This window comes from Chaetodon trifascialis, chromosome 15 (genome assembly GCF_039877785.1).
Source record: "Chaetodon trifascialis isolate fChaTrf1 chromosome 15, fChaTrf1.hap1, whole genome shotgun sequence".
Taxonomy (NCBI): domain Eukaryota; kingdom Metazoa; phylum Chordata; class Actinopteri; order Chaetodontiformes; family Chaetodontidae; genus Chaetodon; species Chaetodon trifascialis.
In genome coordinates this window covers 7,981,315-8,196,072 of record NC_092070.1, presented here as the reverse complement: position 1 = coordinate 8,196,072, position 214,758 = coordinate 7,981,315, and the positions used below count along the sequence as shown (strand labels likewise).

Here is a 214,758-nt window from a genome sequence, read left to right as displayed (position 1 = left end):
AACAGCGATCAACGGTAGTTGCTCAGGCTGTCACACTGGAACGATGACATACTTTAAGAGTGTTAATCATATTAACAGCGCAGGGGGTTCAGTTTTGGCACAGGCAGACAAAGACAAAGAAAAATTTGTGGAATTGTTTAAGTCCTCTGCTACCTGAAGGGTAGTCAGTCACAAGTACAGAAAAGTCATTAAAGGTGCACTTTTACTTTTTGTGCTCCATTCAAAGTATGTTGGACAGATGCTTTTAAAAAGTGTGCTCATTAAGTTCTCCTGACATATTTAAAGTGAATATACAAATTCTGCAAAATTATAAATTGTACTCAAGTGTACTTAAAAAAGTGAACTAAATTACTAATACTTTTAATATTAATGACACCTACTTATTTCCTTTGTCATACACGATTGTCATGTTTAATTAAAGTGCACTTCAGGTGTGGGATTGCTGAGTTGTGCCAGTTTAGCCGACTATTTACACTTCAAGTATACTCAAATATTAATCGAGTGGTACTCAAGGACAACTTGAGTACACTTAAGTATACTTGAAGACAAGAAAGATAGCACAAATTGTACTTATACATTCTACAAAAAGCATAATTTCAGGAGAATATTTTTTCTTCTGGGCAGACATAGTTGATGCATCCAATTAATTTGTGTAATTGTTTAATCACTCCTGAGCCTGAAGGACCGGTAGGCCTTACAGGACCCAGAGTGACGGAGCATACTCATGTCCTAGTATCGGTGGTTATCGGACACACACCCCGTAAATTACCTGTGTGGCCATATGAGGAGTCAAGGTCTAGGGTGAAAAATGCAAACTACACCCGCTGCCACCACAAAGGCCGATAAGAAAGATAGCATGCAAAGCTGCAGTGCACGCTCAGTGCTTCGTATTTTTGCACAACCACAAATATTCCCCATGCAAAATAAAGTGTGGGGGGTGGGGGTGGGGGTGGGGGGGAATCAAACAATTGGACACCTTCACACCTCAGTGGGAACAGCTCAGTTCAGCATGCTGCTCAGTCTCATGCTTGCAGTAGGTGTGTCTGGCACACACCCAGAGCAGTTACTCAGCAGACCAACACCCACATACCTGCAGGGAGAGAGGGAGGGACCAGGGAACAAAAAGGTAAAAAAAAAAAAAAAAAAAAAGGTCACAGACGGGAGTGAGTGACAGCTCAGTTACGCAGTGATGATTGAGTGGGAGTAGTAGTCCCACCTGGCCTTGAGCTTTGTCTCCTCAGTACTCATATAATCTATACTTTAATGTGATGTGAGGAGAAGCAATGAATGTGCAGCTCAGCGCAGCTTTAAGGAGCTTTATCTGCCAATTAATATGACACACAGTCTGGGCTCGACCTCGTGTCTTGATAAGATGTGGAGTCGTTGGATACAATATCGCCAGCAGATGAAGTGACCACCGTTGATTTAACACTTCTCTGACACTGTATAAGCTTCTCAAAGGTGGTTTTAATCAGGTTTACATCATCTGGTGTGGATGTTCATGTTATTGTGTCCAAGCCGGCACTTCAGTCAAGCCCAGCCCACCTGTTTAAATTCCACATTGTGCAATCCATCTGAGATAAGCACGGCTTGTCCACCTCTGATCAAACAGTCAGTCAGTCAGTCAGTCATGAATATCCCGTGTCACTGCACTCCCTTTGTTTCACATAGTAAAGATTTTTTTCTCTGAAAACAGAAAAGGTTCAGACAAGCCTAACATGTTTTTTTATGCATAGTGCAGTCAACGGCAGGGTGTGGCTGTCACATAAGAAGATGGGAAAAAAAGCAATTCTCTGACTCATAACGAAGAACATTCAATAGTATTTACACAATGAGTTCCACGCATACTTCCACGCCACGGTTCTGTAAATATGTAGAAAGCAATTTACATCAGCCGCGCCCACAGCGCTCCTGCTCATCAAGAGTGCTTGAATCACCCGACGCTGACCTGTGACCAGGTTTCGCTCTTGGATTATATGCAGGGTTGAGGTGGAGCAGCAGTTATGCTGTTAAGCTTTCATAACAAAAAGACTGGACTCAACAAACACACCTTCACATGAGGACCACCGGCTCAGGGACCCCAGAGGTGTGACTGCAGCGCTGCCAGAGCTCAGGCAAAAGCAGGAATGTCTTTATCACATTGTTTGATGCTGGTCCTGATAGAAGCCTTTAATGTTGAGTGTCTGCCAATATTTAAAGTACGTCACACATCAGAACTAGTAAAGCAAGCTAAATATTTGAGAGCAGAATATCTCTGCTTTGAAAACATGACCTGTATCACTGCTTTACTTAATAAGTTTGCTGTAAGTTGTACCTGACTGGAGAGTAAGGAGCCCCAACACGGCTGTGAGATAAATCAGGAGTGCTCACAAGATGATTAACAGGAATACCAATTCTGCCACACATTTCGGACTTTTCTCTCCCCTTTCTATTAAAACAAAGTTTACATTTCCACAAAATGTGAGAACCAAGTCAATAAAAAATATGAATGAACTTTAAAAATTAACATGCACTACTAAAGCTGAGTTTTTACGGAGCTTCAGGGAGTTTTTCCACACAAAACGTTGGTAATGATCAATAAAGCCTGAGACTGGGGGGTGGTCTTCAAAATATCTGTATATTGTAATTTCAGCAACAAGTGAAGATTCACCTGTTTGTTTTTATTTACTCACCTTTTCAAGTGGTGATTCTGCATTTGCGGCTCAGACTGATCATTTCATTAATATGTGGTGTTTGTTATTTAAAAACTAAAATAAAAACAGTTTAAAGTAACATGCATGAACAAAATACTGATCGGGTGTAGAGTTCAATCAGCAGGTTAAGGTTAATCTGCAGAGGTCACTGAAAAAGATCAGAAACGATTGCATTTCTGCTCAGTATTCAGTGAACCCCTCCAGGACTCACTGGTTTGGTTAGAGGTGTGAACTATCAGCATATGACTTCCTCTGAAGGTGGAAAAAGCGGTCTGCTCCTCTACCAACAGGTGGAGACATTGCTCCATCCCTCTTCCGGTTTCAAGACTTAGGAGACAGTTTTTTTTTTTTTTAAGTTCAAATTTGTTTAATTTCTTATTTTAACTAGAGGTGGAATTAAAATAAGGTATTCTGAATGTTGGCCAATGGGACAATGTTAAAACCTATTTGGAGAGCTGTAATGTGTCATCTACATAATTGGTGTCAGCCACATGCCACCCTACAAGTCATGTTGGCAGCACGCGACAAACACAAGACTGACAGGGAGAACGAGACGCTCCCCGCTGCAGGAGGGCTGCGGTGATGTGAATGAGAGCCACTTCTAGATTTGCTACAAATGTTTTGGCAGCACAAGCAGCAGCTGCCCACTGCTGATGTCACGACTGTAATGTGACATACTGTACATGCTGCTCCAAGGACACCAGGACCAGAGGATTAGTGGAACATGACACCTGCTGGACAGGACAAGTATTAGTACAAGACTTGCACTACCTACTACACATCATTAGTGGGCAGATGATCATGACCTTCCACAAGGTTTCAGAAACAAACAAAAAAAAGGCCAAATGTTTTTTAAGTTTTATTTGAAAGATCATGCAGTGCACTTCCAAGGCAGGAGCTTAACATCACTTTCAATGGTACACATGAAAAACTGATACACTTGTAATTACCTAGTACAAAACATTAACTAAACATGACTGAGGAATGTAACAAATCATACTGTAAAGGGGGAAAAAAAAAACAAGTGCAACACCACTATTGCTGCACTGCAGATCTTAAAACGCCTGATAGAGGTTTAGTTGTTTGTAACCCTGTTGCGTAAATACAAAAAAAAATAAAAATAATATGGATTAAGTGTAGAACTTAAAAGACAAAAAGCAATAAATTACTTCTTTCAAGTATATGGTGTGTTTACTGAGAGAACTGAGGAGGCATGGGGTAGGGCACCAGCGGTGGGGGGTGCTGCTGCGGAGCCTGTGCCTGGGGGAAAGGGAACGGGGGGTGAGCCGCGCCAGTCTGTGCGCCACCCTTATTGGGCGCAAACTGCGGGGTCTGGAAGTTGTTCTGGGCTCCGAAGGCCCCTGTTTGGTTGAAGTTGGACTGTCCGTTACCATTGTAGGTGGCTCCGCCGAAGCCGTTGCCGCTGTTGTTATTGCCCCCATAGCCTCCATTCTGTGAATTTGTGCCAAAACCTTTGTTTTGTCCATTGTCATACCCTCTACCATTATCCCTGTCTCTAAAACCTCCAAAATCACGCCTTCCAGAGTATCTATCCCGGCGGTCATCTCTATAGTCACCACCTCTGCCTCCCCTTGAACGACCTGGAAAGGAAAACAAACTTAAGAAAATGGGCATGGCTATAGTTTTTTCTGATTTTAATGACAGAAGATTAGCCAAGAACTGGTCTTCAGATACCATTAAACTCATTATGTTAAATCCATCCACTTCAGAGTAAACAAAAGGAGAGCAGCAGAAAAAAACCTGGCTGCGGTTCACAGCACAGTTTCTGTATCTCACCAATTAGATTTACCTCCTCTGTCTTCCGCCATTTGGAGGAGCTTGGGGTTGATGGCCTGATTGGCCTCGCGGAGCACAGAGATGAGGTCACTGGCCTGCCTCATGTTGTTTGGAGTGAAGAAGGTATAAGCTGTGCCTGTCTTTTGGCTACGAGCTGTTCTGCCAATGCGGTGGATATAGTCCTCAGAGTTGTTGGGGTAGTCAAAGTTGATGACAAATTTCACGTCTTCAACATCTGTAAGATTGTGTTGCAGTGTGGCATAAAGGAGAAGGAGGACAGCACACAAAGACGTGCGCCAGCGCCACCACAACAACCAGATCAAAAACAAAAAAAAAAAGTTAGTACTGTCATGAGGTCGGGATGGCTGGAAAATCCACAAGGCTGCAAAAGAGCGGCATTAGACAGAGCGACAGGTGAACATTTACTCCACGGGGAGACTACGGTGGGAAAAGAGAAACGATGCACACTCCATTGGCTTCCAATCCAGTGCGATAAAATAAAAACCCTCCCCTCTTGAACCACTGCCAAACCACCCTCAGAAAGAATGGATCAGAAGTCTTACCATTTGCTGGAGTATGCATTCACTAGTCCATTCCCATTGCAGCATACTCCCCACATACTGTCAAGTGACCCACAGGTGTCCCCACACAGCAGGGCTGCTATGCACACTACTGCCTGCTGGGGTTCTTGAAATAGCACTTAAGGTCCCTTGTCACGCACTCACGAGATGCTCGCTATAAAACTCGCACTGCAGTGTCTCTTTGCCAAGAAACTGTCGATCTGAACCAATTTGCAGGATGCCTACAAACAGTACATCCCCACTCTCGGCATGGCAAGATTTTCCAGACCCAGTGTTCACTTCATTATAATGTCTCTCGTTGGCAGGTCTCGACATGACTTTGAAACGCAGGCGAGGGAGGAGTGTGAGCTTGGATTTTGTCCAAGTGTGTCCAACTAGCATGTCCCACTGTCACCAAAAGCGCCAGTAGCCATGTCTTTACAGAGGTGAAGGTATGATCGATCTGACAAGACTGCTCTTCCGACAGAAGTTTAGGAAACTGCAACATTAACGCCACCCATGCTTTACAACGAGTCTACGCAACAAAAAGGAACCCTCAAATGACTCAAATGGCTTGCAATGCAGTACCCAAACATACATGCAAGACAATAGGAGACAGAGTAGCTGGGCCTTGAGCTGGGACAGTTACAGAGCCTGGGTGTGTGAAGCAGTCCAAACCATTGCCAGAGAACAGATGAGCATATGGGGGAGGAACTGTGGCCAGCCCTCAACTCGCCCCCCTTTTTAGGCAGGCCAGCACGTTATGATGCACTTGGGCCTGGTCACCTCTGTATATCTGCACGACTGGGAGACCCGTGCCTCGCCAGTCAGGACACCTCCAAGAATCCTCCTTCCCCCTCTGGAGACCTGGGCTTGTCATGCCAAGGCCCTGCCACACAGACTGCTCCTTCAGGCCAGGGGAGAAACTCAGAAAGAAGCAGAAGAGTTAAAGAAAGCAAATGCACTTTCTTTTTGAAATACATCAGAGTACACGACAGATCAGGGAGGATACTGACCTAGACCCCTGGAGGCAACATCTGTAGCAATGAGAATTGGAGCCTTTCCATATTTGAACTCTGGAAAATGAATTAAAAAAAGATCAGACATGAGAGAACTACCCTGTAGGCTGTACAGCTCTGAACAACCAGTGATGCAAATGAATTAGTGATGCATGCTTACCATTGAGAACCCAGTCTCTCTCCTGCTGGCTTTTATCTCCGTGGATTCCCATCGCTGGCCACCTAACAGGATTGAAGGGTTCAGTGTTAATCCACGGAAGAACTTCATGACTATAAGAATCAGTACAACAAAACCAGTCGTGCTGTGAACCAGCACTTTAATGTCAATGCTTACCCATCCCTCCTCATCCTCCTGGTGAGGTCATCACACCGCCTCTTTGTTTCTACAAAGATGATGGTCTTGTTCTCTTTCTCGCTCATGATTTCCTCAAGCAGACGGATGAGCCTAAAACAAGACAGACTAAAATTTAAAATTCTGTGCAGACCATTGTGGTCACCTGAAGCTTCTGAACACGTCAGCTTCAACGCTTGCTGTTACAGACATGTGACCCACTTGTTTTCCTTCTCTCCGTCGTTGCAGACATCCACTATCTGCAGGATGTTGTGGTTGGCACTGAGCTGCAGAGCTCCAACATTGATCTGGACGTACTCCTTCAGGAAGTCCTCTGCCAGCTGGCGAACCTCTTTAGGCCACGTGGCACTCCACATCAGAGTCTGACGGTCAGGCTGCAAAGAGACAACACAGCGATCAGCAACACATTCACTTCAAGTAACATTCAACTAGTGAGGCGGCTTCAGCAGATGAGCCAATAGCCTTCACGTAAATCAAACACGTACTCTGATTTGGTCGACGATTTTCCGGATCTGAGGCTCAAAACCCATGTCCAGCATTCTGTCTGCCTCGTCCAGCACAAGATAAGTGCACCTGCGGAGGTTCGTTTTTCCTGCCTCAAGGAAGTCGATGAGCCTCCCTGGAGTGGCGATGCAGATCTCCACACCTTTAATGGAAGAGACAACGTGAGAACTACAGCCTTGAAATGACATTTTTAAGCATTTGACTCCAAAGACAAAAACACAATACCTCTTTCCAGGTCTCGGATCTGGGGTCCCTTGGGTGCTCCTCCGTAGATACAGGTGGTCTTGAGGCGAGAAGCTCTGCCATATTCTGCGGCCACCTGTTGCACCTGCTGTGCCAGCTCTCGGGTTGGGGCGAGCACCAAGCACTGCCAAAGGAAGGAAATATCAGCTTTTCAGTACAAATCAACAGGCAGCGCCAGACATTATTTCAGTTCCCAGTGTTTTCTGGCCACATGATAACAGATCACTCACTGCAGAGGATCACACAGGTTGTTTATTGCTTAATTAAAGTTCTGAGCTCATGATCAGTACTTTCACTCTGATTTTCATTATAACTACTTACAATGGGACCATCTCCACGTTCCAGGAAAGGCTGGTGGTTGATGTGCACGATTGCAGGCAACAAATACTGCAGAGCAAACACATGCAACAGTCACTTTCATGAGTAACACACTTATATAATCATCCTTGCTGATTTGGCCTATCAGCACAGATCAATGCGGTAACTGCAGAGTATCTCGACTAATGCTTCATGTGAGAGAACAAGTAACTTACAGAAAGTGTTTTGCCAGAGCCCGTCTGGGCAATGCCAACCATGTCCTTGCCACTGAGAGCCAGAGGCCAGCCCTGGGCCTGGATGGGTGTTGGTTCACTCCAGTTCTGTTTGTTGATCACATCCATCACATAAGCTGGAGAAGAGAGAACAATTGATTGAAATACAGAAAACCTCCTGATGGCATGATCATGTCTCACAGGTGGTGTTGAACTTACATGGGAAGCTGGCTTCGTGGAACTTTGTAATAGGGTTTGGGCAGTCTCTCCCCTTACATGTAATGGTTTTGGACCTTCTGTACTGTTCAACTTCTTGCTACAAGATAAAAATGAATGAGGCAAGGTCAGTTGTCATAAGCAATTACGTAAGAGAAACACGTGCAGGAGAGAGCACATTGCTAGTAGTGTTGCATAACACTTCAGGCCATGCTGACTACATACCGGAGACCTCCGAGCAACGTCGGGATGTTGTTGGTAGAAGTTTTTCTCAAACTTTGGGAGCTCATCGAGGTTCCACTGCTTCTTCCGCAGCCGATCGCCGGGATTGCCGAACTTTCCTCCACCTCCACCACGGTTGCCACCAAAGCGAGGAGGACCTCCGCCATAGCTGAAATTAAAATACCCGTTAGGTTGTAGTTTTCAAAGTCAGCTCGGGCTCAGCGGCGTCATTTACGGCGGCGCCAACAGTAGTTTAATATGAACAAAGGCACATCTTGACTGCGTCATTCGTAGAAATTAAATAGCTGCCATATACTTTCCAGCCAGTAGAGGAACAATGGAAAACAGCCGGCATTTTGTATCCGCATTCAAGCTGCCACATGGCGAAAAGCCGACTAGCCAGCTGTACTAGCACCACTAACGTTACTTGGTGCTGGAGCCATACACGTTAGCCACAGAGTGAACACCGTGTACAAATACACTTCACCGTTAAAAAAGTGTATTCAACACAGTAGTCTAACGGTATCCACACTCGGTGCTGTGCGAAGAGTCTCCTGAGGCGGTGAAATGTGACGCCGAGTTAGCTACCGTGAAGCTAACGAGCCGCTGTTCCGGGGCACGAGGCCAAACTAGGCCTCGAGCCAAAGACAACGACAGCGGGCTCCGCTCACCGGCCGGGCCTTGTGTGGATAAATAGAGTCGGCTAACGGATTTTCAGATTTGTAGATTCACACTCGAAAACAAAAGGTCCCTTGAGGAGATTCCGTTTAAAAATTAGACAATATTTCGAGGATCGCCTCATTTTTCTTAGTTATATGTCTTGTCAGCCATTTCTGTGAATCACACCAAGGCAAAAACTCGTTTTAATCATGAGAAAATGTACTTACCCTCTATCTCTGTCCCTGTCTCTGCCACGGTCTCTGTCGGAATATCCAGGCATCTTGTAAACAATTTGTATAAATAAAAAAGATAAATACGCTAAGTTGTGACTTGACCGCCGCCTTAAAGCTCGGACCGGCAGTGCTGCTGAAATGCCGGCAAAGGAAAAATGAGGCCCGGTTTATATGACAAGAGGAAGTCCTTCTTCCGATGTATTCATCCGCTACACGGTATCCAACCTCAGTTTCCACCGACAGACAACAGATACACCACAGCAGCGAAACTGTGCTTTAAATTTATTAACTCTTACTTTGAACACTACATCTGGATCCCTCAACCCTCATCTGGATACACTGAATAAGCCAAGTTACAGCAGAAAAAAGAACGTATTTAAGGTTTCAAAAAAACACGCAAACTTATGTATGTATAAAGTAGAAAAGACGTCAGTAACTATATATTGTGTTTTCTTTTATACTTCAAAGATTCCAACCTAAAAACCGAGTAACTCGGTTTTCCGTTGCTTTCATAAATTGTGTTTACTGATTATAATAGTTGGCGGATGGATATGTACGAGACAGAAACTGGTAATCCGGCTCTGACTGCGCTTCCGATGTATTACGGTAAGTGACGTCATCAGGGCCAACCCAAACACGAGACACAAACTTTGTTCTTTTTTGTATTTTTCAGTGGCACCCGACAAACCCTTGAGACGAGCCTTCACTTTACTTCTTTTGTAGCAAATGTTCACAAATGGCTGTAGAAACGAGGATATTGACGATCAAAGCGTCATGTAGGTCATGTTGGTCACTGGTGAGCTCAAAGGTGGACCCCCTCCCCCCAAAACCCCTAAACCTTTCAGTGAGAGTGAGCTTTTTTGTCTTTTTTTTGTATTGTGCTTATTATTTAAGCTGTGGGTCTTTCATCTTTATGGAAGTGCACTTTTATATCAAGTACCTCAACATAAAAAAAACTCATGTGTAAGTGGCCAAAATAGTGTAAGACAAAGAACACAATCATTGTTTGTTTATATTTCATTAGCTGTGAAATCTTTCAGCCTTGATCTTGATTACACAGGGAGGCATCAAAACGCGAACAGTTATCCTGATAAAATCTAATCTTGTGTCCTCTGTCTGTGTAGAAAGACAGTTTCCAGACATCTCTGTAATATGATGCAGTTGAATGTCTACAAAACAAAAACTGTACATGACACCTTTTTTTCCCCCAACAACTCTATTCATTGTTGCCCTCTTTCCCTGCCCCCCTCAGAGCCATCTGCCAGACATTTTAATCCACAGTGGTATCAGTGAGTGCACAGTGGGTGGTCTTTGCATGCCATGGTTGTCATTGATTCAGCCCCCGATGACTCAATTTAATGTAAATGACTGCTGTACCAAAAGACTTGTTTAAGCACGCCTCTCTTGTAAGCAGCCTAACCATTTGGATGAACAAGAAACAAACCACTCAAACAGAAGAAGGACAGGACGTGTTTTTGTACAAGGCCTTACATTGTTAGACAAAGGCAAGTTTAATTAGAACTAATTACACACAAAAATAAAATACTCTTACAAAATGATAGTGTTAACATACATCAAATTGCATCAGTCAGCTATGAGAGATATAGTCCTGCTAGTGGATCATGCTATTAAAAAAACAAAAACAAACAAAACAAAACGACAAGAGCGGCATCTCTCAACTCTGACTTGTTGAATAAAAAGTTCAGTTCTTCAGCGAGAGGCAGCTACGGGGCGATGCTGAGTGATGTAGTGTAGGAACAGACAGTAGGGTGATCATCTTGTGCACTGGACTTAAAGGCGAACGAACGTCTGTTACAGAAGTCGCCATTAAACGCACACGCGGCGACCTCGTTCTGTTTGTGTGCAACTCCTCTTTTCGTTTCAAGGAAATCTTCTACTTAAGTTAAAGATAAATTACAGGTCGTTTGATCCACATATATGAACAATATCTTATTACTGTACAAAGCACCATCTGAGGACACTTTTCACTTTGCATACACGAGTCCACTTAAAATCATGAAAATGAACAGTTCATTTGTTTTTGTCTTTTAAAGTGTATGCAAACGTTAAGAACAGTCCACGGTCATAGATTGCTAGACAGGCAGCATCTTTTGAAAACATTCAAGAATTTTTTTTTTTAAATCGTAGAAAACACCCCCCCCCCCCCCCCCAAATAAAAACATCACTGATGGGACTGTGTAGCAGGCTTTAAGTTCATCTCATTCAGTTCCCTTTCAACCAAAAGCACATGTGGACACATGCAACGACTTCTGTATGCTAATGCTCTGCTGTGGGTAAAACTACTGAAACGATGAGACTTTTTTTTAACCCCTTAACATTCAGGAAATCCGGATAAATGGTCAGAATCAGCGTCCCGTCAGTCGTCAAATAAAAGGACATTACAAAGTACGTGACATCTCCTGAGAATGTGGCTTGGTAGAGCTCTTGATTTCTTGGACATGTTTTGTGGCCACAGACAACACACAAGAGTAGTGTCTTGTGCACTTGAAGCAGTAGTATGTCAATGAGTAAGGTTGCCAATATAAGACAAACGTTAATGCTATTTAGCACCACATGGCTAGAAGGTAGTAGAGGTCTTTTTTTCCAACAACAACAATGTGGAGGCAGCACAAAATAGATTATGATGGACTTTGGACTCCTCTGAACAGAATACTGTTAGAAATTAAAAGGTAGGTTTCATGCTAGTGACATTAATATAGCCCAGCTACATGTGACGGACTGTTTAAAAAGGGTAATAGAAGGAAAACGTCACACCACCATGTGGAGCTCCACAATGACAACAGTAGAATTTAAAGGGTCCGCTCAATGTTTCATTCATTCAAAACGATTATGGCACTCAGAGGACATGGTGTGTTTGGGATTTTTTGCTCTTTAAGACATACCTCACCCTGTACAGTGTGAGAGAGGTGACGTCCAGAAATAAACCACAGCATTCTTAAGTGAAATTCAGTCAAGCTTAGTTCTGTTTTCACAAATTGTCGTCGATAATTTAAACAGTAACACTTTAACATTTCAAAGATGTTATTTTTCCTGGAACAATGGAAAGGGCTTTCTGAAATATAACAGCAATAAATTATATATATTATATAGAATTTTATTGTTTCTTTTTCAATTTTCCCTGTTATATAAAAATAACACATTTCAAGCTATTCATTCATTTACTCATGTTCAAACAAAAACTAGCTGTCGAACGTGTGAAACAGGTTTCTGGGAATGCAGCTCGCGGTGTTGGGCAGCGACTCAGGAGCAGAGGTCCCCGCTGCTGTCTTTGGAGAGGGCTGTAAACAGTCAGGCTCGGCCTAATTCAGTCTCTAGTCTCGCCGTCTCATCCGCACACATCCCCGTTTTGCAGCCTTTGCATTGCCGATAGCCCCAGTGTGATCACTCCGAGGCACCAAACAGCCCGAGCCGTGCACACTCTTCATCCAAATTTAGTGTTTCCGAGTGGTCGTGGTAACAGTCAGTGACCCTGTACTGTTAAATGTCGTTTTCAGAGTGGACTGACTTTGTGTTCTGCTTGGTAAGATGGAGCGTTGCTACATGGAATACAGTCTATTTTTTAAATGCTAAAATGAACTTAGAAAAAAGGGAAGAACCAGCAAATTTAGCAGGTTCCACAAGTTAGTAAATAGTCTTGAGTTATTAGCAGCTGAAGAGATCCTTTTCAATGATAAAAAAAGACATAAAGGAGGGCTGGAGGCTCTAAAAAACCAGTCAGATGACACACTCTGGTCTTCTCTGCACAACCTCCCTTAGCTTGGCCACATGTCCCTGGGAAGTATGGGCATCCCCGGGTGAAGCAACCGTGGACGACCCCCGTCTGAGTGGGCTGATTTGAAGGGGGAGGCTCATTGTGGCCAAACCATGTTGCTTCTGGTTGTTGCTGAGCTCTGCTTGCATCAGTGACTCACTCTACAGCAAACCCGCACGTCTCCTCGATGGCAGTGAGCAACTTGTCGTACAGTTTGTCATAATGCTCGTAGGGCGGAATGTCGATCCGATTGAAACTGGGAACACAGAAGGGGAGAGCATTTTCAAAATCGTGTGTTGAAAACTGAAGACACTCTCAGGAACTACACTGCAATACAACTCCATGACCACAGTGCAAAGACAATATATTTATAGTCAATCAGTGCGAAAATATTCCAGTGCTGACAGTTTCCTCACCAGGTGTGGGCTTTGGGAAGGTTGTTGGTGCTGGCATCAATCTGGTGGATGGTAAAGAGTCGTGGGCCGGCAGCACCTGTATAAACACAATCACTTCAGTAAAACGCACATTCGTACACATGCTCATTAAAACGTTACTCAAAGTTCAGATTTCGTTTCCCAAGTTCACATAATCATCCCCATTCTTTTCAAGTTGCTCAGATTCAGATGCTCGAACTGGAAAATCAGACTTGATCATATGCAAGGCAATCAATGAAACCAAAAAGCAATCAGTCAGATTTCTGTCCTATCCCATCAGACTTGCAGAGACCAGGTGACTCACTGGAAACCTCAAACATCTGAATCTTTAAATGACACTCTGGAAATCTGTGCCTGTATGATGTTTTCTGTTATTGAAGACAAATCCCTTTATTTCATTAAACAGTTTTGGGAACGCTCCAACAGTAGTACTGTTCAGTGTTCAGATAGCAGCAGCGCCAAATGAGTTTGCTCTGTCCCTTGACTGTAGCCATGTGTCCAGCTTTTAGCATCAAAGCGATGCCACAGACACAAGCCGTGTTTTCATCTGACAGTCAGCTGAACTGCAAGCAAACGTTTGAAAAAGAAAAAAAAAAAAGAGAGAAAAGAAACAACAGGCAAATTAGACACGTTCCCATCGACTGGTTTGGAGTGAATAAACCTTTGTCAGACGGTGGTGGCTCCATTACACATAGCTGTAATAAACAGACCAGAAGAAGTGGAGGTCGTGAACCAGTAACAACCGCCAATAAACCTCAAAGAAGAAGAAAAACCAAAACCAGTGGCCTCGCTCATCTATGAGAGGGAAATGGAGAGAGGTGTTCAGAAAATTTTCTACTTCCTCTTGAGCAAAACCACTTTGTCACGAGAGTTAAATAAGCATCAACTTTTTATTGCGAAATTAAGGATTTTTTTTTCTAATGCTGACATTTCCATCAATCTTTTCTAATGGCATACTTGAAAACACGCAGAAAAATATGGATGGACTGATGGAAACATGGCTACTGTAAGTCTGAGTGTGCGTGAGAGAGTGTGTTTTGTGTGTTCTGGGCTCTGCTGATGTTTTGACCAAGAAAGGATGGCCGTGTTATATAAGGTGTGTAAAGGTGCTGTCTGCCTGTGGATCACAGTGTACTCCACATGCCTGAGTGCTTCGTCTCTGGGCAGCACCGTCTGCCAGGACGGACCCACTGAACCACTGAACTACGCTCAGACTCAGGGTTCATCTCAGGTTGTGGAAACCCAGAGACGGAGACACACAGAGAGAAGCAGGAGTCCACACACACACACACACACACACACACACACACACACACACACACACACACACACACACACACACACACACACACACACACACACACCCCTGAACTGTGCTGACAGAGCCTGTGAGCGTAGGTTGCAATGTGTGTGCAACAAAGGAAGAGTTAAGACGACACTACCACACCTTTACTAGCATTCAGTATTTTGTACCTACTATTAGAGAGAGCTCATTCTAACAATCCATCGAACAAAGAAAGCAATTCACACCAAACTCAGGTCAAGAGCGCTTTCGTAGGACTTTCCTGCATAAGAATTCCAATGTAAACAAACATGACAAAACATGAAGTGTAGCCAGTTTTCACCCTGGGTGTTACTACCTTGGAGGGCCTTGAAGCCTTGCAGGGGAACCCTGGAAGAGCCAGTGACAAACTGAAGCAGCCGGGCTCTGCGCTCCTCATCGAAGGACTCCACAGCTTTCCAGAACCACTTCACAATGTTGCTGTCTGGAGTGCAGTGTTTGAGCCGTGTGTTGGACTTCCAGTCGTTGATGTCGATTTTGCCCAGGCCACATACGATCAGCTGCAGGCGGAGGACAGAGGCGGAGTCAGTGTGTTGAACCAAACATACATGGATTTAAATCAAACAATATCACATCGAGATGTGCGCAAAAGACAGTACCTCCAGCTCCTTCTCATCGAAAGCCTTCAGCAGGTGTTGGGGGATGACCTCATTGAAGCCCTTCTGCAGAGCCAGGAACTGAGCCTCGATGCCTCGCAGAAAACGCCAGTTGACGTAGAGCCGGACGTACTCTTTCTTGGTGTCCTGGGTGACGGGGATGCTCTTACCGTTGGGCTTGAGCTCGTGCTGGATGATCTCTCCATAGGCATTGTGTTCTACGCAGAAGGTGTGGTCCAGCACACCTGTGATGTCATTGTCCCTGAGGAGAAAGAAACATCTGAATTAGTGTTTGAGGATGTGATGTTAAGGTCTCACACACACACACACACACACACACACACACACACACACACACACACACACACACACACACACAGTCTGAAACATGTGCTTTGGGGCCACTGATGTAAGAAACACTCAAAAACCCTGGGGGGCGCTGTCATCAACGTACTCAGCTACTTTGTTTTACTAGTTTACTCACAACACATGCAGACTGCAGACTGGAATACAGACATTGTGGGTAATGTGTGATCCAAGAATCCTCTTTCACTTTTCATTTACACAGTGAAGTCATGCTGTTGTTGATTTGTATAAAAAACGTGTACGTACAGGATCCACACGAGGCTGTTGTGCAGGTCGGGGTCAACAGACTCCATGTCGTCCAGGGTGATTGGTTTACCCAGCAGCTGTTTGTAGAAGGGCAGAGTAAAGCCTCCGTCTATGTAGTGGCCGTGGAACACCGCCATGCCCATGATACGGCCCACGAAATGAAAGTATGACAAGTGCTCCTGAAGGGGAGACAAAACATCTTGAGTTTCCAAATGAAGAGACCGAAGTGAGTTAGAAGCAGAACTGAGTGTTTTAAGCATGTCTGGGACTCATGAAACAACATGAAACCACCAAATTCCTCTTTCAAAGACTGAACAATTCTACAAGATTCAAACAGTGAACAACCAAACAGCACAGTGTCAACTCACAGTGAAACCTGTAAATGTCCATCAACATCATCATGCCATTTGTGCCATCTATCTATCTCAGCCATCTATGTGACAGCTGTGACGTTGTCTGAACTGAAGCTTAGGAGCCTGGCTGGCCAGTGTGCATCATTGTGATATACTGTGTGCCAGTTAGTTTTCCAAATTAAATATAATTCTTTTTAAGGCCTCTTTATTCCACATAGAATGCATTTCCCCTCCTGGAAACATAATAAATAAATTCATGTGACATGGACCCAGATAAGTGGCAGAAAATGTTTGGATGGATTAACCCATAAAAAAAATATCTAAGTTTAGCTCCTGCAGCTAACAGTCGTGACTGTGTTTGCTACAGGTCTGATGGTGCTCAATGAAACACCATAAAAAAGGATTAAACAGCCTCCTGCAGCGCAATACACGGTCTTTAACAGAACATCTCACAGCAGCTCACAAATACACAGCAAAGAGTTAGAACACAACATGTTGTGAGAGACTCACAGGGTTGACAGCAGAGTCTGGGTTTATCTGCAGCGTGTAAATGTCATCACGGGAATACTGGAACAGGCCATAGTATGGGTTCAGCATCTCATGGGACAGCAGATAGAGCCACTCTCTGCGCAGGTCAGGCAGGAGATGAAGGGGGGAGAAAAAAGTCAGAGAGTTCAGAGCATACAAACACTGTTGAAGAAACACCAAACAGACAAAACAGGTGAGTAAGGTGTGTGTTTTAGCTCCTCCACTAGGAGGCAGACTGCAGTGTGAAAAGCCTCAGAGTTTCCAGAACCAAAGTCTGCGTTTCATGTCTCACACTCTTCTTTTGCTCCACCGTCTTACCTGGCCACTCCCCCGTAATCGAGCCCCTCCTCTCCTCTGAACTTCACCATTAGCCTTTTCCACAAGTCCTTCGGCCTCATCTTCATCACCTGTCGATACGATTCCTGCAACACGGATGCAAACAAAGCGCGCACATCCCGTCAAAGACAGTGACAGCATTGGAAGGGAGCTGTTTACAGTATTTGCTAGCTGCTGATGCAGAGCCATCTGGTTCTACGTGGCCTCCGCAGACAAAGAGGTAATGAGAAGCCATTTATCAGTTTGTAATATCCATGTGAGGGGCCCTGTCTGTGGGGAAAGTGCCAAAAACCACGTGTGACCTCTTAGGGACTCTCCGAGCTCCATGCCTTGCATTATGGCACATGCTAAACATGGACACTGCTGGAGCAGTGACTGAAGTGAAGAGGCAGAGAAAGAAAGCATTTGCTCTACGGGAGCAGCTCTGTAAAAAATGAGACGGATGCAGTGTGGCGTTACAGCACTCATTTCCTACTGGTTCTCTGCTGTGAGGCTGAGATCTCTCCGCCTCAATCAGTGTTCATCCCACGTGCAGACGGCTCACAGCGTCAGGGGGAGGGTTCATTTAAAGTGGATTAGGGGCAGTTATAATAAACACAGCCATAAGACTATAATAACGCAGCCAGGTTCCACTGTGCCCTCCAGACACAGCAGACAACAGAGAGGTGCTGTGGGAGGAATGGGAATACCTTATCTACACTGAAAAGTACACATAAAGACAGGCCTGACAGCCCACCAGCTAACACTTGCCTGTTCAGTCATAATGTAATGCTTCAGCTGGTCTGGAGACGCTATGCAGTTATGTCTTAACCTCAAGACGTCCTCTGTCTCCCCCCCCCCAACCCGGCCCTCTCTCTCTCACATTGAGATCAGCCAACAAAAATGTCTTCGTTCAGATTAACAGACGCGGCTGTTCCAGCACATTCCAGTGCATATTTTATGAGGGTCACGCAGTCTGTTGCAGGTGTTGTTGCTCTGATGAAGGGCCCGCACCTCTGAGATGCACACACAAAAAAAACTCCCCAGCTGAGAAAATCCTCATCTCAAACAAGAAGTCTGCTTTAGATTTTGAACAGACTAGCTTCACACGTCGTAGATAAGCGGGTGTGTGAGAGCCAGAATGCTACGGGCAATGACCTTTATGGGAGTAGACAAGACGAAGGCAGAGAGAAAAAGCTAAGTTAACATGACTTAGGTGCATCTATAAATATCTTGTACAATTACAAGCAGCTCTGTAGGTATAAAAATAATGAGATATTGTGCTGCTTTAATTCTCTTGGGTTGTGCAATGGAGCAAATTCTATTATACCCATGTTTTCTACCATTTTGTTATGCGTTGTAATTTGCTTCATGCATGCTCTGTGCCACTGAACTTCCCCCTGGATTAAATTATGTGCCCGTTTCTGAGTATTTTTAATAACTTCACATGATATGAACTCATAGCTGAGTTTGTTTCTTTCCATCCTCACCTCAAATATCTCCTCACGGGACACCTCGATGCGGCAGTGGCCAGCCTGGGGCTGCTGCTGGGACAGTTCCTGGCGGAGGATTTTGAGCTTCTGAACAAGGTCTCTCTTGTACTTGGGCACAGTGAGGCACTCGGCCTCCTCTGGGAGCTGACCGGGGGACACCAGAGCCTGCTGGGCCTGATCCTTCAGCTGGTTCTGACGACTGGAGGGCAGACGGCAGGGAGACGGACAGAGGAGTGGCATGGGAAAGAGGTGAGAGAGGAGAAATGGGAAAGAGAGAGACATCGAGACACAGAGGGACAAGACGAGAGACAAACATTGTGAGTCCTAGATGTACCAATACCAAACACAAACAAGCTTAATAGTGAGAAAAAAGTAAGCAACACTTGCAAAAAAACAACAAGAGGAATGCCAAGAAACTGAAAATACAGCTTTCTGAGAGTGAGAGTTCTTTCTGTGTCCTTTGCTGACTGCAGAGTACGAGGAGTAAACACACTGAGGTCATCTGGGAAGCACATCAAGTCAAACAGCTGCCTCAGCCTCTCACACAGACAGACATAGGTGGAGGAGGGATTAGTGGAGGTAAGACATCTCTCTCACACACACACACACACACACAGACACGCACACACCTCTCCACCTGGCAGAGGCCTGGTGGTCTCACACAGACGGCTGAACTAAAATAGAGCTTTCTACGAGGGAGCAGCAGAATTTGACTGAGGTAAAGAAAGTTCTGTAAATAGATCGTCTGCTGCTTTTGACTCATCACGTACACTTGAGGTAATGTGCGGCCATCAAGGCCGCCTCGCAGAAGCTTACTGGTACATTTTACAAGTTCATAAGTTTGTCTGAAGAGACAGACAGACACTCAGACCCTGTATGGGCCGAGACAGCCAGAATGCAGTACCTGCTTATTTAATCAAGGGGCGGCTGTGGCTCAGGAGGTAGAGTGGTCGTCTACCAATCAGGAGGTCGGCAGTTTGATCCCTGGCTATGGCAGTCCACATGCCGAAGTATCCTTGGGCAAGATACTGAACCCAAAAAACTGCCCCTGGTGCTGTGCCATTGGTGTGTGAATGCATATGTACGTCGCATTGGATAAAAAAATCCCAAATGACTAAATGTACTTGAGTTGTACTCGAATCAGAACTAAAAACTTTTCACAGCTTCTGCAGTTGCTGATCTCTGCCTTTTATTATTCTCTCATTTATTATATTCTCTCAACATTTCTGTCTTCTCACTCTACTGGAGACTCCAGACATTTGATGAAACATTTCAAATACAGTGACAAAAAAGGCGGTTAACCGCAGTATCAACAGCGTGGCTGTGAACATCATCTGCGGTTAATGATGGCAGCGGTCTCCAGAATACAACGTTTGAACCAGGCGCTGTGTTTGGGAGGACGGCCTCAGAGGGTGGCACAGTCAGGAGGCGAACACACACACACACACACACACACACACACACACACACACACACACACACACACACACACACACACACACACACACACACACACACACACACACACACACACACACACACACACACACACACACACACACACACACACACACACACACACACACACACACAAAATCAAAAGAGCCTTTATGGGGCCGGCACTAAAGGATTATTTGCACAATGGCCTTTTGCACTCCAGTGGGGGGTAGCAGGCATGCTCGGCCCAGAGCAGGGTCATAAACACCAGACTCTCGAGCTGAGCGCAGAGGGTGGTGGAAGGATACACATGTCAGGCTGTACGCCTGCACTACGGACATGTTGGCTGTAACATTCAAAGTGATGCCAAGGTTACAATAAACATTTTCACACAGGTAATTTGATCAAAGCACCAGTTTTCAGTGGAGCTAACAAACACAGGAGAAGCCTTGACTGTCAGTTCACTTCATGACAGCAAACGTCTGCTCTCACGTGTCCGCCCTACGGCTTGCATTGTACTCTACCACAATGACGACTTCTCTAGCGTCGATGCAACAGAATCCAGTTTGGCTTTTCAATCACTTCCTGCTATACAGAAAGCCACAGGGCCCCATAGGACACTGGAGACCTCCTCACCAATCCCTTTATTTCCTGCAGACTAGACTCAGAGGGAAGGGCAAGGGAGGGGACGGCACTCTCCCGACAGCACCAAAACTCCGTACACGACTCAGAGGGTGGGAGAGAAGTGAGGTGAGAGGAGGCATGGAGCATCTCTTCCTGCACTCTGACCCATAAATTAAAGATTTCTGCTTCGTCTCTGTTGCTCTCTGTCTCATGGTTGCAGGCAAACCAGTTCTCTCATCTCCTTCCAACTCCTCACTGATGAGCAAGACTCTGGTGCGTGTTACCTGTCGTCATAATAAAAAGCAATGTTTTGGCCAAACGACAAATCACGAGCATCTGGGAAATGATGCAGTTATTTCTGTACAGAGGGCAGTCATGCAGCCAGGTCTTAAAACCAGACGAGGATTAAGTTACCTATTGAACTGTGACCCGGACAAGTCAGGCGGGCTTAAATTCAGCAGGAGATTGCAACGTCATAGGAGAAATACAACCAAAAACCATGGTCTGGATGCTCCGGCTGTGTCTCCAGCAAATAAAAAAGGTCATAAAATTCTAATTCTTACGGAAATTATTTATATATATACACGCACACATAAATACATACATACATACGTACGCACACGCACACACACATTTTTGTGGGATGACGGCACATGTGGGGTGAAAATTTCTAAAATCCCTGACTTGATAAAAGGCAGATGTCTTGATGGAAATTCATGACGACTGATATCTTTTCCAGAGTTTTGTCACAAGCGAGAAAGTCACTTCAAGCTCTATCTGCAGCCACAGAGCAGCTTCACTGAGGACACAAACTGTACCAAAGAGGCAATATATCATCAATTACAGGGTTAATGTAATACGAATGGATTGCTGTTGGCTCAGGTTAAATCTTAGTCATGCATTCGTTATTTCACAAATGTCAGGCCAAGGTCTGTGTGCCTTTGAATAAGCGGGAGATGTATGGCACTCCTAATCAAACACTTTATATCATTTAATTTGTCACTTAAAACCACATAACAAAAACTTGCCAGTGTACTAAATGATAACTGCTTGACACTAATCACTGTAGAAAGACTTGTTTTCTGTGATTCCTGTGATGTTGCATGAAAAAAAAAAGCCCACTTCCTGGATTTGTTGTGAACTAATCATGTTGCGAGAAAACACACACTATAGAAATTCGATGCATGAGACTTTCACACATCTGGGCATAGTCATGCTCTTGACGAAATTCCTACATTAAAAACAAACGTGGCATGCAGGGCTACATTTTTATAAGACTTTTCAGAGGGCCACAGACAGGGGGGGAAAAAAAAAGCAAAGCAAATTCAAAATCCCAAACACGTTCTTTGATCCATCAGAACAGGAAAAAAAAGAGAGGAAACCTGATCTCTCCATCGACGCATTCCGTCTCTGCACGGAGAAGGAATGAGATCAGGCAGGAGGCCCACCAAAGCACCCATACGCTGCTCCTACCTTTGTGGAGCGAGGGCCTATGGGTAATTCTGCAGATATCACTGTGCAGTATGTGTTTGAACAGCTGCACAGGGGAAGAGATTCTCAACACGTGTATCCATGCACGCAAGCATGTACCAAGCATGGAAGCATGAACCCAACACACATGCACCTATGCAGACAGACACACTCACACTCACACAATTCATTCATTGACTTGGGCATCAAATTTATGCTCCGTTTCCTGGACGTAAGACGCTCCTCATCCACAGACACAGCAGCCTCGGTTTCCACTCGGCTATCTGATGTCTGGCCAAAGCCAGCTTTGTGACGGATTGTGTGCTAAAACGCCTTTATGATCAAAACCTCTGCAGGCCTGAGGAATTTGAATTTTTGTGTGGAAAGAAAGACTGTGGGGGAGTGCTCCGTGTACGCATTTCTGGGTGTGTGTGTGTGTGTGTGCGTGTGTGTGTGTGTGTGTGTGTGTGTGTGTGTGTGTGTGTGTGTGTGTGTGTGCGTGTGCATGTGTGCATGTGTGTGCGCGCGCGCACGCAAACGTCTGCTCAGCAGAAGGGCCACTGAACCGCTACAGGTGGTGAACACACCTTGGCACACGATCCCACAGTAAAACACAGACTGAGGGGAGGCAAAGTGAGCGAGTCTGTGAATGTCTGGGGGAGTGTGTGCTTGTGCGTGTTCTTGTCTGTGTGCAAGTGAGGACAACCGGCACGAAGCCCAAACCTTACCTGACATTCTGACTTTCGATGCCTCCACGAGAACCATTGGGGCTTGGACTACAGATACAAAACACAGACAGGAAATAAATCTCTCTGCTTTTATACTCAGTGTTTTTTATGTGCTGTCTTGTTACATTTTTTCTGGCTCAAAGGTACTCACTTTAGGACTAGATGCAGGTTGGCGGAGAGGCGTGGGTCTGTGAACTGCGTGGTTCGGTTGTTGTGGTCGACAAAGTAAACCCTCCCGGTGGCAGTGTTGCGTATCTCCCATCCAGGAGGTAGAGGACCAAGTTCCTCACAGTTCACATTACTCAGATCTCTGAAATGCAACAGACGTGCGAACAACACACAACGAAGCATCAGTACGCAAGAAAAATAGAGGCAAAGTAGGGTGGGATGGGGGAAAAGAGAGGCTAAGCGCACGCACACACGCACGCCTCAAGTTCTAGGTATAAAACATACCAAAGCACTGACTAACTGGACTCAGGCGGACAGCAAGATTCCGAGATGTCTGAGAAATCACTTTTATTCTATTTTTCTTCTTCCTCCCATCTAAATTATTTACTGCTGCCCTGCAACCCCTTTCAGCTGGACTCCATGGAGACAAAAAGGTTCAGAAATTACAGCAGGCTCTCTGCGCTGGCGCTGACTTGTCTGTTTTGCAGGAATAAAGCCAAAAAGGACCAGAGCCTCACGAGCGATGAGAGCTTGGCAGCTGAGGCATCTGCTAATGTTGGAGCTGTCTGAGGAGCACCCAGTGAGGTGTGGCGTGACCAATGGCCTCCTATCAAGGCCGATAAAAATATCATCTATCACTCACATGCTGATAGAATGCAAGTGAGCAGAGGCAAGGTACTATAACATCAGTCATGTTTTATTGATAGCGTCTGGAGTGCACTGAAGCCCGTCACGCATGCAGATCTGTGTGTGAGTTTCTTTTGGAATATGGTAATCAATAGGACACACGTGCCTGAGCGAGTAATGCCAAAGAGCCTCTGGTATGGCCGATTGAGACCTGTGTGCTGTTGGCCATGTGTCTCACAGCGAGGCAGCTTGTGCCAGAGGACCAAATCACTGTCCAAGCCCCGTGACATGGGTCTTCTCACAGCATGTTAGCCTCATAATTAGCTGCAGGCTTAGGGCAAACTACAAGGGAACCAGGACTAAGAGACCGCCGTGACACAAGCTCTGGGTAATATTAGCTATGCAAGTGACGGTGGAGAGCCCAATTTCTCATCTATGCATTATTTTTTTGTGTTTTGCATGTTTTACAGTACATATGTGGATAGAAGAAAAGTGCTGTGGCTTTGGGGCAGACTTACCTTGGCACTCTGGGATCATGCCACGTGCTGACACCTGTCTGAGTGTGGAGAAAGTACACTTGGCCTTGCTGCGTGGTCCTCTGCTCTGTAGGAAGAGATAAAAATGGGATTAATCCATGTAAGATTTGGACGTTCTTGGTCAGACAATGATGTGAATCAATTAAAGAGGGAGGACCCAGACGATTTTGCCTCGACCCTGCCGTCAAGTGCATGTCAAATGTTTAAAATCTATGGAAAATGAAACTGAGTTCAATTCATGTGCCACATGCTGACAGACTGTGCGTACAATCTGTCTGCATAAGAGAGAGCTCACACAGATGGAGATAAAAGGACTGCCGGAGTCAGTGGAGATCCCAAAAGGCAGCCAGGGAAAGGTGGAGGAGGAGGAGGAGGGGGAGGTGAGAGACAGGGTGAAGAACATTGGAGAGGAAAGGAGAGGAGAGATGGGGTTGTCTGACTTTTGAGTTGGTGAGCTCATTCATCACAGCCTGACAGAGATATTTCCATGGAGTGGCCTCCCTTTGGACCTACCGCCCTGCTTTAACATGCCTGTACACGTAACCTTCCGAACACACGCGCGCCTGACGAGTGTGTGATGTACGTTTGACAGACTGGGTGCCATTTAGGGAATTGACTGGAATTAAGAGAGGAAGGACAGAGATGCAGAGACAAGCGCAGTGAGGCTTGGGGCCTCCTAATCTGAAGGACTGAGAGCAAAGTTGTGATATTCATCTCTCGCTCTGGCTCCTAAATCCTACAGATTTTACTGTGAGGATAAACAAAACTCTGTTGGGTTGTGTGGGAGACTGCAGCTTGTGTGTGTGTGTGTGTGTGTGTGTGTGTGTGTGTGTGTGTGTGTGTGTGTGTGTGTGTGTGTGTGTGTGTGTTTGCTTTGACATGAATGCGTCTGATTGTGTTCAGAAAGGAGAACAGAGGGGGAGTGAATGGCTGCCACCAGACTCTAACAGCTAGATCAATTCAATTAGATTGTCTAAAATGGAGCCAGTATTTCAGGCTCCTTGTGTGGAGCTGCAGCGTCATCAGAGCAGCGCTGGACTGAATGAGGCTACAGATCAGCCGGGTGACTGAGCCCAGTGTTAAGCAGGGAGGAGGGCAGGGGCGAAGCAATTAACACGACAGCATTGCAATCATGACACGATTCATAGTGGAAGTAGAGATGGCTTTCGCAGAGGAAAAAAACAAAAAACAGCATACTCTAGTGTAATCAGGATATTAAATATTTATCTGTCTCCAGACAGGAAAGCTGGACATACAATATTGATATTATAGTGCCATGGTTTCCAACTGTCTTCTTCAGATGTACCTCCACTGCCCAGCCTGATGAACTCAAACACCTCTTCATAGGGGTGTTCCAAATGTCTTCATTCGTTGTTTCATTTCAGTCATCCAAATTGCAAACATTGTATATTATGGACAGCAGCTCTTAACGCAGTTCACAATTTGCGTATAATCATCCAAGACTGGCTAAGCATGCAGCAAAAAGTGAGGCAGTGAGGATGAGATGACTAATTATTATTTGTCATTCATTCAGTCAGTCAGTCAGTCATTCAGTCAGTCATTTATCAATAACCTTTAGCCAACTATTTGAGAGGTTTAATTTTTAGCTAACTATTTCAAAGGTTTGCTTCCCACTAACCATATCCTTCAGGGAGATCTGGGGGCGTGTGCAGGTGGGTTCTGCTCATGTAGTTGCGGTGCCTCTGGGAGCGGACCCGTCTCTCCTGGGCCCGCTGGTCGCCGCCACTGGGCGGCAACACCGTGGTTGGCGTGGCCCCGTTTGTGCTGACTGGCGTGTTCTCATCCACGATGCAGCTGAGAGGCCGTCCGGGGCTGGAGTACTCTGATGCAGGCCTGAGAGGGACAGGAGGAGGAGGAGGAGGATCGAGAAGGAAACCAAGAAGAAACAATAAGGTGATGGTCAATCAGAAAGAAAGATAGAGAACGTATAAGAAAGCTTAAAGGGGGAAGTGAGCTCTACAAACACAAACAGCAGCAAATCAATAGGCAGTATTCAGGAAGTCTTCAGGTGCTAACTAGAAAATCTATACAAGGCAGCACACAAACAGTCCATCAAACACAGGTGTACTGAGACCGCCTGAGGTCAAGCCTGTTAAGACCTGAGTGATACAGACAGTAAGAACAGACAGAGCCAGAGCAGGGAAGAGGTGCCTCTCTTTCCTATCCTGTCAGCTCCGTGACTTCCCTGGGTCTTCCACATCATTAAACACCACTGTCTGCAGCAGTCTGTCTGACACCTTTTTTTTTGTTTGGGAGCACCGAGGTCAGAGATGAGGTCTTCCACCACCTGCTGCTGTTTGATTTAAGAGGTCTGGGTTTGAGTTTCTGAGGGCCGCGGAGTGTACTCACCTGGTAGGCCTCTCCCACTGTGTGGTGCGTGTGATGTGGTTCAAGTACTGGATTCGTCCAGACGCTGTCCTCCTCTCCTCCCAGCTGGCAGCAGGAACATACACAGACACAGCAGTGAGTGTACATGGTTAAGCAGCCACAGAACCATCTCGTGGTGTTCTGGCTCCTTGCTCCGTCTCACCACATGTAAATATCATATTCCGCGTATCTTTCCCCTCCGAACCTAAAGGTGGCATTTATTGTTTTGGATTTGCAACGGCCTCTCAAAAAGCTCCCTCTGAGATGATAAGAGATTTCCCCAAACTCACTCACCCATCTGGAAGATCATTGTCAAACAGCCGACTGCAGTCCACCACAGGGCCTCCTGTGCCTATCCGGTCCCTAGACTGCAGGCTCACTGCAGCAACACATGGCAGACAGATGCACACACTAGGATTACTAGACAGCAGATTACAGCGCAAGCACAGATATTTTATCGAAGCTCAAAATGGTGCTATATATCTTTATGAGTAACAGGGATAGGGTTCGGTTTTATCATGGTATCCTGGAGGGTCTGGTTAAAGTGAGTTTATTTGTTCCTTCTGCAGGGAGGGTCTGGTATTATGAAATCTAAACCTACATTTTACATGAAGACTGTGATATGTTACAGCTTTCTGAGCAACGGGAGAGGGCAACACTTGACAGACTAGAGCTGAATACATGTCATATTTATACACTTCTAATGTCATTATAAAGGATATCCTCAGGAGTATTTTGGACCTCCATACACCATGCATCAACATCCAAGAACAAACCAGAACATGGAGGATCGTTACAAGCTCCAGGATTACTACAAGAACTGCAGCAACTACTAAAGTGGCCTATTTTCCAAATCTTTTTTTGTGTGACCAAATGCATCTTTGCTTGCATGCAGATCTGTACTCACCCACTATCTGGCCTCTGACTGTGTCACTGTCATTGGGACTCAGCTTGTTCAAGTCTAGTCTCTGGTCTGGAGAGAGAAGACAGAAGTGCAGAGAGCGCAGACATGAAGGCAGGGACAGGGACAAAGAGTACATGATGAGACAAACAGGAAATGAGAATAAAGATGAAAGAAAGAGTGGAAAAGAGAGACAGCAAAGAGGATTCATCAGTGTCAGAGAGACGCATGTAAACTAGCATGTGCTGAGATGCATTTTCCCCCTCCAAGTCCCATTGCTCTGTATCATTTACAGCACTCAGAGTCAATTCCTCTCTCCCTCATTATCTGTTTCATTCTTCAGTCTGTAGACCACAGCTCGGCTGTGCCCTGGAACAGATGGTCTGGTCTGTGGAACAGCCATGGGCTGTAAAAGTCTCACTGAGCATCGGTACAGAGCAGGCTTCAGTTCAAATGCAGAGGTCAAACATTTGACAAATTTCAGTACAAAGCCTGCACTATTCCACTCAGTCTTAGCATGGACATGAACTTCTGCCAAAGTCTGGAAACTCTTTGTCTGAACTTCTTAAAGTCTGCGGAATTTGAAAGAGAGGGAGAAAGAGAGAGATCATGCAGAAAAAAAAGTGGACAAAAAAAGTTGCCTGCAGACATGAGAAATGCCACTATCTGCTCTCTGTTGTCTGGGTGTCATGCAGATCAGCTCAGGATGTCTGTCTAGACTAAACAGGGACCAAAACAGGCAATGGTCAAACCGTTACAAGGCTGGCCGGAGGTCAGCAGCCACAGAGAAAACAGAAAACACACAAACAGACAGTAAAATGTATGCTGAGGAGTGCACTCACAACTACATACATCTTAAATACGTATATAGTCATATACACAAAGACAAGAGACACAGACACTCTGCAATTATACACAAATGTTACAGTCAACCAAAGACACTCTGCAATTATACACAAATATTTTAGTCAACCCAGTGCCCTCTCCAAGGCCTGTGGAGGGGACAAACTGCAACTGCTGGTAAATTCCACACAAAAATACAAAAGAATGACAAATACTCACATGGGGAGAGAGACCACAACAAAGAGAACACAACAAATCTACGCTTACACTTAAATAGCTGTACAATTATGCATGTCTGCGTGAAATGACCGGTTGTCTAGATCGGCAGACGGAGATAGAGGGAGGTTAGTCACAATGGCATTTTGTGTGTGTGTGTGTGTGTGTGTGTGTGTGTGTGTGTGTGTGTGTGTGTGTGTGTGTGTGTGTGTGTGTGTGTGTGTGTGTGTGTGTGTGTGTGTGGACACGCTGCCAGTCGATGGAGGAGACTGAAGGGGTGAGGAGGAGGCCAGGAGAGAAAGGAAATGCAGAAGCAAACCACTCACAGCTGTGGCACAAGGCTCAGGTTTCCTGTGTCGCTCCAGGAAAACAACAGTGTCAGGGGCTTCTAGGAAAGGCGGTGGGATTCTTTCCTGCTCCTGCCGACGAGGCAGCGGGCCCAGCGAGCAGGTACCGGCGCACCGTGCAGGAAAATCACTCCAGACCGCTTTGTTGGAGCTATAACTGTCTGGCACTGCTTTCACTAGGAGCCACTTACTAAAGCCTCCATCTCATTTATCCAGTTAGCTTCTGACGTGAGACATTTTTTACAGTAATTGCAGGGTGATGTTGATTGGCTCTTCCTGTTCTGGCAGGGGGGCAGAGTGTTGACCCCTCTCTCACATTGGTCTGGCCTCTGTCAGACCTAGTGAGGGAGACAGGACACTAAAAGGAGCTACTCCATGTTCTGTCACTTAGCTCTGACAGCAGCGTTGTGTTATTAACTTCTGCTTCTTATCACACTGCTGGTAGAAGACCGGCTTGACGCACAAGGCCTCATTTAAGCGATAATCAGAATACTGACGTCTCATGAATAACTACAATAAATAATTTAAAAGTTGGTCTCAGATCAGGGAGAAGAATGAACTGAGTAAACTGTTACCGGCAGCAATGGCTGATCAGCAGAACAGTGCAAAACTGGCAGCAGGACCGTGACCATGCAAAACAAAATAAGACCCACTTGTGAATACACTTCTCCCCTCCACTAGTGTCCAGACTGAGTCCCACAGTCCCACACAGCTTAGAGATTTCAAACATAATAAGAAAGGGCATTAACAGGCTGATACATTGGATTAATACTGACACTTACAGCCTGTGTCTTTAAGGCGGTTGATAGCGTTGGACAGAAGGCGGACACAGCCCAGGAACCCAGCCCCTTGCTTCTTGTGAATCTTCTTGTGATTCCACACGCTGATGGTGATAGAATCTGATTTCCCGATGTATCTAAGGGGGAAGAGAGAAGCAGGAGACATGATTAATATTCAGTAATGATGGACTCTCTTGTTGATGCTGTAAGAATTATTACGTGACAATGGCTGTTAGACTTTATAAGAGCTAATGTCTCACTCAGGATGTCCTCCGCAATGCAGGGGAGACACACATCCGACAGAGTCTCCTCATCAAGGACACGTTAAGAGACACAGTTGGGACACGGAAGAGGAAGGGGAAGAGGAAGGTGCGGTGGCTGAGAGGGATTTTCCAGCCAGTGGATGTGTAAATCTGACCCTGAGCGTCTGAGTGTGAGACAGAGCAACACAAGCAGACTGCAACCCTGTGAATCATTTAAATGGTCACAGCGGCACCGTCCCACATATCAGGACAGACGGCAGAGGGAGGGAGGGACACAGTAGAGAGATGACGTGATGAGAGCACCAACAAAACTGCTGTGAAATAACCATGAAAATACTCGAAACTGACAGAGTTTCTGAGAACGTGGCAGACTGTGAAAAAAAGTGTCTACATTTCTTCGACAAAATGGCTTTTTAAATGAGGTGGAACTCAAAGCTTCCAGCTTCCCTTTGGGTTTATATGAAGAATCAAAATGACCAGTTTGATTGAACAAGATTAACTGAAAGTGTAATCGAGTTTAAACAGTCATCAATCATGCTGTCAAATGCTGTGGGTTGTAATTTGAGTTATATAATTCAAGGATTGTTTGTCTGCAAGTAAATGATGTTGAAGCAGTTTTAGGAGAAGCTCATACACAAGACACACTGCATGCATGTCTGCTGTAAAAATCACACCATTCGTGACATGACAACATCACAAAGTAATCAATAATTGCAGAACAAAGATTACACAAGAAGAATCTGTAGCCATGCTAGCAGCTCTGTGAGACTGTGCTAAGTCACAGCAATGCTTTGAGCTAAAGGCTAATGTCGCCATGCTAACATGCTCACAATGACATTGCTAAAAAAGTTGATGTTAAGCAGGTATAAGGTTGAACATTTTAGTGTTTTTATATTAATTTGCTAATTAGCACAAAACACAAAGCACAGCTGAGGCTGATGGGAATGTCATTAGCAGTGCAGGTATTGATCATAAACCAAAGTATCAGACATTTCAAGTTATGACCTGATGGTGGCGCTAGATGAAAAATGGGAACATGAATGCGTGCAAGTAAAGAACACGGTCAGGTAATTATACTGTGTTCAGACAACCAAAGATGTGTAGCTAGACGAAACAGATTGTTTCCTGACTGCCTATAAAGGTCTCCTCCAGTGTGTTCATGCTGCTCCCCTCTCTCCCTCTCCTCGTGTGTCAGACGAGGCTGGGGGTGTGATAAAATCTCACCATGTGAACCTGTTGTGGCACATCTGCTCGGGTGGGCTCCCTCCTTTAGTCTAAAACTAATCATCTGTACGATTCGCAGAACTGCATCCCACTGTAATTATCATGCTGCTTACCAAAAGGGATATGAAACAATGGGGCTGTGAGTAAGACGTCTGGACATTTTGAGCCGAAGCCAAATGCCTGTCTGGGGTGCGATGTGAGAGAGCTGCTATGTCAGACAGACGTGACGGGAGGGAAGTATTACAACCAAACCCCAGTCATCTGGATCACCCTCCATGTAATAAAATTCATTAGTCTGGCTAAGATTTTTAATACCAGTCATAGGCAATAACGTAATAATACACACACACACACACACACACACACACACACACACACACACACACACACACACACACACACACACACACACACACACACACACACACACACACACACACACACACACACACACACACACACACACACACACACACACACACACACACACTAGAGACAATGGGAAAACTATAATAAAAGGAAAAAGCAGCAGATTTAAAGAGTCAGATGTGCTTTCTAAATACATCCTTTTATTGGCAGACTGTATTCATACAAGACGCATCTTTGGCTGCGTTTTTAGGAACTTTTTCCTGCGAGTTACTGCCAAGAACATATGGTCAAAGTGAGAGAAACAGCAACACGGGTCACAATCTGAGATACAAACAGAAACAAAAGGGAAGGCTCACTACACTAACATTCACAACTTGGACTTGAAACCCGCTGATGCTCTCAAATTGATTGACAGATCTTTTAATACATGGACTTGCACTAGGGAACCACTGAATCTGTCCTCTGATGCTGTTAAAAACTTGACACTGACTCACAACCAGGGGTACTTGTACCTCAGGGGGTGCTTCTGCACCGAGTGAGCTGTAACACCTGAACGCCACATGCTGCAATTGTAAGCAGGTGGAAACTCTTAGCTAAATGTAAATGGTTAAAATAGATAAAAGAAAGCAATTGAACTATAGAGCTTAACAGATATCAGATAAACGTAGTTGAAGATCAGGAGTCTCTTATGCTTCTTCTGCATTGTGGCACTTTTTTAAGGCTCTTTTGCTCAGCCCTTCACTACACAGTAACACTAAGGATCTAATAAAGCATTAATGGACGTGCTGTTTAACTGGGTGCTTCCATAGAAATTCAGCTCGCATGGTGGGAGGAAAAATAGATAGATGAGTGGGCATAAATAATTTGAGTCTAGACTGGGCACTTAACAGCGCAGATGTATTATTTAATGATGCCATATTTGAAGAACTCCAAATTAACAAAATGTGATGGAGTGCACACTGGAGGGACATGACACTCACTGTGAATATCAAGGTCCTCTAAAACACACATATATATTATATTTCTGATAATCACTGTATCTTCAGGAGTGGTTGTTGTGCTCATGCTTCCTTCATTTTAAGCCTGTCCTGTCATTTTTAGTGATTTTTGTGTCTGCTTTACAAACGCGGTGCAGGGAGAGAGCGTGTGAGGGGCAAGCAGCCAGAGAGACTGTGTCTGCTATCCTTGGCATGCCGGCCACATCCTGCAACAATGCTGAGGGGGTCACAGTTCACGGGACAGTTTGCTGGCTGTGGCTGACCAATGAAACCAAGGACCACGCATGCACACACACACACATACACTCACAGACACACAGGATTTCTACACCATCACATGAGCACATACGACAAAGTGGAAAAAAAGAGCGCTTGCCAACAGCTTTAATGCACTCGGCTGTATTCGGAACACCAGGTGTTGCAGGCGTATTTTAACAAGTGTGAGCCAGCTAGGCGGCTTTCAGTCAATTAAAACCCCTCTCCTCCAACACACCACCTGAGAGTCTGTCTGTCTTCTGCTGAGGAGAAACACTGACAGAGAGCAAAGGGGGCACACCGATGTTGAACTTATTGCTGGCACAGAAACACAAGCAATTTTTACATAAACTCCAGTCAGCTGCGTCTGCAGGCTCATGGGACAAATGAGCTCTCCATCGATCCATCTTTTAAAAGGTGTGCACGTGACTTTTTCCGCCTCTTGTCAAATATGACACGAGTAGCTAATTTAACAGCCATGTAGAGAGAGGGGTCCTGTATCCCCAGCAACCAAACAAACGGAGACATGTGCTTCCTCTCGCTGTTGGCTACGCATGACGGTTGGATAAACACCGGGGCGAATACTGGAAACTTTCACTCTCACATTTTCACTCACGCTCTCCATCTCTATTTTTTTCCCCAGGTTGCTTTCACGGGACAAACCATCTTTGGGAAAGGCAATCAGAGTACAACAAGACATGCACGTGTTTCAGTCAATGGAAGAAAATAATATTGGAGACACCCCTCCTTTCTTTAAATACTGCTGCGAGGGACATTTTTAGCCTCTTTGCTGGCGCTCCAGGGTTATGTCATTACAGAGTATCTAGATAAGTGAGAAAGCAGATGCAAGAGCTGTTTGCATCTGTTGCTGTTTAGGTCCTGTTAATGGCACAGCCTGTCACTTCTCAGCGTGCTCAAGTACTGAGGTTAAAAAAGAAAGGCATAAAAACTGAGGCATTGTAACAGCCTGTGCAGACACTCAACTGCTGTTTGTAATCAGATTAAGTCTTTAGGAAGGTGGGCAGTATTCAAATAAACAAAGGAGGAATGGGATTTTAGCTTTGTCTTTGGAAACAGATGTCAGGAACAAATGCATGAGAAGGTTCTGGGACTCACAGGTCATAGTGTTGGTTCCACTTGGGGTCAAGTGTGTTCCTCACAGTGTCTGTAGAGTGGCATTGCCCTGAACCGTCCACAACAACCTTGGCAAAGGGATCAGGGAGACCTGTGGGGAGGGAAGAAAAAACCTCCTCAGCTGCATTCGCCAAGAATAAATCACAGATAAACAATGTAACAAGACACAAATGACAACATTACGCAGCGGTGTTAACTTGCTAACATGGCAGATGGTGATAAATACAACTGGCACAGATGCTGTGGTGTTTACAGCACTGTTGTCTGCTTGGGGACCAGTCCAGACCACTCACAGATTACTCATTGTTTACTTCCTCAGATTTGTTGCATTTTCTGAATTAAGTCCTTTGGTGAGAAAAGTACAGTTTTCAATGACTAAATGAATAGAAATGAATTTGTTGCTCTGAGGGAAATGAGGGAAAATACACAGAATGATTACTGCTGAATCTATTAGCACATTCGTTGACAAAAACCCATCAGTTTTGAGTTTGGTGAGAGGTTATTTAAGTCATTCATCAGGAGAACATACGAACATATGGTCAGATTTGCCTGCCGTGCCGAGTAAAAGTGTTTGTGTTCTCTGTTTCATATTATGAGACACTGAATCTGTTATTTTTGACATTTTATACAATGAAAAATGCATTACTAATTCAAAAGAATATGTGTGGCAGGTGTATAACTGATAGGTGGGACCTGTGTTTGACATTTGCCTTGAAAATCATATAGATGTGCTTAAAGAAAGCACAACAAATAAGCAAAGACTTACTGACAAGCACATTATGGATTTAGTTCATGAAGCAGAACATGCAAACACACGCATGGATGCACACACACGCACGCACGCACACACGCGCACACACACGCACACACACACGCACGCACGCACACACACACACACACACACACACACACACACACACACACACACACACACACACACACACACACACACACACACACACACACACACACACACACACACACACACACACACACACACACACACTTTTATCTATGGTTTCAGTGCTGCTTTCCAGCCTAAGTGAATGTTTGCTCAGCTCCTGGGCGTTGGAATGGCAGGAATGGGCACCACAGAAACCACCTGAGTGAGCAGAAGACCTCTAACATGCTCATTCACCATGACAGCCTGACCCAAACACACCCAAACAATCGCAACACTAAAGACACCTACACGTGAGTTATTAAGTCTTCAGCGGAGAAAATGAGCTGCGTGTTTTATGCAAACTGTTTGAAGTGAAAGTTGCCCCAAAAATATATTCGCTGTATTTCAGTGACATTTCACAAATGAAAAGAGATGACACTCTCCCAATTCCAAGGATATACGCTGTAAGCCATCCACATCTGGTGAAATTGCGAAATAAGTAGATCGTAGTACGCCTTTGAAGGCGCTCAATCGGCCCAAAGTGACCCACATTTTACAGTGCATGCATCACATCACCACAAAACCACAACTGAAAACCAAACAGGGTGTGAAAAGCAAATATAGGTTTATCATGAACAGTTGGGATTGGCGGATACTTACGGAAGAAGTCTTTCTTCACCAGGTTTTTGGCGCAGAGGACTGTGAAAAAAAAGAAAAGGGAACAGTTAAGCCTTAATTGAACATATAAGCAAAACAGGGTTTTAAAGCGTCAGGAATGTGCATGGATAGGCAGCAGGGAATGGTTTGTCGAGTTCAGGACTCAAAGAGGGAAACACAAGCTAAACACAGGCTGACTTTAGTACAGATTATACAAACCATCTCTTACCTACAACTAAGAATTGTAATGGCACACTATGCCTACTATGTGCATCAAGACACCCCTTCAACGCCAGCAGAGGAACTGACCTTCACTAAAGGTTTGAAGTCACTGTGACATTGTAATTAAGTGTTTAAGCTAAAGGAAGAGATACTTCGTCCCAAACCGGCCTGCCGGCAGCAGAGAGGTTGATCCTGTTGATCTCCTTTTGAGAGCCACAGAGGCGGTTGCTGAGGTGATGAGGCAGAGCCGGATGGATGAGGAAGCTCAGTCACCACCTGGGCTGTCTGGAGTTACAGTTACAGCCTGTGAGTCAGGCGCATGGAAATACAGTTTTGGTTTGGCTTATTTCTGTGATAAAAGTTTTCTGAGGAAACACACACTAATTGGTCTGGATGTGGCTGATTCAGTGGTTTGCACAGAGATGGAAATATAATGAACATAGTTTTATATTTAACAGCTGTTCTACCGTCAAATAATATTTAAGAATTTCTATTCCATTTTATAGCTCAACTCATATTCTGTAAAAAAGCAGGTTACTTCATTTTATGCAATTTAAAATATTTTGTTTTGTTTGTGACTGCAAAGCTAAAAGAGTTCATCTTGATTATTCAAGAGCTCTTAATTCATTGATATATGATGTATAAAAAGTTGAAATCAAATAAAAATTCAGTTTGTAAAATGGCACAACAATATGCATTAAATACATTATTTTTGGATGTAGAATGATGCCCCACTGTTTCACTGATTAAGAAAAGCCATTCATTTACCATAAACTGCATCCATCCACAACACTGCCCATTACATGCAGTCCAAGTTTTATCACTGTAACAGCAGACTGGTCTAAAGACAGCTGCAGCATGACAGGCCTCATGCTGCCATATGAGCCCATTTCACACCTTTCATGGGTGATATCTACCTGACGTCATAGTGTCAGAATGATTAGTCACTATAATCAATTGATCGACTGACACAAAAATAACAGGCAACTATTGTGATCATTGATTAATCACTAAAGCCATTTTTCAAGCCTATGAAATGAGACAGTTTACAGCTTTTCTTTGTCATGTGTGAGAGAAAACTGAATCCACTTGGGGTCAAACAAGGAATTTGAGGACGTCAACCTCAATTTTAACAACTTTTATGGGCGATTTTCAAGACTTTCTGCCATTTATAAGACCAAACAATGCAGGTATTAATCAAGAAAATAGCAGATCAACAGTCATTAGTCACAGCCTGAGTTAGTTGGATGTGCCCTTTCTCTGGCCTGCCCACTCCCTGAGTGTGCAGGTGACAGTGCACAGTCTTTGCTTAGCTAATGCAAGCAGACAAATCCATGGTGGCAGACTGCCGCTTAAGTCATTCAATCTGCAGCCGCTGCCAACTCATCTGCCCCCTCCGTCCCATGCCACACATACTCAGACATGTCAAATATCACCCTGGATCACTTTAGGTCTTAGCGAAAACTATTTCACCCACCAGGAATCAGAGGGAGGAGGACGTACCTTCTGTGTGCCGTGCCAGCAAAATGAAACACACAAATCACCAGTGTCAAACACACCAACATCTATATATGCATTCTGCACAAGGGACACACACACACACACACACACTCACACGGCTGTGGGTTTAATGAGAAGTATCCTATTAAAAAAAGACAGAGGGAGGAGCAAAAAACAGACAAGTAAACTGGATGCATACCCTCCTGGGGGGGGAGGGGGAGGGGGAGGGGTGCAGAACATGCTCGACAGATGAGGAAGAATTTCTTTCCGCAAACATCCCTGGGAATGTGTTACGTTCCAGCGAAACCCACCTCATTTCTGAAACATCTGGTATGCATCGCTTTCAGACGCGCTCTTCCTGAACACGCAGACAAGCATGCGCATGTGCACACGCGCACACACACACACGCCCCAGAGACAACTCGTTCTCTGCTCCAGCTCCACTGATCTAATTAATTATTAACAATGGAATAAGTGCGCACGTGTGCGTGTGTGTGCACATGCATGCTCCGAGGCCTTAAGAGGGGTGAAAAAGGTGGAGGTAAGGCAACAGGTGACATTTTGCTTTGTGCTTACACAATGCTTCTGCTGCCCACGCCACACACAACATATACATAATGACAAAAAGAGCCCGACAATGATTTGATGGTGTTTCCAGAGGGAGAAAAAACATCAAGCACGGTCCCCCAGTCTAGAAGTCACAATGCAACAAATCCACATGAGGTTGTTGAGAGAAAGAACAGTGAACCACTGGGAAATATGACTCTACAAAAAAAAAAAAAAAAAAAAGGTAAGGCAGTGGCAACAAACCCTTCATTCAAAGTGCAGACCGGTACAAAGAAATGACAGCAAAAACAAAACGAGACCAACTGCAGGGCAAGGCAAGACATGACAAGGCCCACACAATGGCCAGCTCAGCTTAAAACAAAAGTAAGCTGAGCAAAACCTGCAGACCCTCCAGTGAGTACATAAGCATTCCTCTGCCAGCCACATGGCAGGAAAGCAACACCACGATTCTACCTATCCATCCTTCTTATGAAAACATGCTGAACTGCGGCTGGAATCAGACAATGGAGAGAAAACCAGTGAAAACCGGAGGCAGTGGTAGCAGGGAAGCCAATTAGGAGTCCGACGCGTGGACAGCAATCAGGACGCAGAGGAATCCAAGCATCAGAATGCACAGTCATTATAAAACCACTGCCTATTTTGCATAAAGCATGATTTTTGGTCATTTGTAGGCAAACAGTTGAGAGATTGGTAAGGCTCTACAATACCACCTCAGCAGTCTCACCCGGAGGATAAGGACAGACACACAGATACAAATGTGTGTCATTATATACTGTACACACGCAAAACACACTGCAGCGTGAAGCCTCCTGAGACAGCGTTTATGACACTGGATATGCACACTGAGAGACTGAAGTACAATATAGGCGATGACTAAATGATGACTGAATTATTAAAGATGCAGTGGACAGAAGCCTTGTAATATATGCGAGCTAGTTCACGCATGAATGTAGACCCGACTCTCTCCTTTTCCATTAAAACACTGCTGAAACTATTTTGTAGTGGCTCCCTCTTCAGGGTTCTCTTTGATCCATTTCTATGAAGTGTTGGCAACCAAATAACACAAGTTGGGTGTCTACAAAAGCCTGTCTAATCAGCTCCTTCTCCTCCTGAGTGTCCACTTAGAGGAGAAAATGTGGGCCTCCCCATGCCTCACACCCAGAGAGGGGAAAAAAGAATCAGAAGCTGAACCGAGCCCTTTAGCTGAGCCGAGGGCTTCACTCAGACTACCAGCAAAGTCGCCCCGTCTTTCTGTGACTGATGCTGTGACTGCCGACGACTCAAAGCACTCTCACATCTGTGACATGAAGGGTGGGGGCTGGGTTTTCAGGACTGTTGGTTGGAGCTGCCGTGTCACCCTCTGTAGAAAGACTGGCCTCATTTATGTTTGATGGAGCATCTCTGGGGTTTCTGCATCCTTCTCTCTGACAATCCCCTTTGAGTGCACAAATCTGTATTTCTAACACACCTCTAGCATGCAAAGGTTTCAAGTCTCTAATGATGTTCTTTTAATTGTAACTGTGATGCTCTGAATTTACAAAGCCGCTTCTGAGAGGAAATCAAATAAATAAACAGGAAGAGGAGTAGGGAGGGGGGTGAGGAGGGGGGATCTGAATGTAGGACAAACAGGCAAAATGTGTGCTGTTGTGGGAAACGGGGTCCTGATGACAGAAGCCTTCCCTAAGAAAAGGAAGTGGGCGAGCTTGCACCTACAGGGCAGCATCATAAATCTGCTGTTTAATTGGTCACCCTGGACAGGCTTTCTCATGCTCACAAGCCGACAAATATAATTATGTGCTCCCTCTCCCTCTGTGCATGAAAATGAAAGAGTGACACGTAAGCACACACGCAGTCAACCCCACAATGTGAGGGACACACACATGCATGCCCCCGAGATTTAAGAAATGATGGGAAAACTGGGAACACTAAACCCTTGTTTCAGACACCAGTTAGAATCGCATCATTGTGTTCCTGTGCTTGGTGAACAGTACAGGGCTATGAGTAATAATCAATTTTATTATTGGTTAATCTGCCACAAAACCAAATATATTCAAATTACTATTATATATAACAGAAAAGAAAGGAAAATGAACATGTTATAGAAGGTAAAAGCAGAGAGACATCTGGCTTTTTGGTTTGAAAAGCAGCTGAAGTGATTCATCAACTATCAAAACAGAACAACTGATCAACTGACTTATCTTTATAAGTTTTCTACATAGATATTCTCTTTTGATTCATTACTTTGCTCCAAAATAGTATTAGACAAATTGTTAAACTGTCTTTAACCAGTTTAAAAATAAGAAACCTTTATTGTGCATCGAACAGTGAAGCCAACAGGGGGATGACTGCATCATCACACTCCTCGGTGGTTTCTAACTTTCTCCTTGTCTGTTACAAAAACATACAGACACACACTCCGGAAAAGCATCACATAACCCCCGTGCATCTCAGCCCATCTAAAATCCTCTGTCGTCATAGCGACGGCAAGTATGGAGGCAGAGCTGAGAGAAGGGTTTCACTGTGTTGCCCGTGTTTCTTATTCCGGTCGCACTGCCTCACACAGCCAGGGACTGCAAGCAAGAGACGGCTATGACACATTTATAAAGACGACAGACAAAGAAAGCAGCATTAGAGGCCTTTTCCACTAACAGCCATCATTTAGACCAGTGCTGACTTCTGAGAGGGATGACAAGGCAGCATGCAGCTTTTCACTGCTAGCTGCTTTTCGTATGCAGCACAAAATCAGTCAAACACACAGGTATCCGAGTTTATCACTGCAAGTGCGAAGTTTAGCTTCTCCAAGTTAACTTTCCATCATCCAATCATCCACACGAGACTTTTCAGCAGGAACAGGGATCACACACTCTTCCCTCCGTCTGATAAATGACCAAAACCTTTTAGGCTGTCGCCCCACTTCTCCTTTACTAAGTATTGTTATTTTAAGCAGACCACAGAAGAAGGGTTCATACCAGTGTTCATACAGATATTTGAGCACAAAATTCTAACACTTTTTGAGCCCTTTTAAGGCACTTAAACCAAAACTTTCCAGACTCTGGAAGCGTTTACCATCACATCTAAACTGTTACTATAAAAGCAAATGTGAAAAATACATTTTCTGAATTCTGTATATCACTAGCAATCAATGTCGACTGTCACTTTATTTCACAAGCTGTTTTTATTAACTTCTATTTTGATTATGATTATTTAACGCTTGCTATTTTCCAGAGTAAGGGATCAACACAGGAGATGACGAGTCAACACAGCAGGAGACAACAAACAAAGACGACGACGGATCGCTTCATTTCAAATACTGTTTACATGAATGACTGTGCAGATGAAACACCAGATTATGTTGAAAATCAAGCATTTTTCCAATGAGTATACTTGAACTCACACATATTCATAACTGTGAATACATAACGGATGTACGGATGCGATCGCAGGCTCACACACGAGGTTAAAACACATGAAAACACTGTCGGAAAAAACGCAGCATCATCTAACCACCCCCTATAGCCTCACATACTGCCAGTGGAAGAAACAAATGCTTGAAGAAGTCTGTCAGTGACTAAGGCTCGAGTGTTGCGTGTATGTTCTCGGTGGCTGCTCAGCTGATTGCAGCTTATTAGTCACATAATGGCTTTCCACATTACAGCCCAAATAGGGCTGCCTCCCCCGAGGACAGCAGGGAAAGCTAAACAAACACCACATTTGGCTGATTATCAGCTCGCATTTGCTGAGCTCCCTCCTTTGCCAGCCCGTCTCTTAATAAAAATCAATTCCTCTGAGTGGCAACAGCAGCTCCATGCAGGCAGAGACGGAGACCTTGGGGTGAAGTTAAAGTTCCACCTGTGGGGAGAGGATGGGCCCAGTTTCTCACAGGCTGGCACACAAAGAGCCCTACTGTGCAGGCGAATCAATGAAGTCCACCAGACGCAAGCCAAACACCTGGGGAGGGAGAGGGTCACGTGACGTCTAGGGGGAGGGAGGGCAGGGGGCGTTGTCATGGTAGCAATCACTGGTCAAAGCAAGATGGGAGTGGGCTTTCGTCAGTTGTGGACTGACATACACGGCCACCAACAGTCGTGTTCACACAGACACACACTGCCACAATGAAGCATGGGAAAAGAAAAAGAGCACCGTGGGGAAAAGAGGGTTCACACTGCCTGTAGTCTGCTGTTCTGCGGTCAGCCATTACACTGGAGCCTATGAGGAGGAGGAAGTGGGGGTGTGGGAACAGAGACAACCGCCTGGTTATAATCCACCATTACCATCCCTGTCCCAAGTCAAAACTGTCTGGAAACACAGCCTAATAAGACAAAGAGGGGGGGCATTTCAAAGTATCAGCTGACCTTCTCCTTGTGTGGAATCATAGCTGTGTGAACCTAAACACATCTCTTCAGGCCCACTGGCTCAGGTTGACCCCCTTCTGAACCTCCCTTCCTGTCCACCTGGTTCCTCCAGTCCAGTGCACTGACCCAGACCGCCAGACAGTCTGACACATCTTCAGGGAACAGTACCTCCTCCCCACTCTTCCAGCCCCCAACCTTTCCTCTGCCTGTCTGCCTGTTTGTCTGTCTGCCTGTTTTGACTCCAGGCTCAGACCCATGCACTCTCATGTGCAGTATTGTTCTATAAACAAAAGGCTTCCCTTTCCCCTCTCCACTCCTCCCTAAAACCTAAAGGGAGGGAGCAAAATGGAGATGAAGACGGCTGAGTTGTGAATGACAACTGCTGATGGGCATGCTGGTGAACCTGTTCCTTATCTGTCTCCTGCAAATCTCTGAGCCGTCTCCTAATCGGTCTTCAATGACACTGTGTGCAGTACTGCTTGGTCTTGAACGACGCCTCGCCACTGGGTTGCAGGGTGCGGGGAGGGTGATACGAGCTGGGTGCCGGAGCGTCCATGCATGGCAACCTCACAGACATGCAGGCACTCAGTCAGACACAGGAAGGAAAATAGGCGCAGTTCACAGGGAATAAGTCCAAGTTCATTTTGAAGTGAACCCACTCTGCCACTGACCCAAAGCCCTTGTTGAACAAAAAGTTCCAGGAACTATGGAGCCAGATGAACCATGTGTTCCTTTTTGCGCATTCCTGTTTGCAGTTCCACTTCATCTAAAGAACCATAACAATTTGAAATGCTTTTGTCTCACAAACACACGAGGAAAAACCACAAGGTTGTCATATTGTTGTTTGTATTTATTGTGGTGGGACTATGATGATTTTATGAATGTAATGAAATGATACGCAGAGATGGAAAAGATGGGAAACTAGATGTCCAAAGCAGATGATGTGTTCAGTGTTTGATGGTCATTTATTTTTGCTGTATTATGTAACCACTATGGAGCTATTCCTAAATGAAATTTATTTCTCTTGTTCACTCCCTTTATCCTCTCTCCTTTCCCTCTCTCATTCATTGACTAACTCTCTCTACTAGTCCCCTCAGTCTTTATCTGATTTAAGTTGAGAAGCTGATAATACCTTATTATTTTTTTTTATGTTACCAGACAGCAAGCAATACTAATTTCTAGATACTAGAGGACTTCTCTGCTTTGTAAATGAAGCGGTATAGACATGTAGTTGCCACAGGGTCTGTGTTAGGGATGGGTCATTAAATTATAAGCACAAGTCCTAAATGAACTATATTTAGTCGCTGGTTCCTCCAATCAAAAGGCAGGTTTAGTTCTGGTGTTCCTCAAAGGTTCCTGGTCCCCTAGGAAATGCCCTATGAGTGTCAGTCCACCCAGCTGCCATTGTCAGGATGCCATACTCTCACTAACAGGGCAAAAAAATGATCAGCTATACAGACGTTCCAATCGACTAAATATCCACATTCTGACACTTGAGATGTAATAGTGCAAGAACAGTTAAACCTTCATTATCTCTCAAAAGCAGATGCCAAACATTGAGCCTCTCAAAAAGGTCTTGCTTTATGGAGTGCATCTGCCACAGAGTCAACAGCACCACCCATTCACAGTACCTTCAGTGCTAGCCTATTCATGACAAAAGTGGGTTACTTTTTTAAGACCTGGCTACACCACTTAACTTTAGTCCTTAACTGCAGTCAGGCAGAAGAGAGCGAGGAAGCAGTGTAGAATTTCAGGAACTCGGTCCAACTCTTCACGGGGTGTAGGCTAACTGTGGAAATGTGGTTGAGGGAAAGTGACTTGTAGGCACTGGGAAATATCCCAGCTTTGGCAGGTTTTTATATCTTAGCAAATCCACTTATGTAATATGCAAATCTGATCTCCTGGTCACAAAATATAGATATTAGAGTCATTGATGGCACAGTGATCATGGAACTACTAAGTGCCAGGAAAATCTCCTAATACCTCTAAACAGACCTGCAATTTCCAAGATTCAGAAAATTAGAAAGGAAAAAGTAACAAAATCTCCCCGTGCATCACTTTATACTGAGAGGAAAACAGAAAGGAAACACTTCAAAAAAGAAGGGGGGGAAAGGACTTGATCCTTTCAAAAGCATTCAAAGACATGCTCCATCTCCTTCTCACACGTGTCCCGAGTGAGAGGGGGAAAGAACAAACTTGTCAACTATTGAGGAGTGGAGAGGGAACCGGCAGTGAAACTCATAGTCACTATGACGTGCCTTAAATACCGCAAAGCAAACACAGACCCTGCAGATTCGCACGACTCTTGTTACACACTGGAGTAAAAGGACGTCTTAGGACATCTGCCGCACCAAATGACTGTGACCAGAAGCATAAAACAATGGCGGAATTAGAGGAAAGAAAAGACAAGAGGCATAAAATATCCCCCATGGCGTCTCTTCATAAAAGGCCAGGACGAAGAAAAGCCACACTGTGCACCATTACTGGATATCATCACACTCGGCACCTGCTGGATAAGTGATGAGAGATCTCATGAAACACATCGACACACTCAGAGGAAGCACAAGTCTGCTCAGTGAGGTGGCATTATATATAAACGATGCTCTGCCGTTAGAGGATGAGGCGGCATTGAAACCCAGACATCATTAGACACTGTTAATATCTGGGCAACCAACCAGGATAAATAACTGGCAAGTAAGTCAACTTTTGTTTTGGGTGCCATGATGCAGAACGCTGGCAGCTGTGCTGGAGGACTGTAACTACAGTGACAATTGCCGTGCAACAATAACAAACACTGAACGGACAGACAGACTGACGGGTCATGACTGAGAATATTCAGAAGCAAACCTTATTAGAGCTGCAACGATTCGACACTTCGACTGTTATTGAGCCATTTTTTAGGAAAAGTAATCAAAGTTCTCCTATTCCAGCCTCTTTAATGTGAATATTTGCCAACTAATTTGGAAACTAATGAACATTCCTCACTACTTTCTGACATTTTATAAACTAACAAAAATAATGGGCAGATTAATTGCCAATGAAAATAAAAGTGAAACACAAGAGACTGGTCTCGCCAGCACAGAGAACAACCTGTGGGAAACACTGCTGTTGAACTATTTGCTTTCTGACCAAACCAGTCTTTAAACAAAGGCAAAAGCTGTTTATACAAAGATGCACAACTGTAACAAATACACCAACCGAGGCGAAGTGAACAGCTCATCTTCCTTTGCGAAATCCTGTTTGACTACATGGGGAAGCTCACCACACACATCCACACACGTGAGAGGAAAGAGGCTGGCAACATTCTTAGTGTGAGAACATTTCATCCGTCTCACGTCACCTTTTCCCTCCATGATACAGTCCACTGTAATTGCATAATAGACTAGTCCACCCCGACTATTTTCGGCTTCAAATAGTGGGAAACCATGCCACAATGGCAATTTTTAGTGGCATTCCTGTTACCCCTGCATAGTACATCACTCTGTCTTTCCACTCTGTGTGATACAACGTGCCTAACGGAGAGTCATCCAGGCAAGTAAAGTCTTCCACAGTACCTTCACCGCTGCTGCTAAGTGAGAAGTCAGAACAGTGAGCAAATCAGAGCGCGGCGCAGCTCGGGCTTCTGCAAGCTTGCACTACTGTTGGCTGGGACCCCGAGTTGAATTCAACGGCTGCACGGCTCTCCTAGCTTCTTGGCTTCTTCGCCCCCTCTGATGTAATGGAGGAGAGCAAAGCAGAGGAGAGGCCTGGAGCGAGCTGCAGTGCAGAGGGTGGATAGCACCAACCTGTTTAACAGAAGTTGAGGACCACCACACAGTGCTGCGTTAAAAGCCAGAAATGCTGCTTTGCTTCTTCACTTTGTCCCCCACCCAACCCCTAAAATCTTGGGGAGTTTCAGTTTCTAAGAATGATTTCACAAGTTCAGTGGGAAGCAGTGTTACATCATTACCATCCAGCCGTATTTTTCCTTTTGTGCCGTGTACCTTGCCAATGAAAGAGTTGGACCGAGAGGACCCTCGGCCACTCTAGAGAGTCAGGACACTAATCATGTCGTAATCATCGATCACAGCACAGCCATCTGCTACTATGTCTTGGGCTGCAACTACCCAGCATTTAGATTATTGATTCATCTGCAGATTATTCTTTCAATTCATTGATCCATTTCAATATGAAATCACAAGAGCAGGTACAATCAACGGCGACAACAAACAAACAACTGATTATAAAACTGAGCCAATTCACCAATGAAGTCTCATAGTAATCCGATCGATAATACTGACAAAAATGGTCTGGTTACACTGGCAATGGTCCACACAATCCAATCCACTAAAATACTGGTGGCTAATTTATAGCTAAATCAAGAAATTCAGTGCATATAGGGTAAGGTTTCATGTTGTGGTGCCATTGCATTTTCCAGCGAATAAGGCCCTCATACAGTCATGCAGGCATCTATTTGCTAAACAAATATTGATGTGGAAATAAAGACTTATGATTTCAGTGCATTCAAACTTCTATTACTCAATTCCTGTAGCACTTACAAGTAATTTTGACTGCTGGGAATAAAAACTTCAGTGTGACCTTTCAAAGGAGATCAAAGCCATGCATGTACTCCAAATGGTTCAAGCACAGCTTTCAATTTTACTTTATGTATGTCTTGGATTGGTGTTTTAGACTATTTTTACAGGAATGAGATGGGTTTAATGATGACTACTGATCAAATAATCGAAATACTTCATCTAATCTATCCACAGTTCCCTCCTGGGAGATGTGACGTGTTCGTCCTCAGCTAAGTGTCAACATGAGCTAGGCCTGCTGTCTAACTGAGATGCAGTGGTGGTCTCTGGATCAAAAGCTGTGGCCAAACGCCGCTGTGTGCAGGTGCATACCATAAACAGCTTTTACTATGTGCTGCAAGTCATGACTACATCAGATAACACGTGTCTACAGGACATGTGTCATCGTGTCTGACCCACATTTAGTTGTGCTTCGATGAAATCATCTCTCAGAGCTCGGGTTGTCAAATGAAACTATATTTTAAATCTTCTGCCAAGGTTTTTTTTTTTCTTTAAGGAATGCAGTTAGACAATTGCAGTTATCAAAACTGTGGAATTTCGGGAAATGCTGCATTAACACGCAAAAGCCTTTCAAAGGTAAAAATATGGACCTTAAACACAAGCTTTCAGGCTGAGTAAAGAAATGCACTGATGTGCGGAGAGTGCTTCATGTGACCATCACAAGCCTAAGCTGAGTTTCTTAATTTATCCAAAACCCAAACAATAATTTCATTCAGTCGTGGGAAACCGAGTAACATCCGGGCTGGCTTACATAAAATTCATCATCACTGGAGCACTCTTTTACCCTTAAGCTCAGGACAGTAAATTAGCACATCAGGTGCTTGTAATAACAAGGTTCGGAGGAGTAAATACTGGGCGACATCTCTGAACATTCTCAACATGACCGACTACAGTTTCAGTAGCATCTGCCTGAGAGCTGAGTCACCGGGCATTTGGCACTCCCTGTTTTGGATGTGAAGGCTAGTTTCATAATGAATTTCCTGCGAATCAAACCGCAAAGCTTAGCAAGCAGACTGAGTCAGTCTCAGGAGTCATCAAGAATAGACAGTGGATAAGGACTAACCACGGGCCTCTGTACGTATTTAGGTTTCTTGGAGGGCAAGAGCCTCAGAAAACCCAGTGCTGAAATATCACATTCGCTTCTCTGTGCATATGCAGTCTGACCTTTTTTTTTTTAAACGACACAGGAATCCTGTGGTGTATTTGTTCAACTTTGGCAGAGGTGCCATTTGAAACACGATCCGGTGCGAATATAAACATCTCTCTCCTGGTCACGTCTCCTCAGAGGACTGAAGGGGTTCAAACGTCAGGCTGAAGCACGGACAGACGTCTCCAGTCAGCTGTTGGCGTCTTGCGGCTTTTGCACTGGAATGACCCCCCACCTCCACCCTCCAGCCCATAACACTGGAGACTTGAGAGGACCCTACCCCCCTGCCACCAATCTGCTTGAGGTTAGTCAGAGTTAATCGTATCAACCCGTGTCCATCCAGGTTTAAAGCAGGGCCGGCACGTTGAGAAATTATTCTCAGGTTACCCTCCTCCATCAGACAGCTGGCCAGGAACGCTCTGACCACCCTGTCGCCACGTCTGCTTCCAGGGAAACCGAAACGACCCGATGCATGTGTGGATATTTATCAGGGCTAATGAGACTTTGTGCAAACTTGCTGAGTGATCTCACCTGGGCGCACTGCTGAGCGATGACAATAATCACAGACATCGCTACAAACAAATGACGAGAGAGCCAAGCTTCATGCCACAGCTCCAAACACAGATAGAAAGTGGAACATGACAGAAGAGGCCTTCCACATTCAGCAGACCTTAACAAGTATAATTAATTAATAAAAGAAAATGGCTCTGTAGTACCAGCACGCCATTGTGGACTAGGAATGGCTGTCGTGGGGAACCACCACACTTTTCTCTCTTACCAGCACAAAAGCCAGAGATGAGGATGGTTAATGAATGTGAGATAATGAGGCTTTACTAAGGCAGCTGTATGAATTTTCACAATAAACACATTGCAGAGTGCTGCTTTGTTCCCCGTTCCATTCCTCTCAGGAGCTAAAAAGCCTTGTGGATGTGGAGCCACCAACAAAGCAAGACCTTTCTCCACTTTGACAAAGGTGACAAAGTCTAAAATTGAAAAACTTGTAGTTCCTGCTCTCCCTCTGCCATGCATTGTCAGAGCTGTGGCATTGTCCATTTCTCCAATGTAGTTTTGTCAACTGTCAACTGTGACAGAAACAGTGTAACAGCCGTGGAACAAAAGCATCAAACAACTATGAGAAAAAAATATTACTGGTCACATGCAATCAGAGACAGACTGAAAGACCGTTCACAGGACAGTCCATGCCACCGATTTACTGTCACAACAGATAGTCAGTATTAAAAAGGGTCAAAATCAATGCAGCAGCAGGTATCATCTTTTTTATTTCGCACATTCTTCTTCCTTGTCAAAACTGGCGCATACATTACCCATACTTCAACACAACTACTGACAGTTCTGGCAGACATTCAAGTGTGTTATGCTAGTAGCAGCTAATGTAGCTTTGAGCTGCTATCCTCAAATAGGGATAATTTTTTACTCCACTGCAACAGACTCTGAGTCTTCACAAAATGCCTGTTTTCTTCATATTATGCAACTCTACGAAGCCTGACATGACTTAACATGTTATTGGCCACAATTCATTTTCCAAAGCATCAATGACAGTGACAAACAATGGGCAGCATAGGGCTCAGCTAATCAATCAAACAAGCCAGACTGAAACATGCCTGATGCCGTGCACATTCCTCTTCAGTACTGACCGTCTGCAGAAAACCAAGGTCACCTAAAGTCAAACAGGATTCTACACAGACATTGGATATGCATGCAGCCGTCCCTGATAAAAAAAATACCCTCAAGTGGAGTTTCTAACTTCAAAGAGAGCACTAGTTTGGGAAATAAGAAATACTGGGGCGAGGGCCGTGGGAGGGACGGCATGGAGAACAGCCAGGCAGGAACGATAGGAAGAGAGCCTGCGGACAAGAATCGTTGAGATCTCACTGGAGCGCCCCTCCCTCACACTCACTGCTAATCCAGTTCTGACCCATTAACCACCACAGCCAGGTTAACAGGACAGGCCTTTGAAGAAGGTCTTTCCCAAATCACACAGGAGGATTAGCACTTCTCCAAGGCCAAAGAGACACTCTCTGCACTCTTCCCCTCTGACAGGACTACAGGAGGCACACGACCAGCGCGAGCTTGCAATGTGGCACAGTGTATAGATCCAGAGCTGAGACGTACAGTCATACGACTCATCCTGACTGAGTACTCTGCACTAATTTAAATTCTTTATGAACTGTAATTTCCTATGGCCTCCAGCATACTGACTGCATAAGTCATAAAAATGGAAATAAAAGAGGACACGTTCAGGCACAGTTCCAGAGCAGGGAAAGAAATGATCCACCATGTGAGTATTAAATAAGCCAGAGGATGAGTCGTGGCTCAGTCGGTATAGCTGATATGTGTTGGATACCAGGCAGGCTGGAGAACAGCGATGCAGATGTTCTGGTGTGTGCAGCTAATTGTAAGCATCAGTTCCTCAATGGATTCTCTCTCATTGGATAAATGCAGCATGTGCTAAGGCACATCCCATGAACTTGCAATGACACGGATAAGCTCTCTATTGAGCACCATGTAATAAGAGAGGTGACAACATGAGTAACTTAAAATGATATAAAGCAAGAATTACCAAACAACTGAAACTGAACTGCAGTCGTTTCCAACCTTTTTTTCCCCCAAAATGTGCGCTCACAGCCCTCTCAGATTAACTCAAGTACCCTTCATCAACACCACCATTCATCATTCGAACTGATTTCAAAATGGACACTATTCAACAGTATTAACAATGTAAAAGTGCATATTGTTACTCATTTTCCATGAAACTGAATGGTCCGAGTTTTGGTTCTATCGCTCTACCAACTATTATTCATAAGTTTTAGCTAATTCAAATATTTATCAATACTTATATCTATCTGGTGTTTAGACTTAACTGCTCACTTTCTAACTAGTTTTCGACTGTAATTTCAATTTTCTTTTTTCTTAATTATTATTTGAGCTCCAATCTTTCCATGTGCCCCTTGGCAACTGCAGAAATACCTCCTCGGGTACAAGTAGCCCTAGCTGGGAATCACTGCTGCAAGACTGTTAAGCATAAACAGAGACCATGGTCGGTAATTTTCTCTGTTCTTTCAGGCTCCAAATGAAACAGGGTGTGTGGATACAGGAAAATATTATCTGTTGTCAATGTTACAAAGCAGCCACTCTGAAGCGCTGCTGCTCTACTCAGCAGGAAGAGCCAATCTCCCCAAACCACACATGCCACCCACTAATCAAACCCATGGCACGCTGTTATAATACAGTGACAGGACAGAGCTGTAAGCGATATAACCAACACACAAAATGCCTAATGTCCTGCTGAGTAACAGCAAATCTTCTCTTTATTATTACAGGGGAACCTCAGAAGGGGGTTTCTGGACTGTTCTGCTCCCCACCTGTCAGGGGTGACGTTTGGACAAGTGTTGGGGTCTGGGGAGCACTTCCTCTCTGAGAAGCTGCCCACTCTCTCCCCCTGCTACATCTGGTCTCCTCCGGGCCGTTGCTGGCGGCGGTTGAGGGTAGAGCAACCGCAGAAGGCTTTGTCCTCATTGAAGAGCAGCTGAACCAACAGGAAAGCCAACCCCGGCCAGTCAATTAATTGATGGAACAATTTAAAATTATGGGAGGCTCTCAGCAGGGGGAAGGAAAATGTTTACAAATGATGTGCTATAATTGCTCATGACGTTCCCTTATTGATTCCCCAATCCCTACTTTCTTTTTTCTGAGATTTTGGTGCCACTATATTTGTTTTCTTTCACATCTCGTTAAAGCAAAATGTGGACGTTTGCTAAAGAACGCATGTCCATGATGATCCAGTAGATTCAACAGTTCACCACATGCAGCTAATCACTATGTATTTACAACGTATCCTGTCTGAACACCCAGATGAACCCAAATCACTTCCATACAGTCACTCTGTAAAAATGGCTCTGACTGAGACCACATGAATGGATCAAGCGCCGCTCAGACCACATTAAAAACGGTCTTCATCATCAGACCCTGTGCCTCCACAGCCCCATCTGTGCCCAGCTGTGGGGGTTTCTTCTTCAATTATCCAACATCCAAAGACCCTTGTCTGTAGACTACAGTCGGGCCATGTTGTACTGAAAAAGCGAGGACTTGCACTAAAAAGGAGGGACCTCAGCCTTTCACTCAAAGCCACACAGTGAGCCAGTGTGAAACCCCAAGGCCTTTGTTGCATCTTCAAAATAAGTCTGTTTCATTCTCAAGCAGCATCTGTGTCCATTCAGCTGTCAATCATCTTAACAGGGGAAAGGAGCCGGGAACATTTGCAACTACTTCATCAAAAATAACAGCGCTGGCACTTCTATTAGGTGAATCGGCTACAGTGCCATCAAATCCTGATCATTTGCAACAGCGGCTTATTAAAAGCAAAGAAACACACACAACTACCTACAGAGAGTGCATCAGACTGAAAGAGGATCAGCGAGTGTGGAGGAAGCTCAGTTAGTAAGGGTGGGAGTGAAATATGCTTTGGACTCGGTCTGAGGGGGAAGAGGCTTACAGTCGGAAAGAACAGGAGTGACTCAGAGAGGAAGAGGTGGGAATGCGAATGGAGAATTCTAGGGAATCCCACTGAGATAGCTCTCTTCGCTAGACTGTGCCGCGCCAAAGAATTCAGATGAGCAAACCATATGCTTAACAAGTCACATGTAAACTCCTACTTAAGACAAAAATGGCAATAAACGTCAAGAATCTGAATCGGATGAAAAAATCAAACAAACGTCAGTTCATTTACTATTCTGCTGCACGTCGTTCTGGGGAGAGGATTTATTCGGGGAAAAGACAGAACATCGTTGACTCTTACTTACTCTTTAAGTTTGATTTCTCTGTGTGTGACAGATAGCTTGTGATTCACAGCTCGTGACAGACTGAAGGGATGCTTCTCTTTTCTGCAAAGTCTCAATCATACTGGAGGGAACTCTGTGACTTGGCATTCAGCAACGTGTCATCAAATTTATGGTTGCATGGAAAGTGGTGCAAATTATACCACAAGCTACGTCTGCATGACAGAATTTCAGAATGATCAGACAAAGCAACAAGCCGTGCCTTAATGATGTAATTTATGACTCCGTGGATCATGCGTGTCATGCCATTAGCTGTGTTTGTGTGTCACATAATTTAGGAGTGATCAGCTGTAGAGTATAATGGAAACCTGTCCCGTGTAGTCAAGGGGCAATTCTCACCCCAAGTGTTAGTTTTAGCAGCTTGCTTGCCATATTTTTCCAGTTTAATAGCTGGCAAACATCTGCAACATCTGGTTCAAATGGACAGGGGGGTTGTCAGCAAGGAGAGACGCCTACAGCACAAACAGCTACAGGCCTGTTTAAATGCAGCAACTCATCATTCGCGACCTGCCTGGAAACGAATTCATCTGCAGCTATGTGTCTAAAAATCAACTGGACTACAGATGACAACATGCAGCTACAATGTCGCAATGACGCTCGCTGGGCCCATTACTCCCTATGCAGCAATTTAATCAGCCTCGTATACACAGCTGTGCAGCGCTAAACAAAGATGCATGTAATGACAGTGTGTAGCGTAGCCTCTCTGCTTGAGCTTTACCGAGCCAGACGGCCGCCCGCCTATAGGGCTTCCTCTCCTGCTCTGAGCGCTGCTTTGCACTGCTCTCCACGCTCAAGACCAAACAAAAAGGGTATACTCAAACTCAGCTTTGGGACAGGGCTGACCATGTGGATGACATGGCACAATATTACATAATTCAGAAAGAAATTTGTCCCAAGAAGTGACTGCTGGTGGCACTGAAATGAATCCACTGAAAAACCCACAGAGACTCGCTGTGCAGTTGTCGGATGAGCACATTTGATGGAGTGATGTTCTTTAGGAAGGATGATTTTCAGTCTGGAGGGGTGCACAGTCTCTCTCAGCATCAAGAGGAGAGGTGGTCTGTGAGGTTCTGCTCTTGCCCCCAACACCGTGGACTCACATTCTTAGCATTCCACTGCGGCCCATCTCAATCCGCAGTTGAGAACTAATGGACTCTACATTTCAACATGGAAGCTGTGTATAAAAATTTCTAGTGGTGACATGTCTCTGAGGGACATCCCTGAGTGATAATGCAGGTACTGGAGAAGACCAATAACCTGTTTGTCCACAATGCCTCCATCATGCCTCGTTCATGACAAACCCGGATGAAACTGTCCCAACAATTCAAATATTCAACAGTAAAATGCTGTTTGTGAAGCACAGTTTTGTGTAAAGCCCCTCTCATCCTGTAGTGAAGGCTGAATGACTATAAGAGCCTGATGTCCTTGGCCATCTTGCACCTCCAGCTCATTTAAACCCATCTCATTGAGATCCCTCGCTGTTGTCTCCACTCAGTCCTATCAGAAGCAGCACCAGCTTAAATATTGAATTTGGACTCTGTCCTGACAGAAAAGACCGCCATGGAATTTGATTCAGGTCAGACGCTGGACGTGCATCAAAAGGGGGCAGCTGTCGGCCACTTCTCCCAGTCAAAACAGTGCGCTCTCATGTAAACCTTTTTTGCTGTTTGTGTTGAAAAGGCACAAAGCAAACAGCTGAAGGAGACAGGCAGGGTGAAAGCCAAACAGCAAACTGCTCCGTCTAAAAGAGCCCCGGCTCCAAGCGTGGATCACGCTGTAAAAGTAGGCACTGCTCGCTGCTTCAGGCTGACCTTATAAAGGATGCGGTTATACAGGAAGAATACAGATTATGGTGACCTGTTTGGGCAACAATAATAATAAAAGGAGGCAGCTGTTTGTCAGCGGGCAGTTGTGGGACACTGCTCGCTGTCTGTGGACTCCTGCGACTCGCGGAGCCGCCTGTCATCTCAGCCGAGGCTTGTTCCTGCATAAAGGCTTGACTATAGCTAGCTGGCAGCCTGTCTTGCTAGGCTAACGTCAGCTAGCCAACTTTATGTGAACCTGTCTGTCAGCAGAGCAGTGTAGGTAGCACTCTCACACTGCTAAATATCTAGAAATACTAAGCAGACATGTAAGATACCGTCCCCATTTTTGGTTTTATCAAGCGACAACCAAGTCAATGGCAGAGCAACACAATTCATAGCTACGATACTCCGGGACCCGTGTTATGGCTGGTGCTGGTTACTGGCGACAATCACAAGGTTGAGACTATTTCCAAGCACAATTACATCCATATTCAGTGTTATCTACAGGTCGGTGTGTCAGTTTTCCCATATTACCTAACACTGTAAAACAATTAATATTTAAAATGTACTGTAGGTGGTAATAAAACGTGGAAACCACGGGCGAAAGAACCGGCGGTAAGCCAACTCCATGGCCCATGGGAACTGTTCCCATCCAGCAAATACACCGAGCCTTCCTGTGTGTGGGGATACACATACTTGGGGATTTAAAAGCATTGCTAGCTACCTGTTAATCGCAGCTTCACGGGGCCATTCCGCCGAACTCCTTGGTTAGACATCTCCTCTTGGTCCCAGCCTTCACTGCCCGTAGCAAAAATGTGTGGTTAACTGTAGAAAATAAACAAGGTTTATCAGCCCCCAGTTTTAGACAATAATGGAGTCAAGGCATTGTGGCCCGGATGTGAACTGAACTGCCATAGCGGTCGCTCACAAATGCGAAAAATCAAGAAAAGGGAAAAAAAGAAGTGTAGCGCTGCTGCAAAGTGCATTTACTAGAAATGACTTCGCCCTGGCGAGACGTGCAAACGACTGCGCTGTAACACGGCGTTTGTCTTCACATCTTCGGAAGGAGCCGCTGCCTCGGACCGGGTCCTCCTCTCCGCTCGCCCAGAGTTGAACTGTTGAGCCTCTGGTGCGGATCCCGCTTCAGGAGGCTGCTGGTGGGAGCTGACCAGTGACGACAGCACACAGTTCGGGGGAGTGAAACATGACTGTAACATGTGGCACGTCGCTGTAATTCACACACAGATCTCAGAGTGTCCTCGGGCTGCCGATGAACTGTTTGTACTTTGATGGCGTTAAGTAAACACAGATACCAGTGTTTATGACAATTGTGGAGTTTTCTCCCCGGGCGTAGCCTCAACCTGTAGAACTAGTCCACCGCTATAATTTCAAGGATGTCATCTGTCAAAGTGATGTGCTTGTATTAGTTTTGATATAAAGAAAGTAAAGCATTATACAGAATAGATCTTTTTCACTGCGATTTGCTGACAAAGTAGTAAAAGCATTGTTAACAATGGCTGTGTTTGATTCAAGTGTCTCGCTAACACGACAGTGGACAGTGAGCCAGCATGCACGAACACCAGGGCTCTGAAACTGAAGCAGCTAAATGGAATTCAGCCCTCACCAAAGACAAAGGATGACTAAGGATTTTACAAATCAAATTTGCATTTTGAAAGTATGTGATTTGCAAAAGTTGTGCATTGCTGGATCATGTTGCATTGCAGCAAAATTTGAGCCAGGTTACTATGACACTTTGGGACACATGCTTACTCGCTTTCTTGTTAATATTCAGAGGAGATCAGCTACAGCCAACAGTCTGTTAGCTTAGCATAAAAACCAGAGAGGGGAAACAACTAATCAGGCTCTGTTCAAAGGTAAAAAAAAACAAAAAACAAAACAACAACAACAACAACAACACAGTGATTAACATATTATATGGCATTTGTTTGACTTGTCCAAAAATATCTAATAGTAAAAATTAAACAAGGGGTAATGTTACTCGTTCTTGGCTGGGAACAGTAACTTAAATAACATCAGACTATTCCTTTAAACATTGCAAGACAACCCTGTCAGTGCAGTAATTGGTATGACCCATGGATATACGACCTTATACTCACTGGAAGAGCCAGCTGAGAGAGGAGAGCTCAGGACAAATTCTGCTTCACATTTGGCTCAATATATGCCTGTTAGATTTAATTTTGAAGAAGTGCTTTCAAGTAACAGAAGCTGTGTTGGGAGATACATGCCACCATACTGACAGTTACTGGAGTCAAAATCCCCATGTGGCTAAACAGCTCACACTGATTGGCTCGTCACACAAGGATTTATCGAGGCCAGAAGAAGATCACAAGTTCAAGACATAAGTTGGCATTTATAGATATGCTACTGGAACCTATTCATAATAAAAGGTAAATGCACGACTATCATCTGCAATACTACCCTGTAAGGCAACAGACTACTTTAAGCCAAATTAAATACTTGATTGTTGGGAGAAAAAAAAAAAATACACACATGATCCAACAACTTTATTTACAATCATGTTTTATCAGTTATGTTAAAACAGTATGTACAATACATACAAAAGAAGAGCCACGACTACATGAACAAGGGACAAACAGTAGCAACGACAGTACAGTACAGTACAGTTTAAAGTAGACATATTAGAAAGTTATCTAGAAATTGAAAGTGCTCTGGTTTTCGCCAATTTGAAATGCATAACCGTCACTGGTTGCTTCTGGGGCCACACACTGCACTTCCTCCTCCTTTAAAGAATGAAAAAAACAAACAAACATCAGGACCAGGAACAGTAAGACCAATCATGGGTATAAAAAAAAGTTAATTTAAAATTAAGTGAAAAATCTTAAACTCACCACTTCAGAAAAGTATTTCTCAATCAGGTTGAGGGCCGCTTTGTAGACCATCTCGTTCTCATGAGCCTGCAGAGCCTCGATCTTGTCCAGTCCACCGCATTCTTCAACCATTAGACTCAGCTTGTCTGACTCTCCAATTTTATCCCCAGCCTGACAGGAAAACACATCAATTGATAAATAACCAAACTTAACAAGATCTGGCAAAAGTGACAACACACATCTCCATCTTCCCCCTGACAATGCACTCACCATGAAAATGTTGGTAATGGCATCCAAGATGACGAGGACAGTTTTGCTGTCCTTAGAGGACAACAGATTCAGAAGAGGCTCGATCACATTGGCTTGAACAAGGTAAACCACCTGCTGAATAGTGCCCCCGCTGGTGAAGTTTGTAACAGCCCACACAGCCTCCTTCTGAGTTTTGTAGTCACCCTGCAGAGAAAAGGGAAGGAAATGATGAGCCGCAGAAATGACCAGTGAAATGGCTAATGCAGCCTGTTGACAGCAGCAAACAGGTAAAGCTGAGGAAAACATACCCGCACAAGCATATCAACCATGTACGGAACGAGGCCTGAGTTGATGACCTCCTGGATTTGGGTGTCCTTCCCTGCTGTGATGTTGGACAGAGTCCAGGCTGCCTCTTTCTGAATGTTGGCTTTTTTGTGGCGCAGCAGCTGGGGGAACATTTTCAGGGCCCCAGCATCCAGTGCCGCCTGAGTCTGCTCATCTGTACCGGTCACAATGTTGCCGATGGCACGCAGCGCAGGGGTCTGAAGAAAGGGAGAGACGGGTCATTATACAACCTTCACAGCCAAAGCAGCTGCCTCAGAGTGATGGCACAACACACCACACTACATGAGTTTTGCACAGAGGTACTAAGAACCAACCATCTACATCATGTACACACTGGACTTAGAGAGAAAAACACCAACAAGTGAGACTTAATACTTACCACGACAGACAGCTCATCAAAGCCAAGCAACTTCACCAGGCGATGAATTATGCCAGTTTGGACCACCACCTCAATGCGGTCATTAGCGCCGTCTGTCAGGTACGAGACAGCCCAACACGCGTCAGCCAACACCTCCAGGTCATCGTAGTGGAGTAGACGAACGAGAGTCGGTAAGATCTGTTGGATGGCAGCCATGGGAGGGGAGGGGTTCTTGTTGCGACAGAGGTTTGACAGCGTCCATGTGACATTTCTCAGGTAGCTGGTCTGCAAAGAAAATCAAGTGTAAGAGAAGAGCAGGCATTAGTATGACATGGAGCAGCATTTGGTTGAGCTAGTGCACCCCCTAGGGGACAAAGAGAATGACTGAATTTGACCATGTCCAGAAAATTGCTCTCATGATGTGATCAGCCATCATTAAAACAAAAAGAAACCCTTACACTGAATACAGACAGTTCAGGGACTGCCAGCAGACTCAGCAGAGGGGCCACAGCTCCATGCTTGATGACTGTGTCTCTGAGAGCTGATCCATCACCTAAACAGCAGAAACAATAATAAATATAAATACATAAACATGACATTTACTTCTAAACAGGTAGTTTTGACCACACTGAAGACAAAAATATCCTGTCAGTTACCAGCAATGTTTCCAAGGGCCCAGACTGCTTGCTCGCTGATGTGCTGGTGGGGGGATGTGATCAGGGCAATGAAGGCAGGAATGGCCCCGCCCTCAACAACAGCCGCTGTCTGATCAGATGTCCCAGAGGCAATGTTGGTCAGAGCCCAGGAAGCCTCAAACTGGAGTGGAGGACAGTTTATCATCCCCAGGAAGGCGACAAACTTGGGTATCAGTCCAGCGCTGATCATCTGGTCAATGGGAGGATGCTTGTCACGGGACAGCAGTTTCCTGCGATCAGGACAGTGCAGAGAAAGTGAGCCATCGTGGCAGTAATCAGTCACTTTGATTGTGTAGTAAAGCTTAAATGTACATTCTTTTTTAATGAACTGTTATTACCGTGCAGCCTGTGTCGCCTGCAGCTGGGACTCAGTATTACCGCTGTTCACTCCTGTGAGAATCTCTTCAACTGTCCACTGTCGGACGGCCTGCCAAGGGTCACACAGAAAGCAGAGGACAACATGAATTCAGTAACACTAAACAGTCAGATCAACATGGAGCTGAGGAAACTCCTTTTCCCAAGTCTCAACCACATGTATTTGTGGCTAGATTATGTTGGTGTTTGTCTTGTACAAGTGCTCATAAGTGTTCACCTCCTGCATATAATTTACATAGAAATCGTGCAACAACAAACGAAAGTAAACATATCTTCAGTTTAAATAGTGGATTTCAAGGCTTACCTGACAGTTCTGGCTTCTTTCCTGAAGAGGGGAAGTCGCCTCGTCAGGAAGCGCAGACACGTTCCTTCTTTTGAAGATCTGATCATCTTTCTTGGCCTTGCGTAGCTCCACGTTCACCTCCACTCTCCTGCGGCGAAGTTCCTGCATTTATTTGAAGTGAATCAGAGACACACGGTTATATCTGCAGCTCGTGGGTGAAGCTAATGAACAGATGTGACGCTGAACGCAACTTGTTCCGAGTAAACTCACATTGGCGTCTTTGCCTTTGTTCTTGAACTTGTTCAGACGTGCGACGTTCTCGGCCATTTTCAAGTGTCAGGGATGTTGAGCAGCAGTGAAATGAAGTTTTTGTGGTGTTATTCCTGTGAACAAAGTTTTTAAAAAGTTAGTCGTTATAGCTTTGAACCGCCTCGTGACAGCAAGAAGAATGACAAGCGTCAGGCTAAGCAGACCGCCGGTTTGCCATTAGAATACTCCTTTTGGCAGATAGCTCAAGTTGAAAATATAGAAGCACCAGACAGCAAAAATATGACTTTTTAAAAAGAAAATACCGTTCCTTTTAAAAGAAACAGATAGAGTTGACACGCGCTTACCCTGTCGCCTCGCAAAAGGTTGTGGTACATGGATAATGCCGCACAGACCTTTAAATTACTGCAACAAAGCCTCCTGATTGGGCTGTTCGAGCAAAAGCATCCAGTCGCCTCCGTTCATTGGCCTGTTTAAAAAAATCACAGCGCACGCAGGAAATGTCGTCCCTATACGGTAGTATCGCGAGATCTCTGCGCGTGAATAACACTATTTAAATCTGACTGTAGATCGGTTTTCTGCCGTCTTTGTTGTTTTTCAATTGTAGCATGATAGATGTACACTGTTCCTAGATCGGTGCATTTCGGTTCTAATGTGATCATATTTTATAGGAGAAAAAGGAAGGAGAAAATGTTTCACTTTCATGCCAATTTTGCAAGTAAGAAATGCAATATTACACCGGGCTTTTGACTGTTACCCTTCTAAGATTGTTTTTTGTTTATATTTTTGTTTTATTTGTATTTGCTGATACTAATAACAGACCAGTTGTTGAGTGGAACTCTTACAGAATAGGGAAAATGGAAGAGTTTCAGACGTGTTTCATGCAGTCTGAAAAAGACTCTGACATACATTAAATGTTCTGTCAATTCCTTATCTTTTATTCTAATTAATTAATTATGTCCCTGCTATATAACACCATTGCTGCTATGTGAGCATTTGTCTTAATCTAAAAAATATTGAATGTGTAATGTTAAGATGTCAACAACACTCCCACGTGGCACCGTCTGCCACAAAAACACACGAGGAAGGAAATCAGTCTTTTCCATTTTATTAAGTTCCATATACATCAATATTTCTTCAGATGTAATACAAAAAAAGAAAAAGAAATTCAGTCAAAATCTGACAAATTTTTACAAACAGGGCAGGGACCTTCAAATACATGGTTTCATCCTTCTCAGTCAGTCACTACTGCAGAGCAATTATTTTACAATAGCTTATTACCGTACTTTCAGTAGGTTATAGAAGTTTAACCAAGCAGACTACTGATGTCCAGATATTTAGTACAACGGTCTTTCATGCCACTTCAGACTAAACAATGAGTGGAAATGGGAGGAAAAAAAAAAAGTTGCTCCACTGTGATATCTGAATTTAGACACGAAACTGTTGTTATGCTCAGTAAAACTCAGCCATTGCATGTCAGTATTTAATTTCCTATTCCTCATCGGACATGATGACCACAAGGATGGCCTGAGGGGTTTTCAACAAGGAGAAAAATAAGACTGAGATAAAAAAAAATAAAAATATTACTAATAAAGAACATGGAAATATGAGAGCTCCTTTAGAGTCTTTTCTCCGAGGTAAACTTTCTTCTGAAATGCCTCAGTTGTTCACGCTCCTCAGTACAGTCCCACTGATGAAGATCAGGTCCAAAAAGGTCCCTTAGAGCTCAAATGGGCAGAGGGCCGCTCTGCCTGAACGGTTCTGTGAACGCAGCAGTGCTGCTTGCACCAACAGTTGGAGGAGCAGATCCCAAACATTGGATGAGGCAGAGGAGTCTGTCACAGAGTTACAGTTCAGAAAAGCCATATTCCTGGCAAGTGCATTTTGTCTGAGCAATGTGCGATGCTTTCTAAGAGGCTGAAGAACACTGTAGCTTGTTGTTATGAGACCTACAGAACGTGGAGAGAAGGGAAAGTTGAGAGCCCTTCGCATTTTTGTTCACTATTGTGACATCTCGACAGACAGACACAGAGGTTGCAAAGGGGTCAGCGGAGGAGCCTGCAGCCATGTTGGTGTAATTTACAGGGAATGCATTTGTTACTGAAGCAAATCTTCCACAACTACAAACTGAGGTTACTTTGTGAAGTGAGGAACAGAATAAGGTCCAGTTCCTCTTTCTCTATAGTACATTTTAGCTTGATAAAATAATACTATCTAAAATGACTGGTTTCATAATTATTTAAAACATTCGAATACAGAGTGAGACATATCTTACAACCACTGCACATGATAAAAAAGTATGTACATTCAAGACAACCACCTTTAATAACCAGTTAAATCAAACTCAAAGGGACACAACAGACAAAACTTCTCATAAATATCTCTATGATAAAATATGCAGCCTTATATATATATATATATATATATTTATATATATTTTTTACATATTATCGAGTCGAACTCAGATGTATGACAGAAAATAAACGCATTTAAAATCCCACTGAAAACATTCAAGCTATGGTGATGATTACTAGAAAAGGCCTGATTTGGGGAAGCGATGAGAAGAAAGCATGTCCCTCAATTATATGGTGAACTCATGTCAACATGGCTGCCATTTTGTGACTAAACTGAATATTAGAATGGTTACCAAAAATGTTGAACTGGTGACATTTCTACGAAAGCACATTTGGTGTTTGTGTGTGTTCTTGTGGTGTTTTTTTTTTTTTCTTAAGTCATGAATATTTTTGCTGTTCTGGAAATACAAAGTTCCCATGTCATTATTACTAGAGACCCCAGCATCCAGTCCATCCAGACTGGCCCACTTAAGAATTTGACAATCTGTAAGAAAGAAGAAAATGGGATGGCATAAATCAAAGGCATGCAGCAAAGGTGAACACACACAAATGCAAGATGACACATGGCACAGATGTAACACAGATCAGTTAAGACATTGGATGTAATGTCTTAAACTTTGTCAGCTCTGTTGGTTTTAGTGCGGCCAAGCAACCCGTCCAAGCATTTGACGGTTAAAGCCAATGCTAGTCTACACGCAAAGCATGTCCTACTGCTAAGTAACACTTACTACACATGCTGGTGGTATAAACAAAAGCAAAAAAAGTGAATGACAGGCATAAATTAAGAACAAATGAAACTGACACAGCAGCCAGTCACAGCACACAAACAGAAACATGGAAAAGGAAAGAGAAACTTGGGAACCTTGAGTCTGCAGGAGGAGGAGGACCGAACCTTACCTGCTCGCTTTGAAACCTTTCAGCTTCTGTACAAAGAAGGCTTCGAGCACTTCGGCACACTGAAAGAAGGGCGTGTCGTTGGGGTTGTAATAGCGGCAGTTGTCAAAGATTTTGGTCACGTCGGCTACAAACTCCGTGAGCTTGTGGTAATGTCGCTTTTGCAAACGCGTTTCCATTGTGGAAAAGTCTGCAAGGGACAGAGAGATGAGTGGGATGCATTTCATACATTACAATATATCATGACAGAAACAGTGTGCAGAGCGTAATGTCAGCTTAGGGAAATTCATAACTGAAACTTTCCCCTACGGGAGGCACACTAGACACTTTGCAGGATCGAAGAAAAAGTCATTAACAATTGCCATAATTTGTTCTTACCCATTGGCTCCTTGATTACACGATAATAATCAGGTGCGTCATGGGGATCCACGGGTTCAAGGAAAGGCCATGCCATTTTGTGAGACTGTTGAAATAAAAGAAAAGATTACAGCTTTTTAAATGAGTACCAAAAATACCAAAACCAGGAAACTCTAAATTATTTGCTAAATTTCTTGTAATTTGCTTGGATGCGACACATTGACAGCTGTATCACTTGTCAGTTTTGTGTTGGCACTGGAGCCCTTGCCATGTGCACTTAGAGCCAAGGAAGATAAAAAAAAAAAGGTGGATATGTCTTGAGCCATGAGCTTTTAATTTCATTAAAGAATGAGGTAACTTTTCTCGGAAATATACTGCAGTAAGAGTGAAGTGATTCCCTTAAATTGGTTAATATTGAATCACTGACTTGTAAGATATTTGAGAATAGCGCTCCAGGCCTTTTAAAAGCAATAAGAGAAGACTTTAAAACAAAAACTGTGTTCCCTTTAACGTTTTGGGGTCAAGTAGTTAGAATATCTTTTTCAGTTGATGCATAAACACGTTTCCACCACAGTGGCTTAATGACAGTATAACGACATGTTTTGTATTTTGATTTGATCTAAATTCATATTTAATGTTATTTTTAATGACGTAAGTGCAGACCCTCTGACATGCATACTGTAGGTCCATACCTGTAACGAGCGCAATATTCTTTTCAACCCCTCATAGTCTTTGTCAGTGAGTGGCGTGAGGACTGTCATGGCATCTTCTGTTGACTGACACTGTGGGCAGACGTACACATCGATGTGATTGGCCTCACTCTGCAAGATGCCCACACAGCGCCCGTGGTACCAGTTCTGGCAGCGGTCGCAGCCTATGTAAAACCTGTGGGTGACAATTGGACACATCGTGGTGAGCACACCAGAAAGGTTCCTCATGTGGCAGAAAGATGAGGGGAACACTAGCTGGGTTTTTGTCCAAAAGCTATTTGAAGAAAATGTGAATGAACATTGTTTCCATCCACCGCCAACATATGATGTCTGTTCATGTACTAATGTGAGGAAGCTTAAATCAGATCTGCATGGAGCGATGAGGTGTTTCCATCTTCCATTATGCGTACTAACTCAAGCAAACACAAAAACCTTTTGGAGAAATTGAGAAAGCTTTTTGACTGTTTCCATCAGGCTTTTCTGATGTGATACTTCAGAATGTACAGAAAATATGTTGATTGAAAGACGTCGCGGTAGCTTTCTTACAACAGCACCGCTAATGTTTACGCTTGATGCTGATGGCAGTTGTGTGATTCATAAGGAGCCGTACTGTGATTCGTCATAGGGCGTCCGGCAGATGCAGTATAACTCCTCATTGCTTCCTCCCTCCTGACCACGTTTGCAGTCATTACACACAAAGTCCTCCAGCTTCTTGGCCTCTTTCTCCGTGATGCCAACACACGCACCGTGGAACCAGTTGGAGCACAGGTCGCAGCCTATGTAAAACCTGAGAGAAACACATCATTTTCATTTTTGTCTGTTGTAACAATGGCTCTAATGAGTGTGCGTCAGGTGTGTATTGCAGTGCTGAAATGTAATTGCACATAGCGGAGTTGTTTTTTCAGAGCTTACTTTGACTCATCGTAGGGCGTTTTGCAGATACAGTACAATTTGCTGTCCTTCTTGTGATCCTTTGAGGTAGAAGAGAGCTTCTTCTTCTTCTTGTGTTTTGACAAGCTGGAATCTCTTTCCTTGTCTCTGTCCCTGTCTCTGTCCTTGTCCCTGTCCCGATGTCTGTCCCGCGCTCTGTCTTTCTCCCGGTCTTTCTCCCCGTCTTTCTCTTTATCTCGGTCTCTATGTCTGTCTCTGTCTTTATCCCTGTCCCGTTTCTTGTCCTTGTCGTGATGCCTGTCTCTATCTCTGTTTCTGTCTTTGTCTCGCTCCTCTTCCCTCTTGCGCTTATGGGATGAGGAAGGTGAGGGCACTGTGTGGGCACTGTGAGAGGAATGTGTAGAGTGAGATGGATGGGAGGAGTGGGAAGCGGCCGCCTTGACAGTTGCTGCAGCAGCCTGGGTGATAGCAGCTCTCGCTTTCTCCTTTTCTTTCTGTAGCCTGGCTATGTCCCGCCTCAGCTCCTCCTGAGAAGGAGAAAAGACATGCAGTGTAACGTACAGTGCCCCTGCTTTATGCATTTAACCTCCTCTCTAAATTTCAGTATGATTCCAGGATATCTTGATATCTGGTATACTCTACGTAACCATCATGGTGGAGGCAGACTGGGTGCTAACCTGTACTTGCAGCTGCAGCTCCTTGTCCAGCAGGGCCCTCTTCTTCAGGATCTCAGCCTTCAGCTGTTCTTTGTGCTTGTACAGCAGTGCAGTCAGCTTGGTGGCATTCTGTTTGGAGCGTTTCTGCTCCACCACCTCCTCCTTCTTTCTCTTCTTAGCTGCCTGCTTCTCATCCTTCTCAATCTTGTCCAGGATGAACTTCATCACCTGGTTGCAAACAATCATTCTGAAAACGGACAACAGGGCGTTAAGAATCATTCTGGTAAATGTTCATATCAGGACAGATGGACAACAAGAGTGGAAGGGAATGCAATGAATGAAATGAACATCAACAGGATCAATTAGCATCTGTCATAGGGCTCCACAATTCTGTGACTTATTAAGACCCCAACCTCTGGTTTTCCTCTCGCTCAGCTGCAGCCAGCGTCTTCTTCTGTTTCAGCTGTTCTGCTGTAGCATTCTGCTTCACTACCACCTGACAGAAGAAAAAAAACCTCTCTACTATTAATATTTACAGTATCAAGATGCTGTTAAGAAATGAATCACTGCCAATTGTTCTTTGAGACACACCTGTTTCTGGATGCCATCCCCAGGGCTAACAGCCTGCAGGTTATGCTCTTTCTGTTCCCTTTTAGTCTCGTGATGTTTCTTCTTCTTTGGTTTTTGTTGTTGTTGTTGTTGTTGTTGTTGCTGCTGCTGCTGCTGCTGCTGCTGTTGTTGTTGCTGCTGCTGTTGCTGCTGCTGCTGCTGCTGCTGCATCCTTTGGAGCTGCTCCTGGACGCTTGCTGGAGCCTGTATGGTCACCATGTTCTGGATCTGGTGAGCCTGAATTTGCCCTCCTGTCTGCTGGATCTGAATAGGCAGCTGTAACTTAATCTGCTGGGGAACTGTACCACCCTGCTGCTGTGCCTGGGCCTGGATCTGGGCTTGGATCTGGGCAGCAACATGAGGTGGCAGAGCTGAAAGTAGCTGAACTGGCTGCTGGAGGCCTGGAACTGTGATGAGCTGATGTCTGATTGGAGACTGGACCTGAAGCTGAGGCTGCGCCTGAACTTGAGTTTGGTTCTGAGGCTGGAACTGGACTTGAAGCTTAGCTTGGACTTGGGGTTGGGTTTGGACCTGAAGCTGTTGCTGGACCTGCTGCGGTGACTGCACTTGAAACTGGGGCTGGGTTTGGGCCTGTGCCTGAACGTGAACCTGGGGTTGCTGCGGGGTCTGTGGCTGCACCTGAACCTGGCCCTGTTGTTGGAACTGGACCTGAACCTGGGGATGGAGTTGGGTCTGGATCTGGGGCTGTAGCTGAGTTTGGGCCTGAGACTGAACCTGGGGTTGAGGTTGGACTTGAGGCTGTTGCTGAGCCTGGGGCTGGGTTTGGGCTTGTGTTTGAAATGGAACTTGTACCTGGGGGTGGTACTGATGTTGGACCCTTGACTGAAGTTGGGCCTGGACCTGGGGCAAGTTTTGGTTTTGGGACTGAAACTGCACCTGAGGTTGACTTTGAACAAGGGGCTGTACTTGGGCTTGGACTTGGGGTGGCTGCTGGGTTTGTGACTGAAACTGAACTCTAACTTGGGGGTGATTTTGGGCTTGTGCTTGGAGATGCGCCTGAGCCTGAATGTGTGGCATTTGTTGGACTTGGCCATAGGGCTGGACTTGAACCTGTGCACAGATTGGGGCTTGACGCTGGGGTTGAAGTTGAGTATGGGTTTGGGGCTGGAGCTGAGGCTGCGCAGGTCTCACAGTAGTAACAACAGAAGAGACCGGTAATCCCTTCATATGAACCTGCACTGCTGAGACAGGGATTTGAGACACTTGCTGCATGGATACAACAGTAGGATGCTGGACTTGTACTTGAGATTGAGGAAGAGCTGCTTGAGGCAGAGGGGTAATGGGTGAGTGTGTGGAGACTGATACAGGGGCAGAGGTGGGTACAGTGGGCAAGGCAGATGACTGAATGGGAGCTGCAGCCAGTTGAGCTGGCTGAACTGGAGTCTGAGCTTGAGATGAGGCTGGAGTCCAGACCTGGGGCTGCGCTGCCCTCTGCTCCGTCAGAGCTACAACAGGAGGGAGACATAAAGTGAAGCAATGTATTAAAAGTCAAAAACTGCATGAAGACAAATGACTTAAACAGGATGTGTTGACGTGTGTTTGTGGGAATTGCGGTGGGTTCTTTACCTGGCACTGAAGGTGTTGTTGAGGTGGCTGTGACTGGTGTGACGACAGCACTGGCCACAGCAGCATGAAGGGGAACAGGAGCTGTGGCTTGGATTTGGGTTAGAGCTTTGGCTGGGGATGGGACGGCAATTTGGGTGGACACAACAGCTATGACAGGAGCAGAGACAGGAGCGAGAGCAGGGGTTGGAACTTGGACAGGTGAGGGAAGAGAAGCAGAAACAGGCATCTGGGCTGAATTAGAGGAGCCTGAGACAGGGGCTAAAGCAGGGGCAGGAGCAGTAGCATGCATCTGGATAGGGGCTGAGGTCAAGGCTGGGACAGGGCTGAAGGCATGTGTCTGGAGCTGGGATTGAGGTACAACTTGTGCTGGGACAGGTAGCGACACTGCAGTTTGTATAGGTAATGAGCCTGGGGTGAGGGTGGAGACTTGGTTTTGCACCATGGCTGAGACTGCATTTTGTTGGGGGGTAAGCACAGGTCTTGCCACTTGTGGTTGTGCGGGGACAGAGGCTGGTGTGGACGATAAAACCTGTGTTGACGCCTGAGTTGGCAGGGCAGGCACAGGAGTGGATATTTGAGATTGTGCAGGGACTGATAATGGCGTAGCAGCTGAAACTTGGGTTTGCACGTGGACTGAGGCTGGGGTGGGAGCCAAACGGGGCATTTGTGGAGCTGGGGCTGCAACATGTGCTGGGACAGGTACAGGGGCAGCCATTTGGGTTTGGGCTTGGGCGGAGGGAGTTGTCTGGACTTGGGTTGGACCTTGGGTTTGAGGGGTCTGAGCTATGACAGGCTTTGTAGGGGTACCAGTAGCAGGTGGTGAAGCTGAAGCTGATGAGGATGGGGTCATTGGAGTGAAGAGGAAGCGCTGGACCTGGCCATTGGGCATGGCTGCCTGCATTAGCTGTTGACCAGGACCAGGTATGACTGTTACACCCTGTGGGATGATTTGCAACTGTCCCTGGGTCTGGCCCTGACCCTGGATCACCACCGTCAGACCTGGGTTTCCACCCTGCAGAGTTGTAGACAAGAGTGGATTCAACATGAGAAAAAGGAATCATTGTGTGTATCAGGGAGGAGGAAAAGACAACTGAAAAAAATGTGCACTCACCTGAGCACCCTGTGTTAGCTGCATGAGCTGTGCCATAGTGAGTTTAACTTGACCCTGCTGTGGTCTGCTGGCCTGGGAGGAAGCTACAGGTGACTGCCCAGGTGCTGCGGTGGCTGCATGAGGTGGTGGTGCGGCACCCGCGGCTCTCTGAGCTGCCGTCGGCTGCACAGGTGTAGAACCAGGCATAGCTGTGGATCCAGGCTGGCCACGGCCCATCTGGGTCATAGCCTGCTGAGGTTGGCCTGACGGGGATGAAATAGGGGTGTTTATTTTTATCATCTATTGTGCTATTCGTTTTTATTTTTACGACATTCATTTGCAATCTGAAAATGATCAGTTGGACAGAACACCTTGCTGAGCTGCCGCAGGACCTCTGACCATTGCTGTGCCCACAGAGGTAGACAGGGTAGATGACTGGCTCATCGTCGTGCCAGGTGGTGTTTGGCCTCCTGCTGCGATGGCCTGGAACACAAAACCAAGGGTAAAAATCATCAGCTATCACGCTTAACATTCTCCCCTTCCTTACAGCAAAAACTGAAAAGGGCAGAGGAAGACAGAAGACCTGTTGTTGGGTAGTTGAGGCAGAGGTGGTGGCTCTGAGGTTGATGTTGCCTGTCGTAGGATGTAGTGTGCTGTATGTCCGAAGGTTTGCAGGGGGCCCAGAGGGGAATATGCCCAGGACTTTCTGCTGAACTACACCTGTTGATAAGAACAATTATGTAAGGAAAAAAGCAAACAAGCCTCGTATATAAGCCGTAAAACACACCAGGGGGTTGAGAGGCATGCACCATGTGTCACGTGAAGATCTTTGGAATGTCTTGTTTGCGTCTCTAAAGCTTCAGTTCACGGGATAACAAACGGTAGTTTATAAAAAGAAAAAACAACATTTTTTAGCCTGAGAAACTCTTCCACCTAATTTAAAAATAAAAATAAAAGAAACACTGGTGGCATCATCCTTGCTCAGCGCCAATACTCATCACAGGCAGATTTTGCCTCTCACATGACACTCTTCCATCCATTCTGGCAAACCCAAACCAGTGGAAATGGATGACACGCGTGCTGCCTACCTCCTTGCGTGGTGGGCATGTTGAGTGTGACAATCTTGCTGTTTGCGGGCAGCGGGAGTTTGGCGGCGAGGACTTGGCCAGCCACAGTCACTGGGCTGCCAGCGATCTGGAAGGTTTGCTCTGAGGTGGTGATGCTGCTAGCCATGGTGGCCACCGAGCCAGTGGGGGCTGCAAGACACACCATGCCACCTGCAGTCACGCATACCCATAAGGGCCACCACGACAGCCAGTCTACGGCTGCGGTGTCCACTGGACCACAGGGCTGATAGCTTGAAAATTTGGGATTATTGCTTTGCCATGTTTTTGTATTCTGGAGATACATGGGCTCTCCTGCAGCCCTTCAGCATATAAAGAACTCAAAAAAATTGAAAATCTAGTTTGAACAGGGTTGTTAGTGGACACCACGAGCCACAAAGTCATTTGGCAAGCCAATCAAATTTACCAATGTAGAAAACTGACACACAAAAAAGAACAGCTGTGGAAAGTCATGCCAGTGATTGACTGACTACAAACTGATGGGAGTTAAACGATGATTTCAAAAAGAGGAAAAATGAAAAAAATAAAAAGGGAAAACCACAAAAAGGTGCCTTGTGACAAAGATCTTTGTCTGCCTGTTTCTAACAGAATATGATGGATGAGAAGGCATACAACTCCAGACCATTCAACGTGGGTGTGTATGTTCAGGTGGGCTGAAGATGGTTCAAATCCTCCTCGTCTTCTTACCTGAGCTGTTGTTGGGTTGACCCTGTTTGACCCATGAAGCAAAAGACTGCTGGAAGTTTTTGTCTTGCTGGAAGGAAACTGGAGAGCCCAGTTTGGAGGCCAGGACCATCTTGGTTCCAGATGTGACCTGGCCTGTCCTCTGGCCCATGGATGCTGGGGTGAGGGGAGTGCTGGCTGAGGTGGTGGTAGATGTTGTAGAAGTAGTGGCAGTTGTACTCAGTCTCTGCTGCTCCAGACGTTTCTAAAACAAAAATTCGAGAACATTTTAGAGTTTGTTGACCTCCAAGCATAGAAAAAGCGATAAAACCTGTGCGTGTGTGCAGTGTACAGTGTTCCCACCTGCTGGGCAGCCAGTCTGGCCTGTTTCAGCTGATTCTCCAAATGGGCCTTGACATCCTCTGCTGTCTTCAGAGTGGTGCAGGTCTTGGAGGGATCCAGACCCTGTGACTTCTCCCTCTCTGCTCTGTAATACCAAGGAAAACAGTAACAATCTGGTCAATCAGTGCTCTATCAGAAGAATTCAGTGTTCCCCAAAACGATCACGTTAGGCCAGAGGAAGCTCGCTGCGTGTTTCTCACCTTTCTGCAAAGGCCCTGATCTCCCACAGCTCCAGGTCCTCTTCAGCCACCCATGTCTCCACAGCAATAGGCCCAGTCAGCTTGGCTGGCTCCTGTTTCTTGGGCCTCAAGGCGCTTGATCGCAGTCCTTTCCTCTGTGGAGTGGGGGTTTCTACCCAAAGGAGAAGATTCATTCATTACCCTTACAAAATGCTACCAAAGCTCTTCCATCAATTGGTCATAAGCATAAATCAAATTTACTGTTTTTGTTTGTTTGTTTTTAATCTATTTAAATCCTACATTGTTTGTGAACAAATGTTTAGCTCTTACCTTTGGGAGTATCTCTGTTTCCGAGGGGACAGATGATCTTCCTGATGCAGTATTCAGAGCGGATGCCGTAAGGTCCCACGTCTCTTCGCTTTATAATCTCTGTTGTAATGACATCTGTGTCCGTAGTTTCTGTGGCGAATGTGGAACATATTAGCATGATCATTTAAAATTGCAGCTCTTAACAGTCAAATTACTACAAGCACTGGAAGGTGAGAGCGACACCAGTGTCTTGCTGGCGGAAGCAGAAGACATAATATGCAACAGAAACTAATGTAAAATGGCTTGCTCAAAGGCACACAGAGAAGATGCCTGAAGGAGGTGAAAAATCAGCACAGGTGAAGAGGAAGTCTGCAGCAGTTTCTCACCTTTCCGAGTAGTTCCCACAGTCGCAGAGGGCTTAACAGCCATGTCGTCCCACCTCAGGCAGGCCCACAGCAGCCTTAGCATGAGGCTGACCCCTGCCAGCGACCTCACAGTCTGGAGACGGTACCTGAATCGAACAGTCATATCATCAATCATATTAATCTGAATATTGTTTAAGATAATTAAAACAAGATTTTCCAAGCCAGTCCTAAATGTCATTTTTAATGATCCCAAACAAAGATCTCAGTGTGTTACCAACCTCCATGTGATCCCAAAGGTGGGCCGAGGTGAAGGGTAGGGCCATATATCAGGGGCGGGCTTGGCGTTGTAGTTGAAGATGGGCACCTCTCTGATGCTTGCTCTCCTCGCGAGCCTCTTCAGGTCATCATTTGGCAAGATGAAGATACTCTTCTTGCTGCTCTTGGTGACAAACTTGCGGTAGGATGGCAGGGCTGTCCCTGAACGTGCCTTCTTGGATTTGGAGAACCTAAGAAGGCTGACTCGGTCTCTGGTAGAATACTCTTTACTAATAGTCATGGAGCTGGTTGTTGAACCAGAAGTTGCCATCTTGGCGTCAGTGACTGAAACTTTGGTCTTCTGAGGGACAACTGCCCTGGAGCTGAGCTGGGTGGTGGTGGTAACAGAGGAGACTGCGCTGCTTGCTGCTTGAGACGTTAGATCAGACTGCAGTGCATTTTGAGACCCATCGGTGGTGGTCTTCAAACCTTCGCTACTACTGTTACTGTCGGTATTATTACTATTCAGGCAAGAAAGGCTTGAGGACGGAAGCTTAGTGGGCACTGTCCCCTCACTGTTGACGGCAACATCCTCACTCTTACTGAGAGAGTCTCTTTTCTCTGCCACATGGTTCTCTAATTTGGGGACTTTAAGGGGAGGTGGGTGACATACGTTGGACACATCGTTTTGCGAGAGGTTTCCATTCATCAGAGACTTGACGGGCTCTTTAATGTCACTCTGGACTCTGACCGGGTCTGAGTTCATGTTTGAGTCTCCAGGGGCAGCAACCCCAGCTTTCCCATTCACCTGCACTGGACTGGTCTTGCTTTGGTCGACCTCCATGCTCTCCGTGTCGCTCTGTCCACTGCTTTGTTCCATTTCCTCATACCCACGTTTCTTAGTGCTCTCTCCCACTCGAGCCACCTCTGGCTTCTGGGTTTTTTCTTTGCTGTCGGTTGATTCTGATATACAGTTGTTTTTACTGTTGAGCTCAGCGCCAGCTAAGGGTTCTCCATTCACTTCTTTGTGAGCTAAGGCCTCCCCATCGTTCCCCTGCACAGCGTTTACCTCCGTCTGTTTGCTGTGGTTTGGCGCTGTGGTGTCTGATTTGATGTCTAAGTTGTCTGCGTTCATCTCTGTCTGCTCCTGTTCAAAGTTAAGCTTTTTAACCACATGGTCTTTCACTTGAAGGCTCTCCTCCTTCTCTTCTTTTACACACACAGCAGGCTGCTCTTTGCCTAGTGTGGTTCCTTCGATCTTAACACCGGACGTAGGCTTTGTGGCAGCCATTTTTGACAACAGAGCTGCCTGTCTCATCCGTTCTAGCCTCTGCTTCTCCTCTAAGGTGAACTGTTTCACCCGGCGCTCCAAAAGCCCATCAAGTTTGGAGGGCTTCACCTTCTTCTTATAAGCTGTCCGCAGCTGGAAGCCTTCGCTGACATTCACAACATCGTAGTAGGGCTTTGATGCAGCGCTCTCCTCCTTCTTGGGTTGTTCAACTTTCTGGATTGGTTCTTCTGACAGAGGCTGCATAGACGGCGATGAAGGGCCTTCAGCTTTATCTATAACAAAGAGTCACAAACGTCAGTGGATGGTGGAAATATATATCCATTCACAAACAGCATCAAGCAAAATCCAAAGGTAAACTTTACCGTTCTCGTCTGTTGAAGCTGCAGTTTCTGAGTCAACCTCCATTTTTTCATGTTCTCTGTTCTCTTCTTCATTTGTTCCCGGTTTCTCCTCCATGGGTTTTTCTTCATCTTCAGAGGTGTGAGGTTTGCTGTCATCCTCTGATGAAGTGCTCTGACATGACGTAGTGATGGATGCTTCTTTATTGTCCTCGTCCGTTGTGTTTTGACTAGTCGGCTTCTCAGTTTCCATCAAATTTTTCTGCTTATTTGTGCAAGCTGCTGCTTTTTCCTTGCTCGTTTTAGCTGCTATGAGGGGGAGGAAACAAAAATTAGAAGATGAAGCAAAAGTGCCAGCAGCAGAAAATGTACTGAGGAAATCATGGCAGTTTAACCCTTACCCTCCAAGATTTTGCGATAGTTTACATTTGTGTTCCCTGGTAGCCTTGGGACAAACCGCGGCACACGAGTCTTACTGACCCAGATCCAGCCACCGTACCCTGTAACTCTGTACTCCTCCCCCTTCTGCTTCCACACCTTGATAGAATGACACACAAGCGAGCCACAAAATAATGATGCATTCAGATGAAGAACCAAAGTAATTTCAAAGAACATTTATATTCACTAAAACTGAGAAACAATAAAGCGTAAAGCAGCCTTGAAGACATATTAAACTACTGGAACAATATTATGAACACAATCCCACGCAATGTGTGCCAATACCAACACAATATGAATATACCACTGCTTCGTGGTTCCCCATCAGGGGGACTCGTACCTCAGGGGGTGCCCCCTGGAGATTTTTAGTATTATTATGATTGAGACACATGATTATGGTTATTTTAATGATCTAAATACCACAGAGAGAGAAAACTAGTTCTCAAACAGAGGTCTAAACAGTTAGCTAAAAGTGATAGTAAAGACTTGAAAGTGTTAATAAGGGCTATATGGTTGAAAGGTCTAGCTTCTGGCAGTAACAGACGTGCTAATACAAACCTGGCCTCACCAAACTATAACTGCAACGATATTACATGAACACGCTAATGAAGGGTCTGAAAAGAAAAGGTTGGGCTGTGGTCTATGGTCACAGGAGGAGCAGGATGGCAGATGAAGACACTGCTATTTTACCTGGTGCTTGATGGGGATCGTGTACTTCACCCACGTGGCCTGTTGCAGCGTCTCCTCATCCTCCAGTTTTTTCTCGCGCTTTTTCACCTTCTCTTTCTCCTCCCGCTCCATGGAGGTCATGCGATGTAGCCTGAAGCAATAAAGTACAGTACATAACCAAGATGAAAGGTGCGCAGGCAGGATTGAAATAGAAAAGTTATTATTGACTCTGCAGCTTGATTCATCAACAAGTACACACGGAACAGGCTGAAGGAATCACTGGGTAGATGCAGCGAGTCTTTTGGGAAGCACACCACATGTTTGTGTGTGTAGCCAGCAGATGTTTCACTGCCATACAGTTCATGTGTCTTGTTTTTCCTTTACCTTGTGTGTCCAAGGGAATCTTTCCACACAGGCAGCATGACCACTGGTTTGATGGCACACTCCAGTATGGCCAAGGCCAAAGCAAATTCCCTGGCCTTGCTACACATCTGCACTGCTTTGTTCCAGTTGGTCCTAGAAAGACCAGAGACAAACAGCATAAAACAACAGTTAAAACAGCCCAATGCATATTTGACACTCATATACCAAGTAAAAATTGATGATCATATTTAGCAAGAACCAAAATTAATTATTTTTGTATAGTCAAAGGAGTGCTTGGGAAATAAACTGATTCCCTTTATTTCAAATTACAAACTTGAAATAAATGTATAAAGAGCCTGGGATTTATTATTTATTAGAAGTTTGGATCAGTCACCAGCTCAAAGGGTGCTGTGCTGTATCAGTCTGTGAGACTACAGTGTAGTCGTACCTGTGCGATGCCCAGTTAGGGTGCATAAAAGGTCCAGGGACATTAGTCTCCAACTGGATGATGGTGAGACGCAGGGTGGAGACAGTCAGGCTCCGCGAACCGTAGATGGAGCCGTTCCACTTGAACTCCGACGCGGTGGTCAGGCTGAACTTGTGGGAGAGGTGGCGTCTCTTGTCGTGATCCTCGCGGTGCTGATGCTTGTTAAGGGCCAGGACATTGGTGCTGTACTGGTTGTGGTAGACCCTGTATTTCCCCTCCTGACCCAGTTTGAACAAGTTGTTCAAATTCACTGTCAGGTCTCTCTTTAAGAAGCTGAGACGCGAAGCTTCACCGTCAGAGCGGACAGGAGACGACTGAAACATCAGAGGAACATTACATTCAACTTAACTATTAGTCATAAAAAAGCTGCTTTTTTAAGCACATACATGTGTGAAAATGTCTCTCCAAGGCCTTTTTTTCCATTTAATCAATATTTAAGCCTTGTCAATGCAGTGTTTATATTACCGTAAAGAACACAAAAACACAAACAGGATCCTAGACGCTATGAATGTATGGACAATGCAGTCAGTGCTTTATTTTTTGAACTGTAGATTTACACAATGTTTTTGCTGAAGACACACACACGTCTCACCTCTTTGCTGCCTCTGGGTGTTTGGTTATTTGATTCCCGTCCTGCTGCTCTCCCTCTGTCACTCTTGACCCTTTCATTGTACTCATCTGTCATTCAAAAAGCAGATGACACTATCAGTGCACCAACAGACAGAGACACTGAGAGACAAGTTACTGTAAGTGAACTGATCGCAAAGTCCGTGTCAGTGTCTACTTTTTGAGCACTGCACTCATTTTTACCTGTCCCATCCTGGCTGGTGAACGAGGACTGAGAGGACCGATCAGCCAGGTCAGGCTGCTCTGGTTTCCTGAGGCTTCCACATCCAGAAACCTGGCTGTTGCCACTACTCGCCTGTGGCTGAGAAGACTGCTGCTGAGGCCCATCTTGGGTTTGTGCCTGCGACTCGTCACAGTGCTTGTCCTCACTGGTAGACTCCTCATCTGAAAAATATATGTAACGAAAGACTGAGCACAGGCATAAAAGCACCTATTAGAGATGAAAGGAATGAAACTGAATGGCGATAATATCAAGCAACGTGCTTCAAGCAAAGATGTTAGCTGGGTAAACACACTTACAACAATAATCACAAAGATTCAACCTCTGCACTCAGGAAATTTTCAAAATAGCTCAGTCAGACCATATTCAATGTTTTTTTAGCCTGAAATTTGCATATGACCAACAAACTATTCAAAAGGAATCTTTAAAAACAAACCCATCGTGGACAGGACAGAACACACAAATCCAAAACAAGCTGCACACTTGCTGCAAAGCCAAATTAAGACAGCAGCTCTGCCTTTGAGCTGTTAGGGGAGAGGGTCCTGAATATATATGTGGCTCTTTGTTGACGAGGTAGCAGGTGGGACTTCCAGGCAGAGAGCCTTTTGTCTGAGCAACAGGAACCCACACAAATGCCCATAAATTGGAATGAGAATAAGGAGCTGGTTGTGACAGACGTGGCGTGCTAACTGCTGCCAGGGACGCCGTCTAGTGCTGTGCCAAAAGCATGCTTTTCAAGACCGAGAGCACAGGACACAACACAGAACCAAGACAAGAAATGAATGCACCAAAAATAAATTGGAACATTTAGCAGCCACAGCAAGCAATGAATGCAACAGATTTAGTCTCATGCTCAGAGTGGGTCAGGACAAGACCAATGGCAGGAAACGGCCTGCAACAGGTCTCTCAGGAAAATATCCTCTCAATATCTAACTGGATGTTTTCTGAAGATAATGAAGAGATGCTGTCAAAAGGGAATTTGAAAAGGATTGAGCTAATTATGGTCCAATGCTGCATGATTGGTGAGAGCTACAATGTTTTGGTTGAGCTACTCAAAGACAGGAGGACTTAAGTGTCCACAGCTGTTTTCTCTGCAATGTTATTTATGTCCAGGTGGAAGCAGAGAGACCAGCAAAGCCGTCGTTCAGAGTGCGTGCGATCCATGGGGAATATGTAATATAACACAGTCAGAGACACAGCATGCTGTTTGAAGCCATGTAAACTAAAAGGGGAAAAGAAAAGTGCTCCATTAACACGGCTGCAGGCAAACACAGTGAGCAGAAACTGTGGAAACAAAAGCAAACTGAAACCAGGGACGGTGTTTGTGACTAGCATGGCAACATATGAAGCTAAACGGCCACATTGGTCTGTCAGACAGAATATTGGAGAGATATCTAAAAGCTTGCAGACATGGCAGAGGTATACGAAGCAAAACTAAATTCAAAGCACTGGAACACCTACAGTCACCTCCATGGTATGTTCGTTAGGTTTGCCAGGGATGACACACTGTGTTCATTAGGATTTATACAAAAACAAACACTGCCATGTCTCCTCAAGCCCTATTCAAAAAAAATGTACCTGTCCTTCAAAAATGACCATACACCGCATTTACTATTCAGTCTGTGACTGAACAACTGTAGGCCACACTAGAACACCACAAATGTACAGAGACAGAAAAGAAATCAGTGCAGCCACTCTTGCACTCAGTGAGGCAAACACGCAGGGCGAAAAGAGCAGGATACAGTTAGTGACAACCAGCAGAGGCAAGCAGACAGATGAAGATGGATGTGCGGCCCAAATGCAGGGTATGAAGCGGAGGGATGAGCTGAACGGCGAGAGGTGCTGCAGACAGCTGGACACCGGAGCGAACGCAAGTCAGTCTCCGAGTACCTGTCCTTTCCCGCTCTGCCAACGGAGGGGACTCTCCGCTCTCCTGGCTCCCGGAGAGAGCAGCCTGCGCTTCTTTGTTAGGTTCAGGGGACTCCGTTTTAGGTGTGGCTGCGTCCAAGGTGGCCGAGCTCGGGTTAGGACAGCTCTCCTCTGTAGCGGGGGGAACCGCGGCTGCTGCGGTATGACATGAATACACACACAGGGTGGAACGGCACCAGCGGAGTCAAGAAATTGTTATCAGCAAGTCAAGTGGAAATAAAGGTCTCGCTGGTGCTGCAGAGACATCACTGACACAGTTCCACCAGAAAACATAAGAACAGCACGTCACTTTGCATATGTGGGAAAACTACGCCTGCTGTTACCAGTGCTACTGTCTCCTGTTTAGGAGAAACGGCGTGAAAGAGAGAATCAGACGAGAGAATACTGGATATAAAATTCATATTCACCTTGTGAGCTAGCATCCTCCTTGGGCTCCGTGTCTTTGTGCTCTCGGCTGTCGAGCTGCGAGCTGAGCTGGTCCTCCGGCGTCTTAACAGAGCCTGTCTCTGCTTCCTGCTTGGTTTCCCCTACTTGCCTCTTTTCTTCCTGTGCCTCGTGCAAGACCTTCATACGCTCCATGATTACATCTACAAACAAAAGGAACAGTGATGATACATCCATCCGTGAAGGACTTGGACATGATAAAAATACAGTCAATACTGCATCATACTAATCAGGGCAAAAAGTACAGCAACATTCCTCTTTCCTTGTGTTTCCACATGAAGATCATTTGCTCCAGATCAAGAAATTAGAGCTGTAACTAACAATTGTTTTCATTGTTATTTAATCTGTCTATTATTTTCTTCAACAATTGTTAATCCTTTTGAAAAATGTCTATTATAATTTACCAGTGGCCATGGTGATGTCTTCAAGGTGTTTGTTTTATTCGACCATGAGTCCAAAACCCACACAGATGTTCAGTTAACCATCACATATGATCAAAAAAAGCAGCAAATCCTCACATGTGAGAAGCTTTTTTGGTATGTTGGATTGAAAAATGACTGAAGTGATTAGCGATTATCAGCTGCTGCTTGTTTCAGCTCTAGAACAAATATTTGAAAGAAGCATCGTAACCAGGGAAGAGGAGCAAACACACGCCCATGATGAAAATTCTACCTTTGACTGCTTAATCAGATAAGCTATGAAACAAGAAATATAACACAGTGTGAACTATCCAGAGCTGACAACTCAGTGAACTCAGCAATAAAAAAAGCTCTTCCCATCCACAAAGATCCAAGACAGGGCAGATTGCCTTTCTTTAGACGGCCAAAATCTCCTGAGAACCATGTTTCATAAGTACAGTTTTCAGTGGGACTGAAACTGTTGTGTCCCAACAAGCTTAAAAGGAAGAAACACACTCCTGCAGCATCACTGGGCTTTTAACGGGTGAAATATACCAGCAACACTCATAAATCTATTATGACGGTAAAAACAAACAAACAAACAAAGATGCTTTCTTCCATTTTGGGCTGCAGAACACCTCTACTAACCTCTACTTTTGACAGAACGCCAAAGGCAAATCCCCAGTAAGACATAGTGTCCCACTCTCTGCGCACTGAAATCAGGCAGTTTAGCGACAAACACGGGGAAACCGTTACGTACGTCACCTGTCAATTTGAAACGGAAACCGCTGGCGTGAGAATCAAAAGTCTTCTAACCACTCCATGTCCTTGGAGGAAGGTGGAGGGAGAAAAACAGTTGCTTGCTGTTGAGCGAGTGTGAAGCAGGAAGAAAAGGCAGCACGTCACATTTCTCATGTCAACTGTCTCAGAGCAGAGAGCTGCTGCCTGAGGGGAGGAACTGTTACCTGAAGCGGAGACATACGCTGTGACCTGAGCGCAACCCTGCAGGACGCAAACGCGCACGTTTACTTCACAGCTTGAGTCCCATGTTAATTGGCGGATCAATAATTTCCCCACGTTACTTTCAAACGCTGCTGACATGAACATCCTGCCCACAAACACCACAATAAGATCACACTACAGCGAGGTTCAAAAGCCTTTCTATTTTGGGGAACGAAGACAACAAGACATCCGTACCGTTGACAGCGGTGAGGTAGGCTTTATTGTTTCCTCTGGCTTTGCTAGTAAGGTCCTCTGTGATGTCCATGTGAGCTTGCACTTCCTCCTTCATCTCCTCCAAGGTGGCGTGGAGGTCCATCTCCCAGTACACCTTATCCAGGCACTCCATGAGCTCCTCCAGCTGCATCTTGGTGCTATAGTACCAGATCTTCTTCTTCTCGTGCTCCCCATCTTCCTCACTAAGGTAGAGAACAGAATAGGTTCTTAGATAGTTAACCACATCACTTTCTCTACCACTTCACTGCAAGCTATCATTACAGTGTGATAATTATGACACTAATTTCTTAATTCACTGAGTCGGATTACACAGTGAAATACCATCACTGGTATCAGGTAAATACCTGATACCTGATACCTGATATTTTTGAGAGTTTTAACTATCGTTGAAGAAAAATGATCCTCCGTTCTTTGGGTTGGATGAAACAGAACGCATTCTGTTATCTGCATAAAAGGCATATTAGAATTTAAATGGAATAGCAAGCCCATTCACAGAAAATGAGCCATTTGTGAAGAAAGATAATGAACTTTGAGCGTCAAGGGCAGGTCAAACTGTGACTCTATGAGACTGCTCATCTAAACACTAATATTCTGCTTTGGCTCCAGCATCAACTGCCTTTTTTACCATTAAAAAGCTCTGTCACATGCTGACAGTAAGATAAAGTCAACCTTTTAAGGGTAAAGTCTGCGCTCGAACAGATCATACTGGAGGTTTGGGGTGGGGGTGAGTGGGCGGTCAGGAAAAGCATCACTGCCAGTACAAAGACGGGGCTTGGATTGCATGTCTCCTCTATGATCTCTACTCAAACAAATGTTGTCATGTAATTCACGGAGGTACGTTTGAAGCATGTTTTCCCAGTAACTTTCTAGTTTCCTTCAGCAGCTGTTTCAAATTTTAGCGTGGAGCAGCAGACAAACACAACGTAGAGACGCGGCGACCTTTCAGGAAACTGTACTCAACTGGCCGCAGGTTGGTTTGTTTGTTTTTAGGCTAAATTTGAGGCCAATGTTTGTCATTATTGAGGGTAAATGTGCATTTGTTCACGGGTCACTACATACATAACTCAGCTCAGCACCGCAAATCTTTACTCTGCATGGCATTGAGGTATATAAACATGTTAAATGTATGAGTCATACTACAACTTGCAGGCTACCTTCATACAAATAGATCTGCCTGTAATGGTCAGAAACTTCCTGTAAGACTGGAAATCAAAATCACTATATTGACAATATCACTCTATATCATGATGTCCACGTCAATGACCTCAATGACTTCACGAACATCAGCAGAATTTAGTAAAATAACATAATGATCATCACAATATGACCCCGCTGGAAGTTGATATGTTGCACTGATAACATCTGAGTGTTTGTCTTGTGAATGGGTTGGAACATGTCATAGCATTTAACCAAATTAACAGCTGGACATTACTGTATCAAAGTAGATGATGCTCTTTTCTTCTCCCTTTCTGTTTGGATTGTATCTGTTGAGAACGTTTGCGAATTGAGAGTTGATATGTGATGTATTATGTTGTCCGGGTGACTGCACCTCTTCTCTGATACAATCGACAGATCTCAACGTGTTTCCACATTGTTAAATGAAAAGTGTATCAAATATTTCCTGCTTGTTTTCATTTGTGACGCTAACTTAATATGCATTGATTTGGACCTTTCTGCTTTGTTGTGACAAGTGGAGAGAGAGACAGGAAAGTCAGGGTGATGACATGCAGCAAAGGGCCCGGGTTGAGTTCAGAACTGAAGACGGGCCGCTGTGCTAAGAACTCGGCCTTAAGAAGTGGTCTGTGCTCCACCATGTGAGCTACCAGGGTGCTCCACTGTAATCTGCTTCAGAAATAAAGCCATTGGTACATTGATACAAATCTAGTGGAACATAAAGGCAGTGAGGGTCCTAACTTACACAATAATCCTTCTATTGAGGAACCAGTATTTCCTCTGGTGGCGGTCATATCCAACGGGCTCCTGACGGATGTAGGGCCTGTTTTTCTGTGCCTCTGTCACGCAGTCTGTGACACCAGGCACCTTGTGTGCCACGCAAATCTCACACTGCCACTCGTCCTCTGGAACCTCCTCCAGTGGCGGCTTCACACACTCTAGGTGGTAGACCGCTGAGCAGGTCTCGCAGCACAGCAGGTCACCCAGGCGGTGACAGACGCGGCAGTGGTCGTCATACTGCATGCTGCCGTCAGACATCAGCTCCTCGCGGGCGATGTTAGTGGTGAGAAACTGGTCCACCAAAAACTGTAGCACCTTGATCTTACTTCCAAGCGGACCGTAGGGATACTCATCCACCTCCTGATAGGGCAGGACGTGATGGTACTCTCGGTCGCTCTCACAGTACGCCCGCAACACCTCGGGCCACGTCATACCGTCGATAAAGTACAGAGTGGAGTTGACGCTGTCCTTGAGGTCAGCAGGGCCGAAGGTAGTGTTGGAGGAGTCCTCCTCGCGCAGGATGGCCTTCAAGAGGGAAATATGGGTCTCGGCTATTAAAGTGCACTGTTCCTGGCCTACCAGTGCTGCACAGAAGTCCTCAAAGCGGAAGGGGGAGAGACGCAGCACGGTGCTGAAGTTCCGGAGCACCTCGTAGATGGAGATGGCATTGAGCAGCTCCTCGTTAGGCACCAGGAGGTCCTCGGAGGTGTCAGGAAGCACAAGAGGAGGAATCTCCTTCTCCTCCAGAATGGGAGTGCGGGGCCGTGGAGCACGCACCTTTTTCTTCCCTGTAGGATACACAAATGATATCAGTAGACAATAATTACATAGATACGGTAAATATGGACTAACAGCAGAGGAAAAAAAAACTTTGAAAAATGTTTTTGTATGGTTGTATAAAAGGACAAGTCACACTTTTTAAACTGTCACACTGTACTGAGACACATCCAGCTCTTCTACAGGTCAGTATAACAATAACCATCTTTTGTACACTAATACTCAAACATACATCTGGGTATGTAGTACTTCATTGAGAAATATCGTTGTAATTCAAATTATTTTCAAACCAACATGTACAGTTAACTTAGCAGAACCATTCAAATACACAAAATTCGACATATTATACCCCAAAATGTGAACAGTATAACTTATGAGGTCTGGTTTCAAACGGGTAGCAAACTTGTTAGTGCGCCACTTTGGCTGAGCCGGCTCAACACATGGCTAGCGTCATTAGCTCCACAGAGCAGCCTCGTCCTCCTGCATGTAGGAAAACATTAGCTGTCCATTTGGTTAAATCGTGTAAAAGTTTGTCGGGCCACACACTGTAACCCCTCTTTATTGGTGCTGCACCGTGACAAACATTAGCTGTCCATTTGTGACGAGTTTGGGAGTGATACATTGTCATGTCCAATAAGTTGAAAGCTGACAAAGTGATAGAAATGACGGGCATGCTAATCAAGCTAAGTTAGTTAGCTAGCTCTTGTCTTTCTTTTTATCGAATCGTGAAGTCAGTCTTAGTACAAGTTCTTATTCAGAAAAATAGTGAGTGTCGACGGTGTACAAATCCGTAAAGCTGCTATTATCTAACGAACACAGACTTCAGGATGACAGTTGGCAGCATGAGCTAATTTCACGTGCTAACATTAGCACGCTAAGTTAGCAGCGAAGTTATGGACTTGAATGCAACTAAACAATATTTCGACTTCGAGGCATTCAAAATCGTTCTTAAAATATGTGTGAATCATTTGAACGGCGTGCCTTGAGATGTTTTGACAGACGATGGTGGCAGCGGGGTAAGCTAGTGATACGGCTACCGATTCAATCCACCTGCAGTAGCCTTAATGACTGCGGCCTGGGTCCATACAGTGTGCATTCTCCATTTTGAACAATAACCTTACTGCTTCCTGCACTGTTGAAAAAACAATCATCAGCATCATCTGAAGCAGTTCGGGATGTATTTCTAAACCCTGCAGTATGCGATGAGACACGGTACGATCGCTTGATCATAGTGTTTATTTACCCGGAGTGCTGGCGTGTGTGCTCTGACTCCGAAAGCTACTCTCTGTACAGTAGCTGGCATCATCCTCCTCCTCCTCGTCCAGCACATCATCTTCGAGGCAATCAGAGTCCTCTTTGAGGGCCTCATCTTCCTCCGACTGAGGTTCCTCCTCAATAAACTCGTCCTCCTCCGACCTCAAACTGACAGCATCGTCCTCCTCCTCGCTCTCGTGGTCATCGTACACCACTGTTTTGGACGCAGCCGTCCGCCTTCCTCCACGACCCCCTCTGCCTCCTCTGCCACCGCCGCCACCTCTACCTCGTCCCCTGCCTCTTGTTGACGTGACGGACCCCCCTTTCCTCTTTCTAGCCGACTTGGTGGTCTCCCTTGTGGGGCTCTCGACGTCCTCATCCCCGCTGTCTCTCAACCTGGGCTTCAGATTCCTCCTGGGTCGCAAGCCCCGGGCCGTAGCTGGAGACGGCTCCTCGGCTTGTAGCGGTTTGGGCGGCCTGCCCCTCTTCCCTCTCATGATAAGCGAAAGCTGTTATTTTACTATCCCAATTTTTGCGTTTATTTAGCGGACACTGGAACGACTGAAGACAGAACCCCTGCAAAGCTGGACCGTAGGGGATTCAGACGGCGCAATACCCCCGAGAAGCCCTATCTTTTCGGGTGTGAAAGCTCAAAATGTTAGCCCGGCGTCCCGTTCTGGTTCGCCTAGAGCCGCCATTTTTCTTCTTCTCTGCCTCTCTGGCTGAACAAACAGCAGGCTCGCACTGGAGGAGTCACGTGGTGACAAGGCTTCCAGCTCAGTGGCAACAATGACAGACATGACTATTACTTCCAATTACTTTCATATTCACAGGAGTTCATAGCAGCTGCTTAGGGGGTATAGCTGGGAACGAACACCGATGTAGGTAACGCAGCACGAACAAGATAAAACATTGAGGGTATATTCGGTTAAAATGTTAAGATTAGCCGTAAAATATCCAGGTAGTTGCCCTCATAGCCTTGCAGGTGGGGAATGTGCGGGAGGTTAATTTTTCAGTCAAAATGAATGGAGCATTTCTGGAGATGATCGTTTTAGATATGTGGATGCATTAGCACGTAACACGTCCAAAATGTCGCGTAAAGTATAACTAGCTATCGATGAGTTGATGCATCGTGTATTATTAGTTTATCACACGTTTTACATGTAAAATTCTAAAAAATAAAAAAATAAAAAATGCAGCTGTCAGTGACGTGACGACGTAATTACCTCAAATGCAAATACTCACAGCTGCCGTGTGTGTTGATATTAATTTAGACAGAATGGTGGTGGTTGATTTACTTAATTTATTTTTTACAAAAATTAATCAGCCACAGTATCTATTTGATACAATAAGAAAGATTTAAGGTTTTAGTTAGTCGAGTTCATTTTTCCTCCCCAACATTGCAACCAGTACAGTTATCATTACTATACAATTGCCAGTACGTCCATTTACAGGGGTCCGTAAATATATTGTGGTCATGTGACAGTATATATATGTGTTGTCGTGGCCGAGTGGTTAAGGCGATGGACTAGAAATCCATTGGGGTCTCCCCGCGCAGGTTCGAATCCTGCCGACAACGTGTCCTTATTTTTCTCTCTCTCTATTTCAGATGATGTCATAAATTACTCCGCTAAATGTATATCATCACATGTCAGGAAAAGTACATATTCCATATACTACTACTACATACTATATAATAAAAAAAAAACTCATCGTAGTGATACGACTCACCACTCTTAATGCTTTAAAGTAATTAAACAGCGCCCCCCACTGGTTAGCTGCGCGACATCGTTTGAGATATAATACATTCTGGATCCACAACTGAGACATTTTTAAACAGTCGTGGAGACTGAGGTTCCTCAGAGGCTGCCGTTGTTTTACATTTAAAAGGCCAAAACTGTGTACTGTGTCCCACACTGGTTCGATTCATTCAGCAAGAGGGAAATTACTTTGTAGTACATTAAAGAAATATGGCAGACTATATGACCAATTTATACTTTTTAAAAAACATGTTGTATCATATAAACACATTTTCTCCTGATGCTGTATTCACCATAGATATATTGGATTGTGTATTATTATTTTTTGATTATTCTAATGGAAAAAGAGTTGACAAAACCAATAAATCTAGATTTTTCCAGGTAGTGTGGAGATCAGCCAGTAGGTAGCAGTCATGTGCCATAAATGGCTGAAGAGAAACCATGCAGCGGTCTCGGTATACCAAGTCATCTTGAACAGACTTGGATTGATGTATAATAAATGCAGATGGAGGAGTGTCTGTCACATAAATTATTTCCAGTATTTTAGGAATTTCAACATTCATGCTAGATGGTGAAATGGTGTAACAGTAAGTAGTTACTTGTGAGAAATTTGGCAGCAGCAGCGTCAAGCTGTCAGGGGTACAAAGAATCCAGTGTTTGTAATACACAAGCTATTTGCAAGAAGATGAGCTCAATCGTCCAAGTACAATGTTATGACAGCGTATGATGGTTGATTCTGGAGGCTCGGGAAAGGTTAGGCCTTGAATGCAACGTTTCAGTTGCAGATTTGCACCCAGTTTGACCTTGAAAGCACCCACAAACCAGCCACAAAGCTCACCACGGGGCAGCAGTGTGTGTTGGAGCTCGTCTCGTCTACCTGTGTTTGCCAGCGGGGGGAGAGGAGTGGAAAGTCTCAACCTTTGCATGCCAGATAAATACATGCACTCGCACAGTCGAAATGAGTGATCTGATAACTCTATCACATATCAGACACCTACACAGGCACACAGATTGTTTCCATGCATTCAATATTCAATCTTCACAGAAACATGAAATGACAACCAATACGTCTCTTCATGACCGCTTTGCATCTCTTCATAGTTGCTTTGCATCCCTTGTAGTTGTTTTTGTTTATCTCTTTGTAGCTGTTTTGCATCTTTGTTGCTATTTTGTGCCTCTTGCAGCGGTTTTGTGTCCCTTTATCATTGTTTCTTGTTTTCTGTGAACGGTTTTTATCTCCTTGTACTTGTTTTGCATGTCTTTGTAGTCGTTTTGCATGTCTTTGCAGTTGTTTTGCATGTCTTTGTGGCCATTTTCTGTCTCGTTATAGTGGTTTTGCATGTTCTGAGGCTGTTTTGTGTTTCTTTGTGGTCATTTTATATCTCTTGATATTCATTTGTTTGACTTCCCAGCGTTCAACCGCAATTTCTTCTGAGGCTTTGGTCCAGGCTGGGACCACTGGGCCTCTATCCAGTCGAGTAATCCATCCATGATACTAAAAAGCCTACTACCTACAGCACTACCTTACTGGGGGTGGCCAATCAGATTTCAGGGGCTTGTTGGTGCCTCCTGGCCTTCATTTTTTATTGTTCTTTTGTTTCAATGACTAGATGCTGGCTTTATTTCTTCCATCCAATAAATCCAGACATCTTTTTTTCTCTCTAATTAATCTGGAATAGAATCTGTCCATGAACAACCGTGTGTGTGTCTAGACTGAGCTGAAAATACTCCCTGTAATAATGATACAGAGACACTGGCACAAACAGATCGCCAGTTCACACGCTGATAATAATCTCAGCTCTGCACAAAATGTCCTCCTCACTTGCAAATCCTCAAATCATCTTAAAATGTCCACATGCAGCGGAGAGCAGTGGGCTTTTAATGCTGGCTCTGCTGTTGTTGACTACTATAGCAGCACCATATGGCAAACAGCCGAGCCGTGCTGAGAGGCAAAACCCCTGGAGCAGAGTTAGTCATTAGGCCTTACACTTTAGAGAAGCCTCCCACAACCATGAGACTTAGCATCTGATATAGGTTTATATACAGAAAGTGCATCAGATCTCTCATATACTGATTTTATTTGAATACCTGCCTGTGCCACCAGTGGTTACTGGTAAGTATCATAGAGATGAACAGAAGCCTGATATCTTTCATAACCAGAATACATTCCAGATGAGAGGGCTGCAAAGAGGTCAGCAGCACTGATGTAACAGTGTCTGCTTAAGGCCGTCAGTGGCAAAAATGAAGGCAGAGAGGAGCCAGATTGAAGAAAAGTGGTCCTCTGAGCGCTAGAAGTCCAAATGTGGAGCAGACAGTGTACCAGACCGCGGCTAATGTGACGTTAAAGGTCTCACCCGGCTGCTGCGGCAGAGTGCTGCGTGCAGAGCACCGCGGGCCGAAATCATCGGCTTCCTCTTCACTGCTTCTTCAGATCAACTGACACATGCACATCATCTGCACCTCGAGACAAACGGAGACGCTGTCATAATGAAATGTGGCCTGATGGATTGAGTTGGCGTTTCACTGAACCCACTGACTCACCGCCGCTGATCTGGTGTCTGCAGGAATTCCCTTTTGGTCGTGGAAGATGCTAATTCTGTAGGCTGCATTATTTCCTGCGCACAGACAACACCCGTGTGTAACAGGCAATATCATATGACTGTATGGGTGCTGCTGCACGTTACAAGTCAAATAAGCATACTGCACTGTTTACAGCAAGTCTCCTCAGCCGTGATCCTTACAGCCGGCTCAAAGCATGGTGACAAAGCTCTGCTCTCTTTGTGACAGTTGTGCTTTCTTTTTGCTTCCAGGTTTGATCTAACGCACGCAGCTCTCTAATCCTGGTTTACTGAGCGCGTGCACACACACACACACACAGAACCACCATTACTACAGATGAAAAAAAAAATCAAAGCTTTGCTTGATAGTCGCCGTGGAACACTCCTGACGAGCAAAGTGAAAGTCTGCAAGCTGCTGATCACACTGCACCCACATGCATAGAAACTTCAGACTGCCTACAAGGTCAGCAGTAATGTTAAAGCTATAGAGCATCTGAAAGAAGAAAACACTTTTTCTGCTATTACAAATGAAAAGTTGAGTTCAGAAGAAATAAAGTGCAGCCTTGGCCTCACTCAGTTCGCCATGACAGGCAGCTCATGGTGCCTTGTGTTAAGCAAACGTGAGATAAATGTAGGCATCTCGCTGTTTCACATTTAAAAACAGTCTATTCACTGACAGCATCGCTCCTGCCTGCTCTTGCTACGATTATATTTTAGCATGTTACAAAGAATTGATTTTCTTCTTCATCAGAAAAGTAAGAAACAACTTACAACCCAGATTCCCAAAAAGTTGGGACGCTGTGTAAAACATTAAACATCATGTCATTCTACTCACTTTAAAACAGGACAAAGACAATATATTTAATGTTTCGCCTCATCAGCATCATTGATTTTTGCAAATATCTGCTTATTCTGAATTTGACGTTGGGACAGGAGCAACTCAAACCTGTGGAATGTTCCAAAAACACCTGTTTGGATCATCCCACAGGTAAACAGCTTCACTGGTAACAGGTGACAGCATCATGATTGGGTATGAAAAGAGCAGCCTGGAAAGGCTCAGTCATTCACAAGAGAGGATGGAGCGAGGTTCACCTTTTTGTGAACACATGATTGTATAAAGGATATTACTACATGTACTCAGGAACAATCTGTCAGCAAAGTTATTTTTGTGGATGATTGTATTCTGTTTCACACAGCGTCATGACTTTTTGAGGTCTGGGTTGTAGTTCACCAGAAATGAAGACAACTTCAATGTTGCCATGTCACGACTGCTTGTGGCTGCGGTGCGTTCACAAAAGCTTACAAAGTCTCACTTTAGCTACGCTTGATTTGTAGTACAAGCGCTAATATACTCACTGTCATGTCTGATACTTCAATAATAAACACTCTCCTCATCCATCAAACCAGGAAAGGGAATAAACTTATTCTCTAAATGTCAATCTAGTCCTGTAAATGTAAAACGTGAAGTACACACACAAACACACACTTAGACAGTAGTTCTAAAGATGTCACCAGCTGACAGGCAGAGCCACTGGAACAATGGCTGAACAGCTCTCTCTCGTGGACAACGTGCAGCCTGCTAAACACCAGTAAGTTGGTGAATCCCTTCTAAAACATACACCACAAAAAAAAAAATTCTCATTTTTTAATAATTGCATTTTATTAATTGAAAAAACAAAAAGAACAAAAACAAAACAAAACAAAAAAAAACAATTGCAAATAAAAAAAAGAGCAAAAACAAAACGGTATCATTAGGTAAGACAAGGCGAGAGACACTTAAATAAGAAGAGTTCCATGTTGGTGAGGGTAAAGGGACAGAGGTGAAGGCGGGGTGATGAGGGGGGGTGGGTGGGGGGACTGTTGGATGGGACAGATTGGATTATATACACTGTTTCTCACTGCAGGACTGGCAGGCCCCAATAGGGGAGGGGGCTCAAAGTAGCAGGTCGGAGACACTGAAACACCAGAGAGAAAGGCACTATCCAGAGAGAACAAGAAGACAGAAAGCAAGACACAAACACAGGAAACGAGCACGCACACGCACACGCACACGCACACGCACACGCACACGCACACACACACACACACACACACACACACACACACACACACAGGACCAGAAATCAAATGTCTGACAAAAAAAAAGTGCTTGAACACACGCCACATTGGACAAAAGGAAAACGAAAGAAAGGAAAAAGCAAACAAAAAACTTTTACATCATTTACACACATCTCTCAACTTTTAGCATAAAAGACAATCTCTCAGTTTTCTGAACTGTTAATCTGTGCCAGCTGCAGATCTGCACTGGTGATTACACAATGTGATTATCCAAACTCAGCCTCTCTGCTACGTGCAGGTATAACAAGGAGGAGAGCGTCTGCCGATGCATGCATGTCATGAATGTTTGTGAATACGCCTGCGATCTACCTGTACATATCCTCACACATCGTCCTCTTTATAAATGAATATCGACAACGGTACGATTTCAGCATGTCTTTGAAAATCCCTTGCATGGTTGTGTAGTTCAGTTCTCCGACCTTGCTTCCCTCATGTTAATGTCTGTGGACTCAGTCAGCTACATTCACTGCCCAAGTTAAATGGCTGCAATAAATACATTGGCTTTGAAAAGGTGGCTGACCTTTACACAGAGCTCTGTAATACGACAGCTCTTGCAGCATTCATGGCTCGACTTGCTGGTCAACATAAGCTTCCTGGACAGGATCGGATTCTCCTTAGAGAACTCCATTTACTTTCCTTGCATTATAGACAAGAGAAACCTCTTCAATTGGAAATTATGACCCCTTAAATATCATGCTGTATTATCTGAGATCCCTCAGATAGATTCAGGACAAACAAAACAAAAAAAAACAAAACAAAAAAACCCCAAAACCTTGACTGACAATTCAGCACATTCTAGAGCTACTAGGTCTTATCTAACAAAAGATTGAACATAATTTACAAATGGAAAAAAATACAATTTGCGATGAGAGGTAAAACAGACAAAACACATACAAATATATAATATATATTCTTAAAAAATGGATTCTCTCTATAGTTGATTTATTTATACAGCCGGCGGCTGATGTACAATGCTCACGTGCCAATGATCTTAGACATGGAAACTTGCTGTACTGTAGATTGCATCTTTTTTTTTCTCTCTCCTTTTTTGTACATTTTTAAAACCATTTCTTCTTTTTTATATTTTTAAGGTTTTTTTTTTTCTTTAAAACAGAGTTAGGATTTATTGGTAGGCATTTCATTTAGGTGATTAAAACAACATGCGGCAAAAAAAAACCAAACAAAACAAAAACAAAAAAAAAAGAAGAAAAAAAAGAAACCAACACAAAAGAAAGGCAGAATGTTAAGAAGTTAAGGAGAAGACAGAAGCAGCTGTGGGAGCGGTAGAATCATTTGGTTATCTTCACGGTCGGTGCACTACTCTTTAGTTTCTCTGCATTTAGACTTCCCTCAAAGACAGTTCGGTCCTTGCCGAGGCGTTCACTGGGGAGGTGAACAGTCTCAGCGCAAGTAAAAGTTGATTTTGCTCAGCTGCCGCCCACACGGCGACGCCTACGACAGCACTACTCCTGTTTTATCTCTCTCTCTCTCTCTCTTTCGGTTGTTTGCATTCTTCCTGTCTGCTCCTGTTATCGTGGGATGGCGAAGAGGGGTGGAGGGGTGGTTGGGGGTTGGATGGGGGCTGATGAGATCAAGAACAATAATGATGATGATGGTGATGGTTGCTGTGGTGGTTGTTGTTGTCGTCGTTGTTGTAGTATACATGGTTCTGACTGTTTACATGTTCCGGTTGACAGGCGTGACATAGTTGCGGGGGAACATGCCCGTCTGGCCGTGGCAGCCTCCTTTCCACCAGTTGGGGTCAGAGTTGTCCAGGACTTGGATGAAGTCGCCGCGTCGGAAACCCAGCTCTCCTTCCTCCTGGGGGTCAAAGTCGAAGAGCGCCTGCACATATGTGGGATGCTGTGCCACCAGGAGAAGAAGACAGGGAAGAGACAGGTTAGAGAGGGGAGACAGGAACAGAGAACTGAAACACCGACAGACTGATGCTGAGACAGACCCCCGATTCTTGATGACCCTCGATGGAAGGGTGCGACATTCTGGTGTAAAGCAGCTAATTCAGCAGCTCGCTTTGATGTGAATACAGCAGAGTGTGACACTGGGTCTAAGATTTGTACATTAAATGAGGAGTAATAAAAACCTGCTGCCAACTTGTAGGGGCAGAGAAAAAAATCAGTGGCTACTCTCAAATCTAGAACTTACTAATCCTACAAGAACAAATAATCGTGCTGCACCCTACTAACAACATCATTTTATCTGTCTTCCCAGAGGAGATCAGGCCATGTGACCCCTCTCTCTCTCTCTCACACACACACAGACTGCCTCACAGACACGTTTTCTCTGTAGATGATGGTTTCTCTTTCACTCGACCTGTCTTGGCTGGACCTCCTCTAATTTCGTGATTTTCTGTGTAGTTTTGGTCACTGCTGCTGTCACTCAGACCTGCAGGATTCACTGTCGCTAACTTACTCCTCCTCCTGACATCCAGATACACGCAAGACTCACACAAATTTGAAATGAAATCTGCACGGCTCTCTGAGAGGCTTTTGCATGTTTCTTTTAATAGGTTACACAAATAATACTAATGCCAAGGTCTTTGGCTAAGCCTCACTGTTGCTGTCTTTACCTACAGCCAGGGAATGAAATTAGCTCCTGACACCTGCCAAATGCAGGGTAAATGTTGGCTGTGGCAGGTTAGAATTTCAGCTCGTCTGCCACCGTGGCAGATAATACTTCTAAATCTAAGAAAAATATTTTTAAAAAGCAATTCTTAAATTAAAAATAGTCAGAGATTAAGGTTACATGCTACATTCCATATTTCTACTGCATGGTTACGCTGACTTAGTGTTTTTTTGGAAAAGAAAAAGTCACTCAGAAAATGTTGCTGATGTTATTATTTTGAGTTCAGATGATGCGTGCGTCAGCTGACCTGACACCTGACCATAGTACTCACATACATCGCAGTCAATCCAATAGGTTATGCTTGTTTTCTCCTGTTTAGCCATTTAGTTTTTTCCTGATTGGTGATGTAGTAATCAAGTATATAGTGACTAAACAGGAGTGTGTTATGTGCTGTGCAACACTTAGAATACTCATTCTCAAGACAAACTATTAAATTGGGTTCCTATAAAAAAACAATTTTGCATATTTAAATGAGTTCTGGGCACAATACAGATGTTTTCACGCATCAGCGTACCATACCACAGCCACTGAAATGCAATTCAGTTCAAACTACACAATGCATGAGAGCTGAACCAAGAGGCACTGTTAATGTAAATAACTCTGCAACCAATTTAAGAGAGACGAGCAGGATGTGAAGCTATTTTATGATGTGAGGATATGAATTATACACACTGAATTCTAATTTTTTCACAACTGTTTTATCAAGTAACTTAGAGTTTTCATAGCAAAGCTATATTTACATTTTTCAAACGCATATACTAGTAAGTTTGAAAGGAACATTAGACATGTTCACCTGCATGTAGTTAATGTACCTCATCATTCTGTAAAAAAACATATGGCCCCGGGTGTCACTGCAATGGAAGTTTCAGGAAAACAAGGCAGGACCGCAGAGTGTGTTCACTCTTAGGGATGTCAGGTCTTACCTGGGTGACCTGCTCTATGTCTCGCAGAAAGATTTGCTGATTGCGAGAGACTGAGGTGGAGCGGTGGTAGTCGACCAGCTCGTTGAGAGAGTTAAACTTCACCACCCATAGGAAATACTTTCCAGCCCCATCACGAAGAACCTTGAAGTGTTGGACATCGTTGCCATACCTGCACAAGGTCACAGAGAGGAAATCTAAGAGGAGGGGATCTTTAAGAGTACAAGGGTACAAGTCCTGACAGCCATCCAGTTTTTTTTGGAAGGCAAAGCACAGATTTAAATAAATATAGTGGAACACTCGGACAGTAAAGTCTCTTATCAGATACATTAGTCGTGTCTGTGACAGACTGATAAGTGTTAGTTAAATGAATGAGTCATGCCAGTAACAGACTGACATTCACTACTTGCTGACTAAGTGGAATCAGGACAGTCCAGACAGTAATTATGATCCATATCTCCACGTCAACTTTACATGTAACCTGCAGTGAACCGATCTGAACTGTGTCTTTTGGGAAGGTCACAATGAAGAGAGACAGATAAAGAGGAAATGAGCTCTGTATGTGTCAGCTAAAACAGTAAGTACTCTTAGGGCTAACATCCAACGCACGATACAAATGATCATAGCAGGCAAACGCTGGTCACCAGAGGGCAGCACTGAGGATTCACAAGAAGAAGGAAGAGGCAGTGCTGATGACTCAGACATACCAAGTATGGAAACTTATGAACCTGATCAGTTGAGGGGACACTGTACACTGATGTAAGGATAATGTGAAATTGTATTTATAGAAAACAGTGTGAGTGTGAATCATGGTTTTCCCTCAGTGGTACATTGGTGAAGGAGTGCTACTTACTTCACAGAGAGGGAGAAGTCTCCTGGTGCACTCTCGCTCTCTCTGATGAGGAAGGCCCCATCGTGCCTCTGTTTGTTCAGCATCTCCTCTGCTTTGGCCCGGGGAATCTTCCCAAAGAACCACCTGGAGGAGGAAGAAAACAGGTACAAGTGAGCACTGGCTGAGTCATCTTCCTGCATACAATGGATCCATTTGAAGTTTCTATTAAGGTTTTCAAATGAAGCTCTGAATGCCTATCGTTGTATTTTAGAATATCATCACCCTGAAAACTAAATAAGTAAATAACTAAATCCTAGAACAAAATTCTCAGTTTGCATTAGCAAACGCGCACACGTGCGCATGCACGCGCGCGCGCGCGCACACACACACACACACACACACACACACACACACACACACACACACACACACACACACACACACACACACACACACACACACACACACACTCAAATTCACTCCTTTGAGTTTGAGTTTCAGTTCATCTTAGTAACATATTCCTCTCTCTGTCTGCAGACTCACAGATCACACCTCTTGCTGGCTGACAGGTGTGAACTGAGGAGACAATATTGTGGCGACTGTGCTAACCACTGACCACCAAGCTGTCCAGTGGTGACAGCCAATGAAAAACAACATATAATTCAGCCTTTATTCTGAGTGGTCTCTGGGCCAAAAAGTACTGCGTGTACACCTCAGGAAGTAAGGAAAAATTTACACAAGCATTGGTCAGTCCTGTGAAGATGCACTGTCCATGCATATACCAGGAAGTAGATTAGTCATCATCTAATTATAGTGGCAAAGCCAACACAAAAAATAAGTGTTTTGTTCCATAAAATGTCCTAATGTCCACAGCAGTAAAAAGAATAGATTCGACTTGAGATTTGAAGTCAGCAGGTAGTATCACTTTTAAGAGGCATAAATGTGTTTTAGTTGTATATATGCTACTTATATATCACTGTGAGAAATCCCTGACAGAGGGAATAAGTGAGAGCGACAAAGATGGATGGAGAGAGGGGAGAGACAAATGGGAGACAAAGCCACTGAAAAGCTCTTTACTTGTGTAAATAATTAAAAAGTACAGTCAGCCAAAAGATGACATCTTGGCTCCTTTACACGTAGGTGAAAAATCAATAATGAAAGGGCCAACTCTTGATCTGCTTTGTATCTGTGCCTGGCAGCCAAACAAGCCTGCACGCAGAGTCTCTTTCCCCGTCTGATGAAAGTGATAGCGGAGCAATTAATGGAGCCAACGCCAGACCGAAGGAGGAACGACTGGCAGTAGTATCAGCAACGAGCAAACCTACTCCTCTTCCCTGTGAGGGGAAATGCTTGAAAGCATTAATTTCTGCTTCTACCTCTCTTATTCTTAATAGACTCACACAAACCTAAGCATTAGCCACAAAAACACAATTACTGTTGGGCAGGGAAACAGATCTGTATGCAAACAGAAAGCACTCTGACTTGGAGCTGAGCCGTACTCGGCCGTGCTCTGTATGGCACTGCTGTGTGCGCACGTCTGCTTGGCTGTGTGGGTGCCTGGTGCTTTGGGATGGCACTTCATTGTCACCACAATGGGAGACAAAGGCAAACTCCAGCCACTTCACTCCCCCGTCACCACTGTTACTAGTTCATTACTGTACTGAGTTGGTTCCTTTAAAAAAAACACTTACAGTAAATCTACATTCTACACAGGAAACTATTTCACTAAACCCAATTACCCACAGGTTGCACTGTACTGAATCACAGCATAGTGCACCATATTCTACTGAACCAAGACAAGTCTGACTCAAATTATAGTGAATAGCGGGCTGCTTAAAGGACGTCTAAAAAACTTCAGCTGACGTCATAGGATTTGGCAACACTGAGACATCAGACAAGCTCTGACAACGACTGTCATCTGTGTTAAGGTGTTCAGGTGGGATTTAGCCATAGTGGAAATTTGGCCTGCTGGTTATTTCACAATAAAAGCTGTAATGAAATATGTTCGGTTTGGAAAACAGCTACTGGACGTGTTGAGTTTCCATTTACAGTAATTAACTTTGTTAACATGCACACTGGAAAGCAAACAACAACTTGTTTTCATAAGTACATGTAACCACAGTGACTGCAATCAGTTGTTTCATTAGTTATGATAACTGTGTTTCACTGGTTTCACTCTGCATTATTATCTCCATATTCCAGTGTTTGTAATACAATGCCCTACTTCACTGCCTCAGTGCCACATGTGGAAATACCAGATTGTGCACATACACAACAGTTAAATGGCACAGGCTTTCCTTCCCTCTGTGATGTGGTCAGGATGAGTGGCAGGAAGTAAAACTAATCCTAAAGCCCTGATGAGAAAGCAATAATGAAGTGATAATAATCTTTTTGACAGGTGAAACAGGCGGTGATAACTGCTCGCACTAATCTCTCATGGAGTCTGATGACAATACTGGCTATAACACCGGAGATGTGCGCTTGTAAAAACGTTCCAACATCGTCTCAAGTCACACGGTGTGTTTATCAAATCCACTGATCCACCTTCATTATAATGATTATGAGAGGCTCAGTGTTACAGATGTATGAGACAGCTATATATGGATTCCCCCATAACCATAATAAAGACTGTAAACACTTGAGTATTGTTGTTACCAATACAATAACCCCCCCCCCCCAACACACACACACACAAAACAAAGTACATCTAATGGAAACCCTGCAATGATGCAATAAGGTCAATATTCAATTAAGTGTAAGAGGCCTCGAGCACATTAATAAAGAGAGAGCTAATCTGGCACTGAACGCAGGTCCAGAGGTAGTGTCCCTGAGGATCCTGATCCTGCCAGGCATTCTTTGAAGTGGGTACACACACACACACACACACACACACACACACACACACACACACACACACACACACACACACACACACACACACACACACACACACACACACACACACACACACACGGCTATATAGTCTCATTACATAAAATCAAGTCTCATCAGAGTGAACTGCACAGCTGTAGTTGACACCTGCTCAACCTGAGCAGCAGACACTTAATTTATGCAAATAAATTTTTCAGTGGAGACTAAAAACATTTTGTTTATATACATACATACATACACACACGCGCACACACACAGAGTATATATTGTATATGTAGTATAGACATTAGAGAGACTGGTATGCATAATACTTACGGATGGGCTTTCATCTCTATGTAATTCTTGGGAATGAAGCCGTCTTTTCCATTTAGCTCTGCCTTGTACCAGTTCTGATCACACTCTTCATTTAATACCTGGTGTTGACAAAAGAAAAAGAAAAAGAGAGGAGCTGTTGAGGTCAGGGCCACACACAAATGTCAACAATGATCAATTGCCAACGTCCTGAATTCAGCTTAAGCCATTTCATTTAATTTCCTGTGACTTCAGACGGTGGATGTACTGTGTGTCAGAGAACTGCTTGATTAATATTAGGAGACCACAAAATTAACAGCGGAGGAGAACAGACAAGAGAACAAACACAATTCACAATGCTTCAAAAGATGGCAACTAATGTGTGTGTATGTAACCTGGACCTTTAATTATGAAGACTCATTTTGCAGTAAACCTCAGTGACACAGTGAGTATGGCGACAGCGCAGGCATGCTGGGCTAGCAATGCATCGATGTGTGTCCAATTCAATATGTATGTGCCTCTTTGTCTTTGTGTGAGTGTGCTGAAAGAAATCAACCTTCACAGAGCAGCTGCTGATTTATCTTCATAAAAGGAAAAAAAAAAAAAGGTGGCCATGAGTGTTTCATAAGATGAAATTTTATTTTTATTTTTTTTCCCACAGTAGTGTTTTAAAATGTTCCTCTCAAGTGAATGCCATGCCATCATTATACTAAAGCATGTGAATTATTTGAAGCCATTTTAAAGCTCTGGAGTATTCATGTCTATAAAAACCTCTTAGAATATTAATTGAGGAAAAGTAGTGCACAGCTTTCATTTGAAGGATGTCGCAAAAAGCAGGCAAAGCGCATGTGATAATCTCAGCCTAATTTATGGGCATCACAGACCAACAGGGTATAAAGCCAGAAAAGCAACAGTAAAAGATGTACTACACATGTCACACCACCAGTCTGTCACTTGTTTGATTCTTTGAGGAGCTTGAAGTAAAGCAGGGCGAGCATTAATCTAAACCCTCTCCATCCAGTCAGGCAGAATCCTGTATTGAAAAATGACTCAAGCTTTACTCAGAAGAACTACATGAGTCAAGTTTGTTAAAAAGCATTTCTTTCACCGTCTTTGATCACAGTTCATCTGCATAATTCATAGGGAAAAAAGCATTTTTGGCTAGGACAGTCACGCAATCTTTCATGCCGATTCACCAGAGGGAGAAAACATCAGACAGAAATGACTGCTGACAATCCTTGATGGATATCAGACTCAAACATTTCTCCTCTGTTCCTCTATTTCTTCAATAACATTTTATTTCTTTGCCTCCCTCTTCCTCTTCCTCCCCATAAATTCATAATTTCCCACTAACCCAGCCCAAGACAGCTGTCCAATTGGCCCCTGTGTGAGTGGCCTGGGTCTATTTGCTCCAGTGAGCCTGCAGAATGCCAGCTGTCATTGGCCCTCCCCAGCTGCTAACCCTGCACAAGACCAGCATTACTGGATCAGGGAGTGGCCTTGGACCAAAAACATAAGTAGGTTGAAATCAGGAGTGGGGGGCGGCTGGGTGTGTCTAGATGTGTATGCGCGTGTAACACAGTAGACTTAGAGATACTGGGGTACATCTGTGATACAAAGACACGGGGAGAGCCAGACAGGGTGAGTGTGTTAACACTAGTCAATGTGGCGCTGTCTGAGCCAAGACTCAAACAAAGGCCCTTAGCCTCTGGGCTGTATGTTGACACACCAAACCAACCTTAAAGAACTAGTGCCTACAAAGGCAGACTGACCCAACACTGAGTAGCACTGCAGCCAGCTGACTGCTCACATTTCCACTGGCGTTGTCTGCTTGTCTGTTGTTTACATGAAGGATAATAAGACCACGGCTGTATTCGCAGCTGACTACTATACTAGCAGTGCATACTGATTCGGCCACAATGTAGCATGTGGTACGCACACAAAAGCTAAATCTGCTACTGTCAAGGGGGAATGTTGACAATATGACCACAGCAGCATTGGCGTTAACAAACAGAAATACCATCAGACAGGAAGTTTTATGAAAAGGCACCCAGTTTGACTGGAACAAGGATACCAAGGATAACTTATTATTCCAAAGCAACAGAAATACCACAAGGACTAGCTTCAACTCACAATACATCTGCAGTCAAGTAATACAATAAAACACTGGTGATCGTGATTCCATCCAATTGGCAGATAGGCATTACCCTTCTCTCAGGTAAATGCTTATCTTTTGGAAAATTGTGAAAATCCACATTTATAATTTCTCTTTTTTTGTATAAGGGGATGCTGCACAGTGGCCATGTTTCCACAACTGGAAACCAGCTAAGCCTGGCCTAGAATAACGTAAAATAAATCAATTTAACATTTTCTTACTGCATACTACTACGAAACACAGTGTACAGTATATAATACACATCCCACGTTGGCTGTAGTAAGTAATAGGCGGTTCTGAATACATTCATGTTAGCAGCTCTGTGACGCTGCACGATGAGCTAAAAGCGAATATCAGCATGCTAACATGCTCACAGCAATAAAATTGATGTTTAGAATAATGTTCATAATCTGAGTTTCGTGTGTTAGCATGCTAACATTTGCTAATTAGCATTAAACAAAGTACAGCTGAGGCTGATTGGAATGTCGTTAGTTTTGCAAGGTTTTGGTCATAAACCAAAGTTTTGGACAAAATTAAATTTGACCTGACGATGGCGCTGGATGAAAGCACACGGGAAAAACAGTACGCAGTAAACTGTGTCATTACCAGCCATTCGCTCATATTGCTTTCACCAACTGTCTCCATGGATTAAACATGCAGACCGTAATGGAAGACTCGTGCCAACATGCCAAACACACACAATGCAAAAACTGTGTGATTATTGGCTGCAGACACCCAATGGCCAGCCAGCAGCCGAACGTCAGCATGGCGTGTCGGGCCTCAAACAAGTCTCACAGACACCATGAACTCCAAATAATCACCTTTTACTTTCACACACACAAAACACGGGAATGCAGCAACCAAACTTCTTCATGCATACACACAAACAAAACAGCACCACTTCAACCACTTGGAGCTGAGTTACTTAAAAAATAAACATAAAAGCAACAAATACTGTAGGAGTACAAAATGTGCTCTTCTACAGTATTGTAGGTGGAGGAGTTGCCAAGCAGTCACATAGACAACACTTCATCCTCATGACCCATGGCTCAAGCCCACTTGTTGGCAAGCAGCCACTCCACAGAAGGGCTCTTGAAGCCATAGCAGCTCCAGCAGTGCTGCTCAGCTGACCTTGCACTCTGACCTCTCTCAGGAAACACAAACAAACAATCAAAAAAGAAACTCGTTAACTGGATTAATTACTCTTCACAGATTCAAGTACACACATTGCTATGCAGTAGACTCAGCAATAGTAAAAAATAAGAACAGGACATTACATTTTGCATTTTCAGCAGGATGACAGCAGAAAGAAAAATAGAGGGATTAGAACTGCATTTTCATCACGATCAAATAAAGTCAGATAATAAGTCACAGAGTTGACACAATATTCATAAAAACAGAGCAACATTTCATTTTTAAATGTTCATTTTTCAATGATATAATTGACAAATAAGTCTCACTACAATGTGTTGATGAGTCTGCCAGACAGCACATCAAGCCAAAAGTCCTTGTGAACTTGAGTAACCTTAAATAGCTTTGCAGTCTACAACCAAAGCTAACAACAGAGCACAGCAGATGCTGCAATATACTGTAGCCCTAAGCTTGCATGCCTAAGGAAATTTCTAAGGAAATTCAAAAAACCAAAACAAAACAAAACAAAACAAAAAAAGCCAGTGTTTGTACAAGGGATATCCATATCCAACTTCCATTTTTAATGTCTGATGTACATTTCAATTATACTAATATAATATCCACAAGAACTGATGACATTTTTGTGTGTGTTTCAATAGGTTTCAAAACCTGAAATATTACAGTGCACAGCAAAACTCAGGCGACATCCAAGTGAAACAAATTGGGGACACGTGCTGCAGGCGGAGAAATGTTCACATACACTGCTGTGGGATGACCGTGTCTCAATGATGCTGACAGCAGGGCAAACAGCAGCATGTTTGTTTAATGGAGCTCCTAAGGCTCCATTAAACAAACAAGAAAGAAACTTGTCAAGGCAAAATAAACTGGCGCATACATACAAAAACCCAGGCTCAGTTCCAGCTTAGCACATTAAAACAGTGCATCAGGACATCCTTTCTTAGTATTGTAAACTTTGTTGAAATACCCATACAAAATAGTAAAGGCAGTTAAATCTGTGTCAAGAAATTTTATTTTGTCCGAAAGATAAAAAAAAAAATGTTTGTAGCTGCTGTCATGACCAAAACCGAAAATGTTGTCTATAAGCAGAACCTGGAGTGCAGTGTATGTAAACTTACTGGTCCTGCTTCTTCTCAAGACTCTGTGGAATTGTTCTTTGCAAGTTTGCCATTTCAGACAAACACATAAACAATAGGACATCAAATTTCACTACTGAAAGCCGGTTTGGTTTCTGAGGTGGGGAAACAGCAAAAAATGATGACAGCTAAACAATATATAATATTTCAGCTACTATTTTTAAAAATCTGCAGCTGCAAACCATCTTATTTTTTTGTTCACTGTGCTTGGACACATCAACATGGAGTTACAGAAGAAGGCATACAAATGGACCGACGACGAAGCTCAAAGTCCAAACTTGTTCAAAAATGCTGTATAAAAACAGTTTTTCACATTTTCATACATCAGTGGACAACTGTGCCTAAGCTTCGCAGGTGTATAGACCGTGTATAGACCCTTTAGATCCTGGGACTAAATGTTCTTGGTACTTTAGTTGGAAATTTGGCTCTAGACACTGTCCACCAAGCACTACTGACCTCAATTGGAAATTTTCACAGACAAAGTTGAGCCGGGGTGATGTGTGAGGCACAACCCACATTCTGGTTACCCAGGGAAGGAGAATCCTCTTACCTCTTAATATTTTCACTACTGTGGTGGAGTCACCTTTTGTGATTTTTGCAGCGTTGTGGTGGACATCTGAGAAACTAACTTGCCAGTGAAAGGTATGTTAGAACGTGTCAGATAGATAACACAGATAACACATAGCAGCATAATCATCCTACTAAAAAGATAACAATCATGCATTTGCTTTCGGTTTCTATTTAAAAAGCAGAAGTTTCATTTTTTCAGAAATGTACTTTCTGACAATGGAGTTAGACGAGATTGATACAACTCTCTTCTCTGTCCATTAAATATAAAGGTAATGCTCACAGCTGGAGCCCGGTTTAGCATAAAGACTGGAAACAGAGGCAAACATTTAGCCTACTTCTGTCCTATGACAACAAAGTCCACCCACCAAGCACCTCTGACTGCTTAAGATGCTATATCTTTTTTTTTTTTTTTTTAATATGTACAAAAACCAAAGAGCAAAAACAACAGTTTCCTGTTTTGCGTCTGGTTATCTGCCAGACTATTTCTCGGCTCTGAGCAACTGCCAGGCAACCATTATTTTCATTACTGTGAAATGCTTTAGCAATAAAATAACGTGCTTTACTGTAGTACTCCAGTAACATGATGCTGTAGAAGGTAACATTACGAGCAACACATGCCAATTTCTCTGTTGTTAGCTGCAAGAACATACACATTCATTTTCATCTACTCAAACCATTCAAGGAAATGAAGACTTAACAGATTCACTTGATGGAAATGTCCCCTTAACAATTTATATCTGTGCACGAATTGTTTCTCTTTGGACTGCTTTGACTGTTTTGTTTTTTTTTATTAATGGTATTTTTTTGCTGGTTAGGCCTGTTGAATTTGGCATTAGCACATTCCATGGCTAAAATGGCCAGTACAATCTATTATAGAGTCCCATGCTGTTGAGCAATGTTGGTGTATTTAATATTCAGGAACAGGAAAGAGAAATTGTGTGAAAGCTAAGCCTCATTTGAAGCTAATTAAATAACCAGAGTAGTAGGCTGGATGTGAGAAACTGTGAGTGTTGTTTTTTGTGCTGTCTCACATAGCCAGACCTAACCTTATCTCCACACTTCATACTGCAAGGCAAGCTCAGCTGGTTTTGTTGGTACACAAAACCCTCCTCTGCAGCGTGCAGCATTGGTATGTGTCTGCTGCTGCTTCATGTAAATGTACCTGACAGACATGTTGTATACTGAATGTTGTACTTAGAAAATATACACTGCTAATAGAGTGAAAATTAGTATCTTTATTTTTTGTATTATAATAGAGACACAATAAAAATACAAAATAAAATACTATGAAATAAATTTTGGGTCACATCTCACACCTCTACTTGGACTGACATTTTAACTCAAATGCTTTTTTGGTCTATCTGGTGGCTCTCAAAACTGAAAGAAAGGCAGTCCATGAGGAAAAGCAGAAATAAAATATTTGCTTGGCTGGCAGTTTTTTTTAACCATACGGAGCGAAGACAACCACAGCATTGTGTCTGTCTGTGCTACGTTCCTGTGTTCCAAGCCGAGGCAGCATTGTGCTGTTGTACTTCTGTGGATGATATGCATTCCCTCCCTCTCTCTGAAGATTTTTTTTTTTTTTTTTGTCTTTTAATCTGATTGAGCCACAATAGTTGTAGGAGTTTCTATTTGAGAGGCTAAGGTCCAGGCCAGGGATTATCTCCTCCCCAGCTGCCACTGCAGACTCCCTCCTCCCACTGTCTCTCTCTCTCACACACACTAAAATATTATAGCACTTCCACCCACAAAACCTTGTGTGACACTAAACAGTAGCCGTCATTCACAAGAGCCCCATTCCCACAAATACCAATTCTATAAAACCATAACATTTAATTAGATTCTGTGCAAATCCATCTGATAAGAACAGGGTTGCTAAATTTCAACGTCATTAATGAAGTTATGCTGTCTGTCAGGCTGGAGAAACTGATCAAACTGTTATTTGGATTAACAGAATTTATACTCATTATTTTCACCAATGTTCACTGCCTGTACCAAAGCAGAGCAAACATGGATTTTCACTGGCTTTGACTTGGATGTGATCTTAAGTGACGACCATGGAGGGATTAGATTAAAATCCTTACTTTCACTTTCCTAAAAATGAATGTCACAAAGACATCCATGTATAACATTTAGTATGTGGAAAAAAGAAATCGCCATACTCAAGAAGGCATTACTGCATAAGGACAGACTTACTAAGCATTGCTGAACATGCTATGGCTTTAGAATGAGGTACATAGGAAAACAAACAGTGAGGGCAGAGAAAACAAGATGCTAAATAAAACACGTCTGCACAGTCCACACGGCACCGCAATAAATCAGGAGCAGGGATTACCCCTCGATGCAAGTTAATCTGAGCGTGTGGCAGATCAGCCAGATAGAAAGATAGACAAGCTAAAGCTTCATCAGGACCTCAGTGGCCAAAGCCTGTTGGGTCTGCCACCAAGTTTAATGAAACTGATAGAGCCCCTTCTGCTGTCTATTTGCACACCAGGCGGCAACAATGACAGCAATAAACCCTGTTTGGTTGTCTAATCAGACCATAGAAAACTATCAGTTACAACAAGGTCCCTGGTAAGTCACAGTTAGCCATGGGTAAGAAGAGCCAGTGGACCAAAGCTGGGAGGAAATAAGCATTTTAAAGGAACCCACACAGCATGTCTGAAATCAGGAGAAGCACACACTGCAATATCAATCATTGTTCCATGGAGTCAGATGGATCAGATAAGGATAAGGAACCCTAACCCTAACCCTTCCTTAAGTCATTAAGGAAACACATTAGCATGACAATATTAAATCTGACCTCAATTTATGTGCTGACAGAGAAAGATGAGAAACAACTGTATATAATACACACACATGCAAACAAATACAAATCTAGCAATTTCAGTTGTACAAGGTGTACAGTACAAACCTACTTCTGGCCAAAATGTCTGAAGAGTTCAGAGTTACACAACCTCAAAGAAGTTGGTATGGTGAAAAGACAATATTGAGCCATCAGGTGGGCCTTGCTAACACCCCTGCCCTCCAACAACAACAAAAAAAACACTGAAAAAAAGTCTGTGGCAATAGAATGTAATGGTCTGTAGTGGTCCACACACCAAGTAATGCCTCGGCATATGTGTGTGTGTGTGCGTGTATGTCTGATTTAACCTACTTTCAGGGACAGATTTCAGACTAAAGATTAATTGAGGACGGCTTGACAGCTCTTGTCCAACTGTGGACAAAAGCTGTTCCCAATGAGGAAAAAAAAGATTTTTGGATAAGCAGAGATAATGGCTAGGGTTAAAATCTCTAGGAAATTAATGTAAGTCAATGTAACATCTCCAAAAGTGACCTAAGTGAACAAATGTGTGTGTGTGCGTGCGTGCGTGTGTCAGTGCCAACTGTGTGGATGTCCTGCAGGAATGGAATCTGAGGCCTGGTATTTTGACATACTGGCAGCAAAAGTGACCCCTGTGGTGGCACCAGATCTCACACAGGGGACAAACTGAGTCACCTCCCAAACAGTCCAGTATCTAGGACAATCCTGCAGGGACTGTGGGATCAAGCCTTAAAGAAGGTAGGTTATGTGTTGCTGTAACAATTCTAAATACCCTCAATGTGTTATCAAAGATGGATAACTGTGCTGCCCTTGATGGACAGGTATGGAAAGACAGATTTAAAATCACAGCAGATTTGTGGGTGTGCTGGGGTGCGTGGTGTGAAGACCCAGACTGGTCCACTTTTGTGCTTTGTTTAGCAAAACAGCGCTAGAAAAATAAATAAACAATTGAAAGCCATCAAAATGAGCCTGACCTCCTTTGCTCTCAGCAGGGAGGCTGCAGACTTGGATCTAGGAAGCAATGAGTGGCACCCAGATACAGGCAGACACACAGAAAGAGATTACGTTGAATACCAGCAAATGAAGGCTCGTAACACCCTTGTAATTAAAATAATGCTTGAGGCCATTACTACACAGGGAGTCCCCCACTCCACCCAACTTTCCTACAGAAGTCCAAACTTCAGGTAAAGGAGTAACAATACCCCCACTGTCATAGGTGTAAACACACTGAATAGTGAACTTCAAAACTTCAAAAAATATTTATTGTAAGCATTAAAAACACTTGACCCATTCATCAACCTAAACACATATTTTGAGGCTTACAGTGGTCTGGACTGGTTGATGGTATAGGTTTAGTAAACCCATCAATGAGTATTCTAAATTGGAACATACGGTACTCACAAAAAGTTAGGGATATTCGGCTTTTGGGTGAAATTTCAGGATGAACCTAAAATGCACTATAACCTTTACAGGTGAACTTGATCCATGAGTCGACCAATAAATTTGCTGGTTCAATTAGAACTGATATTTAAATGGTTGGTTGTCCCTCTTGTGTACAATTTTGACAGGCCTAATGCTTGCAGGAGTAGCTGTTTACAATAAAATGTATTACACTGACCTATAATAAACTGTGTTTAATATATATTTACCAAAAATAGCTACAGCAGATAGCTGAACTAAGTGAGTATTCTTATTTAAGTAGAAGGGAAACAAACAGTGAAAGTTGAGCATCATATTAATAGTAATCAAGGAAAACAAAATACACAAAACTATGAAGCCTTCACCATCTTTAAGGCTAAAGTATCCACAATAAACACAGCTATACTGTAGCTAATTTTGAAAAAACAACAACAACAAACAAACAAACAAACAAAATCTCACGATAACTGAAAAAGTCATAACTCCTGAAAAAATGATGAACCCACCAGCCAAACCAGATGGGTGGTAAAGTCTAATTAACAGTCTCAATGTGATAACTCCCCCACTCCTTTCTCTTCTCAACATCGATTTGACTCAGGCAGCTGGGGGGAGGACCCTCTCTTACAACATGATGTTATTTATCACAGTTTGAATTCTCAGTGCAGTTTATTTTGGTTGTACCCTCTAATGACACAGGCTGAAAAAGAAGAAAGTGACAGAATCTGTGCAGTAAACAGATGTGACAGCTTAGGAATCTGTGTGCATTTAGGAACAACTGTTGGAGTTATGTCGTATTAAGAATGGCCTTGTTGCCTTCTGATGCCAACGCAAGCTTTAGCGGCTCTTGAGGGAATCAACCAACCATACACCAGTGGCACCCAATTTAAAGTCAGTGTTGATGATGACATGTGACTTTTTCAGTCATGTCAAGGAATATATGTTACTATGGCCACATCAGGCATGTGATTATAATGTACTAAACATGGCCCAATCAGTGTCTGTCCATGTTTTTTGACTCTTTCTTCCTTATGGCTCATGCTGAGTGCCAACTAAAGTTGAGCACAGAAGAAAAAAAGCAAGAGGATGATAACTTTTAAATACAGCTGTCAGTGACTTTATGGCACATCAGAAGGGAGTGGTGTGGAGATGAGAAGGAGTGAGATCTAATTACAGCTCTCTGACTCAACACTCAGAGGAAGAGCAGTGAGAAAAGAGGCAGAGGGGGCAAGGGAAGAAGAGCGATAAACAAGGCACAAACCATGACAGAAGGCAGACCAAGAGAGATGAATAGGAAAAGCATGAGAAAGCGACAGACGCTATGAGAGAGAAAAAGAATAAGACAGAGGACCACTTTGAAGAATCACACTCCTTGTGATCAGCTTAGGAACACTCCTCAGGGGCAAATTGCATAAAATGAGGGCATCTCTTTTTCAGAGCAGCCAAACTAGCTATGTTTTATTCTGTGGAGTGCACTGTCCTCCATCTGCGGTAGCTGGCTAGCTAGATGCCTTTTTGTGATACCACATCAATCCCCCGAAAGGGAAAGTTGTTGTTTCATTCCCACAGTTCCCCTTAGATGCAACATCTAACCTGTCCTGCCAATGAAAAGTTCTTTCTTCCTCCTCTTTGTATATAACAGAAACTCAACTTATGCATTATAAAGGTTAATCTTTGTTTTGATGGTGGTTTTGTGTGAAAGACACAGTGATAACATTGAGTTACATCTGAGTGACATGTATGGGGATGTTTATGTCCAGGGGTGCTGATCAAAAACACCCAAGCTGACCTAATTCCTACTTTAGATGGCTGCTTATAATAAACCTGTGCATACTGACTTAAGACTGTGTCTATGGTGCTTACCTCTTTAAAGGCATATTCTTCACAAGATCTCTTAATGATTAGTACAGGAGGAAGCACCTTATCAAACCACTCAGAACTGTCATAACTGCCCTTAATGTGGTCATGTGTATCTAGGGCAATTATGTTGGAGTTGACAGTAACAGTCTTTGTTAAGTTGAAGTTTTAAAAAGTCATCTTGGCTGCCAGGACCTGAACTGAATCAGAACTGCATGCATCACCTGCATAGTGAGTTTGTCAACAGGAAGTGACATTCACCCAGATTATCAAAACTCCACTCTGGTGCCCCCATTCACCAATCAGCCACTACATGAAAGCTAATGAAGGGTGAAGTAATTTACATTGATCATCTCTTATCAGGAAGCCTTGGGTCCTGGTATTCACGTGCATGTTACTTTGACACGTTCCACCCAACTAAACAAGACAACCATACTACCTGATGGTAGTGGCCTCCCCAGTAGGACGATGCGTCCCACCACACCACAAGAACAGCTCAGGAACAGCTCGAGGAACACAACAAAGACTCCCCAGATTCCAATCCGACTGTACACTCATGGGATGTGCCAGAATAAGACCAATCCACAGAGGTCCTACATCCCAACCCTCAGGACCCAAAGGATGTGCTGCCCACAACACAGGACACCCCTAGAGGTCCTGTGTGCATGCCCAACTGGTCAGAGCTGTTGTGGCAGCACAAGGGGGACCTATACAATATCAGGTGGTTTCAATGCTGTGGCTGATCCGTGTACAAGTTCACTAAGTCCCTGACTCATTTTCTCTGCCGTCAACAGCTCGTCTTCGCTGTACAATAAGCTAACATAGATATATACTGCAAAATAGTTTGAGGTCATTACTTAGACAGCGCCACATTTGAACAGTGCATTCAGAAACTCCAATAATGGAACTAAAAAAGCACAGTCTCTGCTACATGTACATGCTACTGCTTTGTGTTAAAAATCCCACAATGCAATGCATTGCATTTTATAGATATGAAAATAACAATCATATAAAACCTGTTAGTGATGACACAAAACACTAACGATTAATGAGTGTATGAAATGTCAACTCACTGCTCACAGTAAAGTGGGGTCCATTATACCAGGAGTCGTAAATGAGAGAGTAATTTTCAGACACAGCCATCAGTCAACTGTATACGTCGACTACATACTCTCAAATGCTCTGGCAAGTGCCTCAATACCACCTGTACTGCTGCTGCTCTTTGCATAAGGTCTACAGACTGTACCTGGGGGCAGACAATTTACTGCTCTAACAAGCTGGGAGCAAGCAAGGCCACAGAAATAGAGGGAGCAAGTGTGTCATTTTAAGGGAACGGGTTTCGACTTCAGCGCCGGCAGCAGGCATGTGTGCTGACATATTAAAGCATGCCCAGTTGGGCAGCTATTGGGCCAGAGTGGGAAGTTACTGGGACAAATAAGTGTCAGCCTGCTAGACCTGATGCCATGTGTAGACTTGGAGCAGATGCCTCAAACACACACACACACACACACACACACACACACACACACACACACACACACACACACACACACACACACACACACACACACACACACACACACACACACACACACACACACACACACACACACACACACACACACACACACACACACACACACACACACACACAGAAGCACAAAATGAAAAAGGAGAAAGGCAGGAAATGGTTCATGCAAACACACTTTCCTCCATTACTGAGCTAAGGCAATATTTGCAGTTTCCACATCTCCTTCCATTGGCCCTGTGAACAGCAGCATGCAGGTAGTGGCGTCACTAGCAGAGAAAAGTCCTTATTCTTGTTATTTGAGAGTAGACTATATGTCAACTATCAGCTTTTATATATTAGTGTTTCACGAAATAAAATCCATTTACAAATAAAGGTTATGTAAAAAACAAAAGCGACACCTGTACCAGAGTGGGGCAGGGGTATGACACTGACTGAAACCCTGAACTACACGTCATCTGACTCATTTCTATTAGTTTTGTGTCAAAGACTGCCTTTAATTCCTACATTCATTGTGGGCCATAGTGTGTCCTGTGGCTATATTTCCTGGCAAAGGCTCTAGAAAAGTTTTTCTTATGGTCGCAAGGTCACACTGTTACACTGACAAAAGAGAGAAGAGCAGAAAAACAGAGCCAGAGAAATGTACTTATCCAAGCTACCTCTCCGGAGATTCAGCACTTAATTAGAGAATAGTCTGCGCTTATGCAAATGTGAACTGAATACACACAGTCTCTTGGATTCCAGTGAGATCCTATAAGGCCTCTGGCAGTGTAAGTAGGGTGAGTCTCAGTTCTATCAAAACCTGCACAATGAGCAACATAACAGCGATTTATTGACCCTTCAGCTCCGCATAGTCAGCTGCACTGCTGCTTTACAGACAGCCAAGAAATCTGCAGAAAACCGCTGCTGACTTGAACTGTAAGAGTTTGGAAAGGAACAATCAAATAGTGGGATTTGGATCTGGATTGGAGCTCAATCTCTAATGACGACTTAAGAGTCTTTCAAGTGAGGTTTGGATTTTCAAGACATTCAGCCATCAAAAGGCAGTGCTGATACAACTCTTCTTCTTTTCATTGGTCAAGTAAATGGGGGGGGGGGGGGGGGATCAATACCCTTAGCACTAATAGGAGATCAGGGAGCCATTAATCGGGGGGGGGGGGGGGGGGGGCCTTCAAAGAAAATGTTGAAGTAACTGGCTATAAGCTCCATCTTCCTCTATATCTCAACCCCAAAAGAGGGATAACATGTCTGTCAGGGTGACAGGGTGAAAAATGTTTTCAGCACCAAAAATAATTTTACTCTAATTCTCTTGCATGTAGTGCTTTCACTAAATTCTAACCGTTCGTGTCAGGCAGGACTGGGCTTCTGCTTCTCTGTGTTAAGTCAGTGCTGTAATGTGGTGGGTGCACACTGCAGAGTTGCTGGAGTCTGCTGTGGAGACACAGGAAGTTGCTGGGGGTTGGAAGACACATCAAACAGGATGTGAAACAGCTAAGCTGTGGTATTAGCACACACAGATACAAGGACACACTTGAGTTAGGACAGACTAAAGAACTTTACCACAGATTCTCACCCCAATTTGACTCTGGGCTTGAAACGGTTTGGGGCAGCAGGATGAGAGGATCCAATATAGCTCTTACCACTCTGCGGCACTCCAGCTCTAATGTTTTTCCTTGACCATGCAAGCCTCTTCAACAAGTCTGTTTTTGTTTGTAGTGTTTTAGTTTTATGTTGTTTCATTGTAATTTCTGTGACTAAATATTTAATTTCTCAGTGCAATAATAGTTTACATTTACAGCAGTTTGACGTTTGCCTCTTATAAGGACTGTCTTACTGTTCCATAAAGGCCTTGGCTCTATAGGTAATCTATTGGAAAGCGCTCATTCAATTCCTGGGTTGACTATAATTGGAATTTTATGGCATACTGTTTCATTAGTGGCTGCAATATAACAGAGTTTAAATTACATTTACTTTGAATCTGTGGATGACAGTTTGCAGAAGTAGCCAGTTGGAAAGACGGCTCTTAGATCAGGCTAAATGGGCAGAGTTCAAAGATCTGTTGATGGGAACTAATTCTGTCGGCTAGCAGTGCTGTTAATCTTTATTTATTTAAGGAGGAAATGAGAACAAGTGTACAGTGCTCAGGGCAACGGCCAGACTCTACTGTGGCCTGCACTTGCCTGCTGCTTTGCCTCTAGATCTGCTTTCTGATGCAGAAAGTGAGCAGAAGACCTGGCTAAGCACAAAAAATGACTGACTTGATTATAAGTGTTCAACTGAACGGCTGTCTGATTTGTATTAAATTTATACTTGTGTGACAAGGCCATCTATGTATTTGAGCAAAGGGACCTGTCAAAGACCTGTTTCAGTCGTACTACTCTGTTCAAATGTTACAGGTCACGTCTCATGCACATGAAACCTGTTATAACAATGGATCTCTAACTTCAATAAAAGATTTTTCACTAATCTTAGTTAATCCTCTCCAATAATGATCTACTGAGGTCGAATATTACTTGTAAGGAGGTCAGAGTGATTTTTCCCAGGCTGTTGCATTTCAAGAGCACATTTCAACTCAGAGTATGTCAAGTAGTAATGTTAAGAAGTGTGTGTGTGTGTGCGTGCGTGTGTGCGTGTGTGTGCGTGCGTGCGTGTATCTTGCAGTTCAAAGTCAACTTTTGTATGTGCATGACATAGTTAAGCAGCAGCACAAACGGCACAAAAATTTACAGTATACAGTTCAAGAAAGATCTTGGCTCTCGCAGTTGCTATTTCCCCTTTTTGTCTACGCATGATGGGAGATCACATTATGAAACTCGTCTACATTATGCAAATCTGCCATGGGCCCACACACATTTGTACTTAAGATATTTTACATACAAGCCTACACTTCAATGCTTTTTATATATTTCCATATATCCGGAATTTAAGACTCAAATAACAATCAGGCTCTATGTTAAGATTAAGGGAGAAGTTAAAACAGTTAAACAGCTTGAAACTGTCTGTAAAGATAAAACAGAAAGGTGGTTGCAACAGCTCTGCGTGCCATTTGCTGATAAAGAGCAGAAGTTGCACATAGAGTAAAAGCACACACACCTAATTACACGATTAGATATATTGTATGAAAGATTAAATGGCTGTGACATTAAAAGATACTGGATTCCTAAAAAGGCGAGCTAACAGCTACTCAACAGCTGTTTTTCATATGAAGGACGACTTGGTGATGGGTTGGAGCCTCTGCTATACTGTAACAGTTTGCTTCAGTACTCAAGAACTGGCAAATGAGACAAGTAAATGTTCGGGTATGACTCAAGGCTGCAAAGTAAGACGGGAGCCTGGACTGGTCAACCAGTTGTGTGAGTCAAAATGACACAGTGCTTGCTAACTGGCTGACAGTTGTGGACTACATATCTTGGAGGCACTGGACAAGACAGGCTTCCTTTCATCTAATAAAGGTCCTTTTCTATGTTGTAACACACTTACATTCTGAATACAAGCACAAGTTGCTGAACAAAGAGTATTCAAACGTGTGTGGAGATAATAATGGATCTAGCATCACCTTCTTAATTGGAATGCTGGATAAAACAGAAATTCCCATAAGACATTTAATATCATTTTCATCTTCCTAAATGCTGGACAAACAAACACTTTGTAATCACCCACCTTTGTGGGTATTTTGACAAGTGATAAAAGCATCAGCATGCACACATTTCAGGATGATTAAACAGTTGGACACAACAGGATTTCGTGTCCCTAAAACAACCTTTCTATCCCTTCAGTGGCAAACACTGGATAAATGCTTACATAAAAGGCCTTTATGAAAGCAACTGAAACACGGTGGAACATTGCTGTGTGGCATCAAGCCAGAGCTGGAACTGCCTAATATTTGGGCTTCATCACTGAGAGTTTTAGTGAGTCTCTCAAACTGTAACCATACTGCTGGTGCTGATCATACTCCACATAGCCCACTGTGTCTTCAAACCATACTGGCTTCCTTTCAACTATGTATACTGAATGGAGATTTTAAAAAAAGAATTACAATCACTGGAATGTTGATGACAGTACCCAACCGCCTATTTCTGTGGAGTAGATGGACGAAGTGAAAAACAGATGTTCGTGTATGCCAATGTGAGGCCCAGAGTTTGCAACACATCCATCGTCTCCCAGTGACACTGAAAATGGTGAGAAGTTAAGGATGCTACATACAAGGGAAGCCTTAACACAGGCTTGCTCTCTCATCAGAGGGACCCTTTGTCCTAAGAGCAGAGCTGTTTAGTATTAGTATCAGCAGACACATAGCACCGCTGATGGGAGCAAAGGAGCCACTGTGACAACACTCCACCTCAGAAAAGGTTTCTTTAAGATGTACTACAAATGCGTGTGCATAGCATGCTGTGCAGCATCAGGTAAAGCGACAAACAGTTCTAAAAAAGCAAACAAACAAACAAAAAAACAGAGCCAGCTTGTTTTTACAGTTTAAGTTTGTAAATCTGCATATGTTCTTTTATATGTGGCAATGTTGTCAATTGACAGGGGGATTTAGTTTAGTATTATTGATGTTTAAACAACCGTTATGTAACCAAATAGCTAACTGGTCTAAAAAGCAGAGTGCAAAGAGCAAAGTGAGATAGTAAGAGTGAGAGACAGACAGAGACCAAAATGATGTAGGTTTATTCTGCACTGATTGCTTTGAAGTAACTAACTAATGCAGAAAAATTAGCAGAAAGAAATGTGTAGCAGCCACAAAGATAGCGGAAGCACACAGTGTATTGGTCTGTTCCACTGCACAAGATGATCTTCAGCACTTTGGAGACCAGGGTATTTTAAACTTTAAAGCAATTAACAACCAAAAATGAGCAGGTTTTCTGAGTTTGATTGGTTGAATCAATCAAAAATCAATGCTTATAGATGACCAAATATTTAGCTTGAAAAATATTGAGCTGGGGCCATATAGTTACATGCTAAATAAGGTGTAGCGTGGGTCCACCTGTATACCAAGATGTTTCAGAGAATGACAGGAGCTTGTTCCGTCCTGTTTCTCCAAAGTTACCTGGGGGGAAACATTCAGACTTGAGACTAATGTATGAGTACTGTGAGGAGGAACAAAAGAGGAAAACAGGATGAAAGAAATGGAGAGGGGGGGTGGAATCTGACAGACATCAAGCTGATGCATTCGGTCTCAAAAAGTGAACTAGTCCTTTGGGCAAAGCAGGCAACAAATGATTCAGATGAAATGTGGACAGTGCTAGAGGCAACATTCATGCAGGCTTTCCTTCCCCATTTTAGATTCAGTCTTTGTCCAGAAATAACCTGTAAAGCATTTTTTGTAGCTCTTAAGGTTGTGCACTTACAGTACATTACCCACTGGCTGGGTCAAATATGTAAGGCCAGGACATGCGGATATCTTCTTAATATTAATGCAGGGCTGCACAGTGCAACATATATGTTGCATACATGTCGTGCGACAAAGAAACAAATCAGTCTATGTGATGAATGAAATTACTGCAGTACCACCTGTGCGATACAGCTTTGCAATGTGTGAGTTAAACAGTCGGAAACTATGCTAAACACTCAATTGCACAGAGGTGTTTTCATTTTTAAATACTGTTTTAAAATTAAAACGTATATGTAGCCAGAGCTGCTTGCTTGTGTATGAGGTGAATCAACGCTGTATCAACATTCTACTTGGTAGCTGTGCTCTATCATGCACTTAAAAACCACGTGCCTGTCTATGTAGAGTTGCTATCCAGCACCGCAAGCCATCACCACTTGGTGAATTTCCAACCAATTTGGTATGATTTGTCACAAATGACAAGTATTAATGATACAGGGCACTTGATTAAATTAAATGTGGGTTTTCATACCAATAATAATAACAATAATATTTTCTATTGCATTTCCTACTATTTGAAAGGGTTAGAAACCTGCTGCAATATGGTGGTGGCAGAGATGTACTTCACAAGTGGGATGCGCTATGTATTGTATGTGTCTATGAGCGACATGAGCTAGACAACATGAGTGCCAACAGACAATGACTTGGTGTTAAAATTGTACAGCACTTCCCATGTTTGAGTACATCACAAATAAGAGAACAAAAGCAGTTTTCAGATTGATACTTAACAATAAAGATTTTTATTTCTTTATTTTTTCAGAAATTTACTGAAATTTGTACTGCTTCTCTGAAGTGTACTATACAGATGCTTCGTACAGCAAACTGTCTGAAAAGATTTGGATGCTGCCCTGTATGCACCATTAATGTTTCTTGCCAGTCACATACGTGCTTGTGATGAGCTGCACTGCTTGTGGTTGTTTTTTGAGATGGTGACATTTTACACAAAACTTTAAACCTCTGCAGCACCCATGGTATGTAAAAAAAAAAGAAAAAAGAAAAAAAAAGTACACTGTACAGCCATTGTGTGTAGCACTGATTGGCACCAAAGTCAGACATTTTCCAACTTGACTCATAATGACAACTGTACCTGCTAATATCGCACACCAGATGTCGAGTGGGACTGGTGATATGATTTATTCTGTGAGACAATTAAGATATGGAAAAAAGGCTTTGTCTGATATGGCTCTGCCTGTAATTACAAAACTAATTACATCACATCATTCAGTGTAGATTCTGTCGAGCCTCATAGTGCCAAGTAGAGCTTCATACACAGACTGAATCTGAAAAATGAAGCTGTAGTGACTTTCATTAAAACACAAAATGCTCCATGCTTTTTATGTAGCCACACATACTGAAGCTTTGGGGAACAGAATCTTTGTAAAGGAGTTGCCTTGAAGCATCTTGCATGGAAGGGGGAGGGGGGGGGGGATCAAGAACACACTACACATATGGGGAACTGAGAAGCACATTTTAGGCTTTCAAAATTTACCAAAATTAAGCAAGACATTAAATTGTAAAACATATAATACAAAATATTCCGTTTAATCTAAATTACCCAGGCACCAGCTCGAACATCTCATCTTTAATGATGTCAATTAAAGGAAAAAATCTGTGGCATTTCCCATTAACATCTTGGCTGGAACTCTGCCATTTGGTAAAAAGCCTGAGATTTTCCATCAAGACAGCTAGCTGGTAAAGTACAGAACTTTCTCTTCTCATATGCAAATTTAATAAGAACTCATATTTAACTCAGTGTTTCCAGAGCTACGTTTCTTTCCCTCCCTTGAGGCCCCCCTGGAGAGATAAGAAATCTCTACAAAACTCCCAAAACAGCACACATCCCCTGATAGAACAGTCAATCCATGACAGCTCACTTTTAAATTTCTCATACATATCTATACAATAGAATAAAATCAAAGTTTTTCCATCACATTGATGCGAACTGTAAAGCAGTCTTGCAAGCTACAAAGTCATTAGCACAGAGAGAGTTTCATCTCACATGGACTGAAAAGCAGAAGGTCCTGCAGAGTTAAGGTCAAAATTTTGTATTAAGACAGTAAAACTATTTGGAGGATTTTTATTTGCTGCTCACTACTGATCCCTTATCACTAGCTACAGTTCTCTTGTTCCAGTCTACATTCAGCAAAATTAGTCATGGGGTTAGCAGTAATGATGACAACATTCATATTCTAATTAGGATAACTGACTTTGGAGGAATAAATGCAATGAATATTACTAAATCCAAAATGATGTGTATGTTATATTGCATCACAACAATTTTCCAACTACCTGCATGTCTGATAAAGCAGAGGTTGCCTGTAAAAACAATTAATTGTTATGATCAAAACAGAATGACAGGTTACACTGAAAATACTCACAGATCTGTGGTTCTTTCGAAATGTATCTTTTACAAAAGGAGCTATTCACTCTGTGGGCCCTTCTTCTTTAGTAAAATGACTGACCTTAAAGCCACGAGGGGAAAAAAGGGATTCTTACAGTCAGGCATTACCAAAATGATGTTTAAAACTGAGTATTTAGTTGCAGACATTTTCCTAGAAAATAAGGAAATATGAAGGTTTATCTAATTTTTCTGCACTGTCACCCCTGCATCCTGCCCATCATGGCTATGACTCTGAACAGAGGGATTATGATGATCACATTTAAATCCTAAGAGAATCATTGTGTAGGAAAATTGCAGCATGTACTTTCTAATATCTTGACTGTCTCATCAAGGTCAGAGAATGACATAAACACGTTTCAGGCCACCAGAAAGCATACTGCTTTGAATAAGCTGCTCATGCCTGGTGATCTGGGCAAGCCTGGGGTTTCACAGAGAGCACTATAGGGAGTTCATAATGGAACAAAAACCTTGCATCTTTTGCCTCTTTAATCACTAGACCTTCTGCAGTGCAGTTGCTCCTTTAGGGTATGTACAATAGGCAACACAGCACCTAAGCTTAAAATGATGTTGTGTTGTCACATATAATCACCATGTGCACCATCACATGATATAGTAGTTATCTGGATTTTAGGCTACAGGTCAAGCCTGCTGATCTTTTCTCTTTTTTATATGTGGGTTTGCGTTTGACAGATACATATAGCAAGTGTGTGACAGTGTGTAAAAAATGGAAAAAACAAAACAACACAAACAAAAATACTTACTCAATGTAAGATACAGACTTACTGCTGTAGCTTTATTTGGGCGATGATTTTAATTCTATAGATTTTAAAATAAAAATTACATTACTGTATGAAACTCTCACCTCTAACTCACACACACACACACACACACACACACACACACACACACACACACACACACACACACACACACACACACACACACACACACACCCCCGATAGTGCTTTTATTTAAAACAGGACAGATATGCTTACCTACACAGGAAATAAACCTACAGCAACAAAATATTTCCCAGCATGTCATACTCATGAGTAATACAGACAAGCCTTAACATTAAACGATCAACTAGTTGTCACTTACCTTGAGGATGTCTCCACGCTTGAAACTAAGCTCGTCATCAGCAGTAGCTTTGAAATCGTATTTGGCAATGGCCTCCATGGTTGTTGTTGCGTGCTGGAAAACCGCTTGGCTGTAGTTGTCTTGCAGGGGCTGAATAAAAAATAAAAACACTTATCCAGGCTTCTGTGGCCAGATGCTTCTCTCCGAGTCTCTCCTCCCGTCTATGACCCGCTCCTTTTGGGCTTAGACCTCACATAAAGGTTACAGTACGGCACCTGCAAACAAGACACAATGTGGTATTCAAATGTTTACTCTAAAACTCTAATTTTAAGCAAAACTAAATAAAAACAAAAATCAAAGAATATCTGGAAAATGTAAATATGAATTTTCCTTAGTCTGTACTCATTTCAGTCCCTCTAAGTTTCACTCATAAAATGTTTTTTTTTTTTCCTAATTGTTTTCCTGTGATCAGTAGAAAGTCATTTTGTGGTCTAGACATCGCATGCTTTGTTCTCTTAAGATCTTGCAATATCCAAAATATCACACGCAAACAAAAATGGCCATCTCCAATGGAAAACCTGTGTGAAAAGGTGTGAAGGCCTACTGACCTTGCCGTTGCTAATCTGGGCAACATTAAGAAGAGGACAAGGATTCTGATGCAAAGTTAACCACCATCAATGGCAATGCTTCCTGACTTTCTTGACAGCCAACCACCTGGCCCTACCACAGATAAGTAAGTAGCTTATTTAAGATGAGCTGACAGTGATACACTGGTTAAAGCCACGGTTACTGAGATAAATAGATAAAGCTAAGTTATCTCATTAAGTTGTTTGCTAACATGCTAGTTACCGTGCAGCTCTGATGGGTTCACACTAATAACATACAGCTCAACATCCAATAATACCATTAAGCCTGACAGCCAGCCAGACGACAAAATAAGAATATCAAACCTCGGTCAACCATCTGCAAATGTAGACTTTTGGTTTTTATCGCTTTTTCCCAATTACAATTCGTGTCATCTGGTCACGGATAATCCTACCATGGGTTAGCTAAAACACTCACAGCAGAAGATGCAGGACTCGTATCTAGAAGTCATTTGACATTAACGACACAATAAGTCCTAAAAATGGGACAGCAGACATTGTTTACAGTTCCACAACTGTCAACAACTCAACCCATGGCCGATATATCTGAAGACAAATGAACAACAAAGCACGTCAGTGACAGAAGTAACGTTAGTCAAGACAAAGTAATGAAAAAGGAAGCTGAATTCCAAAGGGCGCAGACTGGAATAATCCTCTTTAATTCACGACCGTCTCATGATTTTATTTACTGCCAGAACAATGTTAGACTTCAACATCTAGCAATAAGCCATTTTGAGCATCTGTCCGCGTTTTTACCATATTGAACGAGTTCGAGTGGCTCGAGTCCGTTCCAGTCAACAGCCTGCGCCCAGTCCTCCGAAGCGCGAGAGCTAGCATGCCGGCTAACGGTCGAGTAACAATAACTGCGATGCAGTGTGAATATCAAACTTAACCCCATTAATTTATCACAACGGGCAAATTAACGATGACATTACTCAACACAAGTGACCAGTTTGAAATAAACATGAGACTTTTATGAATGCCCGAGGCCTGCAAGCTAGCTTCACGTTGGCAAATGTGAAAGGGAAGAAAACACCTTTTTTTCATAGCGCAAGCTGTTGTTGCTAGCGGAGTGGCACAGTTAGCCCAGCTAACGTTACTGAACTTGCCTAGCCTGCGTCGCGAAGGGAAAGACTACACAAGTTTTATGTAAAGATAAGGAATAAGAAAACTCACCACTCGAGATATTCCGTTTCGAAGCTGCCACCGTAACAAACAAAAACCCTGTCGTGTAATTATCCACTCCCCGTTTCCTCTTGAGAGGCAACAAACGTTATACGTCTGATGTCGCTTACACCCCGTCCTCGGAGCCTGAACGTAGCTACTAGCATAAGGTTTACGACGCTTATTTCCGCTTCCTTCCACAGTGCGGGGAGGGTGAGCCTGGCGCTGTGACTGGAGCTCCTCCCTGTCAGTCTGTGCCACTCGTCTGCCAAACGCATCACACAACAGTCAGTGCCGCCTGAAACTGCCTCTAACTATCCCCTATGAGTGTTATAAGTATCTTCATACTAATACCAATTATTAGTAGGTCTGTGTACTGCGTGACATAACCCTATCTATCTATCTATCTATCTATCTATCTATCTATCTATCTATCTATCTATCTATCTATCTATCTATCTATCTATCTATCTATCTATCTATCTATCTATCTATCTGTTTTTGTGTTTGAGCCAGTGACATTAGAATTAGAGGTTTAAAACACATGTAATCCCTATCAGTCATTAAATATTAATGACATAAGGCGAGGAGGTATATAAGGCTAGATAAGGCTGGAAGGCTTTAAGATTTATGGATGTCAAACTAAACTATTGCCTCATCGGTGACTTCACTAGTCAGGTGATATAATACACAGGACAATGCACCATATAATGATAAAAAAATAAAAATAAAAAAATCATATCAATGACAAACTCAAGATTTATGACTGGATATGTCAAAGCAGCCAAAAATATGCGCACCTTACACGGGTACTGTTTTTGATGATATTCTGCACCATTCTGCCCTCAAAAAGTAGCTCATATTAAACTTCTGCCCCTTACATGTTGCTCGCTGTTACCTTTATCCCACCACAGAACCCACTATTTGGTAAACAGTTGGCCGTCTTTCCCTGTTCTCATTTTTTGGACATCTGCTTTTAATTCTGAGCGGAGCATTTCATGAAATACTTTGACAATGCTGACACCTAGTGGACAGATTGAACCCCAGGAAAACAGCGTTGGTGAAAGGCAGTAAGGAACGACAGCTTGCTCTGCTGCTCCAATCGTGCCAAAAGTTCCCATCAGAAAAGCACAGGCTTATGGGATAAATATAGGGATGTCATGGGGACTGTGCTGATAGAAGACAACTATAAGTCTATAGATTCTGAAGATATAATGGAGCTAACACTGCCATTGGAAAAAAAAAAGCATGGTGTGGCACTGCTATAGAAGAAACACCTATATTTAACACAGAGAGAACAGGTCGGCTAAGTCTTTTCACACACAAAGGAGGCGACATAAGGAGAGAAAAGCAGCCATGTGTCCTTCATCTGATATCTTCCTGATTTACTGACGACAGCTCCAGCCTGTCTTTGTCCTGTGGACAGGAGCACATCAGCACAGCCTCCTTCAGTTACGGTCACACATGGTCAGGTGCTGCCACTTTTTAGACTTGCAGAATGACGAGGTGTGACGTCAGCTCCGCATTTCTTCTTTAGCTGTCGCGTGCGCTGATGAAGTCTGAACAGCACAAACATGCGCGCGGCGCTGCATCACCTGCGGTCAAATCCATAAACTTATACTGCGAGGTGGTTATTTTTTTTGCTATTCAAACTATATTTTGCCCTTTTATGTTGCTGGTTTATGTCTAACTGGGCTTTATTTCGCTCGAAAACTGCGATGTAAGTTGTAGCTATTGTTATTATTGTTATTAGTATCATTATTCTCATTATTATCACACTGCAGATTGTTACAGAGGAAGACCAAAAGTTGTTTGGGATGGACTTTTCTTGCATTCCGAATTCATCTTTTCCCTCCACCAGTTCCCCCCAGACTATAGTAGAAGGTAGGTTGTTTCTTTCTACTCCTTTTAATATGAACACATAAGCTGAGCACGCGATGTTAGTACCGTGACGCAAATGCAGAATTGTTGTTAAAGAATTTAGGAACGGATCAAATTCAATACCTTAAAGATAAATTGAAAAGAAAAAAGAAAAAAAAGAAGGATAATTAGGGAAAAGAATGGCAGACAGCAGGATTTGCTGTGTGATAAGTGACTGACAGAGTGTTCTGTTTGTATCCTTTCTGCCAGAACACCAGCAATACAACAATGTGATCATGTCCAGCATCTTTGGTGTCATCTGTTTCTTTGGGATCTTTGGAAACTGCATTGTAATCTACACCATTGTGAAGAAAACCAAGTTCGGCTCCCAGCAAACAGTACCAGACATATTTATCTTCAATTTGTCCATCGCAGACCTCCTCTTTCTCCTTGGCATGCCTTTTCTCATCCACCAGCTTGTGGGCAATGGCTCCTGGTGCTTTGGTGGCACCATGTGCACTGTCATCACAGCGCTTGATTCCAACAGCCAGATCGTCAGTACATACATCCTGACTGTAATGACTCTGGATCGCTACCTGGCCACTGTCCATCCCATCCGCTTCAAACATGTCCGAACCCCCTTTGTGGCCGGGGCAGCGGTAGCTCTGGTGTGGGTCTTTTCTCTGGTCTCCATCACTCCGGTCTGGATGTACACAGGACTCATGCATCTCAAGGATGGCTCAGTTGGCTGTGCCCTCCTGCTGCCCAACCCAGCCACAGATACGTACTGGTTCACTCTCTACCAGTTCTTCTTGGCCTTTGCTTTGCCCTGGGTGATCATCTGTTGGGTTTTCTTCAAGATTCTCCAAAACATGTCAGCTACAGTTGCTCCACTGCCCCAGCGCAGCCTGAGGGTGCGGACGAGGAAGGTGACCCGTATGGCAGTGGCCATATGCCTGGCTTTCTTCACTTGCTGGGCCCCCTACTACATCTTGCAGTTGGCCCATCTTGGAGTGCAGCGGCCCACCTTTGCCTTCCTGTATGCCTACAACATTGCTATTAGCATGGGCTATGCCAACAGCTGCATTAACCCGTTTATCTACATTGTATTAAGTGAAACATTTAAGAGGCAGTTCATTGTAGCCATTCGACCATCCCACAGGGTTTTCAAAGTCACTCCCGCTCTGACCGATGGCAGTATGAGTTTGAGGTTGGCACCAGACAGCATTCATCCATCTCACTTGCACTCATGCATGGCTGTGGCTGTGCACTGAGACAAAGACTTAATCTGGACATCCTCAACCACTGCCAACCGCCAACAAGTCACCACCTGCCATCAATGACTGTTCTCAAGCCCTCAGCAACTACTCCTGTTTTCATGAAGGCATAATAGGACTCTGCTGAACTATAAAGCTGCTTTATTTCCCTGGTGGTGATGCAATCTGTGACATTTCAAGGCATGCTTGTTGTGAGCAATAGTTATATTCAGTCACTGTTTTACCAAAATGAGAAAAATAGATGACCATCTGGCAAATAATATGTTTCGACTCAGAAAGCTCCAGAAAATCAGTCAATAATGGAAAGCAAATAACATGAGTAAATTCATTATTGAGCATATTGAGCGCCTCAGAGCCCTCTGATGTTTACTCAATCAATCATTGCTCTATATCTGTATCTTCGTTTAGATGCATTTTTGATTTGCTTTCAAAATGGAAAACGGTATCTCAGTAGTTTCAAAACTGAGCACCATTTTTGCCTGAAATATAACAAGAAGGTCACAAACTCATAATAGATATTTGTCCACTGTGTTATTTCCCCCATGCAAAAAACATTAATGACATTTCTGCAAATCTTGATCTTGATTCTGCACCTCAACATAACAATTTTAATGACGTGAAATGTCACTTACACATAGTTTTTAACAGTATTAAAACAGTGTTAGCAGTCTGCAGTTAGTATTGTGTTGTTGGATTACAGAGTTTATTGTGCAAGCCTGTATGTGCGTCTATCACACAGCATGACATTGTATTGTAACTGTGACCCAGACAGTCATGGCACTAATAGCTGGTCGTCCTTTGAACAGAAAACACATTGTCTATGTGACTCTTAAATTTATGAATTTTTAACTGTTGTAATTTATCTATGTTGTGGCAGAAAAACAGCCTCTTTTAACAGACGGTTTGATAGGTCATTGCATGCATATTTTACGGATGTCTCTGTGGCGTTAACTGGGCATCTTTACTATGATGTGACCACTAAGGAAATGTACACTTTTTCATGTCTGTTGTACTCTCTGCATGTTTAAACTCCTGGAGATACACAAGACTGTGCTCACATTGCTCAAAATGAAAGGACTTGTATTGATTTTGGTTGGCGGGCTGTATCTTTAGAAACACATGTTGGTTTGTAAGGTTAAAAAGAAAAGCTTGATTGCTTTTCTAAATTTTTTGCCAACATTTTCTTGTAAATGTGTGAGGAGAAATCTCAATAAAGTGTTGAACTCAGCTGAAATATCTCAATTCAGTTGTTTGAGAGGTCATGTATAAAGTGGGAGGTAGCAGAAAAAAATCACAGACTTCAGAGGATGAAAGCAGCTCTGTTTCCTTTTTGTTTCTCCAGCTTTTCACAGTGGGGGGACTCGGCATTGCTGCTTATCCAAATGCCAGGTGGCAGGAATTAAAGTATCACCCATTATCTTGAAAAACACAGAGGAGTGGAATAAAGCCAGGATTATGTGGCATTGACATGATAATTCCATCATCATGAGGACAACCTCCCTCTGAAAATAATGAAATGGCAAGGCAATTATTTACTTTCAACCCCTGTGAGGGAGTATTGTTGAGTAACAGCGGTAACTGGACATAAGTAGGTGAATGTTTCTCTGTCCTTGTGGCACATTGTATTTTTAAAGTGTACTAAAGTTAGAATTGCTCATTTATTATTCTGCAAGTGGGTATATTGTGTGCATTTCGTGTTGTGAAGTAACACAAGCTAATGAAATAATGATGGATGTTTGCTGAATAAACAAGTGCATGCTTCTGTAAGTCCACCCACAAAATCAGTGGATGAGAAATGGTACCCATGATGTAATTCTTCCCAGTTTATGGTGCAATTATTTGTTACCAGCACGTTGCTTATCAGTAGGTACAAGGGAACAGGATGTTGGTTAGGGAATAAGGAGATAACAATGTGGGAATTTAAAATGTATTTGTATGCACTGTGCTGATGAAGTGTTAGAACAAAAAAGACACTGTACATTGGGAAGAGTTGAAATCTTTTAATGGAACACGATGTCCTTAATATATTCAAATGAATAAATAATAGTAAACAGTAAACAGTGATTCCTGCTGTGCGAAGGGATTTCCAGCTTTCAGAGCTCATTTTCTGCCCTGTATTCTCTCAATCTCAAGCCAGGGGAGTAGCACAAGCCCATATGGGCCCCTCCCAGCATCCACGGCTATTCATTCTAGTATCCGTGTGGTCCCTGCTCACATCAGGGCCCTGTACACTCAGTCCTCTCTTCCCCCAGTCCCATGCTCCTGTCTCCAGCAAAATGTTGATGTTAGTGTGAGCCATAGAGAGCAGCAAGTCATGAAATATCCCTGAGCTGGGCTTTCATGTTCGCAGCACATGAAAGTCATGAAAGCGTAAAAGATAGAATTAAACCCAATTCACTGATGTAGAGGAGTGCTGATGGATGGATTACTGAACACAGCTTCAGTCTGAAGTGACTGTTCACATTCCGAGTCAGAAAGTCCATCGAACAACTACAAAGTGATGCAAAACAACTACACATGAAAAATGACCACAGGGACGCAAAACATGACAGAAAATGATCATAAAGAGAAGTAGAACAACCACAAAGAGACTCAGAAGGAGCACCAGAGAGACTGCAAAGTGATGCAAAGAACCACAGAGACATGCAAAATGACCACAAATAGACACAAAATGAGATGCAAACCATGAATGAGCAAAGAGCAAAGAGAGTGACCACAGAGAAACACAGCGATCAGCTGCAAAATGACTACAAAGAAACACAGAGCAACAACAAAGAGACACAAAACAACTCTAAAGACGTCACCTCTTCATTTAAAGTCATCTTGTGTCCCTTTCAAATTGACAAATGGCAAGAGAGCCTTGAACTGTTTTGTATAAATGATGCTCTGTGGGATTATGGCGAATACACACCTGAAAAACACAGTGTGGGTTTGCTCTGCAGAGGCCAGGCGAGACTGACAAAAAGACAGATGGATGAATAAATGACCACAGACATCCGCCTGGTAATGGATTGAAGATCCTTAACACGATTGTCTCCAAATATATCAACAAATCTGTTAACTCCTTTGTTTCCCTTCCTTGGTTGTTGGTAGAGATTTAAGAAAGGGAATCCATCAGGGGCAATGGCTTTCATGTGGATTCAACAGCAACACATAGAAACAGTAAGGGTCCCTGATATTTTGAACAGTCATATTCATACAGTTTGTCTTCCGTTAAGTTGTGATGAGACAGCTCGCCATTTACACTAATTTGATTTCCACGATAAAGCTTGCAGGAAATTAATGCCTTGGTACCACTATGCATTTCATTTTCCTTAGCTCGTCCAGCTCTTAGATGCCAGCATCAAGCGGGTGTTTTCGAGAGCAGCGAGCTCTTCCCAACCTGCCTCTCAAACCAAGGAATTCATCCTCTGATGGTCTCTCTGCAGGTCTGCCAGTTTTCATTTCAAATTTAATTAAGAGAAAACTCATTTTGGCCCATCGTAGGCGATCGATAAACAGACAAGATTAGTGCTGCACAATGTTTCCTGTCACTCGCTGCTGGGGAAAGAAGGAAACACGACATTCCTCATGAAGTCTTACTAAAATGTGCTTTAATGAATTCTGGTGATATCAGGTGGGTGTCAGTTGCGTTGTACTTAATTCTTGATTGTTGGTGTTTTAATACACAACAGTATACAAATAATCATATTATTTCATGCGATGGTTTGGATACCTGCAGAACTTGATTGGAATAGATATTAGAGTTTTAATATGAAACACAAGCAGGTGTCCGCCTTCCCTTTGAGTGGAAATGATGACACCCTTTGGTGATGGTGACAGAGCAGCCACAGCAGTAATGGCCACAGGATGACAAAACACCGGCAGCCATAGCACAACTCTTTGCATGAGCAAAGGCAGCAATTTCCCTCGCTATAATGAGTTTGGTGCTTTAGAGGGATCCAGTCTCCACTTCTGCTGTGTCATGCTGGTTATTCATTGCAAATATGTGTTTTAGTGTAGCCATTAGGTAATCGATGCCAGGCCATGTTAGTTAGCCCAGCAGATGATGAGTGGACGTTAAAAAAATGATCAAATACTGAACTCCACTGTGTGATCTCTGCCACTGTAGGAAAGCACCATGAAAAAATAAACCATTAAACTGCATATATTTTGTCATCTCTGAACATCTAACTAAATAATCAAGAGCACAATACACCCATCACTCTGAACAATGACTGATGTGTTAATGGTGAAGGCTAATTAAGCAGATGAGGAAGTCCTGTGCAGGGTTGAGGCGCTTCCCCTTTGGCATATCTAAATGGAACGTTCTTGACAATATGAAGACGTGTCTGTGGAGAATTAGGATTCTGCACATGATGCCAGTCAGCGGCGTCAGAGTCCACGTTCAGGCTGATTAAAACCTCTACAGTGGTGTGCAGTGGGATGCATTAAATCCGTGCCATTAACAATAGGTATCCTCCATTTCCTGTGAATCATGGATCAGCACGTGGAGCTTTTTTGAGATGCGGACGGTGAATTTTCTACCTTCCCATCTATCATGGTTAGATGAAGTGAGAAAGATATTCTGCACCAAGAATAACGAGAAAAGCTGTGAGCAAGTCTGCAGTACTGAAAATGGTGCTTTCAGGAATTAAGAAGTGAAACGTGCTTTGGCCTCACGTTTCATGTGTAGCCTGTGTCATTTTGAAGTTTGCTTGTCAAGTCTCCAGCCAGCCTACATAAACACAGTTCTGTTATATAGGTTATTGTATTCTCACTATTTGTGTGTGTGTGTGTGTGTGTGTGTGTGTGTGTGTGTGTGTGTGTGTGTGTGTGTGTTGGTGGACATTTCTGCAGCAAAATTACTGACTGCTGTTCCCTCTGACATCAAATAAAGCATCAGAGGTTCAGTGCTGTTTTTCTCCAGCACACCTCTTCTATATTAGCTTCCATTTTTCTGAAAGGTCCTCTGGAAATATGACAGTGAAGGCAGCTTTTATTCCACATTTGATCAGCAGCCCTGCTGTGACTGCGTTCCTCCTGCTGCAGGATTGAGACTATAATGACAACGGACATAGTATGTGTTTACCTTCATAACTTTTATAACCAAAGCAGATGTTGGGCCATGTTGGAGCAACATATGGGACATAGGGTGTTATGTTGTCAAGGTGTGTGTAGTATACACGTTCCAGTAAACACAGTAACTGGAAAATAGGTTTATAGCACAAACTTGCACAGCAGGTCTTCTCCCTAAAGTTGATGATCTGATTCAATTTGGAGCAACCTAAATGCATTCATTTGCATATTAAAGGTTGGCCTTTCAAAACACCCTCCTTCAATGTTACAAATAAGTAACCAAGCACATATGAAGTGGATAAGGATGCCTGATTGGAGGCTCAATCTGTGTTGTAATGGCTGACATTATGGTCTTATTAAATAAGAGACTGAGCCTATTACAGATTAAATGGTTTGCCTTAAGTACATGGGACCAATAGACCAAAATACATTCTGTGCCTGCAGGAGATGCAGACAGGCAGATTATCTGCAGCATGTCATTAACATTAGGTGTTGACACCAACCAACAGATCATTATATGTTACTTAGTGTAAACTGTTTTCACATCATGATGGTGATTGCTTTGTGAGAACAGATTACTGGCTAAATGAAAAGAATTGAAATAATGACAGAATAGATCATGAAACATCACATGGCATGCAGATTTGCTAATTTCTGCTCTACATGTTGGTGAGTGTGCACCTACAAGAAAAACACACTACAGCTGCCAATGATTGCAAGAGCTGACAGTGAAATGAATAATTCATCTTTATGGAAATTTTCAGCATAATCACAGTTTGCTAATCTATCCTGATGTTGGTGCTGCTTAATGTGACCTGAACTAATGTACTTGCCAGCAGGAGTACAGGAAGTGCAGCAAAGTACCGGAAGTACATGAGGGATATATAGTAAAATGCCCATTGACATGTCAGCCATGTGATACGTATCAGCATATCCTTATGACAAGGACAATCAATCAACATCAACAATAAATAAATAAATAAATACAAAACTGCTTATACGAATAGACCGCAAGTAGAGTATCACACATATTCTTTCAAAGAGAGATTAGTTTTCAGACCATATAGTGTACACATAGGGCATAGGAAACTGATTTTGAGTGTTATATTTATATGTGTTTTAATTACTTTGCTGCCCCCTAGTGTCTCATTTATATGGCACCCACCTCATTAAGTGAGCTTCAGGGCATTCAATCATTCGCAACTGGACTTTGTCAGTTTGTCTTGGAAGATGTTTCGCCTCTCATCCGAGCAGGCGATGATACCATCCTTGGTTTTGGGGGTTGGCCTCACTCAGAGGATAAATACTTGAATCTAACACCATTTCATTAGACTAGAGCTGCCCTATCTAGTCTGGTGCGCATGAACTGATGAAGCCTGCTTGGATGAGAGGCGAAACGTCTTCCAAGACAAACTGACAAAGCCCAGTTGTGAATGATCGAATGATTGAATGCCTTGAAGCTTACAATGACCTGGATGAATGAGAATATTCAGGCACCTCATTAAGTAACATCCTCACACATATGAATGTGATTAGACAGAGTGTCACTTAATCTCCCTGTTGCTCCTCTGCAGCCAAACGTCTGTTTCACCAGGTCCTTCAGCGCTGCTTTCCACTCATCCACCAGAAGCCCTGGGACTTTCTCTCCTTTCCCCTTCACCTGACTGCCCCACCCAACCACACATCTACTCTCACCTCTGCTTTGCAGCTGTATGGACTTCCCTGCCCACCTCCTCGCCTGTGACTCATTTCATCATCAGCCACTTAAGACATAAAACAGATTGCCATCTGTCTTAACTCTTTAGCCACTGGTCTTACAGTCTGTTTCTCTGTTACCTTGAGACTGGAATCTGGAACCTGTTTTTGCCTTCTTATGTTTGACTTTGGATTCCTGCCTGCTTCTTATTGGACTTGTTTGTGTGTTTTGGACTGCCTTTTGGTTTTGACCCTTGGCTGCCTTGTGACTCTGTGTTTTTGCAACTTGCCCATTAAATCACAAACTGATCCTGTCTGTCTGCTCCTGTCTGCATTTGTGTCCATCCTAATTGCACCTGCCACTCGTGACATTTTCCTCCCATGGGTGTTTGCCTGAGGATGACCTGTAGTGTGTCACTTGTAAAGTGAGGCTAAAAAGGAACTGTGATCCCAGTCTGTAGGTACTCCTCCTCCTCCTCCTCCTCCTCCTCCTCCTCCTCCTCCTCCTCATTTTTAGTATCAGCACCAATATGGTGTTACAGTAAAGGGATGAAATCCAGTTCAGTGTCCTTGACAATTTCCATTTTTTCCATTTGTATTGGCATCTACTCTCATATACATCACTCATTTACTCTATTCATTCAAAACACCATAGACACGAGTCAAGCAGAAGCTGCACTGAAATGCCTCAATAGGCTGACCTCACTTCACCATGTTTCATGGAAACAAGCCTTCACTGCTGTTCCAGCTGATAAATTGCTTGACATTAGCAGAGCACAATTAATTCAATTATTATTCAATTATTCAACAATTAATGAATTCAAAAGATGCACGCCTACCTTGAATCCCCCAAAAATACCACAGCCAAATAATGAAACTTTGTCATACAGCGACTACGCCAAGAATCAACGTGAGAAAAGCTGTGTTTAATTTGCAATCCGTAAAACTTGCAGTACATTAAGCAGACATTATAGACAGTCCAGTACAGGGATTTTTGTTTGTTGTGTCCAATTCAACCCCCACTTAGAGTCTGTATTAATCTGACTTTATACAGTAACCTGAAACATAAGGTTTTAATCTGGTACTTAAATTACATAATTACACATCAGGTACAAAATGTAGACTTTTAAAAAAGTTAATAAAATATAATATAATCTAGCCATATTTCCCAAATAATGTCCGAGAAACATCCTCCATTTACTATCATTTCATTTTGGTAAAGAGTGTTGTTAAACAGTAATGTTAAATGACACAGCATGAAATGTGAACAGTTACAGTGTCGGCAAACAACCCACCCTCACTTTGACATTCCCGAGTAAACCCCAGTGACAAATTTACAATGCAGAAGTAAACAAAAGAGCGATGTGCAGAAACAGAAACTGTGATTATGGCTGAAGACTGTGAATTAAATACATGTTAGACGGGCAGCAGGAGCATGAACTGCTTCATAATCTGTGGTGGCTACGTTACAACAATTTATGTGAATATGACAGCATGATTTCCATTAGGGCTCATGACATCCCTGTCGCTGCAGAGACAGAAGAATTCTGCGTGTGTGTGTGCACAAAGTGCGAATCCTCTGTTCAGAAAACAGCTTCAAATTGAGCTTTGCTTTTGCATATTATCAGCAAGTATTCAAATCCTGCTTAAGTGAAAGAGATATATGGTAAATTCTCACTCAGCAGAGGTGGAAATACATAAGCCCTCTTCTATCGCTCTGCAAGCTTTAGGGGGTGGTTAATAGATGTTTTTCTTTTTAGTCAGAACAATAACACCTGCTTCTTTCCGATATTGCGACAACTCATCCCTCCACAGAACAAACCCGAACAAAAAAAAAATTTCACAATTAAAAAAAATCTGTTTGTTACAAGTTGTCCATTACTTGAAACACAGAAATAAAACCCTGCGTTTTGCTAATATGGTTCAATGTTATTGTTCCTACATTAGCAAAGTAACTTAGCATGTAAGCTCTGGTCATGTAGCAAAATATAGAATATCTTGTTTGAGAGTGCATCGGTAATATAACATGAACATGAGAGTAAAAGACAAAGCAAATGATGAATGTTGTTGTAGCAGCCAATGTACAGTGCAGGTGTTAGTGCTTTTTGCAGTGTCTCACAATTTTACACAATTGTCTCACAATGTAAATCATAGAAGCTGAATGGGCTCCAATGCGTACAGCTTTAACCAGCCACCTTGATTTCCAACCTCCTGAGCAGATGAAAAGTACAATGCGCTAAAAACGTACAAATTCACCAAATCACCCTCAACTTTTCAAACACGGATCAGGAACTGAAAAATAAAGGTATTACCAGTGGACTGCTCTGCAAAAGAAAAGGAGAAAAAACACATTACAGCAGTATCTCTCAGTTAACTCAACTCTGCATAGATTTAGTTTAAGACACACACAGGTAGGAACTTATAACAGTACTATGATGAGGAGCGAGAAGAAAGACTTTCTTTCCAGCGATGCCTCTTGCTGGGAGCTTCCTTGGGTGCCATGTGAAGAAATCAGTAGAGAGGTCCTAGTGTTCAACAGTCATTCTGGGCTGTCACAGAGGCACTTATAATGAAAACAAAAAAAACAAAAAACAAACTCATCAGTCAAGGTAATCAGTAGGATTCACATTAATTATCATAATAAAACAGGCTTAACTTTACACCGAGGCTGTATTTACTATAATTCAAAGCCCTCCACTTATTCTGTAAGACTGAACTCTTGCCACGCTGTCAATTACCACAATACCATGACAGCAGCAGACAAGCTTCCGAATCAAATGCTGTTTACATCGTCATTATATCTTTGTTTACCACAGTACTAAGTTTCTGAATCCAACACAAAGCTGGTGTGCTATAATTGCTGGCGCCAGAAGCAAAACCTCAACCCTGCGCTCTAATTTGTTCCTATTTGTGCTTGACACGAGCCAAACCTCAACAGCTCTTGTAATTCTGTATTTAGCACGGTAACCTAGCTTAGCCTGCACTGCATGCTCAAAAACAGGACTAAGGGACAGGTCTGTGCCTACCCAGGGAGGTGGTACTATATCGAGTCCGCTGCAGAGTGGCGTAGCTGGACTTGTCTGACAGCAGGATGCGGTGGGCTGGAGGGGCCACTACTTCACCATTCCTCTGCAGGGAGGCACACCTGCGAAATGTCAGATCCAGCTTGGTCTGGATGTTACTGGAGCTGTGAGCACGCTTAATGTCCACCAGGTTGTGATTCCCAGCTTTCCCGTTGACTAGCTGCGCCTTGCAGTTCTGGGCGTCACAGATCGGGATGGCGCTGGCCTTCCTGTCTTCGAGGGCCACCGTGGCCAGCGTTCCATTGGAGAGCGACAGTTTGGCTAAATCATTGCTTGCCAGCTTTCCCAGTTGCCCGTGACCATTCATACGCCTACTGTCATGCCCCTTGAGTGGTGACCCAGGTATGTCTTTCTTCATGAAACCAGGTTTGAAAAAAGACAAGAGGCTGTCATGGCTGCGGCCCTCCTGTCCCCTCTGCCCCCTCCTGTCCTCAGCTTGAATGACCATCTGTAACAAGTCTTTCTGTGGCCTGGAGGTCACCCCTGTCTGGATTTTGGTCCTTCTCAATGTGGAATCTCTGCTCGGGGGTGCGCTGTGGCTGATATGACCCACTAGCATGGCCCCTCTCTGAAGCTGGAGGTCCAGGGTCCTGCCCTGGTCCTGCCTTGCTCTCTTGGATGACCTCTGCCTTAGAGAACCATAATCTCTGGCTTTGACATTGCTGTTGTTACAGACTGCATGGCTGGTGTTTCTCTCCGCACAAGGTCTGCTCTGCCCCGCCGGAATTTTGGGGGAGTAACAAGTGTCGGAGCCGGGTCTGTCTGTACAGCTCAGACTGCTACCGCTCGGTGAGCTGCAGTCATGTCCTACATCAAAGGTTCTTCCCTGGGCGTTCCTTTGCGGTGGGGTGGCCACCAGTGTTATGATAGGGTCTTTGGTACATCGTGGCCGGCGCCCAGACTCCAGGTACTCCACCAGCTCTCCAGGCTGGGTCTGGGCTGGGTGTTTAATGCGGTCCTTGGAGCCAAAAGACCACCGCAGTGGCAGAACTTTACTCAGAGAATCCTTGGGCTTAGTTGGTGATCTCATGCTTACACTCCTGCCTTGGGTCCCACGAACAAACGGCTTGGATTCAAACCCATCTAGAGGAAAAGACACCATACATTACTACTACTAAACATATTAAGTTATATTTATTCAGTTCAATTCAATTCAATTTTATTTGTTTAGCGCCAAATCACAACAGAAGTTGTCTAAGGACACTTTCCATATAGAGCTGGTACAGACCAGGCTCTTTTATCTACAGAGAACCAACAATTCCCCCATGAGCAAGCACTTGGCGACAGTGGCGAGGAAAAACTTCCTATTTAGTATATGCTATAGTTTATATTAGTATATTAGTATATGCTATAGTTTATATTAGTATATTAGTATATGCTATAGTATAGACTTAGTATACCTTTGTCATTGACATTGAGTGAAATATTGGTGTAATTGTGGGCAACTAAAGAGACCTAACTAGACAACTAAAGAGTTGAAATGGTGAAACACAGGATGACTTTAATTTACAAGGCAGTCACACTATTTCAAGTGTTTTCTGTATGTAGGAGTCATTTAAGATGTACTATACAAGCTACACTAGATACCTACTTGTTTCTAGTGTTTTGGGGGCTTCGTCTCCAAACACTGGCAGCTCAGGAGACTCTGGGGCCTGTACAGGCCCTTGAGGTCCAGGGGTGGGTACTCCTGACACGCTGCCTCTTTTACTGCCCCCCGCCAGCCGGACAAGCCAGTGGTCAGAAGCGGACGAGCTGGTGGAACCTGCAAATTAAAAAAATAAATAAATAAATAAAAAAATCACAGTTGGAGAGACAGAACAAGGCTGCATCCATACTGCAAAGTGAATGCGATTGCAGGGTATCATCAGTATTTCCATCCATCTATGAGTTCCCTCATTATGCTAAAACCTCTGCGCCTTTTTGCTGGGAAAACGTATTTTTCTACACGACCTTTGTCACCTTCATTTATGGGCTGAAAACAGAGGTTACTCAAAAAATGCACACTGATGCTGCTGCAGTACATCAAACAATTCAAGCAGACTGAAATTGCATATTTTTGCAGGTCATACTGTAAATAATGATGGTGTGAGATGTAACGACACTCCCACACGCCACACTCCCTCCATTATTTCTAGATTTTGTCAAAGGGATGTAAAGCAGATTCCATCTCATCTGACTGTTCTCACTATAACAAGCCGCTACAGAGAACATGAAAGGACTAACCGGTGACTGAGGAACTGGCAGACCAGGGGGGGATGGTGTGTCTCCTCTGATAGAAGAGGATGTAGGCTCCACGTGTGCACACCTCCGCCTCTGGAACCGGCTCAGCACTGCTGTCATCGTAACTGTACCACTGGCCGTCCACAGAGTTCCTACAGAAGGCTGCAATCACAACAACGATGGAGAGAGATAAGAAACATGAGACTGGAGTAAATGACAGAAATCTCCTCTGAGAAGTGATTTCTATCTTTTTAACGTCATTGGTTTTAATTATTTTGTCGCCGTCTTCTATGTTTTCATTTGAAAGCTGCTAGATAAATTATCATTACTGCGCTCAAAAGAGATACGTTTCTCAGACCTGTGTAATGTCCTCCGTGCATTCCCCCATGGTGGTTGCACACAGCATACAGATCGTACAGGAAGTCGGGAGGAACCAGGTCGGGTCGCCGGGGCTGTTTCCAGCCGGGCTGGAGAGGGGGCGGATGGGTGCCGTGGCTGCGGTTCACCATGTGAGGCGCCATGTCCAGGCCCGCCAAGGGGAAATGCACGAACGTGGTGAGCTTGTTCCTCCGCTCTCCCACCTGCCTGAAGCGCTTCAGGTGGAGGATGAGGATGTCCGGGAGTGTCCACAGGCTCATCTTCACCATGCCCTGCTGCAGCTGCTTGCAGTGGGGACACTTCCAGGCATCATCTGGGGCAAGCTGGCAGGAGAGGGGGACATGGTGGGCAAGGAGAAAAGATGACAAAGTAGACCCAAAAATGCAATGAACAGAATCCTCTCTGCCCGCTCCTCTACTCCACCTCGTCCCAGTAAATCCAAATGTGAAGCTCTTCAGTGTTTCCTTTTCGTATTCCACTTAATCGCATTCTTGGAAATGATGTATGACTGAACATTGGAAATTCACAGCCCTAATCAGCATCACTCGGAACCATGAGCACATTTTGTAGCTGTTGCCATGGCTACTACTTTTGTTCACTTTTCCCGCCTCCCCGTGATTACCATCTTGACTATAGAGCAACAATGATTCACTGTATTCAACAAGGTCACCCACTTAAAGTTACAATAATGAAGAATACAATAATGATATTATGTCTTTGTCTAAATGACACACAGCAGCTTGTTTTGACAGCTTTGGCAAATATTTCCACTTTTTCCACAAGTTGTGAGGGAAATGCTAATACTGTGATTGCAATATTTATGATTGATATTATTAATAATTTGTACTATGTGGGACTCTTGAAAAAAACATTTGAGGGAAAAATGCTAAAAAAAAAAAAAGCATAAAAAAGTGTCTATTCGTCACTCATACATATGAGCATGTCAGCAGTGCAAACCACTATGAGTAATAGTGGTTTGCTTATTTAAACTGAAACGCTGTTAGTTAGCCCGTCCTGAGCGACGCTGGCACGCCTGGACTGATGACAGACTGACAGCAGTGCGACCCTCGTGCCTGCAGCTCCACTGGGTGGTGACACAAGGTAACAACAACAGTGATGTCACAGTCTGCACAGCAGCTGTCAACTGTGGCTGCTTTGACACATTCAGTGACCACATGTGTCAAATTTCATGAATTGCTTCCTCACTCTGAAACTCAACCACGACCACAACTTGTGTGTAATCACACCCAATTTTACACATTTGCACACAAAATTTAAAGCAGACTACAACTGACGAGACAAGACAGGACATAAAGACGACATATAGCAGGCTGTGCTGTGGATGGGAACGTGTGGCAAAAAATAAAAGCTGCCTATTGTAATATGACTGCTTGTGATTACGACAAGACTGTAAATTCACATTCAGAATATCTGTGCAGCATATTTTCAACTGGAACTGATGATAAAACTAAACAGAAACTGCAACGACTATTGTGAAACGGATGCTTTAACATGACGACCATAGCCTACTCAAAACATGTCTTTGCCTTTTACTGCCTATGGTATGTACACACACACACACACACACACACACACACACACACACACACACACACACACACACACACTCAACATGTAACGATAAAATCCTTTTTTCCTGGTTGTTTTTTTTTTGTCTTCTTCAGTCAAACAAAGCTCTTGTTATCTTATCTATTGTCCACATGTGCCACATCTGGACTCCAGTTGAACTTCACTGCGATTCTTCACATTGTGTGCAGACCTAACAAACATGTTAAAAGCCTCTCACACCTCATAATACTGCCGCAAACCTTAACTGCCTTAAATACGCCTTCATTCCAACTTAATGATTTGTTTACACAATAGAGTCTATTCCTCTACATGTTCATCTTGTAGCCACGCTATTTTTGCGGCAAATATTCCATTTCAATTATGGTTATTATTACTATCAAATAAAAACTGAAAAATGTTATTCATAAATGAAATAAAACACTTAAGAAAAATCTGATATAATCTTGAATGTTTGACTATTCTTTTTAACATCCACTGTGTATATTGTATGCATAGACATGCAACTATTTCACACTGTCACTATGATAACTTCATAACCTGCTTACTCTGCAGAAACGTTATGTAAGCTTGATCAGGTGTGGCTTCAGACACACATGGCTCTTCACGGAGCCGCTGGCTGTTGCAGGCTTCATAGCAGACTTCATTACCTGCTCCTCTTTGGTGTAGAGCTGGAAGCACTCATCCAGGGTGCAGCTGTACTGCTGGACATGCTGCTGCTGCTGATTCCTCACGCTCTCTGCATCCTTCACCACCTCCTCCTGAATGTTCCCAAACAGACTGTGGCCCAGGACACAAAGGTGTGGTTACACAAACCACGCAGACAGTAGTTTTATGTCAGGTTAACAGAGACAAATAGGTGGTGGCTCGTATTAGAAAACAAACCGACCAGTCTTTGATTCTGTGCTCCCACTCGATGATGAGCTTCACGTGTGGAGGTCCTCCTGAGCCGCAGAGCTTCAGAGCTCTAGAAGACATGTAAGGTGAGAGTCATCTAGTGCAGGGGAAGGAGTATCTGCACAAGCTCCATTAACTGGTCTAACATTACTGTTCTACTTTCTGAGATTGGCTTTTACATTCAAAGTAAATGTGCAGTACCAACAACCTTATTAACCATATTATTATTACCTTATTATTATACCTTATTAACCAACCATCTGAGTTCACTTGTATTGGGGGTTTTAAACCACTGGGTGTCAGCATTACTACAGTACCAGCAACAATGGCTGATATTTCCTTGTTGCTTGTGTCTTATTTTGTGTGAGAGAGTGACGTGTGGGATTGTATTGGGTATACCCCACAGATCACAGCTGAGCTACAGGATTCTCAGTCACATCTTCATCAGATCACATAGTGAGAGGTAGCTGAAAGCTCAGGAACAAGGTAATAAGTGAGTCTTTTTTTGAATCTGATTGAGATTATTTTTGCAAACAACTATTTCAAAAGTCAGGAAAGAAATGACACTGTCATCAGGAGTTAACTTTGGGGATTTTGGGGCACTATGGGCTCTGCAAATAAAATAAGGGAATGTAAATGTTAATATCAGCACGCTAATAACATATGTGGAAAATAAAAATAAAATTGCACAAAAAATGACTAAAAATGCTATTATTCTGATGTTTAGCAGGAATAATCTTCACCATGCTCACCATCTGAGGTTAGCGCGTTAGCGTGCTAACATTTGCTCAAGTACAGCTGAGGGTGATGTGAATGTCATAAGTTTTGCAGGTATTTGGTCATAAACTAAATGATGGACCAATTTAAATTGTAACTCGATAATGCGAAAAGTTATCAGCAAAGTTATTACAAATCATCCTGAGGGGGACATGAACCTCTGGACAAAATTTCATGCAAACCATCCAATAGCTGCTGAGAGAGCAGCAGACACTGCCATCCATTGAGCCATGTCTTCTAGTGTAAGAAACCCAATGATGTTTATATGACGAGGCACAGAGACACAGTTTACAGAGGCTGACAGGAGTGAGCAGTAGACTAAAACACTTGCACTAGTGCATTCTTGTACTGTTTGATGTGGGCTGACTTGGTAACAGAGCATATTTCTGAATCATTAGAGTTCAAACACTATCATTGCATTAGTTTCTAGGATACAGTGTGCTGCACATTTGCGTTTCAAAAGATTTCGAAAGCATTTGCCCCCATCAGCACCATTCACCGCGTGAATGAACTGTTCTTAGCCACGACACAAATGGAAGTCCTTTCAAGACCTTGCCAAAAGGCCCCTTTGAAAGAGCAATTCACTTCTGTAAGTAAAAGCCATCAGACAGGCATTTGTGAAAAGGGATAAAATGTCTGCACCTTTCAGCCGAGGCTTTAAAATCAACCTTTACGGTTGGTATGATAAACATGGAAAGAAGATGAAAAATTAAACATCAGCTTCAGAGCGTCTGCACAGACACTGCCAATCATCACAAACTGTTGGACTTTACAGCTTTCACAGTCATATTAGTGTGTAACATGTGTTCTTGTCGATATGTCTTCAGTAACCAGCTGCCTGCCTGGAGTTGTAGCCTTTCTCAAGAAACACTATTAGATTAGAGCAGATTGAAATTGCATTAAAATTGATTACATTAGACTAAATTTGAGTGAGCCTGTGGGAACACTGGGTCATTTCAGTGTTGAACGTTTCCACCAACACCAGTAATTCTACAACAAAATAACTCATTTAAATAATCTAATAATCCTCCAGTCTAATAAAAGAAGAATGTGGTGTCCTGGCAGCCCGTCAGCTCGAATGAAGAGTCACTCTGGACTGTTTCCACCTGCAGGGAAACATTTTACCACAGAAAACATGGAGGATGCAGACATGTCTAGAGATCGGCCCTCCACCTGAATGTTTTGTGTTTTTCGACATCCTCACCCCCTGCGATCGACTGGCAACCGGTCCAGGGTGTACCTGCCTCTTGCCCGTTGATGGCTGGGATAGGCTCCAGCACCCCCTGCAACCCCGAAAGGGATAGGCGGTATAGAAAATGGATGGATGGACATCCTCACCTGTCGACGGCAGGGTGGTACAGTGGCCGCCCGTCCTGAGGTGACAGGTAGCTGTAGAATGCTGATCCTCCCACCACTCGGATGTTGAACAGCACTCTTGTGTTCTGAAAGAGGGACACAACAAAAAGAAGTCATCAGGGTGTTTTGATGCTTCTCAGAACCAGACTATAAACAGCATTAAACTTTCAGGACATCACGTCTCCCACTTGAAGCCTCCCTCATATCCTCACATACAAGTTTCAAACACTGTGAACCCATTAAATCTCACTTTGAGTTAGCTGATCGTTGCTGTAGTGTCAACTAGAGATTAAATAACGCTGGGCTGGAATGTCGGACCTGATGCTGGTTTGTCAAAAAGAAGCTGGTGCCCCATAGATCTGCAACTTAACTGGGCTGATAAATACAGCGTGTACCCATACAAACCTGCGCTAGCTATCGCCCTTTTCCATGTGGTTCCAGCTTTACTAAACTAATTAGACATTTGTGGTTTTTAATGAAACGTTTCATCAACTATTTGATAAAATGTCAAGACAATTCATGTTCCTCTCGGGATGAATCACGTCGGTGATCCTCTGGCTTTTCATCTCGTGCCATCATTGAAATTTCAAATTTCCCATCGGCCTCAGCTGTACTTTTGTTTTGAACCAATTAGCAAATGTTAGCATGCTAACTTACTATCTTAAGGTGGCGATAATAGTAAACATTATACCTGCTTTAGCTCAGCATGTTGGCACTGTCATTGGAAGCGTGTTAGTACGCTGATGCGAGCCTTTAGCTCAAAGCAGCACTGTGATTAAATACAGCCTCACAGAGCTGCTAGCGTGGCTGCGGACTCTTAAGTCTTGTTAAGGTCTAAAATGAGTGCTGCCACCACACTGATTCACCACCCTTATGAGAAATGTTGATGCTTGCAGTTTTGTGGTGTTATTTGCCCATCATGGTTTTTGCATAACCGTGATGAGATGGTTTCATTATGGCAAAATGAGAACACATAGCTCAGGATTTAGACGAAGAACAAGAATTACCCACGACTTTTACTGTGATCAGTCAACATGACCGCTCAGTTTAGAGACTTCGGAACATAAAATGTGGGCTGAGATGGTTTTATGAATCCAATATGTGTATGCAGAAGAAGACTGACTAGCACAGTTTCATATGGTACATGTAAGTGTTTGTGTGTTCCTGTGACTCAAAGCAGAGACCGTGCAGTTGTCACCGAGCTGCTCTGTTCTTCTCTCCATCTCCACCTGCATGCTTTCATGTCCTACCAAGGCGTGTTACTAACTTAGCTTCTTCGCCAGAGTCTTTCTGCTTTGTTGTCTCGTAGGTCCCCATGGATAGAGGTTGAACATGGATTGTGAATTACAGCTATGTCTCCTGCCATGGCCCTGCTTGACATCCACTGCAACTGCCACTACTATTCGTCATACTTCCATTATTGTTACATCCATAGTGCTGTATTACGTACATATATAACATACATAAATACAGTATATCCCTGTCTATCTCGCTCTCTCTCTGTCAATGATAAAAACAGCCAACATTGCTTAAAACTTGTCATTTGTTGCTGGCACATGCTGATTGGAGTATTGTTTGTCCACTCAGATTAAAAGTTATTTAAAAAATGCTGAATTGGGAGTGAGTCTATACAAACGCTGGAATATATTTACACTCTCAGGGTTATATTTAACAAGTCTGCTGTGAACGGGCTAAAGCAACAAAATGACAGAGGAGAACAAAGTGGGCCACCATGAAAAGTGGGCCAAGACCTGCACCTGACATTTTGAGCTCACAGCAGTTCAGCTTGAATCAACATGTAGCACCAAAGATTTCTTTACATTCAAAATATCGTTTTCCAGCAAAAAATAATATTAATAAAACCATCGATAATCAGACTACTCTCTCATATCACTCTCAACCGGACTGGAAAGCTCAAGTTGAGAAGAAAAAAGAAGAACACATAAGACTAATATCTTCTCTTGCTCTGAAGAATGCGTTTATTACTCTGAGATCCTGGTAGATTGGAGGTGCTTTAGGAATGAAGGAGCGATTTGCAGAAATGAAAATGAGCTCCTCTTGTTCCAGTGAAATCTAGAGTATAGCTGCTGGCTGAGCTCAAACACAAACACCCACTCAGTCCTGCGAGGAAAGCTCGATCCAGCAGGATCTTTCTGATGACAAAGAGCACACAACAATACTGATATGCTGAATCCGCTGGAATGCAGACCCAGAGGGGAAGTTACACAATATTTCTGAATTACTGCCTCCCATATGTAATATACAGAACTGCTTAAAGTAAGTGCCGGTCAGCTGCTGAATACTGCAGCTGATGTTCAAGTACCATCTTGCTCTCATGCTCGGATTTTGTGTACACATGCAGAGCTGTGTAACTAAGACTATATTATCTTCTCTTCAGCTTTTCAGCATCATGTGTTTATGAACACTGCAGGCATCGAACTGCCCCGCGGTGCTTTTCCAGAGAACTCGTCAACTTCTCTGTGTTTTCAATCTGCTGTGTAAAAAAACTGTAATGCTAGATGACGGGTGTAAACTGAAAATAGGTTTTCTTGTCATTACAGACTTGCTTGGGCTTACTGTAAGTTCCAGTGAAAGGCTTGTGTGTACATGCGAGGACCACCCAAAGAGTCCTACATATTCCAACTTCTCAGGAAAAGGTCTTTTTTTTTTTTCCTGTAACAATGTTTAAAAAATAAAAAGGGAAAATTCCTTTAAATATGATACATTTCCACACTTTTCAAAGGTCTTGCATTTGCAAAGATACTGATTGCTTCAACAAAACAATTCAGGTCTACGCCTAACATGATCAGACTGAACTTGGTGCCATTTTCCAGTTATGGCTTAGCTTGACAACAGGCCTGTCAATCTTTGTATTTCACCACATCTTGAAACAGTGTGCCAGGAGCTCTAATAACAATGATACTTGAAGAAGTTTGGATGCTTTCTTTTTTCTTTTTTAAACAGCAATGAAAGTGAAAAAGTGCAAGGATTGGGTTAAACAGCTTTGCTCTAACATAAGATGCAGACATTAGCATGTCCCGCTAACCAGCTTGCTCCCTATAGTGCTAACTGAGCGTTGTTTTTGAAGCCAGGGGCATTTCATACTACATTAGTTTGTGAAGTCAGAGGTTAGCACATCCAATGTGCAGTATTTCCTCACTGTGGAACTCAGTCGTGGCTGTTAATATTACTTATTGAGTGTAGGCTCACATTAACAGCTCTAACAGCAACCTCAGCCAAAGTTATCTGTAGTAGCGTTACATTCACCAAAAGCATGGTTTAGTTTTCATCCTAAAAGTCTTTTGTCTTGTGTTTGAAAATTCAAACAACGACGTCTAGATGAAACCTCTGTAGAGCTTGTTCAAGTACGCCAGCTAAGCAGCTAAACACAGTCATGTTACGCCGGGTTCAGACCGGAGGAGGAGAGAAGCGCTGCCCGCTTCCTTTTGGCGCCCATGTTAACCAATGAGCTGTTCACAAGCAAATCTGGCAAGACAACACACAGATAATCTATTCTAAAAAAATAGAAAAGATCTGAATCAGATAATTGATTGATTGATGGAGTCTTTTAGTGTCCTACCATGTTTGTAGCCTTATTTAAGACCCTTTTATGAGATCCTCTGGACTCTGGACAACGCTGGAAACATTCAAGTCAGACATGAGACAAACTCATGTGTTTAATCACAGCTGATAAAATCTGCTAAAAACTGTTGTCTTTTCATCTAATTAAACTGACGGTTGCCAGCTGTGTGAAATGAAGGTCTAACTGTTTTACAGATTACTAATCAAGGGCTGACTCTGCTATCGTTAACTGAGTTGGGACAGAATAAAAGGTCAATTGTGACGGTTCAGGCAACATTCCTTTGTATAGTTAAATACTGTGCCATGTGTGCATGTATGCATATTTATGAGTACATGTTTATTTTCCACCCCGTAGAGGCAGATGAGAAGGAATATGTGAGAGCAACAATGAGTAATATGTGAGAAGAAAAAGGAACAAACGAGCAGATCTGGTCAGGCTCTGAGCAATGTCACCCCTGTCAGCCTGACTGCTGAGAAGTGGAGGGGAAAACCTGTGAAAAGTCATCTCAGCATCCTGTCAGAGGAGTGCATGAGCGTGAGGACTCGGCGGACACTCGCGGAGACTCTAACGTTGGTCATATTTCCCCATGAGAAACATCAAGGTTAATCACTTTTTGTGTTGAGTGAGGCTGGTGCGAGGGGAGGGGTGTTTGTGGCATTGTTTGTGCCTGTCAAGGCAAAAGATCTCCGATTACAATCCATGCAAACAAAGCAGGGTTTCATTATGTTGTGAGTTTGAGCATTGTGTACGTGTATTGAGGGATTTCTATTCACCACGCTCGATTCTTGTGCTAAAATGCTCACTCCGACTGAATCTCGCATCAAATCTGAAGCATTCAGTCTCGACACAATGCCGTCCTACTCCGAGTCTGCGCCAGAGGTCTAGCAGGAGAAGGTGTGAATGTGCGAGAACGCTTGTCTGACTATAAGTACTGTAGATGAATGTGCAGCCATCAGTGTACTGCAGCGTATTATATTTCGAGGTGTGCTTTAGCGGTGCATCAAGCCAGCCGCTGCCAAAATGAAGATGTCAAGTGATGTCAGTAACAGGAAAAATGGCTGTCAGAGAGGCCGTGCTTTTCTGTTTTTCGATCACGTCTTTGCTGAAGCTAAAATTAGACAGAGGCGGAAAAATCCACTCGTGAGTGCAATTCATTGATGCAGGAAAACTACAGATTCTGTTGAGATGAAAGATTTAGAGCAAACATCTGCTCTGAGCAGTACTCTTTTCTTGGCAGAGGTAGGCTCCAACAAACTGATTATACTGTACAAGCCTGGTTTTAATTAAATGGCTGACAGCATGAGGCACAAAGGAGACTACAGAGCTCCAGCAGAGTTACTGAAACTGCTGCACCTGACTCTTCTCTTCGCCTCTCTCCTGGCACATCTCAAAGAGCACTGAGTAATATGCAGCAAGCTGAGCAACAGTTTTCTTGCACGCCCCATGCTCTGTGTGGCTCTTTACTGCTGTTGTGTGTTCGCTGGCTCCACAAAGAGAGACACTGATTGGAAATGTGTTTGGCTACATGACTGACAGCACGCTACAGCGCACAATCATGTGCTGAAACACCAGCTCAAGTATGCGGTACAAGCAAGTGAGCAAGCAGAAGCAAGCAAGAAAATGGACCCTTTGGCTTGAGAAGTAAATAATTGATTTGACAGTGACATACAGCAGGGATGCATCTCGGCAAGCGACGCTGTTTGACTTTTCTAGGATTATTTCCCATGTTTTACAGGTAAACAATCATGCTTCTTTTTAGCCATGCATGGAGGCCTGGCAGGGCAACGGCCCACCTTCTGACCCAATCAAATCTCAAAAGCACTCACTGCTTGTCCTACAGCTTGTCACAGCAATATATTATGTAAATATATCATGATGTACATTGTGAAAATGAAATCATCGTGATACAAAACTATTAAAAGCTCCAATCTGTAATGGTTTGACTATATAAATTAAAGGTTTACTAACATATAAGATGGAAAAACCTGTCAAATGCAGCATTTTGTGTGTTTATCAAATGATCACTGTTGGACACATACAGCAGCCCTTACTCCTGTAACAATGCCTGATGATGAATTGGGTAGCCAGCTAAATTTGGGCTTAGCAAAGCTGAACAAATGATAACTGCAATTTTTCCGAATTGGAATACTCACTTCCTTTCATTAATGACATTAATGATTGCTTGAGTGTAAAGATAACTGTTTCCACTCTTGTTTCATTAATGAAAGATGAATTTGTGGATATAAATTCCATTTAGACTCAACAATGTGATTGTTGTACAGAGTAAGTACAGACACTCTGTCTGGTAGATCGTTTTAGAGTCCATGACTGTATTATTACTGCATCTTGGTGGGGGGCTGGACATTTTATTTGCATTTGAATCACTGATTGTTCCTAAAAAGTGGTTCCCAACCTCTACTGTCAGAATATCACTGGACGAAATGTCTTCCAATAACTCTAGCATTATTCACCTATTTCTAAAGTCCTTTCTCATTGCTAGATTCCATCCTGTGTACGTTCAGGAAAGAACTATGATTGCAGTCTGTAAAACAGCCTTCATTGAAAAGAGCTCCAGAGACTAGCACAGCAACAGGCCAAAAGAGAAAAGTTATGTTTCCTCGACAAACGTGCCATAGAGTCACTGAAATGGCTTCAAATCGACCACCGCAGAAAGAAAAACTACTTTGTCCACAATCATTTATTAATACACAAAACAGTGTAAGTGTCCCTCTTTGTATCAGTGAGAGTGTCCCAAACCAGTTGGCCTGACTCTGGCGTGGTGTCCCAGTGCGTGCAGCGAGAGGAAACCAATTTCTCTCTGCCTCCAGCTGGCGCTTAAAGCTCTCCCACCTGTACTACGCAATGTCCTTGTGTGGGCACGCTTCGCCCTGCCCCGAGCCAATAAACCTGTCTCGGAACAGGTGTGCCAGCCGGCATGGCAGGAGGGAACCGTGTCCCCTCTCTGCCTCCAGCCGGTGCTCAAAACAAGCTCGCCCACGCGACGCGGCTATCAAATATATGTTTTAAAGCGCCATGGAGCAATTTCTACTGACTTATTAGACAAGGCTGTAGCTTTAGTACAAGGGTGTTCTGGTTGTGGCTGCAGTGAATGAATAATAATAATAATAACAACAATAAATAAGAAATTCCTCCACTTTATTGTTGATGTTGTGAGTTGCAGTAGATGTCCAGGATGTAACTGCCATAATTTTGTCCTCATTGTCTGTATCTCACTGCAACTCTTGAGTTTTGTTTCATATCAATCTTTTCCTCTGGACTGGATGTGATCGGATCACAGGCAGGGTTTAACCGGAGGACATGGTTTCAAGCATCTGCTGCACTAAAGAGTCTGTATGTGAGTCCATGTGTGGGGGCAGAGAATTGAGTTTCCTTACACGGATCAATTATCACATTTTCATTAGTAGCTGGCCAGTACCTGTGCCTGAGCTCCATTGATCATCAGGTAATAAAGCTTGCTGAGGATGCTCTGCTGCAGCTGGTCCCAGGAAATAGACCGGTCCTCCCTCATTAGGAATGGAGGTCCAAACCTTTAACAGGAATAGAAAAAGTTCAAAATGACAGCTCACAATAGCTCGACTCGGCCAGTCCACATTAATCCTGACTGGTTCAAATGTCTACTTAGCCTATTGTGATGTAAATAATCATTTATTAACATTATCAGCAGGAATTCTCATTACAGCACATCTATGGAAGGACAGAGAGATAATAAGGAGTGAAACTAGCCGATGAGGAGAGGGACAATCATCCCTCTGAAAAGACAGATCACATGACACATTAATCATAATACACATTTAATTGAGGGCTGCCCTCTATTGTATGCTTGCGATTATTAGTGTGAGACCATGTGAGCATGTGTGTATACAAGGAAACAAAGACAGATATATACACACACACACACACACACACACACACACACACACACACACTGAATGAGGATAGGGTGCTATAAAACTGCAGATTAGACAGTCAGAATAGAAGGTTAACAAACAAAAGCTTTGTTGCATCTTGTAAAAGTAATATTATTTTCGATTCTTGCATTTAAATAAAGCAGTAGAAATCAAACTGAGTCATACAGTTTTCCCATTACATCATACAGAAATACCACGGAGATTCTCAAAGTAAATTAGGATGGATTACTGCTCAGGATGGTAACCATTAACATTCTGTGGTGGCTGAAGAGCAACAGCTGCAGCCAGCACGACATGGAAAGAGACAATATCCACAGCAAAATGAGAGGGAAAATGACTTAACTCTGTGGAAGGAGAGGGAAAAAAGCCATTCTTTTCGCTGGTTTGGTTTGTAACAAATGGACATAGTGTGCTAAATACAAAGGTTGTGTTAGCAACTCTCTAGCTCCTCATACCCACAGTGAGTGTTTCAACTACCCCCAACCTACAAATGAATACAGAAAGCAAAGTACATAGAGGTCACAGTTCATGCAATGAAATCTGCTATCTACTTTAGTGCACAGTGACCCATATTTATTTTCCACCTCCTCCCCAGATACGAGAATCACTATCAAGATGTAAGATATAAGTAAAATGTCATGAAATCAAATCGTTAACTTCCAAGAGCAGCAATGCAAAAACACTGAACATTTGGGCACCACGCACGAAATGTGAAACTTTCTTAAATCCTATCTGCTGCTATCGATTGCTTTCACAGTTTTAATAAACCGATGAAACCGCGAGCTTTCACACTTTGCTGATTTTCAGAAACGCAACTGTGATGCTCTTCTACAGACAACCAGAGCGAGAAACAAGTATGTGACTCCAATGTCATTTACTTGGCACTGACAAGTCCTCCAGCTGTCATGGAATGAGAGTGAGATGGGTGGGTGGTCTGATCAACGATGGTGAGGCGTTTGAAGGAGAAACCCAGACACGGATGGGATTGGACTTTGCCACAGCTGTGTTGGCAAGCTCACCTATATTGATCTCTCTGGACTCTGTCAGGGAGACAAATGTCTGATCTCTATATCGTGCCAGATGCCAGATTCCTCTGCCGATTGATTCTGAAACTCATCTCATAGTGAGATGTGAGTCCTTTAACGTGACCTTGACCTTCAGAGCATGGCTAAATGCAATGTGGACTGAACTTCATGCAGAGCTACTGAGAAGCTGTTAACAGAGAAACCAACAAAAAAACTAACGACAGACAACCAATTCAGAAAAGGCAAGAACCCCGTAAAAGGGTTTGCAACATAAATACGGCCACATACAGTACATGATATAATGCTAACAGGCTAAGGCTAAACCTGCATGTCCCAGGTAAAAGTCCTGGCATCATAATCACCAGCTGATGAATAACGGAGACACAGTGGAGCAGTGTAATTCCTGTTTGGCTGGAGATGCTTGATTGTTATCTTCCCAAAACCAAATAAAGAGCAGGACAGAGCTGCTAATGTTAGCTTATACTCTGACACAGGAGCACATTGGCTACCACAGGGTGGATGTTACAGTCCTGAACAGGTATTTTTCTAACATAACCTCTAGTTAGCTAATGACATGCCCCATGGATTGGATAATGCTTAGTTACTACTGTAGGTAATAACCTGGTTAGAGAGGCGTCTGAACGTTAGCAACTTACGTTAGAGCAGGAACACAGTTGAATCTTTTCCCTACAATTTTGCTCTTTAGTTAAGTAAAAGGTAGAAAGACAACACCCTCCAGACTCTCAAGATGCTGAATATTTTATCTTATTAGAGCCCTATGCACACCATTTCATCCTGTGAAACTGCTTTGCCTGCCTTGCCTAGTTATATTTGCTAAGCTAGGATTCAACAATCACCATTAGGGCGTGGGGTTTCATGAAGGGTCAGATGATATAATTACCTAACAGCATGTTGGCCTGCCCCTCCAGCGTTGCACACCAACAGCAGAATCTTGACAGGGACACCTTGGTTGAGGAACTCTGACGACAAAGTCCCAGATGAAGGTAACCTCTGACCTTCAGGACCAGTGGAGTACGGTGATGATGGGAGGCTGTGATGGTAACCTGGCAGAGGAGGAAGGATAGAGGTAGTAAAATGAGTCACAGGAAGAGGGCAGTTTCTTGATAAATCCTGCTGATGCTGATCATTTCACATTCTTTGGGTAAACAGCTTACTTTCAGAGATGTTCCACTGATATCTGACAGCATGAAGTGCACAATAGTTCTCTCCTTGAAAGGAAGATGAACTTTTTTCATGCACTGAAAACTCGATCATTGAACTTAACACCTCTCACGAGGAGCGAGGAGGAGAATTGAGATATATAAAGTGGCGAGACAGCAGCTTTCTATTTGGGGAACAGTGATTCATAGGGGAGAACAGATGGACCAATGGCTGCCTGCACTCTCAGCAGGAGGTATTATCTGATGCAGCTTCTGCTCCACATCCTGTCCTGGTGGGGTGCCAAGCAGCACCACTTCTCTTCCGTTCCCCTCGCCTCTCAGAGGAGTGTGACTGACTGAGCGAAAAGCTGAGATTACAAGTTCCCCGTGAAACGTGACGTCACACAGCTGACAGATCTCTGGGCTTAGCATGCAGGTCGGCCCCTCAGAAGTTCATGGTGATAAATCACACGGTAAATTACACTCGCAGACACAGGTATTGATTGACCATGGTGGCTGTGCTATCTCCAAATGTTTCATTAAACACTGCTGTTTACACCTGAAGCATGATTTGTCACTGACAAAGCAAATGCCACCGCTGAGCATCCTGTTAGCGGGACCCTTGCAAAGTAACAAGCCTCTGTGTTGGCACCAACCTCCTCCTACAGAAATAATTGGGGTGTGAGGACGCTAAGCTGTGCGCCGTATGAAGGGCGAGACCTATTCAAAACTAATCAAACTCTACATTTAAACCACCAGAGCTTTAACATTGAAACCTCTGATTGCAGTGTCTTGACCCTGAGAATGAGAGTAATAAGTATGCACAGCTTTTCATTTATTAATGTCGCTCTAATCAAGCAAGTGATAAAACTTGCTTAAATCATGTGCTGTAATTTACATGAGTAGTGACCTCTGACAGCTGGGGATGATTAATGGGGAAAAGATTCTTCCTTTAAATGCCCACTGAAACATGTTCATGAAACAGCAGTGAAATGCAGAGGTCACCTTTTGGCCTATCAGGCTAAGATTTATACAGCGATGCCGTGGAGCAGACCACCCCTCGTCTCTCATTAAATCATCTTTTATGGCTCACTGTCAAAAACTGTACTGTTTCTAGACAGTTTTTCAAGGCTTCCCACGTGATTTTTTTTTTTTTTACCTTGTTTACGAGATGAATAATGGTGGAAGTATGAGATGTGTGTGCGTATGCTTGTGTTTCCACTTGTGTAGATGTGCTTTAACACTGTCTGACAATTCCCACAGCTATGCCTTAAAAGCAGTGCTGTAAAAAAGCATGTGAAAATGGGTAACGCACGAAACCTACAAAAAGTTAACTTAGTTTAGCATGCCTGTTGATTTTATCTCTAATTATCAAAAAGCCTCTAACTAATTCTAAGAAACCACGGGAGCCTGTGATGTCATCGTTCCTCTGCGCTCTCAGGCTTCTTTCATTGTCAAACAGACACACGGATGAGCCAGACTAAACACAGGCTATGTGAAAGCCCATGATTAAACACCTCTGCCCCTACAGGGATCGACTTTACCCACAGCTACAGTGCAACTACCCTCCAATCCCATTAGCTGTCTGCACAGTCACATTCAAGGTCTTTCAACAAAAACAGTGGTTAGACAGATACATGCATGTTTTCTGACCAAAGCTTATTTTGATTTTCTAATGCAGACTTTTTTTTTTTTAAATTTTACACAATACATAATTTGCTGGGAAAAAAAAAACTGTTTACAAACTGAGAACAAGATGCATATTGTGCCTTTGCCAAAAGAAAGTTGAGTGAGATGCATGTTTATTATGTGATTTAAGGTATAAAAAAACTAGCTATAAACTAGTTTATGGTTATTTTTCCTTTGTGGGACTGAGTAAACATATGTCATTCATGTGTAATCTCCTCTCCAGAATTACTTAATTGTCACATTTAATTGTTTTCCTGTTTGAAAGGAGCAATGCAGCCCCTGAGGGTTGGTTGGATTTATGATACATGTGGCAAATGTGTCATGCACAAACTGGCGGCGTGTGGCAGGCTGATAAAGAAAGCACACTCTGCTAATAATATTGTAATACTGCCAGTTATCTGATTTGAGCTAAATCTCTTGTTAAACAAGACTATGAGTCTGTAGGCGAGAGGCTCTGCAGTGCTGTCACAGTGGTGCTAAATGCTAATGTCAGCATGCTAACATATAATGGCAATGCTAACATGCAGGTGTTTATAATGTTTACCAAGTTCACATCTTATTTCAACATGTTAGCATGCCAACATTAGCTAATTAGAAGTAAACACAAAGTACAGCTGAGGCCGATGGGACGATCGTTACTCTTGTAGGTTGAAACTAAAGTATCAGACAATTTGTAACTTGATAATGTGATAGAAGCAGATGAAAGTTAAGGGGTCACCAAAGTTATTACAATTATCTTGAGGGGAACATGGATGCATGAAAAATTTTATGCCATTAGAGCATTCAAAGTTTGACTGACTGACTGACTGACTGTGAGTTGACCTAATTTACTGTGACACATTGATCAGATTTTCTACATCAGCTGGACCTGAAATATCCTGATCATTTAGAAGCTAAAATGGCCAAAACACTAATACCATGACAAGTGGAACAAGGGCCACTGGCATGATACAGTACTGTAGCAGCAATAGATGAAACCCTTCATGGCAGGAACATGCCAGGACCTTGTGGTGGTCTCTACTGTTAATCGTGTAAAATTGTTATTGTTGTCTGTAAAAAATAAGCAAAACCCAAACTCCAGTATGAGGGATGATCTCATTTTACTGAAAACTGGGCAGTGAATGAAGAGGAGGAAGAACCTGTTCTCTGTTTGTAACAGAGATAAAAGAATGTGAAATGGATACTTAACTGTGGAAGCCAATTATCTGCTTCCAAATTTTCCTTGGCAGGTGATCCTACATTCAAGTCTCGTCCTTGGCACTCCTCACAGTGTTATTGTGCTTATTCATTTCTGCACCGTCCAATCCCAAACAGAAAAGGCTTCTTTCTCACATGAAACTTGTGAACAACACTTTAAGATTTTATACATTAATTATTTTAAATGTGAACCGCGATTACTTGATTGCCAGGTGGTAGGCACATGAAAATGCTGCAATCCAAATGCAAACACAGAATTGTGTCTCCACTCAGTAAAGCAGGTCGGGTCAAACTTTCTATTTCTTCACATGCTGAAGCAGCTCTATTCTGCATTTAAAGATTTTGGAGGGTGGTGTCTTTTTCCTCAGCCTTTCCAAAACAAACACAAGAGCATAGAGAGAGCTGTGGGAGGCCGTGGCTCAGGAGGTAGAGCGGAGACCACCAATCAGAAAGTCAGAGGTTTGATCCCTGGCTCCTGCAACATTAACTCATTAGAATTCCACTGTGCATGTCGAATTGTCCTTGGTAGGGCAAGGTACTGAACCCAAAAATGCTCACGATGCTGTGTCATCAGCGTGTGTGTGAGTGGGTGGATGTCAAGCTACTTTGAGTGTTCAAAGCGCTACATAAGTGCAGTCCATTTAACAAATAAGGAATGAATTAAAAAGTGTTTTTGTCTGCTCTAACATAAGCTGCAGTTGTTAACATGTCTGGCTAATTAGCTTACTAGTTACTGCTACTAAACATTGCTTCCAAAGCAGAAGAGCACACCATTCACTTGAGCTCATTCCATTATTTGTGGGTTTACGGCAACCAGACGTCCTGGTTTGTAGGTTTCCTGCTGGGTGTCTTGAATTCTGACAAAAAGCATAATAGGCTGTGATTCTTGCAGCTCTTTCTGAGAGAAGTACTACTATGGTTAGCTGCCATGAAGAGATGATCTTTCATTTCTAATGAGCTTCCTTCATAAAGTACCCAGCAACGCAACAGCAACATGCTGCGTTCATGGCGTTGAAAGGTGCCTTCGGTAGGTGAGCTAAGGGTTGAAATAACTGTCCCCTACACTGATGAAAGTGCCTATGGTGTGTGTGTAAGTGCATACATGCGAATAGTTGAATAGAGGAACAATGCTTCTTTATTTGCATGTCTTCTACTGAGATCATCAGCCAGTAAGGATGCTGACGACAGGTAACTTTAGCCTCAGGCTTTCAGCATGGTGTCGTGTAAGTGGCCATCACGTGCATATCTGAGACCACTTCATAGGCTTCTCCTTCTGAAATGCATCAGCTGAGAAATCCAGTCAGCATTTTAATCAAACACACAGAGCTAGCGTTAGCTTAATTAGCAACCCAGCCAGGGCTAATAAATCCTGTGACAAACAGTTGACATTTTCAGCTGATGTTGGCTAGACATGAGAGATCTGCTCGTCTGCCTCTGTTTGAAATCAAGGACCCATTGTTTCAAGGATTCTGATGGTAAATCTACCATCATTATAACCTGAACACGTGCTGTGTGAGAAATGAACCAATGGGTGTAGCAACACAACAGTTACCAATAACCAGTAACAAGACATGCTAGGTTGATCGTTTGCAGCCAACATTTTTCTGACCCTGCGTGACCTTGTCAGACAGCCAGCACTGGGGAATGAATGAAATGATGATTTGAGTGTGTCGACGAGAGGTGATACGTGCAGTGTTGAGAATGTGATGTAAGAGATTAATTTTAAGTACAGCAGGGAGGTTGGGAGTCAGAGTGGGAAGGTCATCTCATCATTAGTTTGCCTCTGGCGAGATCCAAGGGTATTTAATTTTTTCATTCACAGCAGACACAGAACAGCTCTTTACTGAATGTGTCACGCTTTCTCTAACAGTGCGTGAAAACCTTGAAATATACTGAATGCTGGTGAAACTCAATCAATCAAGTGTGTTATGAATAACAAGGAAGCACACTGGTGAAGCATAATAAAAAAGGTTATACTAAGATTTCACTCCATGAGAAGTGCTGGCTCTGCATTTGTCAAGCAATCAGGAAGCTGCTTTCTCTAGACTCCATACTTAACATGAGGCGTAATTTAATGCAGAAGGACATAATCCACATTGATAACCATTCTTTAACATTAGCACTGCACATGAGAATGCTTAGCTTACCAGACTAAGCTTTAATGAGACCCCTGATGAGTTTCTTATTCTATCTCATATCTAACCCAAAAGACTAACTTTCATTTAAACATTTATGGACAATTGATTACGGGTGTCTCAGGGATCAGACCATTTAGATTTAGTAATTACAGGAGGGACATAAAGATCCCATTTTAATGGCTCCAGACAAGCTAAAAGCATTACAGATCATTGTTGTGAGTGGATAGAAAAAACTGTAATAAAAGATGCATTTTATACATCAATATGATCTTATAATGGCACCGTTTACTCATATGCTATTTTGATTTTATAGCTTTGATTAATCACAGTGAGGCAGAAAATACTTATGGGCTGTAGTTGAGTAAAATAAAAATAAATTAAGTAACTCAATATTTCATTTATGTACATACATAATTTAAGAGAGCCTGGTGGGATATACATCAATCAGGAAATGCTCTTTTCAATGAAGTATCAAAACAAGCTCATGCTGCCTTTTTGGTATCGCATCACTTTGGCTTTGCTCATTCTTTTGTCTGAAAAAGTTACATGTGAAGAATAAATAATGGAGATGGAGAGAGTCATATGAAGTGGTGCAATGCTTTAGCGAATAAGCGTTGCACATATTTGACTTTATCGAGTGAATAGATATCGCATGAGCACATTTCCTAAGCGTCACTGTTCCTTTAAAGATGACAATATATTATATGTATTCTCTCAGGACAAACATATCAGTGTGAAAGACAGGACGATCTGCAAAGCACAGAGAAGTGTTGAGTGATGATGTAGAGTTTCCATATCAACCCCTGCAGGCTGAGCCATGAAGAGCCCAGAGGGTTTAGTCTGTGCCAGCATGCAGACTGTCAGGGGGGCCTCCTATTAGGCAGCACTGCTCTGTGCGGCCACTGAACTACATAAATTGAAGCACTAAAAGTCACATTTTTCAGGAACAACAGCAGCATTGACACAGTGCTGGGACTACATTTACAGCCCTGTGAGACAGGACAACGGAGCAGAACCTATTTGTTTACACCGCAGAGCAAGACACAAGGAGATGCTATGCACTGAAGTACTCTGGGCACACATTTCACATCTCTAGTTGAAAATCAGATGAAATGAAGACATAATTCATGGAGCTCTATATTAACTTATACTTATTAATGTGCTCCCCAACGGCCCCTTGCAGTGAGGTGCATTCCCTGAGGGTTTCATTAAGCAAAGCACATTAATAACATTAGTTTGTTTGCTTACAGATCTGTGTGCACACCCACAATACAGCAGGGAAAAATATTAATCTAATACCACAAACTACCTATACTGAAGGACATCCTGTGTTATGTTGTATCTAAAAATAGCGCGTTACACTCTGACTTTACTTCCCGCCTTCAGTCATGCAGCTACCTGAGATCCGTGCAGAGCCTCCTCTGATGTAGAGGGGTGGAGCCTGGAAGGCGTAGATGATATCATTCTCAGCTATGCTGGTCAGATCCTCCTCATCAAAGAAGGACCGCTGGAAGCCTGTGGAGTAAACCTCTGTCAGGATCACCTGAGGAAAGACAAATGTACAAACACATACACGTTAGTTTCCTTATCACAGTGTCACTACACATCTTATAATGCGGTATGAGGGAACTTTGAACCCACTAACCTTTGCACTATTATTCCCCTTAATCTCAAGTCCAGCTTAATGCAACAGTAAATTTAAGCCAATGGCATGCAAGGAAAGGTCACGAATAGGACCCACAAATCACTGTAATCACACTTGTGTGGCAGTAAAGGTGAGCTGTGCTGCTCTGTTACAGTAATTTATTGTTTGCAAGAGGAAAATCTTGCACACACTACTTAGTATTTAGTCTGGCCTTCTGTTACCTGGTCTGGGGAAAGCTTCCCCTCATCAGCCACCATCCTCCTCAGGCAGGCCACGGAGCCAAACAGAGGCACAGCCAGCCCAACCCGCAGGTACCTCTGTCCTTTGGTGCTGAACACCAGAATCACACACAGCGGCCTGCCACACATGAAGACACACAATCAGAAATGGTGGGAAACAGAGCGGCCTCTATTTTATTTCTGTGCCATTTCTAACTGCAGCCCCTGCTACGGACAGGAAGGGACAAAAGAAGACTGTCATGAATAAATCAATGCATTTTAACATTAATAATAGATCATTAGGACTTAGTTTTATGTGTGCCAAATAATGGAATCTCTATTGCATTTTTAAAAACGGGGAGCACTCGGCTCTGACCTCTTCAGAGGCAGCGCTGACATGAGCAGGGTGCTGGGACATAATGGCTTCTTTGAATAACAGCACACTGAGGAAATGGAGAGGAGCCCTATCAGGTACCTGTGGGAGTGTGGCTACAGCTGCTGACATAAGAAGACACGTCCAAGAGATATTATATGGAGAAATTGATTTTTGTGTTGTACGTTACTCAAAATAGTAAAAACAATGAAGAGAGATGAAATTTATTGATCCGTCGCAGGGATACTGAGGCATCACAGCAGCAGAGGGAAGCACACGAACTTCTGTGGAAAGAAGTCTTTTATTTTTAATTTATCTTGGGGAATATAGTGAGAACATTTTCCCCTTAAAGATAAAAATAAAAGGCAAAATATCATCGCACAAAAACAGAAACCTCTAACCCAGAAAAATGTGCATGAAGTCATTCCGTTCTTGAGTTCTTGATGGTCACACAATGAGGCTCTGAGTGATGCGGAGTGATGGCAGAGGATGTCACAGCACACAGGTGAGTACAGAGGACATCCAGCAGAGGGACAGATGACTGTTCACAGTTGCAGCACAAACTCAGGATAACCTCCACTCTGCAGCCAAGGAGGCTGTTCTGTACACTCACAATGTGTGCGCTCGAATACCCACTCAAGGTCTATGAAGGTCTGCCACATGTCAGCGAATCGACCTCCAGACTGCTTCAGTTTTAGTAGCACGCACCCTAATTCAAAGATGTATGTTTCTGAACAGTCTCAGGTGGGGGCTCCCAAACTTTTTTGCACTGTGGACCTTTCATCTACTAACTATATCACTGCAGACCTGCTGACCAGCCGACCAGGGAGCAGAATTGCTGAGTGCAACAGCTCTATAAACTAAAGTGAAAGGGTTTGAGCAGTAGTTCACATGCAAAGTTCTGGTTCAGGCTTGATCTCGCTCTCTATTTATCCCCCAAACACATGAGCAAGGCTTCACTCAGTGTCAGAAAATGACCGAAAACAGGCAGAAAGAGTGGGTAATATAACCAAAACTACACAGTCACTTCATTTGCTCTGTATTTCATTGGGCTTACTTACTAAATAAAAAAAATATACAGATAGACCTCTCAGGAACACCTGTGGCTTCACACAGATTTCATGTGCTACAGCTGAATGCTAAATGGTGGTGATGGGCTGGTTATCACACATACAGGTGACTTGTAATTGAATAGTAAATCAGTATATTGTTTTGGGGAATGATGACAAAAATGCAGCACATACTCCACCAGTTTGAGGTAATAACCACATAAACAGCCTGAAATAGTCCCTGCGGTTATATACTTATTACTCTGCTTTATTTGTTGCCAAATCATGCATCCTCATGGTCCAGGAGCAAATGTTCAGAGGCGCGGTACAGGTCTACAGCCTCAGGGTTGGGAACTTCTGATTTATGGGCCTAAAGGCTTTATATTCTTCAAGCATATCAGAAACGTATTTTGGCCCTGAGCCATGAAATGATTTAGAAGCTAGCAACACGTCTTTGAAGTTCTGTAACTAACTGGGAGCCAGTTTAAAGATTTAACAACATGAGTTATCTACAAAACTCAACCAGTTCTTGTTAGGCTCAAGTAGTATTGTAAAATCTGTATATGTGGAAACTGCTGGACCGACTTGTTTACTGTTCCACTGATTCGGGTGGGGAGCAGGAAACTTCAAAAGAGCACAGTCAAAAAGGCTCTGGTAATTGGCAGCACTAATCAAGCCACGGCTCGAGGAGGTATCCCCAATTTATGCTAATTACATTTTTCATACCAGAAAGGACAAAACAGAACAGTGAAACTGCTAAACCCTCTGCAGGGGGACTGGATTGTATGCTCACGGAAGGCTTTTATTTCAGCGCTATGTTTGAGACAGTGATTACCATTTTCTTGACTTTTTGTTTCCATCTCATGAAATAATGTTAAAATGATTTCTAACGGTGACTCCTGTAAATAGCAACATTGCCCATAGATATTTACAGCCCTAATGTGTTACTCAGCTATGAATTTGATTAGTGGCTGCAACCACTGAGCTTGAATATTCAGGCTCTACAGTGTAGTGTAAACAAAATCATCCAACATGCAAAGAGCACATGATTGCCATGGGACAGAGCCCAGTGTTTGGACTGCTGGGCCCAGAAACTGTTTGGTAACAAACAGTATGTGTTTATGGCTTACAGACATGACTTGGCTGGGAGTGAGCTGAACTCTTCACACAGAGAAATGCATAAAAAAAATGCTTCAAAAGGCAACCCATCTGTTTTCCCCTCTGTTTATCCCTTCAGAAGTGTTTTCTCTCACCCTATCTGCCACGCAGTTAAAAGAAAGGATGGTAACTAAATACTCTTGATTTGGCTCACTGTCAGAGCAAAGTTCTTAAAAACAATTTCCCAAATTAGAGAGGATGCTGGCTGAACTTGTGTGAACTCCTTCAAAGGCTTGAAACTAAACGGAAGGAAATAACTAGAGAGAAGAAACCTTGGCACACCTTAAAATAGTGATCAGCACACCTCTGTGTGTCAGTCATCAAAGAGTCGAGTTTAGCTTTCAGGGACTGTGCTCAGTTAAAGCTGCATTTTAGCCCAAAAATGTTTAGGCTTAGATTAGGCAAGGTATTTGCTTTCAAGAGTGAGATAAACCAGTGATGCTCACCTTCATGTGTTCAATGTGTAGCTTTAGAATGGCTAAATTAACCATAAACTACTCCTAACAGCCCACCTCCAAAGGACGAGAGAGGAGAGGATGCAAGTTGTTGAAGATAAAACATCTGATTTAGTTCCTACACCATGAGCAGGAGCGCAGACAGGTCCAGAAACATGCACTGTAAGGATGTTATGAGTATCTAAGTAAAAGCCAGTGTTTAGGCTACTAAACAAAAGCCACAAGTTTGCATGTGTGTGTGTTTGAGAAAGAGACGACCACATTAATTAAAGTCAGAGAGGTGCCGGCTGGAACAAAAAAAGAGTGAATGGGGTCTCCCCGCTTGAAAATGTCAGGATTTCCTGAACTGGCCCTGTTGACCTGTCATGGAGGCTGAGTGGCTGTTGTGAAGTTGAATACGACATTGTTCCTTGACGTTGTGAGGGTTTTCCACTAGCTTTTCCTTTTTGAGACCAGCCCGACTACTTCACAATTACTTATGTTCCTACTGTATGTGGAGCGTAATCAAAGCTGGGTGTTGTCCAGCCTGTTTTCTTACTTTTATTGAATGCCTCAAGATTAAAAAGTTAGTTTGACATGTTTCTTTCTTGCAGAGAGTTAGATGATACTGATTGATACTGCTCTCATCCTGATATGGTAAATATGAAACTACAGCCAGCAGCTGGTTAACTTATGCAAAGGTAACACAATCCGCTCACCTGCACCTTTAAAACTCACTATTGAACATGTCATATGTTGTTTGTTTAATCCCAACAAAAGTGTAAAAAAGTCAATTACAGGGTGTTCCGTGTTAGACTATTTCTTGCCAGAATACATTAACTTGAGAGCCAAGCCAGCTGTTTTCCAGTCTTTGCACTAAGCTAAGTTAACCAGCTGCTGGCTGCAGCATCACAGTTAACAGACACACATTAGAGTGCTATTGATCCACTCATCTAACTCCTGGCAAGAAAGGGAATAAAATGTCAAACTATTCCTGATGACCTCATTACCTAACGGGCAGTGAATGACCTATTGCAGTGTTAATGTTGTTTTGGAGACAAAGCACAGGTCAGTCTATTGTCTAAAATAGATGCAATCGTTTGTTTGGAACAGTTTGTAATGGTCTACCTGAGAGGAATCATGACTACTGATGATAGACCCAAATCTGGATTAAAGACAGCAGTGCTCACCTGGTCTGGCGAAGAGGAATGGGGAGTGAGATGCAGAGGAACGGGTCAAAGGTGTTGCTCTGCTTCAGACAGTGGGGGCATGTCAATGAAGATCTGAGGAAAAGAAAGCAGAGTCACATTAGTCTTGAAAAAGAGGCTTGGCGCAGACGTCCAAATTCGAAGTCCTCCCGATTAAGTCTGGCAGGACGGGAGAGGGCTTTATCTTGTTACACAAGTGAACAACACTGTCAAAATGAACACGGTGTTCCACCCGCAAGCCCTTGATCTGATTGTGAGAACGGAAAAGACGAGTGATGTAACTGGTGAGAATGAGAGAGACAAGGGGTTGAAGTGGGGGGTGGTGGGAAGTACGAGGAGAAGCCCCCTGGGATAATTAGGGTTATAAACGGGAACCAGCAGAAGCAGTTTCCATCTTGTTGCATCACTCTAACCTTTGCTGCTAACGCTCATGTGATGCCATTACAGGATCCCAAGCAGAGAAAAGTGGGCAGCTTTCCTGAACGATGGCCTTTCTTCCAAACGTGTACAGCAGTGGTTTTCTTTTCCAATAGTTTTCCATTCATTGGTGATGAGTACACTTATTTCAATGAACCCCACTTAATTTCACTGGAGGGAATAACCAGAATATTCCAGTCAGCTAATTGCCTAAACAATGAGTCAGAGGGCCCGCTGAAGTTAATAGGCCGACTGCAGGAAGAGATTTTGTATGCAGCTAAGTTCAGTGTTTTGTCCAGTATTTAGAGTTAATCTGTGTGGGATTTCCTGGACAAGACTTTGTCTAAATACACAGGAATTACTGCAAGTGAATCTTGAATAGGTGGTTTCTATCAACCCCTCTGAGCATCAGTGGGGGTAGACCAACTTTGTATGCAAGTGGATTGGACATCAACCAGTCAGACACATAACACCAAACATGGCCTTAAATATGAAATGTTAAGTCCCGCTCCAGTCGAAAATGTGTTTTCTCCTTCTTCCTGCAGTCGAATGTTTGACACGATAAGGCTGTTTTCACATTCATCTGCTGAAAGTGTAAATTTTCTGTGTGCTCATTGAAAATCTGATTTTGAGGCACACCTACATGCATGACGTGTGTGATGTGGAAACCTGAAGCGCCCGCTGCACAAACACTGAGAGTGAACTACATGGAGAAGTAGGAGACATCTAGCGTCCAGCAGTTGAGTTTGTGAGATGAAAAATATTTGCATATTCATAGATTCAGGATTTTTTTCTGAGGGAGAAGGAGTAGGTGCCATTTTAAGGATTTTAAGGTGGTGATTCTACTTTCTTTCTGGAAAAAATAAAAAAAGTTAGAGCTCAATGGTTGAAATGTCTTGTTATGCATGCACATAGGTACCCTTGCACATACATACTAGTCAGATAAACTTACTTTTTTTTTTTATATTAATGTACACATTTAAATTACAAGATAATGTGCAAACAGTGCAAAGTGCCACACATTTCAGCAGCATTTAAAATATGATGTGGTTCTTGATGAATGTGATAAATGGTTTCAAATGCTCTTACAACATACATGATAATTTCTCTGGCAATGTTTAACCTTGCAGATGAAATTGTTGATCAATTCTCACTGATCTCTGAGTGGTTCCTGACTTATAGAAGTGGGGAAATCAGTCACTGAAAACTAGAATTACCACCTTGTGGTTGTTTGTGTTGTTTACAGACCCGGACTCATATAATGTAGTGAAGACTGAGGGAATTTAATAAAAGGTATCAAGTGTATGTTGGTGGAATGGATGATATCATTATATTGATAATTCCAGTGGCTAATGCCCAGTGAGAAACATGCTGTCTTCACTCAGCGACTGTTTTTCCAGAGGAGCACAGAGGACTGACAGAGAGCTTCATCACATGGAGCAACAACAATCACCTGAAGCTCAACATCAGCAGAACCAATGAGCTTGTGGTGACTACAGTGCTTCAAATATGGATGTTGCTGCACAGAAGCTGCACATTGTAAAACGTGATGCTTCACACACATCTTCAACCTGACAGCACAGAAGATCTAAACAATCAGCACAGCTTGAAGGTGGACGCCAAGATTAGAGTCACCAATTCAGTATCTGAGCAAATGTGAAATATGGCCACAATCTGCCTTCTGTTCCTGAGTTATGGTGCTGAATGATGGCCAGAGTGTGTTTTTGCACAACATTACGATGTCACAGTGAGGCTGACCTTTGACCCTTTGGATATAAAATGTCATCACTTCATTCTCTTATTCTAGAAGAGTATTTGTGTGAAATGTGATAAAATCAATGTATGAATTCTTACGTTATGGTCAAAAATATGTTTTGTGAGGTCACAGTGACCTTTGACCATCGAAATCTAATCAGTTCATCCTCATGTTCAAAAGAACATTTGTGCCAGATGTAATGAAATTCCAGCCAGGTGTTCCTGAGATATCGCGTTCATGAGAATGGGACAGATGGATAAGACAACCTGAAAGCATGTCTCCGGCCACGAATACCCACTTTTGTGTTGAACAGATAAAAACAAATGAAATCGGCAGAATGACCTGACAGGACAGCAGGAGGACAATAGATAAAAAAAGGCTGGGAACCACTGTTCTAAATCATGACAGTCATTAACCGGCTGGTCCGTCCTCTCGGCTTCAATCTACTTTAAATCATTCTGGCGGCCATATTGGAAGCCCAGAGTTTGCAGAAGCGACTTGCACATTTTACCTCAAAACCAGCTTTTCTGTTCAAAAAGGAAATTAGAAAAAAAAAAAAATCTTCTGAGTGCAACTCCTCAGTCTTAATATAAAAAGATAACATATGATTGACTCCAGCTGCTCTGACAGTATGCAAAGCACTGTGCTGCACATTACTCGATAATAGACTAATAACCCAGCAGCAATAAAGCACATACTGAGTGCTACGGCAGACTTAAATCTCACATAAAGAAAAATCAGGCATTCTTCATCACGATGAACGCATAGAGGCATTTAATCAAGAAAATGAACTTATTCATTTCAAATGCCAAATTGACTTTTGGTGTCATGAACCGTGCCTAAAAATACTCCCCAGCCTCTTCCTAATCCTCATATCTTTTTCATTGGCTCTGGAGGGAACATTTTAACTCCCCGAACTTATGTGTGTTTATGTGTGAACTTTTACGACCTTCACAAGCCATCCTACCACGGGAAATTAAGCCGTAGATGAACTGCTCGAATGTGTTTTCCTTATAGGAAGGCACCTGACAGACCCAGTGGGGGAGGAGAAGGGGGAGTGAATAAAGCTTTATTCAAGCAAACCCAGCTGACACTGGCTCTGAGTGGATCTCTCCCTCTTGGCAGAGCAGAATGGCTGCCCTACGGATGTCTTATTCTCGCCAGGAAACAGTGAGGGTAACTGCACTCCATGCATACAAATCACACTCAGGCTCCACTAAAACATAGATGTGCCCTGCGCTGCTCTAAAACACTTAAAAAGAGAAAAGGAGCAAGGGAAGAGGTGATATTCTGGTGATGCTCTAATGGAGGAAGCGTGCAGTGGTTGAGAGGTACGTATCCTCCTGTTTTGGATGCAGCCATGCTGAAGAGACTGCGAGCTGGATGCTCTGCACTACCACACACTTCCAGAGCTTCAAGTTTCACTGAGTAACACATGACCCAGGTGTCTTTATCTAACTGATTTTCTTTCCTTAGAGAGGCAATTAAAAAAAAACCTCAGTCTCAGTAGGTTAAAATCAAATAGACTGGTAGCTAATTCTTCTCACTAAGCCTGGCAGCTCTCCTCTGCTGGGGGGAGAGTGGTAGTTTATTCACCACACTAATGCTCTGAGCAGGAAAAAGCATGAATCTCAATGTGTGCGTCTTAACTCTCTGATTGGAATCACAATATACACAATGATCTGACCCACTGCTGTACCAGTTGCTCAACTCTGCAAATCTTAAAAAATCAGTCAGGAGATGTGATCGAAACAAAGGACTGACTCACAGACGAGACGCGGGGTCTGTCAGAAAAAGCGGCATCGTGCACATTAAGACGAGCTGCTTCGAAACAGCACCACGAGCGCAACGTGGAACGCTCGGCTGGCCGTCACTTGGCTTCACTCTAATGAACAATGCTTGACAGACATCTTCATCGCTGTCTCCGCAGACTGCAGCGTGTGACTCACCCGCATACAGACAAAAGACGACAGATTTTGATCAAACAAGGAAATAAATGTGATCAAAGCGGGAAAAAGAAGAGCAATGCAATAGATTTACAAATCAGTGATGATAGACTGAATCTTCTGAAACAGAGGTAAGACCTGTGTTTCATATTGCCCTGAAAGTGACACTAAATGACGCCTGAACACACACTGACCTAAAGTTCAGCTCTGATTTTGGTCCGCTCTAGCATGCGATGACAGATAACACAAATTAAGATCCAATAACTCTTGGCTTGGCTTGCTTGGATTTAACTTGTCTGAACATGTATAATGGCTGTGATGATTGCAAAGTGACAAACCAGGCTATTACAAGGATAATTCTCCGCTCCGTCAACCCGGGATGCTGTATCACATTGGACACTGTGTTGGGAAGTGTTATACAGGCAGCGGTGGCGCCTCAGGACTCAGAGGAAAAGAGAGGGACAGGAGTCGAGAAATATTCGTTCAAAGTCAAACGCCAGCAGTGACGATACATCCCCAAAAGCATTCATCTCCATTTAAAACCTCACAGCCTTGCAATACATGGCTTTTTGCACTATTAAAATAGACTCAGACTGTACACTTACTGTATATGTTAGAGTTCCTTTGCAAAGTTTGTGCTTAGCCAACCCAGTCATGTATACATATTCCCTCGGTACCATCTCACCCACTTTCCCTGGCTAGCACAGTATTTGAGTGGGTGAGAGGAACAAAATCTGCCTTCCAGCCTGCGAAGACTGCTGCTTTCTGTCTAGACACACCCAAGGTGTCACAGCTGAAACATTTGACAGTGAGGGTAGCAATTAAGAGATGCGCTCTGACAGATGTATTACTGGCAGTCACACAGAGCTGCCAATTTTGCGAGGGACCGGCAGATGGAGGATGGCGCCGACAAACAAGATATTAGCGGTTGAGTCTGGAGGGACTACTTTTAAAAACTGTTTTAATTAAAACATGGATCAGATTTTGGTGTTGAATCTAAGACCTCGATAATCGGTCAGTGTGGTCAGTGGTTTGTGGATGGAGTCCAGATGGTGCTTCTGCATCAGCATCAGGAGCTGGATACAGAAGATACAGCTGCCCGGGGAGAAGAAGTTGGCACCATCGGCAGCCTCTGAATTTTTAAACTGGATGGATAAAATGGTATTCATTGCAACGTACACAGCGCAGTACTCGGACCAGCACTGTAAAAAGCTGCGAGTAATTGACCACGTTGTAAATGTCTTGTAGCATGACCATGCCGTCAACAAATCTGCTGTGTGAACTTCCTCATGTTTTCTTAGAGGAGAGAAAAAAACTTGAAAATGGCACACAGATGAGTTGGCCAGATAAACTCGACATCTGAATGACGCTCAGCTCCCAGTCGGCCACAGCTGACAGATGCATATATTATGTGAAAAATTAACTGCCTCTTTTATCTCCCGGTTGACTGATTGATGGGAGTCATGAGGACATCCAGCTGCATCAGAAATGGTGACAGTTGGCAGTGAAAATCCTGCTTTTGGGGCTTCGCTGTGAAGAGCAACAGTAACTAGTTTCATCAAGAAAAAATCTCTTTGTGATCCAAAGGACAGCAGACAAATTCAGAGGGTATTACAATGGTGAGAATACGTGATCATCGGCACAGCGAACAACCAGAATTACTGTATTTCACCTTGCACAAATGGTAAGAAATCTCTCAATAAGTACTTGTTCTAGAGGGGTTTCTACTTCCCTGGGAGACACAGAGGTTAGGGTACCAGGGTGCCTTTTCATCACACCTTTTTAGTATTACTGCTCTTGCCTGCTTGGTAATTACTGGAGGAGCTGTGTAGATTTACTGTGCTTTAGAGCCAGGCCTCTGTGTCTCTAAGGACCTCTGTGTAAAAGAAATAATGGCAGCCCCATTACATCAGCTGTATCTGGCAGTTACACTATAATCTGATCAATGAGGCCTAAATACCATCCAAGCATGGGTGGGCTTTGTGTAGCGGACCTGTCTCTTTGCAGGTGTTACACAAATACATTTCAGCCACTTATCCAGAGAAACATTGTGTGGCTGTCATACAACATCTGGCTTGGACAAAGCCCAGGATTGCTCTTGCATGTGTTTGCAGTGGTTATTCGGGCTGTGACCTTTCTCTTGCAGGGCAGTCTGACATTCAGACCTGACGATAAAACAGCAGAGCTGCTGTACAGTAAGCAAAACTCCCAAGACACTTAATGATATGGTGCAGGTTGATTTCCTCCATATAGATTACAGTACAGTTAATATCAACACAGGATTTTTACTTTTTTTTTTTTTTTTATGAACAAATCTTTATTTGCCAACATACCCCTTAATGGTAAGATCAATTTTATCAGCTGTAGCAACCTATCAAACTAATGTTAGCTTAATGAGTTTTTAATGTTTTAAGCTGACTTGTTTAAAATAAGAACCTTGATGGATCTTAAATATGCATTTCATGGCTAAATATATGTGGTTAATGCTCCATTGTCAGGCCACTAATGTTAGCCTACACACCGATAGAGAAGCTCCAGCACCGGCTCCCTACAACTGGGAAATCCAGAATCACTGCACAGTCTCACCCGTCATCAAGACATAGGAAGAAGAAGAAGAAGAAGAAATGTACTTTATTTATCAAGTCACACAAGCGAGTTACACTACACGCCATGCTTCTCGTGAAATTATATTTCCGCATTTGACCCATCCTCAGACTGTCGATCCTCCGCGGCAGACCAGGCACGGTGGGCTGCCAGCTGCCAGCCGATGCCGGTGCCCGCGCCCGGCGACACATCTTTTTTTGTCACCAGTGGTCAGGTGGTGATCTTCTTGCATGTTTTTAGTGGGGGTTATTCGGAGGAAACCCCGGGTGAACACGGGGAGAACATGCAAACTCCACACAGAAAGGCCCCCTTTTTTCCTCGAGCAGCAGCACCAAAGGCATGGTGGAGGACGCGCCACCAGCGCCACAGTGGGATTTGAACCGGGGACCTTCTAGCTGTGAGGCGACAGAGCCACCGTGCTACCAAAAGAGCCCTGCTGCTCGTGTTTTTATATTTGTAGATTTCATTTCTGGTAGGTGTGAGTGTGGTATGTCACGAACGGAGACTCACTTGTACTGCGCCTGGAAATGCTCCTGGACAAAGCTGTGCTGGACACTGGGCTGCTGGGACTGGGACAGGTCAGGAGACGGCACCTCCTCAGCTCCACCGGGGCCCTGCAGCACAGAGGAAGGCAGCCATAAACACAACGCTGTCACACTGTCGGGTTTTTCGGAGATCCATCATACACATACATCATACATCATGTAGGTTTCTATTGCCCAGGTTGTGGAGTCATCATTCTGAGAGGGAACTCATTCTGTGTATGGCAATGGTGCAAAAATTCTTTGGGAAATATTACTGAGGTTCCTGTAGAATGCAGCTTTAGCAATAAAGAATATGAAGAATAGACATATATGACAATAAAGATAAATAAAGAAATGCTGTGCAAATGTAACAATATGTTTGCCAGTGTTGGGGCAGTGGGGACGGCTCATGGAGTTCAGTCATATTAACTTGACTGTGTGTAGTCTAGTGGTCATTCGCGTCAGGTATGATTTAGGGGTTAGGGTTAGTGGCAATCTTCATCCCCCGCCACCTCAGCTAAAATCTAAGAGCGCCAAAAGTAATAACAAACACTCATGCTGTATCACTTTGGACATCTCTGGACAGAATCAACTCCATTTCACACCTTCCATCTGGAGAAATTGCCCTGAAAAACATTCTTTCAGTTACCAAGTGGTTGTGCTTAAAAGGCCATCATGTGGCATGCGAGCACCTTGTTAGCATTTCTCTGCTCTCACGCTATCACTCCCACAATAGCCTGTGTAAAAATCAGGCACTTGAGAATGCATTAAGCCATCATATCATTTCAGCTGTGCTTTTACTGTGGGCTGGCGGGGCCAAACGGAAATGTGCTCTCCGAACCGTCTCTATTGACACACGCTCTCTCTGTGTTTACTATTCCACTGATTTCTAGCTCCTTGTCCCATACTGGCTGCCACTGTTCCCAGGCTGGCAGCTCGACCATGACCTCTGCTAACAAACGGAGCTGAAAGGAGGTTTAGAATTTCTGAAGGGGAGAGGCGTGTGCGTCTGAGAAATCAGTGTGTGACACAGACAGACAGGAGAGTCCTTTACAGTTCACCACCATTTCAAATCCTGACTCTATTCTTCTAAGAGCATTTGAGCTTTGCAAAGATCGAGCGCGAGACTGAAACCTGACCTTCCTGCTGCACCGTGCTTCAACAGGCACGTACAATGACAAATGCCCGCCCCCTCTTACTCTCCTCTTTGCATGGATGGCAGAGTTTTTTTCTATCACTTTGTCATATTGTCCTGCAAAGCATCAGGGGGGTTCAGCCCAGCTGATCCTCCTGTTACTGACTAAAGCATGCAAAGTGTAGTTAAAGTGAGAGAGGTTAACAGTGCACCACTTCAGATTTTCTTTTCTGATCAACTGCACTGACATCAGGCCCTGCATTTCACGTTCTTTTTTCCACCACATACTGTACTTGGAAATGGATTTCCTTGCTATCTATATATAGAGATAACAAAGCAACATTGAGGCCACAGAGTGCAGACACAGCCGGTCTTATCACTTGTCAGAAATCCACGCACAGCTCTGCCCTGGCCAAAGACTGCAAGGCGTCAGCTGTGTGTTAACAGTAGCTGTTGAAGATGTGGACATTTAAGCACAGCGAGAAACTTTGACGGGTTACATGCCCAGTGACGTGGTTCTGATAAGGTCTCAGTCATCTAAATGATCACGGTCGGATAGCAAATCCCATGGAACAGGCTGTGACTGCTGCTGGTCCAAGAAATTGTTTTAGAGGTTGTTAAGTGACCCGGATGGAACAGGGGTCCCTCTCAAGAGGTGGCATGCGCCGGTCTGAAATTGAGATGCTATCTTTGAAATTGGTTGTCAAAAAATACACCGACTTCAAACTGATAAAATGCAACCAAACAGGCAGGCAATAGACGGGGAAAAAAATCTGAGAAGCTATTTTTAGAGTCAGGTCCAACCGGAAGGCAGCAACCGAAAAGGGGGGAGAGGGAAAAGCAGGGGGTGTGAAATTTCATTTTTTTACCTTTACACACTAATATGTTTCTTCTGTACATACCATAAAACACTACACTGAACAGACATTTTCTTGCTTTGGTTTGATTTGCCAATTTGCAGCCTATAACACATATACACACACCTCTTGCCATACAGGTTCTACAGTACTGTTGCAGCATCATTTCCTCTAACATCAATATACTTAGTTACTGTTTAAATACTTCTTGTGCAGTATAAAATTAACAGCCTTTGAATTAAAAGGTTACTTTTCAAATAAAACATATCATTATATATTATTATATTGACCCTAACACTTGGCTTGTCTCCCCTCATTATCACATGTTTGGAGCTGGTCTGTGATAAGTGGGTGCTCTACCAGGAGAAAAATATTGCAGGAGTTAGGAGTAAATTAGCCCATGTTGCTACCTCCTGTGGCAGACAAAGTGGCTGCTGACTTGGTTTATCTTGGAGGAGTGTAACTGCAGATTGGTTTGTTGATTTTGGCACAGCTATTTTGGAGCTATTCACCAACCATTTTGGGAGGTGAATGTGGTAGATGCCTCTGTTTGTGCCAGTTACTTCCCTTCAACATAGTTTGTTGGTGAGGGTAGCATTTGGTCCCCTTTTGACCTACCTAGACTGCAAGATGATACACCAAACCAATCAGTCAGGAGAGGCTTTATTTCGGTCTACAGGTCACACTCAAAAACTCAGGAACCTGTTTGCGCAGCGTGCTGTCCAACCATGCCAGAAGGCAAAAGTGTTAATACGGTAGCTGTTCCAAACACTTGAAGACGCAGTGAAGTGCCAATCTTCATAGACGGGGGATAATTCTTTAAATACGGAGATTTCATTCTCTCCTGGAAGGCATTCATAGTGCTGCACTTCTTTGTACAGCTTCCGAGTTTTGCATGCATTGTTCAATCAGACTGAACTCTGTATAAAACGAAAGAGACGGTAGATCCTTTTGATGGCAGACATATTGAGCTACTTCCAGGGTTTGGTATTGTGCATGCTGGCTCACTGGAGAGGCTTCTTGGGACACTTCATACAACAGTGCCATCGTTAATGTTTGCAGCTCGACCTTTTGCTGCCACGGAAAGCTTGGACACGAATGCACGTCGCCTTGTCCCTAAAATAAATTGACAAGCACAGTCCAATTTTACAGCATAACAAATGCATCCATGTTAAGCTAACAACGCTAAATGACTGCAGACTCTTGAAAAAGACGATAAAACTCTGCAGCAGAGAGGGGGGTTGTAACAGTACTCACTATAAACTTCACAAACTTCTATAATGAGGTTTCTGGAATATCTAAATTTATGGACGAGTGGGAAGTTTTAACTCAGGACTGAAGTTAAGGGCTGAGCAGGGAAAATTTCCCAAAATGAAATGGATTGGCACTATTTTGCGGTCAAACCAGTCATATCTGAAAAGGTAACATGGAGAAATATAAACAGAAAAATGTGCAGCTGCTAATATTCCAGATATAAAAGCCAGAGAATTGTCTACCTCTGCCTAATCCATAAGCCTCAATGCCAGGATAGGGGCGTGTGCCAGTGCCCGAGGAGCAAGGAGAAAATTAAAACTCAAATCCCTCACCCTGGCACCTCAGTGTGCTGTAATTGATTTCTGGGATTTAGATAAATGACAAAGATACAGCATGCAACTGAGTGGTGGGCTGGAGCCTGGCCGCTGGCTCAGCACTGTCAGCGGGAGGCCAGAGTTCACAGACTGTGATTTTTAAGCTGACTTAAAGGGGAAGAGAGAGGGGCCAGATTGATGGAGGGAGCCAGACTTGATTAGCACATTGTTGTGCAGCTGGCTGCTGAGGATCAGACAGCTGCCTCAGAAGTGTCATTTTCTTCAAACAATAGAGAATACCAGCTGATATGAGTGTAGTTTAATGGGAATACCATGGTTTTTAGACAGTTATTCATACTGACAGACAAACATGGCATAAGGATTCTTTTTTCCCCATTAATATCAAAATTAATATGAAAATAGGTACAATATTGACTAAACAAGAAAATGCTCCTTCTGTTAACGGCTAAGAAATCACTTATTTTATTTTGCTCTGAGAATTTTCCCACACTGAGATCAATGTTATTAAAAAGAGATTTGGCAGCCTTGGAAACAGCACCGCGTTTACTCATTATCCATTTGAGCAGTGAGGATGCAAACACAGATGAGCAGCTCACTACCAAGTCTCTGTTAAATCCAAGACTGCTGACTCCTGGTCATCGGTGCTTCGGCAAGAAAGCCTGAAATCGTACAGGTTAACGGTGCACTCTGTCCCAGTGGGGAGGCTTTCAATAATTCACCCCAAAAATGTTGTTGGGAGTGATTAATCTCGTCTTTGGAGCTGATCCACTGTAAAGGAACTCAGGCACTCTCACTTGACTGTGGTGAAAATCCAGGAAACGTGGCCCCCCGGTCCTCACAGACCACCTGTCTCATCCTGATGGGTTTTCAGGGACGGAGGGGGAGATAGATCGTCAAAAGACGGTGGGATGGGGGTCGAGTGTTCCCAGTAATGGCCCTGATGTGAATAATTTAAACAAGCCGTGGAAACACACAGGGATGGACGTGTGCTGCTGCTGGAGAAAGCACTATAGTGGAGTGATTGAGAACAAGACTCAACAGCACCTAAATCCCAGTGGTGATCGTAACAGAGAGAGAGAGACGCATGAGGAGAGACAGAGATGTGGGGCAGGTGGAAAGAGGCTGCATATGTGTGTGTGTCGATATATAGACCGATGGAGGCAGAGCGAGAGAAAAAGAGTGTTATTGAGTAACCGGATGACTCAGAAAGTCAAAGTAGTACATGAAGCTGACATACAGAGCGTTGATAAATAATGGACAGTCTCCTTCAACGCTGCCTCCTGTCGCGTGTGCACCTCTCTAAAAATAGTCCCAATGACACTGACGATGGAAGCTTTTCTCTGTGACCCTTCGGCCCATTATTCCCTGAGGCTGATCGCTCTGGGTGGGGTGCGTCTGTATGGACATGCAAAGTGGCCATACAACAGTGTATGAACTCAGACTGACCTCAGGGCTGTGAGTGAACGACTGCTACGTGTACAGTAGCTATGCTGCTATGTATGTTAACTTCAATCACGCTGACTGACAGGACAGGAAGACGGGCAGACTGACCCTGAAGTATGTTAGCACATCCGTCTATAATCCAGCTACCAGTGAGGTCATAGGTGACAGCTTTATTTTGGTATTACACTGCCCTCTGTAACCACCACCATAGATTTTGCTCAAACTGCTTTTGAGCAAAATACCAAATTCCTCCATGGAGCCTGGCCTGCGTCTGACCTCCCTGTGCCAAGGTACAAACAACACAATGAATTTCTCCCAAAGTGATCAATGGAGTGTCACGAAGTTTGCTCACAGAGCAAAGATGAGTTGCCAAGCAGTTGAGGCCGCTTTGGAATCAACTGAAGATCATCCTTGAAATGTTTCCGACGTGCTGAAGCTGTCTCACTGAAACTCCAGATATGTGAAATGGCTCTTTGATTTATGCCTCTTTAATTTGGTATAAAGCACATGATTATCGAGCAATTTTATTCTAATTTTTTTGCTAGTAAAGTCTGTCAGTCCACCTCCTCGGTCCATCAGCTGTTTGATGGATGACACTTTGAACATACATACGTGGACCCCAGAAGATGAAGCCCACTGATGTTGGTGATCACCTGACTTTTCCTCTGGTGCCAGAGGAATTTGACATTTTTGGTTTTTAGCAACATGTCTTGCCAAGATGTATAACCATAAAATTAGATATAGATATCGATATCTTAATGTCTACTTGTATTAATGTCACACAACATGTTGTGCGTTCGTGGTTCCCACACAATGAGTTCTACTGTCTTTGATGATCCCTTGACTCATGACTCTCTCAGTTGCCACATTTGCTGTTTTGAGTGAAATGTCTCAACAACTATTAGGTTGGATTGACATGAATTTTGGTTCAGACATTCATATTCCCCTGCAGGAAATAACCGGCCAATCATCTGCTATTGACAACATATTCTGTAACTAAAAATGATAAAAACATTAACATGCTGACATGCTAAACTCAGATGGTGATGAATATTGGCTGCTTAACATTTGCATGTCAGCACTGACATTCTGAGCTTTTTAGCAAGCTGACGTTACCATACAACCAGAAGTTCTCACATGGCTCACTCCTGTTTTACATTACATTAACTTTGGCAGCCTTGGTAGCTGAATGGTTTGTGCCACATAACGGCAATGTTGCTGGTTCAGTTGCAGCTGGGGACCTTTGTTGCATGTCAGAATGACATCCACACTCTGGAGCCTCACTACTGTATGCACTCCCGTCAAGACCGCACTTCCATCAAGACAGCACTTCACAGCAAACTTCACACAGATTCTGTAAAATCAAGTTAAAGATAAGATTTCATCTTGTGTGTGTGCGTGAGGGCTCTTTAAGCTAACTGGGGCAAATCGAAATTGAGTCATGGCCGGCTTCGTGTTATCTGCGAATATTATGTCATTGTTCAAAGAATCGATAAAATGTCACATTGTGATTTACAAGTAGCTTGTTTGAAAAAACACTCACCCTTGTTCTGTTTTTGCCAAATTTTGCACACTGCGACTACAACCAGTTTCATTGGCCAAAATTGCAGCTGTTGTCCTTGACATTTCCTTTATCCCTCCAGTCAGCAGTCAACATAGATGACCTGAGACTATTTTATGAGAGTGAGATCCACAGCACCTTTTTAACAACGATGTCCTCAAAAAGGTTTTGGGAGCTGCTGGTAGAAATCATGGGGAAAAAAATCCTTCGTCTTACAATTCATCAGTACAGGTCAAATTGAAATGTTCAATATGTTTTCAAACTGAAGTGTCAGTCCAACATGAAAATGAAGTATGACGATTTTGATGGTTCTACACTGGCAGCGGGGGAATCCTGTTCACCATGGGAGGCCAGTCAAAGGCAGTTCATTGAATCCTACTCTCTGAAGGTGAGAGATGAGAGGAGAAAGCCATTGTGGAGGCAGTGTGTATGCTGCCTCTGCTAGCCTGAGAGCAAGAACCTAATGACAAGAGAGCACAGGCCTCAAAATGAATTTCATCATCGCCAGATGGAAATGAAAGGGCTTTCAACAAGAGAAACGAAATGAGACAGAGGGAAAAAAAAACGTGATGGATCAGACAGACGTGGTGACAGTAACAAAGACACGAGGAAGCCAAGATGAGAAGCTGGTCAGGAGGGAGGCTCTATTCTTGTGGCCTGAAAAGTCGTGATGCACTGTCAACACACTTCCTGACTGACGGCGTGTGCGCTATAACAAGCAGCCGCACTGAGAGAACTTATGACAACAAGCTGCAAATATTTCTTTGTCTTGGGTGGGATATGAATGAGTCACGTCTTAAAAGCAGGACATGAGCAGAGTGTTGACTGATGACTGAAGATGACATCGACTTAACCAAAAGCCCTTTACTAACCACTCAAACCATCTGACCTAAGAGTGAGTCACAGAGGACTGACTGAGGCTGCAAACACTGAGTTTGAGGAAATATAATGAACGTAGTAACTTCAGACATGAGAACAATGAGATGAGTCTTGGCAGCTGGTCCTCAGCACACTTTTCTGAACACTGTTTGTTTCAGCAGTTCTACTTCAGTAGAAATGACAGAGATTTTATTACCCGTCACTGTCTTCTCTCTGTCAGAGTTTACATGCACTGCTGGGTTTCCACTGTTTCTTACCACTATCCAAATAATGGTCTGCAGACTCTAAATTGCTCACAGGTATGAATTTGAGTTTGAGTGACTGTGAGTGTCTGCCTTCAGCACTCCACCTGCAGTGGACCGGCACTTTGTTATATTGTATTTGTCCAGTGCGTGCTGGGATAGGATCCAGCTGTATAAGTTTGTCATACAAATGTAATGATGATGAGAAGGGATGTACCCCATCAGGGCCAATTAATAGAGCTAAAGCTCACTATACATGCCTGCTATAACACATCATGCTTGTTAAATTGTAGAAATACCAAAGTGTAAAAATGTCACCGGAGGAGGAGCTGTTTCCGGTCTTTATGCTAAACTAAGCTTACCAGCTGTTGCTGTGACAGGCAAATGAGTTAAAAGTTATCTTTATTATGCTCAATGCTCAAAACTGCAAAGCTGATTTAAAACAAGTCATGTTTGTCATCCTTAACCGAGACAGCAAGGGGACTTCTAAGATGAAATAACGAGTGGATGCTGTTTCAGTCAGCAACAGGAATAACAGAAAGCCTGGATGTACTTTACCAACTTTCTTGGCAAGGATCCATTTTGGTTCGTTGGAGTACATTTCCAGATCTTTTTGGGTTTGGGCACAAATTTTTGGACCCATGAAGACCTGTACCTTTTACAGCCCCGATTCCTAAAAAAGTTGGAAGGCTGTGTAAACCATAAATAAAACACATTGTGATCATTTGCTAACAGCACAAAGACAATATATTTATTGTTTTACCTCATCAACTTCACTGGTTTTAAGAGATGTAGGACAATAAATAACATCAGATCAAACAAAATAGTGAAACTTTCCCATTTGCATATGAGCATCAATCAGCATGATAGCAGCAATCAACAGGACACATTTGCTTCAGTGGAGAAGCGTCGTGTCATATCAGCAACATAGAACAAACCACTGAGCTCATTGGGTCCAGTGGAGCCAATCAGTGCCCACTGATGGCATGTTTATCTGCCTCTCGACTGCAGTCCTCCTCTCAAAGAGACAGAGGACACAACACAGATGCTGGCAGCTTAAACAGCATTCTCTTAAAATCTAAAAATAAACTTGGGAGGAATTCACTGGAAATGTTCTTGGTGGATATGACTTTGTGAGACATCGCTTAAGAAGATTTATCCCACCTTTAAGAGAGCAGCAGCAGAGGCTGAGGGGGAAATTAATTCAAATGAAGGCGAGTTGTCCTCCTGAGCCGATGAGGTTTATTATTACCCTCCTGCTTCTGCTTCTGCGGCTGCCGCTGATGACTGTGGTGGCACAGATGAGGAGGAAATGACTCCACACATCAATCAGCAGAGACACATGGGAGCCTCTTGTACCTGCCAGTCAGGTAGATCTGTAATGGTCATCACAAACAGCAGTGAATATGTTCAGGATTGAAGATATAATGCAGAAATCCAAACTTTCCTACATGATTAAAGCTCTCTGTCTAAGCTGGCATTTGTTGGTGAGGCCAGATTGATAATTATTGCTTTTTAAAAAATCCATTCATCTTCGCAGGCAGATTCAATTTAACTCAAGATCACACATTTAAACTGGACTTGGCGTGACAGGCACGTCCCACTGCTTAAATTATATCTATCAACAACTGTTTAAATCATTCCAGTCAGCCTGGTTTCAGCCAATTGAATTGACACACTTGCTGGAAAGCCTCCACTCAGCAAATCTGAATCACTTAAAATGTTGGGGTCGGTTCTGTCTGCCAATCAGACTCAGCTGGATTGCGAATAATTGTGTGTGAGGGATTTTTTTTCTTTAAATATGAAATAAAGAATCTGTTGATCTAACTATATTTCTTTGCAAAACAACTTCATTCTTCTCAGGCAAAGCACGTTTGAAGACAAATCTATGAGAGTTCAGACAATGACTCTGAAAGCTTTGTGTGCTGCTGATTTATAGTTTGGAGAATATTTGACTTTTTAAGCAATTACACCACGTAGACTCTCCGAGAAGTCAAAATCCCATAAAAGCAAATGGTAATTTTGTTTCCTTTTATTTTAAAGCTCTCCAGAACTTAATGAGAAAATGCTTTCTGGGTTGGGCTCCCTGCAGAGTGCTGTTTATAGAAATGTCCTTTAACTGTTCTTTAAACCAGCGGTGATGCATTGTGTTGTCTGGAGCAGTCAGACAGTTGCATCTTAATTGTGTCTGTGCCACAGTGAGCAACCCCAGCCAGCAAAACCAGCTCCTTTTTTAGGATCCAACCTCCATGACTGAGCAAGATATTGACTATATTTAGATCAACGCATTAAGTTCATTTAACACTCATTTCTACACACAGACAACTCTCGTCTTAGCATCTGTTGGGGGCTTAAGGCTCTTGGCCAATCAACGCCGATCTGGGTCGGAGGTGACAGAGGACCTCAAACACAGAGTGGTCATATTCGGACCCTTCCCTCCAAGCTGCTTTTCCAGCTGGGTGGCTCTGAGCCACAGGAAGCCATTTCAGCTTGGCAGGGCAGACAGAATCAAAGGCAGAGTGGAGAGGAAACACACACACGCACGCACACACACCCAAAAACATTCAAGAATCGCAAGAGAACCCTTCGCATCCAGCCCTGACAAGAGAGGGGAGCGGCACTGACCACACACAGGCAACTGCAGCGCCCGGCTGTGTGTTTAGAGGTGCATTTATGGTCATGTACTGCTAGACTCAGTGAAAAGAAGAATGGAACCTCGGTGCAATGTCTGGGTCACTGTCTGGATGCAGTGTCTAATTTCAGTATACAATCACTCACATGATACAAATCAAATGTACAGGCAGAGGAAGGGAAGGAGAACACAAGTAATGACCACAGAGGGGCCACACAGTGATGGCTGTGCTGCTAATATGGAGGAAGAGGAGGACCAGGATTATCAGCCCCGATCATGACGTCAAGAGAACACGCAGCGCAAACGTACTGACAGAAAGCTGCTCTACAGATGCTCTTCACTTACATCAGGACAGCAATGATAAGATGATTATTGTTTTATTGCCATTAATAATCAAACCAATGCAAATCAATATCAACTGGCAGCACAGAACACAAGAGACGTGCAGTATGAACAGAAAATGTGCTTTTGGTGTAGTACCAGATTAGGTCACTAGGTGAAGTGAGGCTAATTCAGCAATATTGTTGCTAGATTTAGCAACTTCTCATCCTTTTTTTTGGATCAAACAGCACCGAGCAAATTTATCACATGCTAAAATGAATGCATTTCCCCCTAAATGACACAAATCATACACCTTGTTGGTTTGATGCCTTGTTCGTGTTGTTGAGTCTTAGCAAGCGAGCTAGCAATGCAACACATAAAACAGCCTACGATGATTCATGTGTGGTTTTATTGCAGGTTTTACTATGTTACACAAAAACATGAACAAAACAAACCAATGATGTCTTGTTTTTAATAATAAAAATATCTGATCATAAAAATGTGTTGTTTTGATATTAATGAACAAATCTAAAACATTTTAAATAATATTTTTCATATTTTTACACAGCCAGGCAATTTGGAGCCTCTTTCTGTGTAACAAGATGGTCTACTGCCCTCCATAGATGAAAAATAATCACGCCCAACTGAACACATTGTGACAGCCAGCTAACTCCCCTGACTGGCAACCAGTTGAGTAAAACTGTAGAAGTGCGGCAATCCCATCACCTTGTTATCCGACAGCTGTACGGGGTTGTTAGCTATCCAGAGGCTCATGCTAACACCAAACTACCAGCTTCAACAGAACAAGCTAACAGCTGCTCATCACTGCAGGCCAGAAGCTGCAGGAGCATGGTACGATGCTGATGTTGGGGACAAGCAATGCTTTTCAATGACATCAAAACAAAAGTCATTTCTGAGTGACCTTCTTCTTCTTTGACAGTATTTGTGCTTTTCCTCAAGACATCTGTCCAATATGAGCAGATGTTGTTTTTTTTTTTTTTTTTTTTAAATGGGGTTAGAAAATTATGTACTTCTCTGGCCAGCATGTTCAGACTCATCTAATTTATGTCCTCCAATAAAGCCTGAAAGTTATGCAGCAATAATATTTTAACTTCGGGCATTCCTTGAATGGTGACAGAAGAGAGTTAGAGCGCCACAAAGTGAAGGCATTAGTTTGTTATTATAATTTCAGTGATGTTTTATTCATTGCTCATATATCTAATTCACTTGCACTTTGCAGCAATTATCAACCGTTAACACATTTAATAATCCATTAGGGAAATTCCTGACATTTGCATCTCTACTCTCAGTGTTAAGTATTGTCCTATTGTCTGCACTATAGGTGCAGGTCCTGTTGTTCTTATGACAAATTAAGTGTCCAGTTCAGTCTTTTGGTAATCTCCAGTCTGCGCAGATTCTGACCTTGTAACAAAAACTATGCTTTTGTGGGAGCAGACACATTTGTAACGGAGAAACATCCACAATCTACCATTTCTACTGCAAGTTTCACTACGTAGAAGTAACTTCTCTCTCTCTGTTTCTCCATCTCTCTGGCTGTCGCTACTGCCTACTGTTCCCCCCTCCATTGCCACACGATTGCAGCGAACTCACTCTCACCTCTCCATCTCTGCACTGGGGCTACACAACAAGTGTCTCTTTCTTCCTGCGACTTACAAAGAGGTGCATTCATAGAGCCGAGAGAGAGAGAAAGGGAGGGAGAGAGAGAGAGACAGAGAGAGAGAGAGAGCGCTTCACACTTGCACTGTGTTTCCTAAGTAATCATCAACAAACCAACAGAGAATGTACGCCACAGGAGTCCAAGCCATGGGGAGTCAACGGTAAATAATTGTGAACTGTCACCCTCCATTACAAATACAAAATACTTCAGCTCCAGCTACTCTGACACTCAGTGCTTGCGACCAGATAGACAGCGCAAGGAGACTGAGGATGGAGAGAGGGAGTGAGGGGAGGGGGGGGTCTGTTGCAGGGTCCCTCTTCCTAACTTTCTTCTTTCTGTTTGGGCTCTGGATCTCTTGTGCAAAGTGCTAACTAATAACACATGCTCAAAAACAATTAGCATAGCCCCACAGGCTCCTGAATTAGCAGCATAAGAGGATGGAGCTTGCAGACTCCTTGGCTGAACGTGCGTGGACTGGTAAACGGGCACTGACGCCTCCCATCAGCCTGGCTGTGACCCTGGATGACTCTGCCAGCCAGCCAGCCAGCACCACCACAGCTCTGGCAGGGTTGCAGCAGAGGAGATTAACACCAAGGTGAACAACAAACAAGCAAGCAAGCACACAAACCATGATGGACCAAAAATGATCCTGAATGGTTCTTAAAAGTTGAAGAGGGGTGTTATTTAGACACTTTTTCTTGCAGCTGGCCTTCTCCTGCCCTCAGTGAGGCCCTCGCTGCCCCTCACAAAGCTCCTTTGTGGGTGGGGCAGTGATAGCAGACTGCATACCACAGCGTTACTGTACATTCTTACAGAGGTACAGTGCGTAAGAGCTTTGAAAGAGACAAAGCAGAGAATAAGACAAGGAGTAGACTATGATTCACTGGGAGGCAGAATTAGTGGAATGATTTCCCTCTTGCTCCTGATATTGAGCAGAGGCCTATGTGCCTGCATGTTTCCTCACTGATAAAACCGAAATCCATGACAACCTTGGTGTTTGCAAAGAGCCCACACTGGCTGATGGCACAGGGCCTGGACAAACATAAGAGACAACTGTCACAAGAGATTTTCTGCTCTGGACAGAGGCCATACTGCTGCTCTCCTCTTCACTGTCTCTCACTCACTCCAAAGGATATTATTCATGCAGAATATTCTGTTACAGCAGTGTGTGCTTCTGAAATGATCCCTAATTAACATGTCAGAGGTTTTCAAAAAATGGCACAGAGATTAACAAGGGAATGGCCTAATCACGGACTGTACAGTACAAGGAGGCTAATAAACTGTTTAAAGCTAGACTATGCAGGATTTTCCTAAAACACAATGTATAAACTCTCTCAGTCATCACTTATGAGCCACTAGAAGTGTGTTGTGTTGTGTTTCTCTGCAGAGGCCCTGCCCTCTGCCTGCGTTTTGTTATTTTTGTCTTCTTTTGCCATGTTTGGGATGTTTCTGGCTTGCACCTTTGGGCAGCGTGTGTGTAGGCCCCAGCCAATAACAGCACACAGGTGAGGTCAGTACTTTATAAAAAGGTAGCAACCAGGTACCGGACTGTAAGCAGCCCACATCCAAGAGCTACGAAAATGGTGGGCACAGAGCTGAAAAACCTCAAATACAGCGCGGCAAAACGGCAAGTGGACAAACTGAAAGTGACTCTGGGGTTGGCTGTCACCCGCTGGTGAGCACTGAAGGAGAGGATGAGGATGAAGAGTGACCTGGAGTTGACCTGTTTTCTGGAGGACAGGGAGGTGCTGGTGGTTAGCTCAGTTGGCTCGCTTGGCCTTTCCACTAAACCAAATGTAACATTCCTACAATAGCAGTGTTCGTACAAGCAGTCCTCTTCTGGTGCAGCCCGGGAGGAAGGGCCAAGTTTGAATGAGGTGTTTATTAACAGTAACTAAAAAACTGCATAGCATACCTTTAAGTTTTCATATAAAGCTGTACCTACAGCAGTTTAAGACCTACAGGTTATTCCAGACATCTGTTGACCTGCAACATGTTGCATAAATGCACTTATGGTGCAACAATGAGCTGCTTTGCAAAGCATGTCATCCCATCACTATATCAAAAACTGCATTGATCACACACTTTGCAGACTTAGTCAACACAGTGTGAATCATCTCATCTCAGAGATATAGTCACCAAACCTGAACCTTTCCAGTCTTTGCTAATCAGCACCCAACACAAAGCACAGCTGAAGCTAATGGCCATGTCATTGTTTTTGCAGGTATTTGGTCATTAACCAAAGTACTGGGCACAATACCAATTTTACTGGATGATGTTGCCAAATGAAAAGTTTGAGGATTTCCCTGAGGTCGACACAAATGTGTACGCCAAATTTCATGACAATCCATCCAAAAGCCGTTGAAACATTTCACTCAAAACCAAAAATGCCAACCTCATGGCAGACCAAGGTGAAAAGTCAGGGGTTCATTCAAGTCAGTCTTGGATTTTGACTATTGCATTTTCAACTCTTAGAGCAACCTTGTATGCTGACTAGCATTTGGATTAGGAAATGAGTGTCCCCACCAAGACATTACAGCTTGTGTAGCAGATAATCAAATCCCCATGGAGAAAGGACTCCCTGTTAAGTTCACACTCAACTAAACAAATCTGATTTGGTAATCTGTTTCTGAATTATCCAACACTCTACCTCTGAAATCCCCCGAGTCTTGCTTTCATCCTGCCTCAAATGGTCATGTCTTGTGTTTGAGAATTCGAGCTTCGCAACTTTAGCTTCACCAGTGGATGTCATCTCCACTTTTTGTTGGCTTTCATCCAATCAGGGACAGGATTTTGTTCAACGTTAAATCCATTGTCTCTACAGTAGCTCTCATTGGGAAGGAAGGCTAAATGTAGAGAGAACGACTCATGCTGCTTATATCAAATAAGTCGAGAAACCGTCATATAGCAGGATCCAGGATTATCTTTTTAAAGGTTTATGTCCTCCACACCTCACCGGCTCCTTGGGTGTTAACAAGGTGCGGCGACATTTTCCCCGGGGTGCTGCAGACTCATCATGACAGACCTTATCAGCAGCTCTCCAGTCCTAACCTCCTGTCATGTCCTCTGCAGAGCCATGTACGCTCAAAGACACAGTCCAGACTCCCCCTTACTCCCAAACCTCACCCCATCGTTCACTCTTATCTGGCATTAAAGGGCATCTCACAAGGAGATTTAGTTCATGTGATATTCTGTATGAACACCAGAAACATACACAACCTGGGAGAGCTGGCAAGTAAGATATTCATTGATAAGGGGAGCTGGACACCCACAGATGATGAAGGTGGACTGTTAAAACAGTCACACACTCATTTCTATCACTATCTCTTAAATTGTCTCACTGCCTCAGTTAATCACTCACATGCTAATGGAAGGACTGAGCATTAGCTGCAGTTGAACGGAGGAGCGAACTTTCAGACCAGCCAAAATCCTACATAAAACCTTGGTTGTTTATTCTTTATGTTGTGCATACCCTCCTGTTCTTTTCAGAGAGAACATAGCTTTTCTTTTTTTAATTGTAGTATTCAATGCAAGGTTGCATGTGGGTCATACCAGCATCACTGAAAAAGGGATGTCGTATCTTAAATTATCCAATGTATAGCCTTGGGAGTGTAAGGCTTCCTGATCTCGATATCTCCCAGTCCCAAAATGATGAAACAACAGAACAAATCTCTGCAGTTAGCGCCTCGGGAGACACAAGGGCACTGAGTTTGAGTAGATTTATTTGCAATGACTCACCAACAGCAAGTATAGCGCTTCTCATAAATTATACCACGAGTTATCACCCCAATAAAGCTACAAAAAACGAAGGATGTCTGTTTCAGGAGTAAAAACATGTATTTAATAATACATGAAAATTCTGCCTTAATGGCTCACAGCAGAGCAGTTCAAAGTTCCATTCAAGGAGTATCAGGATGCAGCGCGCCTGCAGGCCTACCTCCAGGAGACGACGTGCTGAGAGAAAATCAAACACCAAATCGCCACACTTGTACTCTGCTTGTCCACAGGCAATGCATTAAGACACGGAACAAGGCTGCACAGCTTCAGCTGCCACACTGGTTTCAGCGGCATGAAAGCTGCATTGCAGAATGAATCCTGAGAGCCGTAGGTAACCTCTGAAGAGTTAACTATTATGTTGCTATCTGTTGAATTATCAAAAACAAAGAAAAAAAACCTTCTGCACATCCTCATGAAGGAGACTTGACAGCTTGATAATAAGCAACATAAACGAGGATATCAGTAATGTGAAGCACTGGAGGAAAACACCTGAACACATTTGCCATTGTGTTGTATGTTACTACAGATATCATTGGCTAAACTGCTGCATGCAATGCATATAACCTTGATTCATGCGAGAACACTGGCTTGAATATGCTGCAATATTTATATGAATTTGAATGTGACAATAGTGGAAAAATTAAATGCACCGGTCTGAGAAGCTAACCTGTTTAAAAATAACACGATTTCATGTTAATTAATGTGTCTTAAGTGTGAGTTATCATTCATAAAATGATCTCGAATCACAAGAACTAATAATGATTTCACCATATATCAAGCCACAGGCGTTCTTGTATAATGCATTACTGTATTTAATCATAATGAGTCATGTATTAGTTATGCATCAATTGAGCATGCAGTTTGAACCTGTATTATAGATGCTACTATGAGGGGGGGGCTGTTTCCTGATCAGTGACACTGGGAGCTTTTCTTCGTGAGAGGCAGAATTATCATGTCGCCTGCTGCTACATGACCCAACAGCCCTGCAGATTCTTACCTTTCCAGGACCTTTGGCCTTGTTGTTGTTGTTGTGGGAGGCCAGGTTGACGTCTTCATGGACGCGGTCCAGCAGCCACAGGAGGAACTCCAGGGCGTCGTGCTGGGAATTACCACGGAATTGTGATCCATACTTGGACACTATAGTCTGGAGAGGGGAAAAACACACATGATGAAAGGGGAAAATGGTTCAGTGCTTGAACAGTACTGATGTGAAGTTCTGATGATGCAGCCACTTCAGAGAGAAACCTGCTGATCCTATTGAGATTATCCTAAAATTGACCTGACCGAAAAACAAAAACAGTAGTGGATTAACTGGCCAAACTAAACTGCCTTGCTCAGATACCCTTTCTAAAGAACTGTAGCACAAAAACCTGTGAATCTCCAGCATTCGTTTACTGCTTCTGACAGCTGGGGTGTGCTCGCTGGACAGCTCTACCCCTGCCTTCTCCACAGAACGCTGATCAGAGGAATCCTACATTTGCAAATTTGCACTGACACTCTTCACGCTTTCCTCCTCTCCACCTGGCCCACGCTTTGACTGACGCACATCTCACATTTTGGATTCGCAAAATATGCCTTTGTCTGAAAGTACTGCCTTGTTCTTCTCAAGAAACTAAATTTTGAGATTTTTGACATAAAAAAAACGAAGCAGCCGTGAATAACATTCTTCTTAAAAGTAGGTTGAAGACTGCTTAAGCTCACATGCGGTATTATGTGATTTCAGATGTGAATGGCACCAAACTCAATTAGGTAGGAATTAGCTGCATGAACCGCAGCTGGCAGCCCGGAGAAGCAAAGGCAGCGATGAGAGATTATAGCAGAGGGAACAGCAGACTGTAATCATCGCTTCATAATGCAATAATATGTGATACGCTTCTCGCTATTACAGCATACGGTGATGTAGGATGTCTGATGATGAAGTCAGAGGCCTGTCACTGAAGAGCTACTGGTTCAGTTCTCCAAAAGATGGGCAGAGATATTGAATTTAAACACTCTTTGTAGCATGTAGCTGAATATTCCTCTAGTGCAGCAACTCACACTAAACACAGACCAGACCAGACAAAAAGTATACTCAACTCTTCTTTCAAAACATTAAAAGTGAGCCGTTCAGTATGGCTAGAGCATCAGCTCAGCGAAGCAGAGCTCGGGCTGCATCTTCAAAGTAGGTACTGAGACGTGGTTACTGACAAGTGCAAAAAGTGAACATAAAAATTCATAAACAGAAAAAAAAACTGCTGGTGGAGTCTTGGCAAAGCAATAAGCTTCTCTAATCTCCCCCTCTGATCTTGTCTTGAAAGTGAAAGTGAAGCCTCCTTCGCCTCGTAGAGCTCAAAGCTAAAAAGTGATGAGTGTTGTCATCCAGCACTGGATCCTTACAGTACTTTTAACATAAGCTTGTCACAAAATATGAAAAGTTAACCAATATAGAGCTACTTTTTTAGCCAATAGACTGGACAGCTGGGTCTCTCTGTTGAGTAATGTTTTCATTACATCAAGAGTGTGCGTGACTTTCTTTTAAACTGCATGTGTGCACTTTTCTTTTTTTACAGACGACACACTGAGATGTTTTACGTTTGCTCTGAATTAAGATATTCTCAAACTTAAATGTACGTATTGTTTTATTTTCACACACACACAGTTTATGTTCTATACATCCACCCAGACTGTAGACCTAACTGTCACACTTGACATTAAAACAGATGTTTCCAGAATGAGCGCAGTGCAGCCGATCTGCTTTAAATAAATGCTCTTGAAACATTCAAGGCTGCTTTGCAGAAATGCTCTGACATTAACCATGAGAATAATGGACACACACTGGCCTGAAGCTGTTGTGCAGCAAAGTAATAACAGTAATTACCATCAGCCTTTTGAAGGTGGCAATTGTCTCAGTGATATAATTGAGGTTGTGGAAAATACTGTGTTTTTTTATTGCTCTCTGTGGCATAATGGCCACTGGCCACTTTGTAATGTGGGTAATCATCAAACTAACAGATAAAGAGAAAATAAGAAAACACTCTTCTATCCTCTGCATCATTTAGCCAGTGGTAAATATTTCTAACATTTATCCATTACTTTTTATTTAACTTTTTCAAGTGTTTATCTGAACCATTTCAACCATTTACCCACCACTCTTCGCCATTTGAACTGTTCATCCATCACTGTTAGATATCCATTTTAACCATTTATTGGTAACTTCTAGCTAGTTTAACTGCTCAGACTTCTCTGTTTGCTTGCTAACTAGTTTTCTCAGGTTAATGATCTACTGAAAATAGTGCAACATGATCCAAAATTTGCCTCCATTAATTTTCTATGTGATACAAATGAGTCACTTTGCATGACATGTGGGATTAAGGGCGCATGAAGCCGAGCACTTGTTAGGAGTTGCTGCTCTGCTGTACATCTTCCATGAGCTGTCTGACCTACTGCAGCCAGTAACATAGATAATCATTAAAGATCAACATGGAGACGGCAAATATTGACACATACCAGAGTAAGACTCACTGTCGTCACAACATATTAGCTTCCAAAATGTGCCCGTCGATACACAGTAGAGAGAATGACATTCCTGTTCAGTAATCAAGCCTGCTCAGCCCAACTCCCGTCTTTCTCAGGCCTCTCATGTTATGGAAACTGATAAATTGGCTGTTGAGCAACTGTTTGAGTTTCAGGCTTTGTCCCTGTGCAGGCCCCTCTGTGCAAACACACCATCCAGCCAGCGGGGGATGCAGAAAATGCACAAGTCCTGTCCAGATCAAAAGCACACATCTGCTCCCAGGTTGAAGAGGCTCAAGCAGACATTCACTTGCAATGTCTGAGGCGCATCTGTGAGCGTGGAAGCCCTGGACACTGGGGGATTTCAAATATCCCAAAGCAGCACAGCCATTTCTTGTATAAGTGAACATTCATAAAAGCTGCCTCCCTCCTTGCACCTCTACCAGCCAGGTGGTGCTGGAATGTGGCAGAGCGCCAAGTATTCGGCAGGACTTTGTTGTTGTTGTTGTTGTTTTTCTCCTGCCTGGGACTCTGCAGCCAACTGACCTGCGAGGAGGCCACTGCTGATTCATTAACTTTGAAGAACATTTGATCAAACAAGGATGATTCTACATTTACAGAGGAGGTGCACATGAACAGAATTATTCATTTAAAATGAAAAGTGCTGCTCTGTGTAGCTCCTATGGGAAGGGTAATTGTCAAAAAAAAAAAAAAAAAGAGATCCCATCCAACACTTGCCCATTTATTATCAAAATTCCTGTGGTGTGCAGATGGGTGCTATAGGTAGCTTCTTTAACTCCTTTTAGTCCGGCTGCTTTAGCTGAACCTTTGCAAAACACATCACTTTCAGAGGCATGCAACCACTGATAATCAATTTACTACAACAATAGATTAATTGAGCACTTCATTAAAGACTGGTCCTTTTGGGGGATTGTTGCCAAGTGGTTCGTGCTGTCTGGAGTTCCTGCAACTGGGAGCTAATTTTGCCTCTCAGACACAAGCCATGGAGCTATCTGATTATTTTATAATGCCTCCCTTCAGGCAGCTGTGGTATTACCCAACAGGCAATTTCAGAAGGCCTAAGCTGCATGAACTCTGGACCTCCTACGGTGACAAACCACAGCCAACAGAATCAGCAGTGTGTGTGTGTGTGTGTGTGTGTGTGTGTGTGTGTGTGTGTGTGTGTGTGTGTGTGTGTGTGTGTGTGTGTGTGTGTGTGTGTGTGTGTGTGTGCGTGCGCTCGAACACAGGAAACGTCTCATCACATAAAAGGCGGAGTGTTTAGTGTTTTTCTTTGAATCTCGGCAAGATGTTTCCAGGCTGCTCCCTCTGATTGTTGTCCTGAAAAAATCTGATCTCTGCGCCCTGTGAGACACGAGGGGGAATGAAGAACGTGGAATTGGGGAATTATTGACAGTAAGGATTCTGGCTGACGGGCAGAGTAGAGCACAGCAGATGGGACGGCAAAAGAGAAAGAGAGAATCAATGTTAAAATTGATCGGGACTGTCAACGCTGCATTTCATATGCGGCTAAAAAACTGCCAGCACTTAGATGGCTCTCAGATGAACTTCTGGCTTCCTCATTATGATATATTCAAGTGTGAGGAAAGACGAGCCTATACAGCAGGGCAGCAGGGGGTCAGCAGCTATACTTACACCGTTTTCTTACAGCGTAATTAGCATTTCCAAGAATAGATCCATTGTGAAGTTTCTTTGTTCGCTGCTCCATATTATCTGCTCCTTGCCTTGAACTGTGGCTCAGAGAAATCCAGAGCAAAGAGCTGCAAGCAGATAAAGTATGGGTGCCCCCCCCCATCATCAGCGTGGGTAGAGGAGGAAAGCCTGAGGGTCTCCTGATGGGGCTCAGCCCCTGATCCTCAGGGAAGATGATTCTTAATAAATCATCTCTTTCCTGTGCCAATGAATTTCTAAATAAACACCACTGCACAGTTGAGCAGTCACCCATACTCCACTGTCAGGAAATAAAGAACTAATCTAGTTCCTGCTGCAGCTAGGAAGTGATGGTTTACTTAAAATCATCACACACTGGCTGGGTTTGTTTAAAAAACTGATGCAGGCTGTGTTTGGATCAATAAAGTTTTTAGCCTCGTCACATAAGGTGTTCTGCTGGGAAAAAAAAAAAAGCCCAGCCCTGCTCCGGGGGTCAGGCCCCCGCTGACCCCGCGACCTCAGCCTGCAGTGACACAGAGCAGCGGCCTCATTATCACCAGGCAGGAAAACACTGGAGTCACAGGGCAAAGCACTGTACGCTTGTTAGTGCACGAGGGAGGGAGAATGGTTTCTATACTGCTGGCAATTACAGCAAATGATGTAAGACTTGTGACACCCTTCTTTTTGTCTTCCACTCAGGCCACTCCGTGCACTTCTGACTGCTGTTTGTGGCATACTGTGTGCATAACATGCAATTGAGTTTGACTCAACGCTAAGTTCGCTCAGCACTGATAATGCAGCAGGCTGTGTTTAGTTAATGATAACCACCTTTTTTATATTACCTGCACTTCTCATGCCTGAACCTACTCTGCCCTTAAGGTCACATCCACCTGCAGACTGTGTTTCTCAGGCTGACATTTAGTGGGCTTCTCTGTGTACCTTGAAGTCCACGGACAGCTGTGGGGTATACTCCAGAGTCCACAGAGCCCTGACAAGTGATGCCAGCTGCTCCGTGACTTCTCCCTTGGAAAACCGCGTCTCATCACTTCTCACCAGCCCGTTTAGTCTGGTTTGACTCAGGTCCAGCTTGTACCGCTCCAGCCCCAGGTACTCAGCGAGCAGGTCCGTGTTGCTCAGACACTGGACCACGGCGTTCATGAAGCAGGTGTTCCCGTGGTTTTTCAGCCCCAGCACACCTGGGATTTTCTCTCCGTAGTGGTAGAGGAGTTTCTCTCTGCCCGCGCACAGGGAAGAAGACGTGCTCGAAGTGTTTTTCACCGCGCGGTCCCAACACACCTGTGCATCCTCTCTGGCGACTCCAGAGCTGGCGCTGAGGGTGCAAGGTGCGCCATTCCGAAACCCCCCATCGTCGTCCTCCGCGTCATGCGCGTCAGCGTCTCCAAAGTGGGTGAAAGTGCCCAAAGTTTTGATGATTCTGTTCATAAAGCTCCCCACAGACTTCAACGATTTCTTTCGGAAAAGCTTCCCGGATTTGGGCTTCTTCTCTTTGCGCTTCTCCTCCTTCGACGTCGGCATGTCCTCCTTGACTCTGCTCTGTTTCTCCATGACAGCGCCTCTACTCCCTCGCCCGTCTATTCTCAGACTGATAATTGTGTAAATTCCGACGCCGGTGTGTCACTTCTCTGCCGGGGTCCCCTGTCCGGATAGCGGAGGGAAAAGCGCACAGAAGTGACACCATCGCGGAGCCAGGAGGCACAACGGCACACTGTTATTCCACCCCGCGCTGACGGTAAACCTTCCTCATCCATCCCAGCACTTACTGAAGGCGTTCATTATCACTCCGACACCGCTGTCACAGGCAGCGTCTCGCCTCTCCCAGCACAACACCAGCCGCTCCGGCGTCCAGCTGCAGCACTGCGCGCTCCCCTCCCATCGCGCCCAACTTCGCCTGGATGAAGGCTTGTGTTTGTGTGCCTGCCCCCTCCCACTTTCCAGCACATGGGGGAGATAAGAGAGCAGTGTACGGCTTGGATTCATGTGGTCAGCGTTCACAAGCAAGTCTGACTCACAAGTGTTTGGATTTTACTTTGCATCTGTGGTGGAAAATGTACTCAGATCCTTTGCTCAAGTGAAAGCACCAATGCTCCATGCAAGTTCTTCTTCAGTGTATGAGCAGGGGTATTATCAGCAGACTACTGATTCTGCAGAAAAATGACCCCAGTGACGTAATAATTGACATTGTTAATACAGATGCATCAAAGGATTATGTGAAATGTTATTGTTGGTGGAGGTGGAATTAGTTTGAACTACTTCATGTGTAGTCCAGTCATCATTTTTGTGAAATATTGGATTATTTTTCCTCTTTGGGGCCCATATATTTGTATGAATGGATCCATATGAGAAGTTTAGAAGTGAAATGTTCCTTTAGTGGAGGTGCTAACACCCTACAGACATGAAACATGACAAGGACCCTCAACTAGACACTGCTTTTTATGTAAAGGGTCACAAGGATGTACAATTACATGCTTTTTAAATCATAAAAGAAACTTCTATCAAATAAAAGAGGTAAGAAAAGCAGAGTTAGAGAACTTCAAAGCTGTGCTTGTAGTCCAGCATAAATAAATGTACTTAATCACAATCCACTACTGCTATCCTCAGATCTGCTATTTCATGTTAGATTGCCACATAGACACTAAGTAAATGTAACAGGATTTTCACTTTGAAATGCTGCACTTGTATCCTTCACTACTCTCTGGGGATTCCCACTTCATGTCACTGCCAGCAGACCTCAAAAACCGTCATACTGTTTTTTGTTTTTTTTTTTTGACGAGCAGGTGACTTTCCATTGTATAGATGACATTAAATGAAACAATGTCCCGTAAGGGAGAAAACGGCTCTGTGGGACTCATGTAGTGTTAAAGAGCTGCACACACTGTCACCTGGTGTCACTTTTCTGTTACTTTCAGCTGTGTAATGCAATGGGTGTTATCTGTCATCTACAATACATTAGTTTTAATACAGTTCGGCTGTTGGTGTGCGGCGGCAGAAGCTACACATTCCAACCATTTATCCACTCCTCTTATAGCTTTCACACACTCTCAGTCACAACCTTTGGTGTTCAGGTGTTACTGCTGACTCAATATGTGACTATATATATATATGTTTAATCACATTATAATTTCAATTTATTTTAAATTCGTTGAGCTGCAGAAGTTCCCTCTGGGGTACATGTACCTCTGGTCTACTGTACTCATTTCTTTCAATTCAGAATAAAAAAGGCAAGAACAGAGCATATTTCTCTCTCTCTCTCTCTGTGTGTGTGTGTGTGTGTGTGTGTGTGTGTGTGTGTGTGTGTGTGATCCCAGCAGCCTACAGGGGAAATTCATTAGCTAAAGCCTTTAAAGGCATTTATCACAGGTTACAGTGTCCTGGATTATTACTATCATTCCTAGGCCATGAAGTAGAGGAGAGCAGCACTGCTTATCTCCTTTGCTCACTACATAGAAATGTTTAATCACACAGGCCTGTCTTACTAACTCTAAAACACTGCAGATTTATTGCAGCAGTGAGCGAAAGCATTAGGACTGACTCTCCTCCTCGCTGCTAACGCAACCTGAAGAGTGACTGAGCCAAGTCTTCGCTCAGAAGGTGGGCCTCCTACTCTGCCTTCAGAGTGGTGCTGATGATGGTATGGCGTACCTGTTGTTGTTGTTGTTGGGAGGCGATAATCCCACCAGCAGAGAAGAAACAGCCATGAGTGCACACAGCAGAAGGGCCTGAGCTCAGAATAGTGCAACCTGAATTTTGAAGGCCCGTGTACAAACACGCAAAGCCTCTCCAAAGACCTCCTCTCTCAACATCATCTGCCTCCAAGAGCAGGAGGCAAACAATCATTTTCTCTCTGACACTCTATGTACCAAATATGCCAACTGTTCATGTGAGCCGTCACTGCAGACTCGAGTGGATCTAATTTCCACTATACAGGTTTCAAATTTCAGATTGAGACCAGCAAGTCTTACCTGCTTTAAGACACTGTGATGATCTACGGTGCCTGGGGGACAATGCATGCAGACACCTCCAGCAATGGACAAAGAGGATCCTCTCCCTCTGATACAATGACCCCAAACAAAGCGGGGGGAGATGTGATGAAACTGCTAAAAAGCCACCGACTGGAGTATTTTCATCATTCTACTCTAAAGGACTAGATGAAACATAGCTTTTTAAACTTGTGTAATAATGACCCCGGGGCACCTCTGAGCTGCAGCCATCTATCACACACAGTACAGTAGCACCGTGGATGTTTGAGAGTTTGTGGCAAAACAATAATCACCTCTGGGTTTGGCAGTTGTCTCCTTCTTATTTTGGTCTCTGCTTTTGATGGTATTTTTAGAGCAATTTTGCATTTTTCCCTTCCAAGGTCAGGTACCTTTTCTCCTGCAAAGATTTCTCCCATGACTAATACTAGCATCTAATTTCATATCATGTGCAAGTTCCTCCTTGATGAAAAGGGAGCTGCACCTCGGTAAAGACATAGATGTGCCTTTCTCCCTCTATGTGTGGTCTGTATTTTATTGTCTTTGATGTGAGGGAATGTCTCATACAAAGCACAACCCTTTGAACATTAATGTGCTACCAACTCAAAGTTATGATAATACAAACAGACAGACAGTATTTCTATCTTTTGTATTGCTGCAGCACACATAATTAGATCAGTGTTGCTGCGTCGCAGCCTAATAGTTCAGTCATGCTATGCCTGTAAATGGAGAGGTAGTTTGCCTGACACATGAAGTAGGCAACAGAGACCATCTGGTCGCCTGAGTCATATATGCCGTCTGCTCTGGGAACACACACACTCCCTCAGCTAAAAGAACAATGCACTATGACTGTCACACTGCCCTGCTATCGCTGCCTTGCTACAGTAAAATGTGACCAGAGGCAGGAGCATTACAGTACACAGACACAAGCTTTGAAGGTTTGCAGCATTGACTACTTCTGAACTTATGCACAGCTCAGCGTACGCTTAAATGTTTCTCCTAACTGAGCACCTCTCTCTTTCTGCCACTAACAATGACCTGTGTTTCATGTGGGAGGTGCAGCAGACAGTGCTGATCAGTGTTATCCAGGAGCACCTGACTCCTCACAAAATGCCTCCACAGACAGGCAGAGTGACGAAACAGCACGCCCCAGGAGAAAATCAATGCTGCTTCATGCGCTTTTACAGCGCTGACTAAATACGATGCTCTACAAGCGATTTGCTCGGTTTAACTAGACGATCGCCTTCATCAGAACTAAATTGATTTAACTATTCCTGTGATGTGAATTCGTTTCAGCAGGAAAGAAACAGAAGGGGTTGAGTGGGCGAGTTCTGGCTTCCACCAGGTCCCAGATTATGCAGGCCCCATCTGAGCTGGCAATAACACATTCCTTGTCAATGCCTTTAATCATAATGTATTTGGCAGAGGCCTTATGCTTTCTCATGGATTCCAGGAGCTTGTGAGTCCTGGGCAGGATCTCCCACACACTTGCAAACACACACACCTGGACGGAGAATAGACAGCCATCGGCTTAACAGCGCACATGAGGCAACTGACACAGCACTCCCTCCAGAGACTGCTGGAGCCCAGGCTCCAGAGCTATTTCTATTCCTGCCCCATTTCATCCATGACCAGTCCTACTTTCACTGTATCTGAACTGTTATCAGTTACAGCAGGAAACTAAACACACGCACAGGAAGAAACCAAATGAGCTCACATTTAGCACTGCAGCAGAAATGCATTTTATTCCTGCCTCACAGGCCTGTAGTCTAATCATGATTTTTTTTTTTTTGTTTGTTGTTGTTGTTGAAATCCCCCGGTGGGTTTATCTCTTCTCCCCTCCTCATTATTCTCCTGCTATCTCAGGTGGTGGAAACAGCTGTCAATCCCAAGCTGTGGGCTGTGTGATCATAAAGCTTCCTCTGTCCCGTCCCAGCAGTAAACACATGAATTCTAAATAATTCTTGGGTGAAATAAAAAAGAAAAAAGAAGAAGACAGGTGCTGGAGGTTTATATGTGCATATGCAAAGATGGACATCATTGAAAGGAAGCTGTAATCATGAGCAAATCATAGCATGAGTTGGCCCCTGAAAAAGAGCAGGATGAACTGCCAAAAGCCTGTTTGATTCAGGGGTCATGAGAGCTGCTGCTTCATGCTGCTTCCATCTATGAGGAAGTTCTGCAAGTACGGGACTTGTAAAAGTCAATGACATCAATATTTAACTCGGTTACTTTCATCATTCAGGAAAATGTGCATTTCTACTTGAAATAGGCAATCTATCCTAAATAGAAGACATACAGTGCCTCAGGCTGGCTCTGCATCTTCAGATGACTTGTGTTATAGCTCCCTCTAGTGGCAAGTTTTGAATTCGACAAGCCAGTCTTTTAAAGAAAGGACCCAAAAGGGACTAATCAGCAAATAAATATATTTAATAGATGATGGTGACACCGACAGTATGTCGCCACTGAGAGTAGCAGCACTGTCATCTGTTACCAATGGAAATTAATTTGTCTCTAAAGTACCTGTGCAGGTGAAGAATTCTGCTGAATCAGTATGTCTGCCCACTATCGCCCCATACTCTGCAGCTACAAAAACAACACACCTTGTCACTCACACAACAAAATGCAAACTACTATGTTCTACGAATCTAGTTTTGTGCTCCTGATTTCACACATACAAGGATGTGAAGTGTCTGACTTCAAAATGGAAGAGCAGAGTTAGTGAGAAGGGACACAATCACTGGTAGAAGATAAAGATGTGAGGAACCACAGCTAACAAATACCAGCACGCCAGCTGATTCGTGAGTTGCATCATTTTGGCTGATGATGTTGTTACAGACCCACACTGTTTCTGAGATATAAACTTTAATTCAGCATTCAAAGACATGATGTCCATACTGTACAGGGCAGACGTTTGGTGCACTGCTGCTTCTTACAGGTTGCTCTCACAGCACACATCATGATTTGTCATAGCAGGAAAAGCACGTGTTACAACCAATATTCACAGCAGCTCTGATCTGTGCAGGTGTCCCAGTAACAGTGAGCCAGCATGCATAATGCCAGGACTGTGAAACCGAAGCAGCTCAGTGGAATTGACCATTATTAATTTTACTATTTACACCTGTGCTTCTCCTGCTGTCAAAATGCTTCGTGATAAAGGTCAATTCGTTGAAACTTGCTGTCCTGTTGCCTGGGTTTGCAGGGTTTGCTGCTTTCCATACCGAGTGGTAAAGCAGCAGTTTGTGCCCTAAATAATTCAGTCTACCCAAAGGCGCAGTCCGTGATCCACTGACTTGTGTCTGATGTAACAATCTGAATAATATTTCTTTGTTGTGTTGGTGTTATGGTAATATTCCTCAGAGAGCCTCCTTCAAGATCCTAAACCGAGTTTTCCAACAGGGCAGTAATGCTTTCAACATATGATTAAACCGGCACTGAAGTGGCTTCAGACTGCAGGAGCGAGCGAGCAGCACAACCAAAGCCTGGTTCTGAATTCCATAAAAGATTTATTGGCTGAAGATGATAGCCGCTATGATGCTCCCCGTCCAACTTGGCTGAACATGAGCTAATATCCAAGAATGCAGCCAGGACGACAAACAAACTTAACAATAGTCACTGCCATAGATGCTTCCACAAAGAACTGACTGAAATTTTCCTTTGTCACATATTTTACTTTGTTTTCAAAACATCAAGCTTGCATGCTTGAATTATGTGTGTACCTGAAATGTATTGCATGCAAACCCTTTATGAAAAGCTGAATTTTATCAATGCCTCATTTTTCAAGATTTTTTTCACCTGACAGCTCATCCCGAGAATAATGAGCCTCTTGCAGGAGACACAACAACTGGCCCACACTGAGGCAGCATCTGCAACATCTTGCTAACAAAGAATAAACACAATATGAAGAAACAATGTGTACTGTATTTATGAAGTTATAGCTACAGTGAATACAATACATATTCACTCTCAGTTGACAGGAAAGCCATTATGCTCCTTCAGATTCCTGCGCTGATCATAAAATTTACTACAGTTCTAACCTCCTGAAACTATATAAAGTGATATTTCACACATGTCTAGTTCATCAGGCACAGCCTCAGAGGCTGCAGGGCTGATGCAGGGTGAACCAGTTAGACAGTATCATGTAATATCAGCCTCCAAGGCAAGTTTTAAACGCAGAGTTTAGAACAGCAGAGGCAGACTTAGCTGACTCCTCAGCTGAGTCCACTTCACCTCAAAACAGTGCTTTCATTGACAGTGTAAAGTGTCTTCCTTTTGAAAAGCATGATCACGATGCACAACAATTAACAGGAAGAGGGCAGAAAAGACATTTATGCTGCACAAAATGTAGGTTTTTTTTCTTGTGAATTATAGGATAATTTTAAAACGTTCTACATTTACTATGAGTTAGCACAGATAGATGAGTTTGTATGCATGTGTGTAGGCAGCTATAAAAAAATATGAGTGGGTTTTATGTGTGTTTTATAATATTTAAAAATGTCTAACTTCTAACTCAGCCCTACCTTCCTGATGGTTCCTCCTTCAGCGAGAACAGATCAGCACCTGATTTTAATGAGCCTCATTTGATGTACCTGGATCTGGCATGAGTGTGTGTGTGGGCAGAACCAATAGGAGCAAGAATTTTCTTTGAGGGTGAAGGAAAAGAAAGGAATTCATTTCATATGCAACTCTAACTTACATTAAAGCAGACCTTACTGGCCCTGTTGCAAAAATACTTGAAACTGATGAATTTTAACAAATCCGTTGACCCCCGCCCCGCCCTCTCATTTGTTCCAGTCCATCACAGGGTTTTTGTAAGTTGTAAATCTATTGAACCCAAATGTGGGCTATTTTAAGCCTGGATCAGATTTGGCCCAGACCTGGTGGGCAGCAGTAAAACAAAAGGAGATTTTTAAGTGATCTCACATGATCTAGCAAGTCATCTTAAAGTGTGTGGAGACTAAAACGGGATGACAAGGCTTTTAGATTTAAGATTCTCGCTGTGTGGGCCGTCACATATGGAAACAATGTCAGCATTAGGGGAGGGGTTTATTCCCCTAAAACCTCTTTCCATTCAGTAAAATAGGCCCTCTTCACGGAAAACAGTTTGACATATCACAGTAAGAAAACTGGTGTAGTAATACAATAAAATATGAATTCTCTTTAGCTGTTTCAGCTCAGGTAACATGCTAAGCCCAGTTTGAGGTTTGTCCAGTTTGTCCATTAGCATCATGCTAATGAAGCTTTCTGTCTGAACAGCCCCTTTGGTTAACATGGGTGCCGAGAGGCAGCGGGCAGCGTTTCATGGTGCTTTTGCCTCCTGTGTGTCCTCGCTGTCATGCACATCTCATGGAAGGTCGTATCCTCTCGACCCAAGTTACACAGTGCAAGTGTTTGGGAGTCAGAGTGGGAACGAGAGAGGAGCCATTCTCCTTTGTACAAGTCAGTGTAGCATCAAAATGATTTTGAAGCTCTTAGTTTAAGGTAAAATAGTTGCGTAATGCTGCTTTCATGCCTAATCACACTGCTGGGAACTTCTCTGATTGCTGATCCACTGGCTGTACTCTCATCACTGGCAAGCAGCCACCTCATCTGTGCGTAACTTGGAAGAGAAAACACTTTTGCACTAATGCTATTTTGTTTAAAGCCAAGGTCACCAAGGTCAAGACCGATGAAACATCTAACCCACATCACACGGCTTGCATGGCAATGTTTTTAAATCTGACACATTTGGGTTTTAATTGTATGTTTGTCATGCAGTTTATATGAATTCAGACTGACAGCCAAAGAAAGAAATTTTCCATCTTCATTCCAGGACAAAAAGATGGCAGTAAGTGACATTTCATTCAATAAAACACAAGTCAGCTGTGATACTTTTCAGTAGCAAACAGGCCTTCTATTTTATCCTCTGTGCTTTGCATAATGTGTCGTGAATCAGTGCCCCTTGACACGTCAACAAAAGTGAGGTTCATGCTAGAGCAGCCGCTGTTCAGAGCCGCCCGGCACAAAGGTCTTTATAGGGGTCACATTCAGCTTTGCGGACCACCCAGCTGTGTGGGTGGAAACACACATTCATGACTATGCAGCCCGTGCTTTACCATGATGACAGATGAGGAAAAAGTAGTCATAATTCTTTCTTAGACATAGATGACCTGTGCCACCTTCACTGAAAGAGTCTTCAGTCGCACTCTGCAGCTGACCTCCAGGGTGGCATCTCAGCAGGGTGAATTATGTCAAACATGAAAGGCACACAACTGCCTTTTAAACTCCCTGCATGTGACATTAATCTCTGAGTAGGAAGCGTGACAAAAAAACACTGTCTCCTTTTATGCACATCAATTCAAAAGCACGCTTATTGTTCCCACACGCGGAGCAGTGCTGCTTCTTCCCTGCAGAGGACAGTATTTAGATGAGAATGATGGGAGAATATTAATGTGGAAACATCCCTTGTTACTGGGAACTCAAAATAAGATCCATGAGGGAAAACCACAGAGGTGGCCCACAATCACCATGTCAAAGGCTTTGACACAGCTCATCCTCTAATTATGACTGACATCGGGCAAATTGTTGTAATTTGTGCTGCCAGCACGTCAGAGTCAGTCCAACTCAGCGGTTTGTCTTTATTTGCAGGATGTTTTATCGACCACCAAGTCTCATCCATCATTATTATAACGTTTGAGTGGAAATACGACAATAACAGTGCAAGAACCCTCTTGGTTTAGTGTTTCATTTGGGGAATTGAGTTTCATCAAAACGTGAAATTCTATGTAAATCAAACAATATCTGTGTCTGCAATATAGTCATTTAATAATAACATTAAAACGCCGCACAAGAAGCTCTTAACCTGCATCTACTGAATCCAACTTTTTCCTCATCTTTTTTTAAATCTGTGTCTGAACAATGAGAAAGACACAGTGTGGGGTCTCTCTGAGCAGCAATAACATCATTCACGCTTGAATTATCTAAGCTTTCCCCTCTCTAATACTTGAATTCAGCACCAGTTTGAGAAAGGAGGCATTAATTGAATATCAGTTTGTGAAAAACAGAGGACACCTCTCACTTTTCTCCGTGGCTCTATTGATCTGTGGCGGCCTGGCAGCACTTCCGTGTGGATGTAGCCTTTAGATGTGCCTGATTGGCTCAGGCGGTCTTAGCACAAGGCTAATTGGATAAGCCTCTAATCTTCACACCATTGCTACGCTGCTGGATCCTGGGTGAAGGACTGCATAGATACCGCTGGATAAAACAGCTTGTTGAAATTAATGTTTAAACTCTCATAGGTTTTCTCCATAGAAAATGCATTGAGCTGTTTTTCCTTTTTAACACACAGCAGGTTGTGCCAGAAGCAGGTGGCCTGTGGAGGTTTTTATTTGTAGTGTTGCCAATTTGTACAATTATCAAAAGATGTGATGCAGACACAACCTCCCAAAACCTGTGTTCTCACTCTGTATTCTTTGGAGGTTTCCCCTATTGGATTAAGGTATTTGATGTTATTGTGGCAGGACATAAAGCAGACACTGTGTGTGTGTCGGAAAACTCTGGTATGCACTTGTATCACCTCTGTTTATAGAATTTCACATGATTTAGTGGCAGCGCACAGCTATGTTTTTGCAAAAGCACAAAATAAGATTTTCCTCATTTCACCTCATTGGCTGAGCTGCGCTCTTCTGTGGACGTTCACCAGCCGTCACTGACAAAACACAGAGTTGTTTATGTAGTAAAATCCATGCATGTAAAACACTGCGATCCATAACCGTATCTTCAGTGTGTTCGTCGAAGTTATTTTGTTATTATTACGTGCTTCACACTCCCTCTCTTTAAATGTTCTATTTGTCAAAGTTACAGATTTGAAACCAGGTATTGTAACTTATTGTGATACATGATATTTACACATTTTAAAATGCATACAAATTACATACAAAACAAGTTAATTATACTGACCAGGAATGCCATGCTAACAGCTTGTACCAGGATATCTTTGCAAAGCATTCCTACTATGGAAGCTCCTTTTCCATGCCACCCATTTGCTGGAGATGTCCTTGTTAATGTGCTTGTACAGTGATGAAGTCCACCTGAAGCAGGTCCAAGCATATTTCAGAAGGTCTAAAGCTGGTTACAACAGACACTGAGTTACAACAGATGCAGTGAGAGCCCAGTTGAAGACTGAGACCAAGCAAGGAATAGTCTTCATGTCTCTCCAAAAACATTAAGACTAGGTGGCCCTAGTGATAGCTGGGTTATTGTCTGGTATGTGCACCTCCAAATGTTAGACTGGCAATATGTTAAATGTCAGGGGAAGTCTATGGTGCAGCCCAAAAATACCTCAAGGGTCTCCCAAGGGAGAGGCAGGTCTGTCTTCAGAGCTCTGTCCAGCACTCCTCATCCAAGATCAGTGCATAGGATTTTGACCAGTGATGCAATGAGCATGGGTGCTTTGTAATGGTAAAATGTGTTAAGGAGACAGTAAGGAGGAGAAACAATGGTGGAGCAGGTTGAGACTTTTGCAGTTTTGAGTGAAATGGGTCCACAACTATTCGATGGACTGCTATGACATTTCATACAGACATCCACGTTCCTCTTGAATGATTTGTGATCACTTTGGTGATCCCCCGACCTTTCATCTTTAGCTCCGTCATCAAGTCAGATTTTAAATTTGTTTGAATTTGCTTGGCAAAATACCTGCAAAGCTAGAGTCATTGCTTCTTGCATTTAAGACTAATCAGCACTATATTATAGCATGCTAACACACCAAACTAAAGTGGTAAACATTACACCTGCTAAACATCATCATGACAGCACCGTGCAAAATGTGTGGCCATTAACACGCCGTTGTTAGCATTTAGCTCAAATCACCGCTAAGTAGAGCCTTATAGAGCCTCTAGCATGGCAGCAGACAATAAAAAGTTCAGTCAGGAGCCAACAACAGCAGAGAAAAAATTTTGTACGGCACCATGTTTCCATTTGTGTGTTTACGCTGTGTGTGCACAGAGGCCTTTGAGGTATTTCAGGAACATAAACTTGGCATTAACGAACACCATTAGAGACGATCGTTTAGGGAGCACCAGCAACTAGGTGCAGCAAAGCATTGCAAAAGAATGCAAGATGTAAGTCCAAGTTAATCAGCTCCTCTACTGCTTTTCTTGGCGTTGGCCAGGCCCACCACAATGCCGCAGCCCTAGAGGACAGCATAATTACAAGCTGCTATCTTGCTAAATAGTGCTCTCGCTCCTATGCAGCACAGTGATGACATGATTAGTGTTTTCCTGCTCATCTAGGCCTTGTGAATGCAGATGATGACAGCTGTATGTGGTTGGGGAAACAGCGCTAGATTGTTCCTCAGTGCCTTTAAACACAATAACACCTACCACAGAGAACGCTTCTTGTGTGCGCTGCAGATATCCAAAGTGTTAACAGAAGAACAGCAATCTGTCTGCATTCCCTCATTAAAAGTTAAATTTGCGATCTTTGGTATCCAATGCATACATTATTTTTTTTGGGTGAGCAGCAAATGAAGACAAATTGTGCTGTCCTGTGGTGTGACGAAAGGTGTGTGAGAGGAGGATATCTTGGCTACACACTCTACAACTAACATTTTAAGGTGCATTTTCGGGGCATCTATCGGCAAAAATTGAATATAATAATCATAATTATGTTTTCATTCGTGTATAATCACCTGAACATAAGACATATTGCCTTTTTGTTGCCTTAGAATGAGGTCTTTATATCTATAGAGGAAGCACGTCCTCTTCCATGGAGGCTGCCATTTTACGCCGCCATGTTTCTACAGTAGCCCAGAATGGACAAGAAGAAGAAGAAAGAAGAAACGTACTTTATCACGTCACATAAGTGAGTTACACTACACGCCATGCTTCTCGTGAAATTATATTTCCGCATTTGACCCATCCTCGGACTGTCGATCCTCCGCGGCAGACCAGGAGCGGTGGGCTGCCAGCTGCCCACCACTTTTTTTTGTCACCATTGGTCAGGTGGTGATCTTCTTGCATGTTTTTAGTGGGGTTATTACAGAGGAAACCCCGGGTGAACACGGGGAGAACATGCAAACTCCACACAGAAAGGCCCCCTATTTTCCTCGAGCAGCAGCACCAAAGGCATGGTGGAGGACACGCCACTAGCGCCAGCACCACAGCGAGATTCGAACTGGGGACCTTCTAGCTGTGAGGCGACAGTGTTACCACTTGAGCCACCGTGCTACCCAAAAAACCGTATACTGGCTGTAGAGCCTTTCAAAATTTTCACAGCCACTGTAGGTTCACCGATGTGCTTGGTGAGGGACAGGTTATTTAGTTTTTTGCAATCTGCAAGCTCACCTCTGGAGGCGACTAACTCCTGCACACTGGTCCTTTAACGCAACACAGATAGGATGGTGTTCTCTTACTTTGAGTAAAACACATGATAAAGCTCTAAAGTATGATGATGAACAACCAGCAGAAGTTCTATAAACTGAGCAAAATAATTAGCGTTTGGTTTTACAACAAAATTGTCGAAAAGTCAAACTCTTATAGTCTTCCTTTGCTCCATATTTTATATTTCCTGTCCACTTAAAAAGGAGCTTTTATGGAAAATTTCCATTAAAAGAAGACCCCTGTTCTATAGCATCCCCGTCCCTGACACCTGTAGAAATATTAAAGGGAACTTTGCGCTCCATTAAACGTGAGGCCCAGTAAGGAAGTGGCGGGTCCTGTCATCAGAGTAAATCCTCAAGTGCAAGCAAGGCCTTTACCCAGAAAGGCCTGACCTGGGATCTGCCACAGTGTGAGTTACTGGCACTCTCCTCTGTCCTGCAGGTGCTGGTCTGTGTAGCTGGGAGCTGGTGGGAGCTGGCTGAGGTTGTTGGAGGGGGGGCTCTTGGGGAGTGAGTGATGTTCGATCTAAACAGCATGTACAAAGAAGTCAGAAGGAAATGGTTTTGGCCTGAGTGGTGAGGAAAGAGACTGTTAACAGTGCGCTCCAATAATATTTCCATTAACGACGTCTCATTAAACTCCCTCTGTTTTCAGCAGCTAAAAGAGGCTTTAAGCTCCCTGCATTACACTGGCTCCATTTCAGCATTTTATTAAAATATAAGGGCTGGGGGTCTTTTATAATGTATAACCCTCTTTATCACATAACTCATACAATTTTTCTAACTCATGCTTTCCTGTTGAGTGGATGAAATCTCTTTAAAGTGGTTTTATAGTGTCAGTGCAGTGCAGAGGTATTCCATCCCAGGCGAGATTTGCTCTTGTTATTTTTAAACTCCAGAGGTTACATCGATCCATAAATCACCTGGCCCACGGTGTCTAAACGTTCCGGCTCAGCCTGCCTGTCCGATGGTGGATTTATGATCCGCGGGTGTAGCAGCGAGCACCAGCGCGGTCTCCTCTGGGCTCACTGGCGCTCTCCTGTGCACTTGTGTACATATTTAGAAAAAGTGTGGGGTGGCTGAGTGCTGTTCTGTTGCGGGTCAGACCACCTGAGCTATCTGTTATGATGCTGCTGCACCTCTCCGGCTGCTTAATGAGATACAGCACTAAAAGCTGAGTGCACATCCCTGCAGGAATCCTTTATAGGTGGGAAGAATCAACACTAAAAGACTTGGGTTCAGGACAACTAGAAGCACACAGATAATATGCAGAGCTGAAACCTGAGGGAGGGCTGGGTGCTGGTAGAGGCTGTTCTGTAGAGTCTTTTTTCAGTTTCACATTCATCTTGTGAAACTATGTGCTTTCAACAAAGCTTGGCAAAGAGGTAAATAGCAATAAAAGGGGATTGGAGTGTACATGTTTCCCTTGCCAAGTGTTGGAAAAAAGATATTCCCTACATTGAGTGTCTGGCAACAGAGCTTTGGCTGGTGATGTCATCTCCAGGTCCACAGTTTCTGTTTGTTTCACCTCCATTATATGTGAAGGTTCAGCAGACCTGAATCTCTTGTGGTTTCTACACTGAGACACTTTTTCCCTTGTTTGGTGTCCAGTTTAGGCCTTACAAGGCTTTTAAAGTTGATCGAGAAAAAGAAAAATAGGGCATATACAAACCTTCCTTCTCTGTGACATGTTTCTGTGATTCCATCAGCCGTAATGCCTCCTCTCGTCTGCCATTCATGTCAGGAAATTTGGATCCAACATGTTTAGTAGCCCAGCAGATAAGACATGGCTTTCTCTCCACTGGCAAAGAAGGCAGCTAATAGAATTACGAGCAGTGATTAAGAGTTAAGTAATGTATTAGAGGAAATGGACAGACAAATCTGACAAAATGCCCTCTTACATATTTACATATCAAGTGCATATCATGTATTCAGATTTACTTTCATTGAGGTCTGTCATGAAGTAAAACTAATGGTCACAGAAAGGCGGAAGTGATGCTCAGTAGGACACAATAAAGAGAAAACAATGGAAGTTTACATTAAGACTGTATCTGTTTTTTGTTTTTTTTTTCCAATGAGAGCTCTACACTCTGCCACTGGGAGATTTAGTTCCTATGGTGGAAGTACGTTTACAACCATGAGTCCTGTCCATGGTGTCAGGAGGAATTTGTCCTTTGCTGCACTAATGTGTGTGCAAGAGGATGTATGTTTCCTGTCAATGAAGAGTAGTCTTCTTATTTCCTGTGTGGATGTTTTAAACATTTCTCCACAAACATTTTCATTGGCCCCAGAGCTGATTTTCACAACAAAAAGCTTGGACATGCCAGCCGCCGTGTTTCCTCAGCTGGTGGATAACCTCCATTCCTCACACATCTCTCCCTCTGCCATCCATTTCCTCCTCTCTGACTCCTCCTGGCCCATCTTTCAGCACTTCAGTGGGCAGTCAACATGACTTACTGTGACACACTGTGTGCTGTGAGCTAAAGTCAAACTGAATCCAGTATGATGGACAGGAAAGAAAACTATATACTCAGCTAATCAGTCTTTTTGAGATGACTGACTGTTTGCTAAACCCCACCTCCAAACAGTGATTATCCAATTGAACCCTCAACATGTGTAACCAGGTACAACTGGCCTGTCAAGCTTTGACTTTGTACCAAGAGAAATTTAAGCAACTGCATTATTTTGTGAGGTTATAGGTTGCATTAAAAAATGTATTAAATCCTGACTAACATGTCCACTGTGACATTTCTCCAATATGTGGAAGCTGGTATTGGATGGCACTGATCATATCAGGGTTTAGTGCAGATTACCAGCTCTGTTCTGTTCTTTGGATTGGGGGATGTTTACCCTCCAGCAATGCCAGCCAGTGTTACCCAACATAGTGTTATACTTGTCAAACAGTCCTCATCCTAAAAGCCTTTTCTCCTGTAATTATAAGAATGACAACATCCTGTTTGAAAAATACAAACAAGTTTGTAAGATAAGCTACCAAACAGGCTTGTGTTAGAACGAAACAGTCTGATCTGATCTGATCCCTTTTCATACCTCTACTAGCACCAAGTTCTCCAAGAACAATACAAGAACAATGCCGAATCTTCACATCCATGTGTTGCACATGAACCATCAACTGAGGATGCTGACTCATTGCCTGGAACAGGTCGCTTTGGTCTCAGTCGTTTAGCACGATATCATGTATCTAGCCATTGAGTCGATATCTAAGACCTTGCACAAGGTTCTCATTTTAAAACGAGCCAGCTTCAAATGGTAAAAAGTCAGTGCTTTCAGCCAGCTCACGATGCTAACTTTAACTAAAGATGAGAAGCTGCTTTTTGTCTACTTCTGTCTGCAGTCAGAGACTGGCTAAGAGATAAGAAATTAATAAGAATTTCGAGTGGTAAATCTGCCAGTAATGTGTGCGGTGACAGGTCGGAAAGCTAGACAGGTGCATCAACAGTAACCAGGGGAGATGTGGCTGAGCGAACCGTCAACAAGGATGTAGTTTGACATTTGAAGAAATATGCTTGTCTGCTGCCTTGCTTATGTGCAGGACAGTAGTGTAGTAACTTCCTTTATTTCCTGCAGTATATACGGACACACTTTCATTACTTAATCCCTCTCTCCAGCATCAAAGCACATCTAGACGCCCACCTCAGTGACCTCAGCCTGTGTGTCTCACTCTGGCTACGGCCAAGAATCCAACTATGTGGCAGGTTAGAGATGAGAAAGCCAAGGGTGAGAACAACGGTCTGGGTGTAAGACTTTGAAGTTCCTGTATGCTCTGGAAACAGGGCAAGGAATCACCTGCCATAAAGAAGAGTGCGTAACCGCCGAGCTATTTGTTCTGGTGCCTGGGTGGTTACGGGTCCCCGGGGAGGGCTGGCCCGGGCCCCTGTGAGATCACATCAGTGTGGACTGGGCGGGAGTCCACCCGGAGGTGGAACTAATGGGCCCATGTGTTCGCAGACACTTCTAAGAGCCAGATGCTGGGAAGAGAGACGTGCATCGAGTTTTTCACAACACCTCCCCTGGAGAGAAGAGAGGGGGAACCCAGTCAAGCTTCACACACACGTTGACATTGAAATCGGTGTGTACAGATACACATACTATGTTCATTTGGTTTTGTGCAGTCAGGAATGCTCTCTATTACACACACACACGCACCTTTAGTTTGTTGAGTCTACACGGAGACTGTTTCCACTTGTCCTCTCTTTGAGCAGCACGCAAGGTGAAATAGTCTATTAAAAAGGATTCAGGGCTCACATCTATCTATTCCATATGATCTGCCCGCCCCAGTAAACGTCACGCACAGACTCTTGTGTCTGCGGTTCACCGTGTTATTGATGCAATCTTGACCTCTCTGATCTGACGTCTTATTCAGAGAGGTTAATGATTACCATCTTTCAATGCGTTTCAGCTGTCGCACCGGTAATCCCCCCTGCTCCACTGGAGAGATCGTTCCTGTGGATGTGAAGGTATGGACATTGTTTTGATCTCATCTCTTCCTCCAAATGGTCATTTGCTCATCTGTCAAAACTGATGTAACTGATGTAACATCAACAACAAATCTGATACAATGACATGGAAATGAAGCGTGGATCAGACTTACGGTGAATACCTTGTAGAGCAACACTCAACACTTAACTCCACAAGAATTGATGCGCTCTGCAGTCTTTCTTGGTGATATTGTGAGAAAGCTCCATGCGTAATCGAGGGGGAATGTGTCTGTCACTAGTCCCCACGCCGTCCCATCCAGTCCAAACCGGAAGACTGGCGCAGTCAAGAGAGCACAGATAATGTGACGCCACCCTCTTCCTTGCTTGTGTATAACATCCTGCAGTTCTGTCTGGATGAAAGGGGAGTCGGATCACACGCATCCTCAGCACACCCCACTGAGTGACAGTCTGGGGGCTGTCTCAGTGTCGCTGAGGGTCAGCGAGAGCGATGCCTCTGTGCCTGAGGGAGAAGTTTTGGCTGTTGAAAGTGGTGGAGGTGCTCTGCATGGAGGAAAAACAAGTATTAGTGAGGGAAGAGGTCAGCAAGGCCTCTCTTATGATTGCTGAATAACAAAGACAGAGGTGAGAATGAGTCAGAGAATGAGAACAAGATAGGAAATAAAATGTGACTCAATCCTGATCCATTGTTTGCAGTACAAACTATGCAATGTCCAGGGGTGGGTGTAGAGGCTTTTTCTTGGGGGTGGGGGGTTCAGACTGGGGCACAGCTTTAAAGGAGGCACATTAAAGTCATTTAAAGCCTGGTTCTAGGCAGTAATAAATAGGTCATTAATAGTTCCATCAATAATTGTTTATAGTTGTTTTGTGTCTCTTTCTAGTTGTTCTGCATCATTTTGTGGTCGTTTTGTTGTCTCATTGCACCTATTTTTTTTTTTTTTTTTGTCATTTTATGACTTTCGAGTTTCGTTTTGCATCTCTTAACATACAGCAACAACAGCTTCAAGCTACATGAGAAATTAGTTAAATACATGTTTGATGAACGTCAGTGTGTTTAGAAGAGGAACAACTCCAGAGGTGGAATTACTGAGTTTGATTGAGTTGATTCAAATAATGCTATAAGTTATGATATTTTTATTTACAGAAAATACATTGATTAATTGTGGGTAATTTGCAGGACACATGCGTGTAGACACAGCTTATTAAGGAGCTAAAAGATTCACATCTCTGCCTGTGAGATGTGCATGTATTGAGATGCACTGACACACTCTGGTAATGGGTTCGTGTCATTTGAAGTACTCGGTTTATCAACGTTTCCCTCAACCACATGAGGACAGCTTAGTTATTAAATTGGTCTGAACATGGAGTGCTTGTTTTCTCAAGCAAAACAAATCTGGGACCTGTTGATTTACAGGCACGACAAGTGATCTTGTGAGTGCCTGTACCAGCCTGTGTGGCATGTCTTGCATTAGACATGGCATGCTCGTTGCTGTAGTATTTCTCAGTCCAGGTATCCTTTTTGGTCTAAAAACACACACACACACACACACACACACACACACACACACACACACACACACACACACACACACACACACACACACACACACACACACACACACACACACAAAACAAAAAAAGACATAAATTTCCCATGCAGGTTTACCACATTCTGTCCTGTCTTTCATGGAAAAGGGAGCTGTTGTCCAGATGGGAGCAGACAGCACACATCACTCAGGAATCTTAAACATGATTGGATGAGCAGAGAATGTGAGTCAAGAGCGCTGAGCTGTTTTCCTTTCCTGGCCGCAGAGGACGAGTGTAATGCCAAGGGCTGTACGGTCTGAGCCTCTGGTCAGCCACTCGCAGCGGGGATCACAGTGCTTTTCCTTAGATGGGCCCGCAGGAATATTTTAATACTTACATTGAAACGTCCCTCGTTGTACATTTAATGGTGTGCAAAGTGCAACAAGTGCACCTGCTCATACACTAACCCTTTATTGGAGATCAGGAGGGGCTTGACTGGACTGAATGAAACATCCACCTGATGACACCTGAACAGATGGTTGGAAAATCATGCTACTTTCATTCAAAGTGTCTCAGTAGACTTGCTGGTAGCATGGCTGCATGCATGGCAGTGACATTGGGCCCCCACATTCATGTTCCTTTCAGGATGAATTGTAGTCCCTTCGGTAATCCCTTAACTCTCCATACAGCGCCATCATCAGGAGTTTATGCCTGCAAAACTAACAACATTCCCATCAGCCATAGCTGTACTTATCATGCTGACATTAGCATAGTTTTAAAGTGAATTAAACTACTGCAGTATCTGTGCAGGAAATAACCATAAACACAGGGATTTTAATATCTAATCAAAGTGGCTGCCAAAGAAGTGACACTTGGTTTAAACTACAAATCACACAACTAAAACATTTCCTGCTTGATCTGAACTCTGTTGATCACCATTCCATCCCGCATGAAGACCAAGGTCACCATCTTGAAGGTGAATCTGTATGCCATCGCTGTATGTGCAGGTATGTGTAAATTGATTTCCTCCGGGCTGGCGGTCTGACCCAGGTCGTCCTCCTGTGACCCTGTGGATGATTGCTGCGACTGGGACGTGTTTGATCCCTGCGCTGATGCTGTGCTTTTGATGGCCACCCCACTTTGATGCCACAGCAAGATTGAATCCCACCACCCTCTGTGACACACACACACACACAGTTGACCAAATAGCTAAATCATACCTTGTATCTAAACAGGAGGTGCTATTTCTTTCTTCTCTCTTTGATCCGGAGCATTGATATTTGTTGTATTTCAGACATTCTGCTTCCAGCCTTTAATACCCTGTGAGAAGGGATTTGGGCTGCAACCTTCAAATTTCAGAAATATTACATTTTATTATCCAGCTGTTTCTTTTATTCCTGTTGACATAAATTTGTCTTCCTCTGAGACCAATTGATGCAGTGCTGTTTCTTTACACACAAGAAATACAGAAAAGTCGTGGTCTTGCTGCAAAATGGAAGTTTTCTCCTGTAGCTCTCCACCGGATTTTACACAACAGCTCTGTTTCCTGAGCGTTTGATGTCTTCCTGTATTAATCCGAGCAAGGAGCCTGATTTACTAGCAACGCAGGACCACTTTGCTTTTACTCTGCTCTTATGTCAAGTTCTGTATGATGGAACAACATACGGACTAATGGCGAAAGCAGACCCAAACCTCTGAAACATGCGGCTTGTTGAAATGAAACTCAACAGTTTCTGGTCATATAAATACATGACGACATTTTCATTGAACATGATTTATTGATAAAGCAAAATTTTGGAAACATTTTTGGAAATATGTTTACACATTTTCTGGCAGACCGAATATGAGGCTACAGCCAACAGCTAGTTAGCTTAGCTTGCCATAGGTGTAACTGCTAGGCTTCGTGCTAAGCTAACCGGCTCTTGGATGTCACCAGATATTTTGTTTTACCTTCATTTAATCTAATTAAAATTTTAACTTTTGTGCTATTTTGATTACCAAAAAAAAAACAAAAAACCTATTTGTTCTTAATTTTCTGGAAATTTTCCCAAAGTACAAATACTAATAATGATTTCCTGTTCTTGTACCAGTAAGTCAAAAATAAATTGTTGCACACCAGCTTAAGGGTGAAATCATTTACGAGATAAATAGCTTTACATTTGTGTTGCAGCTTAAGTGAGACGTCCTGAGAGTTACAGGTCTACCTCGACAACATGAGCGGTTTATCTAACACTAAATCTCAACATAGGTCAGCAGACTGTTTTCCTCAATGTCTGTCTCACACTCGACCCAGAACTGTCTGGTAGCTTCTCAGAGCTGTATGGATGGGCAAGAGCAAAGAGGGAAAAATGGTGATAGAAAAAGTGATTGTGAAATGTGGGAGCGAGGAGTGTTTGGCAGGGTTCATCTTGTTTGCTCAGTAAACTCCCGAGGCCTGTGTTTTTTCGCTGAGGGAAATGCCCGCATTGTTGGGCCCGGAGACCGTGGTTACGGGCCAGCCCGGGGCCCAGCCAGGCAGGTTGGGACAAACAACAAGACGAAGGTCAGCTAATATAGCAGTTAATTCCACTTCCTGGTCCCCATGACACCCAGGCAGGGTTTATTTGAAGATCCCAGACCCTGAAGTCACTCTGCACTTTGTTTAGTCCATGAGTATTTTTGGTCCGAGCCAACACTTTCAGATATTAATGTATTCGGATGAGAAGGAAGGGAGGGTGAAGGAGAGAAAGGAAAGGGGGATGCAGCCAAGTACTGTGAAGGAAAGTTCCAGATTTCCACGTCTCTCGTGCCACTTTTCCATGTTTTTCCATAATTTCTTCTGTCATGATGAAAATATTACATCGAAATAGAATAATCATTTTCACATCCTTCAACATCTAGATGCAAATGATGAACTCAGGATTCATTGATATTATAGTCCAACCTGTACTGGACATTTTTAAG

At 43.5% G+C, this 214,758-nt stretch overlaps 7 protein-coding genes and 1 non-coding gene across 14 annotated transcripts; 2 read left to right on the top strand and 6 right to left on the bottom strand.

Annotated features, from left to right (window-relative positions):
* Positions 1-3,539: 3,539 nt before the first annotated feature.
* Positions 3,540-9,181, bottom strand: LOC139343135 (probable ATP-dependent RNA helicase DDX5). Of its 2 annotated transcripts, none has more exons than XM_070980609.1 (13): positions 9,024-9,181; positions 8,140-8,305; positions 7,918-8,014; positions 7,702-7,835; positions 7,490-7,555; positions 7,151-7,292; positions 6,907-7,067; positions 6,623-6,795; positions 6,404-6,514; positions 6,230-6,291; positions 6,067-6,126; positions 4,491-4,725; positions 3,540-4,294 (listed from the first exon to the last, which is right to left on the bottom strand). In XM_070980609.1, the coding sequence occupies exons 1-13, from the start codon at positions 9,074-9,076 to the stop codon at positions 4,267-4,269; spliced, it is 1,488 nt and encodes a 495-aa protein (XP_070836710.1). In that variant the 5' UTR covers positions 9,077-9,181; the 3' UTR covers positions 3,540-4,266. The 2 variants fall into 2 exon arrangements, with proteins under 2 accessions (XP_070836710.1, XP_070836709.1); XM_070980608.1 differs by having other exon boundaries at positions 4,504-4,725.
* A 1,325-nt stretch (positions 9,182-10,506) lies between these two features.
* On the bottom strand, positions 10,507-55,517 carry smurf2 (SMAD specific E3 ubiquitin protein ligase 2). Its single transcript, XM_070980790.1, has 20 exons — positions 55,335-55,517; positions 55,069-55,169; positions 35,325-35,363; positions 33,764-33,872; positions 29,542-29,675; positions 27,360-27,425; positions 26,747-26,831; positions 26,435-26,518; positions 25,704-25,918; positions 24,047-24,131; positions 22,885-23,043; positions 22,734-22,781; positions 18,472-18,673; positions 16,985-17,088; positions 16,649-16,763; positions 15,786-15,964; positions 15,177-15,435; positions 14,876-15,077; positions 13,218-13,293; positions 10,507-13,057 (listed from the first exon to the last, which is right to left on the bottom strand). Exons 2-20 carry the CDS (start codon positions 55,118-55,120, stop codon positions 12,958-12,960), a joined length of 2,313 nt encoding a protein of 770 aa, XP_070836891.1. The 5' UTR covers positions 55,121-55,169; positions 55,335-55,517; the 3' UTR covers positions 10,507-12,957.
* A 1,337-nt stretch (positions 55,518-56,854) lies between these two features.
* Positions 56,855-59,877, bottom strand: kpna2 (karyopherin alpha 2 (RAG cohort 1, importin alpha 1)). The gene is made up of 10 exons (XM_070980144.1): positions 59,769-59,877; positions 59,520-59,660; positions 59,179-59,267; positions 58,802-59,070; positions 58,604-58,698; positions 58,167-58,430; positions 57,751-57,984; positions 57,464-57,646; positions 57,215-57,364; positions 56,855-57,106 (listed from the first exon to the last, which is right to left on the bottom strand). Exons 1-10 carry the CDS (start codon positions 59,823-59,825, stop codon positions 57,017-57,019), a joined length of 1,572 nt encoding a protein of 523 aa, XP_070836245.1. The 5' UTR covers positions 59,826-59,877; the 3' UTR covers positions 56,855-57,016.
* Positions 59,878-60,857: 980 nt separating this feature from the next.
* Positions 60,858-85,380, bottom strand: LOC139342875 (nucleosome-remodeling factor subunit BPTF-like). 5 transcript variants are annotated; one of them, XM_070980139.1, is made up of 32 exons: positions 84,624-85,380; positions 82,569-83,391; positions 80,612-80,832; positions 78,980-79,159; positions 78,534-78,707; positions 76,607-76,807; positions 76,389-76,474; positions 75,758-76,110; positions 75,331-75,462; positions 74,968-75,097; positions 74,241-74,376; positions 73,864-74,148; positions 72,234-73,773; positions 71,977-72,101; positions 71,612-71,740; positions 71,303-71,453; positions 71,064-71,187; positions 70,725-70,965; positions 70,002-70,169; positions 69,497-69,633; positions 69,285-69,396; positions 68,935-69,176; positions 67,824-68,835; positions 66,219-67,702; positions 66,041-66,123; positions 65,649-65,874; positions 64,993-65,498; positions 64,691-64,867; positions 64,063-64,255; positions 63,392-63,476; positions 63,017-63,203; positions 60,858-61,714 (listed from the first exon to the last, which is right to left on the bottom strand). In XM_070980139.1, exons 1-32 carry the CDS (start codon positions 85,129-85,131, stop codon positions 61,675-61,677), a joined length of 10,191 nt encoding a protein of 3,396 aa, XP_070836240.1. In that variant the 5' UTR covers positions 85,132-85,380; the 3' UTR covers positions 60,858-61,674. The 5 variants fall into 5 exon arrangements, with proteins under 5 accessions (XP_070836240.1, XP_070836241.1, XP_070836243.1 ...); XM_070980140.1 differs by having other exon boundaries at positions 78,534-78,704; XM_070980141.1 differs by lacking the exon at positions 60,858-61,714 and adding an exon at positions 62,478-62,603.
* Positions 85,381-86,131: 751 nt separating this feature from the next.
* On the top strand, positions 86,132-86,213 carry trnas-aga (transfer RNA serine (anticodon AGA)). The gene has a single exon. It is a non-coding gene; the product is annotated as a tRNA-Ser (tRNA).
* Positions 86,214-92,542: 6,329 nt separating this feature from the next.
* Positions 92,543-122,128, bottom strand: grb2b (growth factor receptor-bound protein 2b). Its single transcript, XM_070981485.1, has 6 exons — positions 121,974-122,128; positions 120,175-120,428; positions 98,673-98,770; positions 95,487-95,609; positions 94,637-94,805; positions 92,543-92,933 (listed from the first exon to the last, which is right to left on the bottom strand). Exons 2-6 carry the CDS (start codon positions 120,250-120,252, stop codon positions 92,748-92,750), a joined length of 654 nt encoding a protein of 217 aa, XP_070837586.1. The 5' UTR covers positions 120,253-120,428; positions 121,974-122,128; the 3' UTR covers positions 92,543-92,747.
* Positions 122,129-123,526: 1,398 nt separating this feature from the next.
* On the top strand, positions 123,527-126,288 carry mchr1b (melanin-concentrating hormone receptor 1b). The gene is made up of 3 exons (XM_070981672.1): positions 123,527-123,588; positions 123,746-123,845; positions 124,092-126,288. The coding sequence occupies exons 2-3, from the start codon at positions 123,779-123,781 to the stop codon at positions 125,093-125,095; spliced, it is 1,071 nt and encodes a 356-aa protein (XP_070837773.1). The 5' UTR covers positions 123,527-123,588; positions 123,746-123,778; the 3' UTR covers positions 125,096-126,288.
* A 6,474-nt stretch (positions 126,289-132,762) lies between these two features.
* usp43b (ubiquitin specific peptidase 43b) lies at positions 132,763-193,374 on the bottom strand. Of its 2 annotated transcripts, XM_070981451.1 has the most exons (16): positions 192,419-193,374; positions 187,314-187,460; positions 170,189-170,292; positions 162,938-163,030; positions 158,737-158,872; positions 158,269-158,413; positions 151,588-151,750; positions 149,169-149,280; positions 142,132-142,235; positions 140,009-140,086; positions 139,770-139,899; positions 137,513-137,855; positions 137,158-137,316; positions 136,526-136,696; positions 134,878-136,017; positions 132,763-134,414 (listed from the first exon to the last, which is right to left on the bottom strand). In XM_070981451.1, exons 1-16 carry the CDS (start codon positions 193,043-193,045, stop codon positions 134,404-134,406), a joined length of 3,663 nt encoding a protein of 1,220 aa, XP_070837552.1. In that variant the 5' UTR covers positions 193,046-193,374; the 3' UTR covers positions 132,763-134,403. The 2 variants fall into 2 exon arrangements, with proteins under 2 accessions (XP_070837552.1, XP_070837551.1); XM_070981450.1 differs by lacking the exon at positions 132,763-134,414 and having other exon boundaries at positions 134,722-136,017.
* Between the last annotated feature and the right edge of the window lie 21,384 nt (positions 193,375-214,758).

Excerpts from the sequence above, each read along its gene's own strand:
- smurf2 (XM_070980790.1), bottom strand. The coding sequence starts at position 55,120 with ATGTCTAACCAAGGAGTTCGGCGGAATGGCCCCGTGAAGCTGCGATTA. Across the intron at positions 23,044-24,046 it reads CATGATCCCAGAGTGCCAAG|AGATCTGAGTAATGTGAACT; the intron begins GTAAGTCTGCCC and ends GTTGCATTTCAG. Across the intron at positions 15,436-15,785 it reads AACAGCCTCGTGTGGATCCT|GGACAATGACATCACAGGTG; the intron begins GTACGTACACGT and ends CTTTCTCCTCAG.
- kpna2 (XM_070980144.1), bottom strand. The coding sequence starts at position 59,825 with ATGGCCGAGAACGTCGCACGTCTGAACAAGTTCAAGAACAAAGGCAAA. Across the intron at positions 58,699-58,801 it reads GGCCCTTGGAAACATTGCTG|GTGATGGATCAGCTCTCAGA; the intron begins GTAACTGACAGG and ends TCTGCTGTTTAG. Across the intron at positions 58,431-58,603 it reads CTGAACTGTCTGTATTCAGT|ACCAGCTACCTGAGAAATGT; the intron begins GTAAGGGTTTCT and ends TTTTCTTTGCAG.
- usp43b (XM_070981450.1), bottom strand. The coding sequence starts at position 193,045 with ATGGAGAAACAGAGCAGAGTCAAGGAGGACATGCCGACGTCGAAGGAG. Across the intron at positions 187,461-192,418 it reads AGCTGTCCGTGGACTTCAAG|ACTATAGTGTCCAAGTATGG; the intron begins GTACACAGAGAA and ends TCCCCTCTCCAG. Across the intron at positions 151,751-158,268 it reads AGGCTCTGCACGGATCTCAG|GTTACCATCACAGCCTCCCA; the intron begins GTAGCTGCATGA and ends CTCCTCTGCCAG.
- LOC139342875 (XM_070980139.1), bottom strand. The coding sequence starts at position 85,131 with ATGAGAGGGAAGAGGGGCAGGCCGCCCAAACCGCTACAAGCCGAGGAG. Across the intron at positions 76,808-78,533 it reads GGCAGAGCGGGAAAGGACAG|ATGAGGAGTCTACCAGTGAG; the intron begins GTACTCGGAGAC and ends TATATTTTTCAG. Across the intron at positions 74,149-74,240 it reads CTATCGCAAAATCTTGGAGG|CAGCTAAAACGAGCAAGGAA; the intron begins GTAAGGGTTAAA and ends TCCCCCTCATAG.
- grb2b (XM_070981485.1), bottom strand. The coding sequence starts at position 120,252 with ATGGAGGCCATTGCCAAATACGATTTCAAAGCTACTGCTGATGACGAG. Across the intron at positions 95,610-98,672 it reads ATAGAGATGAAAGCCCATCC|GTGGTTCTTTGGGAAGATTC; the intron begins GTAAGTATTATG and ends TTCCTCCTCCAG. Across the intron at positions 92,934-94,636 it reads ACATAGAGCAGGTCACCCAG|CATCCCACATATGTGCAGGC; the intron begins GTAAGACCTGAC and ends CTGGTGGCACAG.
- LOC139343135 (XM_070980608.1), bottom strand. The coding sequence starts at position 9,076 with ATGCCTGGATATTCCGACAGAGACCGTGGCAGAGACAGGGACAGAGAT. Across the intron at positions 8,306-9,023 it reads GACAGGGACAGAGATAGAGG|CTATGGCGGAGGTCCTCCTC; the intron begins GTAAGTACATTT and ends TTTTAATTTCAG. Across the intron at positions 7,556-7,701 it reads GCTCTGGCAAAACACTTTCT|TATTTGTTGCCTGCAATCGT; the intron begins GTAAGTTACTTG and ends TTTGCTCTGCAG.
- mchr1b (XM_070981672.1), top strand. The coding sequence starts at position 123,779 with ATGGACTTTTCTTGCATTCCGAATTCATCTTTTCCCTCCACCAGTTCC. Across the intron at positions 123,846-124,091 it reads CCCCCAGACTATAGTAGAAG|AACACCAGCAATACAACAAT; the intron begins GTAGGTTGTTTC and ends CCTTTCTGCCAG.